Below are 288,358 nucleotides of genomic sequence, written 5' to 3'. Positions count from 1 at the left end.
TTAACCTGAAATAATTGGTTTTCTTGCCAAGTAGCAGCTGCTCTACTGAACTTCACACCTTTGAAAGACACAATTCCCTTGCAGTGAGAAACTTTTCTGGGAAAGAATAATATCCTGCAGTGTGTTTGCACTCTTCAGTCCAGATTTCAGTAACAGTGCTAAACTCAGTCTTAAAAACTTGAGACATCCATTAGGAAAGCTGCTTCCAGAGCAATCTTGGATTTTGGGTGGATTCTCTGCAGGGCACATTACAGCCAGGATGTAATTTCATATTGAGAACCACATTGCTCCTTTTTTTTTTTTTTTTTTTTTTAACTTGAGTAGGGGAATTGGAGTTGGGGAATTTCTCATTAATCGCATAGAGCTTATTTAAAAAAAAAATACATTTAAAAAAATAATTTTTACTATTTATGAAGTTACTGAGTGCCTAATATCGCTGTGTGGTTGTTTATTTATTAATTTAATCGTCTTCTTTCCTGTGTTTGCATCTAAGATGTGTTTGATGCTCAAGAGTTTAATGTTTTGTTTGGTAGTTATAGATTATTTTTATTATTTTTTAGAGTAGATATTAGAAGAAGTTCTTTCCTGTGAGGGTGGGGAGGCACAGGGTGCCCAGAGAAGCTGTGGCTGCCCCTGGATCCCTGGAAGTTTCCAAGGCCAGGTTGGACACTGAGGCTTGGAGCACCCTGGGATAATGGAAGGGGGTGGCAGTGGATGATCCTTAAGGTCCCCTCCATCTCAAACCCTTCTGTGCTGTAAAATACCTACAAGAAGTATTTTTATTCCTTAACCAGCAGTAGAATTTCATGCCTGAATCCAGTAAGAAACGAAGCAAAGAAATTAAATCAAAGAGAACGCCATGATACGATAAAATATCACCCCAATTAAGGTCTTAACAACACTAAGGACTAATTAAGCAGCCTTCCAGAGGTGACTTGAGCAGCTTTTCTTGTTGTTTCAGACAACACCATCCAGAAGGTGAAACACCATTTCAGCAGCAGCCGTGGCTCCCGGGCCAAGGCCAGCTGGGAGAGGGTGGAGGAGGAGCTGAAGCTGCAGCCCCCAGTGCAGCTGCAGCTGGAGGCCACGGAGCTGCTGAACGGGCTGAGCAATGGAGAGCATGCAGGAGGCCATGTGGAGGTTGGTAAGTTACTTCTACACCAGGTGACAGGAGATTTCCTCACCCTCTCCCTGTGCATTGTTGCCAGGTGGTAGATGTGAACAACACGCTCGCTCTCCTGTGAAAATTAAAAAAGTTTAATGAAGGCCAATAGGAGACAAGGACAACAGAGCAAATGTTATTACAGCCAGGTGCTCTTGGCACTGAACCAAGAGCACACTGTTACCTTTGGGGATATCCCTTAAATACCTGTTAATTCCATCAGCCTGTTGCATATTGATAGATCCTTATGCATAGTAAAATTTTTCCTCCAACTAGTTTACATGTCCCAAGAATTTTTAGCCTGGCTTCTTCTTGGATTCACCTTTTTCTTGGTTGTGGTTTTAGTCCTTTTTTATCATTCCCTTCAGTTTTTGGGCCTTGGTCCACACTGCCTTCAGAGGGTGAGTGCTGATGGTTGGCAGATCTGTACAGGTGTCCTCATCCTGTGTTTATTGGATGTTATCCCATCTCAGCAGGCATTTTAACACGAGCACACTTCTATCAGCTATTTCACTAAGCTTAATTAACACCAGAAATAAAAACTATATCATGATAACAAACTTACCTTAACATTACACATATAAAATCTATTTTAATTTGCAAAAAGCCAATGTTGTGGTATGTATCTATAACAGTAGAAATGCTGCTTGAAGTGTCTCCTTCAGAAGCCACTCAGAGTAAGGCCACCAGAGCAGCCATTTCAAGTCCATGCACGCACACACACACCAGATGATGATAGCTCAGGGGAGGAAGGACAGGAAGGGTCTCTGTGTGATGTATTCCAGCAAAGGTTTATTGCATCCACCACACCAAAGGGATCAGGGACAAAGACCAAACCATGTGCTGTGCACAGGTTTAAGGATGGGGTCAATGATTTGAGGGTACAGGAGTGGTGTAAAGGGCAGCAATCTGTAGGGGGAATGAGGGATGAACATTTGGGGTGGGCAGAGTGAGCTGGCCAATGGGGAAATTTAAATAAAATTTTAATAATTCAGAAGGAAGGGCTTTATATTTTCCATTTCAGGGGAGGCTTCTGCCTTTCTGAGCAGACACCTGTCTTTTCATACCAAGACAGATTTCTGACAAAGACTGGCAATAGTGCTGCAGAGCACCATGAGGGAAGTTCTCTCTTTCAGCCTAGGTGGGGAAAACTCTGTGGTGAATCTTTGCAGGGCAAAGCCTGGGTTATTACATTCCCACAACTCCTCTGTTTTTTCCTACTATGAAGACTTCCCCAATGGATTTTTGTAGATACTTAACTAGACAGGGAAACATGAGTAAAAACGATAAAAACAATGATTACAACCTACAAAATCTGTTTGGCAAAAGATGAAACCCATCTTGTCAACCTAATTGTCTGAAAAGTTCATTGATATTTGAGTTCTACTCAGCTTTTAAGCCCTTTACTCTCTCCTTCAGCCTCTGGATGTGGATAGATGTTGAGTGTGAAGAAATGCTGAAGCAGCACATCTTTTCAAAGTCTTGGCAGTTATGTCCATGGGCAAGCAGTGAAAAGTCTGTTGCTGCTTGGTTTTATAGTGTTACATGCTTGGTGTTATTGCATTGGTTAGCAGCTCACTCAGTGCTTAGGATCTAGCACTGCTTTGCTTACTTAGATAGCACTTGCAATTCTCTTAGCATTTCTAAATTTTTTGCGGCAGCAACCCCAGGGGCCAATACTGAGGCTGATATTTTCCTTTTTCTACCTCAAAAGTCAATTCTGTTTTGGCAGTCAGATTTATATTGATGGACAAATCTGCTGTGCTTAATTTTTTGGTCACAAATTATGGCCCACAGCACGTGGCAGGAAAACATGTGGGGGTTCCTTGTGTACCAAGAAATGTTTATTTACATTGTGTGTGTGAAACCAAAAAAGGCTTTTTCCATCATAGTAAACAGCATATGGGCTTTACATTGCAGCAGGTATGCAGCAGAGCTTTGGAGACTGCTGTGGAGTCTTTTTCCAGCCTTACAGCTCCCTCTCTGTATGGAAAATATAGGCTGGGCTTGGTATTTTCCATGTGGAATTCTCCTCTCTTCAAATCCTTGTTTGTTCAAATTTCTAAAGAAGCTCCAGTGATTCATTGCTTGTTGCAGACTCATAATGAAAGATCTGTAGTTATAGACTGAATGAGTTTCTTCAGCCTTGAGGGAAAAGATGATGAGAAAAATACGAGCTGAGGGTGACCTCTTGTTCCCACATTGTCTGGCTTGAGTTGTTCTCCCTTCTTTGCTTTTTCCTTTTACCTTATTTTTTAAGAAATTTAATCAGTTTGACTAAAGTTCTGAAAGAGGCACTGTGTATCTGTATAAATAACACAGAGGCCTTTTTTTATAACAAAACCTGACGTTTTAGCTGCTTTTGAAGTGCCAACCTCTAATTCTTTATAAAATAGTTCCTCTTACTTGTGTTTCAGTTGCACAGTCAAGGTCCTGCCTATCTCCTCCACAGCAGAAATCATAGAATTATTTAGGTTGTAGAAAACCTTTCAGATCATTGAGTCCTATCAGAAACCAAACCCTGCCAAGTCCATCACTAAACCATTCTCTATTTTAATCCCATTAGCATGGTGGTTTAAATGCAGCTGGAGTGCCATGAGCTTGTATTTCTTTTTTTTTGTTGTTGTTCTTGACTTATGAAACACTAATAAAATTAAGTTCCAGTTGCTCAATCTTATTGTTTGTGATAGATGAGCTGGAATCTAATTTGACATAGGTATTTTAAATTAGAGTATGGAAGGGCACTGGCCAGGAGGAATTAAAAATAGACTGGAAACCACTTTATTTGCCAGTCAGATTTGTGAGTGCTCCTCAGAAATGTGCTTGAAGGTTAAATCTTTTCATGTTATGACAGAGCTTAGAAATTCTTTGCACTTTTTCTTTAAATTTTGAACAGCTTCTGTGCCAGTAAATATTTGTGATCTAGTCTGTGTCCACAGATCAGAAATATATTTTCACTTCCCTCTTATTCCTAATTGCTTTCCTTTACTTTCCATCTGGTTTTTTATTTTTGGCTGTTCTCTCTGGTCTAACCCAAATACTCTCACAGATTGTGCCTTTATTTTAAGGATCATGTTTATGATCATCTGTTTGCCTCCACTGGAGTCAGCTTTCCTGGCTTGTGTCTCTCTCCTCTCATCATCCCCTCCCAGCTGAATCCCACTTTGCTGCTCTAAGTTTAGCTGTGTGCATAGTGTTTGTTCCATAGTAATGTTATTTATGTGATGGCTCTGCTCTGCAAGAGGCTGTTGGAAACGCTGTGGCTGCAGGAGAGCAGGATTGAATTGTGACTGCACTCCCTGGTGCAGGTTGATTGATCCAGGGATGATCCAAACATCCCTTCTCACATGGCTGGAGCTGCTCCTGCCTCTGGGTGAGCTCATCCTCTGGCTCTTCAGTTTGCTGTGAAAAAGCCAGAAAAGTCAGGGCAGCTTTGTCCTTGCTAGTATTCATGAGAACAAGAGATGTTTCCCTTCTTACTTCCATTCTTTCTGCTGTTCTTTCCTTTTGTTAACTGAACCCAGCCCAACGCTGGCTACAAAAACCCTTCCCTGGTACCTTGATCAGCTCCCACCCAGCCCTGGCTGCTGCTCAGAGCCTCCCTGGTGCCAGTGTGGGCACAGCTGGTGCTGCTGCAGAGGACATGGGGCTGTGGGCAGGGCACAGGGGGCTCTGAGGAGCTCTCTGTGGGCAGGGGGGGTTTGCACATCACGGCTGATCTGGGAAGCAGCAGAACAACTTGTGCCACACTGGTCTTGTGAGAGAGCTGGTGAACCCTGCAGCTCCCCTTGGTGAGTGTTCTTCATCTTCCACAGGCACACAGGGAGTCCTGCAGAGGCCTTTTCAAGGGGTTGTTTTTGAAGCTGCCTTTTGTGTGCTTGTGTTTCAGTTGAGGCTGGTGGAGTGTGATTTCATTTCTCACTCCTGGTGCTTTTCTGCAGAGCTGGCAGCGAGTGACTCAGTGTCCAGCCCTGTGCTGTGCCTGCAGGAGGCAGATCCAAGCTGCTGCACACTCTGCTGTCTCCTTCCAGTGAAATGGCCACAGGCCTCTGCCAGAAAATCTTTTGTGGGCAGAGGTTTCCATTTCTTCGCTGTGCTTGCAGTTATTCTGCACGTGTTCAAACCTGCTGCTGCATCACCCACAGCTCCCAGGACATTTCAGGGTCTTGTGCTCTGAAGTGCACAGCTTCTGTGCCTGAAGAGTCAGATCATTGTGAAGCCTAATTAGTGTTTATTTGTGCTTGTGGTGCTGTCTTGCGCTGAGTATTTTTTTCTCTTATTTTCCCTTATCTAATGTAATATGACATTCCAGTATGAAATTCTCTTTATAAAAATATGACTGACTTCACCCAAGGAAGTGAAATAATTTTCCCTTAGCAGGACCCGTTTCACTTCTCTGTGCAATTTCAGTTTGTGAGTTAAACCTCAGAATTTAACAGCACAAATAAATCTCTGCAACAAACCATTTCAAGATCAGTTTTCACAGAATCTGAACCCTGAGCAACTGGATGTTTTAATCTCCCCTACATCTGTGACAGCAATTCTTTTTATCCTCCTGGGCTAAAAAAAATGTAACTTTTACATAATATTTCATGCTGCAGAAGCAATATATTGAGACCTACATTGTTCTTCCCTAGGGACTGGGAACTCTTGGCACGTGTAGTTTGCAGGATAAATGACATTCATTCTGCTCAATGAATGACATTTGTATTTGATAATTATAATTTGTTTTAGACAAATTTATGCCTCTGAAGTAAACCTTAGAATTTGAGGAACAGTCTTTATTAGGAAATATCTGAGGGAGAGTTACACATATATATAGCTGAAACATTATTTAATTAATCAAAAGCAGGAAGTAAGAATAGCAGGAAAAAATAGAAGGATACTGAATTCTGGGGTCAGTGAATGAATAAAGTTGCAGCTGCAAGTTCTTTGTAGATGTCACCGTGTAGCAAAAGAAAAGCCAAATTGCCTTGGAGTGACAGAGTTACAACATTCTGTCTGTAATATCCAGTAAAGCTCCCTGAAGTGACACACATCAAATTGAGTTGATCCAGTTCTTTTGGAGCTGAAATTATGGGTGTGTGAGAGTGTGCCAGACAAATTAATTACAGAGCCATGGATGAAAGGTGCTTTACATCCCTCTATTAATGTGACACCAGAGTTTTTTACATCCATCTATCAAAATCTGGCTTGAAGGAGAAGGCAGAGGTTTTTTCCTCTCTGAAACCATGTGGTGGCTGTTGTGGTGTTTCAGCTGTCCCTCTAAAGGAAGCCACAGGTGCAGTTTATCTGCAATTGGCAGGATCTGGATACACCAGGAAGAAGATCCTGAGGGTTGGATGGGGTTTTTTTGAGGGCTCATTCATTCTCTCCTGTGTCTTGGGTGCAGGAGAAGATCTGGATTTGATATCTGAGCTGCAAATTATCATTTTGTATTAAACTGACAGTGTCCTGCTTGTGATCCAAGGGTAGGGATGAAATGTGGGCGAGGATCAAGGTGTGGAATCTGTTTTGAACAAGTGCAGGAAAACTGGAGGTGTGCTCTTGGCCAAGCCTGAATTAAAGGCAGCAGATTCCAAAGCTAAACACGCATTTATGATAATTACTTTGACCTTAATTAGGTATGTATCAATGAGATTATCCTGCAGAATTGCTGTTCAGCAGTGTGGGTGTTAAGCAGCAGCAGAGAAGGTGAGAAAGGAAGGAGGCAGATAATTCACTACCTGTGAAATGGGGGCAGCCTGAACCCTCAAGCTGCCAGTGGGAAGAAATGTTTAATTGCTGGTTAAGGAGGAGATGAATTGCTGCCTTGCTCTGATGGGTGGCTGAAATCTAAGCCCTTCCCCAGACCTTTGGGTGGTGAAAGCCTCTGGCTTTCCTCTGACCTGTGAGGAGAGCTGAGCATCCTCATCCTCTGGAATAAACAAAGAATTATCTACGTGCACCATAGCAGGAGACATTGATGCCAAATAGGTCAAGAAAAATCTGTTGCTGGCCTGTTTAAAAATGCTTCAGAGCTTTTGATGATTTCTAGATGTGTGAAGAACTGAATACTGCAATGCAACAACAAAAAAAGGGAGTTTCTGTTGATAATCAGTCTTCCCTGCAGCAAGCATGAAAGGTTTTGAAAGTGCTTAAAACCCACACAAGGTAATTGTGGTGTTTTCTATTAAAAGATTGAAAGTAAAAGTGCAAACTCACTAATGCCTGGTTTTCATTTCATTTCAAGTCCCTACTTACAGAATGCAGCCTGTGACGCCCCTGGGGATTCTGTCACTTGTTCTGAACATCATGTGTGGAGCTCTGAACCTCATCCGAGGAGTTCACCTGGCAGAATATTCCTTTCAGGTAACCCTGATTGCTCCCACACCTGAGAGTGAGTGAAAGGCAGAGAGTTTTTGGGTACCCAGTTCAAGGGTGGCTGTTCTACCCCTTAGCTGAGCAGACATCTTTCCACAAGAAGAGTTTTGTTTCTCCAGGGAATGTGCAGCTGGTTGCTCACCTGCTACACCTTGTGTATTTTGCTGTACACATCACAATATTCTGCATTTTATTCTGTTCTAGAGAAGTTTAAATTTTGAGAAGTATTTTATTCTTACCAGGCTGCCTGGATTTTTTTCTCCGTTTTTGCATTTTATTTTAGATCCTCTTGCATATTTTGTTTTTTTAAATAAACATGAGACTGTAAACAATTTTAAAAAAGGGGGAAAAAAGTATCCTGATTGTATCCTGACACAGTTTTATTTAGCAGGAACTGTCACATAAGCCTCAGCTCTTGGTGATATTGATCTTGGTGTTTAACACTGTTAGAGCCAATCAACATAAACTGGGATGAGAGGTTCTTGACTATATTTATAATGTTCTCAAATATCAAGCAGCACTTGCTAAAAGCTGTGCCTGACGTACTTGTCACTTCTTTTAATCCCAACAGGAGGACCATGAAGGCATTGGAAACGTGATAGCTTTTTTTATACCTTTTCTAGCCTGTGTTTTTCAGGTATGTTAACTGCAAATAAAAACTTTTGCTGATTATTTTGCTGTTATAATTCACAAGACAGAGTCATTTTTAGCTAAGAAGAGGTTTTTAATATCCTACCTGGGTGATTCCACTGATTTATGCCAGTGAAGTGGCACAAAAGCAGCTCAAGGCGCATTTTGACCCTTGGAAAATTGCATTTGCAGGCTTTTTCAGTGCTTCCATGTTGTGACAAGTCAGAGGGGGCTGGGTGGGATGGATAAATGCCATCCCAAAGATGGTTTCTTCCCAAAGGGATGGGCACATCTTCCTGTCAGTGCCAGACTTAGTGATGGGCTTTTGCAGCACAACCACCTTGAGGACTGAGCAAATATTGCACAGCAACCCCATTGAAAATGCTGTAATTTACATGAAAAATCACACTGAATCCTGTGGTTCCTTAGATTCTTTCCACAATGGGGTTATTTTCTCTGACCTTACACAGAGGAGCTTGAATGAGGAAAACACAACATCTTCCAAATTGATTTTTCTTGAAAGGCTCCTTGAATTCCTAAAAAATTCCACAACCTTTGACTTGAGGGCAATATATGCTGGAAAATCTTCAACTTTTAGCCTGGCATTGCAGAAAGTTGCTCGTCATGGTTTGACATTGGTATAACGTTAGTGTTTTTATGAAAATGCAACCTTTTAATTGAGTGTTGTGAAATGTGATAGAGAATATAGAATTAAATTCCATTTAATTCTCTGGAATTAAAGAGAGAGAGTTTTTTGGGAATTCTGCTTTTAACCCCTCTGTGTTCTCAGAGGCGTGTCTATTTTTAATTAGTTACTTTAAGTGTTAATATTTAAATTGACTTTTTTTTTGAGAAGATTTTTTTTTTTGTGTTAAACTACGACACTGCTGCAGTTTTGTTTCTAGGAATAAATGATGCCTACATTACCTTTGTTGCACTTGGATCATGCTTTGGGCACCACTGTCTGCAGACTTTGATGTATTTATGGGCTTATTTGTTGTATTATGATACAATTCAGTGTCTTTCAGCTTCCTTGCACCTTTGCTCGTGGCAGAGCTTTGGGGTGAATAGATTTGTTTAGATTTAATATATGTATTTCAATCTAATAGATGGGTTTAGATCTAATAGATGTATTTCAATCTAATAGATGAATTTAGATCTAACAGATGAATTTAGATCTAAGTACCTGATGCAAGCTGTTTTTCACAAAGAAAGGCTGTGTGCTGCCTCTTTCCCTGTGAGTACCTGAAGTCAGGGAAGCTGAATAAAGGAGAATTCTCTCTTCTCCTTTTGTTTTATAGCAGCTTCTTCCCAAAGTGCCTGTGCACAACCTGCAGTGCTTTCCACGTGCTGACCTCTGCCTGTGGCATCAGCACAGCTGGAAATTGTGACCTGAGCTGACAAAGGCTGATCTGTCACTGCCTGAGGGGAAAAACTGACTCCTCTGGCAGCACTGGGAGCTTTTCATGTTCTCCTGGGAGGGTTTTGCCCTTAGGTAGATGGGTCCCAGGCAGCAATTCCCAGCTGGATCCATGGTTTTGTGCAGAATTCAGTGCTAACTCTCCCTCTGTGTTCCTTTTGCAGTGTTACCTGTACCTCTTCTACAGCTCAGCCAGGAAGGTGAAGACATTCCTGCTCCTTTTCTGTGTCTGCTCATGCAACATCTATTTGTATGGATTGAGGAACCTCTGGCAAATCTCCTTCCACATAGGAGTGGCTTCTCTTTCCTCTTATCAGATCCTGACAAGGCAGCTCCTGGAGAAGCAGCCTGACTGTGGCGTATGAAAAAAAAAAAAACAACAAAACTTAGGGTTTGCTACTCTGTTTTTACAATTCTTTTTTTTTTTTGTATTCACCTGGCCAAAAATAGCTCAGAGTGTTTTTTAGTCGTGGTTATTGCAAGGAGAACTGTTCCAAGCAATTTGGGATAAGTAGGATCCTGTAATTGTGTCCAGCACACAGCGAGGGGTGCAGCTGGATTTCACATGGTGCATGGTGGAGCTTGTCAGGTGTCACCACTGATGGAAGTTCTTCCAATCAGCAAGCTTTTCCTCCTTGGCTGCCACCATCCAGACAGCATTTTGTCATTTGTCTCACTGGCTCTGTGACAGCTTGGCAGGTCAGTCTTGCCTTGCTGCTGCAAATACTCAAAATTGTGTAGTAAAACAAAGGTAAAGTGATGGGCAACATTTTTGTCTCTAGATTGTCTTGGTAAATGTGAGTGAAGGGGTTGTTTGCTGTAATTAGGTGAGTGCAGTATCAGCAGGGAAAATGCTGAGGGTGAGCTTCAGGATCATTTTTCTAGGTTTGGAAGGACAGGGAAAGGCTGTGGCTCTTTTATAAACCACAAAGTCTATAAATATCTCCTTGGCTGAACAGCACATTGCAGTTTAGTGTGTGCTCATGGGTTAATTGCAAATATGCTTGGGGCAGCAAAAAATAATCCAGGTGGGTGTAAGTGATCTGTCATCTCTTGTGGCCTTTGTTTCCTTGGCTAAGGTCACTTTTAGGATAAGGGCAATTCCATCTTTCCTTGGCCTGTATGGATAATAAATCTTCCAAGACTATTTATGACAAGCCACTGACTCCTTCACCTTTTTTTAATAAAATGAGTAGCTGGTGAGTAGAAAGCCATTTCCAGGAATGGAAAGCAAGAGCAGGTTCTCTTTGTTCAGTAAAACACCTGTGGGTAATGGATGAATTCTTACACTCAGATGAGTTTCTGGGTGTGCACTTTGGATTAGGGGACTGGAATTCCCAACTTCTGCTGCCCTGGCTGTTCTGCTCTCTCATGGATCCAGGTGCACAGGGGCATTTTAGGGCATAGATGCATAATTTAGGCTGGCTGTTAAAAAAATGCATAGCAGTTTGATGCAGCTGTCCTTGAGGGGTTGTAGAGATTCAGTCTGAGATGTAGAGAAGTGTGGCTATGTTATTGTGGAATTACAGTCCTAAAATTTCCTTCTTTTTTTTTTCTGGTCATCTCCATTTCTTTCACCAAAGACTTTATTTTCCTCTCACATAGTCTCTACCTCTGGTTGCAAAGAGATTAACAGATTAACAGATGCAGCAGAGTTGTCTTTTTTTTGCAGGAGCACTTGACAAAATTCCTTTCTTTTATCTCAGTGAGTTTCCCTGGAATCTCAGGATGCAAACACAAGGATCAGACCAGGAATTTGTGGTGCTGGACCTTGGAAGCATTTTTTGGATGCAGCTGACTGCAGCAGCAGCATCCTTGGGCAGCCCATTACAGCCTGGGCAGCTTTTAGGACATCAGGAGACTTTTCCCAGAGCTTTTCCCAGGAGGAAATGTAGGGAATTTCTTTTTCTCTGCACTTACTGTAAGAGCAACATGATAAAAACCTGCAAACTGAGGAATAGTCTGGTAGGAATGATGGAGGGATATTTTAGCCAGGTATTTAAGGACACAGCTGGAGCTGTGTGCCATAAGGGAAAGGTTTTCTGGTATAAGGGAGAGAATTAAACTTTGTCTGTCATTATCCCAGTTTTCTGTCAGAGTGCAAGTGGAGAAATGAAGCCACAATTCAACCACTGTCCCTGAGACACCAAGATAACCCCAGAGATGTGAGAGGTTTTGTGCTGCTCTTAATTTTCACACTGTTCACTCCCAGTTTTCCCTGGTAAATTACTGCTGGAGACTGCAGGGAACTCAACCACCAGTTTGGATTACAAGTTAAAAAAAAATCTGAAAAAAGAACACCCCCAAAAATCTGACACTAGAAACTTAACACTTTAAGGATGCTGGATCTGGTGACTGGTGGTGTTTTCCAGGAGGATAAATTTGGTATCAACCCACTGGCTTCCTGTGGGGAAAGGATGAAGTGTTTGTACTGCAGACAGACAAATCTTCATGAAAAGGACTTTAGGGCAGGAGCCAACTCCCTCCTCCTGCCTTTTTATCCTCACTCTGGTTCAAAAGAGCTTTTCCTGTTTCTCCTGGGCTTGGCTGAAGCCAGCCCTGCTCTGAGGCACACAGAACATTTCCAGAGGGCATCCTCAGAGCTGATGGGAAAAGTTGTGACGTTGCTGATGCTGCCCCAGCATCCAGCTGCTCTGCCCTGACCCAGATCCATCCCTGAGCCAGGGCACGGCAGGCACAGCTCTGCCAAGCAGTGCTAGGCCAGGGTGTCTGGATAATTGTGCAATTAACACAGTGGAGAAAGGTTAAATTCAGCTTTTTTTTTTAATTGGTTTTCCTAAAAACGTTTTGGTAAAAGCAAACAAAATCAGTTGGTTCAATTCTGCCTTTGCCTAAACTTTTTTATTTTTTTTTTTCTGTGTGGATTTTTGGGGAATGTGGCTGAATCTTCAGGTGTTTTCTACCCAGTGACAAAGCTCTGTTTTGGTGTTGGTCTTAATCCCTTTGTAACCTTCTATTTTCCTGTAGTAGGTGTAAACCATATTAAGGAATCTACGTGGATTAGTCTGTGTGCACTTCATAGGTTTGGGTTGGGGTTCCAGGGTGAGGCAGAGCACACTGAATTTGACCTATTTTTAGTTTTAATTTGGGATTTATCCCATGTCCACACAGTATTTATACAGTTAAACATTTTCTCCTGGCAAGACAGCAAGAGGAATAGAATAGTTTACATTGATCTCAGTGCTTTAAGATTTGATAAAAAAGAGCGACTTGCAGTTTGAGAAGATAAAATCTGACTCATAATGTGGAATTTTTCCTGTTTTGAATCAAATCCCAAAGAGAAATCCATCCCTTTTTTCAGCTTTAAAGTGGTTAATGTGGTTTGAATTACATCTTCATTCTGTCACTTTGCAAGATAAGTCTTTTGGAAACTCTTCTCACCCAGCAGCTCAGCACAAGCAAATTGGCAAAGAATAAACTCCAATAATGTCCAGATTTGCTTAGTCAGTGCTTAGTCACTTTATGAAGCTAGTAATTCTCTGTTTTGTTTTTTTCCCTTTTCTCCCAAAGACCTGTTGAGTTTGTAGAAGGTGGGCTGGTACCTTTTTAGACATTTTTGCACTGTATTAATAATTGAACCTGTGTAAATGTGTATAAAATCATTTTGCATGTATATGTATATATGTACATATATCTAATAAATGGCTTTTTTTTGTAATGGTTGTCTTCATTCAGTGTTTGGAATTTACTGATTATAGGAGAAACAGGATTGATCAATAATTTCATTTCTGCAGGCAACTTCAGTGATTCCTGTGGCAAATTAATCAGCTGAAGTGTATAAACATTTATAAATACTTATAATATTTATATTATAAGTATATATTATATAAGTATAATATATATTATTATATTTATAAAGCCCCATATTTATAAATATTCTAAACATAGAAATCTAGTTATCCAAGCAGGGGATTGCAGGAGGCTGGGATAGAATCTCCTTGTGGCTTTAACAAGCTTGCTGTTTATTTTCAGAGACTCTCAGAGGCTTTTCCTGCAATATTTGTGTGTTGAAGTGGCAAAATGAGATGTGACACATCCCAAAGGTGCCTTTCCAGCAGCCTGGCAGGGAGTAGTGGGGATGTGGCAGTTTGCAGGTGCATTTTTAGCCTTAATGCAAATTGGCCTGTTAATTAATCTGTCCCTACTAAAAGCTTGTGGACTTTTTGGGGGGAATTTCAGCCACCTTTGCTAATGACTCTGAAGATACCAAATTAAGGGGTTATGTGGCCCAAAATTCAGCTTTTCCATCACTGGAATGGGATGGGTTCATGTGTGGGGGAGATGCTTGGTGGGACAGGACTCAGAGGATTCTGCTGGATCAGGAACCAGAAAATAAAGCAAAAATCAAAGAGCAGGAAGAAATCAGGCTTGTGGAACTGCTGGGTTTCTTTCACGTTTTTCTGCTCCCTGCTTCTCCACGGGATATCTAATGGCTTCAAACTGACAGAGAGCAGGGTTAAATTAAATATTAGGAAAATTCCTCGCTCTGATCATGGGCAGGCCCTGGCACAGGGTGCCCAGAGAAGCTGTGGCTGCCCCTGGATCCCTGGAAGTGCCCAAGGCCAGGTTTGGAGCAGCCTGGGACAGTGGAAGTGTCCCTGCCCATGGCTGGGGTGGCACTGGATGAGTTTTAAGGCCCCTTCCAAGCCAAACCACCCTGGGGTTCTGTAGCAAAAGCAAAACCAAGCTCAGAGAGAGGGAGAGAAGCCCCTGGAATGAGGAGAGAGGCAGAGCAGGGGGTGGGAGTCAGGAGGAGACAGCCTCATTCTTCTGCTCTGCCCTTTGAAATCCAGATGTTATTTTTGTTCTGTAAATAAATGATTGCTCAAAGCATGTTTCTTCTCAGGATGCCAGAGGAGGGGAACAGCAGCCTCTCCCTTTCTTCCGTGGTGAGGGGAGAAAGCAATTATAACTCCCTTTCTCTTTTGAAGATGCTGATAAAAGGAGGTGGGAGGATCAGAGGGTCCCTGTGCCGAAAGAGAAACAATCTGATTCCTGTCCTGAGGTGATAGAAATACATGTTTTTATTTTAAACAAAGTAACTCCACTTCTGCTGACTTTCAAAGGTGACCCAGTTGCATGGAAAAACTGTTTGTGATGGGGGGAAAGAAAACCACGGCCACAAAAGCAGGGGCAGGCAGGGGGTGGGGACAGGTGAAGTGTCCTTCTCAAGTGGTCATGGCTTTAAAAGCCCTGGGCCACTTGTCCTAAGCTCAGGACAGGGCTTGGAGCAGCCTGGGACAGTGGGAGGTGTCCCTGCCATGGCAGGGGGTGGAATGAGATGAGCTTTAAGGTCCCTTCCAACCCAAACCATTCTGGGATTGTGTGATTCACTTTTCTCTAGCCCTTGGAAGAATCCTTTACAAAGTAATTAAATTAAATTAAACAGAGCCTTAAAAAGTCTTTGCTCCCTGCTCCCACTTAAAGTACACAGTAAGCAAAACACACAAAATGCTTTTAAAATTCCCTTTGGTGGAATAAATGTCTTTCGATGTAAGAATGGTAAGGAAGGCTTAAAATAATGACCATTAAAAGGCAAATCACCAGTCAGGACAGCATGGAAGGCTGAGATTAATCCTTCATTATGCAGGGAAAGACATTAACTGCTGGAACCCTGAATACTGAGAATTTTGGACTTTCTGTGCTGCCAGGCCCTGACCCCAGGAGAACACTGCACTGACCTGAGGCCGTGGAGAAGCTTCCAAAATGGAATGGCAGAACTGGGATTGTGGGGGTGGAGTTTGAATAGAAGTGTGTGATATCACAGGCTGGGAAACTCAGAGTTTAAGGGTTTAGAATACAGGAATAGATATAAAGCAAGATGGAGGTTTTAGGGCGGAGGCTGCTCCTTCTCCTCCTTCTCCTTCTCCTTCTCCTTCTCCTTCTCCTTCTCCTTCTCCTTCTCCTTCTCCTTCTCCTTCTCCTTCTCCTTCTCCTTCTCCTTCTCCTTCTCCTTCTCCTTCTCCTTCTCCTTCTCCTTCTCCTTCTCCTTCTCCTTCTCCTTCTCCTTTCTCCTCCATGGGTTAGGGAAGTTTTGTGTAATTGGATAAAAAAATCCCCATTGCAGGCACAGGTGGTTGGGTATTGGGTTAAAAGTAAAAATAATTCAGGTGTCATTTCTGAATTGCAGAGAGAGATGGGCTCCATTTTTAGTTTGCTGGAGTGAAGGGCTGCAGAACTCAGGGTTTGTGGGACTGTGACATGGATAAGAGCTGATAAACACCTGAGTCCCAACAAGAAATTCCGTCTTGCACATTAAATTCCAACCTTGGCAAAAAAGAAGCAAAGATTCCACAATTAGCATCCCAAATCCCTTATTTCATGGGCTCTTGTGGAGAAATAATAGACAAATTAGGCAGGAAGTTCAGCCTTGAAATTCTTTAGTCCCCACCAGAGGGCAAAGCAAGCACGAGGCTTTCTCTGGGGAGCTGTGGTGGCCTTGGGTTGGAGGAAAGGGCACAGACCTGCCTGGTTGGCCCCAAAATATTCCTATTTTTGTGCTAGATGAGATCAAAACCCCAACCGAGCTGCAGTGAAGGTGCTGAACAGAACTGTGCAGGTTCCACCAGGCTTGCAGCAGCAGAGCCCCTGTGTTTGGTGGGGTTTGATGTGCCCTGGGTGCTGCTCAGAGGATGTGAGGGGACAGGGACTGGGCCAGGGGCAGTGCCTCACCCTGGGATGTGCTGTCCCTGCTTTGGGTGGGACCCAGATTTGTGTATGAGTGCTTACCTTTGCCAGGTATTGACAGAACCAGAGGAAATGGCCTCAAGTCGTGCCAAGTTCTCCTTCAGCCAGCAGAGACTTGGGTTAGGTTTTAGGAAAGGCTTTTTTACAGGAAGGTTTTTTCCCAGGCACTGGAAGTGGCTGCCCAGGGAAGTGGGGGATGAAGAACACTCAGGTGATCCAGAGGAGGAATCTCTGGTGCTTGGGGCATCCCGGAGCTGGCAGCTGGGTTTTTGGTTTGGACTCAGGAGCCAAAATCCCCCTGACGAGTCACAATTACAGAATTAACAAGGCTGGAAAAGCCCTCCAAGGATTGAGTCCAACATCCTCAACTCCACTAAATCATGTCCCCAAGTGCCACACCCACACGTTTTCTGAACACTTCCAGGGATGGCGCCCTGTGCTGCTGGTACTGAAGCTTTGGCTTTGTGTCTGGCCCATGTTTAATAAATAAATCTACTTTTCTCCTCTCACAACCTCCTTCCTGGTTTGTTCTGTGGCTGGAGGGGGCAGGTGGGGAGCAGCAGCACTTTGTGGTTGATACACAAAACCCAGCAGGGAGAAGCCTTGTTCCTCCCATTCCCAGGGCTCCCTGGCTGTTCCCTGAGCTCACACAGGATTTCCTGATTTCCCCCAAGCATGAAGGGGTACATAACATTCCCCTGCACAGCTCCATACACATTCCCCTCGAGGGCTGTGCCCAGCTCCGGCCCCTCAGCTTGGGAAGGACCTTGGGATGCATCCAGAGGGGACAACGAGGCTGGAGGGAACACAAACCCAGTGAGGAACCCCTGAGGGAGCTGGGGGTGCTCAGCCTGGAGAAAAGGAGACTCAGGGCTGACCTCAGCACTCCCCACAGCTCCTGGAAGGTGGCTGTGCTCAGCTGGGGCTGGGCTCTTTCTCCAGGAACTGACAGAACCAGAGCACACAGCCTCGAGCTGCGCCAAGGGAAACTCAGGTTGGATATCAGGAAAAAGTTTTTCACAGAAAGGTGATAAAGTTCTGGAATGGCTGCCCGGGGAGGAGGTGGAGTCCCCATCCCTGGGTGTGTTTAACAAAGCCTGGATGTGGCACTGGGTGCCAGGGCTGAGTTGAGGTGTTGGGGTGGGTTGGACTCGATGAGCTTGAAGGTCTCTTCCAACCTGGTCGTTCTGTGAATTCTGGGAATTCTGTGAATTCTGTGAATTCCACTTCCCTGGAGATGCTCTAGGCCAGGTTGGATGGGCCTCCAAGCAGCCTGGTCTGGTGGAAGGTGTCCCTGCCTCAGAAATTGATGATCACGAAGGTTTTCCCCAAGCCAAACCATTCTCAGATTCTGTGATTCTATGATAGCAAGGAATACTTTGATTTAAAATAAAAAATATTGAAACAATCTTCAATTCTTCTGATCTTTATGCTTCTCCCTTTTCCAGGCACTGGGAGGCACCAGTGCACAAGGCTGGAAGGAAGCTGAGGGGAACCTGCTCCTAAAAATGCTACACTTTTCCTGGCAGGTTTTGTTCTAGGATTCCTGAAATGGAGATCAAACACCCTGGAGACTTCAGGGCTGCAAATCTGCTTAACTGGCAGGGCTGGAACCCGTTTGTCAGAAGCAAAAAATCACTGCAGCTTTTATTTTTTGGTTTTGCTTGTGTTTAAGGAACAAAGCCTCGCTCTTTGTGCTGAACACTGGCGCTGCTGGTCTGAGCCCTGAGGTTTTGTTCTCAGCCTGAGGGATTCAGGAAGGGACTGGAGGGTTTCTGAGGCACACATCCATACATTCCTAGCTCTTATCTGCAGAATAATCAATCCATCTGCAGAAACTGCCTGGAAAGTTGAGTTTTGGAATGGGACATGAGGCAAAGCCTTGGTTCCAAACCTGCTGATAAATGGGCAAGGGGTGATGCTGCCCTTGCAGCCTTGGTGAGAGGAGGTGGCACAGAGTGCCAGGAACAGGCAAACAGGATGGATTTGCCCCAGCTTCATCCCACAGCGAATTTGTTGCAGTTGAGGAGTGAGTGAAGAGGAGGAGAGTCCTGTTAGCATCTACAAGAAGTTGCCTACTTCTGGTATCACCTGCAATCAGGAAAAAAAAATTCCCAGCCATAGTTTTAGGGATTTCTTCCAGCAACTTCTTTCCCTGAAGTGTTTTTTTTTTGTTTGTTTGTTTGTTTGTTTTAAATCTCTTCCTGATCATTGCATGGAGAGTGCTGAGCTACCACATCTTCACTGGCAAAGAGTGAAGGACTGCTGGGGCACCTCCAATCCTGGGGTCAGTTTTGGGAAAAAAGACATTGAGGGGCTGGAGCATATCCAGAGAAGGGAATGGGGTTGGGAAAGGGCCTGGAGCAGCTGAGGGAGCTGGAAAGGGGCTCAGCCTGGAGAAAAGGAGGCTCAGGGAGGATTTTGTGGCTCTGCACAGCTCCTGACAGGAGAGGACAGCCAGTTCAGGCTCTGCCACCGGGCAACAGGGACAGGAGGAGAGGGAACAGCCTCAAGTAGTGTCAGGGGAGGTTTAGGTTGGACATTAGGGGAAATGTCTCCATGGAAAGTGTTTTCAGGCATTGGAACAGTATTGTAAAAAAAGGCAGCCCTGACTGGGAAGAAATTATAATGTCTGGCTCCAGATCAGAAGGCTGAAGGATAGCTTTATTAAAACTATATTATATTAATATAATATTTAAATAAATACTATCCTATTCTACATACTTACTTCTTACTTACCTATCTAACTAACTACAAACTTGTGACTCTCTGCTGAGACCCCGAGCCACAGCTGGATCCCATTGGTCACTGAACCCAAATAACCAGAAAATTGGATTCAGCAGAATCCAACCCAGCAATCACTGCAGGTAAAAAATTCTCCACACCACATTCCACATGGGGAGAGCAAAGGAGCAGAGATAAAGATTGTTTTCTCTTTTTCTCTCTGTGCTTCTTCTGAGGGACAGAATTATGCTCAAAGCTGTGTGGATGTGGCACCTGGGGACAGGGTTTGGTGGTGAACATGACAGTGCTCGGTTAGAATTGGACCTTAGAAATCTCTTTGTGGTTCTGTGGTTCTGTGATTTTGTGACTGCAATTGGCAGGTCCAGGCTGGATGTTGGATATAAATTCCACCAGGAGGGAAGTGAAGCTGGGTTTTCTCCATGCCTAGCCTGGCCCATCGTGGCTGGGCAGAGCGGATGTGCCCCGAGGCAAAGCTGGCACTCCTTGTCCCTTCCAGCCACATCTCCCTCATTTAATGGCCCTTCCAACCACACCCCTGTGGTTTGACAAACCTGTGGCACTCTGTGATTTAATCTCCCTGCCCACCAGCATCTCTGGCACGTCACCATCCTGTGATTGAGGGTTCTGGGTGCTGCTCAGCTGCTTCACAGCACTCAGGTCCTAAATTAGCACAGCATTCAAAAAATCCCTGCCAACAACCCCAAAACAAACTTTTCTCCTGGAAGGTTCTCTGGATAGAAATCAAATATCAATAGAATTAAAAAAAAAAATTATTTTTCCCCAGTTATCAGCAATCTGAATCAATAAATTTTCAATTTACAAATTTCTTGTAGGTTTATGGGAGAGCTACAATAACCTGACACCACCAGTGCCTTCCAAAGCAGGAGGGAAGTGTGCTGGGGACAGAAATGTGGTGTTGTTCCCTTATTTTAAGGCAGTTCACTTTTCTGCTGATTGAGATACCTCAGCCTCAAAAAAGACCTAAAATTACTTTTTACTGCAGATTTGCATGACTGTATCTCCCCATTCCTGGAAATGTCTAAGGACAGGTTGGACAGAGCTTGGACTAACTTTGGATAGTGGAAATTGTCCTTGCCCATGACAGGGGACTGGAATCAGATGATCATTAAGGTCCCATCCAACCCAAACCATTCTGGGATTTCTGGTGTTTCAGTCACAAACAAAAAAAATCCAAACTTGTCTTTAAGAAAAACAAACTTGAAATGCTGCAATTTTCATTCTGATACTTCCCTGTTAGCCTCAATCTCGATAAAAGTAAAAAAAGAAAACATCCTGAAAATGAAATATTTTGTTCAACTCAAGTTTTTGTCCAGAAAAGCCTAGAAACAGCAACAGTGGGCTCTGATCAAAGAATTTAATCACATAAAGATTTTAAAGGCAAGGCATAGCTGCTCTCAGCCCTTGTTCTGACAGTCTTGAGTCATTAAAATTCACTGCTCAGTTTTGCGGAGACCCCGTCGCCTTTTAAGACTGACTTAAAAATTTAAGTGCTTAATAAATTAATGATTGCAAATTAAGTCATCCTTTGGTGCCTGGTCAGCTGTGTAGCCCCCAAATCCATTGATGTACAGAGGAATTGTGGGCTTCAGCTGGTTCATTATGGCACCTCCTGCTGCTTTAGGCACACTTGGGCATGTGGGCAAGAAAGGAAAATGCCTCTGAGAATATTTTTGACCCAGGTTATTAAGCAGCTCTTCCCCCTGCATCGGATCTTTCCATCCATCACTGCCTGGGAGGAAAATCAATCCTTTTTACAGCAATGGGCATATTCAATAATGCAAAAGGTCACAGCATTAAACACGGGCTGGAGGTGTCTGCAGTGAGTGATGGGCTTTGCCTTTTCAAACCTGCACAGCCCCACTGCACTTTGGCAGCTGGGGCACCTCCTGCACACCCACCTCCCTCAGGATGGTCAAAAAACCCCTGGTGCGAGGACTCCTTGTAACTTTGATTTTTAAAAGTGTTAAGTTTTCCTTTATAGTTCTTTGGAAAGTTTTAAAGTTCTCATAAAACTTCTTTACCTTTCTAATAATGTTGACATATTTTTACTCCAGATGTTGTTATTGGACACGAAATGAGTATACAGAAGTTTTGTGAGTTTAAGAGAGAAAAAGTGTTAATTTTATTTCTGATTTTGTAATATATAGAATTCTAAAAGTGACAGTGGATTGGAGGATGAAATTGCCACCTCTCCAACCACACTGGTCAGACCAACAATTTATCAATTCTTTCTTCTCACAAAGAAGAATGTAAACCGATTATTATTCACATGAACAGTGTGTGAGAACTCTAGTAGAAATATGTAAACATTATTAGAAGGCTAAAGAAGATTTATGAGAACTATAAAACTTTCAAAAGAGCTATAAAAGAAAACTTAACACTTTTAAAAATCAGGGTAAAACTCTCTTCCCACAGGAACCCACTCTATTCACATGGAGAACTGGCCAGGAGGGACTGAATTCCCAGAGAAGTTGTGGCTGCCCCATCCCTGCAGGTGTCCAAGGCCAGGTTGGAGCTACCTGGGATAGTGAAAAGTGTCCCTGCCCATGACAGGGGGTTGGAACAGGAAGATTTGTTAAGATCCCTTCCAACTGAACCCATTCTGGGATTTTCCAGCTCCCAGTTGTGTGTTTGCAGTGGAATAGGTTGTGTGTGGTGGGTGCAGAGATTTATTCACGACTGAAAGACCAAAGAGTTCCTGAGAGCAGCTTCGGAGGTGGCTGTGAAGGGCTCAGTGAAAATGATCCCACCTGTGACCTGTGATGTTCCATGAATTACAGAGGGAAAAGGACACTCTAGACAAGTCCCAAAGGTTTTCTGTTGGTTCTTTATCTTCTTTTCTGCCTTGGTCAGGGTTGGGATTGAAAGGGCTTGAGATGGAATTTCATGTTTGGACTGAGATGTTTATCAGTTCTTATCTCTGTCACAGCCTCACAAACCCTGAGTTCTGCAGCCCCTCACTCTGACAAACTAAACATGGAGCCCATCTCTCTCTGCAAGGCCTTTTGAGGATCAACTGTCCAATTAGGAAATTACACCTGAATTATTTTTACTTTTAACCCAATAACCAACCACCCATGCCTGCAATGGGGACTTTTTTATCCAATTACACAAAACCAACCAAACCCTGGAGAAGGAGAAGGAGAAGGAGAAGGAGAAGGAGAAGGAGAAGGAGAAGGAGAAGGAGAAGGAGAAGGAGAAGGGGAAGGGGAAGGGGAAGAGGAAGAGGAAGAGGAGGAAAAAGAAGAGGAAAAAGAGGAAGGACCAGCCTCCACCCCAAAACCTCCATCTTGCTTTATATCTATTCCTGTATTCTAAACCCTCAAACTCTGAGTTTCCCAGCCTATGATATCACAAACTTCTATTCAAACTCCACACCCAAAAATCCACAGCTGGTGTGGTTGTTCAGCCTCTTCCCAGAGGAGCATCCAGTTGTTCCTGCCATAAAATGAACTTTACATGGGAAGGGAGTGATGGGACAAGGAGAGACAGTTTTAAACTGAAAGAGAATGGGTTTAGATGGGATGTTTAGATGAAATTCTCTACTTAGAGAGCAGTGAGGCATTGGAGCAGGTTAATCAGAGAAGCTGTGGTGGCCCCTGGATCCCTGGCAGTGCCCAAGGCCAGGCTGGATGGAGCTTGGAGCAGCCTGGAACAGTGGAAGGTGTCCCTGCCCATGGCAGGGATGTTCCTTAAGGTCCCTTCCAACCCAAACCATTCTGAGATTCCATGATTCCCTGAATTTGCCATTCTAGCAGTAGCAAAGTGGGTAGATCCACTGGAGGGAACTCTTTCCACAGCTAATCCTGATTTTCACCAGTTTAGGACTTAGGTGATCAGCTTTAACCCACGAGAATCAAGTTAAGCTGGAATTTCTCATCATTTCTTCTCTCCCTTTTTATTTTTTCATATAAAATGTTGCTGGGCTGCATTTCCTTCACACCCCCCTCCCCGCCCTCCCCAGCAGAGGAGTAATTACATTTATTGGAAACGTTTCCTGATCACATATTCATTTACCAGCTGCTAAAGGAAAATGAACTGGGCAAAGTGCCACTGGAGACTTGGATTCACAATCAGGGGAAAGCAAATGAAAGAACTGCTCAGTGTACATTTGCTTTCCCTCTCCAGCAATTCATTATCCTCCTGTTCAGCTGATTTAGGAAGTTAAAAGGCAGTCAGGGTGGCAGCATGTGATGCTTTCCAGCACAAGAACAGCTTTGGGGTTGCCAGATTTACCTTTGGCTGCACTTTAAAGGGCACTAAAAATATTCCAATGTTACATCTTGAATATGATGTAATAAATAAAACCATAACCACTGTATTCTTATTTATTGGTTGCTCTCAGTCACTCTCATTGACCCATTTTCATCCTTCTTGTCCTTCTTCTCTCTCCCTCTAACCCAGTGTGGCAGGCACATTCTTCTCTCTCTCAGGATTTTTTCATCGAGCAGCACAGAGGAAAGAAAGCGAAAACAATTTCTATTTCTGCTCCTTGTTTTTCCCATGGGGAATGTGTTTGGAGAATTGTTTACCTAGGGTAATTACTTTACTAGACTCTGGTGAGGATTGTTTGAGCCTGATGGCCAATCTAACCCACCTGGGGCTGGACTCTCGAGAGAGGGTCACAAGTTGTGAGTTAGATATGGTAGTTAGAAAAAGTAGGGTTGTAGTTTGAGTATCTCCTTTAAATAGTATATGAATGTATTATAGTATAGTTATAATGAAGAAATCATTCAGCCTTCTGAGCTGGAGTCAGACATCAGCATTTCTTCCCACTGGGCTCACCTGCATTTACAATACCCCAGTATCTCCTTTCTGCTTTCTGGACCCCACAATCAGCATGAAAAACAACCAGCCCCAAAACACCACGCACAGAAACCCCCCACAGGTCACAGAGACACCTCCAAACCCACCATGGAATGGTTTGGGTTGGAAGGGAACTCAAAGATTGTTTTGTTCCAACCCCCTTCCACCATTCCAGGCTGCTCCAAGCCTTGTCCAGCCTGGCCTTGGGCATCTCCAGGGATTCAGGGGCAGCCACAGCTTCTGGACCAAATTCCAAGCTTATCTGTAGGTAAGCTTTCCATAGGAAATTTATTAGTACAAGATTGCCGAGACCCACCAAGTCCTGGACAAAGAGAGAGGTTTCATTCCAAGTACTGCCAGAGAGCCCAGGAACATGAAAAAACCCAGCCACAATGAGCAAAATAGTCAAAATAATGCAGTCAGAAACCCCTCAGAGCCCCGCTGAGAATTTTTTTTGCAGGTTTCACCCTTTTGTGTCTGCTCATGTTCAGCACCAGGGAAGACCAATTAAATCTGTTGGAACGTGAGCCTTTCGAGTCAAATAGATCAACCTACTGGATGTGGAAAATCAATGGGCATTGATTTTATGATATTTTACATTGCCCCCTTCCCATGCTGTGCTTATTCCCCCCTGGCAGTGTCAGGCAATAAATGATTAATTAATTTGATTCCCACAGCTTCCGCATCCCATTATTTTGTGTCTCAGGAGGTCTGATAAATTTTTAACCCTACCTGAGTTCTGCAGGAGTGAACTACTTGCTACTTGCAAGGTGCCTAAATGTCTGGTGCCATTAGATTTGGGGTATTTCCCTCTCATTTTATTTTTGCCTTCAGTATTTGTGGTTTTAATTAATTTTGGAGGTTTGAGCTCACCCTCTTTGGCCTTACTTAACACATGAAGGGAAGGAACTGGTTAAAAACCTGCTCTGGTGGAAGGAGACCCTGCCCATGGCAGGGGATTAGAACTGGGTGAGCTTTAAGGTCCCTTCCATCCCAAACCAGTCTATAATTCTGTGATATCTCTAAAGAACATGGGAGACTTCACTGATTTTAAATTTAAAAGTTACTTGATAGTCTTTCCATCATTTTGCACCTTGGGTGCTCTTTGACAGTGTGGATGCAATGTGGTTTTTATCCAGAAATTCAGACAAAACCTGTCAGTCTGAAAATGGGTTATAAAACTCATAAAATGCAAACAGACTGTGTAGTACACATCCTAGACAAGCAGACACTGGGACTGGATGAAAAAGGCTCAAATTACTTGAAGAGAGCTTAGCATAATTGCTGGTTTTCTTCTGCAAAGAGATTTCTACAAAGCACACAAAAGCAGCTCTTCAAGAGAAATGATTTGTGGCATAAGTGGTGTGATAAACATCTGAATATTAATGTGGTTCTGGTGAAGAGCCCTGTAAATGTGTGTCTTTGAATGTTTGTGTTCCTTAAGTGCACAGGGACGTTCAGGTGTTTGGATATCCATTTTTGGTTTTTGGGGTCTCTTGTTTGAGGTCTCTTGTTTGGCCCTGTGGTCCAAACCCAGGAGGTTTGGGTCTCCTGGAGGATGTGTTCCAGTCCTGTGTGGACATCTCAGGTGTCCCAACACTGAATCATGGAACCACAGCAGCCCAGAATTTCCTGGGGCTGAAGGAACCTTAAACATCATCCAGTCCCACCCCTGCCATGGGCAGGGACAATTTCCCTAGTCCCCAGGTGCTCCAAACCCTTTCCAACCTGGCCTTGGACACTTCCAGGGATCCAGGAACAGCCACAGCTTCTCTGGGCAACCTGAGGCCTTGTAATGGCCTCATCCTTTCAGGTCCATCTGCAAATGTGATTTATTTCTTGAATCACCACATGCAATAGAGCATCTCAGAACACAGAGCTCCCTTTTTCCCAGGCATCAGTGAACACCCACACAGCTGGGAGGGCTGATGATGGGGTTAATCCTGCCCAACTCCTCTTGGATCTGCTGGATGGCTCTGCTGCAATCATCTGCTCTCCTATTTCATCCAGATTTCCTGGTCTAGGCTGTCACCGTGGTGTAAAGCCAGTCCAGCCCCATTGTGGCTTGTCCTCTGGAAGTGATTTCTTTATTTCTCTATTTTCCATTGCTTAATTTTGTGTTTGCCTTGAATTTATTTGAGGTAGATTTACCTTTTTATAAGTAGAATCACTGGAGGCAGCTGCAGCCCTGGTTCGAATGGGAGGACCAGGTGACAGTGGGGTCATTCCAAGGCTTCAATCAACGGCCTTGGTTTGCTAATTCTCCTTATATTCTTGCACAATTTCAACGAATGAAGCTTTAGGAAAACCACAAGTGCCACAAGACCGACACATACTCCTGAGCTGGCAGCAGGGTGAGTGATGTAAAACTCCTGTGATGATGTAAATCTTTGTTCCCCTGTGTTTGCCCTGGGAGCTGTTCTGGAGTCACAGAATGGCTGAGGTCAGAAAGGACCCCTGGAGTCACCAGGTCCAGGCTGCCCAGCACCATTCCCCCTTCAAGAAGCTGAATTTGCTTTTGAAGTACACCTTTTGCCTCTAGAGCTTGGCTGGATCCTTTAAGCAGAGTGATGAAACCCGTTTATCTCTGCAGAGGGAGGCTTGCCCAGAGCACTCCTGCATTGTCTTGCACAGGGGGCTTTGCTTTGTTCTGAGCTATGCCTGTGATCATTGTAAAAGACTGCAAATGGGCTGCAGGAAACAAAGCAGACAGTCAGGGTGTAAAATACCTCCCATCCCAAAATTGCATTCAGTCTCAAGGATCCCTCTCATCCATTAAGTATTGATTTGAGGGGAGGACACAGAGCACAGCTGCCAGCTGGCCCCGATCCATGTGAGAGGCACAAATCCAGAGCAGCTCCTCGGGAATCGATGAAATCCCATCGATTCAGAAATGCTGCAATTAAATGAGATAATGGATGAGGGTTTGGGGGAGGGAGCTGAGTGACAGTGAGAAGATCAGCCTGGCCAGGTGGCAGAAGAGGTGAACTCAACACGTGGGACCATGAGGGGGTTTGAGCATGGTTTAATTATGTTTTTTGGGTATTTTTATTTGTTGTGTGTGTCCCCTGGGTGTGGCCAGGACCCCAGGGTGGGACATTCCTCCGTTAGCAGTGACATGAGATGGTCCGGAAAAACTTTCCATCGTGGGAAACAGAAGACTCTTCAGATTTCAAAACAGAAGAGCCAGAGGTTGAGCTGAGGTACCAAAGGCTGGGTCATCCTCACTTCTAAATTGCCTGTGTTAGATACAGCTACACCTTTCCTAGAAGGAGGGATGGTGGTCAGGAGTTGAGGGGCTGATTGTCTTTGTTTAGAAATGCAAGATGTGGGTGGGGGTGTGAATTCTATTTCCATCTGTCAGAGCTGGGGCAGTTCTCTGCTGTCCATGGGGCAGTTTTCTTTATCTCTCCACAGCCAATCCTCCCTCCAGGAGATCTCTGCTGTCCATGGCCACTGAGTGTCCCTGCATGGCTGAGAAAATTCCATCATCCATGGGGAGATGCTCTGCCCAGGGGAGGAGCCAAGCATTCCTACCTGGATCCAATCTGACCTGGGAACAGCACAGCAGCCTTTGCCCCCTGCATTCCCAGAGGAGCAGATTCCTTCCCCCTGCATTCCCAGAGGAGCAGCTTTCTTCCCCCCTGCATTCCCAGAGGAGCAGCTTTCTTCCCCCTGCATTCCCAGAGGAGCAGCTTTCTTCCCCCTGCATTCCCAGAGGAGCCCAGGCCCATCTCCCCCAGCCCTGGAGGTCCAGAGGAAAACTCCCCCCTTGTGCAGGATCCTGCTCCAGCAGAAGCACAGCTGGCACTGCAGGAGGGCTGAGCCACCCTGGGATGGGACTGCTGCCACCTCCCTGACACACAGGGGGTCAATTCATGTTATGACTCTCTGTTTTGTACTACTGCATTTTCCTTTTAAAGAACTGTTATTCCCCCTCCCATATCTTTGCCTGAGAGCCCCTTAATTTCAAAATTATAATAATTCAGAGGGGAGGGTTTACATTCTTTATTCCAAGGAAAGCTCCTGCCTTCCTCAGCAGACACCTGGCTTTTCACACCAAGGCACTGATTCTCCCTCTCTACTCCACTCTCAGGAGCCCCCACCTGCAGTGTCACAGGCCTGGGTTCCCAACATCAGGATGTGGAGCTGCTGGGGTGAGTCCAGAAAAGGCCATGGAGATGCTCCAAGATCTGGAGCCCCTCTGCTCTGGAGCCAGGCTGGGGGAGATGAACGAATTCAGTTCTGTTCTTTAGTGTTGGGAGAGAGAGCTGAGGGGATTTTATTGTCTTTGAGCAAGTGAAGAGAATAAACTCTTTCCCATCTCCAAAGGGAAAGGGACAGAAATTGTAGATTTATGCTACAACAGGGGATTTTTAGTTAAATGTTAGGAAAAGCTTCTTCACAGTGAGGCTGGTTCAAAATCTGAGAGGATTTGGGAGAAGTGTATCTGTCCCTGGAGGAAGGAAACGTAGAAAACCATTTTCACAACCATTAAGTGTCATCAGGATGGTTTAGGCAGAACTAACAGCTGATTTCAGTACCTATTCAATCATTTCTCCATGGAGAAAGCAGGGACAGGAACAGGGACAAAAAGAGGTCTGGGAAAGAAGATGAACTTAAGAAACGCTCAGGAGACATGGGATTAATTCCTTGCCCTGCTGTAGAACTCCTGGGTTTTAGCCTTTCCTTGCCTTGACTTCCTGCCCGTGGGAATGGCATTATTATTTAGCAGTATTCATTTTTCATGCTAGTAAATTCTTTGCCTGTTAAATAGGTTTTTTTCCACTTTTCTCCAAAGAAATCTTTTCCTAAACCAATGGGGGGAAGGACCACTTAGATTTGCTTTCTAGAGGACCCCAATTCAGAGGTGTCATCCAAAATTTGCCCTAAAGCAGAAAAAATACAGGCAGTAAGGACGTAGCTGTCAGAGGAGCTCAGGCACAAGGACAGGAGGATTTAAGGGCAGGGCAGTGACATTGTGGGCTGGCTCATGCTATCCCAGAAGAACGCAAAGTCTCCTTTTCCATCCAGAAGAAAGTTTTGGGTCTAGCACTGAATGTCTGAGACTTGGAGGAAAGAGCTGAAAAAACACCTTTCTCTACGTTATGTCTTAACACAGAATCCCAGAAGGGTTTGGGTTGGAAGGGACCTTAAAGATCACCCAAGTGCCACCCCCTGCCCTGGGCAGGGACACCTCCACTGTCCCAGGCTGCTCCAAGTCCCTCCTGCCTGGCCTTGGACACTTCCAGGGATCCAGGGACAGTCACAGCTTCTTGTAATTTAGTTTAATTAGGCTGTCATGAGGCACTGAACTGCTTTTAAGCTCAGCCCTGCCTTGTGCCTTATTTTCCTGAGTGTGGCTGCTTTGCTCATCAGAAATCATGTCAGGTAGGACTGGAAGATTTTGGATGTCAGATTAAGCCCTTTTCTGACCCAGGCCCAGGACTGGGGCAACTGAGAGGCATTTTAAAAACTTTCATTACATTTTCAGTCTCATGAGAAGGGTGAGACAATACAGATGTTATAATTCAGGCCATCACAACCAGAAGCCAAATATTTCCTAATTACAATACACTATAAGTGTTTCTTGGCCTATCAGTTTTGGCCACACCATGCTGAAAATGTCATAAAGCAAATAAACTAAAATTACCCCTTGTGGGTCCTACTACAATGCATCTTTCCTAGTTCTATTTCTCCAGAGTTTCTGGTCTTATTTGCAAGGCCATCCTTTGAAGCTTGTGTCTGGCTCCATTTCTCTCTCAGCAATGTCTGTCCTATGTGGAATTTCTAAGCCAGCATTTCTTATCTCAAGGTTTGCACAGGGATGCACACACTGGGTGAGCCTTCTGTCAGGCCTGGAGAATTCCCTACAAACCCATCTTCCACATTTGGACACTTGCCTGAGGTGTCTGGCCATGCCCTAGGATGCACAGAGCCCCCTGGGAAGGATCTTTGGAGGTCTCCAGTTCCATGCTGGAACTGGTCAAGAAAGGCAGGATGTGCACCCTTGGGTTTGGAATATCTCCAAGGATGAAAATTCCTCAACATTTCTGGGCAGCCTGATCCATGGTTTGATCCTGAATAAGCTTTTTCTTATGTTTAAGTGGAATTTCCCCTTCTCTAGGTTGAGCCTCTTGCCTCTTGTCCTGTCAATGAGCATCACTGAGAAGAATCTGGCTCTATCTTCTTTCCTTCCTACACATCAGGAATTTGTAGGAATTAATAAACCCCCCCCAGAGCTTTCTCTTATTGAGGCTGAACAACCCCAGCATTTTCAGCAGAGGATTAATCTTACCTAACATGTAAAAATTAAATTTCCAACCTAAACCTGTCACTCAGGAATCCTTTTCTAGGAGAACAAAAGACACCAGTGGCCCAGATTTCAGCTCCCTGATCCTGCAGATCTCAGGTGTGACTCAGTTCCCACACACAGATTCCAAATACCAATTGGGATGGCATCTGAGACATTTTTATGGGCCTGGCAGGTGTCACAGAGCATTTATGAGGGACCAGCACCCTCCTGAAAAGGCAGCTGGAGGCCAAGACAGATATCGGGGGGAGGGGGAGGGTGTCCAGAGTGGATTTAGGAGGTCAGAGCCTGCCTAGGATCAGAGTTCCTGTTGAGGGAGGGGTCTTAGTTTGAAGAGATAGGAGTCTGTGAAGGAAGGCAAAAGCCTCCTGTGAAATGGAAAAGGTAAACCCCCTCCCTCCGAATTACCACAATTTCAAAATTAAAAGGCTCTCAGGAAAGATATGGGAATGGGAATAACAGTTCTTTACTAGGAAAAAAACTAAATTAAAATAAAGAAAAAAATGTAATTAATACAAACAAAACTAGTGATGGAGTCAGAAACCTGACACCCTGATGAGTCAGGGTGTTGGGAATAGTCCAGTTAAATGGTGGCTGCTCCTCCTGGAGGGGCAGATGAAATGCTGCTGGAGCAGGGATCTGCAGAAGGGTGGAGTTTTCTCTGAAGGTCTGGTGATGGAGTAGATGGGCCTGGTCTTCCTCTGAGGATCCAGCAGAGAAGAAGCTGCTCCTCTGGGGATCCAGCAAAGGGCTGCCCTGGTGTCCCAAAAAATGCTGATCTTATGCAGGTAGGGATGCCTGGCTCCTCCCTCAGGGTGGAGCATCTCACCATGGGCTGATGGAACTTTACCAGTCATGCAGTGAGACATTCAATGGTCCATTAACAGAAGATATCTCCCCAAGGGAGACATTGTTCTTGGAAGAGATAAGAAAACTGCCCAACCTCCAACAGATGGCAAATAAAATACACGCTGATCTTACAAGCCAGGACAGGAGGGCTCAGGATTCCATATGTAAGCCTGGCTTAGCTGTGGGACTCCCAAAGCTGGAGTGAGGATCCCAGTGCCACATAAACCCTCACCTTGTCCATCAGCTGTTTCTCCTCCCCAGCCTGTCTGGTTGGGATAAACTGAACCCCAAACCCCGTGTTAAAACTATATAAGTTTTAACAAGACCTTGTGAAAACAGAAGGAGCTAGAAAATAAATAGACAAATACTTTGAGAAGAATCCTGCTGGTTTTAGCAATCATAAACTTACCTGATTAGTTTAAATTAAACTCTTAGGTACCCTCAGTGGTCTGTAAGCAGAGACAGATAATTACAGGCAGTGATTAATCCCATCTTAAAACATTTATTTATGATTTCTGAACAAAAATGCCTTCTAAAGGTATCTAGAAGTACCTCTTTCTTTCTCTCTTCTTTTTACTTGGCAGTAAAAGAAACCATATAAAACAGATGGACACATGTTTAGGTTTTGAACAGCTATTAGATTTTAAATTATGTTTGGAGTTATATCCAAACATCCTTCTGGGGAGCTTTGCAGGCAGCTAAAAACAAAAGCAACACAGAAAAAGGCTTAAATTATGCCAGGAGCCCCACCAGCCTGTGCAAAATTTGGTGAGGGGAGGTGTCAATTCACACTTGGACACTGCAGAGCAGAGCTGAAGCACAGTGGAAGCTAAGGTGGCTGAAATTTGTGTGCATTAGCAAACAGAAGGTGGTGGTTTGCCTCTTTCTTTATTTTCCCTGCTGGTTCTGTCTGTACAAAGGGGATATAAAAGGTCTCAGGGTGCTGGTGCCTTCCTCTCTCTTTGCTCTGCAGCAGCAGCAGGGGAGGACTGGGACAGGTTTTATGTGGCCAAGGTAAATGTGGTGCTTGTTTTCCTCGTGGGTTCCTGCCAGGAGAGAGGCAAATGGCCACGTCAGCCAGCAGGGAAAGCCTGCTCCTTCCCCTCCTGTCAAACACAGGGACTTGTCATTCCAGCTCCTGGAGAAAAGGCAGCCAGAGCTGTGAAACTGGGTGTGAGGAAAAAGCAAATTTAACCCTGGGTGTGGGTGGTGGAGCAGAGCCCTCTTCTTCAGCAAGCTTGGTATGAAGCAGAATAAATCATTTTAGTGAATAAAAAAGGTAAGATTTTTCTTGCTGGGGATGTAGAGAGGCTGGGAGAAAAGCAGATGCCTTTCCCTGAACTATCACAGAGTTATTAAGGTTGGAAAAGAACTACAAGACCTTGGAGTCCAAGATGGGACTGATCACTCAGGGCCACCACCAGCCCTTCCTTGGGCACCTCCAGGGATGGGGACTGCAACCCCTCCCCTTTCAATGCCTGACCACCCTTTCAGTGTGAAATTTTCCCTAAAATCCAATCTAAACCCTCCCTGGCACAGCCTGAGGCCGTTTCCTCTGGTCCTGTCCCTGTTCCTTGGGAGCAGAGCCCGACCCCACCCAGCTGCCCCATCCTGGGGGAGTTTTAGGGTGAGAAGGTCCCTCCTGAGCATCCTTTTCTACAGATCAAACACTCCCAGGAGCGTTGCAGCATTTCTGAGAGAGAGAGGGCATGATTTATGTCTGGAATGAGATTTGAGCTGCTCCAGTCCAGGCCTCAGATTTGGACCTTGTGAGGCCTCCAAGCCTGTGGCGCAGTTAGAAATTAAGAGTTTGTGGCACAGAAATTAAGAGTTTGTGGCGCAGTTAGAAATTAAGTGTTTGTGGCACAGAAATTAAGAGTTTGTGGTGCAGTTAGAAATTAGGAATTTGTGGCGCAGTTAGAAATTGTATTAAGGATGAGGAGCACTGGGCTGTCTGGAGGTGAAGTAGCACAGGTTTATAGTGTAAGGTTTAGGCCACCTTAAGACAAAGATAAACGATGTTAGCTTGCCAATGAGAGTGCCTTTGTAAACTGTAAACTGTAAACTATATAGAAGTATAGATAAGCTGCCATCTTCTCACTAATAAAGGGAGAACGTTTAATTAACCATATTGGTTTGACGTGTGTTTGTCCTGTCCAGCTTTCCAGTTTTATGAGGACCCTGGCTTTGCAGGAGTGTGAAATGAAGTTTTATTGAGTGCAGCCACAGCACTGCTGCTTTCTTCCTGCTGCAGCAGCAGCTGGGGATCCTGAGCGGAGCAGGATTGTGATGGGAGAATCCTGACCCTCCATGAGGGATGATTTCCCTCCTTGGACACATGGGATGAGGCTCAGCTATGGCAAGCAAAGCAAACTCCCTCCCTGTGTTCCACCTTTCAAGACATGCCTGACGTAACACATATCCTGATTTTTCCCTTGCCTTGCCAGTGGTTTTCACCTCTGGAAGAATCTTTTTGTTATACCTGACAGTTCAAACAATTTTTTTTTTGTTTAAATCCAGGGAAATGTTTAAACCTGGGTGATCTTTGGAGGGGAGATCCTCTAAAGAGCATGGAGATAAATCTCAGTGTCTCTTTTTGTCTCATTGCTAACCCAGGCAGGCTGTGTGGTTTTAAACTTTCACTGAAGTGTCTCATTAAAGAATCAAAACCCTAAATACCTCCTGGCACCACAAATCCTGAACCCAAGTGTAGGATTTATCCATACTTTGCATGTTGGAGGTCACATAAACCATGAAGCATCACACTGGAGTGCAGGAAAAGGTCAGAAAAATCAGTGGCTTTGCTTTGGTGTGAGGGGGAGGCAGAATTTAAATTGTCCTGTGCCATTTATAACTGTACAAATCCATTTGGAAAGGCCTGGACTGGCCCAGAGCACCAGGTACAGGTTTACGTGAGCAGGGAAGGAGCTCTGGGTGCTTCTGGGATGACAGAGAACCTGGGTTCTTTGGCAGGCAAAGATTCTAAGGTGATTTACCTGCCCTTGAAAAAAGGCATTGCAAAAATCAGAGGATTTTCAAATTGCATTACTGAACTGTGGCAGCACATTTCTCTCCCTCTCAGGATTTTTCATAGAGGTGTACAGAGAGAAATGAAAGAGAAAACAATTTCTATTTCTATTCCTTCTTTTTCCTATGTGGAATGTGTTTGGAGAATTGTTTCCCTGGGGTGATTGCTTGGTTGGATTCTGGTGAGGATTGTTTGAGCCTGATGGTCAATCCAACCCACCTGGGGCTGGACTCTCAGAGAGGGTCACGAGTTGTGTTAGAGTCAGAGAAAGTAGTATGTAGTTTTAGTATCCTCCTTTTATATAGCATATTAATGTATTTTAGTATAGTTATAATAAAGAAATCATTCAGCCTTCTGAATTGAGTCAGACATCGTGATTTCTTTCCATTGGGTTCACTTGCGTTTACAATACTGAACTTCTCAGGTGTTTGTTCTATTCAATTTCCAGGTCACTGGCTTAATTCTTAATTAATTCTTAATTCTTAATTCCTCCTCTCTCTGCATTGCCTCCACTCTTTGATCCTTTTGTCCTTTTTGGGCCTCTGTTTCCTATGTGAAATGGATATCACAATCTTTAGAGGCTGAGTGGTGTCCCTGGGAAGGGCTGCTGTGCCCGTGCAGTGGTGAGGTGCCGGAGCTCACCTCTAGGTCAGGGGTGGCTCCTTGTGGTGGAAAAATCTCTCCTCCAACCCGTGCTTTCAAAGAAAAGCTGAGTAGTCTTCCGTTATCCAGTCTCAAGGCAGTTTATTGCAAGTTATCTAAAAGATTTTCTTCTCTGGCTGCTGTGGTTTGCTCACAGCTCAGGCAGAGGCACACACACACCCTGACATCCTCTCTGACTCCGACTGCTTCTTCTCTCCCCACCAGGGCTGCTGCTGTCTTTTATATGGTACATTACGTGTTCCATGGTTACAGTTTTTCCCCAATGCTTATTACCTATATTAAATGGTGCTTTTCTATCTTTTATATGGTACATTACATGTTACATGGTTACAGTTTTTCCCAATGCCTATTACCTACATTAAATGGTGCTTTTCTACTCTAAACCAATCTGTGAGTGCCAACATCACCAAGAACATGGAGGCAAGGAAGGAGAAAGAGGGAGGACAGGGCAGGCCCAAATCCCTCCATCTTAAAACTTCTGACCCCCATGTACAAAACCAAAACCCCCCTGTACAGCACTCAAAAATTCTTCCCTCTACTTTTTGACTACTTCTACTATAATATCTAAACTTTTGTGACTTCTTGTTCTTCCTGCAAGGTTGGTAAATCGTTCCATGGCTCAAACCCAAAATCACAGCTGTTTCCAGCTGCCTGCCAGGGTCTCAAATGCTTCTGACTGGGGTCTGGAACCTCCAAAAATGTCTGAGAGACATTTTGAGTTCTGACAGTGAGGCAGGATTAATTCAGGATATTTTGGCAGGGGTTGCTCTGTGCAGTAAATCCAAAGTGACAGAGCTGCCCACCAAGTCCTGGTGTGCCTCTTGCACAGAATTCCCTGGGATCCAAGTGCTGTTTTCTCTCATGCCATTAGGTGGTGGTGGAGGAGGGAGGACAGACATGATCCCCACAGTTTCAACCCAGGAAAATCAGAAAATTCCTTCAACTTCTCACAAGGGAAACATTTCTTTGCTGTCTGCTCAGAGGAATGGGTAGGGGAGGGTGATCCCATAGGTGAGGGATTGCCCAGCAAACCCAGTCCCTGCTCCTGGAGAGGACAGGGAGCACAAAAACCTCAGGCTTTGGGCAGGGGAATCTCAGTGGGTGAAGCTCTGCAGATTTTCTTCCCAGTGAAAATCTGGGAAGGAAAGTGGGAAGGCAGCACTGGAGGGGGATGAAGGAGGTGTGAGAGCCAAGCAGGGTCCTGGCAGCTTGATCTGGAGAACAAACCCTTCCTCTTGAGAGCTGATGTGTGAAAACTGAAACTTGGAGAGGAACAGGAAATGGGGGAAAATAAGACAACTCAGAATAAGCAACCGACCACACACACAAAAATCCCTGCTTTGCTGTCCATGGCTTTGATTGACTGTGAGGGGCTGGTTTGGAAAAATCACAAAAGCATACAATCATTCTGGCTGGGAAAGTCCTCTGAGATCATTGAGTCCACACTAAAAATGAGATCTTGTCCTCAATGTCCTTGTGCTATCACCTCAGCAGCACCCAGAACACCCCACAGTGAATTTGTCTTGCTGTGTAAAACATTTGTGCCCTCCTCAGTGCCAGAAAAGAGGGACTAGAGCCTGAGCACTCCCCTTTTTGCCCCTAAACTCAGCCTAAAGCAGCAGCCAGTATTTGTGTTGCTTTTCACCCCTTTTATTGGTTTTACATCCATGCTGTGACCCAGCAGGGCTGGATTTCACTCTCTGCCTAAATGAAGTGCATGGAGGGGCTGCACACACTTAAAGGATGAGGAGGTCACCCATGGGTTCCTGCAAAACCCTGACCTGAAATTGTGCTTTCTGAGCTAAATTGGTGGTGGGTGGGATTGAGCCAGTGTCACAACACTGCCTTGCAGGAACTCTGCAAGGACAAACCTCCAAGGAAAGGAGAGAAGCAAACCACAGAAACCAGGATGTCCCACATCCTTGCTCAAGCCTTTACCAGTGAAAAACTGAATTAAAGCCTGAAAACTTCAAATATTTTAACATGAAAAGCTTCTAGTCCTTCAGAGGAGATTTTCGTCTCTGATATTTCCTTTTGGATGCCCTTCTCCAGCTCTCAGCAGGGAATATCCAGCAGGATACCTCTCACATCCTGGGTGCCAGCATGCTGTGTTTTCCCTTTTTTTTTTTTTAATCCCTGCTCAGAGGGTTTTTTTTTTTAATTTTACTGAGGCAATAAGAGCCTTTCTCATGTGAAGGACAGAGTCTGATTTCCAGCCTGCCCTGGGGAGTTGGAAGCTGCTCTGTGTCAGAGTGAAGTGCCCTCAGAGCTGGGTGATGGTCCTTGAATGCTGAGACCAAACTCAGCTGAATGGGGCACCAGAGAGTTGAAAGGAATAAAATAAATCAGATTTTTGGGAAGAACCTCCAGGATCACCCAGTTCCAACCCCCTGCCATGTGCAGGGACACCTTCCACTTGACCAGGCTGCTTGGGTCCCATCCAGTCTGGCTTTGGACACTTTCCCCTGTTCCCTGAGGTGTTGGAAACAGCAGCACTGGGCCCTCAGCCTGGAGAAGCTGCTGATTTTGGCCAGTTTGAAACCAGAAATGCCCTCATTTAATTTAAATTGTTCTCTCTGAGACCTGTGCAATTGCAAGGACTCTTGTGTCCAACCTGGTTCTTGCTTTTCAGAGATGAGAATATTTCTGCTTGGGCCAGCCTGGATCTTTCTCCCTTAGCATTATAAAACTTATTTGGAGAGACATTTGTTTACACCAGGCTCTGAGAAGATCTCAAATCCATCGCCATTTCATTTCTGACATAGTTTTCCTGATTTTTTCCCCAAAAAAGGACAAAAGTATGCCTTTGAAAGATCAGCAGTCACCATGCACAGCTGTGTGTGTATTTGTGTGTTTTGTATTTGAGAGTCTGGATTTCATATTTGCCTCAGCAGGGCTTTAGCAGGGCTTGAATTTGCTGACCTTGAGGCTGAGACCAAGCTGTGACCATCACCCCATTGCCCTGATTACTCCTAGAAGTCTGCATGGCTCAGTGAGCAGAAATGGTGCCACCAGCACAATCAGGGATAAATTCTGTCCCTGTGCTGCTCTGGTGGCCAGAGAAAGCTCAGGAATCACATATTTCATCAGCTGCCACTGGGCTAATCAGGATTTCTCACATCTGGAGAACTGGGAGCAGTTTGTGGTGCTTTTCCCCAGAGGAAGGGCACAAGGAAACAGCTCAGTCAGGTCTGGCATCTCTGCACTGAGTAAATTCACCACCTCACTCCTTTTACTTTTTCTTTCCCTGTTTTCTAGGGATGCTCTTCAGCATGAAACAGAATTGACCTGGTTTCTTAAGAAAAGTATAAAATAGGAATTCAGGCTGCCCAAAGCCATTAAACCCCCAATTTTGTGCTCTTTCAGCATAAGTGACACTGCTCTGGCCCATTGTACATCCTGCTGTAGGGGTTCCCCATGGCCAGGGGCAAAGCTGCTGCACCTAAGTGTGGGCTGTTTAAAGCCAATGAAAAGTTCTTTGGAGAATGGTCTGCGACTTTAGGATCACCTTAGATGGGTGAGATCAGGGATGCTACCACCAAGATCAGGTTGTCCAAGCCTTGGAAAGGATTTTCTCACATCCATGAAACATCCTTGTGGTTATCTTCTCAAAGCTGTGCTAACGAGGTCTCAGCTCTGCCAAGGATGCAGCCCCAGGCTCTGTAATTGCAGGAATTTCTCATCAAAATCTATTTGGTTTTTCTCTCACCTTCATCCTGCAACCAAGTGCTTACAAGGCTGCCTTGAGCAAAGGTGGGTGATCTCTGGCTGGGTCAGTCACAGAATGGTTTGGGTTGGCAGAGACCCTAAAAATCCCCCAATTCCAAGCACCTTCCATGGGCAGGGACACCTTCCACTCAAAAAGGTTGCTCAGAGCTCATTGCTTGCCTGAGATAGAGGAAAACTGCTGAGTTGAACTGGGGGATTGAGGAAAGATGCTGCAGTGAGAAAGAAATGCCTCAATCAACCCTTGGGATTAAATTGTGTCACTCAGAGTCAGTGGAAGCAGAAAGTACCAAAAACCCAGGGCTGGCCTTGATGAGCATGGAAAAGGAGGAAGAGAGGGGCTGAGGAGATGGGGGAGGTTCCTGAGGGTGATTATGGGATGGACAGGCAGAGTCATTTACTCCTTCTGTTTATAGATGTAAATTTATCAGCCCCAGATCCAGAGAAGAGGAACAGGCTGCCCAGGGAAGCTGGGGCTGCTCCATCCCTGGAAGTGTCCAGGGCCAGGCTGGAGCAGCCTGGGATGGTGGAAGGTGTCCCTACCCATGGCAGGGGTGGCACTGGATTCTCTTTAAGGTTCCTTCCTACCCAAACCTTTCTGGGATTTTATGATGTGGGAAGTGGGCATTTCCCTCTTGGGTCATTTTAGGGATCAGTTCCCATGGACCATCACAAACCTCAGTGATGGGACCACCTGCAAATTGTCATAAAGGGCAAAGGAATGAGAGAGGCTGAGCTGCAGCAGTGAGAGTTTCTCATTTAAAACAATGGTGGATTAGATATCAAAATGTTATTGCTGCTGTAAAGCTGATACATCCCCCTTGCAGTTTACTCCCTCTTTTAAAAGCTGACATTCACAGGAGCTGGAGTGGTAATAGCAGCAGCTTCCCACTTATTAGGAGCTCTCAAAAGGATCTCTGTGAGCCAAGCAACCATGATTTTTATTAGCACTGATGGTGTGTGTCAGTGGTTGGCCTCTCTTTATGCCAGCATTAACAAGAGTTGGGAGGAAATTGTGCTGTCAAACGCAAGCCAAGCAGAAATAATGGCACTTGAATTCTTTCTCTGCACCCACAAAGTGGCAGCATTTGTGGTCTTTAGCATCTATTTCATGTTTGTGTGTCACAGGCAAAGCTGGGCCTTGCAGTATCCTGAGTTCTCTAGTATGGGTTCAGTTTTGTCCTCTGTAAAGTTGTTTTTGGGGTTGAGAGCTCATTGTTTGCAGCCTCTTTCCCAAGGTGTAAAATCTGGCCTCCAAGCCACAGCTGGACTGCAGAGATGCCACAAAAGTTTCTCTATCCTGCTCTTCCAGGGATGTCCCACCGTGTTAGAGAGACTCAGCTGATGCCAGCTGCATTTTCAAAGCAGGGATGTTCATGTTTCCTGGCTGTGCTGTGACTGCAAAGAGGGATTTATTTATTCCAGGTTTCAGGAGTTCAGCACATTTCAGGAGATCTTGATTTACTCCCATGTCCTGCCAAACCTCCCCAAGTGACCCTGGGGGAATTGTACACTCCATCCGTGCCTCACTTCTCAGTCTATAAAATAACACATTCCTCTCAATTTTTATCTCTTATATTTGGATTTGGAGACTTTTGCAGCAGGAATTGTCTGTTTCTTTGTGCAGTTTGTACCTGCATCAGTGAGACCTGCTCCAGAGTCTGCAGGCAAGTGGCAGTGCCTGGGGGAATCTGCCTGGGGGAATCTGCCTGGGGGATCACAGCAGTTCTGGAGGAGCTGGTGGCTCCTTTCAGAAGGAGCTGGTGGCTTTGAGGCCCTTTCCTGACAAAAGGACACACAGCAGCACAGCAGCATCTCTGGTAATGCTGAAAAACATCCTTCAGGATGAAACTGCAGAAGCCACGGTTGACTTCTTGCCCTAATCGATGACCACAAGAAGCACAGAATTTTTAGCTCCTTTAATTCATCTTGTCTTCTTATTTAACTTGAAAATCTAAGGTTTTTCAATGAAGCTCTCCTCAGTTATTCACCCCTTGCTGTCATTCTCTGAAGAATGAACACAGCAGGGCCTCACTTCAGTTCTGAGTATGTTTGAAATCCATCATGGCCAAGCTCTGAAATCCCTTTTCTTTGTCCAGTTGCCTGGCTGTGTGTCTGCCCAGGCAGCTTGTACCTCCCAAATGCATTTGTCTGGTGAGTTAAAGGCCCTCAGCACAATGGGTTGTTCATGCCCAGGAGATCAGAGCTCCATCCATCCTGCTGAATGAGGAGAATTTGTCACAGAGGGAGAAGCTTTGCTGTCAGGTCACTCCTGCCTTGGGGACTTTTCTTGAGGCAGTGGCAGCACAATTTCTTCGCCAGATGTGAATGCTGAGCATTGGGGTGTCCACCTGGGTGACTCTGGAGTGACAGAGAGGTGCATCCAAGCCTTGATGGGGGAAAGCCAGGGACCTCTGCATGCTGTGTTCCTCTCAGGAGGAAAAAAGAGCCTGTGCCCTCCACATGGGGCTGGGGATGTCCTGGCTGTGCCATGTCTGGTTAGATTATCTTGGCCTGTAAAACATCAGCACCACGTGGGGTTCTGGAGGGGAATCTCCACTTCTATCTAGGAATGTTGGGACATGAGAACTTTAAACTAGATCCTCACGTAACATTTTGCACCCATAAAACCATCTAGGTTAGCAGGTAGTGGTTTTTAAACATGATAATTTATAGGCTGAGTGGTGGCACAAAGAGAACTTGGCTCTCCCCAGTCAGTGAGGGAAACACTGGCAGTGTTTCCAGATCATTCCCTGCCTGTGGATTTGTGGTTAGCATCAGCTCATCTGTGCTGCCTTGTGCAGGCTGACCTGAAACAGAGGCCAGACAGGTTAAAGAATAAAGTAGAAATGATGCCTCAGGTTGTAGCTTTTATATTTTCAGATTCTGTGCTGCTTCAGTGTGTGGGTCTGAGCTCCATATCAGGGGATGCTGAGCTCTCTGCACAGAGCAGGGAGACAAAACAATTCCTTCTCCAGCTGGGCACCAAGGACAAATGATCCAAACCTCAGCCCAGGAGCACAAACAGCGTGGGCTGGAGAGAGAAAAACAAGCAGGATGGGACTGATGGGCTGGAGCTGGAATGGGACAATGAACTCCAAGGTGCCAATGGAGCAGAACTGATCCCAGGGAGAGCCCCGGGAGCGCTCGTGCATTTTGGGACCATTTTGGGTCATCTTGGGTGCAGCCCTGGCTGGGCTCTGGTGCTGCCCAAGGGACTTAAGTTTAATCTAATTTCACCTACTTGCCATGGGCTGCTCCAAGGCTGCTTCAAGCCCTCTCCAACCTGGCCTTGGGCACTTCCAGAGATCCAGGGGCAGCCACAGCTTCTCTGGGCACCCTGTGCCAGGGCCTCAGCACCCTCACAGGGAAGAATTTGTTCCTCACATCTACTCTAAATCAATCTTTTCTCAGTTTAGAGCCATTCCTACTCATCCTATCACCACAAACTCTTGTAAAATGTCACACCTCAGTCAACAGCCTGAGATAGAGGAGTGACATTTAAATTTGCACTTTTGGGTTTAAAATGATTCATCTCAATCATGCTGCCATCATTAGGGCTCATAAGAATGAGCTGCTTTACATGCTCATAGCTACATTCCTGTGCCTGAACAGGCAGAAGGAAGGGGTTTAATTAAGGGTATTTAATTACTTTCAATGCCCATTGCACAACATTTGTGCTGGACCCATGGAGAAGTTGCCATCGCTCAGCTGACAGTGACTTGTCACAGGGGAGCTCTCAGAAGCAGGAAATTGTGGAGCAAGGAAAGAGAGGAAGAACAACTCACACTGGCCCAAGCCAATAACACATCCATTAACCAGGGACTGATGGCTCGTTCTTAACTTGTCACCCATTAAAATATTGCAGCTATATTGATGCTGATGTACTGCCAGCTGCACTAAAAATAGGCCAAGTGTGCAGCTTTTAGTCCCCCCAGGAAAAAAAAAAAAAAAAAGGTTTTGTGCATTTAAAACATTTCACCATGACTCACATTCCTTGCTTGGCTTTTCCGTGCTCTCAGATGGAATATTTTGCCAGAGATGTCTGGTGCACCCTGGAAGCAGACTCTGCAAAATGAATTTAAAAAGCACTGTTCATCAAAGCCCTGTGATGTGAGATCCCATTCAGGCCAGGAGTCCCAGGAGAGGAAGGCAGAATGTGAATGTGTCCTGGGTGGCAAGATGTGGCTGGGGGTGTGTGTTCTGTTTCCCATCTGTTAAAAGTTATCTTCTGTTCCCTGGGCAGTTTTCTTTATCTCTCCCACAGCCAATCCTCCCTCCAGGAGATCTCTGCTGTCCATGGCCACTGAGTGTCCCTGCATGGCTGAGAAAATTCCATCATCCCACGGGGAGATGCTGCACCCAGGGGAGGAGCCAAGCATTCCTACCTGGATCCAATCTGACCTGGGAACAGCACAGCAGCCTTTGCCCCCTGCATTCCCAGAGGAGCAGCTTTCTTCCCCCTGCATTCCCAGAGGAGCAGCTTTCTTCCCCCTGCATTCCCAGAGGAGCAGCTTCCTTCCCCCTGCATTCCCAGAGGAGCCCAGGCCCATCTCCCCCAGCCCTGGAGCTCCAGAGGAAAACTCCCCCCTTGTGCAGGATCCTGCTCCAGCAGAAGCACAGCTGGCACTGCAGGAGGGCTGAGCCCCCCTGGGATGGGGCTGAGCCACCTCCCTGACCCACAGGCTGCCAGGGCATGTTCTGACTCTGCCAGTGGTTTTTTTTTGTACTATTGCTTTTGTATTTCTAATTTTCCTGTTAAATAACTGTTATTCCCCCTCCCATATCTTTGCCTGAGAGCCCCTTAATTTCAAAATTATAATAATTCAGAGGGAGGAGGTTTACATTCTCTATTTCAAGGGAGGCTCCTGCCTTCCTCAGCTGACACCTATCTGTTCAAACCAAGGCAGAGGGTGTTGTCAGTGTGATGCTGAGGACCTTGGGGACAGCAGGGCCATTGTGGGCTGCTCCTTTGTCCCTGAGAGGGTGACAGGGGTGTCTGGAGGTGACTACAAGGCTTTGCATGGAGTGGACATCCTGTGGAATTGGCAGCTTGAACAGCTGGAGGTGATGTGGTGCCTGCTGGGGAGGGTCAGGCTGGGAGAAAGATGATTTTTGTCCTCTTTTGGACCCATTTATTGGCACATAAGGAAGTTGACGGTGGTTGAAATGCCCTTGCTTTGGAGAAGAGTGGTCTCATTAGTCTTACAAACACACAGGAAAGACATGTCTGGTGAGGGGAGGCTTGATTTTGAAGGCAAATCATGGAACCTTGGAAGAATCTGGGTTGGAAGGGATCTCTAAAGGTCATCAAGCCCAACACCCCTGCAATGAGCAGGCCAATCTTCAGATGAACAATGCTTCATTAAGACAAAAACAAACACGAAATGTCAGAACATCAGTGAGGTGCTCATCCTGCTTAGCTCAGGCAGTCCCAGCAGCAGCCTCTGTAGCAGGGCCATCATTTCCTCTGCCCATCCTCTTTTACCTACTGAAACAAGAGGGGAAGAACAGTTTTTGTCTAGCATCAGATGCTTAAAAGATAACAGACAATTTCAAATTAGTCACCCAGGTTCTTTCTACATCAGACACGAGAAACAGAAACTTCCAGAGGCCAGCTCATTGTCTGATGACATTTTTTAGGCAATTATGTGGCATTCAACCATGAATCAGTAGGTTTATGACCTTCAGACAGAATTTGAAGCAATAAATGGAATATTTTGCAGATCACTGACCAGTTACTCTACATCTTTATTTTTAAATTTCTCCTTTTTTTTTTCTTTTCAGAGCAGCAAATACTGTTTGCTCCTCTGCTCCCGAGGTGCTGGTGCAGATCCCTCATTCCTTGGTGACATTTGCCACCTGTGCCCTGCTAAATGGTGCCCTGATGTGTCCCAGGAGCTCATTTATTCTCCTCACCAAGCTCTTTGCCTTGTTCATTAACATAATTACTTCCCTGCATTAGCTTATGCCTGTAATAAAATCTCTGCTCCTCCTGTTGGAAGCCACAGAGGTTGAAAGCTTGGTAATAAAAACAATCAGTGACTTAACAAATTACTTTCCCCTCGACTATTTGGCTGGTTTGGCAGAACTCCCCTTCCCTCTGCTGAGTTTTTCCCACTGAGTTTTTTTTTTTTATTTTTTTTTTTTTAGAGACACTAAAAAACTCCTTTATTAGTGAGCTCACCTTGATTGTGATGGCCAAGAGCAGATGTGAGGTAAGAGGAAATTCTTTGAATTACACAGGATAATATCCATTCCTAAAAGCAAGGACAACCCTCACTTCTGGAAATGATGTTAGGAAGAGCCAGAAATTGTTTTTTAGAAAACTTTTTGTACAATTCTGAGTCCTGTAAGTTCTGTGCTTTGCTTGGGATTGAATTCTCTTTAAGAAACGGCTTCTGTTCAAATTTATTTTTGCGCTGCTCTACCTCTTTCTGCCTCCTATGTGAATTAGTTCACAATCTTGCAGTAAGATCCCCCAAACACTGTCCAGAGGGGGATTGATTGCTGTATCTAAAAGGACATCACTGACAGGGAGGTGTTGGATGCTAAATGGGCTCTTTAATCTAGACAAGAACATGACAAAGAAAGGAGAAAAACATGAAAAGTGAGAGCAGATCACTTATTAGAGCAAACTCTTCAGAGAATTATGGTTTTCTCTGTCTCTTGAAGTTTGTGATTGGCTCTAAACACGTGTTTGGCACCTTTTCACGCAATCTGGGGTATTTTAAATGTGTGTATGGGACAGGAAGGATGCACAAGGTGCTCAGTGCCTGCTGAAGTGGCAGCTGAGTGCACAGTGGGGTCCCATGACTCTCAAACACCATTAGGAGCCTGATTTTAGGCAAATAAATTCAATCCCTGGGCTCTGATAATGGATTAAGGGAAGAAGCTGGTACTTTTAGGGAGCAAAATGCTTGACCTATTTATGTGTCCTCTTAAAGATGAAGTGAATTGTCCCCTGGACTGATTTCATGTAGGCTGAGGAGCTCAGGGAGATGCATCCAAACCTCAGGGAAAACCTAAGGGAAGAGCTGACTCTCAAGCCCATCTCCAGTGCCTGTCTATCAAAAGCAGCCAAAACAGAAACAGAATTTTGGGTTTATCCTGTCTGGGAAGTCATGGTGACCTCTGTGCCTCAGCTGTGACTTGGCCATGTGTCACCTCCTGTGCCAGGTGGGCAAATTGCCCTGACTCTGCAATCAGGGTAATTAGGGAAAGCAGTGTTTTGAGCTACTGCAACCCTCAGAAAAAAACATTTCATTTGAATCAAAGTGCTCTGATCAAAGTTGGAGAATTAAGATAACAAAAGAGCAATTAGGGAAATTTTCAAAATGAACAACTCGTGTGGGTTGAAATAGGTTCTTTCAAAAATGTCATCAAAACATCTGAACTCTTTAAGAATGCTCCTTTTCCTTTTGTTTGGAAATTGCTCATTTAGGAGAACAACACAGGAACACGGGTGTGTCATAGGCCGGTGTCACGTGTTCTTCTCCACTTTTCTTCTCCTGAGAAGGAGTGTCCCACATCCCAGGGTGATGGGGACAGCTCTGTGTCCCAGCTGTGTGACCCAGATCAGGTCTGACTGCTGGAATAGTCACAGAAATACCCAGAGCACTTCTAGGCACAAATGCACACCAGCTTTTGTACAGCAAAGATTGTTCCCTCAGGTTCTCACTCCTTTCTGAGCATCAGGGGGCGTTGGAATTTGGGGGTGATGCCTCATGGTTTAGCTTTTATATTTTCACATTCTGTGTGGCTTCAGTGTGTGGGTCTGAGCCTCATATCAGGGCATGGCGAGCTCTGTGCACAGAGCAGGGAGACAAAACAATTCCTGCTCCAGCTGGGCACCAAGGACAAATGATCCAAACCTCAGCCCAGGAGCACAAACAGCGTGGGCTGGAGAGAGAAAAACAAGCAGGATGGGACTGCCTGGGCTGGAGCTGGAATGGGACAATGAACTCCAAGGTGCCAGTGGAGCAGAACTGATCCCAGGGAGAGCCCCGGGAGCGCTCGTGCATTTTGGGACCATTTTGGGTCATTTGGGTGCAGCCCTGGCTGGGCTCTGGTGCTGCCCAAGGAGGATCCATGGAGGAGATCCTTTGGATAAATCCCTGCTTTATTCTTTAGCTCTGTCAGCCTCTGTTCTAGGTCAGCCTGCACAAGGCATCAGGGCTGTCTGTAATGAGGAGCTGGACAAGCCCCAGCCCTGTGGATTTCCAGCCCTCAGAGCCCACTATGCCCTGGGCTGCTTCAAAAACACGTGGGCACTTTGAGGGAGGGGATTCTGCTGCTCTGCTCTGCTCTGGTGAGATCCCACCTGCCCTGCTGTGCCCAGCTCTGGGGTCTCCGATGTTGGACGGACCTGGACCAAATCCAGAGGAGGCCACGGGGATGCTCCAGGGCTGGAGCCCCTCTGGAGCCAGTCTGGGAGAGTTGGAGATGTTCACCTGGAGAGGTGAAGGTTCCAGGAAGAGCTCGGAGCCCCTTGCAGGGCCTGAAGGGGCTCCAGGAGAGCTGGAGAGGGACTGGGGACAAGGGATGGAGGGACAGGACACAGGGAATGGCTTCAAACTGAAAAAGGACAGGGTTAGGTGGGGTATTGGAAAGGAATTCCGGGCTGTGAAGATGGAGAGGCCCTATCACAGGTTTCCCAGAGGAGCTGGGGCTGCCCCTGGATCCCTGGAAGTGTCTAAGGCCAGGTTGGACAGGGTTTGGAGCAGCCTGGGACAGTGGAAGGTGTCCCTGCCCATGGCTGGGGTGGCACTGGATGATCTTTGCTGACCCTTCAAACCAAAAGCATTCTGTGATTAAAAAAGAAATATATGTGGCAAGGCTCACAGGGCCTGGCTCACAGTTCCCTGATAGGCTCTGGCAGAGTGTGCATTGTCCCACTTTGCAGCTCTACTTTGTAAAAAAAGAACCTGAGGGCAGAACACAAAGCAAACCAAGTCTGGAAAAACAGTGCAGGCTGCACCTTGAGCAGGCAGAGGGATTTGCTCTGTCAGGCACCTGTCGGGCTGATCAAAAGGCTCTGTCTCTCTGACAAGTGAAGTGATTTTCCTGGTACTGGGAGAAGAGACGAGCTTTCAGTGAGTGCCTCTGAGCGCAGAGGAGTGCAGAGCACGGGAGTCGCTCTGACTCTGATGAGTGCAGCTCAGGCTGAGATTGTCCCCTGCAAGGACAGGGACCCCGAGCTGCCACTGCTGGCATGCTGCAGCAGGAAGCAGCTCTTTGGAACGTGATTCAACCAAGATCGTCTTTTTATGCACCTGAGATGACCTTACAAACCTGTTCCTGAGGTCTGGGAGGGAAAGCACACCCAGAACAACCAGGAAACTCTGGATTCTGTCTTCTCCTCTGTGAGTGTCCTCTGCTGTGGAGTGGCCTTCAGTGCTTCAGCTGCTTCAGTGACTCAGGGTCTGGGTGTCAGGATGACCCCAAGATTGTAAAAGTCTTTGTTTCCTAGCCCATGCAGCCAAAGAAGGAGTCTGGAATGTGTAGGGTTGGCTTCTCAAGGTTGTTTATTTTTCCTTATCTATAACATTCTTTCTCTGACCTGCTGAGCTCTGTCTAGCAAGTCGGCCATGGCATTCTGCCCCCAGTCTCAGGTGGTGTTTACATTTTATACCAAAAACGATGTGTGCTATATTTACAATATTGTGCCAATATCTATCACTTATGTTGGACGGTGTGTCTATACCTTGAACCAATAGAAAAGTGTCACCATCACAGCAAGATGTGGAGGATAAGAAGAAGGTCAGGACACGCCCAAATCCCTCCACCTTGTACCCCTTTAACTCCATTCTAAAAATCCCAAAATTCTACTTTTCCACCCATGTTAATTCAACTACCGCACTACTCAAACCCTTGTATGGTTTCCTCATACAAAATTAACAGCTTTTCCCATGGGCTAAAATCAAAGCCAGAGGTGTTTTTAACTTCATGCCAGGGTCTCTGAGGCCCCTGCCAGGGTCTGGAGACAGCCAGGGCAGCCAGAGGGATGTCCTGGACTCTGACATCAGTGGGGTGATCTGGTGGGAAAATCAGGCTCAGATTTCCCAGGAAGATAATTTTCTCCCAAAAAACCTTGACGTTGTGCTTTCCTTGCTGCAGCTGAGCACCCATCCTCAGCACACAGATGTTGGTTTCTCCCTCAGCCCCAAGGAGTGGGAGAGGGCCTGATATTCCCTTCAGAGATGAAAAAGGAGAGTTCCTTTCCCTCATCCCAGTCCTGTGGTGTGTGGGGCAGTGATGTGGAAGAGGAGGGTCTGGTCCCTTCACGTGGTGGGGTGGGGAGGGACAGGGACCTGATTCAGAGTGAGGGTTTTGTCTTCATTTCATGCATCTGGAAGTCAGATATCTGAGTTCCTGCACCTGGATTCCTCATCCTGGGATCCCTTTCTAACCCAGAGTGAAGGAATGTGCCCCCTTTTAACGGAGTGACCAAATTATCCTTTGTCCCCTTAAAAAGGAAAAAACCCCAGAAGTTTCTCTCCTCAATTTGGTTAAAAGACACCTCATAAGACCTTGGGGACTTCACCTCAAACTTAAGGATAACCAATTGGACAGAAGCCAAAAAGTCCCACCTAAGCAATTCCCTAGAAAAAAAAGAGAACAAAAGAAGTAAATTGCTTTTGTGAAGTGTTTTAGCAGGAGCAAGAACCTCTTGCCCTGGCTTGGGTTTTCTCTCTAAAAAGTTGTGTTATTTTGCCTTTTATTAAAACTTTTCTGTTTCCAACAGTGTCACAGAAGCCATCCTGCTGCTTTTATGCCATCTGAGGTAGCTGAGCTATTTTGGCTGTGATACTTTCCCCTGAGAGCTTATGAGACCTGGCTGGAAGAGATCAGACTGACCTTGGTTTCCTATTTTAAGGTGAGGTGAATTCCCCTCTGGATGGAACCATTTATCTCTCTTGACTACAGAAGGAAAATGGGGGGGGGGGGGGAAATCTGAGGCTTAAATATCTGAATTTTAGCCAGGAAGAGGTGCCACCCTCACCTCCCTCAGGTTTTCAGGAGAGCCATAATTGCAGAGAATTTGGTCCACAGCACACTACAGGATCCAAAATACCCACTGCATCTTTAATCTTTTGTATGCTAATACACGTCTAGACAATCCAGGGCAGCTTGTGCTGAGCTCAGCTCCCTGCTGCTCCTCTGGGATACTGAAAATTACATGAGCAGCAGTGAAGAGGATTTTATTTCATTTTATTTTGTGCTGGAAAGTTTTGTGAATTTTCAACACCAGGCTTTCAACTTGGCAAATTAAAATATACCTGGAATAGGTGAAGGACTCATCTGAGAGAGACTCTGTCATGGTTGATTATGTACAAACACATTCTACATCCACTAAAAATAAAAATTAAATAGCCAAAACAAAATGTGTGAGCAATGAGTGCTTCCCCACCTTGGGATGGAGGTACAATATAAATATTCTTTCTATTCTTATTTTTTCATTAGTGGAGATAAAATGGGAAAAGAAAAAATAAGAGGAAACCAAACTGCTGAATAAGGTGCAGGCAGTTCCCCTCTGAGACCTGTAATCAGAAAAGGGATTTAATAGTCCCCATCCAGTCCTTCTCTGCCTGCATTTGGAAATGGTGATTATACCACCAGCAGCACAGGTCACAGTGATGCAGATCAATCCTAAAATGCCCTCCTCTGCTGGGAATACAGGATGGGCTTATCCATCTTCATCAAAATAAATCAGGAGCCTTTGTAAAGAAGATTTCCAGCCATAGGTCACCACATTGCCTGGAAGCTGCAATTTAGGAAGAAAAATGTGATTAAACTTCTCCCAGTTTCTGTCATGGGGGTATGTGGCAGAGTGTTTAAAGCTGTGGAGTTACACCTGGCCTCAAAATGCCTTGAGGGAATGCTGTGTGTTCCCAGAGGAGAGGCAATAAAGCCAATCCAGTTGCTTACCTGCTAATTGTATTACACTAACAGTGTTAGTGTGCATTAACACGGATCAGAATTCACTAACAGTGATCAGAGACTCCTCAGCAGTGGTACCCAGGAGCTGGAAAAACTGGGAAAGCTGGGAAAGCTGGGAAGGCCTCCTGGGCTGTTCCTTTCACTGCATCAGGATGAGATGTCAGGGCAGAAATGGAGCTGGTACATTATTGAGATCTTACGATGTTGGAGCTGAAATTTCACCAAGAAAATGAGGCTTCCTTGGATTAGGGCAGCTTTCTGGAGCAGCCTGGAGCAGCTGTTTGAGCATCACTAAGAAAAAAGGAACAAACTCCTGTAGGGCACCGTGGAGGCTGAGACCAAGCAAGGAAAAGCTGAGATGTTTCTGCCAGGAAAAAGAGGGTGCCAGCAGCTCCTTGCCTAGGAAACATCTGGCTCACACCAACCTAGCTGAATCCTACCCAGTGATGGAGAAAGGCTGTGTCTGGGTTTGAAAAGACAGGTGTCTGCTAAGGAAGGCAGGAGCTTCTCTTGAAATGGAAAATGTAAACCCCCTCCCTCCAAATTATTATCATTTTGAAATTAATGGGCTTTCAGGCAAAGATATGGGAGTAGGAATAACAGTTCTTTAATAGAAAAAAAAAAATTAAAAATGCAGTAATACAAAACAGCACTGTCAGAGTCAGAGCAGGCCCTGGCAGCCTGTGGGTCAGGGTGGTGTCAACAGTCCCATTCCATGGTGGCTGCAGAACTCCTGCAGTGCCAGCTGTGCTTCTGCTGGAGCAGGGATCCTGGACAAGGGTGAGGTGTCCCTGCACGGCTGAGAAAATTCCATCATCCCATGGGGAGATGCTCTGCCCAGGGGAGGAGCCAAGCATTCCTACCTGGATCCAATCTGACCTGGGAACAGCACAGCAGCCTTTGCCCCCTGCATTCCCAGAGGAGCAGCTTCCTTCCCACTGCATTCCCAGAGGAGCAGCTTTCTTCCCACTGCATTCCCAGAGGAGCAGCTTTCTTCCCACTGCATTCCCAGAGGAGCCCAGGCCCATCTCCCCCTGCCCTGGAGCTCCAGAGGAAAACTCCCCCCTTGTGCAGGATCCTGCTCCAGCAGAAGCACAGCTGGCACTGCGGGAGGGCTGAGCCACCCTGGGATGGGGCTGAGCCACCTCCCTGACCCACAGGCTGCCAGGGCCTGCTCTGACTCTGGCAGTAATTTTTTTTTTTTTTTTTTTTTTTTTGTACAATTGCATTTGTATTTTTAATTTTCCTTTTAAAGAACTGTTATTCCTATTCCCAAATCGTTGCCTAAGAATTTCAAAATTATAGTAACTCAGACAGAGGGGATTTACATTTTCCATTTCAAGGGAGGCTCCCACCTTTCTTAGCAGACACCTGTCTTTTCAAACCAAGAAAACAGGGCATTCATTCATCTCTCTTTTCTCACCAAGAGGGTTGAGGGGAATGTGTAGATACCAGGCTGAGCAGTGTTCTGCAGATTCTGGGGACAGTTACTATGACAAATGCACGAGGCTCGTTCAGCTGGAAAGTGCTGCCTGTAGAGATGCTGTCACAACGATGGATGAGTGCATTGCCTGATCCTCTTTCCCACTTGTTGTGGAGTGCCAGGATTCTTGAGCATCCAGTCACAAGGTTTGGGCTTTTTTCCACATCATCCTCCCCTTTTTGTCTAGATGAGCAACCCTGGAGCCCCTCTGAATTTCCCCAAATTTCCAGTGGTCACTGAAGTAAAAATCTCAGTGCCAGTTTTGGGATTTTGGGGGCAGCTGAATAATGAAAGTAGATGAAAAGTTGAAAACTGAATGTGTTCACTGCACCAGAGAGCCAACCAGCTGTCCTGTCCTTCTCAGAAGCTTTATGTGGGTAAATTTAAATGGGATTTTGGGTGGGAATTCCTCCCTGTGAGGGTGGTGAGGCCCTGGCACAGGGTGTCCAGGGAAGCTGTGGCTGCCCCTGGATCCCTGGGAGTGTCCAAGGTCAGGTTGGACAGGGCTTGGAGCAGCCTGGGACAGTGGAAGTTGTCCCTGCCAAGGCAGGGGTAGAATGAGATTTTTAAGGTCCCTTCCAACCCAAAATGTTTGAGGGCTCAGTGATTTCCCTCAGTGGATCTGAGTGCAGATTGCATTAAAATGTGCTTGAAAATGTTTTAAATTTGCAGCCCAAGTTCAGCCATCTCTGCTGAAAACAGCAGGGAAGCAGCAGATGAAGCAGTGGATTTTCAGGCTTCTGGATCTTAATGCACTCCCCAGATTAATACACTAGCACAGAGAGTTCAAGCAATCCCTCAGAGAAAAAGGGTCTCTCAAACAAACAGGAAAGAAATGAATGTTTGCTTAAAATGCTAAACATATCCTAATTAGTAAATAAAGTGTAATTCAAATAAGGCTTAAGAATTCCTGCCTGACACCGTTATGCCACTTGTGATATTTGTGTAGTAGGAGAGATGAAAAAAACACAGAAAATTGATGAAAATCAATGCAAAAGGAAATAAAGCTTTAGATTAAAAATGGAGATTCAGATTCAACTCTTTGAAGATCCTTTGCAATCAGCAGAAAATAAATCTCCCCAAACTTAATAAAGTTCAGTTTCCCGAGAGCAGGGTTTTTTTTACAGGTAGGAGCTCAAGCATAGACACAACCACAGCAACAAACCCTCTTTTATTATCACAAATACAAAGTGACATGAACCTATTAAAGACAATTGTAGGAAGGCCACACAACCTTCACCTCTGGGCAGCAGATCCCCAGGACTCTTTACAGCACTGACTTATCTCAGTTTGTATAAACCAGACTGTTAATCATTTATTTGATTCCATTTTCTGATCTGCGACCAAGCGAAGTCAGTGGCTCAGCTTTCACTCCTGAGCCTTTTACCCCTTGCTGGCCCTTTTCTGCTGACATTATTGAAGTTAAGTGGAGGTGTCTATTTTCTCTTATTTGTTCTCCAATGTGTGTTGCTCTCTGAAGCTCTGGTACATTAATAAATGTACTGCCAGTCTTAAAATACGTCATGCTGCTCATGGGGCAGAGCATGGCCTTGGTGAGAGTTTCTCCTCCACAGACAACATGAAGTCAATTTCTGTCTCTCCAGGTGACTTTTCACCCTTCATTGCTGCGAGGAAAATAAAATTCTTATTGTTTTAGGTTCCAAGATGTGGCTGGGGGTGTGTATTCTATTGCCATCAGTCAGAGCTGGGGCAGTTCTCTGCTGTTCATGGGGCAGTTTTCTTTATCTCTCCCACAGCCAATCCTCCCTCCAGGAGATCTCTGCTGTCCATGGCCACTGAGTGTCCCTGCATGGCTGACAAAATTCCATCATCCATGGGGAGATGCTGCACCCAGGGGAGGAGCCAAGCATTCCTACCTGGATCCAATCTGACCTGGGAACAGCACAGCAGCCTTTGCCCCCTGCATTCCCAGGGGAGCAGCTTTCTTCTCCCTGCATTCCCAGAGGAGCCCAGGCCCATCTCCCCCAGCCCTGGAGCTCCAGAGGAAAACTCCCCCCTTGTGCAGGATCCTGCTCCAGCAGAAGCACAGCTGGCACTGCAGGAGGGCTGAGCCACCATGGATGGGGCTGAGCCACCTCCCTGACCCACAGGGGGACAGGGCTGCTCTGACAGTGGTTTTTTTTGTTTGTTTTTTTTTTGTTTTTTTTTTTTTTTGTTTTTTTTGTACAATTGCATTTTTATTTTTAATTTTCCTTTTAAAGAACTGTTATTCCTATTCCCATATCTATGCCTGAGAGCCCATTAATTTCAAAATTATAATAATTTGGAAGGAGAGGGTTTAAATCATTTTCCAGTTCAAAGAAGGCTCCTGCTTTTCTCACCTGTCTTTTCAAACCCAGACACTTATGGTTATTGGAAAGAGGTCATGCTGGAAGGAGTGGTCCACGACAGAGATTGGTGTGAACTGAAAGAGGGGAAACTTAGGATAAATATTAGATAGAAATTCTTCCCTGTGAAGGTGGTGAGGACTTAGCCGAGGTTGCCCAGAGAAGTTATGGCTGTTCCATCCCTGGAAGTTTCCAAGGCCAGGTTTGATTTGGCTTGGAACAACCTGGGATAGTGGATAGGTGCCCTGTAGATTAAAATTAATTTAAGTTCTCTTCCAACCCAAACCATTCCATTCTGTAATTTATTGAGTGAAGGTCTCCAAGGGTTATGCAGTGCTTTCATCCATGGATTCTCAGGCATGTGGGAGACACTCCTGAAGGTTTCTCCCACACCTGCACTTCCCCATCTGTGTACAACAAATTGCTGTGACACCATTCCAGCAGTGTGGCACTTGTTCTGTGACACCACATGAGCCTGGACAGGCCCAGGGAGACATCACAGCCTGGGCAGGACAGGCAGGAGGAGCACACCCAGCCCTGGATTTTTGTGCTGTCATTTATTTGGGCCACATCTGCACCCCAAAAAGGGTCCCTGCTGTCTCAGGTGGTGCTTTGGGCTGCGGTGGGAAGGGAAGCACTGAACAAGCCACAGGGACTCCTAAATTAACTTCTCCCACATCATTTCCAGGGGTTTTTCTCCTCCTCTTTCAGTCCATGTTGGACTCCACATCTTAAGAGTTTTATTATTTATGACTTGCTATCAGCTGTAGGGAAGCAGATCATGTTTTATTGATGTCCTTTCAGATTGAACACGGGCTGGACGGCTCTTGGAGCATTTCCAGTCCCTCCACTTTGTTAGGGATTGTAAGGCTTGTACCTGCCCTCCCCATTGCACAAAATCCTGCAGATTTCCAGAGTTTTAGCTGGAAGTTGCTATCAAGACATTTGCTTTTTAAGGGAAAAAAAATCACAGAAACCAAAGACATTTTTCCCTCTCTTTTTTTTTTTTTTTTTTAATAGAAGCTGATAAATACACACACATAAAAAAAAAAGAAGATTAAAAATGACAAAAATAAGTGACCTCAATTTGTCACAGATCCCTTTTACACCGCAATTTTTGCGTCTGTGCTGTTACACTGCATGTGATCTTTGACTTTGCATGCCTAATGTGTTACTCCCCTACTTTTAATCAAGGGTACAATTGGTAAATCAGGGGGAAATGGCACTGGGAGATGCTCTGGGGCATTTTGGTCTTTAAGAACATTTTGTAAAAGCAGTTGTAAACTCAGGGACTTGCCTTGTACCTTGTCTCTATAAAAGTGAGGTTGCTGCTCTGGCTGTGTTAAGCAATAAATGCTGAAATGTGTAAGAAAACACCTCCAAAATATTCTAAATGCTCTAGTTTCTTTGAGACTGTTGCATGGCTGATACACAGAATTCTAGGCATATATTTTGTGCTTATTAACATGCAGAAAGCAGCAGCTTCTGCTCTTTTCCTTGGGATCCTGCTCTCCAAACCTAGCAAACTGCACACAGTTACAGTGGGAAGCTCCAGGCTCCCGGAATTCCCAGGCAGGAGCAGCAGGATCTGCTGGCTCACAGGGAATTCCTGGGCTGCAGATGCTGTCCTCAGGGACAGGCACTGCCTGCAAATCCACCAGGCTAAGGGGGGAATAAATTCCATTTCTCGGGAAATTTGCAGCACTTTGAGCAGTCTTCCTGATTTTTTTTTTTTTTTTTTCAGACTGACAGCAGAAGTTAAGCATGCAAATGGTGTGCCTGTGGCTGCCCTAGTTTTTAGCAGCTTCAGGAAAATCTGGACTAGAGAGGAGAGATGGTTTTGCTGTGCCTCATCCCAGCCCTGGTTTTTATGGAGCCAAGGCTGGGATTGCTCAGCATGGGATCAGCTCAAGGGAAGGTCCCCAAAACCTCTGCAGCTGTGTGGATGAGAGAATAAGAGGTGTGGGCAGCAGATTTTTGCTCAAGGTTACTCCCTGGGGATGGTGCCAGAATTCCTGGCAGGTCCTGATGCTTTGAGAGGCTGACCTAGAACAGAGGCTGGACAGAGCTAAGGAATAAAGCAGGGATTTATTCAAAGGATCTCCTCCATGGATCCACCTTGGGCAGCACCAGAGCCCAGCCAGGGCTGCACCCAAATGACCCAAAATGGTCCCAAAATGCACGAGCGCTCCCGGGGCTCTCCCTGGGATCAGTTCTGCTCCATTGGCACCTTGGAGTTCATTGTCCCATTCCAGCTCCAGCCCATCAGTCCCATCCTGCTTGTTTTTCTCTCTCCAGCCCATGGTGTTTGTGCTCCTGGGCTGAGGTTTGGATCATTTGTCCTTGGTGCCCAGCTGGAGCAGGAATTGTTTTGTCTCCCTGCTCTGTGCAGAGCTCACCATCCCATAACATGAAACCCAGACCCACACACTAAAGCAACACAAAATCTGAAAATATAAAAGCTACAACCTGAGGCATAATTTCCCACCAGCCTGGAGCAGCTGAACATCAGTGTTAGAGGTGGTGGGAGCTGCAATGGGCGCAGCCAGTCATCAAACCTTCATCCTGAGGCTCTGCCTGACCCACAAATATCAGCTCTGTGGGGCAAAGAAGATAAAAAATGTCTCCATCCAGAGCCTGGCCTCATCCTGGGCACAGCTCCAGCAGAAGGAGCTGTTCAGGGAGCTGGGAATGCCTCTCAGGAGGGCTGGTGTTTCCAGTCCAAGCATCCCCTCATTTCTCCTGCAAGGACAAAGCTTTCTTGTCCTTCTCCTTGCAGGTCTGCCCAGCCTCACGTGCTGAAGGAGAACCGGCCTGACCCTGTCCCTCAGGGAGGGTGGCACCTCTGCCTGGTTCCTGGGCCATGAGAGCCACAGCTGAGCTGCCCATGGTGCCAGCAGTGCTGGGAAGGGCACAGAGGGGCTTGAGAAATGGGGCTGAACCACAGATGGAATGAATCCACAAATGGAATGATTTGGGATGGAAAGAATCTTAAAGGCAATCCTGTCCCATGCCCTCAAAGCTCCAAGCCCATCCAGCCTGGCCTTGGACACTGCCAGGGATCCAGGGGCAGCCACAGCTGCTCTGGGTACCTGTGCCAGGGCCTCAGCACCCTCACAGGGAAGGATTCCTCCATCTAAATCTGCTTTCTTCAGCTTAATTTCGTTATGGTTAAAACTTTGCATGGTGCCTACAGCTCCTCTCTCTCCCTATGGCCACCTGTGCTTAATCCCAAAAACACCTTTTGGAAGACACATCCTCTGGGGATTTCTAATCTCAGGTCAGGAGGGTTTCACACTCACTGTTGAGAAGCCAGCTCTGGGATTAGAAAAATAACCAACCTGACCAACTCCCTGACTGTTTCTGTGGTTCTTTAAGCTCCATGTGGCTCCAGGAGGTCCCTTCTTATAAGGAATTTGCAGTTCTAACCCAAGGCTCCTCTAACACCCTCCAGTTCATGGAAGGTTGATCTCCTGGAGGGGAGCCTTCCTTTGTGCTGAGCTGTGGAGAAAATCCCTGGCTTTGGTAAAAGCTGGAGTTTGTATGAAGTGAGCCCAGCTCTGGGATGTTCCCAAACACACCCGGCACTCGCTCTCACTTTGATCAGCAAAGAGAAGTCATCTCAGGAGGGTGTTTATTTTTTTTTATCGTGGGTTAGGGCTCGAATGTCTTTGGTAAGCATCTTCAAAAGCTGCCCTGGCCCCAGCTGCTGTGCAGATAACAACAAGCTGCTCTTTGAAGCTGGGATCTGTGTGCCTGGTGTGTCAGGCCTTTGTAGCACTGAGCATCCTTGCTTTGGGATCAAGGACCCCTCTGCCTCTGTTAAATTTCCTGTCAGACATGAAGCTGTGTCCCTCTGGCTGGAAACAAGAGAGGCTGAACAGCTTGGACCAGGAAAGTCCACAAAAATGAAGAGTGGGGCTCGTTATTTTGTGTCCTGATTTTGGCTGGGACAGGGTTAATTTTCTCCCTAGCAGCTGGTACAGAGCTGTTTTTGGATGTAGCATGAGGATAATGTTGATACCACACTGATTTTCTGGTTGTTGCTAAACTGTGCTCATGATAAGGAATTTTCAGCATCTGCCAGTGAGGACAAGAAGCCATATAATATTCATTATGTTAATTTAAAACATGCTGGTCCCCAAGTTTATTTGTCTGCTCTCAGAGGTTGTGTGCTGGATCTCAGAGCTGTGCTCTGTGACACTTGCAGGGTGTGTTCCTTGATGTGCTGTTTGTCACCTGTGGGAAAAGGGATAAGGTCATCCCATTGTTGACTTTGTAGCACTGACAGGATGGAATTGCTGGTTGTGGAAATAATCTGGTGTTTGTGCTCATTGTTCCCATCCAGACCTTGTGAGCCATCTGTTGGAACTTACTGATTTTTATAACTTTTATCTTTTCCCTTCAGAGACTCAATCCATGGGCATGACACCTCTCTTTGTCCTCCCCTTCTCCTCCAGGTTAGCTACAAATTTTGAGTATCCTTGGGATGTTCAAACCATCATGTTCCCATTGCTGTAACTTCTGAATGTGATCCAGGCCTTCAGCTTGAAGAACTATTTCAGAATTCCATGCAGAGATCTGCCCCAGGGCTGGATAATTCCCAGTGGCATGATGTGTGGGATGGACCTAGGACAGTGAGCACCTCCAGGGTTTTGCAGTTTCACCTCTGAATGAGAGCAAAATCTGGCCAAAATTATTATCCTGGAAGAATAGAAGGGAAACCCAATTTCTATTTCTATTTCTATTATATATGATATACAAATTTATAATTATACAATATATTATAATAATTATATTATTAAATTGTTATATATTTATATATAGAATATATATTTCCAGTAGTGGAAATATTCACTGCCAAGCTGATTTGTACTAAGGAAGGCATGAATTTTAACCTCAGGCTTGAGAAACCAGTTCTGGGAAGAGCCAAGAGCTGTGAGTTCCCATAATGTTGATGTCAGTGCTGTGCACAACGAATTTCTCCTGCTGGAGTTGAATTGTCAGAGCCAGGGGGGCACCATCAAGGGGCATTTGTGGATCTGCTGTGGATCTGTGGAAAGAGGAGGGGTGAGGTTTTATCCACCAAACCCTTGTTTTTGTGCTCCAGAAGGGATTTTCTCATGGAAAAGGTCCTGAGGGTGAGGGTTGGCAGCAGCTGAACATCAGTCCAGCTGTGCCCAGGGGCCAAGAAGGCCACTGGCACCTGGCTTGGGTGACCAACAGGGCCAGGGCAGGGATTGTCCCTCTGTACTGGCACTGGTGGGGCTTGGAGCAGCCTGGGATAGTGGGAGGTGACCCTGCCCATGGCATGGGGTGGGAATGAGGGGATCTTTAAGGTCCCTTCCTACCCAAACCATTCCGGCATTCTGTGATTTATCCAGGATTTTACCAGTTTGGGTAACCCACAAAAAGGAGCTGATAATTCTGCATTTGCATGGGTGGTGTTAATAAATAGTGGCCTCCCTGGAAGGACCAAAAAAGACACAACAAGGTGTAATTCTGCCAGGAGAAATTCTGTCTCTCAGAGGAGACAGCACACCAGAGATTGGATTTCTAACAGCCATAGCCACCAAAAAAACACTTCTCAGAAGGAAAATGGGCATTTGGCTGATTTTTCCCTCAAAAAATCACACAAAGGACCATGAGAGTCTTGACACAGACTTCTGGCTGCTGCAACTTTTGCTGCAGTTTGTAATTTCTTGCTGCTAAATAGAGATAATATTGAAAACACCTTTCTGTGGAAATGTCAAGATTTCAGTGATTTATTTCTGTGGAGTATATTTGTGTTCCATTTCCAGTTTTGAATCGTCCAAGTTTTCTCAGAAAAACTCTTCTCCTGAAGTTCTGGATTCTGGATCTTAGAAAATGTCTCTTCTGTAAATATTTCTAGACAGGGAAGAGTGTAAGAAAAAACTGAGCAACATTTTACAGTTAAAACTTCTTTTTTCCATGGGAGACTTTCAGATTTAGGGGCCAGAAGGTTTATTCTTCTGGTTTAATAATAAAACAGAATGTTTATTACCGGTATTTTCATTTTGTTTGTGTAGAAATGGGACAAACAGCAATTTTGAAACAGACTTGTATTACCTCTTTTCCTGCTTTTCAGAATTAAATCTTTCACCTCGAGGTTTTGAATGGAATTATGAATTTGTAATGGTGCCATTTGAGCAAAAAGCCCTTTACTACAGAATCTCTTAAAGAAAACATTTGAAGCTGAGACTGAGATTATTATTTACCTCAAAACAATGCTTTTGCACCCTTTATTACTTCATGGTTTTTATTTTTTTTTAAGAATGGGATATTTTTAATCCTGAAATTATTTTTTTCTCTCTGATTTATGCACAAGCTGAGAAAGCAATGCTCTATTCATAAGTGCTGTGAGAGGCCGTGGGCTGCAGCTGATGAAAAGCTACAGCATAAGTACAACTCCATATTATTCTGTATATTTATTAAATAAAAGCAGTGGTTTTTCCCCTCCTTTGACTTGTGCTGCTGCATTTACATGGGAAAGTGACATATTTTTCTTTAGGTAGAAACTTCTGTTTGAAGACACAATCATAAACTTGCTTTTCCCTGCTGAAAACTGAATTTCTTCCTGCTGAAATTAAGAGGGAAAATAAGTCTGGGTGGGGTTTTGTTTGCCAAAGATACATGGAAACCTTTTTTAAGCTTCTGCATTCAAGGGATTTTAGGACATTAAATGGAATTCTGCTGATATCACTGTGTTTGTTGTTGGGTCTGGAATGCTGGGGAGTTTTTTAGCCACGATGCCAACATGGACAAAACCCTAATTTGGGCAGCTGGGGGTGTTGATTTTCCATAAGGGCACAGGGAACATCTTTTAGGGGAACAGAAAGTGGTTCCTGTCCCATGGTGGCTCCTAAAGGACACCTGGGCAAGGACTGGAAAGGTGTTGGTGGGAGGCCAAAACTGTAACAAAACTTCTCTAAGGGGTTAAAGAGTTTGGGTGAGCCTGTGGCAGTGTTTGGCTGCTGCTGGAGATGTTTCTGGAGAGTTTCCACTTGTTTTTTTTCTCAGGTCAGACTTCTCCAAAGCACCACCCTGCTCTGGAGGGTTTGTAGCTTGGAAAAAAAGAATTTCTACTAGTGATGGCACAGAACATATTTTGAAGAGATCTGGTGTTAACCCCTTTTTCAGAATGTACATGTAATGTGAATGCTAAATTACATAAATAATAATTTCTTCTGTAAATTAAATATAATCAAACAATTGTTTTCTTTTCTCATCTTCTTTGAGACTTCCAGAACAATTATCTGGAGGCATCCAAAACATCCAAGAGAGGATGGAAGCTGTGATGAAGATTCAGTGAGAACGTATGTCATTCACAACATTTGGAGCCTGGTGAGGTACCTGGAAGCCTCTCAAAAGGCAACAGACTTTTCTGTGTGGTCACCTGAAATGAGCTGTTCCTCAAAAATCTCTCAAGAAACAAAACGACCTCAAGATGGTGTGGGTCTCAGATTCAGACAAAGAGAGAAATGGAGAGTTTCTACCCAGGCAGAAGCCTGGGAAAGAGCTGGAGAAGAATGTAAATAATTCTTTATTTCTCTTGTTGTTCACGTTGTTTATAGTTAAGCTCTACCACTGTGTGTCAAGCACTCTGAACCAGTGGTTTGAGTTGTTTTCACTTCAGAACCAATGGATTTGGTCCTCATAAAGCTCTGTATAAAAGAGTGGTGTATTTTGAATAAACCAGACTCAGAGTCTTCTCATTCCCGTCCTGCCTTGACAGCAACAAGATAGCTGGATGGTCAGCCCAGGGGGTGGTGGTGGGTGGGGCTGCATCCAGCTGGGGACAGCCACCAGTGGTGTCCCTCAGGGCTCTGTGCTGGGGCCAGCTCTGTTCAATGTTTTTATTGACCACATGGATGAGGGGATTGAGTCCTTCATTAGTAAATCTGCAGATGGCACTGAGCTGGGGGCGTGTGTCCATCTGTTGGAAGGTGGGAGGGCTCTGCAGGGAGACCTGGAATGGTTGGATGGATGAGCAGAGCCCAGTAAGATGAAGTTTAATAAATCCAAGTGTCCAGCCCTGCATTTTGGCCACCATAACCCCTGCAGTGTTCCAGGCTGGGGATGGTGTGGCTGGGCAGTGCCCAGGCACAAACGGGCACAGCAGGCTGGACATGAGCCAGCAGTGTGCCCTGGTGGCCACAGGCCAGTGGCTCCTGGCCTGGATCGGGAATGGTGTGGCCAGCAGGAGCAGGGAGCTCATTCTGCCCCTGTGCTGGGCACGGGTGAGGGCACACCTCGAGGGCTGTGCCCAGCTCTGGCCCCTCAGCCTGGGAAGGACCTTGGGATGCATCCAGAGGGGACAACGAGGCTGGAGAGGGGCTGGGAACACAAACCCTGTGAGGAACCCCTGAGGGAGCTGGGGGTGCTCAGCCTGGAGAAAAGGAAACTCAGGGCTGACCTCAGCACTCCCCACAGCTCCTGAAAGGTGGCTGTGCTCAGCTGGGGCTGGGCTCTTTCTCCAGGAACTGACAGAACCAGAGCACACAGCCTCGAGCTGCACCAAGGGAAATTCAGGTTGGATATCAGGAAAAAGTTTTTCACAGCAAGGTGATAAAGTTCTGGAATGGCTGCCCGGGGAGGAGGTGGAGTCCCCATCCCTGGGTGTGTTTAACAAAGCCTGGATGTGGCACTGGGTGCCAGGGTTGAGTTGAGGTGCTGGGGCTGGGCTGGACTTGATGGTCTTGAATGTCTCTTCCCACCTGGTCATTCTGGGAATTCTGTGGAGATGTGCCTGGGAAGGTTTAGGTTGGATATTTAGGAAAAACTCTTCACAGAAAGGGTGGTCAGGCATTGGAACAGGCTGCCCAGGGAAGTGGTGCCCTCACCATCCCTCGAGGGATTTTGAAGATTTGGAAATTTCAAAGTTGAGGACATGATTTAGGGGTGAACATGGTGATGGTTCTGGCTTGATTCTTGGACTTGATGAGGTCTTTTCCAACCTTAAGGATTCCATGATTCCAAGGTGTTGGCCAAGGCCATGAGGATGCTGCCTGCAGGTGAGAATCAGGTGTGAATTAAAACCTCCCAGGTTTTCCAGGGCATGGAAGGCTGGGCTGTCAAACCATCAGTGGATTAACTCTGAGGGTTATTTCCAATAGGGCTGATTCCCTGAAGTCAAGGAGCAAGAGATTGCTCTGCACCTTTTCCCCTAACAAAAAAAACCCAACCAAACAGAAAAAAAACCACAAAAAAACCCCCAAAAAACCACCAAACAAACAACAACAACAACAACAACAACAACAAAAAAAACCACTTGCAAAATTCAGCTTAATTCCGGAACCCAGATGGATGGGTTATTTCACCACAAAAGAGTCATGACAATGCATAATCATGGACAACAGGATATTTACAAAGACATAAAAAATGAGACTGTTCTCAGTGAATAATAGAGGGCAGGGATACATAGGTAATTATTCTGCCTTCCTTTGGATATGTACTTGAAAGAATCAGCTTTATCCCAGCTCCTTCCTATTTTTTCAGGGGAAAATCAGGGTTTTGCTCAGGTTTCTTGAATACAGAACTGTTTCTAACACTTGCATATTGATGCCTGCAGCATTGCAAATTTAATAGATGCACCTCATTTGCATAAATCATTTAAGAGCACAGCTCCATGGGGGAACAGAGAAAAATTAGCCTCAATATTTGATCCAAATCCTAATGAGGCCAATGGAGAGACTCATCATGGCCCTCCCACACGGCTCCTGCCTCAGCTGGGAAGCCCAGTGGCTGCTGTGGCTGGGTTGGGGTGGCAAAGGTGCAGTTTTTATTCTCACCTTTGACCTCTGGGTAACCTTTACCTGAGCTGTTTCCTTATGGCTCCAATTCCTCTGTCTGATAAAGGAGAGAACTGTTATAGACATTATTGGAAAATTATTTAGGACTGGTTCCCAGATTTGTTAATTTATCCTGAAACTGGGGTCTTCAAAATTGATGTTAACCCTTGCTGGCTACAGTCAGGTGCTGATATAACCCCAGACTATTTCAGGTAGAGTTATTTCAGCTGTCTCATTCCAAATTAACTTTGATGCCTGCAGGGCACAGTAATTTTCCATAGAAACTTGCTCCCAATTCCATGGAGAAGTCTTTGTGAAGGCACTTGTTCTGCTGATGGCAACGTGTTCAACCTACAAGACAAACACAGATCTTCTGGATTTGATCTCTGAGGTCTTTTCTGACCTTAGAAATTCTGGTTAGGTTTTCAACTAGCTCCTGTCCTTGCCCAGCCTGGTAGATTTGTCATGCTCGGGAACTGTTTGCTGGTTTGGGGTTCCTGTGGACAGCCAGGAAGGAATCTGGGAAGTGTCTCTGTGGGAAGAGCCCCCATGAGGCTAAAACCTTGATCCCAGTCTAAAACCTTGATCCCAAGTCTAAAGCCTTGGTTCCAGTCTAAAACCTTGATCCCAAGTCTAAAACACTGATCCCAAGTCTAAAGCCTTGATCCCAATCTAAAACCTGCAGGCAACAACCTGAATGCCCTGATGTGACTTAACTGCCAGGCTTGGAGTAGACAGTTGGATGGAAGGTGATTAATTATTATAAATATTGGAGCATAATAATAATTATATAAATATTGGAGTAAAAAATTATCAAGGGAGTTTTTGATTTTTTTTCTTTTGAGTGAGTGCTTTTCTGTGTTGTCTCCTGCTGAGAGCTCACTCAAGGAAAAATTAATGTTCTTAATTCAATGAATGAAACCATGAATAGATAAATGTTGCTGCTAAATTTAGTATCTGTATTATATTCCAGAAGTAGGGAGAAAATTTGCTCCAGTGGCTTTGGACTAGATCCTCACACCTGAGGAGAAAATCTTGTGCCTCAGAAACCATCCCCTTGGGCCAGGCTGAAGGTCACTGTCAGAGAAGAGTCCAGAGCTGTGACTAACACTGCTTCAGTGGTTTTTGGTTAAATCCAAAAGCATTTCTGAGGTGCTCTGTCCAAGTAACAAAGGATTTTCCAGCACAGAAGGAGCACAGAGAGACTTCAGGAAGATCTTTCTCCGTTCCCATGCCACTGCTGTGAGTGATGTGTCCGTTTGTGCCAGGCTTCACCTCAGCCAGCTTTCCCCACCTCCTCCTGAGGTCAAGAAAAGTATTTCCATTTATTTCTCTGACTGCTGGATGAAGCCCTCACTGTGCTGACACAACCTTTAAGCTATGTATAAGAGAGAAGTGTAGTTTCATGAAAACAATTTGCTGGAGTTAAAAGTAACTGGATGGATCCAGTTTGATGCTGCTTCATTGTTGATTAGAACCTAAACCACCCCCCCAAAAAAATCTCATTTATAGATCCATTCACAGAACACAGTATTTATCTAGAGTAGAGACACTCAGCTGACTGGTTTTAGAGTACAGAAGAAAATAAACCTTACCAGGCTCTTTCCCCAGGCACCCAGTATTCCACTTTCACCATTACAGTAAAAATCCCATTTCTTCCCTCTGCCAAAAATTGTTTTGGCCATGAGAAAGGCTGAGAACAGAAAAGGAGCAGTACCAGGAAACACTGCATGGATCTAAAATTATTCCTATTCTGGACCACTACCTGGAAAAGGAACTATTGCTCTCCCCTGTATTCTGGACCACTACCTGGAAAAGGAACTATTGCTCTCCCCTGAGTGGAGATAAGGAGCTGGACCCACAAATCTGCCTGAAGTTTAAGCCTCCAAATATGCCCCAGACATCTTAATAAATATAAAAATATTGCTGCTGACACTAGGCTCACCTAATTTTCCTGTTTTTCTCACAAACTGAACAATTCAGGCTAGGAATGCCTTTCCATCCTGTTTTCCCTCTTGGGACTGTTTTTACAGGGAATGTGTTTCTGGAATGGTTGAGCAGGTTCCAGTGGCAAGGTCGCTTTTCCTTCTTTAATCTTGCAATCTGTTTCTTTGAGGCATTCCAGCCCTGCTGCAGAAGAGGGATGAGAGCCCTGAAGGGTGATTGATGCCATGGGATGTTGTTTCTGCTGTTTCCATCCCCCCCTTTTTTATGGGGTATTACCCACTGAAGTTGCATTTCAAAAGCGCTTTTAGAAAAAAAGTCCAAATCTTCAAAAGTTGGGCAATGCCAATGGGACCTGGGCAACTCTAAAGAGAAGGATAAGGGGAAAAATACTCTCACATGTGCCTGCTCATGCTGCCCCGAGGTGAAATCCCAACAAACAAGTTACAAACCAGACCATTTCATTTACATGGCTTGTCTGCCTTGAGGAGAGACTCACAGAAAAGAGTCATTACAGGGGACTGGAATGAGTCACTGCACTGCCTGCAAGGCTGAAGGGAGCTGGGATCACTGAGCCTGTGAAATATTTGCTGCTAAAAGTAGATAATAGGAATATAAATATCTAAGCATCAATTTAAATATAAACATAAATATGAAATAAGCATAAATATAGATATATGTCTTATAAATAAAACATAGAAATAGAAATATCCTATAAATTCAAAGCTGTACCAGGAGGAGAATATCCACGGTCAGCTCATCAATCCTACATGGAGTAATACATGAATTTTAATGCCCATTTCTGAAAAATTTGGGGAGAACAGAAAGCAAATCATAATCCATGGAGAGCAGGGGTTGCCCTGGGGTCAGGTTTCTTCCTCATGACTGGTTTTGGTGGCACTTCAGACACCCTAAAGCCAGCTCAGGGATGCTGTTCATGCCATCCTGCTGCCCAGGCAATGCCCTTATAACCTGTAAGGTCTGACAGAGCAAAGAGACCCAGAAAAAATTTGGAATAAACACTAAGGAGACAGCTATTGCAGTGGGTGAAATAGGTTTGGGATCATTCTCTGGTATTGAGGCCTGCTAGAATGGCCCACTGATATTTTATTAAACTCTGACTTTCCAAAATATGATGTTCCAGCCAAAATGTTCATCAGGAATGACCCACACCACCTTCCCCCATGAGACACTCCCAGAAATTCTTTGGGAATGTGCCATTTATCCTCAGCACAAGGCACACCAAGGAGTATTGTAGCAATATCACCACAGGATTGGTCAATTTGAGTGTCTGGAAATGTTCCCTGGCACTTTGTGGACATAATTAAAATTGTTATCAGGACTGCCTACGTGGTTAAATCCCACCTGCAAACCTGGTGTTATGGTAGCAGGGTCACAGGGCAATGCACCAATGTCAGTGTGGTTTTTCATGGTGCCACAGAATGGTTTGGGTTGCAAAAAACTTTAAAGATCATCTCATTCCACTGCTTCCATGAGCAGGGACAACTTCCACTATCCCAGGGTGCTCCAAACCCTGTCCAACCTGGCTTTGAACACTTCCAGGGATCCAGGGACAGCCACAGCTTCTCTGGCCAGGGCCTGCCCACCCTCATAGGGAAGAATTTCTTCCAAATATCTCATCTAAACCTGACCTCCTCAAATCAAAACCATTTCCCCTTGGAAATGTGACACAAAATTTCAGAAAACTATCCTTGGACAAAAAGAGAGTCTTTACCACAATAGCAGAAGATGTTTCGGAGGAGGAGCAGTAGCACCTGCGTGAAAACCCTTGATTCCCTGTTTATTTCTGCTTTACCAATACTCATGTTTAATGCAGGGATGCAGCAGAGCTTCCAGAAATCACCATGGGCTCTTTGAGAGAGGGCAGGAATTCAGCTCCTCCTTTTCCACAGATGGAGACAGGCTGGTGCAGAGACGTGGAAAAAGGGCATCAGACCCACATCCAAACCTGCTCCTCCTGCTGTGTCTCCATCATGGCAAAGCCCAGAGAAAAGGAGGGATTCAGAGAATTAGGGAGTGGTTTCTGTTGGGAGGCACCTTAGGGATCATTAGGAACAATTTCTTGAGGTATCATTTGTCGCAATAGGACCCGTGAAAGCACAACACGAGCCACTGCTATTTGCAAGGAAAAGAAGAAGAACGTTTATTCTCTGACTCCAACTTTTATACTTTCCCAAAGGTCACAGTGGATTGGAGAGTGAATACACCACCTCTCCAAAGACATTGGACAAACTACCAGTACATCAAGTCTCTCCACCCCCATGAAGGAATGCAAAACAATATGTTGTTTATAGAAATTGTGTGAGAAATTTTTCTAACAGAATGTAAACTCAGAAGGCTTTAGAAAATCTTAATAATTAGGGAGACAATCATTCACAGGAAAGAAAAAGAAAGCTTTTTCTTCATGCTGTGGAAATGGGGAATGGAAGGACAATGACTTAATATGCTTTGATCTCTTTTTCAAGTGCCTCCAACAGCTGCCAGGCCCTCCTCCCTCCTCCTTTTGGGCTCCCTGCCAGTGCACTGCACCTCCTGAGCAAGGAGAGAGCAGCTCCTCTGCATATTAATGCATATTAATGTCCTACAGCTCCTACAGGGGCCAGGCTGGGTGAGGACACACCTCTCACAGCGTGTTTTTAATTTCTGGGATGCAGAAAGGGCAACGTGCTGTGCAACGCTCTGGGACATTATCATTATCGCCCCTAATAATGAAGGGATGGGACTATTTTTGGGCTAAGAATGATTTATTGCTCAGTTAAACATCAGCCTCAGAGGCTGTGAGATTTTAGAGGAGCAAGCAGTCAACCATAGCACAAAATAGTCAAAATTTCTTTGTTACAAGACAATAGAACCTTCTAACCCAATAGACAGTTGCTACAAGGTGTATTTTGCTTTTCTAACCTATCACCTTTACTTCTTCTGCACTGCAGATACTTTTGTCCAATAGGCTTCTGTCTCACGTGCACAAATATATTTCTGTTATAACTTCTAAACTATTAGCTTACTCTATACAACCACACCTCTATATTATAAACCCTTCACCTTCTTATGAATACAGTTTTTTACTTACTTAAAGCATATTCTTACTAACAACTACAGAAATAGAAATTTATGCTTTTTCTGTTTAATAGTTTATGATTTTTATGAGTATTGTATTTTTAGATCAATTCAAGCTTCTCCCAAGGCTGCAAATCAAACCCTCCTGTGTTTTTGGAAGTTTCTATTTTTCTGATTCCCACAGGACACCCCCTTGGTTCACCCCCCCTGCACAAAGGCTCCTGCACAGCCTGCAGGAAAGTGCAAAGCTGCAGCACGCACCAGAGGATGTGTTTGCTGCTTCTATGATTATAAAGAGATTCGCTGCAAAAATGCAACCCAGGAAATAAAACCGTGATTTCAACTTGAACAGATTCATGGCAAAGTTGAAAATTTGGCCTGAGAATTTTGTCTGAGCTGGTTTCACAGACGCTGAGCTGTGTTTTTTGCAGCCACAAAATGAACCTGTGGAAAAATGCCTCGATGTAGTCGTGCATTGGAGAAGAGACAGAGAGCAGCACACAGCTCTTGTCACACGTGCAGCAGGATAAATGGAACAAGCAAAGGTCTGATCTGTTACTGCTCCCATCTGGAGGGTAAACCTGACATTTCTATCTGCCAATAGCAATTTATTGTGGAGCAGAGCTGTGGGGAAATTTTCCTCACGCTAAATCAACGAGCAGAAGAAATGAACCTTGTGTTACAACCAAATAAGAAGCTTAATCACAGCCTACATGTCTGGCTGCATAAATAATTCAAATACATACAGCTGCAATTTCAATATATTCAACCCAAACCTCCCAAACAGCCCTGTGAAAAACAAAAATTAATATTCCATTAGTAAAGAAATGGAATAAATTGAAGTTTGGGTTTGTTCTCATTTTGTCTTTGGGGAAGAAAGAACATTTTACAACCCACAAGGAAAATAACTGTATTAATGATCATCTGGGGGTTACTCCCTCCCAGTTAATCTTTTTGCTGGAGCCACAGTCAAATTCTCTCTGTTGAACCCACAGTACCCCAAAAAGTTATTCCTGTCACTGAGCCAAAGTCATGAGTTTTAGGTGTATTACTAGAAGTAGAAAATGTTTTCTCTACTTTTTTTTTAAAAGCTCTGAATTTTTATTTTCCTTACAAATGGGAACATTCACTAAGTGCTAATGTTCTTTACAACAGTAGCGTCCTTTTGGTGACAAGTGTTTTTTAATACTGTAATATTCAAGGTTTCCATACACATCGCTCAAAAAGTTCTTAGTATAAGAATTTGATTTCAAGATTAACATAGGGCAGAAGCAAAGTCCAATTATTTCTATGAGGAGAGAGTACTGGATATCCTGTGAGGTGTGCAGGTGTTTATTTCAAACAAAACTATAATTGTTGTAACTTTCCTCCCCTGGCTTTGAAGGGAAATGGGTTTGTGGAATATCTTCTTCATCACAACTTTTTTACTGGTGTTATTTCCCCTGGTACACATCTTTCTTCACAAGAACTTGTTGGCAATTTCTGTATTCACTAATGTGACAGGAGCCAGAGCAGCTGTGTCCCAGAAGGCCAAGGACAGCTGTGGATTCTGGTGATCCATCCATTCCTTGGATGTCCAGTGTTGGAACCCTGGCTGCTGAGAATTTCAGACTTTCTGTGCTGCCAGGCACTGACCCCCAGGAGAACACTGCATTGACCTGAGGCCGTGGAGAAGCTTCCAAAATGGAATGGCAGAACTGGGATTGTGTGTGTGGAATTTGAATAGAAATGTGTGATATCACAGGCTGGGACACTCAGAGTTGAAGAGTTTAGAATACAGGAATAGATATAAAGCAAGATGAGGGTTTTGGGGTGGAGGCTGCTCCTTCTTCTTCTCCTTCTTCTCCATGGGCTTGGGTGGTTTTGTGTAATTGGATAAAAAAGTCCCCATTGTGGGGCACAAGTGCTTGGTTATTGGGTTAAAAGTAAAAATAATTTAGGTGTAAATTCTTAATTGGAGAGTTTAGCCTTAAAAGGCTCTGCAGGGATAGATATGAGGCCATTTTGTAGCTTGTTACTGAAATGCTGTAGAACTCACGGCTGGTAGGGCTGTGATATAGATAAGAAATGATAAACATCTCAGTCTGAACATGAAATACCATCTCAAGCACTTTCAATCTGGACTCTGACAGAGGCAGAAAAGAAGACAAAGAACTGGCAGTCCAGGTTCTCCTTGGCAGCACCCCTGTAATCATCACCTTAGACCTCTGCAGAAGAGTTCACATCCATCAGGAGTCCCTAAATCCCTCCTTTATGGCTTCCATGCAATGCAGTCAGCAAGAGGAGGACTTTGTGTGGGGCGCATTTTGCCCTTTTTAAAGAGAAAAATTGGGAATTCCAGTGTCTTCTCTGCCGTTTAGTTTCCAAAGTCCTAAATCAGACAACCTGGGGTTATTTAAATATATTTAAATGGAGTATAAATTTATCTGCTGCACCTGCACAGATGAATTTCCCCCTAAACTGAATTAACTGCATTGACAAGAACTCCCTAGAAATGAGTTCCAATGAGTGGATCTGGCATTAATAAGCTGCTTAATAGACACCTAAAACCAGGTGAGAGGATTTTCTCCCAGAAAGTCAATACTAAATAAACAAATATGTAAAATTAAAATAATATTTCTCTTTGTGTTTACAAAGCTGACAATAGTTTTTTGCACCCTGTCCCACCCAACAGAGGAAACCAGAGTTGCTTTATTTGCAATGAAATGTTTTTCAGCTTCTCTCTGTAGAGAAACGTTGTTTTTCTGGAGAGAAACATTGGGTGGAAGGTTTGCCCACATTCTAGGGCTGAATTCCCCCTGTGGGATCTATTCCTGATGTGAGGAATTTGTGCTCACCCTGCTAAGATTGGGTGAGGAAAGCAAACCTGTCCAACAGAAGTGCTCACACCTCGAGAAGGTCAGAACAGCTTTAAATCGGGGTTCAGCATTAACAAGAATTCAGAATAAAGGAAGTTTTTATTGTCCTCCTCACCTAGCTGTGCCGTGTTAGTTTTAATTTGGTAATTTTTTTACTTCCTAAAATGTAAAACTTTGGTAGTGAGTCAGATGACAACAGTGAGGACTCTCATTTCCCTTCACTGCTGAAGTGCTTCAAACCTGTGTGTCAGCCTGCACCCTGCCAGCCCTTGGCTCCTCCAGGACTTGTTCACCTCCTGACAAGAAATGTGTCCAACTGTGTGTGTGGTACCCCATCTCAAAAGCTCCCTGGAAATTTCTCTCTTGCTGGAGCAATTTCTGCTTTAAACTTTGCCTTAATGACACCTAAAATGTTTTTTCCTTGTGAACAGACCATAGCACTTGATGTTGAATCTGAAGAATTTCACTCTTGTTCAATGCTTAGGCGGCTTCCAGAGCTGGCATATTTCTATGGATGTCAGCAGCTCTCCAAAGAACTTTGCATTAATTTACATTTTGCACTGTAATTAGACTGGATTTGAATGATGAGAGTTGCTGAATTCTATACATCATTTTTTGATGTTAGAAAAGGTGCTCATTGACTCTTGCTGCTCCTGAGCTCCGCAGAACAGCCCTTGTGTTTCTAACCTGCCATGAGAATGATGTGTATTTTAACTACAGAAAAAGAAATAATCGTGTACATAGAAAAAATGAACTGATGCAGTTGGATATTAAATGCCAGAATGGTTTGTGTTGGAAGGGGCCTTAAAAAACACCTTATTCCACCCCACTGTCTTGGGCAGGGACCTTCCACTAGAGCAGGTTGTCCAAAGCCAAGACTCAGTCATGATCTGAATTGTTGCTCTCACTTTATTTAGTTGCCCTAAGATGAGTCAGTGGGAGGGAGGCAGTGCCATCATCCTTTTTGCAAGGTCTTTTGACTTTCCTTTCCTTTCCTTTCCTTTCCTTTCCTTTCCTTTCCTTTCCTTTCCTTTCTTCCTTTCCTTTCCTTTCCTTTTCCTTTCCTTTCCTTTCCTTTCCTTTCCTTTCCTTTCCTTCCTTCCCTTCCCTTCCCTTCCCTTCCTTCCCTTCCCTTCCCTTCCCTTCCCTTCCCTTCCCTTCCCTTCCCTTCCTTCCCTTCCCTTCCCTTCCCTTCCCTTCCCTTCCCTTCCCTTCCCTTCCCTTCCCTTCCCTTCCCTTCCCTTCCCTTCCCTTCCCTTCCCTTCCCTTCCCTTCCCTTCCCTTCCCTTCCCTTCCCTTCCCTTTCCTTTCCTTCCCTTTCCTTTCCTTTCCTTTCCTTTCCTTTCCTTTCCTTTCCTTTCCTTTCCTTTCCTTTCCTTTCCTTTCCTTTCCTTTCCTTTCCTTTCCTTTCCTTTCCTTTCCTTTCCTTTCCTTTCCTTTCCTTTCCTTTCCTTTCCTTTCCTTTCCTTTCCTTTCCTTTCCTTTCCTTTCCTTTCCTTTCCTTTCCTTTCCTTTCCTTTCCTTTCCTCCCCAGAAGTCAAACAAATGCAATCACTTTTTCACACAAGACCTAAACACTGATCCAGCTGATGAATTCCAAATCTTTCCTTGGAGATGGGGGAGCTGTTGAGAGCCCAGAATTGAGTTGCACTCTATAATTTCAATTCCAAGCTTTATCCTTGCCCAGTTCTGGCCAAAATTACAGTAATTGTCTCAGAAACTGAGGTTTCCTGGCCAGTAATGGAAGCAGGGAAGGATAAAACCATCCAGGCTTCTCCAGGTCAGGTAATTTCCAACAAGATCCTTGGAAATGTGACTGTCACAAACTGGGAAAGGGCTCCTACCCAGCCAAGAGGGACCTTGTCCCATCACAGACCATCATGTTTGGAATTATCTCAAAAGCCAGAGAATTCTTGGAGCCCCCTGTTTAGACTCCTGCCTGTGAACTAAAGAGCTGAGGAGAACTGGAATTTAGTGGCCAACTAGATCATACTTGGTGGGATGGAATGAAAACCTGCATGCATTCCAACCCAAAAATCACATTACACACATAAATCTCTTAAATATAATAAATTCCTTCCTCACTGCCAACTAAGATCATATTTCTACGAGATTCACATATTTTTTTAGCTGGGAGCTGATAGGACATAATGAAATATTATGGATTTTAATGGCTTTATGCCAAAGAGCTCAGAATTAAGTGGCTGATAAGGAACAGCCATTGAATTAGGTATCCCAGAGCAATAAATCTGTAAGAGCTGGGGGAGGCAGATTCTTGGCAGCAGTGCCCACCTCAGTCTTGGGGTCCTGCTGCTGGTATTTTATTTAATTCGTAAAATAAGTTTCACAAGTGGATTCGGGTAAAAAAATGACAACTGGGTGCACTTTTCAGGAGAGAAAGACAAATCCGTGGGTGTTGGTTCAACCCTACGTTATTTCACATTGAGTATTGGCATCCCTGTGCTTTAAAAGCCACTTCCTTGCTTTGGAGCTGATATTTAGTGACAGAACTTCTGTTTGTCACCCAGGACACCTAATTATCAATGAAGTTCTGAGTTGAATGAATTGTCCCACCCCTGGAAATGCTCATGGCCAGGTTGGATGGGGCTTGGAGCAACTTGGTCTGTGGAAAGTACCTGTCGGAATCTGAGGTATTGATGATTCCCAGATTATAGAAAGTCTCTGTCTGTCAGCCCCCTGCCAAAGCAGAAGCCATAATTGGTCTGAGCTGGTTTCCAGGTTGTTTATTCTATTTATCTCTCACATGTTCTGCTGCCCTGCCCAGCTCTGTCCTGCAGGGCAGCGTGTGGGGCTCTGCCCTCAGTGGGATGTGACAAACATTAAATACCAGAAACTCCCTGGGCTGCATTTACAAGAACGTGCCAATATCTGTCACCTACGTTGGACAGTGTGTCCCCAGCCTGAACCAACAGAAAAATGCCAACACCACAGTGAGACATGGAGGGCATGAAGAAGGAGAAAAAGGACAAGACACACCCAATTTCTTCTATCTTGTCCCTCTTGAACCCCTAATTTAGAAACTTAAAATTTTACTTTTGCACCCGTGCCACACTTAATTATTACTGATATCAAACACTCAGAGCTGGTAATTCATCCTGTAAGATTGAAAACTCTTTTCCATGGCCAGAGATCACAGCCAGTGTCTCTGGGGCTCTGTCCAGGGGGTTCCTGACCCCTGCCAGGGTCCCAGACCTGCCAGGGCAGCCAGAGGGAAGCCCTGGATTCCCACAGGTACCCAGCCCATTGCAGGGAGTGAAACAAAATGAGCTTTTCCATCCCAAACCATTCTGTGATTTTATGATTCCTCTTAATGTATGGACAACAAAATGTGCTTTGTCCTGTCTTCCCCATCAAGCACATCAAATCACAGGCTTACAAGTCAAATGTTTTCCTTTCTTTTACCTCCCTCTCAGTCATTGTACAATAATTGTGTAGATTTGCTCTGCAAACCGAGGGCAGGGATGATTGATATTGGCTGGTTTCAGCATTCCAAGTTACTTCCTGTACCCTTAGGCTGTGTGTGGGAAGGATTCAAGGTGTTGATCTAGACTGGGAGGAGTGGAGATGTTTCCAAGGGGAGAGGTTTAATCAGTATTGATGGACTCTAGGAGAGGTTTAGATCCATAAAAGGGGATCTATTGCCATGGTCAGGAAACTTTTGCCTCTCTGGTCTTTGGATGCAAGGCCAGATTAATTCTGAGCTTTCTAGACCAGTGGCTGACAGGAGCTGGTGGAGTCCCCACCCCAGGAGGTGTCAAGGGAAGGGCTGGAGGTGGCATTCAGTGCTCTGGGCTGGTGACAAGGTGGGCATGGGCTGGACTCTGGCCTTGGAGGGCTTTCCCAGCCTCAGTGATCCTGTGATTCTGTGACCTGGGAAATGGCTATTTTAAGATGACATTGCCACTCACCTGCCTTTGTTCTTATGATACAGCAAAGGAGTAAATGCATACAGGGTTATGTGGGAGACATGTTTCTCTCTCTCAGGATTTTTCCTTGGAAGTTGTGAGACACAGTGAGAAAGCTCAGAGAAAGAAGAAAATTCTTATCTCTATTAGCTGCTCCTGTTGTTTGGCACACGTGGAATGTGTTATGGAGATTGTATATTGAAGAGTGATTTGTTAATTAGACACTGGTGATGGTTGTTTGGGGTGATTGGCCAGTTTGGGTCAAAGCTGTGTTGTGACTGGAGACAGTCACAGGTTTTTTCTTGAGTATCTTTTGAGTATGATCTAGTTCTAGTATAGTACAGTATTAATGTAATATAATTTAGCTTAATAAAAGCAATTTATTCAGCTTTCTGCAACACGGAGTCCGAGCGTGTTATTCCCTGTGCAGGGAGGTCTCACTGCTTCAATTGGGTTCTACAGGAGGAATTATTTCCCTGTGAGCCCTGTCAGTGTCAGAAGAGGTTTTTAGGCTTTCAGAAAGTGCAGTGTCACAGCTGTGTCACCATGCCTAGGCTCTTTGTGCCACATGTCCTTGGGATCCTCAGACAGCCCAGCATCTCTCTGAGCTGAGAGCCAAATCCCCTCTGTGGATTGTACTGAGTCACAGTCCAGTTTGTATCTCCAGTTTATGTCACAGTCAGTGTGTGTGAGGGTGTAGGTACAACCTGCATGTGGAATGAACATGATTTAGCCACTAGGATTGATCCACTACACGGGAAATTGCTTTAATGTCATGGAGATCACCAAAGTCCTCATCCTGGTATTTTGCCATGGAAACCGTGGGGGATCAAAGGAAGAGGATGTCATTTGCCATCTTTAAACATGATTCTTTCTAATAGAAAAAGATGCTATTGCAGTCATGAAAGCTGAGCTTACACAGAGAAGCTGTAGAAGCCAAGCTCAAAACCTTCCAGAGGCTGTGATTGCACATTCCATCAAACTCAGAATAATAGTGTGTGCCCAAGAAAAGCCACACTTTGCTCTTTCCCAGCCAGGAAGGACACAGAGGACACACAGCTGGGACCAAAGAGGGTTGGGCTGATTTTTTTTTTTTTCCAGACTTCTCAGGTGACCTTCATCAAACCCACTTACATTAATGTCTGAGCATTGATCTCAGTTCCTCATGTGGAAGCTGTTTTTTGGCAGGATGGGATTATCCTCACCTCTACAGACACAGAATAAATGTAACTGGCTGGTTTTGCCTTTCCCCAGCCCTCACAAGCTGTTTTCCTGATTTCTGGCTTTACCCACAGGGAGATCCAGTGGAAGTCAGTACAAACAGCTTCACTTCTCAGAACACCCAGAGCATCAGACACCTTGATTTTAAATGAAAATGGTTAATCCATGCAGAAAGAGGGACAAATACAGTCAAGGCTTGTCATTTCAAGTTGTAGGTTTGGCCTTTATCAGCAGTGTCAGCTCTGGGTGTAAATCAGTTTAAGAAGGGGGTGAGTGGCCAGACTGGCCCTATGGACATGGAAAAGCTCACTGACCTCTTGTTGAAATCTATTTTCAAATAATGTGTCTTTGATATGAACAATTATGGTTCCCTTGTGGTTGCCTGCTGGGCTTTTCTCCAGCACAGAGGAAGGCTTGTGCTTTGTTCTGAGCAATAAAGATGCTTGCTGGAGGATATTCCAGCAACAATCAACACATCTGTATTTGTGTGGGGGGTTGTACGTTCCTGTGGATGTAGGAATCATCTCACACCTGTGGATTGTGACAAAACGACCGCAGAGTATTTGTGATTTCATGGTTGTCACCTCCACACATCAGTCCTGCCTCCAAAGGACCATCCATGCACCCAGCTCGTGCAGTGGTGGAGGTTTTGGGGTCAGTTATGTTGGATTTGGTACTGGTTCTTCTGCTGGCACAGATGTTCCCAGAGAAGGTCTACACAGAACTCCCATCTACTTGAAGATGTCCCTGCTCGCTGCAAGGACTAAATGGCCTTTCAAGGTCCCTTCCAACGCTAATATTTCTATGATTTTCTGATTTTAAAAGTGATTTGGTCTAGCTGGTTAACCTTTCAAAGTATGAGGTCATTATGCTTAACTTGAGCAGGAACCTCCAGGTCACAACTTCCTTCTTAGTTCTCCTTCTCTGTGTCTTCTCCAGGACTGTGAGGAATAAATGAAAATATCAGGTGGAGCACCTCAGACACAATATCTTCACGATGGTTTTATTGCTTGTTTCCAGCAGTGTCAACCACAGAGAAGAACCCCCTCTGAAGCAAGGAGGTGAACCAAATACAAAGGAAAAAAAAATAAATTGCCATTTCATTGCATATGTACAGAGTCAGACCAAAAATAAATAACATCAGGCAAAAGGCCATGGAACAAGGCAGAGATTTCACCTGTGCTGAGCAAGCAGGCCTTTTCTTGCTGGCATGGAGGGTACATCACACGCACCTGGTACAGAGAAGCCCACAGAGATCCTCTGCTCGCAGCCAGTGCCCATCACCCTCTGCTGCCAAAGCCTATTTACAGGAGGGCAGAGCACAGGTGTTTGCAGCTTGAGAAGGGTCAGATGGCACCAGCTGCTGACCCACAGCTTGAGGTGTTTGAAACAGGCTCTGAAAAATGCACTTTTGAGTTCAAAACGGCCTTTTTGAACTCCACTTATCATCGTCATCCTCTGAGTATCAAAAATGCGGTGTTTGTTTTTTTTTTTCCTTCTTAAATGTGCTCTTCAGATTTCCTCTATGTACAAATGTACAATATCCACAAAACTTGGGTATAAAACACTGGTGCTCTGCTGCTGTCAGTGTGTGTGTCCTCGGGGTCTGGCCCTCAGAACACAAGTGGGAATTATTTTCCTTACAGACCTGTAGCCTCCAGTCCCAAAGGTTTGCTTTCTCCCCTGTGATTTCACAGTATTTTAGAAATAACCAGAATTTCAAACCCAGGGCTCTTCAGCACAGGATCATACAAGTTAGGATGTTCAGGAAGAGGTGGAAAAGATGAACTGTGCTCCAAAAAACCTTCTGATTAAAAACCCTAGTTTACATCTGCACGGGTCTCCAGGGACAAAAACAAGGTCAGCCACTGTAATTATACCTCAGCAGACTGAAATGCAAATATTGGGTTTAGAGAGGGAATGAAAAGCTGACTGAATGAAAGGAAATTGATTGCAATCCACATTTTGGGACATCTAACTCCACCTGCCAGTCTGGGACTTGAATATTTTCCTTATTACAGCAGTTTAGTGCCTGAACGGTGCCAGCAGAGTCCTTCTGGATGGATGTGGGTGTGTGTGACCCCCTGCTCTTCAGGGTTCATCTCCAGTGAAGCAGCTTTTTGGTGCTGGCCCCATCAGCACCAGGGTGGGAAAAGTGCAAATTTGCATGGTGAGGCAGGGAATTTAGGATTGCAATCCCTGTCCCGGGAGTTTGGCACATTCATGGCTGCAGAGATGCCATGGGGGGAAGCCCAAGGCTGGGAGGGAACTTGGGCTGTGCCAAAAATCCAGCCTGAAAGCAGGAGGAATGTTTTACTCTGGGCTTTCCTGTTACACTGCATTCACCTGCCAGAGAAGGGACATTGCTTCTGGTCCACCTGTGTTCCCACAGGCCACTTATCAAACCACGATGGATCTGTGTGGTCAGAATAAAATAAGCTTCATGGAGACACACATTGGCACTTCTCAGTTTGAGAGATTCCCTTTTAGTCTGAAGTTATTTCGTATTTCCTTTCCCTGTGTTTAAACCCTGGGGTGAAGCTGGAAAGAATGGAGACAAAAAAAATCCCACCAAACCCCTTTAATCCCTGCCATGGAGCCAAGTGGTGTTCATTCACTCCTGAGCTTTCTTTGGAACTTCATTTTGCTTTTGAAAAACTACCATCAATCTTTCATTAATCACCAGGTGCATTTCTCTCTGAAAGCATTTCCATCAGATTGGAGCAGAGATTTGGGTTTAATCCCTCTGCCCTGTGGCACAGACATGACCTTCATTGCTTTTGAGATGAATGGGACCCAGTGGGATATAGAGAAAGAAGGAAATCTGATGATTAGTTCATGTATAAAATATCTTTTCTCCAGCAACACCTTCCTGAAGAAAAACATAACTTTTTTTCCTAACAAAAAACCCGCAAACAAACAAAAAATAAAGCAAAATGCTCAGGACTTCCATCTTCTAGCTTTCTCCCCTTTTCATTCCACAACTGCAGTAATGCTGCTGCTCCTGCATACATAAATCTGATTTTAAAAACTTGTTTGGTTTTCATGCCCCTAAAATTCTGCAACAGAATTTCTTTTCTAAACCCTAAACATGGTCATATTCTCATTTCTTGCTGTTTGTGAGAAGGTCACAAAGTAACACAGGTCCAATCTGAACAGAAATATCCACAGTCTAATGTTAGCATTGAACCTGTTACCTCTAGACTTTGACAATAATTTATTGTTTATATTTTAATTGTTTTGTACTTAAGAATAAATTTAATAATTCAATCACTGAAGTATAGAACAGGAGAAGCTCACTCTATCCCTGATGTAAAAAGTGAGTAAGCAGCTCCAGAATGAAGAAAAAGGGATTATTTTGAAGGCAAATCCCAGTTTAATGCTGGTGTAATTCAGGAGCTGATTGGTGCAAGCAGGATCAGAATTTGGCTTTATTTCTGTAAAGAGTTTTGGAGCCCAGATTCATGATCCTCAAACATGTGCCTTTTAACAGAGGCAGAAGGAGCTTTAACACCTTTTGAGAGGCACACCTCAGATCTTATTATGCAGCAAATGGATGCAGCTGCCCTGCTGGGGTCAGGCTGGAGCTGGGGGAGCAGCAAAGGTGCTCAGCTCTGTCCTGTGCTCTGTGTGGGGCCAGGACAGCTCCCTCCACGTTGTCATCTCCAGTGAAGTCCTTGAATTCCATTTTATTGATGAGTTGGATGAAAAACAGAGTAGACCAGGCCAAGTTATGAAGCCAAATTCCTGCACTGAGCCAGTCAAACAGGGCCCAATCCCAGTGTCACCATTCGCTTGATTGCTCACATCCCCAGAGTGGGGGGCTCTGATTTCACCCCAGCTCCTCTGTTTTCCTGGAGCACAGGGCCAGGGCAGCTGGGCTGGCAGCTCTGCATCACTGACATTGCCATGCCTGTCCCAGCAGGTCCGTTCAGCACGTTCATTTAATCCCTCAAACACCCTTGAGAGCAGAAAGGCTGCATGGCTGGATGTTCAGTAATGAAATAATTGTGAGTAGGGTGCCTGGGGGCACAGTTCTGCCCTGCTGATGTACTCCACACGTTTTGAAGGAGCTCCTCAGCTCAGGAAACATCCCATCTTCAGGGCCTGGTGGGGAGTGTGACAGGCTGCAGAGATGTGGGTCTCAGATTCAGTCAAAGAAAGAAACTGAGAGTTTCTATCCAGGCAAAACCCTGGGAAAGAGCGGGGGAAAGAATGTAAATAATTCTTTATCTCTCTTGTTTTTCACATTGTTTATAGTTAAGTTCTATCACTGTGCATCAAGCACTCTGCAGCAATGCTGTGGGTTGTTTTCACTTCAGGACCACTGGAGTTGGTCCTCACAGAACTCTGTATAAAAGAGCAGGGTATTTTGAATAAATCGGAGTTTTACTCTCAGCAGCTTTCTGATCAGAGTCTTCTCATTCCCGTCCTGCTTCAACAGCGACACAGAGGAGCCTGTGGTGAGGGTGAATAACCAGCTGGGGTTTTTCCCTGTCACATCTCCAAAAGGCAAACCTCTCCTGGCTGTCTTTGGCATATGGCTGGTGCTGGCACAGGTTAGCACAGGGCTGGAACACAATTACAGCTGCAAACACACCAATTTCCTCCTGCAAATGGAGAGGAAAAGGGAGCACAGGGAGAGGAAAGGGAAGGTGAAGAGCAGAGGGAAAATGCTCAGTGTGTCCCTGAGCTGGTGGCTCACAAGGCTGCCTGGAACAGATGGGAAGGGATTCCCTCACATCCCACAAAGGAGGCTGCTGGCAGTGGTGCCGCACTTCTGCTCTACAGCTCCGTGCTCCAGCTCCTCTGCTGCTTGGCTGGGACATGAAATTCCCGTTCACACCTCAGTGGATGCATTCCCAAGATTGGGCAGTGCTCCTCTGCAGCCCGTTGGTTTTGTTGGGTATAAATATTTACCATGACAGATGAACGGGGGAATGGCTTTGCAGCCTGATGAATCCAATCTTTCCCAGACTGACATTGCTTCAGAACTCTGAACCAGTGGAACAGCTTGGAAGCTGAGACAGAATTTCCTCTTGCTTCTTCTGGGTTTCCTTGAAGTCAGTCATTCACCTGGAAAAATGCAGGTCAAATCCTTGCTTTGAACCAGGCGCAGCAGAAGAACTGGTGGTACTGGTGGGATTTCTCCAGTATTTCCTGGGTGAGTTCTAATCCAGGTCTGAAGATGCTCATCAGAGCAACACAAGCACCAAACACAATCACAGAATATCCTGAGTTAGAAGGGACCCACAGGGATCATCAAGTCCAACTCCTGGTCCTGCACGAGACTACCCCAAAAATCACACCAAGTGCCTGAGTGCATCATCCAAACTCTTCTTGAGCTCTGACCAGGATCACTTCAAAGGTTCTTGCCTCTGAGAACCTTGTGGGTTTCAATGAGATATTGTTTCAGGGGTGTCAAGGCATAAGGGCTTCACTGCAAAAAAAGTGGGGAAATTTTGAGCATCCTCTTGTTTTCTTTGCCTTTTGGGAATCAGGGAGCTGCATTTTGATGATTTTATGGTACATCAGAGTTGGATTCTCTCTGTTGATGTGGGCTCAGTGTAAAGTAGCCATAACAAAGCTGGCTCACACCTGGCCAGCCTGGGATTCCCAGCACTGTAATTCCAGGAATTTTCACATCTTCCTATCATTTTAGGACCTACAGACTGGGTAGGTATGTGACAGGATCTGAGCTGGCTCCCTGCAAACTCAGGACTGCAAGTTTGCCCTTGGTGGATCACAGTCCCACACCTGGAGAAATATTTTGGGAGCATCTAGCCCAGCTGGTAACAGGCTCTGGGAGAGGTTGTGGCATTGAACACTGCCCTGTCAGGACTCAGAAAGGATCTGCAAGTCTCCTCCTGGGCTCAGAATTGTTGGTATCCTTTGCTAAAGGCCAGCAACCCCCAACCCCACCAAGCTGCAGGTGCTTCCCTCCAATGGGCTGCATTTCATTGTGGAGAAATAAAACTGGTGAGTTGAGATCTCTGAGCTCTAAAAGAGAGCTCACCTCCCTCTCCAGGTGCCTGTGGTGGTGACCCAGAAATAATTTCATGAGGACATGTTTTAGTAGGATGGCAGCAGCCCAATTACTGAGGGTGCTCATGAGCTGGGCAGGGATTTCCCACCCTCAGCATAAAACTTTTTCAACCCCAATTGATGCAGCTGAGTGGGACACAAACATCAGCATCTATATCCCTGTATTTTCTGTCTTCTGACTGAGTTTGGGACTGTGGGATTGTGAGCAGGACTGAGCTTTAATATTTTTCGTTTGCCTCTCCACCACGAAAACAAGAATTAAAAAAACCCTACTCCCTTGGTTTTAATGGGATCCACATGCATTTTTCAAATAGGAATTGCCCCTGTATGGAAATTACCAGACCTTCAGAAAAGAGGTAAAATGCACACACACATCTTAAATATCTAACAATGCCTTCACAGAGGATGAAAGCTCCCCAGAGAAGCTGAAGAAGAAATCCATTTAATAGCTCCTTCACTCCTTCTTCCTTCCTGGAGTGCCAGTTGTGTGCTGAGTCAACCTAGTTCTGATGAAAGCAATTTTATCTGCTGCTGTGACGCTAAATTTTGTCATCTGGAGAGTGGCTCCTTATGGTAGCTCTGATTCAATTAAGGATTACAGGGCCCTGTATTTCCCTTTCCAGTGTGTGCTAAGCAAGTGCAAATGAATTACAGCCCAATTATTTTCTCCTGATCCCTAATGATCCTGGGTGCATCCATGCACCAAGATCTGTGAGAACTTAAAGAGAATGAAAAAACCACAGGCCATGCTCTGCTTTTGGTATCTGGCCTTGTTTTTTTATGCATGAAAATCGAGTTTCTTGTTCATGGAACACAAGCAAGCAAAACACCATGTCACCAACACAGTGCAGAGAAGGGCTGGTCCTTCTCAGTGATCTGCTCTTCCACAGGGCACCCAAGGGTGCCTGGAAATCTTCTGCTCCCAAGGATGGGGGGAAATAGCAGAACACACTCCAAGGGGCTCTCCTGGTGCTGCAGCTTCATCTCCACCTGTGTAAAATGTGGGGGTCATGTGCTGGCCACTCCCTTCCTGCTCATGTTCCTCCTGTCCCTCTCCCTGTGTCCCAAACACCATCTTTGGTGCTGCATGATCTCCTCTTATCCACAGGAATTTTGGCACATTTGTATGTTTGGCTTTTTTTTTTTTTTCCCTGCTTCCTGCCTCTGTTTCTCCTTTACTGGCTCATTTAAAAAAAAAAAAAAAAAGAAAAAGAAAAAGTGCAATTTATCTGTTTCAGAGATGCCAATTCTGGTAAAGCCACTGAGGACTGAAGGTCTCCCTCCCTTACCCCCAGTACTTCATTATTTATGACACACCAGCATGTCCCAGGTTGTCCTCAAGCAACTTGAACAATTCCTCAGAGTTATCAACCCCTGAGGGCTTAAAACTGAAGAGTGAAAGGCCTGAAAAGAGGGAGAGTAAAAGTGTTTCTCTGCCTCTTGGCTTGTCTGATCTCATCCTGGATGCCAGCGGCGTTTCCAGTTGTGTGTCCTCTGTTGGCTCATGTGGAGCAGGTCATTTCACAGGGATTTGTTGTGGGATCACTGGTTCCCAGGGATCCTCGTGCCTCAGTTTTGGATGCTCAGTGCCTGGGGAGCCCCTCACACCAGGGAGAACTCGGCCTGGAAGCTGGAGCAGCGGCGCGTCTTTGGCGAGCACTTGGTCAGCATGGAGATCTGGGTGCTGAAGTTGGTGCCGTTGCTGCCCAGGGAAGGGTGGTGGTACTTCATGTCCGAGCCCAGGAACCGCTCCAGGTGCCACCTCCGCCACTTCCTCTTGAGCTCCGCTTGCACCTGGGCATGGGAAAGACCACAGGGCATCACTTGATGTTGTTCACAGAATTCCCAGAACGACCAGGTGGGAAGAGATCTTCAAGATCATCGAGTCCAACCCAGCCCCAACACCTCAACTCAACCCTGGCACCCAGTGCCACATCCAGGCTTTGTTAAACACACCCAGGGATGGGGACTCCACCTCCTCCCTGGGCAGCCATTCCAGAACTTTATCACCTTTCTGTGAAAAACTTTTTCCTGATATCCAACCTGAGTTTCCCTTGGTGCAGCTCGAGGCTGTGTGCTCTGGTTCTGTCAGTTCCTGGAGAAAGAGCCCAGCCCCAGCTGAGCACAGCCACCTTTCAGGAGCTGTGGGGAGTGCTGAGGTCAGCCCTGAGTCTCCTTTTCTCCAGGCTGAGCACCCCCAGCTCCCTCAGGGGTTCCTCACAGGGTTTGTGTTCCCAGCCCCTCTCCAGCCTCGTTGTCCCCTCTGGATGCATCCCAAGGTCCTTCCCAAGCTGAGGGGCCGGAGCTGGGCACAGCCCTCGAGGTGTGCCCTCACCCGTGCCCAGCACAGGGGCAGAATGAGCTCCCTGCTCCTTCTGGCCACACCATTCCTGATCCAGGCCAGGAGCCACTGGCCTTTGGCCACCAGGGCACACTGCTGGCTCATGTCCAGCCTGCTGTCCCCGTTTGTGCCTGGGCACTGCCCAGCCACACCATCCCCAGCCTGTTCTGACCTGGTTATGTGAGCAGCCTTGGGTAACCCACCTGCCCTGGGGCCAAGAATTTTATAAAGGCCACTAAACATGGCTTGGCCAGAACTTTAAATCACATAAAGAGAACACTCCAGTCAGTAAATTACTGGAGCAGAAATCCCTGAGCTTAATCAGAAAGGAAATTCTTATTGATACAGTTAAGGTGCCAGACTACTTAACTTCAATGACAACACTTGGCGAGTGTAATTAAGATGCTTTCCTTTTCACTGCCCTGTTTTTGTTCTAATAGAAATGATTTAACTACAGCTGGTTTGTAAAGCTGTCAATACAGCTGTTCTTCTTTTGACAGAAACTGCATGCTGCTGCTCAGAGTGTTTACAGAAATAACCTGGTTTATGCCATCCCAATTCAAATCAGGAACAAACCTGGCCACTGTCCTTGTCCCCTCCTGCAGCCCTCCAGGGCAAATTTTTAGGTAACAGCATGAATCAGATGAAACAACTGTGTCTGAAGTGCTCTGGGATAAACAAACACAGGAACTGCACAATGCCAGGATGAGAATGCCAGGAGTAAAATGTGGGAAATTCAAGATTATTCCTGCAAGGCAGAAACACATTCACCTGCACTGCTGTGTGCAGTCACACCAATGCCTGTGCTGGTTTTGGCTCTGGGTGTGATCCTGAGGAGGATTCCTGGGGGCACTAAGCATGAACAGGGCTTGGATGGGATTTATCCTGCCCTGCTGAAGGTGGTGCTTTGGGATCAGGGATTGTGCAAGTTCACACGGGAGTTCTGCTGATGCTGTCTCATGAGGAGAGGATGGGCTCAGCAGCAATGCTACAGTGCAAGCACAAGCCCTGATGTGTTTATTGATTGTTTCTATTAATTGTGCTGAAAACTGTCAGGCAAATGGTTGAATTGTTTTCCTGGAGAGAGGGAGATGTGATTTGGATGCTTCTCCTCAATATTGTAAGGATCAGGAATGGGACACTTCTCAATCTGCTCTCTACGTGCATTCATTTTGTCCTAGCTGCAAACATTAACCGAAAAGCCCTGATGGTCTGGTCTTACCTCTCCATTGAGAAAGCAGTACAGAACAGCCACCACAAATCCCTGGGGGAAGGAGAAAACAAGATTTTAGCACTACAGACAAGGAGAGACTGTAGATCCATTCAGCTCCCAAAGGAGAAATCACACAACCATAGAAGAGTTCAGGCTGGAAAAGTCCTCTAAGGTCATCAAGCACAGCAATTCCCCCAGCACAGCCAAGTCCACCACTGACCCATGTCCCCAAGTGCCACATCTGCACAATTTTTGAACACTGCCAGATGTGCAGTGATGGTGATGTAGTCAGGCAGTCAGATTCACTGCTGAATCAAACTTGCTGCTCAAAGCCCCATCCACCCTGGCCTTGGACACGTCAAAAATACAAAAACTGAAACAGAGGTGCTTCTTTTTCTCCCTTAAGTATGAAAAAACACAGAGACACCAATGTACAGAGGAACATTATCATATCCTAAAATGAGGGAAGAGAATCTCCTTCTGGGAGGCAAAATAAAAATTTATCTTTCATCCTGGCCATGCTGGAGTGAGTAGATTTTCCACAATGGTAGAAGAGTAATATGGGGCATGTCCAGGAAAAAAGCATGACCAGCTCATTGCATTTCTCCCTGGTGACAGACCTAGTGACAGACCTGGTGACACAAATGGTGGCTTACCTGGAATGACCCAACCACCAGCTCAAAGACCAGCTTCACTTCTGCTTTGAAATTGTCGGGGAAGAAAGCAAACATGATGTAGTGAATGCCAAAGAGAGGGATCAGCAGCAGGGTGGACTTGGCCAGCCTCCTGTTGGAAAGACAAACATGAGCCACGAGGGGAGAGGGATGAGGGTAAGAAACTGAGGAATCCTGCAGCTGAGCCTTGAAATAAACCCTGAAAATTTATTATTTTTCCTTGTCCCACAGACTGCAGATGGCTGGTGATTTCAGACCTGGTGGCACCACAAAATGTTTATGACATTTTTATTCCCAGTAGCTCCACTGGAGGTATTTCTTTCTCCCTCCTCTCTTCTTCTCCTACCACCAGAGATCTTTTTTTCATCTCCACAAGCTAAACCATCATCTAGCAATGTCTTTGTTTGCCTGGGATTTCTGAAAATTACAGCTTCTGGGAGAGAAATGGTATGTTTAGCTCAGAATAATGACAGGCTACTGCACAATGAATGTCTCCAAAGGAGGGGGATGAACAGTATTAGTGCTTAATGGCATCATGCTGGGTAATCAGGGGTCTAATTGGGAAGAGATGATAATGTATTAAATCTAATCATTATTTAAAAGTAGCTGGCAGAAAGAAAATGAAATCAAGGGTCTAAGGATGCTTGTGGGGGTTTTGTCTCCCTTGGCCACTCGTATCCTCTGACATCTCTCCCTCTTTCAGAGGCTCCTGGAGGAAATAAAGCTAAGGCTGGGATGTTGGAAATACTCATTTTTCCACCTGCAACCTCCAAAGCCTCATCAGGCTCAGACCTCTCAGACCATCTTCATTTATTTGCCACCTACAGGAGCCCACTGGGAGGCGGATGTGGCAGCTTTGTGCAGAGGATGCTCATCCCTGTGCCTCCCAGAGCTCCTCTGTAGCTCTCCCCAGGCCTGGCCCAGAGACAGCTCAACATTAGGCCTGTGATTGGAGGCTTTGGCTCACCCCAGGCAAAATAAGAGCCTGCAGGAAGATGAGGAACTTTACAGGAGTTCATCTTGCCCACCTCCCTCACTAGCAGGCACATCTCTGCTCACAGGGATCCAAAATCTGAGTTCTCTTGGGTGCTTTGCTCTGGCACAGGACTGCCACAGTCTCTGGTGAGCATCAGTGTTCCCTGTTCCTCACTGCAGAAGCAGCCCTGGCCAGTGGGACCCATGCTGGCATTACCAGCCCTAATCCCCCCAGCTGTGTGGGAAGTGGGAAATTCATTTCCCAAGCAGTTCAGTGAATATCAACAATGGCTTTGCAGAGATCTCTCCTCCTCCCCAATCTCTGAGGAACATCAGCCTAGAGAAGGAGATGTGGGGCTACCTTCGTGTCTTGCATTGACAGAGATGCTGTTTGCAACCTCCAGTGGATTAGAAAATTTTATCTTAAAATTGCAGACAACTCTGGGGCCTTAATTACAATATTTTCCATCCTGGCTGGACTGTGGTAAAGAAAAGAACATTAATTACAAAACTTGAGCCCCCCTCCTCCAATCTGCACACCTTGCACCAGTCTCTTGCTCCCAACACCGAGCTTCACCAGATACTGAGTTTTAGACTTTGTTTTGGCATCAAGGCAAGGGCTCTGTGATTTTTAAAAGACTCCACCACCCTAAACACTGCACTCAGGAAAATCATCACCCAGTCCCAGTGTAATTTCTCCCAGGAAGCTCAAGCCTGGCTGTGCAGGAGGCAGAACTGCTTGGGGGATTGTCTAAAGGTGGTTAAATCTGCTGGAAACTATGGATTCTCAAACCCTCATTACTCTGATTCCCAGCACACCCCAGACCTCCCCTCTCTGACAGGTGACAGGTAATTTTGGGAGAACATTAACCTGCACAGAACCTGCTCCTGTCCTTGGGAGTGGCCAAGAGTGAACCAACATTTCAGCCACGCTCCTTGAAATCCTAATGGAAAAGTTACTCGGAAGTTTTAATGACAATATTGATCCACAGACAGAATGGAGAGATGAATTTTGCTCAAGTTTTTTGTTGCAGAAGACAAATTTTATTTGCCTGAAATATTGTTGTCCCGTTCTTGCACGTGTCCCTGTCATTTCCACAAAACTGTTTTGGGAGACTTGTTTTTAGAGCTTCCTGTACATGAAAGCCCAGTTCCCTGTCTGCAGCATTAATGAGGGAGTCAGCAGCACACCTGAGCTTCCAGCCTGCAGCTAAGCTCAGACCTTTTGGAATTCAACAATGCTGTCAGCTTGTCAGCAGGCTGTGTGTGTAGAAAATAAACAAATCAAATACACACGAGAAGGAGGGAGAAATGGAAATGAGATATCCAGGATGCTGTTAGTTTAAAACAGATTTGTCTCAGATTTGGCAGGAGGAGTGCACACAGAATCACAGAGGCATTTGGTTGGGAAAGAACTCCCAGACCACTGAGCCCAAGCTGTGCCTGATGCCCACCTTGTGCCCAGCCCTGAGCACTGAGTGCCACGTCCAGACCTTCCTTGGACACCTCCAGGGATGGGGAGAACAAACCTCTCTGGGCAGCCCCTTCCAGTGCTTCACAACCCTTTTGGTGAAGAAATTCCTCCTGATGTCCAACCTGAATGTCTCCAGGCACAACTTGAGGCCATTTCCTCTCATCCTGTCACTTGTTGCCTGGGAGAAAAGCCCAATCCCCATCTGGCTCCAACCTCCTTTCAGGGAGCTGTGGAGAGCAGTAGGATCACCCTGAGCCTCCTCTTCTCCAGGCTAAACTCCCCCAGCTCCCTCAACATTTCAGCAGAATTTTTTTGCTAAGAACTGTTGGGTCCTGCAGTCAAACCTCAGAAGCTTCCACAGATTACTGTCTAAAACTAAAAATCTTAGGACCACGCTGAGAACTCTCCTTGGTGGGGTCCAGCCTTCAGTTTCAGACAATTAATTTTTGTTTCCACAGGAAAGTGTGATGTGTTGCACCTAATGCAGTGAATTCAGTCAGAGTTTTCCAGATGTCCCAGCCAGATGTGGCTGGTGACCAGGTGCTACTGTACAAGGTGACAAGTGTCCCATAGGTCCCATGTCCTGTGTGACAGGTCAGTGCGAGTATTGGAAGTGTCCTAAAGCACCTCATGTGACTTGGAAACCTAAAATTTTAGGGCCAGGTTGGAAGGAGCTCTGAGCACCCCGGGATTGTGGAAGGTGTCCCTGCCCATGGCAGGGGGCTGGAACTGGATGAGCTTTAAGGTTCCTCCCAACCCAAAATGTTGCAGGATTCTATGATTTTGTGAAGTGATTCATTCTCCAGTGGAACTGAGCCATCTTTCCAGGTGGTGGAGGAAGGTGAGGATCCAGAGATGCCAGGATCAGTCGTCCTTCAGCAGAACCCCCTGTTGAGCAGGCCAGTGAGGGGAAATCTGTGTTTCGCCAACATGCCCTACATTTGTTTACAAGGCAAAAAGAACTTTCTTGACTGCTCCACCTCCCTGGAAAATGTGCCCTGAACACAAAGCCCAGCATGACCTCTGAGATAATCTGGTCATAACTCATCAGGTGCATGTTGGCAGCACTTTTGCTGAGGTGAACAGGAGCCAGCAGTGCCAGGATGCTGCTCAGAACTAGAACGTATTTAAATATGCTGATTTAATCTGTGCACCTGCTGCAAAGCTGGTGTGCAAAGATACAATTCCCAGTTGGAAATCCAGAAGGGCAGGTGGTAGAAAGCACAGGGTCTGGTAATGTAGGTGTGTTGTGAAGAAAGAAAAATAGGTAATTGTCTTTGGCTGCTGCCAGGAAAATTAAGGTCAAAACCTGGCATTTCCTTTCATAAATCTGAGAATTTCTCGAGGCAGATTAAATTAATAATTCACCATCACCAGAGAGAAAGTCTCAGTGCCATGGCTGGGCAGGATTTAAGGAACATATTGTTGCTTTTTTCCATCCTGCAGGAAGATGGAGTGAGATTTTTCAGGGTACCCAAAAGTACACCTCCCTCTGAAGACAAAGATTTACAAGCAGTGATCATGCAGACACTAGACTCTTTTCATTAATTATTTTCTAGGAAACATTTAATAAATATCCAGTGTAGCTGAAAAGGGGAGCCAGAACAGTGGGAAGAGTCAAAAATAACCCGGTCTGGACTTTTATTTTATTTGCATTGAAGCCAGAATAAATCTATGCAGATAGACATTTCCTTCACTCTTAAAATACTGCAGCAGAGACCAGCCTTGGCCACTGAGAGATGTTGATCTCTCTGGCATGTTGTTCATTGTATAAAGCCCCATTAAGGTCAACCTCATATCCCTGGAATAAAAGTATTAAGTCAAGTAAAACTTCTAAGACTGATCCTTCTCAAGAGAGCGGAGAAATGTATTGAGTTAATCCAATCTTGTTTAGAGATCTCTTTTAGCATGAGGAAAATTTGTTATAGATCCTACTGGATGGTAATTTTCTAGATCTCTCCTTTAAAACTGAGGGTCAGGAAAAAAAGCCTGGAGTGCAACTTTTTGTTTTCCATCAGGGTCCTTCTGCCTTCAGAATCCAATAAATATTAAATATTCAAAGAAAAATTATATTTGGTTTCATGATCATTGTTATTACTCTCATTTCTTCATCATTAATCCCAGAAGAAGTCCCTCTCACCTGCCACAAACTGCCATAAAATGTGCCCAGTTCTTTTAACAAATGTACCATTTCCTGATTTCTAATCTGCTTTAAGCAATTAAAATGTATTGATTTTGATCAGTGCTGTGGGAACTCAAAATGTCTCTCAGACATTTTTAGAGGTTCCAGGCCTTGGTCAGAAGCATTCTAGACCCTGGCAGACAACTGAAAAACAACTGTGATTTTGAGTTTGAGCCATGGAATGAATTACCAACTTTGGAGGTGGAACGAGCAGTCACAAAGGGTTAGATGGGATAGTAAAAGTAGTTACAAAACAGAGGGGAAATTTTTTTAGTATTGTACAGGGGGGTTTTAACACATGTACAGGGGGGTTTTCACTTTGTACATGGGGTCAGAAGTTCTAAGATGGAGGAAAGTGGGCTGATCCTGTTCTTCCTCCTTCTTCTTCCTTCCCTCCATGTTCTTGGTGATGTTGGCACTCACAGATTGGTTTAGAGTAGAAAAACACTTGGCAACGTAGGTAGTAGGTATTGGGGAATAATTATAAACATATAATACGTAATATATCTTATAAAAGATAGTAGCAGCCCTGGGCGGAGAGAGAGACGAAGAAGACAGCAGATAGAGAGGATGTCAGGGTGTGTGTGTTCCTCTGCCCAGGCCGCTGATCAAAGAGCCGCAGTCCAAGAACATAATCTGTTAGATAACTAGCAATAAACTGCCTTGAGACCGAACAGCTAAAGCCTGCGGAGTTTTTCTTTGGAAGCACGGGTGGGAGGAGGAATTTCACCACCACATGAGACCCCAGAGCAAGGCCGGGGTTCTCACAAGTGCGGGCAGATGCAATCATGAAACAAGGAGCAATAATGAACTATCAAGCAGATAGGCAGATTTCCCAAAAAACACTGGATAGGCTTGGAAAAGTCTGAGACTTACGAATATTGGCTGGTTTCGTTGTGCCCAACATCTGGGGAATGCAGCTTCTGGACTAAGATACGGATGATGCAGATGAAGAGGATGAAGTTCACCTGTGGAGACGGGAAGAGAAGGGTAAAACATCAGCATTTTTCTCCAAGAAGAAGAGCCCGCGACTAGAGGGGAATTCCTCTCACTGGGATGGTTTTTGCCATGGAAGGAGAGAACCATGAGCAGACAGAGCCCCGCTGCGGGGCGGGGAGCACATGGGAAACCGACACAGGATGGCATCTTGGGCCTGACATCAGCCTGCTTGGGACTTCGTGTCATACATCCCAAGTATGATGATGTCAAGCCCATCGAGCACAGCTCCGCACGACGTCCTGCTGCGCGCGCTTCCCGCGGTGACACGGGGCCAGCTGCTGAGCCTGGAGAGGCAGGGAAGCCAAACCAAAAGCACGAAGCAGGATCCACTCCAGCTGGCCTCTGCTCCACCCTATTTGATGGTGTAGGATTTAGGTTTTATGTTTTTCACATCCTGTACTGCTTTAGGGTACAGCTCTAAAACTCACTGTCAGCTGCTGTTCTCCTGTTTTATTCAGACAAAACAATTCCTCTCTATGCCTGAAACTCAAGAACATCTGACTGTCTCAGGCCCTGAAAATTATAAACAAAAGTGAGGAAATGGGGGGTATATGACTTCATTACCTGAAGCTGTAATTTGAGGATTTGATGCCTCAGGTTTTAACTTTTTTTCTTTTTTTTGCATATTCTGTGCTGCTGTAGTGTGTGGGTCTGTGTTTCATGGTGAGCTCTCTGCACAGAGTAGGGAGACACAACAATTCCTTCTTCTGCTGGGGACCAAGGACAAATGATCCCAATCTCAGCCCAAGAGCACAAACAACTTGGGCTGGAGAGAGAAAAAAAGGAGGATGGGACTGCCTGGGCTAAAACTGGAATTGGGCAATTAACTCCAATATGCAAATGGACCAGAATTTATAAAAATGTGATATCTTGTGACCAAGCCCTCTTTTGCTTCCATCTTGGAGCCATCCAGGCAGAGTTATGACTGTGGCTCTGGTACTGCCAGGGTGTGGCCTTTGAAGGCTCTTCAGTAAATATTCTCTTTATTCCCCTTAACTCTGTCCAGCCTCTGTTCCAGCTACTTAAGGCATCAGTTTAACCCCTGGTATGTAAATGGACCAAACTTGTAACTGTGAGAAAATCTCATGACCATTGTCCATCCTGGGTGTAGGCCCTCTTGGAGGCTTTTGACTGCCCAAGGTGAACCTATTGGAGGCCTTTAATAAATACCCACTTTTATTCTCTTAATCTTGTCTGGCCTCTGTTTCAGGTTGGCACTCCAAGGCATCATATTGGCCATGTTCTGTCTTGTGCAGCAAGGGATGGGCCTCACCAAAGCAGGGGGGAATATTCCCTCCTGGGATGTCAGACCAGAGCAGTCTGGCTGACACACGGATTTTAGGTGGTTCTTTTCACCCCAAAATCTCACAGTGCTCTGCCAATGTACTCAAGCAATGTGAACATTATTTAACAGCAAAGGTGTAGAGCTAGGAATGGGAATGTCCTGATGGTGTGAATTGAATGCAAATCTGCTTCTTTCAAGGTCCTCTCTGTTGAGTCATCCTGTTACTCATGCAACACAGACAACAGAAAAGCAATGACAGATTTCTGGGGACTTAATTCAGTTTTAGTTTGGCACACAACCCCTTTCTTTATCCTTTCATGGTCAGTAAATGTGAAAATGATTCTAGGTTTTAGAGGCTCAGCAGCTGGAAGGGATTGTGTTAAACCAGCCAATCTGACTCCCTGCAAAAATAGATTATAAGATTTCTTCCAGCAATACCTACACTTACCACAACAATAGATGAATAAAACAGACTGAAGCCCATCTCCCAAATAGACACTCTTTTTTCAAAGCCATTGAGTGATTAGACATCCATCACATTTCTTGTTTATAATGTATTGCTTAATCACTCCTTACCTATCCTGAGCAATTTATCATAGTTTCTGTTTGTATTTATTTCCTCAAAAAATGGTTTATGCATCTGATTTGGTGGGAAGTAAAATTTATTAGTCAAAACTATCATTATCTAGATCAACTACACTAATAAGCATTGATAACACACAAGCTGCTTCAAGGAAGGCAAGAATGGAGCAATTAATAAATTAATAAATTCTGACTGTGTTGGCTTGGAGTGATCAGGAGCAAACACAGAGTGGAGTGTAATGTGTGGGATTGGTATAACCTTGGAATTCCATGGCAGAAGATACAGGAATCGGGATATTGGAGAAGTTGTTTAGATTATTTTTTATCCCTAGAGCATAACCAAAGGTAATCAATGTGTTCCAGTGCTTAACACCTTGTACACAAGACACATCTCATGTACCTTAAAGATCTTATAGATCTTGTCTATGCATTTCTTCCTTACACTGAGATATCAGCTGTATTCCCATGGATTTGGAGGAAATGTTGCATTATCCCCTGGAGAAACCTGCTGTTCATCAGCCAGTGGCTATCATGCCCTTCCTTTAGGACAGATTTATAGGATATCTGCTGCAGGAAAATCAGGAACTGCTGGGTAAATTCTGTTTGGCAACGAGGAAAAGTTTTATTGGCCAACAGAAAATACAGACCCATTGATCTGAGGAGAATAAAAGGGTATGTTTTTTGACTGAAAGTGTATCTCAGGAATGGGAAAATACTATCTATAGCTTTCTAGGAAGATATAAATATTTGGAGATGTGTCATCTGAGTACTATATTTCTTTCTAGTGAGGTAAACAGAGCAAGAAGTCATTATTGAAACTTTCAGTCTGGAATTCCTGCATGATAAATGTCACAGAAAAAAAAAAGTCTTCTTGTAAAAGTCATAATGTACATGGAATAAGTAAGATGTCTAAGGAAAGAAGGAAAGATTTCTGTTTAAAGGATATATATTTGATTTATGTTGCTTTTTTTTTTTTTCTTTTTTTTTTTTGTTCTTTTCCCACATCCTTGGCTTCATTTAAGAAAACTCAAAGCTAAGTTTAACTCCAGTTCATATGATTTTAAGGTTTGGATCCATGCCCAACAGAGCAATGTTCAACAAGGATGGAAGGACCCAGAGTTCCTGAGTAGTGTCCTGGTTTCTATGGTCAGGACTGATCACATCCAGAGAATTAAAATCAAACACTTCGATTGATTTTTCTGGAAATCTCCAAACTCCTCTAGAACTTACTCCAAAAATACTCAGCTGGAATGCAACTCTGTACTGCAGGCAAGAGGCAAATTCCTGAGGGAATTAATCTACTTTTTATCTAAGTGGACATTCATGGTAGGACTGATGTTAATTTGTAGGGCTGACATCTACAACTGAACAAGTCATCCTGGTCAGCTCAGAGGAACAAAACCACTCCTAGCACGGGTCATCTGATGGAATTCAGGCACCCACTGACTCCTGAGGCAAAATGAGCTTTTCCTGGATGTCCAGCCTCCTTCCTCCATCTGCCATGGCCACCCCACCAAGGAGATGGAGGTGGTCAAAGCTGCATCAAGTGAGCTCCACCCCGGTGGCCTGGTCACTCCAACTCCTCCCGTGGTCAGTGCTGCAGGTGAGGGGGTTTATCTGGAGGAGGAATTTCCTCTTCTTAAAGCAAATGTTCAATGCACAGTGGGATTTTACCTGGCAGTGCATTTTCCATGGACATATACAGGACACCTCTCACCACCCCTTCATCCCCTCCCCAGACAGGACTAAAGGTGGCTTTGCAGCCAGCAGAACGTGCTGATACTTTACCAAAATAGACACCAAAATAGGAGTTTTAATGATCCACCAGAATGGGGATTCCACTATTTCCTCCCAGCACCTAAAAAGAAACAAAGCCAGACTTAAAACATCAAGAACAGCAAACAAGCAGGTCTGTAACCTTCTCAGCTTTCCCTAAAAGCTAAGTTTTGCTAGGCTGCGTTGTGTGAAGAGGACTAAACCAAATGTGAATGGGCTGGGAATGGCCAAAACTTGCTTTGCAGTGGCTGTGAGCACTGGTAGGTACAAAATATCCCAGAGGTAATGCCAATGTTTTCCCCTTAGCCATGGGCTGGAGAATGTTAAGCAGAGTGAACATGGGGGAAGATGGTGACTTTTTAATTCCTCCTACACTGAGCTCTGCTGCAGGGAAATTCTATCAAAACCAGGAAAATCTATCAAAATCTATGAAAAGATTCACCAGGGCTCCAGTGCTCTCCACCATCCTGGATGGAGGGGTTTTGATAAGCACAGAGCAATTGGCACCAGCAGAAAAAAATTGCCACCAGCAGAAAAAAACCCATCACATCCTTGAGAAAAAAAAAAAAAACAACCAAACCAGCCAGTGGTGGGGTTAGTCCCACTAAATCCAGCAAGCTGCACCTGAGCTGTGCATGGAGTTAGAAAAGTGCCCAGGGTCCAGGGTGGGATTTATTTTTTCTTTATTATTTATTTCATCCTGAAGCCAGAACTGTCTGCACACACCACCCCTCACTTGCATTCGAAAGCCAACGAGGAAACGAGAGGAAAGGGCTGATGTGGAAATGACTGATATTGCTTGGGACACATTTATCTGCACAGTCAGGTGATAGAAGGTGCCTTTTTAGGAAAGCACCCATGGAAATTGGGCTGGTTTCATGTAAGAATAGATTAGCAGAGCCTACTGCAGACAATTTCACCCAGATTCAGCTCCTCTAATTCCAAATGTTGGCAGTAGGAGATGAAGAGAGGCACTTTTAGGGCACAGTTCTTAAGGCCTATTTTAAGCATCAGCTTTAGGATGATAAAAATTGCACTCCATGGGTTACACTGACTAAATCTGCCCTAACTCTACAGGGAAATGAAGCAAATTTCTCACATACAAATGCTTCCAGTAAGGTGTATGCTGCCCTTTCATTTAGAATTAAAGTGGCCCTAATTATGTCTAGTGCACTTCATTTTTGAATTAAATTGAGACAGTCTCAATAAAGGTCACTTTCACTTGAAGTTAGAATGTTTAAATAAAGTCTTAGTGTTGTTTAACCAATCTTACCTAATTAGGATTTATTTAATCTGGATTAATTTCCTGTAATTTTTTTTCTGCAGGTAATAAAAAAAAAAAAATCTGTGTTAGGTATTAATATATTCTGTAAATTCATACTCTGTTCTACTCAGCACAAAAACGTAGGGCTTTAAAGCCTCCAGAAAATGCAAAGAATCCTGTATTTTTATTAAGAATTTTTGGAGATGAATGGGAATATATAGTAAGAAAAACTGGTATCCAGAATGGTTAAATCCTCCTGTCTCTGTCTCGTTGTAGAGGCTATTTATTAACAGAGTAAATAAGGTCAGTTTTATGCAGATAGAGTGAAACCATAAAGGAAGTGAGTAGCCCTCAGGAAATGTGCTGGAATGACTATAAATCAAAAATGCAGTGAGAAATCTGAGCTGCTTCTTGTAGAGAAAAAGGAGCAAATCAGGACACATTTGGAGGGGAAGAATGCATGGGAGAAAATGGACTTAACTCCAGGATGCAAATGCAAGAAGTGAGGGAATGCATACTGAGGACAGAATAAGCACTTAATTCTGCATCTCTCTGGGGTCTTTTTCTAAAAAACCCTTTCCAATTACTGCAGCCTGACCACTTGAATAAAAGCAAGAATGAGAATTTCAGGATGAAATCCTTTTTACTTGCACACATCTTTGGATAACTCTGGCATCTGCCTCATTTTCTTAGTTGCACTCTCTCTGCTTCTTATACAAAATATCAAAGGCTGCTGCTAGGTTAAAAGGGATGAAGAATAGATCCTAAAATCTCCTGTGGGAGAGAATTGGGTGTGTTTATAAATTCCTTGCTGTGTGTTTAGTATCAATTCTGCAGGGTGCAAAGCCCTGCTCTGAGCACGGGGACAAATGCAATCATCACGGGCTGCTCACAAATTCCCTGCAAATATCCTGACCAAGGCACTGGGAAGTAAAAAGGGGGAGTGATTGGCCTAAAATGACATTTTAGAGAGACCTTGGAGTGTTTCTTGGTGGTAGGAGAGAGGTGCCACTTCTGCTGGGGTTTGGGTTGCTGAGGCTGCAGGGCTTTCCTTGGCCATAAAGGAAAGCAGATTTAGAAAGGAAAGATAATGGAGTGCACAGGCTTACCCAACATCAAAAAAGTAAATCCTGACAATAGTCCAGGCAGTGATGAACACCGAGGGGGCACCTGAGGAGAGACGAGATGGTGTTGCTGTCAGAAATCATGATCAAATGGTTACTTGATTTCATTACCAGATTATTTAAAATCTGCCTCATTTCTCAGGGCTGTTCTCCCTCCCTCTCCACCTCTCCCGAGTGACGGAAGGGATGCCTTCTCTCAGGGGTGGGAAAATACTTCACATTTTCAACCCTCACGTGCCAAACTGGCAGCGTTGGCTTTCCCTCCCTGTGGCCATGCAAGATCAGCTCTCTGGAACTGCTCCCAGCACGTTGATATTCCTGTTGCAGTGCCCAGAAAAAACCTCCCAGGGGTGAAATGCAAGGAACAGGGATCACTTGAGCCACCTACAGTGTGGACACCTGTAGCTAAGGAGGTCACCAGAGGTTCTCCTCAGCACCAAGGGGCAGAATTCTGTGCTTCTCACACAAAAGTCACCCAGCTAAATGACCTGTGTGCTAAATAATGTTAAATGTTTCATTGAGAACAATAAAAATGAAATATCCCTGGACTCTTTTGGCCTGTAAGGGAGCCTGGAGTGGCAAGTTCACACACAGCTGTCTGTAGCTGGCCAGGTGAAGCTGCCTCTGCTCCTCACTCCATGGTCTGCCACGTTAGGGTGGTCTTGTCCCATCCTTGTGCTGGCTCTTTTCTCTCTCATATTTTTGTCTGGATTAAGGTTGGAAATACTCCAAGAAGGACACGCCTCTTTGCTCTGTGTTACTCACAGATTGTCTACACTTTATTACCAGTGATTTCCAAGTGCATTGGTACTAAACCCAGTAAAAACTGTAATTAGTGCATCCAAATTATTAATTCATGTGTAATCCCTTCCAGATCCATCCCTGATGCTCTTGCAAATGATGGATGACCGAAAGGCCGAAAGTCCCCTCAAGCACTTGCCATGCTCTGCAACTGTCCTGCACCCAAGCGACCTCAGGAAACATTGGGAGTGCAAGAAATTTCCTTTTATTTTAATCATTTGTGCACTTTTCTTTACAACCTGCCAGCTCTCCAGTGCAGAAATAAAGAATATCAGGAGCCCAAGGTGAGATTAACAAAGGTCTGACCTAAGTAACTGAAATGAGACCTGCTCCCATCATCCCTCCTTCTGCCCAGAGCACGGAGAATCATCTCTCCTTGGCAGTGTGAAGCCGAGTGTAGCTCCTGTCACTTCCAATGGAAGTTACTCCATGGATAATTGAGCAAATCCTGAGTCCTGGCATGTCCCTGGACACGGCACAATTTTATTTTAACTTTTCTTCTCAAGATTCTTCCCTGCTTGTATTATTTCTCATTTTCAGCTATTGAGAGCAGGCAGTAGAAAGTTATCTGCTTACTTAAATAGAAATCTTCAATTAAATGGCATGAAGGGGAAAAAAGATCTCTGTTGCCTTTTCGGAGAAATAAAAGAAATTGCTCTGGTAGGATTAAATTGCATAAGTCAGCAATTCAGTTGTTAGTTACTTTGTGAAGAGCTTAATTCTCTCTTTCATAACCTTTTAAAATTTAATTTTGTTTTGCTTATTTTATTTTATTTTATTTTATTTTATTTTATTTTATTTTAATTAAAATTTTTTTTATTTTATTTTATTTCATTTTAATTAAAAATTTTATTTTATTTCCATTATGTAATTTTAATTTATTTTTATTTGATGCATTTGAAACCAGATTTGCATTAAGGCTGGAGAAATCACCAATGCAGTGAGCAGCAGGTTATCAGCATTAGCACACAGGTGATGGGATCTCAGGGCAGCTGGCTGGCCTGAATTCAGTGCCTGGTTCAGTCCAGGACTTCTGCTTTGCTGGGATCCATCCTTACAATTTAAGGTGATGACATCAAATTTGGAATCCCAGTCAGGATCAAGGAATTCCTTCCCAATATCCAATCTAAATCTACTCTCTGTCAGTTTGAAGCCATTTCCCCTTGTCCTGTCCCTCCATCCCTTGTCCCCAGTCCAGCTCTCCTGGATCCCCTTTAGGCCCTGGAAGGGCTCTGAGCTCTCCCTGGAGATTCTCCTCTCCAGGTGAACATTCCCAGCTCTTCCAGCCTGGCTCCAGCCCTGGAGCAGCTCCATGACCTCCTCTGGAGTTGCTCCAACTGCTCCACATCCTTCTTATTTTGGGGACCCCATGGCTGGATGCATCTCTGCAGGTGGAGCCTCAGATGGGGAGAGAAGAGGGACAGAACCACCTCCTTCGTCCTGCTGCTCACAGTTGGATTTTTGGGCACGTTTTGGATTCATGCCCAGCCTCTCATCCACCAGCCACTCCAAATCCTTCTTGGGACTTAAGGGAGGCTGGGTGCTGTCTACAACACCCCTGCCCCACCTGAGTGCCCGGGTATCTGTGCTGAATTCCTGTTAAAAATGCCAGTCAGGATCCCCTCCTGGGGGAGAGGCGTACCCCAGCCGATCAGGATGTACCACCAGAAGTATTTCCTCTCCGAGAAGAAGGAGATGACCAGCAGGGTGTGAAGGTACAACCCCTCCACCAGCAGCCAGAAGAAGTTGGCCATGATACAGTACTGGAAGAAAACCATCATGGCCTTGCAGCCCACCTGGAAGAGAAGAAATGAACAGTGGTGAATTGTTGGAACCTTGGCTGCTGAGAATTTTGGATTTCTGTGCTGCCAGGCACTGACCCCCAGGAGAACACTGCATTGACCTGAGGCTGTGGAGAAGCTTCCAAAATGGAATGAGAGAACTGGGATTGTCGGTGAGGAGTTTGAACAGAAGTGTGTGATATCACAGGGTGGGAAACTCAGAGTTTCAGGGTTTAGAATACAGGAATAGATATAAAGCAAGATGGGGGTTTTAAAGCAGCAGCTAGTCCTTCTTCTTCACCTCCTTCTCCATGAGTTTAAGTAGCATTGTGTAATTAGACTTAAAAAATCTGCATTACAGACCATGAGTAGTTAGTTATTAAGTTAAAACTAAAAATAACTTGTGTCATTTCTTGATGAGACAATTTATCCTTAAAATAACCTTAGAAAGAAAAAGATACAGCTCCCTTTTTGACTTATTAAAAAGAAGTACTTTAAAACTCACACTTTATGAGACTGTAATGTAAATAAGAACTAATAAACATTGGAGGGAGGTTGTAGACAGGTCGGGGTCAATCTCTTCTACTGGGCAGCAACTGGCAGTACAAGAGGACAGAGTCTCAAGCTATATCAGGGAAGGTTTAGGTTGGATATTAGGAAAAAAAAATTCACTGCAAGAATAATAAAATACTGGAATTGTCTTCCTAGGGAGGTGGTGGAATCACCATCTCTGGATATGTTTAAAAAAAGACTGGACTTGGCACTTGGTGTTATGGTGTAGTTGTGGTGTTAGGGCATAGGTTGGACTTGATGATCTTAGAGGTCTCTTCCAACCTCGTTATTCTGTGATTCTGTGATTCTGTGATTCTGTGAGTCCAAAGAAGAAATACCATCTCACACATTTAATCCCAACCTTAACAAAAACCCAAAACAAGCAAACAAACAAACAAATGAACCCCTAAAAAAATCCACATAGGACTGCCCTGTGTGAGGAATTGTAGCACATTCCCACAGGAAGGAAATTTCCACCAAACTCCCAGGGCCCCTTGCTTTGGGTGTACCTTTGGGATTGCTTTGTGCAGCACCAGAACTCCTTATGGAATGAATTCTGTCGTGAAAAGTCTACAAGAAGTTGCTCCTCATTAGGAAAAGAAGGACTGGGATATGTGTTTTTAAAATAAAGGCTAGGCAGGAGAAGCACACAAAAGCATGCACTGGTTTTATTGCTCTGGAAGAGGAGAGATTTGAAAAGTGAAGGTGAATTGTTTACCTTCAGGAAATGAATAATTAAACACACTAACTTGCTGTGTGGAGATTTCACTGCAGCACAGGTAATGGGAACAGTTCCCTTAGCAAAGAAATAAATACAAATGGAAATCTCTGACACTTGGCACCCACTGCATCATTACACATCCTCGAGATGCTGGCTCAGCAATTGCCCTGTTGCTTTTGGTGTGTCTGCCTGGGTGACACCCTGCACTTTCTGGGGCAAGTGTTTGCTCTCAGTCTCTGGTTGGAGACACTTCCCTGGTACCCTGCACGTGTAGAATGTTTAATTTAGAGCAACAATTTTAATTTAGAGCACCTGTAACAAGACCTTATTTCCCTCTCTACTCCTTTCCTGCTGAAAGCTGTTGCTACGAAACACTGGTTAAAAGGAGAAGTGTGGAAAGAGTTTTTTCAATGCCACATGTTTTGGGGGGTACTGTCCCCACCCTCACCCCTAAACCCATGAGTGTGTGACCCTGGGGACCCTGATGGGCTCCTGGTAACCAACTTCTGTGCACATCAGCTGCCTCCTGTGAGGCACAGCACGGACACAGAGCTGCTGAGGGGTGCTGGAGGCAGAGCAGGGCATGAACTCCCTTCCAGCTCAGAATATTCTGTGTTTGACTTCAGGGGCTGCCTAAAGGAGGGGGGGTGATGCTGGTGAGGCAGGACAGGAATGAAATGACTCCAGAAAGTGAGAGAGTATAACTCTGATTTATTTCAAAATACATCACCCTTTATAGAGAGCTTCATCCACACCAATTCCATTGGTCCTGAAGTGAAAACACTTCACAGTGTTGGTGTGCAGTGAATGACACACAGCTGCAAAACCTAACTATAAACAAAGTGAACAACAAGAGAGATAAAGAACTTATTTATATTCTTTCACAGAACTTTCTCAGGCTTCTGCCTGGTTAGAAATTTTCCATTTTCTCTTTGACTGAATCTGAGACCTACAGGGAGGTGGCACAGGGCTGTGCTGGCAAAGCTGGTGATGCAGCAGCCTCATCCCGATGGCATCACCACATGTTTGGTTTCTCTCTGATTTTGTGTCCAGGTGGCTGTGGGACACTGCCACCTCTCCTTCCTTTCCCCCAGGGCCTGAGTGCCTGCTTGGTGTGTCTGCAGCCAGCAGGGATCTGTGTGTGAGTGAATTTCTTCATGGTTTCACTCTGGGGGTGTTTGGCTCTAATTCAGCAGCTCCCAGGGTAGGTTTAAGGGGGCAGATCTGCTGCATCTCAAACTGTAAAACAAGGATTTCCTTTGGGGATTCTACACCAGGGCATCACTTCTGGATGGCTGCACTGAACTCACGGCAGAGGCTGGAGCACAGCACAAGGGGCTGCAAGGCTTCACAGGACAAGGGGAGGCTGCTCACAAAGAGTGCACGTGATTTCTGCCCAGCAGAAAAGGAAAGGAAATCCATCAGGAAAAGATTTCCAGCCTGACTTTGCAGAGCTATTGCTGTACAGAGAGAAAGCTCTGCTGAACTCGGGCTGTAGCAGCAGAAATTGCAGATCCAAGTCCATCCTCTCGTCTCCCAGCACTGGCAAACATCAATTTTGTGGCAGTCTCTGGCCCTAATTCCTCCCTTAAAGGGGTGGTGGCTTGTCACAAAGCTGAGGTAGATCATGGTTAGCAGTTGGATCCAATCATACATGAGGTCTTTCCAACCTTAATAATTCTACGGTTTTAATTAATTTATTTATTTTATTCTTTTATTTCTCCATGTATTTGGGCAGCAGCTGGGTTTTGGCAACTTCTTCTCTGCAGAACCTGCAGCAAATAAATTCTTTGCTCCTTGCTAAGGGATATTTGCTTATTTGAGCATTTCCTACCACTCCTGGAATTTTTGGTTTTACCTGGAGAAAAGACCTTTTGTGCACAATTTTGAGCAGTAATGTCATGCAGCCAGGCACAGGGATGTTCTGCACTGGGACACAGTTGGATGCACTGTCCTTTAAATTAAATGTCCTGTCCTTAAAATTAAATAAGGATGTTTTTTCACTGCCTGGGCTTGCTACTGCTGCCTAAAGTGGGTAAGTTTAAAGTAGATATTTCCGTGAGAGGTGCTGATGATCCCATTGATCCTCTTTGACAATGGCACATTTTCAAAACAGCCCTTCATGGGTTTTGGGAGAACTTATTCCAAGCTCCACCTTCCTGATTGATTAAATTCAGCCTCAGACAGGCTGGTTTAATGCTAGGGAATAAAATCCTCTTTTATATAAGATATCTTACCCTTTAGATGACAGACACGGGGCAGAGATGAGCCATTACATCTCTAGAATTTATTTTTTTTCCATAAAGAGCAGACCTCATGATATGTCACTGTTGAAAGACTAACATGGGCTATTTTTAGAACAGACATTTTCAAGAGGAAAAGCTGAATTACATCACTGCTTTTGCTACTCTCTCTTCTTCCACAGGCTCATTTACAATTTTTTCCCTTGTCTTTCCTCAGGGATCTTGCTCTGCTCACGTCCACAGGAGATGTGGCAGTGAGATGTTTTTTTCCTTGATTTGTGGCTCCTCTCTTGTTCCTCTCGTTAGTGCTGCATCAGACACGTGCCATTTGCTTTTCCCATGAAAATCCCTTCCTTTCCACATGTGCTTCCAATGGCTGAGCTCTGGGAAGGGCTCTGCCTCCAGCCAACAAGGCATTGGGCTCTTGGCCCCTCCTGAAAAACTCCTGGACACCAACACATTTGTGCTTTTCTGCAGATTCCTCACAGTCAATAAGGAAATTTCATTTTGATTATTGTAAAAGTTTGCTTGAGGATGGGGCCTGTCTTAGACCTGCTCGAGGGCTTTCAAGAGGAAGAGAACAAGAAAAAAGAAGAACAAGATGGAGAAACAACCCTGCCAGACTTTTTCCTTGTGCCCAGTAGCACATTTTACTTTTGGGTAATGTTAGCCCTGAGAAAAACATCTTTCTATTCATTTTTTAGGAGGATCAGCTGGTCACTACACAAGTTTTACAGCCCACCTATAAAAATACAGTTCAGATGCTGGAGGCAGTAATTATCTCAGAGCTGAATCTGCACTAAATATACATATATCATTCTCCTCAGTAGCAGTAGCTCATTCATAGCTCCTAAAATTTGTCAGTCTGGACCAGCTGATGAATTTCTCAAGCTCAATAAGACCAGCTTAGCTGGATGAGAATTGGTACACAAACATCCATGATCAGCCTCCTGTGAATGCAATAAAACTCTATAAAAAAAGCAATCACTCCACAGAAATGCCAACACAAGCCTCCCTTGCCTTCTTTAGTGGGGATATGGTTTGTTACAGGTTTAGGATTTGGGTTCAGGAAGTATTTAGACCAAAGAAGTACAAAGGAGCACGTGGGTGATTGATACCCCACCTGCCACAGCTGGACTGGGAACACTGGGGTTTCACTGCCCCACGAGAATCCCCCATCAGCTGTTCCTCCCCCTGTACAGAATTATGGAGTAGTTTGAGCTGGAAGGGACCTTCTAAAGGTCCCACCCTGCTTGACCTGTCCTGTGTATGGACACAACCCCTGTGCAGACCCCATGTTCCTCCCTCTGCAGCTTCCTGCCATGTGGAAGGGTTGGGGCAGGGCACCAACACTTCTTTAAGTCAGATTAAGGATATATGGAAGACATCCCATGCAATCCTGGTCAGTGATGCAGCTCCTGGCATTATTGATGGAGTTGGGACATCCAGCAAAAAATGTGGGCTCAGGTTTGCCTCAATCCATCAATCATGAAACCTTGAGACCTCAAAATCCTCCTTTAAGGTATTTTGGTGCTGTTACCTGGGCTACCACCAGCACTGCAGCAGGAAGAGATTTACACTGAGATTCCTGCAGGTGTCTTCCATAGAAGACTGATAAAACCTCATTTTCCCAGTGACAGATTTATCCAGCACTCTTGTTTTATGTTGCCCAGAAGACATGACCTGTGGAAGGGCTGCTGACTGACTGGGGCTGCAATTGCAAACAGCAGGAGCATTGTAAATGCAGGTGAAGAAATGCTGATGCCTGACTCCAGTTCAGAAGGCTGAATGATTTCTTTATTATAACTATACTATAATACATTCATATACTATTTAAAGGAGATACTAAAACTACAAACCTACTTTTTCTAACTCCCATTTCTAACTCACAACTTGTGACCCTCTCACTCGAGCCCAGCCCCAGGTGAGTTGGATTGGCCATCAGGGTCAAGCAATCCTCACCAGAATCTGACCAAGCAATCATCCCAGGTAAACAATTCTCCAAACACATTCCACATGGGAAAAACAAGGAGCAGAAATAGAAATTGTTTTCTCCTTCTTTCCTCTGTGCACCTCTATGAAAAAATCCTGAGAGATAGAAGAAGGCGCCTGCCACAGAGGAGCTGATCTTCTCCCCAGCCTGGTCAAAGAGGCTTCCTTGACCTTATTTAAAAGCTCTTCATAGATCCCACACACGACTTGAAAGATGGGACAGCACTGGCCAGGTGTTGTCTGCTTTGGAGATGCTGAAATTAAGAATTTTCAGCACAGGGACTGTCCATAACTATAGTTCCACTTTAGACACTCATATCCATAAGTAAATTCAGGAATATATCACTTTTGATCTGTTCCCACCCCACCCCTTCTGTTGAGACATCCACCTTAACCAAAGCATAATGAAATCTGTAATAATGATCCAATACCCAAATAATTGCTCTGCTCGTAAGGCTACACAACGTGATTAATTCCCCATCTCACTATCATGGCACTGGAATTCATATAAGTGTCAAATTCCCAATAATTCTATAATCTAAATGCTCTGTCCATGGCTAAACATGACCCATTAATTTCTGTGCATGTGCCATGGAGATGTCAGGGTGGACTCAGTTTCTGAACACATCTTTTCCATTTTCATGGGGGATTTTTCTCTGCTTTTAACTTTTAGATCACAGAATCGGAGAATCATTTGGTTTGAAAATGACTTTCATTACCATTGAGTCCTACTGTAAATCCAGCACTGCCAAGGCCATCACTGAACTGTGTTAGCAAGAGAAAGAAAAAGGAAAAAGAGAAAGAAAAAGAGAAAATAAAGGAGAAATAAAAAGAGAGAAAAAAAAAAAAGAAAAATAAACTGACTTATGCTAACTTAGGCTTTGCACACCCAACCTTTTGTGTAACAACAGCAAAAAAGCAAATTAAAAACAAACAAGCCAGACTGCCTGGCAAAAAGCCATAACTTTAATTTCTTCCCTCAGTTTAATTGCAGTTGTAGACTGGGTTCAAACAGGTGGGCTATAAAAAAGCCCCACAAAGTTTATGCTCAGTAATGAAATGAATTGTCTTCAAAAACTCAAACGAGAAAACTCCTCCTAAATCAGTTGGGTGCCTTTGACTCCTTCCCTCCCTCCCTATCACAGGGAATTTCAAACAATAAATTGCTGCACTAGTGGGTGGCTCTGCAGGTTTTCCTGGGAGATGCACAGAAATTTAGGATGCTATGAACAATATCTATGAATGAAGAAATGTAATTCAAGATATTCTTAAAAGGCCATCTTGGCAGAAGCAAAGTGGCTCACAATAGAAGCACAAGGACTCCAGTCTGAAAGTCTCTGTTAAAGCAATTTATGATCTATCAGGACTTATGAAAAATAAAAGACCTTCATGGGAATAGTTATCTTATGTCTTGATGATGAACCTTTCAGAGTCTTCAACTCCAAGTGTAAAAATGTGCTATTAACAGTACAGGCAGATCAATTTAACTGGATTCATGGTCACTGCCTGCCTCAGGCACAGGAAGAAGGGGTCCCAAACCCTCATTTTCCCTGTTAACTTCGTGCTCTGCACTCATGGTGCCTCAGAAACATTATGCAAGGGCACTTTAAAGCCTTGCCAATGGCTAATTAATTCCATTTATCTTAACCTGCTTTCCTTCAGGTCACAATCCATTACATGTCTGTGCACCCGTCATTGCCCCAAGAGCATGCCCTGCAATACTTGCCTCATGTCAGCTGTCATTGGGCAATTTATGAAGCTATTATAACCTGGATTTGTGTCTGGGCTCGTGGATTTGTTGCCACTTCATAAAGCAGAAATGCCATTCCCAGATGGACGAGCTGGGCTGTACAGCCTGACCCAGGCACAGCCCCCCTGCCTCAGCCAGATAAGACTTTCCTGCTCCCATCAAAAGTGTGGAGCAATGGAGAAATCAGGAAGAACCTTTTGGATCAGTTTTTATCTATTTCTATTATCTCAATTATTTCTGTTATTTCTATTATTATTTCTATTATTTCTATTATTTCTATTATTTCTATTATTTCTATTTCTATTTCTATTTCTATTTCTATTTCTATTTCTATTTCTACTTATTTCTTTCCTGTGCCTCTTCCACCGGCAACAAGGTTGGGCCACTGATGCACCAGCATGGAGCATTGTATTTCTGCAGAAAGAGCTCAATCCAAAGTCATGTGAAATTCAAAGTCCCAGGATTTAATTTAAAGCTGATTTAAACTTGGTTTTTCTCTGTAGTTTCACCTCCTCAGTGCCAGGTGAAAGCCAGCTGAAAATGGCAAGGCATTTATAGAAATAGAATCCCGGAATGGTTTGGGTTGGAAACCTTAAAGATCAACCAGTGCCACCCTCTGCCATGGGCAGGGACACCTTCCACTGTCCCACACTGCTCCAAGCTCTGTCCAACCTGGATTTGGACACATCCAGGGATGAGGTGAGGATTTACAAGGAAATTACATGAGACAGCCTCTATTTCATGTGCAAAGCATGGCAGGGGCAGATCCTGCACTGATTACAATAAATGGAGTTGCGCCAGTAAATTTTGTATTAAAATAAATTGAGTTGCACCAGTGAATTTTGTATTAAAATAAATGTAGTTGCACCTGTAAATTTTGTATTAAAACAAATTGAGTTGCACCAGTGAATTTTGTATTGAAATAAATGGAGTTATACCTGTAAATTTTGTATTAAAACAAATGGAGTTGTACCACTTTACACTGATGAAAAACGTGGTGCACATGGCTGCTCTTCATGCCTTGCCCACTTCCCATGCAGGCCTCCTCAAATCCTCAAAATCCAACACTGGATTCAGGATTCAGGAAAAAACTCTTACTTCTGCTTTCCCTCGCATGAGACTCAACTTTAAGCCCCATGACTGTGACCCTCTAGGCTATTTAAGAATTTATCTTTGCTGATTTTAACAAGGGTTATGTAACTGTCAGTCTTGAAGGACTCAGCCTTTCTACTTTGTCTCTTAGGAATTCCTGTTTGATTTTTGGGAGCCGTCTTGTGAGTATTTTTGAGATGCTGATTAGCTCTGGCTGGTCTAACCTGGGCATCAGATGACTCAGAGTTGAGTTCAAGTGTAAAAATAGAATTATCTTGGTAAATGGGTTAGCTGTGCCTGTTTTGTGCTCATCAATCACAGGATAAAGACACTTGTGAGCAGTGAGCCAAGTCAACCACAAAGGGAGAAATTAAAAAGAGAAGGTGGTCGGGTTTTAATAAAGCCCTTCCTCACACTTTTACCATTTCCCCTCTTTTTTTTGGTGTGTTAAGGTGCCAGCCCATGAGGGTGGCACTGCTGTGTCCAGGATTACAGAATCACTGAAGTAAAGAAAATTCCTCCAGAGCTCTGCCAGTCTGACCTTCCTTCATCCCTGGGTTATTTCCTTCTGCCTCTATTTCTGTATTATTTCCTTCTTTCTCCATTCCTGGGTTATTTCCTTCTTTCTCCATTCCTTCCCTTTGCTTTCTCTCTGTTGTTTTTCATGATTTACAGGACCTTTCTCTAGGGTTTTTTTTGTGGTTTTTTTTTTGTTTGTTTGTTTGTTTTTTTTTTAAATTTTTTTTTACCGCTCTGTTTTTCTGTAAACCTTAGATTGTAGCAATGATCATCAGATATCACCCAAGGAAACAACTGGCTCTCTAATATTTGTTTTGCTTTAACACAAGTGCATAAAAAAACCTTCTACTCTTTCATTTTTCCTTCAGCCTGCATATCGTGGTGCTCCCACATGGATCTGAGTAGCCTCACTGCTGGAAATGAAAATGCATCTGTCTTCAACATCCATAAATAAAATTCATTTAGGGGCCTGTAGCTGTTATCAGTTTGTCCTGAGGGAATTAAAGTAAAAAGCCACCAATTTTTCATTCTGAAAATGTGAGATATGCATGTAAATTCTCAACTGCTGAACTCCCACTCTCCTTGGCAAAGAATAATTTTTGTGTTGGAATTTTTTGTTTTACTGGTATAATACAAAAGGGAAAAGATAAATGATGTGATCTCCTTTGGCTGAATCTCCAGCAAGGGCAAACTTTCAGAGCTCAGAAAAAATTCAGCCTGAATTTAATCTGTAGAATCTGATCTCTGTTTACAGGAAACTGTTGGCTTTGTCTTCAGCAGGGCTGGAAATGTAAGTGGTTCATCATTATTATGTCATCCAGATATGACAGTAATAAAACTATATCAAAACCTATCCTTAAACCCACAAAAAATGAAATAAAACAACTATTGAAGTGTTTAGTTCAATCCTTCTACCACATTTGTTTTTTTGACTGTTGTTTTTTTGCAGGATGTTCCCCAGGGAGAGAAGGAAAGGGGAAGATAAATTGTGGGAATGCCAAGAGGGAAGGGCACTAAACCTGAGGAACTCAGTGAGAAAAACTAAAACTTCTGAGGAGGCCTCTTGAGTCTGGCAGGAAAACAAAACAAAACTAAACCAAATAAAGCAAAACCTGAAAAAAAAATGAAGGCAAATCCAGACTGCAAAATGGTGCAATTTTTCACACACGATGAACAATTTGCAGATGTAACAAAGTCACATGCAGCGAGTTTTTTATCAGAAATGACCAATTTGTGAGACAGAATATAACCTGAGTGAGTCAAAAACAATAGTGGGGAAGATGAATTGGAGAATTATTGAAGAAGTCCGAGTGGGTGGCTCCAGAGAGCCCTCTGAGCCTCATCACCTCCACATCCAAGTGCTTAAAGCCCCAGCTGACTAACACACTCAAGCAGATGCCTGTTTTTAATCCATTTAAGCCAAGAGGATGATTCAATTGCCTATAATTACAATTAAAAAGCTACATAAATACTTTATGAGAGAGAGGGAGGGAGTGGGTTTGGTGTCCTCGTGGTACCTTGAGCAGAATGTTGTGTCTGTGCGTGGCCATTACACCCCTCTAGAAAATTCCCTGCAGTGTTTTGTTTCTTACTGGAAAATCCCACAAGAATCCACTTTTGGATGAGTTCTGTCTAAGAATTCTCCATGAGACTTGAGCTTTAGTATAGGTCTCTATTAATTTGGTGACAGTCCTTTATTTACTTCTTATAGTATGTATTGTGAACCTGTTAAGATTGTGGTGGTATATTTGCAGTCATATGGTACTAGATCATAATTACTAAAAGTGGTTTTTAATTGTTGCTTGAAGTAGAGAGAGCTTATGCTGCTCTCTTTAATTGTTTGTCTCAAGTCTTTAATTATGTCGTGTGTCAGTGGTATAAATTTGGAATTTGTATTTTGTTTGCCCTATTTTATTGGTAGGCTATTTTTTGTGTTGATGTCATGTTAAAATTGCCTTCCTTTAATTTGTTTTTCTTTTCTAATCTCTGCTTAATTGGTAGAATTGGGTATGTCTCTTGAAGGATCTTTTGTATTATTATTTGAGCTGACACATGGAATACAAGGAAATGGGACTAATTCTCTGCTTGTATTCTTGTGGGCTTGTGTCTCCTTCAGGCTTTGAGGCTGTATTCATTCCTTCATTCCTTGTGCCTAGAAACAAATCTTACAGGTTTGGGACACCTGGGAAGAGGAGAAGGAGTGAGGGATGTTGACAAAGCCACCTGTGCTGAGCTTCCTCAGTGTGGAACAAGGGGCCTTGTGCAGGTTCTGGGTTTAAAATCATTTAAACCTGCTCCATTTAGTGATAAAAACAACCAGCCCTGCTTGTCAGCTCAGGTTTTCTGCCTAATGAAAATGGGTTGATTTTTTCACCCAAGCAGCAAGACTTCTCTTCCCCCCAGGAGAGAGTTTATCCATAAAGGAGGACCAAGGACTGCTCATCACTCTGCAAACATCACCCAGTGCTGGCTCAAACCATCACTCAATGATGCTCATCACATATATTTTTAATTTTGGCTGCACTGGCCTTGCAATGATTACAGCCACATTCTCAGACATTGTGGTCCATATAAATGCTCAATAAATTAATTTTTCAGGGTGTTTTTTCATGTTGAAATCTGTAGCAATGCAATTCTCTTTGAGTTTAAAATGGTGGAGAGTTAACACCACACCTGAAGTGTCCCAAACCAGGTAAAATTAAGTAAAAATGCTGTAAAGCCTATTAAAAAGGGTTTTTTTATTACATACACATTTTCCTGTGTTGAAGTTCCTACTTTATTGAAGCATTGACACATTTACTGGTGGAGAGCTTAATGTATTTTTGTGTGGCTAGAGCACCAAACATAATTTAAAGTCTTCTTACTGCAGCAGGCAATATCAAATTGAGGACTTTGGTAGAAATGCTGGGAAAGGTTTCTATTCATTTGGATTTTATAGCCCTAAATCTGTTCTGGAAGGAGGATGTCTTTACCCTTTCATTCCCTGAAGGAACTGAGTGTGGCACTTCCTCTTCTAAGGAAACACTTTTATTGCTTTGGGTTTGCCCTGTTCTAAACCAGAGTAGCAGTGAGAGCATTCAGCAAATTGTTTGCTCAAATCTGAACGAGCTCAAGGCCACATCCATTACACACACGGCCTTCAGTGAATTGTGTATAAAATCCTGACTATATGAGTTAGTACCAGGTTTCCCAAGTCAAGCTTTATCCTGCAAGTTCAAAGCACAAATTTAACTCAAACCAACCTAACCCAACCCAACCAAGCCCACAGGAGCACAATGGATTTTATAACAATTTTTGCTAACAGATGAATGTTAGGAGAGGCATTTTGTGTCAGTATTTTTAGACTGTGGCCTAAAAAGTTGTCCAAAATACTGGTTCAAGACTGGTGCAGATTTTGCAAGGAGTATGCTCAGCCTTATGTGGTAGAGACAGATTTATCCCACATGATTTTATAAATGTTATGTATCATCCAGCCATTTGCCCTGAGCTGGCAATTAACTCCAAAATCTTCTTATGGGGAGAAACACAAAAATGTTGTACCCATGGGCTACCTGAAAGTGCAGGTATTCTGGATTCTGCAGGAAAATTCTGTATTTACACCCAGAAATGTTTCTGCATGGATGGGAAGCAAACACTTCTCAGTCAGCTCTCTGCAACTGTGCCTCAGTCCTGATCCCGCAAAATCCCGTGCAAACTCCCACAGGGATGAGAGGTGGGTTCACACTCCATGGCCTGTCCTGGCTTGGCTGCTCTGCCAATTGGCATTGACAATTAATCTGTGGCAATTTATTCCAATTTCCATGTCTTTCTACCCATTCGTGGACTTTCACAAGAAAATCCCATTCCAAGAATCCAGATCCTAGTGAATCACAGAGAGGAAGAAGCACACAGGGCAAGGAATCATGCTGCACACAAATCTTGGGAAAAGCTGAGAGGAGGCTGCTCTGGGTTTCTACTGAGAGATGCTCAGAAAGGTCATTATAACAGTAGGGATAATTCAGGGTAAGGATACAGGAAAGCAAGGAAGAAATTGGGTGGATGGAAAAGAGAATCTTTTTTTCTGGTGGTGTATGACATAAAAAACAAGTCCAGAGGTATCAGCAAGCAGCTCATCTAATGCTCTGAATTTACTTTGGAGGGTTCCTGGTTTGGTTTTTTTATTTTTTTTTTTCCCTGTATAACTTCTAATCACATCTCTGAATTTTGGTGATTTCCATTTCCTGCCTAAATTTATTCATGACTGGTATCCTCTTACGTCAGTGTTGCCTTCAGATAAACAGCCCTTCTCCCTCCTTAATGTTTGCTCCAGCTGATAACACTGAGTTTGAAAGGCAAAAAATAAATAACCCAACTCCTTTATTCCCCTTATTTATCATCGCAGTAGGGAAATCTCACAGTTGCAGACAGCGAGCGTGGGACACTGATTCAGATGAAAAATGGATGATGATGTCTGCGCATAGATTTCCTGCCTGAAGTCCTGCAGGGATCTGGTCACTGGAGCCCAGAGAATCACCCACATGCAGGTGCCTTCTCCCAGAGGATTGAACAGCATTCCAGACTCCAGGGAGCAGATTAATTAGATTAATTAGAGCCCACTATCTATGGATGCATGTAACACACACAGCTCGTGTGTAAGTACTTACCCCACAGATAACTAAAATTAGTTATGTAAATTTGGATCTAACTCCCATCCTTGTGGAAGGAAAAGGTTTTATTGAAACCCTAAACACAAACCTCCTTTGACCAGGATATCCAAGAAATGAGCATGTGTCTGGGAGATGGACACAGGACTCACAGCAGCCCCAAAATCCTGTACAACCTCACTTGTGGGTTCGATCTGATAAAATCCTTAAGGTTTGAAAACACCTCTAAGACCCTTAAGACCAGCTTCAGAAAGGACCAGATATAAAAATGTATATACATTTTATATATAAGGAACATATATAAAATATATAGGACTCTTTATATGCAAAGGACCATATATAAAATGTATATAAATTGATTATCAGAGTCTGATAATCAATTTATTCCTTCTCCATATAAGTCAAATGGCAGCAATCATGAATTTTTTTTTTTCCCTTTCAAATGAGAAAAGGATTTGAAATCTTCCCAAAGTACCACATCACATGCATTTGCAGGGCAATTTTGGTGAATTGCTTAAGAGGGGCAACAAAATGAGGTGGAAATTTTGAGGCTACTTACTGAACTCATGAAGCAGTGCTCAGACTCCCCACTTTCAAACAGGATGACATCCTTGATGAAGACTGCGATGGCTCTCATGATGAAGGACATGAAGAGGTGCATGTGAATGTAATTTCGAGTACAGTGTAGTTTTCTGTTGGGAAGGAATGAAACATTTCTGAATAGCAAATCTTCTCAAAAGAGTTATTTTTATATTTACACATTTCTTCAACCATGACTTAGAGTTACAATTAAACATTAGAAACCCTGGGGCAGGCTCTGGTCTGATAAACATCACCACAAATCCACTTAATTCCCTTTAATTGCACAGAATGTGGCAATTCATGTATCTGTAGCAGTACTGCTGCTTTTTCAATCCTCAGAAAAACAGCAAAAATACAGGATGACAGAAAGCAGCTCCATCCCACTGCTCTCCACTGGAAAAGAAATGCTTTTGACTGAGCAGACTGTGCTCATGATAAAGGGCTTTCTTCCTACAGAACGTTTCTGCTGCAATAATTCTTTTCAAAGTGAAACGTCTCGTCAAGCAGGCAAATAAATTCTCAGCATCTGTTGCCAGAATTAACGCATATTACAGACTTTCTGGAGCAGTATGAACTATATTTTTACTTAAAAATTACTGGTTGTTAATGATACTGAGAACTACACCAGAGTTTTTCTATCCCTTGCCTGCTAATATTTTAAAGATGAATTCTGATCAAGTAGGAGGTTTTTTTTAAGAGAGAGTTTATATCAGCTGAAGTGAAAAGCCTAATAGTCTGGAAATGGGAACTTTGTACAGACACCAGAACCATAGCAGAGCTCACTCAGCAGCAATTTTAAATTACCAGCTCTTAACGAGCCTCTGGGCACTGGCAGAGGTTGTGCTGCTAATCTCTGATGGTGGCAAGATAATGGGGCTGAGCTGAGTCCTCTGTGCCTGCAGGCCAAGTCAAGTTGAGCTGTTTGCCACCAAGACAAAACAGGATCCTCAATGGTTTCACCAGCCTGGCTGGCACCTTGTACCTTGTGGAGGGAATTGGCAAGTGTCTGATGGACTCCACATTGTAAGAGGAGTGGAGACAGCACATGGGAGAAGTGCTGAATTCCTGAAGGGTGAGGCCGGCCTTGGTGTGAGTTACCCTAGAAAATGTGCTCTGTCTTACGTGAGAGATGGAGTCTCATCCAAAGAGCTCTTCCATCTCAGCTTTTTGTTGATCTCCCTTTACATAAATTAATTTATAATAGGAGATTATGTATATGCAGATTTCTCCATTTGAGGCACCCAAATTTAGATGCCTGAATCTATTGCAAAAAATAGGGAGCAAGAATGGATCCATTTGCTGCACCCTGGGATTCCAATGCCACTTGATGAGCTGCAGAGCATCTGCCCATCCATCCATGAGGTCCTGGGTCTCCTGAAGGCCCTGCATCTTATCTGCCACACTTGAGCATATCTCAGGGACACCAGCAAGTGTAAATGGTCCTGGGTGTCTCTGTCATGCCATAGGGTGACAGCAGGAAGTATTTTTTGAAAAGGCTTTGGGAGGAAACAGGCTTCCCAGAGAAGCTGTGGATGTTCCATCCCTGGAAGTGTCCAAGGCCAGGTTGGATGGAGCTTGGAGCAACCTGGGATAGTGGAAGGTGTCCCTGTCTGGGAGATGGAATGAGATGACCATTAAGGTTCCTTCCAACCCAAACCATTCTGGGATTTTGTGATTGTGGATATTTTTGGATGCAATTTTTGGATACCATTTTGAGTACCTACTTTAGGTGGAAATTCCATGATATCCATATACAGGATTCTATAGACTGTAACCCTCTAACAGGGATCCATCATAGAACGATCTGCCTTTGGTGAGATAAATCCACCCAGATAATTGGATTTGGGTTACAACTCCCACAAAAATGTCACAAATCGCGCGCCAAAACACAGCGACACTGAAAGATGGAGGAACCTTCCTCCCCTGTCCAACACAGATTGAAAGAAATCTTGGGCGTCTTCCTGTAACACTCGTAGCCTGTCCAGACTTTGAGTCATTCCTTTCCCCGTCCCTTTCTGTTCTGGTTCAGGGGTTCCGTGTGGTGGAAAAGTCTCTCCTCCAACCCGAGCTTCCAAAAAAAGGCTCAGCAGTCTCTGTTGTCCAGTCTCAAGGCAGTTTATTGCAAGTTATCTAAAAGATTTTCTTCTCTGCTGCTGTGGTTTGCTCACAGCTCAGGCAGAGGCACACACACACCCTGACATCCTCTCTGACCCCGACTGCTTCTTCTCTCCCACCCAGGGTTGCTGTTGTCTTTTATATGGGACATTACGTGTTACATGTTCACAGTTTTTCCCAATGACTATTACCTATATTAAATGGTGCTTTTCTATCTTTTATATGGTACATTACATGTTATATGGTTACAGTTTTTCCCAATGCCTATTACCTATATTAAATGGTGCTTTTCTACTCTAAACCAATCTGTGAGTGCCAACATCACCAAGAACATGGAGGTAAGGAAGAAGAAAGAGGAGGAACAGGACTGGCCTACATTCCTCCATCTTAAAACTTCTGGCCCCCATGTACAAAACTAAAACCCCCCTGTACAGGTGTTGAAACCCCCCTGTACAATACTAAAAAATTCTTCCCTCTACTTTGTAACTACTTCTACTCTAATATCTAAACTTTTGTGACTGCTTGTTCTACCTTCAAAGTTGGTAAATCATTCCATGTTCAAACCCAAAATCACAGCTGTTTCCAGCTGCCTGCCAGGGTCTCAAATGCTTCTGACCTGGGCCCGGAACATCCAAAAATGTCTGAGGGACATTTTGAGTTCCAACAGGTGACCTTACCTGAAGAGACACAGAATGATCATGGCAGCCGTCAGGGCGATGAGGGATAAGGTGTGTCCGATGGTGTAGCCGGTCTTGACCGTTCCGTAGAACGAAGTTTGCTGGTGTGAAAGAAAGAAAACAGGGATTTCTAAGAAGTCCAAAATCCTAAACAAAGCATCACTGACTGCTGGGATAAGGAAATCATCCTTCTCTGATGGAGCTGCTGCTATCTTTTATATGGTACATTACGTGTGACATGGTTACAGTTTTCCCCAATGCCCATTACCTCTATTAAATGGTGCTTTTCTACTCTAAACCAATCTGTGAATGCCAACATCATCAGGAACATGGAGGTAAGGAAGAAGAATGAGGGAGGACAGGGAAGGCCCAAATCCCTCCATCTTAAAACTTCTGACCCCCATGTACAAAGTAAAAGCCCTCCATACAACACTAAAAAATTCTTCCCTCTACTTTGTAACTACTTCTACTATAATATCTAAACTTTTGTGACTTGTTCGTCCTGAAAGGTTGGTAGATCATTCCATAGCTCAAATCCATAATCACAGCTGTTTCCATCTGCCTGCCAGGGTCTCAAATGCTTTTGACCAGGGCCTGGAACCTCCAAAAATGTCTGAGGGACATTTTGAGTTCTAACACTTCTTCACTCTCTTAAAACACCTCTGATTCCTTCACCCTTTAAAATCCTGTCCAGTATCGCTTGTGACTCAAACACCTCCGGTGTGAGTGTGGAGAACTCATCGAGCTGCAGCAGGGCTTGGGCCACTCCAAACCTGGGTTAAAGCTTCAAAAGGAAAGGTTCCTGCTGGAAGGAGGCTGATTTGACACCTCCAGAGACAGCTACAGCCTAAAACCTCGTGGGACAGGAGCCACCGATGCTCAGCTAAAGAGTGCACGACACTGGGTCTGACGTGGCGAGAGCGGTGAGATTAATTTCCTTAACAAGGTCTTAGGGCAGAACTGTTTGGGAAATCGGTTTGCTTTTGTGGGATTTACACTGTGTTTAGCTAAGTAAAAGGTTCTCACTGTTAACTCAGAAATATGTGTTAAGTTGGAGATTGGTTCATGGTTTTTCTCTTTGACAGCACACAGAGGAACGGCACACAATAGGGCTTGGATCCAACAGGGAATCCCAGTCTAAATAAAATGGGCAAATAAGCACTCCAAAGCTCTCTAGCGACACTCAAAATCAATGGGTTTTTATTTCCAACTTAAGAAAAAAGGAAAAAATATATTTAGACATTTATAAATTTAAAAAAATCTAAATTTTTATGAGGCTCTAACTCAGTTTATGGAATTTTGTTTTTCAGCTCTTGATTGACTCTCCTTTGCCTTTTTTGTCACCATCTTCTATAAACAACCCAAACAACCACAACCACAAAGAGCAGGTTAGACAGAAAATCTAAATCCAATCTTGTTTGGAGAAATATTCTTCCCTAACATCGAGAGTTGACATTTTTATGTGCTATTTTCACAGGCTTTGACAAGTATTTGGTACTTCACAGAACCAGGAAGGCTGGGATGAGTTGCAATCCCTTAGCATTTGCACAAGCCAGCTTGGAGGGGTGTTAAAACAAGAGAGTTTTCAGAGATACCACTGGTCATATCTTTGACCACAGATCTCAGGGGTGGTTAAAGCACCGTATCCTTCCAGACACATCACTGAGAGCTTTGGGTCACTCTGAATAGATAATTCAGGGGTTTCAGCACAATTTATCTGCCTGGTCTTGCCCAGATAAAACACTGCAGGTGGGGCCTCACCTGAGGGGGCAGAGGGGCAGAATCCCCCCTTTCCCTGCTGCCCAGGCTGTGGGATCAGCCCAGGATACAATTGGATTTCTTAGCTAGAGGTGCACGTGGTCAGCATGTGTCCAGCCTCTCATCCACCAGCACCCCCAAGATAAAGTCTTCTTTCCAGCCTTCCTGGAGTTTGGGATCTCAAAGGCAGCTCTGACTTTTCTAATTAAAGCAACCAAACTCCCTCAGGCTGATTTAATCTTTCTCTATTATCTCTATTTTTGATGGCAGCAGAGCAGAACTGTTCCAGGAAAGATTTGGCCAGCAAAAGGGAGAAGATCCTGGTGGGAGACTGTAGGAGGAAGAGATCCTCTTCCTAAGGAGAGCAGAGAAAAGCAGGCCTTCTTCTTCTTAGGGTTATTCCCAGGAGCAAGTGATGCACAGAAAGCTCCTGGTGTTATTCAACAAGAAATTCCCTGCTTCCCCCCTGTGGGAATCCAGGGCATCCCTCTGGCTGCCCTGGAAGGCTTGGGACTTTGGCAGGGGTCAGGAACCCCCCTGGACAGAGCCCCCAGCGACACTGGCTGTGATCTCTGCCCATGGAAAAGAGTTTTCAATCTCACAGGATCAATTACCAGCTCTGAGTGTTTGATATGAGTAATAATTAAGTGTGGCACGGGTGCTAAAGTCAAATTTTAGGATTCTAGATTAGGGCCCCAAAGGGGACAAGATGGAGGAAATTGGGTGTGCCTTGTCCTCTTTCTCCTTCTTCATGCCCTCCATGTCTCACTGCAGTGTTAGCATTTTTTTTATTAGTTTAGGTTGGGGACACACTGTTCAACATAAATAATAGATATTAACACATTCTTATAAATATAAGACACATAGTTTCTGGTATATAATGTTTGTAACATCCCACTGAGGGGCAGAGCCCCACACGCTGCCCTGCAAGACAAACCTGTGGCAAAGCAGCAAAACATATTATAAATAAGCAAAAATAAACAACCTTAAAAACCAACACAAACAAATTATAACTCCTTCTTTAACGACAAAACAAAAAGACAGAGACTTTTTACAATCTCAGAATCATCAATACCACAGATTCCAACACCCCCCTTATTTTATGGTGACTAATCCTTCTTGTGCAGAGAGGGGTGGTTTGCATGCAGCTTTAATGCAGGATGTGGGGTCATCTCTGTTCTGGAAGCAGCACATCATGACTTCTCACTCCTCACTGCACTTGCTAATGACAATTGGTTCCTATTTCAGAGATGTCAAAGCAGAGAATTTGACCCAAGATCATAAATGGAATTGAAATTTCACTCATGGTCCAGATTATAAAATATTCTTATTAGAAAAGAAAGGGATGTAGATAAGTGAAGGCAATGCATGGCAGAATGCCTGGCTGTTTTATAGAATGAAATCAGGCAACTTCATCATTGTCTCTTTGACTTCTAAAAGCTTCTGCTTAATTTCACAGGAGTGTGATAATAACAATTATTTGAGGTAGGTGCTAAATTGAGATTAACTGAGATTTATTTGCTTTGGTTTCTGTTCAGTAACCTCAAAATTTGTCCCTTGGCTGACAATGGGACACATTTACAATTTTGAGAGAAAAAAAGAAGAGAAATACTGTTATAAAGTCTTTCAAGAGCCAAGTGTTTTGGGGTTCATATAATTCAGTCCAAAGACAAAGGGGTTCCCTGGAGAGTAAATGAAAAGAAATTTTTTGGAGAGAAATGTGGGCTGAACTGATCTCTGGAGGTGTCTCTTTATTTCACCATTTTCAGGCAGAACTTACAGAGACCCAATGCTGGAACCCTGGATACTGAGAATTTTAGACTTTCTGTGTTGAAAAGCACAGATCCTCAAGAAAACACTGCATTGGACCTGAAGCCGTAGAGAAAGCTTCCAAAATTTATTATTATTATTATTATTATTATTATTATTATTATTATTATTACTATTTTTAATAATAATAATCTTTAACACAAAGATTATGAGTGTATATTTTAAATAGAAGTCTGTAACATCACATAGTGGAAAACTTAGAGCTTAAAGTTTTAGAATATAGTAATATATATAAGGCAAGATAGAAGTTTTAAAGCAGTAGCCAATCCTTCTTCTTCACCTTCTTCTTCATGAGTTTAAGTTGTATTTTATAATTAGATAGAAAAGTCCACATTGCAGAACAAAAGTAGTTATTAAGTTAAAAATAAAAATAATTTAAGTATAATTTCTTAATTAGATAGTTTTTCCTTGAAAGACTTTATAGAGATAAATACGAAACCATTTTGTAACTTATTAGTGAAATACTGTGCAACTCACAACTTATAAGACTACAATATTAATAAGAATGAATAAACATCTGAATCCAAACACAAAATACCGTCTCTACACATTTAATCCTTAACCGTGAGCAAAGCAAATTAAAAAAAAACAAAACAAAAGAAAACAAAACAAAAGAAAACAACCACAACAACTCTGGGTGGCCCCTCTGAGCAGGTGGGAGCACAGCAGGGAGAAGAGCATCACATCTGACAGAGGAGCAGGATAAGAACCCCACTCCCCATTTAATGCACCTTTTAAAGGTCAGCTTGGAGAAGGGCTCATCATCACTGCATGGACCCAGAGCAGCAATTGGTGCCTACATCATCTGCTGCTTTAGGGACTGCCAGAATTCACTGCTAAAACCTTACACACTGCCCTTATTTATTTTTCCTATTTTTTTCTTGCTGTTTCTGACCCGAGACCAAAGGTTTGTGAAGTTTTTTTACTCCTGGAAGCTTATCAGTCTTTCCTGAACCTCATGTCCTGTACAGCCTGCTGGGATTTTTCTACTCCCTTTACTTCTTGCTCCCCAAACTCACTGCCAATCCAAGAACAGAACAAAAATCTATTCTTCTTCACAGGCTGCAACTGCATGTTCACCCCCCTCAGCCACCTTTCACACAAATTGGACTTTAACAGCAAGAAAAAACAGTGGAAAGCAAGGGAAAATAATTAAGAAAGAATTTAAAGAACACAATAGAGGTTCTCCTGGTAACACGGCGCTCTGGCAACGCCACAACCCCCTTAAATACTGGGAACACATATTAATTAATTATTGAGATGCCTATGTCCAACCTTCACTAACACTGAGGTATGTCTTAAAAAACAACAACTAAAAAGTATGAGTAGAAGTTGAATACAAACACATTAACCTATTATATAAAAATAGAAACACTGCAATGTATGATTGCAGTGAACTATAACTTTTTTTCTTCCATAAGCTTTTTCTTATTGACTATGGAACTGCTACAGGTGATTAATTTAGATTAAATGCTGAACTTTGAGTTAGGTGAGGTGAGTCTTGCTTCTAACATTTGTTATCCTCTTTAGACTTTACCCTTCATGTCTCAGCATGCGGCAAACCAGTAACAAACTCCTTCCTGTGGAATGACAATACTCTGTAAATATACCTAGGTCAGAGATTGATAATTTATACACAAACAATATCCCAGAGAACTTTCAGATTTTCTATCAAAATCTAGTAAAATTTCATGAAAATCTGTGTTCTCTACAGTGAAGGGAGGACATATCTAACAAATATCTAGATATGGGAGCAAATATATAACAGCTAGGTATTAGCTGGTTAGATCTGCAAAGCAACAAAAGATAATTTTTATCCCTTTAGAACTTTAGATGCTTATGCTGCCATGGTAAAGACTGGAATCGCCATATCTACTTAAGCATAAACACAAATGTGGAAGGCTTGTTTCAAAGTGTACTGTGGAAAATAAAACACCTGAAGTTATCACACAGACAATGGTCTGATCTTCTCCGGTCCTGACATCCTGGAAATTTTGGATGTCCCACCCCTGGAAGTGCTCAAGGTTTGGAGCAGCCTGGTCTAGTGGAAGGTGTCCCTGCCCATGGCAGGGGTGGAATGGGTTGATCCTGAAGTTCCCCTCCATCCCAAGCCATTCCATAATTCTGTGAGTCTGTGACATCATTTCCTTGACCAAACATTTGAACTCCAAGGACCCTCAAGAGGATCCTTCCCTCTCGAGGAATCAGAGAGGGAATGGGAAGGATTGGGCATGGGAAGATCACACAATTAGGATATTGATCCCTGTTAAATCTGCATGTCCACCCATCCAGGTTTACAGACCTCTTCCCCTGGAGTGCTGTTGGAATCATAGCCACAAGCCACAGCGTAGGGTGCAGGGTACACATCTGACCAGCCCTGGCTTGTACAGTTCCTGGTCACATTCCCTGGAAGAAAAGGGAAAAAAAAAAAAACATGATTTAAAAAGCAACCTTCAGCTCACTGCTAAAACAACTTCTGCCTTTTGTGGTATAAATGCCAAAGAACATTTCTTGTAACACTTAGAGAAAAACTCTCATACTTTTTCCTTGCTATTAATTTTTCATATTACACAGAGTTTTTAAATAGGAAGCATCTCTTGTGTTTTAAAGTCCAGACCTCACTAAAAAAGTACATTTTAATACAGAGGGGCACACAAACATCTCTTCCAGTAGTACCATGCTGCAAATTGTACCCAGACCTTTGGTTCCTGGCACTGCACCAGTATTGTTTGAATGTTTTATTGTCACATTGACTTTGTTCCTGGAAATTTTTTATCTGAACAGAGCAGTGAAGTATTTATGCCTTTCACCGTGCCTGTGAGAAGCCAGGACAGGGATAGATAAAGTGCTCATTTCACAGCATGCAGATAAGGCTGGGGGTCTGGGAACTAAATCCAGACCTCCACACTCAGACCTTGCCTACAACTGAGCCCTGATCAAATGTGATTCCTGGGAAATGCACTGCACTCTGGTTTGTGAACAAAACACTTCAAAACTTGGCTGTGAAAGGAGAAAATCCACACACACTGACAGCCTGTATTGCCTGTTTCAACTTGAATACTCCAGGGCAGGAAGACTTCCTGGACTGTCAAGCTCACTGAGTGCCTGGGGCCTCTGACCAGCTAAAGAGAGCTTTAATTAACACAAGAACATCTCATTCCTTCAGCCAAACTGTCAAACCTGAACTTCACGTGGCTCTTTGGTACTCAGAACTGCCTGATCCATCCAGGATTGTGAGAGCAAAGCACTTCTCACTTTGTAAAACATCTCTGCTTCTTGTCCCAGCCGACCCTCAAACCCCCATCAGTTTAATCCAGCCAAAGGAGAGAGCAGCACTCAGGACAAGCCTTACCCCAAGAAGTTTGTAGGATAAAAGGCCAAGATATGTGTTTGTCAAAAAATAACAAAGCAGCAGTGCACCCAACAGCACACTGCAAATTCCCCCAGCACCTTCCCTGCCCACCAGTCCCCACCCTGCACACCTCATTAAGATCCCATTATTGGGGCATTGCACTGGTGCCATTCACCACACAAAACTGGAAAACTGGTCAACACACCACAAAGAACAAACAGAAGTCAAACCTTGCTTCTTAAGGTGAAAAACAACACCAGTGAAGCTCAAAGAGCTTTGCAAACATTTCCAACAATGGAGCTCTTTGCACGCAAGAGTAAGAAAACTCCTGCAAATGGGACCAAATCAATTATGGAGCTGTGAGTCACAAATATATTTGTGTCCAGCAATTTCTGACACTTGAGTCATCTGAGCATCTTCCCAGCCATGTTCTGCACTGAAATCAGCAGCAGGCAGTCCCCTGCCTGAAGGCGCTTCTCCAGTCCCTGTGACAGATGGATTTTGACATTAAACTTGCCCCTTTAATCTGTTTTTGCAACAGATCTGAGTCTGGGAGGGCTCTCGAAGGTGCCTTTGTTCATTTTCACAGCTGCTCCAGAAGAAGCAGGTTCAGCCCAGCTCCATGGGCTGCTGTTCCAGGCTTTCCCTGCACCGTTTGTAGCTCTTCCCACCAGAGTTCATATCAGGATCATAAAGGATCTTGTGCAAACAAATCAATGACTGTTCAGTGCTTTCAGCTTTTTTGAGGTTATGCAATTTCTGTTATTTCTTCTTTGTTACAATGGATCCCATTATCTGAACTTCACTGCTTCCCATTTCCTGCTCAAAGCTCTGTTTGAGGATGGCTTAAGATTTCATGGTGGTTTTAAATCTTTGTTTCTTATTCTTAGCGAGCTAAGGTGTGCTTCTTTCAGCTTATTTCCCTCCAATTTCTTACTTTCAATTGCACTTCCTCAGAATTTTATGATTATTTAAGAGCTCTCACCTCTCTCAATACTTTCAAAAATTGTCCCAACATTTTAGCAGATATGGAAACTAAGGTAGAAAGAAGAACAATGGCAAAGCATCAGTGGGATTAAAAAAAACAATAAAAAATTACTCTGACTTTAGGGAAACTCACTGCCCGGAGAAGATTTTCTACCACCCTTTGCTGCTCATGTAATTTTAAATGTGGAAATTCACACACATGGTGTGATACAAGACACCTTCTGAAAACCTCTCATGTTCACCTGATGTCTGAGAGATACAAAAAGTAGAAGGTTAGAAAACAAAGATTTTATCACACCACAGCTTGCCTCAAGTAATGGATGATGTCTCTCCTCAGACCAAATAACATTTCTGATCACTATTATTTAAAATATCAATTTCTATACTGAAAAGGAGCATAACATCTGGGAAATTGCCCCACAAGCTTAGCTTTCCTCTGAGGTTTACAGGCTCAGGTTAGACTGAAGTATCACACAGATTTTTATGTTCCAATATCAAATCCCAGCACTGCCACAGATCCCTGATGAAAATGAGATATTTTTGTGGTCTCGCTGGCTCTTGGTTTTTCCAGACTTTGGTCATGAAGTCTAATTTTATTTGTCAATGGAAAGGCAAATTTTTCAAAGCACCAGAAGTTGTATTTGCCATTTTCCAGAGCTGTTTCTCACTAATTTGTGTAACACAAGTTCTCCCTAAAATGAGCACCAATGCAGTACATTGAAAATCTGGAGTACACTGAAAATCTGGAGTACACTGAAAATCTGGAGTACATTGAAAATTTGTAGTACATTGAAAATGACAGTATCAGAAACCACAAATTTTCTGCACTTAGAATTTCTCTCCAGTCTTTCCAAGTTCACTAGATTTCCCAAATGTTCCCATTTCCTATCAGACTGCAGCTAACATTTTCAAACTGTACTCCTGGAGATTTAATGAGAAAGGAGACCAGGGGTTAATAACTACATGTAATTAGCAATGCAGAGTGGAGGAAATTCACTCCTGAATCACTGAGAGATGGACAGTATCTCCAGGCTCTCCTCTGTGTTGTGGAAAAAGAAGAGAACAGAGTCCCCTCATTCTTGTGGTGTAAGTTAAAGCCATTAATTAATCTGGGCTTTTCTGTGGGGTTTGTATTTAATTTATCAAAGTTACCACTGTCAAACTGGTGTATCTGTTCCTAAAAGCAATGAGGTGAGGTTTTCCATTAAAAAAAAAAAATTGAAAAAGCCACACCCACCTCTCATTTATTTTAATAATAACCTCATCATGCCTTGCAAGAGCTCAGTGCTCTTTGCTTTCGTGGCATCCCAGAATGGCAGAGGCTGGAAGGGACCTCTGGAGATCATCTGGCCCCAAGCGCCTGCTCAGGTGTGGTCACCCAAAGTGGAAGCATGACCAGATGCCTTTTGGATATTCTCGGAATCCTTCAAGGATGGAGGCTGCACAAGCAAATCTAGTTTCAGAATTTAGAATCATGAAATCTTCATGGAATTATTTGGGTTAGAAGAGACCCTAAAGCTCAATTCCAACCTCCCTGACATGGTCAGAGAACCTCCTTGTTGTCACTGAGAGGAATTTCCTTCCATGATTTATTCATGACACAGCAGAAGAGGAGGGAGGAGTTTGTGGAACAGAGATAAAACCAGAACATTTTCTTTATCAGAGGTGTTTGATCTGGGTGGGAGTTAAACAAAATAAATGCACAGAGCTGTTATCTTGCTGTTTAGTTTTTTCCTCTTAATTTCTTTCTGCCTCTCATCTGTTTCAAACTCTGAGACATGTCTGAAAGTTCATATTACAGGTGAAGTTTTACTTCTTTGATCATCTTGGAAAAAAACCTCTTATTGGGTTTTAATGGAAGTTTGAATTCAGACAAAGAGATCTGAGGTCAGTCATGGCTCAGGGGTGTTGGGTTTTGCCCCCCTCTTGCTTTCTTTGCCCTTTTCTGTAATAACTTCTGAAGCAGAGGGGAAGGTGTGCTCTGCCCAGCAATCAGTCCTGCTTCCCTAGCATCATAGTCCATGGACATAAATTGATTTTTTTCAAGCAGAAACCATTAAAGCAGTAACACTTCTGTTATTTACCATTCCTGAGACACTGCTGAGCCCACTGGCACATCTCTACTTTCATTTTTATTATTGATCTGCCTCACTGTTCCTGGGAAGCACTTGAAGCTTGCACTTAGCTGGATGCTGAAGTGCTTGGGCCTGGGAAAAACTTGTGGGGAAAGTTGTGGCAGGATAATTCCCCAATTTGCTTCCTCCGCCTCAGTCTTGGTCTCACAATATCATTCCTTCAGTGCAATTTCTGCCCAGGGTTTGATTTTATTTCATATTTTTGTATTTCATAGCTTCATGTCATAGTAGAACCTGTGGCACTGGGTCAGCACAGCAACAAGACCAACTTCATTTTCTTCCTTGGTTGTTTTTCACATCACTTGGCCTGCAGATATAACTGCCACATGTCCAGTGCCCTGAAACTTCCTGCACCCTGTTTTTATGGCAAAACCCAATTTTCCCTTATTTCCTTTCCCCTTCTTGCCCATTTCACTTCTAAGAGTGAAGATCTTGATCCTTGATACAGATAATTCCCCTTTCTTAACAATAACAATATCAATGTTCCCCTTGATTAGGCATCTTTTATAAACTGTTTGTTTTCTCATCCTAAAAACAAAGCTGTCAAATTTTAGGACAAAATTCTCTTTAGATATTTTGATCCTGCAATTATAGGATTCCAAGAAACATTTAGGAAAAAAAAAAAAAGCAGATTATTGGGTAGAGGTGTAGCACTAATCCTTCAGAGGATGGCACAAGCATTATGACAGCTCAGGTGCAAATAAATCATGGAATCATAGAATGGTTTAGGTTGGAAAAGCTCTCTAAGATCATCAAGTCCAATCATTAACCCCACACAGCCAAGGCCACCATCAAACCACATCCCCAAGTGCCACATCCAGAAGGTTTTGAACTGCCAGGGATGGTGATGCCCTCTCTGAGCCTCCTTTTCTCCAGGTAATTTTGCCTTTCTGATATGAAGGACAGCAAGACACCTGAGCAGGTTGAAGTTCTCAGTGATCTCCACAAAACCCACACTCAACTTCTTGGGTATTTTAATGACCATTGTAGCAAATAAATAATGGGCATGGTTTATTTTGGGGTTCTTTAGAGAGGTGGTGTTGGCTTTTTATCCTCTGCTGCTCTCTTCTCATCCCTATCCTCATTTTATTCAATTTTTGCTCCAGTTTCAGAAGCAATGCAGAATAAAAAAATTGTTCACAAAGGAGGGGAAAGGAGAGGGGAAATAAATTTAGAACAACCGAGGAAAAAAGGAGTTTGGCAAGCCCAAAACTCAGATGTATCTCACCTCACTGAGTGGGATTCCAGAGCTTGGTTGTGTCCATCCCCACCCCCTTAGGTCAATTAATCTCAGAGCTGAAGCTTTAAAACTGTCAGTGCTAATTTAACTTGTGCACAGTGGACAATTTGCTTTTGGAGAAACTGTGAGACGTAAATCCCTATTACAAATGTCATCTTCTACGTATGGAAAGAGAGCTGGAACACTCTGGTCAAAGGGTGGAAAGCAATGCACCTTAATAATGAAAGGTGCCAAAAATATTTTCATCCATCTCCCTCACATGGCACTGACGAACGTCATGAAATAATGAAAATTTTCTGGGTCTGTGAATGCCATAAAAAATTAATGTCAAATGACATCAGGACAGTTTAAGGCTTTTAAATGCCATGAGACATTTTATCCATTATTATCCATGAGATGGGATATCAGTCATTTGAAGAGCTTATTCTCCTTGAGGCAGGAAAATCACATTAACTCTTTGTTCCCTGGTGTTTCACTCTTTTCCTGCTATAAACACATTAAAAAGATTTTCTCTGGCTCACAACTTGATAAAAGCTTGCACATTCCTGCAAAGGGATCAAAAAGTACAACACAAACATTACCCAGATGACTGAGTTCCTTGAAAGCTGCTCAGTGACACTCACTGCTACAAAGGAAGAGCTGCTTCACAACATTTAATGGCATTTATTTTGCAACAAATCCTATAAAACAGGAGGCAATCTTCCCCTCTCTTTATTTAAGACCATCACTGCTTTCCCTGATTGTTGATGGTTGTGTACGAAGTGTCTGACTCAGAGAGAATCAAAGCTGCTGCTTCTGCTTGGGGAATGGCATCAGTTGTTCTGTTGGTGCTCTGCTGAGGCGGAATTCAATCCTGTTGGAAGACATTCCCATCTGCCAGAGCCACTCTGCAATATTTTTGGTTGAAATTTGAGAGAAATATGTGGTTTACAGATGGTATTAAACTCATCCTGGAGTGGGAATCTAAACACCAGCTGACCTGTACCTCTAAAGGAGCCTGTTCCTCACCTCTGACTGTAAAACCAGCTCAGAGATAGGCTGACTTATGGAAAACTCTAAAATCAGCTGATAAAAATGCCATTTGAGGTTGGCAATTTGGCTTCCTGAATACAGATATCTTAACAACAGTTGGGGAATCCTTGTGGATTTTAGATCTTTCAACATGTATCAAATGGTACCAGATGTTTATGGTTGAAAACCTGAATAGAGCCCTCAGTGTCTGTGCATTCCTACTCCAGTCAACAGAAAATTCATCAATAGAGCACCTCCAGAGCTGTTCAGGTACCTCCACAGTGTCTTTAGCAACTGCTGACCAGATTTCTGTGGACATTAATGGGGTCCTGGCCACCAGCCTTGTACAGACACTCCAGCTTTACAAACAGCAGAAATTAAGAGTCTTGACTCTGCTTTCTCCAAAGAAACTCACCCTGTGCTTTACCAAACAGGTACTTTTGTGCTGCTGTTCATCTGATCACTGTAAATTGCTAATTCAGGTTGAGATGAATCACTGACCAAACCATTCAATCATAAAAACATAGAGTGGATTGGTTGGAAAGGACCTTAAAGCTCATCTCATCCACCCCCTGCCATGGCAGGGACACCTTCCACTGTCCCAGTTTGCTCCAAGCTCCATCCAACCTGGCCTTGGACATTTCCAGGGATCCAGGGGCAGCCACAGCTTCTCTGGGCACCCTCACCACCCTCACAGGGAAGAATTTCTTCCTAAAAATCTAATCTAACCCAGCTTTTTGTCAGTTTAAAGCCATTCCCTCTTGTTCTATCACCCTTGTACACAGCAGCCAGCTTTCCAGTAACTGGAATCCCTGGATGACAACCTTCAGCTGCAGAGAGCTGTTGGAACTCACAATGTCCCTCAGACATTTTTGGAAGTTCCAAGCCCAAGTCAGAAGCATTTAAGACCCTGGCAGGCAGCTAAAAACAACTATAATTTTAAGTTTAAGCCATAAAATGATTTACCAACTTTACAAAAAGAACAAGAAATCACAAAAATTGAGATATTATAATAGAAATAGTCACAAAATAAAAAGAAAAAAAAAATAGTACTATACAAAAGAGTTTTAATACTTATACGGGGGGGGTGTGGTATTTTATACATAAAATTCAAAAGTTTTAAAATAAAAAAAAATTAAATCTGCCCTATCCTTCCTGTTTCTTCTTCCTTACCTCCACATTCTTAATAATATTAACACTCACAAATTAATGTAAAATAAAAAAACACCATTTAATATAAATAATAAATATTAAAAAATATAAACATTTATCACGTAATATACCATATAAAAATAACAACAACCAAGAACAGGGAGGAAAAAAAACAAAAAACAAACATACAAAAAAAATCAAAAAAATATATATCTTTATCTAAACTACTAAACAAACCACAACAACCCCAAAAAAAATCTTTTAAATAACTTACCATAAACAACCATAAAACCACAGCCTAGAGCACTGTGTGCCACCTCCAGGCTTTCCTGGGACACCTCCTGGGGTGGGGACTCCAAACCTCCCTGAGAAGCTCCTTATAATGCCTCACCACACTTTCCATGAAAAAAAATTATCCTGAAGTCCAACCTGAACCTCCCCTGGCACAGCATGAGGCCATTTCCTCTTGTCCTGTCCCTTGTTCCCTGGGAGCAGAGCCCAGCCCACACCCACCCTAAGGGTTTTGAGATGCTCTGAAGTACCTGGCAGACCCAATGACATGAAACTATGGGAGATCTGCACCTTTTTGCAGGGGAACTTGGAGACCAGGATCTCCCAGGACACATCAGAGAAGAGCAGTTGCCGTTGCTCAGGCAAATTTATTGAGTCTCATGAACCCATCCTGACACAAAATTAAAGATATCCCACTTTCCTTAGCTTAAATCCAACATAGTCCCAATGATTTAAAAGGAGAAAAGAATATACACACAAAATGGAATCTTAAGAGTCATTCAGGTTTAAAAAGACATCTGAGATCATCAAGTCCAACCATTAACCCAACATTGTCAGATCCACACTAAACCATGTTCCTATTTTGGAGCACTTCCCTGGACAATGAATCCACCTGGGCAGCCTGTTCCACTGCTTGACCTCTATATATATCAAATATACAAAATATTCTCCTCATCACTCAGCTCTTGTGGGATGATGTACTAGAATGTGAATTTGCAGGCCCCTGGCAGGGGAGACCCTCCTGGAGCAGTTCTGTGTCAGGAATGAGAGATGCATTGGACTTTTTGGGTTTTCAGCTTCTGTTTATTGTTCTCTTATCAAAACTTCAGCACACTGTCTGCACCAGATTCTGTGTGCAGGAAAACAGCACAAAAATGGCCAACAACCTCGTGCTGCAAGTTCTTTTTAAGATTAATCAAAAGCTAAACTACCCAATTAAGAAGTGACATCTAGATTATTTCCCTTTCTAACCCAATAATTGACCCCTAAAGACCCACAATGCAGATTTTTCTATCCAATTTCAAGATACCACCCAAACCCAAGAAGAAAGAGGAAGAAGAAAGAAAAAAGAAAGGAACTTGAGACAACACCCTATATCCTCCATCTTGAACCCATCTATAACATACTAAAAATCCTAAACCCTAAATTTCTCACCCATGTGACATACTCCAATACTCTCTTCAATCTCAACAATTATATTTCACACTTTTGTGGTTTCTGGTTTACCTTGAGGCTTAGGGGGCCTTCTCCATGAATGAATGTCAAAGTCAGTGTTTTCCTGGGAGTCAGGGCACCCCAGGGCAGACAGGAGGATATTCCCCTTGCCCTGGGTTCCCACACTAGAAGGCATTTTTAAGAGATTTTTCTTTCTGTTTTACTAACTCTGCTGGTGTATAAAACCCAGAGAGTGAATGCTGTGCTCAGGGGAGGGTGCAGAGCAAAAACAGCAGGAAATTATTCCACACAGCTGATCCAATGCACAGGGGTCTTGTCCTGCACGATGTGATATCACAGCAGCTTCTGCCTCTTCTCCCTGGGTGTTGGCACAGGAGTGATGGGCTACCAGGGAATTTGGGAAATGAGGAAGTCAGGGCCAAGATAGTGCTGGAACCCTGGATACTGAGAATTTCAGACTTTCTGTGCTGCCAGGCACTGACCCCCAGGAGAACACTGCATTGACCTGAGGCTGTGGAGAAGCTTCCAAAATGGAATGATAAAACTGAGATTATAAGTGTATAGTTTGAATAGAAATATGTGATATCACAGGGTGGGAAACTCAGAGTTGAAGGGTTTAGAATGCAGGAATAGATGTAAAGCAAGATGGAGGTTTTGGGTGGAGGCTGCTCCTTCTTTTTCTTCTTCTCCATGGTTTTAGATTTTGTGTAATTGGATAAAAAATTCCCCATTTCAGGCACAGGTGGTTGGTTATAGGGTTAAAAGTAAAACTAATTCAGGTGTCACTTCTTAATTGGATAGTTGATCCTTAAAAGGCCTTGCAGAGAGAGATGGGCTCCATGTTTAGTTTGTCAGAGTGAGGGGCTGCAGAACTCAGGGTTTGTGGGACTGTGACAGAGATGAGAACTGATAAACATCTGAGTCCCAACATGAAATTCCATCTCGCGATTTAATCCCAACCCTGACAGAAAAAAGAAGCAAAGAGTCCACAGGATAGGACTCCAAGGATTTTAAATTTCCATTCTGTGCCTGCAAAGAATTTTGGTGTGGCCTTGGGCAAGTCATGTAATCAGCATGTGCTGGTTAATGAGTGCAGTGCCTGTTGAACAGGGGTGATATTGTGTTCCCAACCCCCACTTTTAATTTATCCTGTGGATTTTCACTACAAGGCTTTAGAAATGGAGGGTCAGCTCAATGCAGCATCTGCAGTGCAAAATAACTTAATTTTTTGTTAAGACCTTCAGGGCTTCTATAATAAAAATAGTGAAAAATAACTAGAAACTACCAGGAGACACAACCAGCCCTGTTACTGCACGGCCCCTTGAGACCTGGGTTTTAAACTAAAGCTTCTCAGAACACCCTGAACAGAGAGTTAAGCTGAATTCTCCATTAACCTCCCCTGCCCATTATTTTTCAGATTAATTCCTTGACCTGTGGTCAGATTTGTCATTCCAGCAGGAAAAAACCCAAAACTTTATTACATCCAGTTCCAGTTTGTTCATTTTCTGTCAGAGACTTAATTAATGATTGTGCTAAACTGCTCATTTTGCACAACAAACACAACTGTTCCACTGCTTGATTCAATTTTCACATCCATATTTTTGGATTTCACCAGGAGCCATTTGTGCATCCCTGTGATCAACAGCAGTGCTGTTGCAAGTGCAGGGAGGATGTTTTGATGTTTGGAAATTCATGGATGGCTTGGAAACTCCTTCACCTTGGGCTAAGAGTTGGTTTATTCCTCTTTATTGAGATGTTCCCTCTGTGGAATGATGAGGAACCCCCCTGGGAGTGAAGCTGTGGAGCTGATTTGGGGTTTGCTTACCCAGGAAGGAGGTCAGGAATCTGAAGTACTTGGGGCATGGCCGTACCACGACTTCTCCCACCTCTGCTTCAGGCCAGCATGTGATGTTGTCCCACTGCCTCCTGCAGCCTGGGGAAGAGAAAAAAAAAAAAAAAAAAGCAGATGCTGGAGCACTCAGGAGTGCTGGATGCAACAGAGCAGCTCTGCAAAGGTGTGTTGAGACCCTCACCCTGGCACAGGCACCTTTTGGAACAAAATCCCCTGAATATTTCCTTTAAACACGCAGCTTTTAGCTCCCCCAGTCGCTAAAATTTAGCGCTGTAATTTTCCAGAATTCACTGGGGACAGAACAGCAGATAAGGGAGGGAAAAAAAAAAAAAAAAGAAAAATCAGGCTAGATACAAGACCATTGTCTTCTCCTGGATTAAAAAGGCAGAAATTCCTAATTAAATATCTCTCTTCCTTGCCCTTGTCACTCCCTGTTGCATAAAAACACCTGATCTGAACCTGTGAGGCATCGTCCCCTTCCTTCTGTGTTTCCCCCAAATGCCATCAAATTTTCCTTCCCACTGTGCAGCTCTCCCAGCAGGAAGGGGACACAGGTGACAATCAAGGGATCAAGGACCCAAATCCCTTCGTCAGAAGCAGTTTTCTTCTTAAAAAGGGAAAAGGCACAAACCACTGCTGGAGGCTGAGCAGGGCAGTGCTGTGGCCAGGAGAGGATTTCTAGGGAAGAGTGAGGGAAGGTGGCACATCCAAGCTAGGAATGAAGGAATAACCACCAACATGGGCAGAAAACACAGGGTTTTGTCAAAATGAGGCATTTTCTGGGTAGAATAAAAGCTTTAGTGGAAAGAAAAATGCCATGTCCTTTCCACAGATTTCTAAGGTTTTGATTTTGCCCTTTAATTTCTCAAAAAGCATTAATAACACCCCAGGCATGCTGCATTGTTGGATCACGTAACTTTACTGTTGAAGCCAAAAGGAATTGGCAGATTTGAATTAATAGAAAAAAAAAATAAAGGACTCAAACACATTTTTACATCCATATGTCACCCTTTTAGAGTTCTTAGCAGAATTTTGACATTTTCCCCCCTGCTTTATATTTCCAACAGCCAGGCACTTCAGTTGCTGCCTGGGTGAGATGGATGGGTTGTCAGCAGAGCTCCCTTTTCCCAACACCTTTTTATTTGTCAGTAATTTGTCACAGCCCATCAGATGGAAACACTCCCCCAAATGTGACTCACAACACTGTTGAGGTCAACAGCCCCACAGGAGAGACCCTGGGGTGTGAGGAACAAAGTGGTGACAAAACCTTGAGGAAAGACTTCTCACATGCCAGCAACGGGAACTATGAGAACCCCTGTCAGGCTGCACTTGTTGGTAATGATTTATTAAAAATATGGATATTGATCTAGTACCAAGATCCAACTGTGATGGACAAAAACTCTCTAAGAGTTTAAAGTCAGAAAGTGTGTGTTTATTGTGTTTATTGTGTGCGGGATCGCTCCCAAATACACACCGCAGCTTCCAGGTGATTGCAGAGTCTTCTTATCCATACAAGTATTGAATACCAAAAATACAAATACATATTCATAATTTTGGTACATCTCATTCCCTGCTTCGTATGCTAATTACTTCAAAAGCTATTAAGCATGCCTAGTTTGTCCCTTGAAATGGGTCAGTGTCCCTTTCATGGGGAGGGGTCCCAAAATGAGGAAGTCAATGAAGTCTTCCTCGTTCTGACCTTTCTACCTTTTCAATGCAAATATGATAAATGAACTGTTGGTAGAACTCCCATTTTTTGTCCTCAATTGGTTTCAGAACAGAGGAGGCCCAGAATTGTCTTATGTTCCTAAAAGTTCTTTGTCAGTTTGTGTATTCTTCATTATAAACCCAGCTAACTAAACATTGTGCTGACAAGCAATCAATTATTAGTTAACTACTAACTTTTAACTTCATCAAGGCCTACTCATTTATTTTAATTAACTCTAGTAAGACTTATTTCTAACTAAAATCTTAGCTCCTCTAAAATCTCTAAATTCTTTAAAATTTACGTTTCAATAATTTCACCCAAATTCCCCCTTTAAATCATCTTTTCCTCCCTGAGCTAAGGAAAGGGCTGGAGTCATCACCAGCCTGTGCAGAGTGAGGCAGATCTGTCTCAGATCAATAGAGAGCACACAGAAATGCTTTGAAGCTGAAAAAGAACCCTTAGCTCGCTTTCAAATTTTACAGGTTTTACCCCCCCCCTCTTCTTTCATGGACAAACTGAACTTTTCAAATAATGAAGTCCTGAGCTGAGTTTATCAGAGCCTGAAAACTGGAATAACTGATGGTATCTCCCTGGTGCAGCTCTCCTGCAGAGCTCATTAAAAGCCACGTTTCAGGTCCCTGTGTCTGGTGCCCAGCTCTGCTCTCACAGCTCACACTTATCTCCCTCCAAACAGCCAGCAGCTCCAACAGTGTCAGGATATTAAAGATTCCATGGAAAATGATTCCACAGCGGAATATTTCACATTCTACAATCTTTTCCTCCACCAAGTGCAATAAATTAGAGTGCAGCCATTACCTCATGATAGGTTATAGTACAAAATAAAAGCCATCTGATAGCATCAGATGGCTTTTTAAATGCCCTGAATTATGCACTCTGAGAGTTTTGGTGAGCTGTATCTTTTTCTCTGTTGACATTTTTCAGCACCACCTGTGATGTGTGAAGAAAGCTTTTAGGTGCTCAGTTTTGTATAAAAAGCTTTTTTTTTTCTGATAAAAAGAAAGTGCAACTGGCCTTGCAAGACACATAAAATGTATTTTTATAAATTATTGCTTCTGTAAACACACCTTGTACCTGCCTGTTAGCTCTTACCATACAAATCTTCCTCATTGCTGCCCCAGACATGCTGAAAATATTTCTGCAATAAATAAAGAAGGGAATGGAAAGCAGAACTCTGGCTGGCAGTGCCTCTCACCACAGGATCAGTTAATCTTGGAATGGTTTGGGTTGGAATGGACCCTAAAGATCATCTCATTCCAAATCTCTGCCGCTGTCCCAGGCTGCTCCAAGCCCCATCCAACCTGGCCCTGGACACTTCCAGGAATCCAGGGGCAGCCACAGCTGTTCTGGGCAACCTCTTCTAACAGTCTGTGTCTTTCTTGAGCTAATTATCTGCAGTTCAGGAAAATCAGTAATTTTTTTAGTGAGTAGAAGAGAATAACTGGAGTTTAAATAATTGGAAAAATTGAACAATTGAAGATTGATACCTGCAAAATGCTTTATATGCACAGTCCAGTGCTATAACAATCCCATCACAATTTCAGGTAAAACTTTGTGCCCTTTCATCTGACCCAGTACATAGATAAGATTTATCAAAGAGCCTTCCAGAAAATGCTTTTCTTCCTCCCAGACTGATAAGATTTTATCCTGGAAAAGAGCTGGGATTGGGGGCTTGGCAGGCAAAAGTCCATCTGAGAGCAGAAACAGCTGCACTGTGCCTTGAAAGAAGGAAATCCCTCTCTTCCCTGTGGCATCACTTGGATGCAGCAAAGATGACAAATTTGGCCTGATCATGTCATGTTTGAGGATTGATAAGGGCTTCCCCATTAATTAATTAATTATAAAGTTGTCTTCTACCTTGCACTCAGTGCCTGCAGGGAGGACACAAAGGTATTTATCAATCCTCACCCAGTGCAGCAAGTGCCAATGAGTTAAAAACACACCTATTGTAAATGTAGGGAAACACAGTGGGAAGAAATGCTGATGTCTGACCCCAGTTCAGAAGGCTGAATGATTTCTTTATTATAACTATACTACAATATATTAATATACGATTTAAAGGAGATACTAAAAATACAAACCTTTTTTAACTACCATATCTAATGCACAACTTGTGACCCTCTCTGAGAGTCCAGCCCCAGGTGGTTTGGACTGGCCATCAGGCTCAAACAATCCTCACCAGAATCCAACCAAGCAATCACCCCAGGTAAACAATTCTCCAAACACATTCCCCATGGGAAAAACAAGGAGCAGAAATAGAAATTGTTTTTTCTTTCTTTCCTCTGGGCTCCTCTGTGAAAAATCCTGAGAGAGAGAAGAATGCCACACACACCTACTCTCCATTTCTATCAAAAGGATTCTGCTCTGCTCGTGTGCCTGTCCCAAAAAAAACACGGGCTGCGCACTGCCAGGGGCTGTGCTTTGCCTTGGGAAGGATCCCAGGTGAATCTGGAGGAGCTGTATAAAAATAAGTGTGAGGCTTTTCTAAATCAGCAGCACTTAGCACCTCTCTGGGTGCCACAGGTGCAGTATTTCAACTCGTCATTATAAAAATAAGCTTCATAAAATTAAATAAATATTTTTAAAAATAAGGTTTTTGTTTGTTTTTTTTTTTTCCTGTTGCTATTGGACACGAAATTAATACACAGGAGCTTGGTGAGTTCAAGAGAAAAAAAGACTTAATTTTATTTCTGACCTCGCAATATATATAATTCTAAAAGTGACAGTGGATTGGAGGATGAAATTGCCACCTCTCTAACCACACTGGTCAAACTATCAGTCCATCAATTCTCTTCTCTTACAAAGAAGAATGCAAAACAATCATTATTTACATGAACAGTATGTGAGAACTCCAGTAGAAATATATAAACATCAGAAGGCATAGAAAACTTTTAAAAGAACTTTAAAACTTTAAAAAGAACTATAAAAGACAACGTAACACTTTTAAAAACCAGGGCAACATTTTCCATTTAAATTAGTTAAACTGTGACTCCCATACCCTCAGCCTTTCCCTTCCTTGCCAGATCATGAAGTGCTCTCTGGAGCTGAATATCTTCTTCTGGAGGGCTGCAGGGAGAAATCCTTCACACTTCTAAAGAAGCTGGAGCTCAGCTCCCTCTATCCAGCAGCTCAGCCTCCCTCACTGCAAACCAAATATTCCACCAACAAGTCACCAGCCTCACCCCGAGCCCTCCTCTAAGAGGTTCTGGCTCAGGAGAAGCTGCAGACCAGTGACACGGTGGCTGCAGGGCATCAGGCACACCTCTCCCACTGGCTCTGCTAAAAGTAGATCAGAGCTCTCATTTCCTGTTCCTTTGAAAGGTTAATAAACAGAAAAAAGGTCAATTCTCACACTGGTTTGCAGACTGGCAGACTGGAGCATAAAAACCCATTTATTGGAGTCATATCTACACTTCCAGCAAATTGTGGTCAAAGCTTATCTAGGAAGCAGCAGAGAATAAAATAACTTTCCCTCATGAATAAACATGAATTCCAGAGCTTTGGCACAGCCCTGAGGTGGGATTTGGTCTGGCTGAAGAAGAGGTGAATGGCAGCAGGCTGGCACCAGGCACTCTCTGAAGCCAGGTGAACTCCCAGGTCAGGGAAAAACCCTTCCAGCACATCAGTCTTCCCTTGTCAGAACTCAAAATGTCCCTCAGACATTTTTGGAGATTCCAGGCCCTGGCCAGAAGCATTTGAGACCCTGGCAGGCAGCTGGAAACAGCTGTGATTTTGGGTTTGAACCATGGAACGATTTACCAACCTTGCAGGAAGAACAAGAAGTCACAAAAGTTTAGATATTATAGTAGAAGTAGTCACAAAGTAGAGGGAAGAATTTTTGAGTGCTGTATAGGTGGGTTTAAGTCCTCTACAGGGGAGTTTTTACTTTGTACATGGGGGTTAGAGGTTTTAAGATGGAGGGATTTGGGCCTGCCCTGTCCTCCCTCTTTCTTCTTCCTCACCTCCATGTTCTTGGTGATGTTGGCACTCACAGATTGGTTTAGAGTAGAAAATCACCATTTAATATAGGTAATAGGCATTGGGGACAAACTGTAACCATGTAACATGTAATGTACCATATAAAAGATAGAAAATCACCATTTAATATAGGTAATAGGCATTGGGGGAAACTGTAACCATGTCACACGTAATGTGCCATATAAAAGACAGCAGCAGCCCTGGGCGGGGAGAGAAGAAGCAGTCGGGGTCAGAGAGGATGTCAGGGTGTGTGTGTGCCTCTGCCTGAGCTCTGAGCAAACCACAGCAGCCCCAGAAGAAAATCTTTTAGATAACTTGCAATAAACAACCATGAGACTGAACAACAGAGACTGCTGAGCCTTTCTTTGGAAGCACAGGTTGGAGGAGAGACTTTTCCACCACACGGAGCCACCCCTGACCTAGGGTGGTCTTTGGCATTCACTGAATCATGGAATTGTTGAGGTTGGAAAAGACCTCCAAGGGCACCAACCTCTGATGGAACACCGCCCCTCAAACCCTCACAGCCCTTAATGTTTGGGGTCACTCCAGGTCTCTTCTGAAAGCCATTCCCACACATTTTGCTCCTGGAATCCCTGTTCAGATGCAGGGATGCCCATTTGACACCTGGGGTGTCCCAGGAGCTCTCAGAACCCTCAGGGATAACAGCAAGGCAAAGGCACAGCTCAGTTAAACCAGGCTGAGCTACCCCAGAGCATCATTACAGCCTGGTGTGCTGCAATAAAATCTCATTTTCACTCCAATTTCATGCCAGCAGGCAGTTTCCAAGCTCTCAGGACTGGACACAGCCACGGGGGACATTTATTGTCCCCCTGACAAGCCCAGCCTGGGTTCTCACTGTGGCTTGCCTCGTTACAAGCATCTCATTACAGCCAATTATCACTGCAGCAATCTCCCTGTTCCAGCTGAGCCCTGATCTCTGCCTGACTGAGGGGAACACCCCAAAAGATGCTGCCTGCAACAATCCATAACTCAGACCCACCCAGGCAGTTTGGATTTAATCTCAGTGGAGGAAAATCCACCATCAGCCTTGGGTCACCACTGCCACTCCAGAGAGCAGAGACCTTCCAAATGAGGGATGATTTTCTATTTAAAAGTTACATGAAATAATGAAAAATGCACTAGATAGATTCTTTTTCTGCCACAAATCTTGTAAATTAAATGCAATTGGATTTTGATTCTGGACACAGGAAAATTTTTAGAATGCACAACCTCCTGTGCCAAGGCATTGCATGATTTAAGTGTCCACTGACAGAAAAATTATATCATTTTCTGAATTCATTGTGAACCTGCTCATTGCTGCTTTCACTAGGAATTGCTCAGTTCTTTTACAAAGACAGAAATATTCACAGCCTAACCACAATATTCCTTTACCTGGGAGAAAACCCATAAAATCCTCTTTAACATCCCTCCTTGGCTTTTTTTTTCCAGCTGAAGTGTCTCAGCCTATTCAGCAGCTTCCAGCATGGAAACAGCTCCCTCATTTGCCCCTGTATTTTGGTGGGTTTAATTCTACCCCACCCAGCAGACTAGGGCTTTACCCTATTTTTCTGTGACAGATTGGGTTTTCTGGGGCTATTTTGGCTCTGAGGTTTCACTAAATGCACCCTCCCTCCCTTCCCTGAAAAAGTCACTGCTGTGCCCTCCTGTTCCCAGTCCCACTCACACTCCAGCATCCTTTGGGCATCTCTCCTTCCACCAGCTCCATCTCATCACATTTTTTATTTATTTATTTATTTATTTATTTATTTTTAATTTTTATTATTTTTTCTTGTTTCTTTTTTTTTTTTAATTTATTTTTTATTTGTATCACCACTCTGCTCTGCAGCAACCCCATCCCCTCCCAGCTTGAATTTGGGTATTTTCTGCCTCCAGCCCTGCAGGCAGGATGTGACACAGAAGCCAAGCAGCTGCAGGAAAGCCACAATGCTGCCACCCTGGCACGGTGGCATTTCCTTCCCACCACCCAGGAGCTCTGCTGCTGCTCTGCTGCTCCTTTGCTCATCACTCACTGAGGGATTTGCAGCTCCAGTCCAGCAGAAAAGCAATCACAGAAAGCAAAAAGTATCCCAAAATTCAGGATGAATGAAAAGAGTTTGCTTTGGACTTTGCCTCAATATCTGTGGCAAGATTTCATTTTTCCCACAAGCTGGACTTGAAGATCTTAAAGATCTTTTCCACCTTAACAACTCCATGATTCTATAACAAGAACACCATTAATTACTATTAAACCTGGTTTATACTTCTGCAAGTAGAAGCTGTCCAGGCACTCCAGAGGAATATATTAAAAAATAACTTTCTTCCTAAATGTTTGCAGAAACTTGACTCAAAGACATAAGAAAGAAACCTCACCTTAAAACCCCCAGGACTGAGTCAGTCTAATCAACATGAAAGAAATCACCAGTGGCTGTTGCTGGAAGATGATTTTTAAGCATCAAAATCCTATGAGATTTTCCATCAACATCTATTGGGAAACAATTTTGTTTTTTAAAAAAAATTGTCATCTTTCAGCCCTTTTTAAACCAACATACTAAATAAACACTTGGTTTTTTTAATCCCTCTTTTTCATAAATCAAATTTGTGAGCTGAGCTCTTCTGCCTAACTCCAGAAGATGTAAACTGAAAGGAAAGATCCAAGATTTAAGACGAAGGTTTCCACAGGGTGTTGCCAAAATCATGATTTATCTCCTCAGCAGCCTCTAAACAAGATCTCCAGTGCTCTGACACACAGCATGCTTAAAGGATTATTCCAGGGTTTCCTCACTCAAAGCCCTCTGCTCTTCCAGGAGCTGTGGACAACTGGATTTATAAAAAATCAGACTTTGAATTTAGGTACCTTCCTAGATGTTTTGTTCCCACGTTGGAATCTCCAGAGAGAAATTCATAGTAAAGATGAGAGACTCAACCTCTAGGAATGCTTCTCCCAACTTTTGGTGTGTGCAATATTCCCCAGTGTACTTATCCCAGGTAAAAAGGGTGGATACCAACATGAAAGTGCTCTGATACAGTAAATATTAATACAAAAATTAAATAAAAAGATGAGGATGGAGAGTCTTTTTAACCAAAAAATCTCGAGGGACAAACACAGGCTGCTGTCAGAAATAAAACCTCTGCATGGATGGATTTAATCTGAGCTGTTATCCAGAGCTTTGAAAATACTTGGAATTTATTTTACATTGCACCAAGGCCACTTTCTCCTTATTTCTATAACCTCTTAGCACAGCTAAAGCTGTGTGCATTTATCTATTATGTTAAAAATAAAAAAAGAACCAAAACTTCTGCTCGCATTTAAAAGTGTGGCACATTCTCCAAACTAAAATGCCTTTTCCAACATAAATTTATGTCCACTAAGTGGCTGCTGATCCTGACAAACCCTGGGACAGCTGTTCCCAAGTCAAACAAACCCTGCTGCTTGTTAGAGAGCTCCCAGCCTGGAGTGAGCATCAGGCAAAAGCAAGGCAAAGCCTCCACCCCTGCTGTGTTTTAAGGCAGAAAACAGATGCAGGAATATCTTAATATCCGTGGAAAGGTGAGGTCAAGGTGAAAATCAGCTCTGAACTCCACAGGAAGGGGTGATGAGGTGCTGTGTGGGTCTGTGCTGGAATTTCATCCTGTTTTTGGTGGGTGGACTCAGCCAAGCAACTGAGGGACCATTGTTGGAAACTTGGGATTATTAAGGTCGGAAAAAAACATTTTGAAGTCATTGAGGCCAAGAGTTAACCCAGCATCACCGTGTTCACCACTGAATCACATCCCCAAAATTGAACTGGGAATTAGCAGTGCTCACGGGAGATGTGGAGCTAAATCCCAATTTCAAGCACCTGGAGCTAAATCCCAATTTTCAGTGAGGCTGGGATTGCATTCCTCCCTTCTGAAACACAGAATCATGGAAGAGTTTGGGTTGAAAGGGACCTTTAAAGGTCATCTTGTTCAACCCCCTTGCCATGATTTCACCTCAGCTGGCCAAATCCCCTCCAAGCCACTGAAAACCATCACAGAGATTTTCTGTGAAATGTGGTTTTTTTTTTCCTAACACACCTGAGCTGTTCACTAAGATTTAAATATTTACATATCCCCTCATTTTAAATATCTTGACAAAAGGCAAAATCTGAACATGATCCTTCACATCCTGAAAGAGCTGCCTACACCTGGCCAGAGCACACCAGAGATGCCCAAAACCAAGTGAAAATCCCTTGCCTAAAGCCATTCCCATGCCATGGCTGTTTGCCCATGGAGCAAGGATGGACAGAAAAAGAACCATTTTTAAGGACAATTTTGCTGATTACTGTTTTCTCAGAAAGAAACTCCTGGTCTGGAAGAACAGCATCAGCTTCAGGCTGGATCAAAGCAGCAAAGCCTGGGGTTGGTTCTGAAGGTTCAGGCTGGTTTTACCACTGTGACAATGCTGCTCCTTCCTCATGTTTCAGCTTTCACAGCAGGGTCTGCAAAAGTTCTCACTAAAAACCCATGGCAGATTTCTTTATTTTGAATTTTTGGGGAGTGGGATCCACCTCTGTAAGAGCTGCAGCATGAAAGGGTTTGGCAAGAGTCCCAAAGAAATGAGGGAATAGTGAAGGAAGAGCATTTGGAAGGACCTGTCCTACTGTGTATTGTGATCGTTGCCAAAGAACTGGGAGAAAAATTCCTGTTAAATAAAAGGGAGCTTGACTTTGATACTGATCATACATGAGAGTCTGAGGTTTAAGGTCTTGATGTCCCATGGCTGAATTTTCTACTCTTGTAGGAGAGGCCACCCTGCCAAGGAATGGAGGGGACTGATGTCACACCTGGGAGTTGCTCAGTGCAAGAATGAAGCTAAGAGACCCTTTGTGTCACTTAAACTGGAGTAATAGGGGAAAAAAGTAAATTAAATTAAAAATTAATAAAAGAGAATGTGGCAAAATTTGCAGCAAAATTAAATATTAAATTAAAAATTAATAAAAGAGAATGTGGCGAAAAGTCCAGCAGGTCCTTTTGCCTTTAGAGAGACCATCAAGATCAAACACATTTTAGACTGATCTAAACTGGATTTTTTTAATATGTTGTTTTAGGGTTTGATTTAGCAGACCAACAGACAAATCCTGTTGTCCCAGGATTTTTTAAGAGGTTGATGAATATGGCACAAGACTTATGAGAGCTCAACACAGCTCTGAAATGACAGAATCAGAGAATCCTTGAGGTTGGTCACCAAATCCAACCACCAACCTGGCACTACCGTGTTCACCACTGATGCACATCCTCAAATGCCAAATCCACAGATTTTTCCCCACCCTGGTTTGGACACTCTCTGGAATTTTTGAGCTGGATCAGCCTTCTCCAGCACCTGGAGAGCTGCTGATAACAGGATTATCCCACAAATCCCACTGGCACCTCCTCTCCTCCAGGGGGGTTTATGCAACAGGGAGGTGAGAATTCACTTGAACTTTTCCAAGCAAGGAACTATTAATTATTTCTTATCTTGCTGCACTATAAACAGATGGTAATGAATAAACAGGCTCCTAATTTAAACTTCATCAATGTTTTTTTCCAGCTTGATTTTTAATTTCCATATGTTCGCTGCTTCTCCTCCCATGAAACTTGATTGGACTTTTTTAGGGAGGACTGACAGAGATCCCCCCCAGGCTCCAAATTTGGCTTTTTTAGCCAGCCTCCACTGTGGAACAGCAAAAGCAGTGTTCAAACAGCATGGGCCATTTCTCACCTGGATTTTTTTCCATGTCACAGTGGTGATGATGAGCTTGCAGAACTCATTTTTATCTCACAAGTGTGAGCCATGTGCTGGGTAAGCAGATATGACAGGCATTGGGAGGGGGAATGGCACTATTATTTTTCCCATGTTTTCAATTTTTCAGACTTTTTTTATTGGCTTTTATTCTGTTTCCAAGACAGATAGGCCTAGAGAGCAAACAAAAAACTACAGTGCTGAAGGACTAGGTCTATCAGGCCAGGCTGGATGGGGCTTGGAGCAACCTGGGACAGTGGAAGGTGTCCCTGCCCATGGAAGGGGGTTGGAATGAGATGATCTTTAAGGTCCCTTCCAACCCAAACCATTCCATGTTTCTGTGATGCCACGAAGGCCGTGCTTCCTACACAGCTCTTGGTGTCCAGAGCTGCTCATCCCAGCCAGACACAAATCATGGTTCCCTATTCAGCTGTTATCCCCTAAATAACTCTCCTGCTTCTGAAAGAGTATCTGATTGCAGAGCAAATTAATTAGCAATAATGGGATCAACGATAATGAGCTGAGCCAGCCGACCTAGACCTGATTGATTTTCCTGCCTTTTTAAAAAAGAGAGGGCTACTTTTAAAAATTTATTAGCATTTTGTTTGTGTGCTTCAGTTTAAGCTGAACTGTTTGTAAATGAAAACCGTGGAGAAACAAAGTTTTCTCAAAAAAAACCCCAAAAAACAAAAAAGAGTTTTTTGGGAAGCAAAGCCCCTTATCCCAGCCCTTGGGAGAGCTTCCCTCCTGCTCAGTGCATTGTCAGCTGAGCAGCCACTGTGTTGCACACATATATCCCAGCTGGAAAAGCACCTGGAGCTAAATCCCAATTTTCAGTGAGGCTGGGATTGCATTCCTCCCTTCTGAAACACAGAATCATGGAAGAGTTTGGGTTGAAAGGGACCTTTAAAGGTCATCTTGTTCAACCCCCTTGCCATGATTTCACCTCAGCTGGCCAAATCCCCTCCAAGCCACTGAACACCAGCACAACACAGAAATTTTCTGTGAAATGTGTTTTTTTCCCAACACACCTGAGCTGCTCATTAAGATTTTAAATATTTAAATATCCCCTCATTTTAAATATCTTGACAACAGGCAAAATCTGAACAGGATTCATCACATCCTGAAAGAGCTGCCTAGACCTGGCCAGAGCACACCAGAGATGCCCAAAACCAAGGGAAAATTCCTTGCCTAAAGTCATTCCCATGCCATGGCTGTTTGCCCATGTGAATCTGGTCTACCTATTCCTGATTTTAATGGCAAAGAACCCACCCCTGTGTTGAATCCTATGTTGCATTTGATGTCTCTGCCAGTTATTTCAGCATGGGAAAAACACAGAGCAGAGGAATGCACATCACCAAACCCAGCCCTGAGCTGCAGCACAACTGCACCCCACACACCCTTCCAGAAACTGGGCAAGCCCTGCCACCAAGACCATAATATTCTCCTTCCTGCACACCTGCAGAGAGGTTGTTGGGTGTCCTCTGATGGCTACAAACTTCCTCAAAAGCCCAGACTTTGATCTTGGTGCTGTTTGGTTCTCCTGTGTACTCACTGCCAGCTTCAACTGCGTTTCCCTGTGGATTTCCCCCTCACTGCATCTTCTGCAGCCTTTCCTGTGCTGGGAAACAAATTAAATAAACTTCTCATCAGAGTCAGGCAATGTGGGAATCCAGGGCTTCCCTCTGGCTGCCCTGGCAGGTCTGGGACCCTGGCAGGGGTCAGGAACCCCCTGGACAGAGCCCCCAGAGACACTGGCTGTGATCTCTGTCCATGGAAAAGAGTTTTCAATCTTACAGGATGAATTACCAGCTCTGAGTGTTTGATATAAGCAATAATTAAGTGTGGCACGGGTACAAAAGTAAAATTTTAGGATTCTAGATGAGGGGTCCAAAGGGGACAAGATGGAGGAAATTGGGTGTGCCTTGTCCTTTTTCTCCTTCTTCATGCCCTCCATGTCTCACTGTGGTGTTGGCATTTTTCTGTTGGTTCAGGCTGGGGACACACTGTCCAACGTAGGTGACAGATATTGGCACGTTCTTGTAAATGCAGCCCAGGGAGTTTCTGGTATTTAATGTTTGTCACATCCCACTGAGGGCAGAGCCCCACACGCTGCCCTGCAGGACAGAGCTGGGCAGGGCAGCAGAACATGTTAGAGATAAACAGAATAAACAACCTGGAAACCAGCACAGACCAATTATGGCTTCTGCTTTGGCAGGGGGCTGACAGACAGAGACTTTCTACAATCTCAGAATCATCAACACCTCAGATTCTGACAAGGCAATATTTAGTGACCCCTGGACTGTGGAATCACAGAATCAACAGGGATGGAAGAGACCTTTAAAATTATCAAGTGCAATTGTCAAACTTCCTCAGAGATGGGTAAATCCACAGATACTGAGCCACACCCTAAAAGGGAATAGATTTACATGAATCATCTCCTTCCAAACCCCTGCCAAGGTCAGGGATACCTTCCAATATCCCAGGTTGCTCCAAGCCCTGTCCAACCTGGATTTGGGCATTTCCAGTGAAGGAAGAAATTTAATCTGAAAAGAAACCTGGATTTCAGCTCCTGTGAGGAAGGTGTGGGTGTTTGAAGACAAAAAAAAAAAAAAGAGGGTTAAGAAGAATGTTATTGTTTATCAGTGGAAATCTACCTGCTTAACCCAAGCCAGTGATCAACCTCAGCACCATCAAGTGCTCTCAAGAAATGACTAATCTGCCTGACACATCAAATTACAGCTGTGATTAAACCCCTCTGATCAATACAATTGATAATGGCTCCTAAACAAAGCTTTCTTTCCAGAATGTACCCAGACATTGTGTTTATTTCCACTCATTTGATTAGAAAGGATAACGAATTGCTCGTTAAACCTCAAGTGATTCTCCCTTTCCTGAAAAGGGTGGGAATTACAGAAGGCAACACAACCACCTGGCCATAAATCAAAGGTTAACACTGCAGATCACAGGGAGCCTCCATTGTTTTCCATCCTCCTGTTCTGGGGGATGGAACTGGGTTAAAATCATGTTTTTCCTCAGAGTTTTAGTAGGATTTCTCTTCCCAACAGCACTCAGATGAAACAGTCATCACCTTCATATGATCTCATATCATCACCTTCATGAGATTTCTCCCCAACAAAATCCCCCCTTGCCCCACCTATCAAAGTTCAAAGTTTGATTTTACAGCTCAGCCACACTTATTGAGTTATGGAGCCCCACTCCAGAATAACACATTCCTTGGCCTACTTGTGAACACTCTGAAGGGGAAACACATCCTGTGGAGGCATTTGGAAATTACCTGTGCACACAGCACGTAAAACAGAGCTCTCCATGCATTCATCCACAGTCACCCATTCAAGAGACAACAAATCTGGTTTTTTCTGTTGCCTCCAGGGCAGTTGTGAGTGTCTGGATGATAAAGTCGGTACTGAGCTCCTAAATACCTGCTGAGGTTTTGGGGCAACTGGATGCCAAATGCTTTCCACAAAGGAAGGGACTTTAAAATCATCTTCCATGGGCAGGAACATGTTCCACTATCCCAGGTTGCTCCAAACCTTGTCCAGCCTGGCCTTGGAGACTTCCAGGGATCCAAGGACAGCCACAGCTGCTCTGGGAACCCTGTGCCAGGGCCTCACCACCCTCTCAGGAAGGAATGTCTTCCTAACACTCAATCTAAACCTGCTCTCTTTCAGTTTGAAGCCATTCCCCCTTGTCATTCCAGTTGCAGAACTGTCTCCATGGACAAAGCCATTTTCCTGTGCTTAAATCTGCAATTTCTGAATCAGTCCAATTCATCAGAAGTGACTGGTGAAAATTGCAGCTTTATCCAAGTCCAATATTCCAGCATTCCATCAAGGGAAAAAACCCTCCAAAGGATTGCCATATACTTGCTTTGGGTATTAATGACTTGCAACATGGCTGTGTGTCTTTACTTCAGAATTGGGAAAAATACTTCCAATGGTTTAATTCTCTTGTTACGGGGAAAAAAAAAAAAAAAAAAAAAGAAGCTGTTTTGGACTATACTTTCCAATGAGAAAAATCATTTTAGAAAAGCAAAAAAAAAGCATAATCTCTTCAACAAATTTTTCTCCTTTTAATGTATTATATTTAATTTAAATTCTTTAAATATCCATGAAAACGAAATGAAGCATTTAGCTGGCTTTCAGATTAAGCTTTTTATCCACCCTGAGTTCTCCCTTCACTGGATTCGAGAAGAGCACATCTTAAAAAGGCTCCATTTAACTGTACAGGGGCACTTGAAACAGCTTCCAAATCAAAGACAACCATCCCTCAGTAGATAAGAGCAGGGGCTAAAAGCCTTCCTGGCATCCAGAGAAGCTCCTCCTGGGATCAGCTTGTCCCAGGATTCTGCTCCATCAGCTCAGCCCTTCACTCTGTGGCCTGGCTGCAAACATTGCCAATGTAGAGTTTCCTCTTCCACTTTTCCCTCTTTTGGGAGGAGGGATGAACATCTCAAGCAGGAGTTCAGATTCATCTTCCCAGCCCTTTTCCCAGAAAAATGATCCCTTCTTTTTGGATCCTGGCAGTCTCACCTAGGTCTCTAAACACCTTTTGCTGACAGACACTGGGTTGGTAACTTGAAAGAGGCATTTGGAGGGGGAGAGATCCAACTGGATGCCTTAATTTGGGATTCTGACAGCTCTGCTGCAGGACAGGGTTGGATGGGATGGAGCAGCACCAAAACCTCCCTCATTTCCTGGTTATTGAAGCAGGAAGAAGGTTAAGGAGACTGGAGACCCTTCCAGGGGGATTTCTCAGTGTGGTGAGTGCTCCATGAACAAGGAGAGGTATTGTAAATGCAGGTGAACCCAATGGGAAGAAATGAGGATGTCTGACTCAATTCAGAAGGCTGAATTATTTCTTTATTATAACTATGCTAAAATATATTAATATACTATATAAAAGGTGGATACTAAAACTATATACTACTTTCTCTGACTCTAACTCTAACACAACTCGTGATCCTCTCTGAGAGTCCAGCCCCAGGTGGGTTGGATTGTCCATCAGGCTCAAACAATCCTCACCAGAATCCAACCAAGCCATCACCCCAGGTAAACAATTCTCCAAACACATTCCACATAGGAAAATCAAGGAGCAGAAATAGAAATTGTTTTCTCTTTCATTTCTCTCTGTGTGTACTTCTATGAAAAATCCTGAGAGGGAGAGAAATGTGCTTGCCACAGAGAGGATCTCAGCTGCCTGTCCCAACTCCAGAAATACTTCACAGCCTTGGAGCACCCCCTGCTCACCCCCAGGACAGGAGCAGTTTTGGCACAGGGAAGGGAGGCCAGTTAAACCAAAGGAGATGGTCACAATGACTTCCCTTAGAGTGATCCAAGACTTTGGAGAACTTATGGATTTCAATTCCCAAGGAAAAATCGTAAAAAATCCAGTTCAGGAAGGTGGACAACTGATTAAACTCACTGAAACACCTCAGTCAGGCATTTCCAGCCAGGAGGCTGCAAGGGAAGCTGCAGAGCTGCTGGAACTCTTGGCTGACTTTGGAAGCACCCATTTCTCTCCCTCCTGAAGAGCAGCTGGAGGAATCCTTGCTCCAGCAGCAGAAGGGCTGGGAAATGGCCAGGACAAGGCAGGTGTGAGGTTGGGGGAGGTGGGTTTGTGTGGGAATCCAGAGCTTCACTCTGGCTGCCCTGGCAGGTTTGGGACCCCCCTGTGCATAGCCCCCAGCGACACTGGCTGTGATCTCTGTCCATGGAAAAGAGTTTTCAATCTTACAGGATGAATTACAGGCTCTGAGTGTTTGGTATAAGTAATAATTAAGTGTGGCACGGGTACAAAAGTAAAATTTTAGGATTCTAGATGAGGGGTCCAAAGGGGACAAGATGGAGGAAATTGGGTGTGCCTTGTCCTTTTTCTCCTTCTTCATGCCCTCCATGTCTCACTGTGGTGTTGGCATTTTTCTGTTGGTTCAGGCTGGGGACACACTGTCCAACGTAGGTGACAGATACTGGCACGTTATTGTAAATCCAGCCCAGGGAGTTTCTGGTATTTAATGTTTGTCACATCCCACTGAGGGCAGAGCCCCACACGCTGCCCTGCAGGACAGAGCTGGGCAGGGCAGCAGAACATGTGAGAGATAAACAGAATAAACAACCTGGAAACCAGCACAGACCAATTATGGCTTCTGCTTTGGCAGGGGGCAGACAGACAGAGACTTTCTACAATCTCAGAATCATCAATACCTCAGATTCAGACAGGTTTGCTGGCCAAGGAAAGACAGAAGTGTTGCCATACCTGAGGTCTGGTTGTCCCAGGTCAGCTCTGCCAGGCACTGGCTGCGCTCCTCCTCGATCTCCTGCATGATGCTGCACTCGGGCCGCGTGCTGGACACCTGCAGGGAGGGCACAGGAGGACACAGTGAGCAAAGCCCATGCTCAGGGAGGCATTCCTGGGCATTCATGTCCTCGTGGAGCAAGCTGGAGCTCTCCAGGACCATTGCACAGATGTGCACCCAGCCTTATCTTGTGCTCGCTCAAGAGGAGGGAGAGCAACCCAGAGCCTGCTGAAAAATCAGGATTCCCCTCCATTTCTTTAGGAAAAACCCACACAACCTATTTTTTTTTCTTGATGATCAGCATGATAATTCCCTTATGGGGAATTTTGGAAGGAATTGGAGACAGGACCTCTAAACCACATCATGAAAAACAATTCAATTTTTTTATCCTCTACACAGACAGGAAGAGTGAGCTCAGCTCACATCATTACAGCACGGCTCAGAAGGTCACAAGACCTTCTTAGTTATAAGACCTTTTAAGGAGTTATTGACCAATAAAACACTGCCAAAAAGGATATTTATGTTTTTGACCCAATCCTTAAATATTTAGTCTTATGGACTCATGCTACAGTGTGAGCTTTTTTTAGCCAATCGTGTTATGAACACAAACCTACAGTGTTGCATTCTAAACTCCTTGTTTACCTCTGTAACTACTTTTCTTTTTTCTATATCTTAAACTCTAAAAATCTAAACTTTACTTATCTCAACGTGTCTCTGCTTTAAACCACAAATCCACATTCTCACTTGTAGCACCTAAGTTTAGAAGCCTTTTCCAAGGTCTCATCAAACCCTGGGTTTAATTCTAAGCATTGGCTTACAGGCCCAAAGTTCTGAGAGTTCCCTGCATTTTGGATTTCAACACATCAGGAGCAATTCTGCTGTTTCATACTCTGGAAACCCTTCCTGGCTAACCAACACCAGCAGCTATGTAGGGCAGGGCATCTTCAATATTTATGCCAGGAGCAGTGGGATCTGTGCTTCGTGGTTTATTCCCTGGCTCTCACGCTAATTCAAAGCACAACAAACCCCAAATCAAATAAGAACAGAATCTCTGATGCAGATTAGGAGATCAAGGAGCTAAAAAGCAGGAAATTCCCAGTGACAAGGCTTTTTCCCTCTCAAGTGGTTTCTCCTCAGCCAGCCCTAATCAAGTTGTGTTTGTAATACAACAACGGCCACAAATGTTCAGGTAATTAATTGTAGACTGCTCACAATGTGCAATTCATGAACTGCCTCAGTCATAAAACATGGAAATGGTGATTTTCACTCCAAAAAAAGGAACTCACACATATCTCAGTGTCCCCTCGTCACCAACACACTCTGAGCTTGGAGGGGACAACTTGACCATTGCAATGGGCAGAAGCTGAGGCTGCTCCCTGCTCTTTTAAAGGGATTGGAAAGGGGAAAAACTTTTCAGAAACCCAACTGCAAAGAGGTGGAGAGAAGGGAATGATGTCAAGAGAGCCAAACCTTGGCTTGAGTTTATACTGTCCCTGTTAAATGTAATGTGGGAAAAAACATCCGTGGGGTGAACTTCAGGAACAGATCATGAGGAGACAGGAGGAGTGATTGATTCAGTGTCCCCTCTTGAGGGTTTTGGGATAATCATATATTTTCATCAGAAATAGGCAGAGAAAAATGAATTAAGAAAAAAAAAATAATTTCCTGTCTCATTTCAAAATGCATTGAGTTATTGTTCTGTTGATATATTTGCCATTCAAGGTTTTAAGACAAAAAAAAAATTCCAGCAATCCTTTGAAGGAACAATTGTTTGATGTGAACTTGGGTTAAGACTATAAAATAATTTAACACATTAATCTTACCATTTCCTATTAACCTATCCTGCTCTCTTCCCTGTTTCATGCCATGCCTGGTTTAGATTTTAATTTCCTTTAGGTAGGGAATGGGCCTTGATTAGTAGTGTATAAACAAATAATTGTGGTTTTCTAGTCAAATTAAAAAGAAACAAAAATACAAACACTAGAAGAAGGGGAGTCATTTGGAGTTGTCTTCATTCTCAAATATTTATTTTCCCCAAAGGGAAACAGATCTTTGGAAATTTCATCTTGGCTCATCTGAAATACCATAGAGTTATTTTGTTTTTATTTACAGTTCTTCTTGCCATTTTATTTTAACCTTAAAAAGGCACGGGGGGAACTGTGAGAGATCTGCAGAACATTTGCTGGAAAAATAAAGATTGAAATGTTTTCAAAATATTCTGACTTTTTCAAGGGGAAGTTTTAACTCTCTGGACTTAAACATTTGCCAAATTCATCTTACATCTTTAAATACCTCTGGTTTTCACTTTATAAATTAATTCATACAACTCTAACTTTGATCAGGGCTGGCAAAGCACTCTGTAGTTCTACAATATATCTGAATATTTTTAGGCAGTAGATTTTACACCAAGCACATTAGCAATTCACTGCCACTTCTTCCCTTCACCAAAATCCCATGCCTGAGCTGGATAACTGTATATTCACCTCAATGGTCCAATATTTATTTCTGATTAACTGGTTTTATCACCTTTAAAAAACAAATGAGGCTTTGTTTTGAAAAGTGAGCTTGTGACACGCTCAGGTAGACTTAAATATACATAGAATTTTTAAAATATCTTGTTTTTTGCCATACAATCCAAAAGAAAATATATCTATGTTGGGCAAAACTCTGAAAAAAAGTCTCCAGCAGCTAAATACCAAAATACAGAAGATCCTGGATTTGTGGTGCTGGTGCTGACTTCCTGTGAGCTTTTAGAGAAGTTGGGTGCTCACAACAACTCCAAGCCAAACTGCAGTTTGAGGCAGAGGGGCTGGAAAAGGTCCTGGGAGTGCTGGTGACAGCAGCTGAACGTGAGCCCAGGTGGGCAGGAAGGGCAGTGGCACTCGGACTGGATCAGGAATTGGGTGTCCAACAGGACCAGGGTGGGAATTGTCCCCTGTGCTGGGCAGTGGTGGGACCACCCCTCCAATCCTGGGGTCAGTTTTGGGCTCCTCATGACAAGAATGACACTGAGGGGCTGGAGCGTGTCCAGGGAAGGGAACAGAACCCCAGGAGGGGCTGAGTGAGCTGGGAAGGGGCTCAGCCTGGAGAAAGGAGATTCAGGGGGGACCTTGTGGCTCTGCACAGCTCCTGACAGGAGGGGACAGCCAGGTGTGGCTCTTCTCCCAAGTAAGAAGTGACAGAACAAGAGAGATGGGCTTCAATTAGCACCAGGGAATGTTTAATTTGGATATTAGGGAAAGTTTCTTCACTGAAAGGGTTAATCCTTGCACAGGCTGCCCAGGGCAGTGGTTGAGTCACCAATCCTCTGGAGATACTTAAAAGCCATGTAAATGTGGCACCTGGGGACATGAGCCAGCCAGCGGTGGCCTTGGTACTGCTGGGCAATGACTCCTCTGGATGATCCTGGAGATCTTTCCCAGCCTTAATGATTTTATGATCCCATAAAGAAAGAGTGGGATGTGTCTGAGCTTCTCTGTCAGTGGGACACATCATCCTCAATTTTAGCTGAGTCAGAGCTGTGTGTTTAGTCTGACCTGGATTTTTAACCATTCCTCCAAGTCCACAGAGAAAAGCAAACACCAGCTCTGAAGGCTTTCATCCCACTCCACTGCCTGTGGTTGGATGGCTTCAAACTTAAATACCCAGCACTCAGCTGGAAAAGGTCAGTGATGTGTGAATTTAATGTCCACAGACCTTTAACTCAATCAAGGGCAACAAACAGATTCACACTGGACGGCTTCGAGTTTATGGCTCATTTTGCATATTAACTAAATCAGTAAATAAATAACTATCATTTGTCATTCCTCCTTCAACCTGCTCAGTGATAACAGAAATAACCCCCACATGTCACAGCAGTCACTGATACAGGCTGACAAAGGCAGATGGAATAAAAATAACCCAAAAAGATCACAATTTTGGACATCATTAGGAAACAAAGTGTGGGTTTTTTTGTTGGGGGGGTTAGCAGGGAACAAGTTCAGCTGCCTTAATTCCCCTCCCAGGTGACAAAATGCTCATGGTTGGAAAGAGCCCTGAAGAACTGAGTCCTGCCTGGCAAAGGGCATATTCCCTGGAGGAAGAGCTAAATTATCTTTCTTTGGTCTATTCCTCCTGGAAAAGTTGAATTAGACTTTACAGACAGCTTTGAACAAACTCACTTTACTAATTCTCCATTTCCAGGTTGTTTTTTACTATGTTGTGTTGCTCTGTTTGGTTTTTTTCCCTATAGAAAAGGCAGAAATTCTGGGCTTTGGCCTCTTTTACTGCAGTGAAAACTGGCCACACAGACAAAGGGTTGGGAGCACATGAGTTCACTTTTCCCATCCAAAAAATAAATACAAAGCAAAAGGCATGATCAGCTCTGGTTAGCTCACGATAACATCAGAGGGTGAACTGCAATCCAGTTTCTTGGGAATATCCATTATGGGTGAAGCTGAAACGTGGTAACCACCCCTCACAAATCCCTCCTGGCATGCCCAGAACACCCTGTAAAGCTGTGGGGGGCTTGTCAGGGGTTTTTCCAATCTGATACCTGAGCAGAAAGATGAAGGGAATGTTTTTCTGGATGTGATTTCTTGCAGCCCTGAGCTCTGCAGCAACGCTCACGTAACAAGGAGTTGTAACCAAAGTCTTTATTAATGAGAGTTTTCCTTCCCAACAGATCCCAGGAATTGTTAGAGGATTACTGTGCAGTCTGCTGCTGCAAATTAAACCTTTGTGTCCACTCTTTAATGAAATACAATTCCAAGGGTTGCCACAGACTGAAGGAGCTGCAGAAATATTTAGTTTCAGCTGCGGGGCCAGAATATCCAGGGGACACGTGGCAGCTCCTCAGAGACAGGTGGGAGTCACAGAAGAAGGGCTCTGAGCCTCGATGTGTCCCTTTCTCCTGATCCCAGGTGTGGGAAGTGGATTTGTAGGGAATTCCCCAAGCCTGACAGAAGGCTCACACAGTGTGTGCATCCCTGTGCAAACCTCGAGATAAGAAATGCTGGCTTACAAGTACCATAGAACAAGACAGTGTTGAGAGAGAAATGGAGCTAGAAGCAAGTTTCAAAAGATAATTTTACAAATAAGACCAGATATTTTGGAGAAATAGAACTAGGAAAGATGCATTGTAGTAGGACCCAGGAGGGGTAATTTTAGATGATTGGCTTTAAAGCATTTACAACACAGTGTAGCAAAAGCTGATAAGCCAAGAAACATTTATAATGTATTATAACTGAAAAATAGTTAGCTTCTAATAATAATGTGAATTATAACACCTGTAGTATCTCACTCTTCACATAAAACTAAAATTAAAAGTTTTTTAAGCACCTCTTCATTACACCATCTCTAAATCAAAAACAAAAATCCAACACCCAGGTTGTTCCTGGGCTCACATGGAATTCTCTGGATGGAGCCTCCAGAGATGAGAACCAGGGTGACCACAGTGATAACAGAATTTGGGGTCAAACAGAGGAGGAGAAGAACTGAAAATTTTTCAGGTGATGCAATCCAACCCCTCACCCATTTCTGTCCAGCTCAGTGGAAGCAGACACAGGTTCACTTCCAGCTCTGAGTGACAATTTCTCCCCATCCCTACAGCTTCTGTGAGAACAGGAATGCAATAAGACAAGAGCAAGTTCCCTTCCTAGAGTTTCTGTAACTTGACTTCAGTCACTGCTCGAGGTGGAGATGAAGTTTTTTAACCCTTTCTTACATAAGCCACAAAGTAAATGAAAGATTTTAGCAGGCAGGTCTTATTTCAAGCATCAGAAATCCAACCTCCCTCTGGCTTTCATCCATACTCATTATTTGTAGGAACACAGGACTGAAGGAACTTCTCTCAAAACCACCCTGGCTCTGATTTCTTTCCTAACTTCATTGAACTCTGTCTTAAAACTACATTTTCAGATTATTTTTTTTCCTTTTAAACATCCTCAGGAAAACACAGCTTTATTCCTAAAACCCCTCTGAGTCAGCCAAAAAAATACAGTGTAAAAGTGCAAGAATGACAAAAGGAAGACACCAAGGATTTTTTTTTCTATAGTGATGAGTAACACAATTTCCAACAATAAAGCTGTCAAAAGCTGCAAAAGCTCTGGAGGCCTGGGGAAAATAATTTTTAAAAGGGAGTATTTATGAAGTATTATAATTATTTGTTTTTCTGAAGGACCTTTGTGTAAGAATCCAAAACCATGTTACAAATGCCGTGACAATGTGAGGAAGTAAATTTTAGATATCAGTAATATAGACAGAATGGAAGACAAATCCAAGTTTAAAACACCCCAAATCTCCTTTGTAGGAGGATTTGCAAACCCAGTGATTTTTTGTGAATAAATAAATTTCCCTGTGACTAACCACCAGTGAGGGACCATGGGCAGCAGCACATGTCCCTGGGAGACTTTCCCAAATAAATGAAGTGCAGGCAAATGCCCAAATCTCCTGACTCCCACTTAGCTGCTCAAACCTCTCCATTTTCTCTTCCTGCCAAACATCATCCTGCCAGTGACAGATCCATCGTTTGACAAGGAAAGCAGATGTCTTTTCCCAGCTCATCCCTGTCAAACAAAGGCAACTTGGCCAAATCATTCCAGCAGCTCGGAGGCTCCAGAGCCTTCTTTCAGTCAGATTGTCCCATTTCTGTGGGAGGGGTTGGAAGAGCAGGGAAAAAGGAGTGTTTTGCAAAGGGCTTGGAGAGCCAGAGGGAAAGGGAAGCCGAGCAGCTGTGCTCCTTAACTCCTTAGGGACAAGCTTGCAAATGCCTCTACTGGGAGAAAAAAAAAAAAAAAAAAAAAAAAAAAAAAGAAATGAATTGGGGTTTTTAAGGGAGAAGAGAACCCTGGAATTTCAGTTATGGCACACAAGTAAAAGAGAGGCAGCATCTGAGTGAATTCAAATGTGCTGGAGACAGCTCTGGTGGCTGGGTAAGAACCTTCTGCTCCTTAAATGATCAGCTGGAGTAGCCAAGGCTGAGTTTCCTCTCCAGGAATCTCAGAGTGATTTATTAAAAAATATGGATATTGATCTAATACCAATATCTAACTGTGACTGACAAAAACTCTCTAACAGTTTAAAGTTAGAAAGTGTGTGTTTATTGTGTTTATTGTGTGTGGGATCACTCCCAAATCCACACCGCAGCTTCCAGGTGATTACAGAGTCTTTTTATCCATACAAGTATTGAATGCCCAAAATACAAATACATATTCATAATTTTGGTACATCCCATTCCACACTTTGTATCCTAATCACTTCAAAAGCTATTCAGCATGCATGGTTTGTTCCTTGAAGTAGGTCGGTGTCCCTTTCATGGGAAGGGATCCCAAAATGAGGAAGTCAATCAAGTCTTCCTCCTTCTGACCTTTCTACGTTTTCAATGCAAATATGACAAATGAACTCTTGGTAGAACTCCCTTTTTTTGTCTTCAATTGGTTTCACAACAGAGGAGGCCCACAATTGTCTTATGTTCCTAAAAGCTATTTGCCAGTTTCTATATTCTTCATTATAAACCCAGCTAACTAAACATTGTGCTGACAAGCAATCAATTATTAGTTAACTACCAACTCTTAACTTCATCAAGGTCTACTCATTTATTTTAATTAACTTTGGTAAGGCTTATCTGTAACTAAAATCTTAGATCTTCTAAAATCTCTAAATTCCTTAAAATTTACATTTCAAGAGTGAGGACCTGAATCCAGGCTGCTGCAGGAATAGAGGGATGCTGCAATACCGGGATCACAATGCATAGATCTGCAATTACAGAGCAAAGTGCTGCAATATCCCTCATGGCTGAGGGAAAAAAAAGAGTGGAACAACCATAATAACCCCAAAAAATATTAGGGACAGAAAGGAGTGAAAGAAGCAAGCTCCACTACCTGGAGTGCAAATTATCTTGTTTTTTCCCCTGAACTACTGATCATTGACTACTTTTAATTTCCCTTTCTCTTTGGGTCTAAGAAGCCTGATTGAGGGAAGACAGTTCTTTTTAATAAAAATGTTCCAGAATTTACCCATTAAACTATTTAAGCCTTCTGGATGAATTTCAACTCCAAAGCGTCTGCTCAGTCAATGTCAGGAACAGCAGGAATCCAAAAGAAAATGCAGATCCAGACCTGCCTGACCCTCAGGGCTCAGGAACGGGATTTGGGGATCTGTGGGCAAAAGTCATGTGTTTGTAATGTAAACATCGACACATATCTTCACACTGATTGCCCTTCCTCACCTGGAGAGAGAAGCAGGAACTTTCAGGGCATGAGTCACTCCAAACTGAAGGAATTCTCTGAAACAGGCATTAAAAAAACCTTGCCCTGTTCTGCTCCATCCAGGGAGCATGAGGCTTGGTGGTTGGATGCCCACTCTGCCAATATCTGAAGTTAAATAATCCAAACCTCACAGACCTGGGCTCATCTAAACTGAATAATTCCCCTCCAGACTGCTCCATCCTCCCCCCAGTGTTCTCCAAGAGCCTGTGGAGATGGTAGCTGGAAGGATCCCTATAAAGAAGTTGAGTGAGTACTTGTAATTGCTCTAATTTGTTCCCAGTCTGGGCTTTTTATTCCAAGACACAGCAACTCTGCCATGCTCTGTTCAGGAAAGGCCCTGGGCCCCAGCAGAATGGGCAGGTGAGCTGTTAATGCTGTTCTGAACTTCTGCTCATCCAGCCCCGAGTCATCTCCTGAGCAGCCACCTCTTCATGCTGTGCACAGGAAAAATGTTTCCTAATTCAGATGCAGGTTCAGAAGGGACTGAAAAACCACAGATCCCAATTCCTGACAGCCTCCATCCATCCATCCACCTCTGATTCTTTCCCTGGGCAGGCTCAGAGTGCCCCCAGCCAGCCCTGCCTGCTCCCCACTGCACCTCCAGGTCACTCTGGCTGTGCCACCTGAGTCTTATTTTCCTCCTGAATCCAGCCCTGATGCCACCCCCCAGCAGGTCCACCTGCCATGGCCATCAGCTCTGGAGATGAACTCAGATCTGGTCAGCTTCCCCAGAGAGCTGGGAAGGCTTTTTGGGTGGAGGGGATCCCAAATCCAGAGGAGGTGAATCTGTCAGATTGTCCAGAAGAATCCACAAGCTGGCAAGTGGGAGCTCAGTGCAAAGCCTGGCACAAAATTAAAGCTTGACCTAAACCACAGTGAAGTCCTTGAGGTTTCTCCTCTCTGTCCTTCCCCAGACCTCTCCCACTGCCTGGGATTGATGTACACAGATCACATCCACAAAACCTTTGGAAAACAGGACCCCACAGGCCTCCTGCAAGGCTGGGTGTGTCTGGGTGTCAGGATGACCCCAAGAGTGTAAAAGTTCTCATTTCCCAGCCCCCGCAGCCAAAGAAGGAGTCTGGAATGTGTAGGGTCAGCTCCTCAAGGCTGTTTATTTTTCCTTATAGATAACATTCTTTCTCTGACCTACCAAGGTCTGTCTAGCAGGTCCCACCATGGAATTCTGTTTGCTCTCTAGGGTGGTGTTCACATTTTTTACTAAAAACTACGTGTACTATATTTACAATATTGTGCCAATACCTATCATCTATGTTGGACAGTGTGTCTCTACCTTAAACCAACAGAAAAGTGTCACCATCACAGCAAGACATGGAGGACAATAAGAAAGAGAAGAAGGTCAGGACATGCCCAAACCCCTCCATCTTGACCCCCTGAATCCTACTCTAAAACCCACAAAATTCTACTTTTTCACCCTGTGTTAATTCAACTATCACACTACTCAAACCCTTGTGGCTTGTAATTCCTCATACAGAGTTGGCAATTTTTTCCATGGGCTAAAATAGAAGCCACAGATGTTTTTGACTTCTTGCCAGGGTCTGGAGACAGCCAGGGCAGCCAGAGGGATGTGCTGGACTCCAGCAGGTATGGGGCATCACTTATAACCAAGGACAAAGAAAACTGGGCCTGCTCCAGCTCTCAGAAAAGCTGCAGTGGTTTGGTTTGAGGAACAACAGTTTTGGACATGAACACAGGCAGCTCCTCTTAAGTTTTAGGGGAAGTGAAAGCCCTGAGAGTGTCTAGAAATCCAGTGTGACGCCACTATCAGGAAAGGAAGGGCTGGAGTGACAGACACCAGGCTTGCCCCGTGTTCCTGCTGGAAATCCTCAGAGCTGGAATAAGAACCGACTTCACCTGGAGCTCTGGGACTGTTTGGAGAGGAGGCAGATCCTGTCCACATCTTCTCACTGTTTGGTTTTTTTTAATGCACTCAATTAAGGACAGCAAAGGGAAATGTTACAGACCAGACTGAAACAGAGTGGGTTTTGGGTGGGTATTAGGAAGGAAATGATTCACTGGTGAGGCCCTGGCACAGGTTGCACGAGGAATTTGTGGCTGCCTCATCCCTGGAAATGTCCAAGGCCAGGTTGGATGGGGTTGGGAGCAACCTGGGACAGTGGAAGGTGTGTCAGTATCACATCCTGAAGAGCAACCAGGAGGAGACAGAAACAAGAAACAGAAAACAAGAAAAAAGGAATACATAAAATAATCCTTCCTATTGGTTGTGTTATCCACAGCCACCACAGTGCCCTTCTAGAACACAGTCTGGGATAAGGTTTTAACCTTCTTGGCTATCAGTTCCTTCCACATCTTTTATCAAACCAACCTAAGAGCAATTCCAGGATGACTTTACTATTCATACATCATTTCCATTCTAAGCTAGTGGCCCTAAACAGGGTTTGTTTGTGCCACTATTAGGAGCTTTCTATGAAAATCCAGGTATGTTCCTGGAACCATCCATAAGCACGTCTCATTTCAAAGAATTCACTCTCAAAGGGCTACTTCCCTAAAAGGGAGAGCACAGAAAATACAAAAGAGAGCACAAAAAATACAAAGGTGTTGGCACAGGATGAGTTTGGTTCATTCAGACATTGGGCAAAAAAAGGAATGTTTCCTCTTTCAAACGGAGTAGAAGTGGCTCAGTCGAGGCTCTGGATGAGCATGTTACTCATGGGTTTGTATAATAAAGCATTTTTGTCAGAGCTCTCTATGAATGGTTCTTCACAGATGGTCTGAAGCATCCTGGTGGGCCTTCCAGGAAGAAGGACATGCTGGGATGAGCTCTCATCCTCAGGACAAAGGAAAAAGCCATTGTTCCTAAAAATGAGGGAGTCAAAAGTGCCCCAGTGGTTTGGAGCCACTCCAAGCTCAAGAGCTTCTCCGACAAGAATTAGGACAGGGACACCTCTCCTCCCTTGGTCGAGGAGGGTGGGAAAAAAAAGGACAACTCATTTGTAAAATGAGTGAAGCAGAGCAAGGTTAGGATGACTGCAGGGAGCAACACTGCCACAGAGAAAAAGGATTCACAAAAATGGGGAAAACCACGCAGAGAGCAAGTGAGGAGATCCTGACCTAAGCCAGCACAGGATGGACACACGGACAGAGCTGAATCAGAAGAACAGAACATGCTGGAGAACACTGATTGTCCTGGGATCTCCTAGAGGAAGGTCTCTAATTGCATTTAAGTTTGCCAGCTTTGAGTAAAGACATTTTTGATAACCCTCCTGTGCCCAATGGCCAGTGCACATGGAGGACATCATGTATCTGAAGAGGGACATTCTCATCAGGACTTAGCAGCCTGACTATAGATTTTAGGAGGAATTAAACAGTCCTGGAGGAGTAAACATTACTGGACTCAGTAAACAAAGCTATCGGCACTCCCCCTGCACAGTGCTGTGCACAGGGTCAGAATGAAGACATGGGAATAATTCAAAATGTGGTTCCACTCCTGGTGCCTGAAAAGGGAGTTAAAGCCACAGGTTGAACAGGTTGTAACATGAGCCCAAGTGCCTGAAAAGGTGACAAATAAGACATGACAGGTTCACCCACACTGTCTAAACCAGGCATGCACACAGCTCTTCCACCTGAGGAGAGCACTGACATCTCCCCAGGGCCACACTTAATTCTTCTGGCAGCTCCCACCACCTTCCTGCTCATGGAGGGATGCTGTGACAGGGCTGCACCCCTGCCACAGAAACTTCTGAGCACACAGCTGAGTGCCAGGTGGGACAGATGACCCCAGTGAAGTGTCAGATGATGGAAATACCCACATTCCAAACCCAAACAATCCCAGCAGCTTCCATGTTCTAAACACAGAATCATGGAATGGTTTGGGTTGGGAGGGACCTTGAAGTTAATCTCATTCCAACCCCCTGCCTTGTGCAGGGCACCTTCCACTGTCCCAGCTTGCTCCAAGTCACATCCAACCTGACCTTGGACATTCCCAGGGATGGGCTATGGTGAGGCTTGACCAGGGACGCGATTTTTCAAAAAGCTTTAAGGACACAAGGATCAAAGCCTCTTGCTTCCTGCAGGGATCCACCACCCCAGCTTGGCTGTTGGATGGGAGCTTTGCTGCTCATCCATCCCCCAAAAAAAACCAACTTCCAACACCCTCAGACTGTGCACCAGTGGTAAACCTGATGTTCAGGCAGATAATTAATTCTGCTTTATTCCCCCAGGCATTTCCTTTTGTCACTCCTTACCTGCTAACAGCATAGATGGGGGAAAGAGATTAGAGGGAAAATGTTTCTGCTTTGTTTGGTTAAAAGGGAAAATGTAGAATAGCACAAATGACACAGAAAATGAGTGTTTTGATGACAAGACCAAATCTTAGTGGTACAGCACCACCAGACCTCTCTCAGGTGATGCCACTGGCTGTAGATCTCAATGTTTTACTGAGGTTGTGTCCTTTTGACAAAAGGAGAATCCAAAGCAGAAAACCCAAAATAAACTCCACATAAAACCAACCAAAAAAAAAAAAAAAACCACCAAAAAAACACACTCAAAGGAACCTAAGAAAACCTCAACCCACAAAAAACCAACAATAAACTGTCAGTTGGTCTCTCTGCCTCCAAAAACTCCTTCTTTACAGAAAAAAAAAAATGTAGACAAAGAAGTAACAAACCCCCACAAAATACTTCACACTCTGTTACTAGCATTTGAATGTCTCTAAAAGACCTTTCCATGTGCCAGTCTACATTGATGTCCACATCTGTCAGAGATATGAAATATTGAAATGTTCTCCTCAAAATACCCTGCTCTGCCAGCAAAGAGCCAACAGAAAAACAGAATTTGTGTGGAAAAAGGAGTGGGAAAGAAAAGAGTTTGGCCCTTTTTCCACAGGAACAAAGGAAAAACTTCAAATCCCATCTTAGGAGTCTTGGGTATGAGAAAAACAACAGATTAGGCAATTAGGAAGGTAAAACCTGAGATGGGCATCAGTGATCGGGACACCTGGGAAGAGGATCTTGGAGAGAAAACAAAGTTTAGAGCAGCAGGAGGAGCAGAAATCCTCTGAGCATTGCTAGAAGTCTCAGCCTGGCTGGCAGGATCAACTCAACTGAGCAGAAAATGCCTTTGAGCAACAGGGCAAAAAAAGAGAGCAACAGGAAAAGAAACCAAGTGAGACTACTTTGCAAAGAGCTGAAATGCAAGAGAAAGCCAAATACAGCACCAAGAAAAGGAGAACTCACACAGAGCCCCACCCCAGCTTCTGTTCACTGGCTTCTCCAAAGAATTGGAAGTGAAAATATAATTTTACTAATGCAAATTAGAATAGTTACATGGGAAAATTATTTCACTTGAGTAACTGAGAACAACAAGAGTGAAGGTGTATGGAAACTGATGGGATGGTGGAAGACAGACAGGAAAAACATCCTCAGATGGGATGGTGGAAGTGGCACCAGCTGGCTGAAAGTCAACAAAAGCAAAGCTTTTTTTATATGTAGGAAGGAGAGGGGGAAAAAGATCCAGACAGCTCTCAGCAGGATAATCCAAGTTAGACACACAGGACTTTTGAACATGACTCAAAAGAAAGAGTGATGGAAAATGGCAGCAAATAGAGATGGGGACAAAACAGAAAATGTGGTTTATTGAGAGTAAATCACAGCAAGGTAACTTAAAAGGTTGTTTTATAACACAATAGTTTGATTTGGGGTTTTTTTTTGAAGGGGGAAAGAGATGAAAGTCAGTGGTTTTAAACTTTCTGAACCTCGGTACAAATTCTGATTCTGTGCTGAAAGGAATAACTGCCATAACAATGGGCACAAGGATGAATAAAACTGGGAGGAAACTAAAGGAGATGGCCCAGTGAGGCTGTGAATTCCTCATCCCTGGAAGTGCCCAAGGCCAGGTTAGATGGGGTTTGGAGAAACCTGGGATAGTGGAACATATCCCTGCCATGGCAGGGGATGGAGTGAGTTTTTATTAACCACTTGCGTGAACACACCTGAAAATGGCCGATCCAGATCTGCCTACAACTAAAGATGAGGCAAACATCCTTAGAAAGGGACAGAGAGGGTAATTTAAAGGGTGCTGATGGTGCCTTTAGAGTAATCAGCCCTTCACAGCCACCTCTCCTTGCTTTAGCAGCCCCTACATGCCTGGCACCTTTTCCATCAGGAGTTGGATCTTTCCTGGCTCTACCCCAGCATCCCTTGGTCCCATCAAATCAGGACAGCAATAACACTTGACAGCTCCCCCAGAAACTGCAGTTCCTGCAGCAGGGCTACAATTTCCTGACTGGAAAGAGAAGGGAAAAAAAAAAAGGAAAATATATAAAAAAAAAAAAGATTGTAACTTAATTCAACTTTCATTCTGAATAAGAAAGCAGGAAATTAAAGCAAAACATTTTTGACTCTGCAAAACTCCTCAAGTGTGTAAAATCAATTAGTTGAGACACAGGCAGCAGATGCTGAGCAGTAAGAACTTAAGTGAGGAGCACAGGAAACGCCTCCTTCCACAGCAGTCACTTCCAGAAGGGTGAGAGAGGAGGAAAGCAAAACTGCTGGGAAGAAATCAGCTTATAATTTATGCTTCTTCTTGAGTGCCTTTCAAACACTGCAAAAAGGGATAGCAGAGGAGGAAGAGGCTCTCTGGTGTGCCCGTGAGGTCAATCAGGATATCAGCTCCCAAATGCCTTTCTGAGGTGGGGAAATTTCAGATTGACACTCAACCCTTTTGTGGATGCTTAAAAAAAAAAAAAAAAATCAGATCCCTGCACAAAGTTAGTAAAAAGAGGGGCCATTTTTGCTGCTATGGCCTAGGAAACTCCTGATGTTCTCTCAGTGGTTCTGAGCAATGATTTGTGGCTCTGACAACACAGTTCTGAGACAGCCAGGAGCTCTGGGCAGCTGAATGCCAGAGGCTGAGCCTTAGAAAACATTCAACCCTCTATTGGTGACACTGTCATTGTCCCCCACTAAACACAACCAAGGCCTGATTAACCAATCCTCCTCACTGGAGAGCTGCTGGAAGTTCATCCAACAGAGCAGCAAAGTCTCACAGGTGTGAGTTATCCCTTCTCTTTATTGTTTTAACAAGTTATCCCTTCTCTTTATTGTTTTAATGAGTTATCCCTTCTCTTCATTGTTTTCACAACCTGTCCTGCAGTAAATCTGGCCAAGGGATTGCCTCGGTCACCCCCAAAGGGAGGATGCAGCAGAGGCATCGTGGTGACCACAGCACAGGCAGTACCTGGTGCTCTCTAATCACCGAGTTACAGAAAAATTGGCTGGAAGGGATCTCGGGAGGGCTGGCCCAGCCTTCAGCTTGAAGCTGGACTCACACCAATATTACTCTTGCTCAGCCCCAGATTTCTCTACCCAAATAAAGCCTTCCAGCATGGAGATTGCACAAGCTTTCTGGGCGATTTGTTTTGTTTTACAGCCCTTGTAGTGCAGAAAACTGCATTATTTGCTTTTTAAGCACCTTCTGACTACAGCCTCGTGTAGAACCTTGAGGTGAAAGAGGAGCCACATCTCCCCCTTTTACACAGCAAATGTTCATCTACACAGCCAGGTGTCCCCCTTTCCACCTTCACAAATAAAAACCATGAGATTTGCATTGGCAGCCTGTTGTAGAATAAATTTTAAGACAAAATGAAGTCACAGATCCCCAGTGACTTGGAAAGATTAGGTAGGATTGTACCTTGGTTTCCAGGTGGCTGGCACAATGCACACCCTGCCTCACCACTGAGAATGGCATTGTAGGAATGATTAAAAGTCTGGGAAACCTAGGATAAAAAATAATAATAAAAAAGCTAGGATAAAAAAAATAGGATAAAGAATAATAAAGAAGCAAATAATAAAAAGTCCATCTAAAGAAAATGTGTAATCAGTCACAACCAGCAAGTGCCTAAATGATAAGATTTCTTCCCAAGGAAATCTATTTAATGTGGGGAGGAGGAAAAAAAGCTTAAATTCCATGACTGAACTCTCTAATGAGACAAATGAGGATTAGAAGCAAAGCTTTGCTTGGGGATGGTTTAACACTGCCTGGCAGGACTGGCCAGAAGAGCCTTTCTGGAGTGTCTCTCCCAAATAATTTGGGTCTGTTTGTACTGCAGGTCCAAGGAAGAGGCTGATGGTTGGAGCTATGCAGGTGGTAAAACTAAATTCCACAGAGGCAAACATCTGAGCTCCAGGGGTCCCTCCCAAACTCAGCTGACCTGGTTCTGCATGAAAGTGATGTTGAGTTTGCCAAGAATAAAGGGAGAAGGTGTATTTATTGGGTTTTTCTTTTAACTATCAGAAAAAAAAAACAACAAAGGTTAGGACAGTCCTTAAGAGCCTATTTTATCCCTGTTTAAAAGCAAGAAATCCCAGAAATGGTTTCTGTAACATTTTTTCCCATCCTTTATCAGTGTCCCCATAGATCCTGACCCATTCCTGGACTTCTCTCTGCTGACCATCAAAAAGACTTGACCTGTATTTTGACACTCCAGATTATTTCTGTGGCTGCAACTTCAGGCTTAAATTTGTACTTCTAGCCTACCAAATTTGTGGTTCTAACCAGACTGGTTATGGAGATTTTTTTTTCCCCTCCTGCTTTCTATTTGCAGAAGTTTTATCAAATACTTAAAGACAAGTTGTGAGTTGTCCCTCAGTGTTTAATTTTTAGAATAAACAACCCCAGTTCTTTCATTTTATTCTTCCATGGTATTATTCAGACCTTTTATCATTCTTCTGGCCCTGTCTGGACTCTGCTTTCAAGTGTTTTTACCCCAGAACAGATACACATGATCAAGTTAAAAGTCTGTCAGAGATTATTTGCTTTTTCCTTGGCCAAAACAAAAAAGTTTGGTTCCAATTTATTGTTTATCTTACTTGCAGCCTAACAGTCAGCAGCCAAAAGTAAAAGGGGCTGTCTATGAGCTCAGCCCAACTTCTGTAGAAAATGAACTAAAACAGAAAACAAAAAAGAGAAATTCAGATTTTGCAGGTGGAGAAGTGCATAAAGCTGGGAGGACAAAAAGTTCTGTCAGGAACAGAAACCCAGGGTGATTTTTTCAGGTCCCTTATTTAAGTCTCAGTGAGGTAACCACCTTCTAGCAAATTAAAATATTAGTGTACCAGATGAACTTTCTGTTGCAGAGTCACAGCTGACCAGGGAAGATGAACCGCAAGGAATAATATCAAGCCCAAGGAAAAATCCCAGAAAAGGGCATCCCTCTCCATCCCCTCAAGCAACAGCACATATTCCAATAGCTTTGAAAGAAATGGGTATACAGCCTTGTCCTGCAAAAATCAACACCAAATGATAAAAAAAGAGAATTATTAAAAAAAAAAAGCCCAACATTTCCTCATTTTAGTCCCTCTCCATCCACACAACCCAGCAGCTCGCATGAACATGAGCCAAGGTCATTGAGGACTACCCAGTTTCAAAAATTCCTGGGAATTCCCTGCTTAGCAAGGACTGTATTGTGTTCAAACACCAGGAAGTTTGGACATTGAAGGAAAGAAGATAATCAGGGAATCACAGAGTCAGTCTTCTGTGGTTTTACTTTTCTCTGAGGGTTTGTACAGCTGACAGGACCAGTCAAATCCCAGACCTTAATGTCACAGAATCATACAGGAAAGAAAAGACCTTTCAGACCATTAAATCCAAACATTATTGAGTCTTTCATTAGTAAGTTTGAGGATGACACTAAGCTGGGAGCTGTGTCCATATGTTGGAAGGTAGGCAGGCTCTACAGAGAGACCTGGAACTGTTGGATGGATGGGCAAAGTCCAATAAGATGAAGTTTATTAAGCCCAAGTGCCAAATCCTGCATTTTGGTCACAATAACTTCCAGAAATATTATAGGCTGTCACAGAACACAGAAGAGTTGAGGCAGCCACAATACACAGAATATCACCATACAACTCCAGAAGGCTTTAAGCATTCACCCCTACAGATCACTACCTTTCCCCATCAGAATGCTTCAGGCATCTGCTCATGCAGAGCACCATCAAGCCACTTCAGAAGCTTCAAAGCTCTGCCCTTCTTGCTCTTCAGCCCAATTTTTATACCCCTCATGCTGATGCATTGCACCTGTGTGCCCTCAGTTCCCTGTGTGATTGGCCAGCACACCTGGGCACTCCGTGGCTCATTACCTCCAACGCTGCTCACCTGCTTCTCCCAGCTGTGCCCGCTGGGGATGAGGCTGGGCTGCAGCCCCATCCCAATCCCCACAAACTGTGTCCCTACAACAGGCTGGGTGTGCTGGGTGTGATGGTGTGGCTGGGCAGTGCCCGGGCACAAAGGGACCTGGGGGTGCTGGTCAACAGTGGCTGGACACGAGCCAGCAATGTGCTCTGATGGCCACAGGCCAGTGGCTCCTGGCCTGGATCAGGAACGGTGTGGCCAGAAGGAGCAGGGAGCTCATTCTGCCCCTGTGCTGGGCACTGCTGAGGGCACACCTCGAGGGCTGTGCCCAGCTCTGGCCCCTCAGCTTGGGAAGGATGTTGGGACACTCAACACATCCAGAGGAGGCAACGAGGCTGGAGAGGGGCTGGGAACACAAACCCTGTGAGGAACCCCTGAGGGAGCTGGGGGTGCTCAGCCTGGAGAAAAGGAGACTCAGGGCTGACCTCAGCACTCCCCACAGCTCCTGAAAGGTGGCTGTGCTCAGCTGGGGCTGGGCTCCTTCTCCAGGAACTCACAGAACCAGAGCACACAGCCTCGAGCTGCACCAAGGGAAACTCAGGTTGGATATCAGGAAAAGGTTTTTCACAGAAAGGTGATAAAGTTCTGGAATGGCTGCCTGGGGAGGTGGTGGAGTCCCCATCCCTGGGTGTGTTTAACAGAGCCTGGATGTGGCACTGGGTGTCGAGGTGTTGGGGCTGGGCTGGACTTGATGGTCTTGAAGGTCTCTTCCAACCTGGTCGTTCTGTGATTCATGTGATAAACCCAGCACTGTGAAATCCACCACCAAACCATGTCCCATGGCACCTGAAGAGCAGCCAGTGTAAGATCTTCACCTGCAATCCCCAGCCAACAGCAATGTCCTGTCAGGATTTTAATTCAGGATGCAACTGGAGATGTGACACCTGCAAAGCCACGTAATGGATGACTTCCAATGAATCCAGCCAAGTTTACCCATTCAAGGATAAATCTCGGGGCTTCAAAATGGTTTGCACTGGGACATGGGTGAGGGGTAGAGTTGGCAGGGTTAAGGGTTGAGCTTGATGATTTTTGAGGTCTTTTCCAATTTAAAGATTTCTATGATTCTGTGGATGCAGAGGTGAAATTGCACAAACAGATTAAAAACACTTAAAACTCCTTCTGCAACAGCCTGAGATGCCATCAAAGTTTCTAATCACAAAATGCCATAGAAGAAATAACCACAAAAACCATCCAAAAGGATTAAGGTGCTTCATTGAAGAATAAAAATAATAACAATTAAGAAATCCAGCTTTTCTTCCCTCCAGAGTTTGATTTTGAGCAGAGTTTTCTCAGCCACATCACACATTCCTGGATATCCCAGATTTCCCACAGAAGGCATCCACCACAAGATCACTAAAGTATGGACACCTAACAAACATAGCTGAAGAATTTTCTGAAAACATTAACTGACAAAACCCAGCCAAGTTCTTAAGCTGCTATCTGCGCCCCATGAAGAGGAATATGTTCTATAAACAGAGATATCTCCACAAAGAGTGATACCAAACAGGAGATCCCCCTTTGCCTGGGTTCTACTGACTGGAAGCTGAGTTTAATATGCAATACAAATTTTTCTTTGATTTTATTAATTGTATCAAGTGTAAATCTGTTAGTGAAACAGCACTTAAATTGTTCATAACAATATTAAAACCACCCCCCTGTGAAATGAATGAGGTTCCCCTCTCATGTTCTCTCTGTGGACTGTGGGAAATTTCCCTGTGCTGTTTAGAGTGTTTATTAAGGTTGGGTTTTGAGTAAACAATTGTTTAGGGAATTGACCACTGCTCTGTTGATCCTCTGCACCTTTTCAGGGAACACCATCCCAACAATGCCTTTGGGATGATATTATCCTACTGCCACTGCCAAATTGCCATCCCTGTCTTCCAGGAAGCAACACCAGAATTCTGTAAGAACCTATTAAAATATCCCTACTGACCCCCAAATGATGCTTCTGTAATCAAACGCATCTTCCTCTTCTGATCTCTGCATCCTGACAAAAAACTTCCTCCTCCTGATGAGCAGGCACCAGTTTGAGGGTGAGGGAATTCTTTCACCTCCTCTTGGTTGTCCTGTTTATGAAATCATGGAATCATGGAATGGTTTGGGTTGGAAGGGACCCTAAAGCTCCTCCCATACCAGCCCCTGCCATGGGCAGGGATGTTTTCCACCAGACCAGCTTATTTTTTTTGCACACAGGTCAAAGCTCTCCTGGCAGGAAGGGCCAGGCCACCAAAGACACAATGGTGATCCAAGCCAGGCAGAGTTTCCCAATGGAAATTATTAACTTGGAGTAAAAACTTCATCGCAGGTCAAACATGAATTAAAAAAGGGGGAATCGGAAGTGAAAAGAAATAAGTGAACCAACAACCCAGTGTTTACTAAACTAGGGTAAACAGAGATGAAGAAATACAAACAAAGCATCATGACATTTAGAAACATTATATGAGAACCTGAAGATATCAGGAAAACTCTGCACCTGGTAAAGATAAGAGATTAATGAGAAGTTAATATTTTCAGTTGTTTTGTTGGTTTTGGGTTTCTTTTTTTTCTTTTTTTTTCTTTTTTTTTTTTTTGTTTTTTTATGTGATTTGTTTTGAGTTTGGTTTCTTTGCTTTTGAGTTTGGAATTTTTTTAACAAAAACATTACAACCAAAAAAAAATTTAAAGACTGTACACTCCAGCAGAGGAAAGTTCAACATGTAATAATTTTGATCTGTATTTGGATAGCAGCAGGGCAACACACATGGCTCTGCTGATGACGGAGAAGCTTTTTCCAGCTCATTAGTAACAAAGGCAGATGTTAAACAGCATCCACGAGAGATAAACATTTAAAATTAGCAGGTCTGGACAACTTGCACCTAAGAGCATTTGTAAAAGCTGGCTGAGATCTGTTTGAACCCAGCCAAATGCAAAACCTGGACTCGAGAAAGAACAGACTCAGTGCAGACCTCCAGTATGGCAGCCTGGATTTTGGGAAAGAAGTGATGTGGCAGAGAATTTGGGGATTAAAAGAGGTAAATAATTCCACATTAACTCCCAGTGTGTGCTGCTGGGGAAAAGCAAACATGACTGTTTGCTGGATAAACTGAGCAGAGAGGAAGGACAAGAAGAAAATTCTCTTTTTTCACACGGCAGTGGAAGATCTGTCCCGTGACACCACGTCAAGAATTTTAAAAGGCCAATAAAAACCAGAGGAGGGTGTGGAAAGGAAGCACAAAAGGAAGTAGAGGAGCTCTGCATCCTTCTGGATGCCCTGAGGTTATCTCAGTAGCCACTGGGAGCACGTTCAGGCAATTTAACCAGGTGTTGAATGTGCTCAGATGCCCTTTGCTATGAGAAAATTCAATCTAGCAGAGTAAAGCGCAATGGGATGTGAACTGAAAACCCCTGAATAACTAAAACCCTCTCCAGATTATCTCCAATAATAGCAAGGGCCAGGGGAAATGTGTTGGGCTGCCCATCTCAGCCCTTTAAATAGAAGAGTTCAGCAGAGCACCAGTTATATTTTATCAGGAACAGGTTGTTGGACTCGATTTACTGGAGGTAACTGGTGAAAATTATCTGTTTTTAATAAATTGCCAAATAAAATAATCTGTCCTTCCCATCAGGGATTACTCTACTCTTAATATAGCTCCAACTGCACAGACTTCCTGGGTTTTGATGTCAGATTTTGGCCCAGGCACTGAGATGTTACATTTTCCTTGGACTTTCCCAAGTAGCTGCTGGCTTGCACTCATGAAAGCCCACTTGCTCTTGTTTGGAAAAAAAAACAAAACACATTTAAATAATGAAGCTTCAATAATGTTCTCAACTGCAAGAGGAGGAAATGCTGCCCAGATGTCCTTGAAAACTCCACTTCAGGGGCATTTCTCTTTGATTAACACCTTTGAGTTGGAAAAAGCCAAGTCAAGGTCTAACTATCCATGTCATGGAGCAAGAAGAGGCAAAGAAAAATCATATTGCTCCTGATGGAGCCACCATCAGGTGCTGCCAGTTCCCAAAGTTTCATCAGGAAACTTGTAGTGTCTTCTTTTTTTCCCATGGTCAGTACATCCTGGTCTAGTGGAAGGTGCCCCTGCTGAGAGCAGCAGCTTGGAATGAGATGAACTCTAAAATCCCTTCCCACCAAAGTCATTCCATGATTCTGTGATCCCAGCCAAGAGAGGAGCAGCAGCAGGAGCCTTCAGGTCACCTTGGTGTTACAGAGAAGAAAGATGCTAAACCTCTGTAATCCAGCTGATAAATAAATGAGAAATTCAACATTTTTCTTTTTTTCAATTTTTTTTTCCTGACTAATTTAATAATTTTTGCTGCTGGTTTTGCTTGTTTTTGGGGTTGCCAAAAGTGACCAGGAGCTATTGGTATTTCACCAGTGCAGACAGTGAAATGGAGCTGGTCCCTGTGCATGCAGGAACAGACAGAGAAATTGCACTCCAAGGCAGAATTCCTTTGCATGAAATTTGCTGCCCAAGGCCCAGGTGAAATTCTCGAGACCTGGGAGAGCCCATGGTCCAAGAAAGAAAAAGTGTCTGAGGGACCTGTCTGCTCTGCTTCCTGAACTGGCACAAGGCCCTGCCTGGGGGTAGATAAATCCAACCTCCAAGCTCCAGTGACCACAAAAGCAGAGTTTGGCATCTTCATCCACAATCCACTCCCACCCTGGGGATGTTTTCACAGGACAAAAGGAGGATCTGATTCTATTCTTGCTAAAAAATGAAAGATGCTTGGAGTCCCCGTGTCCTCTGTATAACATCTCACTCTGTTCCATGTGTGAGAGAAAGAAATTAATCTAGAATGACAGACATGCTCTGCAATTCCAGGGAAGAGAAACCATTCCTACTCTTTTTTTTTTCCTGCTGTTTTCTGTTCTTCAGAGCAAGAACATCCATGTCATCACTTCTGAGCTTGCTGGACCCCCCAAGCCCGGGCTGGGGACACAGTGAACTTTGGCTGCACCTGCCCCTCAGGAGCTATTTGGATGCTACAGAAGTGAGTGGATTGTGCAATCCCTGTGCCTGCAGATGTGCTGTGGGATCCCACTTTAACCCTCTTGCTATCCGAGGTGCCCCATCCCATAAAAGAGAACTGCACTGCTTGTGGTTTATCAGACTCCTCTGGGTCTTAACCAGGGAGCAGGGACCTAAAAAGCATCTTCAGGGCTGGGATTTCACAACCCAATTGTTTTACTCTTCTGGCAGAGTTCAACCTTTTCCTTGAGGATCCTCAGAGCTGAAAATGCCTCTCAGTGGCACATGCTCCCACTGCCATGGCAGAGGTTGGTCCAGCAAGGGAAGATCTTCCAGATGGGAAATTCAGGCTATTGCCAACAGGAAAACCATGTTTAAGGTCAGGAGTCCTGCAGAAACTCTTCCCAGCTCCACAGCCCACCAGCCAGCCCAGTGAAAAATGAGGATTTTCTGTTCTACAGCCTGTGCTTTGCTCACTGCTGTTCACCATCATCTGGTTCCTACCATTAACTTCCCTTAACTGGGTTTCCTGCCCTCCAGGGGTTGCTTCCAACCCAGAACATCCCATTCCCAGCCCTGCACACATTATTGAGGGCCACTTTTTGTAGATGAAAATTTATGGCACTTTTCAATCACAGCCAAACCAGCATCAGGATCCAGCTGTGCCCCGGGCATCTCTCACAGGTTTATCAGGCTGTTAAACATTCCTGGGAGAAACTGACTTCTCCAAGTGTGGAAATGCAGCTTTGCCCCTTAATTTCACTGCTAAACTCCCAGCTTTGGGCTTCAGGGAATCACACAGAAGGCACAGCAGCAGCAGAACAGGGTGAGGAAAGAGAAGAAGCACCAAAGTTTAAAATCAAGGGTCTGGAATCATTAGGAACTTTTTTATAAGGTGTGTGTGCTAATGTCAAGGCTGTTAGTGCTGTAATTATAGCTGTGCTTACTGTCACTGCTAATGGATGTGCCTTCCATGCTCACAGGGCTGCAGGCAGGGAAGGAATATTCTCCTTGCACAGCTTTCCCAAGCTGGGCATGGAGCCATCCATCCACAGCTCCCAGCACGCCCAGAACTGAGCCTTGCAAAGAGCTGGAGGAAAATCAAACTCAGTAACCCTGCCTCATGATTTACAGTGACACTCCAGACCATAGCTGTGCTTATACAGCCTGGAAATATTCTTATGGGTGAATAAACAAAATAAGTGATTATTTTTTTTTTTTAATTCTTCAAGAGGTTTCAGCATTCTGGGTTGAATTTATAGCCATCACCTTGCTGTGTTTCTGCTCTTCTCTGTGTATCAGCCTTCAGGGGAGATTGTGTCATTCATTTCCCTGGTCACACAAGTTGATGTCACACAGTTGTTTCTGGAGGTATTTGACAGCAGCATCTCATACCACAGCTTAACCTGGACTAGGTAGGACTGAGCAATATAAAGAGCAAAATAACATCTTTATTTTCTCCTAGGTGAACACACATTTTCTACCAAGCGTGGCCAGAAATCCCCTGGATTCAGCTGAGCACCAGCTCCAGGCTTTGCTCCACAAAATGAAATACAGGATAGGAAATAGAGAGAAGTGCTTTCCTCAGCATCAAAGTACAGCAAAATGTGCAGATCTTCTCTGAAAAGCCTTCATTTCAAAGCAAAAAAATCAAGGTTGGCTCCCCAGAGTGCAGCATCCCCCTGGGATGGCACAATGAACCCCTTAAATGTGGAGTAAGAGCAGGGATGTCTTAAAGATGGGAGAGAAAAAAAAAAAAATCACATTTATTCCGAGAAGCAGGGAAATTATCCCTGACCTGGGATTCGAGCCACTGTGGATTAAAACTCTTTGGAACAAGAGGAGAATCACACTTTTTTCCTCCGTATACACAAAGCAATTTGCCTGTTCAATGGCATAAGAATTAAATCCAGCTGGAATGGCTTTTTAATTAAAATCATACTTTGCTTATCAGAGTGAGAGCACTTAGCTGATTACTAAGGGAAGTGGCAAACTCTGGCATCCCTTCCCCATTCCCTGTGCTAAACCCTGTGTAACCCTTTGCAAACTGCCCACCTGAGCTCTCCTCACCCCACTTATGGACCTGAAAAAGTCATGTAGGACACACAGAGTCTCTGTAGAAGTTGAGACAAAAGCTCCTTCCCTGAATCTGCTGGAGTTCAGTTTGCTGAACCCAGGGAATTTCCTAAGCTAAGAATCTCCGTGCATCTAATTTCATCTTCTTGGCTGTGTTTCTATATTCATGGACAACTGAAATGTTTCTCTGGAAGGGCCCTGAGGCCAAAGGTTGAGCCCATTCCTGGCAGGTCCCCCCCACTCCAATACTTAAGGAGCCTTTTCTCCCCAAGCATCATCACCCACACAAAATTCCCAGCTCAGTGTGGCAAGCACATTTTTCTCTCTCAGGATTTTTCATAGAGGTGCGCAGAGAGAGATGAAAGAGAAAACAATTTCTATTTCTGCTCCTTGTTTTTCCCATGTGGAATGTGTTTGGAGAATTGTTTCCCTGGGGTGATTGCTTGGTTGGATTCTGGTGAGGATTGTTTGAGCCTGGTGGCCAATCCAATCCAATCCAATCCAATCCAATCCAACCCGATCCAATCCGATCCGACCCGACCCGACTTGATCCGATCCGATCCAATCCAATCCAATCCAACCCAACCCAACCCAATCCAATCCAATCCAATCCAATCCAATCCAATCCAATCCAATCCAATCCAACCCAACCCAACCCAACCCAATCCAATCCAATCCAATCCAATCCAATCCAACCCAACCCAACCCAATCCAATACAATCCAATCCAATCCAATCCAATCCAATCCAACCCAATCCAATCCAACCCAACCCAACCCAATCCAATCCAATCCAATCCAATCCAATCCAATCCAATCCAATCCACCTGGGGCTGGACTCTCAGAGAGGGTCACAAGTTGAGTTAGAGTCAGAGAAAGTAGTATGTAGTTTTACTATCCTCCTTTTATATAGTATATTAATGTATTTTACATAGTTATAATAAAGAAATCATTCAGCCTTCTGAACGGAGTCAGACATCGTCATTTCTCCCCACTGGGTTTGCCTGCGTTTACAACAGCTCAGGATAGGGACAAGGCTGGCTCACACCCCCCTTGAGATGTTCCCTGAGGAACACCCCACATCCCTGGGGTCACTGGGATGTGCCACACGTGGGTCTCAGCCCCAGGCTTGCTCCTGTCACACCTTCCAGCAGCATTAATGTGGCACAGCCAGGCTCAGTCAGCCCAGCTAAGCTGATTTATCTCCCCAGGGTGGTGGCTGCAGGGCAGGATTTTCCCAAGCACTGCCAGGAGTTAAATTCCAAGGGGCCAATGAATATGTGACCCAATTCCTGAGGGCTTTTATTTCCCTGTGTCCCTTGGTAGCTCCTGTGAGGGGAAGGGCTGCTGGGGGAGATGCTGGAGCTGAGGTCTTGGACTTGTGCTGTTTGCAGTGATCCTGTGGGAATTGCCTTGAAATAGCCACAGGAACTCAGCAGCATTTTCCTTACAGACAGAAAGGAGATCAGATGCTACTTGCATCAGGAAAGACTCATTTTTTAGCTCCAGTAAAATGATTTCAGCCACAAGGTGCTGATTTAGGCTGAATTAATCATCTCCAGGTCAAACCCAAAGTGTTGCTCTTCATGTGTCTCCTACATAATGAAGAAAAAGCAGTTTTTCCCTGGCACTCCTCCTGCCCTCTCCCTCCTGACACCCAGGAGTGCTGCTTTCCATCAGTGCCACCATCCTACAGGGAAACGCAACCCACTGATAAACCCCACAGGAGACACCTGATCTCAGTGGCCTGAATTTCTTAAGATTCCTATATACTTTTACACTCCACTTAGCCCAATATTACATTTCTAAGCCTGAAAACATTCTTCCCCAATGAAGTCTGCTGCTGTTGAAGGGAGCTAGAGAACCCCAGGCTCAGCAAGATTGAAACTGATTGTTGTGATAGAACTTCCAAAAGTGAAACTCTTCCTTGTGGCACAGGTCATGATCCCTTCTCTGATTTGGTCAGACTGACCTGGGAATCAGGAAAGTGGCATTTCCCTCCTTCCCAGAAATGGCTCTGTCATCAAAAAAAGATGTGGCCATCCTGGTCATATTCTGGCCTGAAAGGAAAATTTAAAACCAATACTTTTTTCTTTATTTATTCACCCCTCTGTTAAGAAAAGTAACTTAGGACTTCTGAACATATCCAGAATCTTGATGGGAAGAAAAGGGGGAAAGGCTATTCTGTTTTTTCTTCCTCATGAACTAAGAATGAAAATGACAAATCCCTTCACCCCCTCCTCTCAACTTCACAAAATAACCCATCTCAGTGATATTATTCCTCAAGTGAAGGTTAGAGTTTTTGTTAAGGGAAAATATCTTTGGAAGGCAGAGTCAGCAAGGTCTAAAAAAGAGAGACCACTCAGCAATCCTTATATCTTGGCCTTAAGATCAATTAAATCTCATTTCCCAGTAGCCACATGCCCCAGTCTCAGAGGGCAGCTCTGGTCACTCACTGGTGAGCTCTGCAGAATCTTAATGGGTTCCCCACAGCAGACTTCACTGTTGGGGTACAAATTCAATTTTAGATTTCTCTCCCTCCTGCCCTGTGTAAGCAGCTCATGTCCCTGTGCATGTGGGGCTGGAGGTGCTCCCTGCATCATTTCTGGTGAGAAGTACAATTTTTAATTTTGCTGCTGTTATTTTAGCACAGTGTGAAGAGTCTGGGTGAGACTTTCTATTGCTCATACAAGAACAATCAAAAATATTAATCTTCCTCTCCATTCCAATTATTTTACAGGAAATGGGCTTTTCATCTGCTGGGTGAAACACCGTGCTGGGACTGTCACCCAGCTCCTGTGTGACCACTGAGCACATGGCCTGTGCCATCCAGATGGAAACCATTCCCTGGCTCTGCTCCTTGACAAAACACCATTTTCCCTTCATGGCCATGATCCCCAGGACATTTGGCTGGCCAAGGAAGCCAGATGGATGCATGGAACCCTCAGAACAAGGGGTGATGTTGGGAGAGGGCAGTGAGCCCTGTCACATGTAGAGCAAAGCTGTCCAGTTGGCTTTGAGCTTCTGCCACACACACACACACACACCTAGTGTGCCCACACACACTCAAAAATTCCAAAATAAAGAGCCTGGAGGAAGACTATCAGAAGAGGAATCATCAGTGGGACTCTTCCACCAGGGATCTGGCAAATCCACAGCACTGGTGGGACTGGGCTCTGAGGAGACACCATTGAAGTCTCCCAGTACTTGAAGGAAGTTTATAAAAAAGAGGGAGAACACATCTTCATGTAGGCAGATAGATATAGGACAGGGGGATGGTTCTAAACTAAGAGGAGAGATTTATTAGATGTCTAGAAGAAATTCTTCCCTGTGAGGGTGGGGAGGCCCTGGCACAGGGTGCCCAGAGAAGCTGTGGCTGCCTCTGGATCCCTGGAAGTGTCCAAGGCCAGGTTGGATGGGGCTTGGAGCAACCTGGGACAGTGGAAATTGTCCCTGCCCAGGGTAGGAGGTGGAACTGGAGGATTTTAAGATCCTTTCCAAGCCAAACCATATCATGACTCTGTGCTGACTACACAAACCCCTTGAGAGATCCTGCCCAACCCTCAAGAAGCACACTGCATTTCTGGACTGGATTTTAATTTCTAAGCCAGAAGAAATGTTCCTCTTTCCAGGATGACCTGTTCCCATCTCCTACTCTCACCTGGCTGAAAGTCAAGCCCAGATACAGCTCCAAGCTTCACCAGGCTCCCATTCCTGCACTGCCAGGTAGATCCATAACTGCACCAATGCTTTGCTCCTGCTAAAGGTGGCTCTGCCTGGCTCAGTTTTTCCTGAGGAGAGCAGGAGGGTGAGCACAGCACTGGGAACAGGATCACATCTCACTCCCTCACTGCTGTAAACCTTCCCACACCCAGCTACATCCAATCCCCTCAAGTATACAACACTCCTGCACCAGCACTGAATCATAAAATCCTTATGCACAGAATCATAAAATCCTTAAAGCTGGGAAAGGCCTCTGAGATCACTGAGCCCAATCATAAACCCAGCACTGCCATGTCCACCACTAAGCCATGGCCCCAGGAACCACCTTTACACATTTTTTGGACACATTTAGGGAGGGTGATTCCACCAGCAGCAGGAGCAGCCTGCTCCAAAGCTTGACAACACGTTCAGAGAAGAAATATTTCCTAACACTTCCATGAAGAAAAAGATGCTTCCATTCCCTGATGTCATCACGAGTCCACGTGTGTAGGGGGTAAGCAAATCATCCCCATGACATCAATTAGCAATGCTAATCTAGCCAAACATTAATTACAATGCCTTTAGGGTGTAGGCAGAAAAAAGTGAAAAGAAATAAGGCAAAAGCAAGTCTCGTTTCCAGGTTGGGTTTTAGGCATTCAGCCACAAGACCACCCCCAGCAGAAAGTTCATTTTCAGAGTGTGGAACTGAGCTGAGCCTCCCATCTTTATCCTGAACTCTCCATCTGTAGCTGAATTTGTTGGTTCATCTCCTTCTCCTGCAGGTTGCCCCAGTGGATGCTGTTCCTTGCCTGTACTTTTCCCCAGGCTACTCTGCAAGGGAAATCAGCATTTATTTTTAGGTCCATTGCTCTCTGACTGGTTGGGCTCTCCTCCCAGGGCTGCAATATATGTTTAATACTTGTTTTCAGAGCTGACAGCCCATGAAGTTTGAGTGGTGAATTGGCACACGCAAGAAATCATTATAAAGGAGAGGGGCATCAACCTGCCAAACATTTTAACTCCCTTTCTGGAAAGAGAGATTTGAACCCACAGTGGGGAGAGAAGCAAGAATCAAAGACAGAGTTGCTGTTTGGTGAGGATGATGATGGTGATGATGATAGCTTCACTGTGCAGTAACAAATCCCATCAGATCTGCAGCAGAGGAACACGAGGGAACGATCAGAGCAATTTGCAGAGGAAAAAAACACCAAAAAACCATGCTGGAAAAGGGCAGTACAGGAGAGAGAAGTGCACCTGGGCTGCTCAGCATTCCCAGCACAGGGAATGTCCCTGGCACTGCTGGAGCTTCTGGACATCAGGTGGGACCAGCAGAGCCAGGGCTCACCCAACACGAGGGGTCCAGCTCAGGTCTGTGATCACCCCACAGTGGATCTCCCCACGGGCTGTGCTTCCCAACCCTCTGCAGCTGGGGCCCAGTGCTCCTGCCCGTGGTCACCACAGCCTCCATCCTCTTCCTCATCCCACATCCCAGGCAATTCCGTGCTGGGATCGCAGCTCCTGGCCAGACCTGAGCTCTCCCCCACAGCCTGCAGCAATCGCCTGGATTCTTTGGTGTGGGAATCCAGGGCTTCCCTCTGGCTGCCCTGGCAGGTCTGGGACCCTGGCAGGGGTCAGGAACCCCCTGGACAGAGCCCCCAGAGACACTGGCTGTGATCTCTGCCCATGGAAAAGAGTTTTCAATCTTACAGGATGAATTACCAGCTCTGAGTGTTTGATAGAAGTTATAATTAAGTGTGGCACGGGTACAAAAGTAAAATTTTAGGATTCTAGATGAGGGGTCCAAAGAGTACAAGATGGAGGAAATTGGGTGTGCCTTGTCCTTTTTCTCCTTCTTCATGCCCTCCATGTCTCACTGTGGTGTTGGCATTTTTCTGTTGGTTCAGGCTGGGGACACACTGTCCAACGTAGGTGACAGATATTGGCACGTTCTTGTAAATGCAGCCCAGGGAGTTTCTGGTATTGAATGTTTGTCACATCCCACTGAGGGCAGAGCCCCACACGCTGCCCTGCAGGACAGAGCTGGGCAGGGCAGCAGAACATGTGAGAGATAAACAGAATAAACAACCTGGAAACCAGCACAGACCAATTATGGCTTCTGCTTTGGCAGTGGGGCAGACAGACAGACTTTCTACAATCTCAGAATCATCAATGCCACAGATTCCGACACTTTTCCTTCTTTTCCCTTCCCACCTCTTTTTCCAAAGAGCAGGGATGGTACTGATGAGTTCCCTTCAGGAAAACACAACCTTTCCTCAGCCCTTTCCTTTGCTCTTCTTCCACAACTCAATGGTGGTTTTTGGAAGATGTCCCCTCAATAAATCCTGCCTTTGTTCCACCTCCCTGTAACAACAACACTCAGCAAACGAATTTGCACAGACAACCAAAGCTGCAGCTTCGTAGCTGGGTTTAAAAAGATTTCCAGATATTTTCTTGGTCCCTTAAGGCTCAGGTCAAGTAGACCGAAGGCAGTGAGCTCGAACTCTAATTTCCTTTTCTGTCTACAAAAGCACCAGGGCTTGGCTAGCACAGTTTAACCACCAGAGATGTCTGGCCCTGGGAACAGCTTTCCAGTGAAAGCAGCACAGCAAAAAGGCGGATTTTAAGAAAATGAAGGTAAATAACTGCATGGTTAAAATGGGAGCCCTGTCTTGACAGACAATTTAAGGAGACAGAAAAGTTGTTCCTGTTTTTAAATATAATAAAATTATTCCTGTTATTTAATATAATAAATATTTATTTTAATAGTTTAATATTTAGTCTAATAGTTATTTTAATAATTTTAATAGAATGAGGTAACTTTAATTTTTTAATTTTAATTGCTATTTTAATTGTTGTTCCTATTATTTATTACAATATTTATTTATTATTTATTATATTAATAAATATTCTATATTATACTAGTTTAATCAATATAAACTATTAAAATAATAAAAAAATATTATAATGAATAACTATATTATTTACTATAATAACTGTATTATTATTATATTTACTATAATAGCTATAACTTATATTATAGTTATATTAATAACCATACTATATAACTATATATTATTATATTATTTACTATAATAACCATAATAGCAAATAACTTTATTTATTTACTATAATAAATTATTATAATAAATAATATGTATAATACATAATATTTATGTATTATTAATAATACATAAATATATTTAAAATATTACCTTCTTCAAACATTTACTACTAATACATTAAATATATAATATAAATTCACTAATTTTTGTAATACCATTTATTCATAAAATATTATTATATCCCCAAGTTTGTAAGATCCAAATGAAAACAACAACCGAGGTGGATGGCCTAAATACACACCCCAACACCAGGAGTCCCTTCCTCGTGGTGTATAAATTAAATTATAGTGCAGATCACACTTCCAGAGCACCTTCAGCCTCTGGCAGACACCAATGAAGCATCTCCAAAAAAAGGAGGGACCAAATGAATGGATCTCTAAAAGCAACGTCTCAAAGCAGAGTTTTATTAAGTGCCCTTGCAGCCATGATTGACTGCTGATATCTGCCACAAAGTATTTTTTATTTGCCTGACTAGCACAGCCAGAGGCAGAAAAAAGCTTTTAAGGCTCTTTACCCCGGGAACACAGCGAGAAAACTTCCAGCTACGCATTTCATGGGTCTGAAAAAAACTCGAGTTCTTGAGTTCTGTCGAGATCGTTAATTACAGAAATAAAAATCAAAAAAGAGCAATTAGCACCTGCAGAGAATAAATCAGCCAGGCAGGGAGGAGCTGGTGGGACCTTGGTGGGGCTCTGGGGATGTGAAGAGTTATCAGCTCTGGAGCAAGCAGGTGGGAAGGAAATTGTGGCATGTCATAAAAATCCACATCTCCATGGAGTTTGCAGGGTTTAGTGCCCAGAAGAGCCATGAATGTTAATTTGGGAGCTTGGCTGTAAATCTGTGGCTGTCATCAAGGATGGGAGCGATGGTTTTGCCACAGGACACCCTCCTCAACCAGTGCTCTGATGTCATAATGGATTTTTTTGCTTCTATATACAGATAAAACTAATATTTTATATTGTTCCCTCCATTATTTTAGTACTCTGTGCCCTCATTTATCCTTTTTACAGAAATTGAGCATGCTTTTTATATCTGGGTATCCAAAACTTGGATAAGCTTAGAGTTTTACAGAAAAAAAATCCATTTGGCTCATATGTGTGTCTAGGTATTCTACTTTCTTAGTAAGCACTGATTTTTAGGCTAAATCCACAGCAATGGCTACTCAGCCTTTATTCCTCTTTTATTCCTCTTTATTCCTCTTTTATTCCTCTTTATTCCTCTTTTATTCCTCTTTATTCCTCAGGAAGTATTGCTATACCTGAAATAACACATTTTTCTAAGCATAAATATATATACATATATATAAATATCTATTTTGTTCCAACAGGAGCTGTTATTTCTCTTGATAAAACCTTTCCTCATCTGCATTGCACACAAAGAGGTAAAGATAAGCCTTTGATACACCCTGTGCTGTGTGAATTCCCTGGAAAGGGAGGAGAGAGAGGGGAAAGGAGGAACAAAGCTTAATTTTGCTGCTGAAAACAAAACTGTCTGAACAATTCCTGTGCCCCAAGCACAAAGCATCACTTCCAGCAGGTGAAAAAAAAAAAAAAAAAGCTTTGCACAGAGAAACTCTGTAAAAACCAAACTGTCCAAGGAGAGGCAGGGAGCAGAGAAGAGAAGAAAAGGAGAAGAGTGGAAAATTTCCTAGAGAGGGATCACTGGAATTAAGTGCATGGCTGAGACCCACATGCAGACATGTTTAATGTCATATCCCCCCCAAAAATGCACTCAGCCTTGCAGTCAGCACTTGAGCACGTCAGAAATTCCTCATGTGGTGCTTGGCCTCCTCTTGGTGCCCTGGAAGGCTGGGAGCTCTCTCAGCAGTGTAGTTTTTCTCTGAGGATGTCAAACAAAAAAACAGCAGCCTGTTCCTATTGTGAAAACAGGCTGGAAAAGCCTAATTGTTCTTAAAAAACAGGATGGAAGTGGTAAAACCAGAACAGATGGATTCAGATGTGGAAGGAAGAAAAGTGAAAGCCTAATTGTTCTTAAAAAGCAGGAAAAAAATGGTAAAAAAACCCAATAGGTGGATGCAGATGTGGAAGGAAACAAGTGAAAACCCCAGTGTTCTTAAAAAGCAGGACGGAAATAGTAAAAAACCCAATAGATGGATGCAGAAGTGGAAGGAAAAAATTGAAAAGCCCATTGTTCTTAAAAAGCAGGGTGAAAATTATAAAAAATCCCAGTAGATGGATGCAGAAGTGGAAGAAAACAAGTGACTCAGTGCTGGCTCTTTTGCCATTTCCATTTTGCTTTGGAATGACCCCAAAAAACCAGGAAAACTCTCCGAGAGGGGATCCCAAAGCTCCATCACCCCTCTACAGAACTCCCAGCACACGCTCAGTAAATTAAGCAAAGCAGACACATCATTCCTTGCTGAATTGTTCCAAATTATATGGGAAAAAAGCAGCCAAAAAATGCCAAGCACAGCTCAGGACTGAGCCCAGCCACTGATGGTGAGGAGGATGGAATGGCTTTAGCCACTTTAAACCAGGCACAGGTTTAATCTCCACTCAGGAAACTCCTGAGGGAAGTGAAAGGTGACTTAAAATGTTTGAAAAATTAAAAAAGTAAAATAAAAAAAGCAAGTACATGTGTCCCACACAGGCATGTGCAGGGTGAACGAGTTCTCCTCTCCCCTGACAAATGGATGGGGTAGAAGATGTAACAGAAATCACCACATTCACTTAAAATGAGAGGTGGATGTGGCAAAATAAAGGTGGCAGAGGTGTAAAGCCCAGCAGGGTTTGGATCCTGGCCATTTGCAAGCTGAGTGCATAAAAATGCTGAGGGCCAGCCTTGAGGTTGTTTTTCATTTTGGTGCAGATGTTCAGAGTTGTGTGTTAAGCCCTTTTTTGGAGGGGTGGTGGTGATCAGAACCAGTACATTTAATTTGATTTCATTTCCTTCCTGCCTGGCAAGGGGATGTGTGTTCCTCAAAGTCTGAGCTGCCACTTGGGAGAGATGAAATAAAACCTGTTCTTGGGTAAGGAATAAAGCAGGCTGCAGGGGAGAGATCAGCATGGAGGGAATTTCCTTTGGATTTTTTCACTCTTACACAACACAAGAAACCAGTTTGAGGCTTAAGATCTCTAAAGAGAGGTGTCTGCCAAAGGACTGAAGGTGGAAGGTGCAGAATGAGGTAACTTTAATTTTGGTGTTCCCAGCATCACAGAGTCCCAGAATCCTACAATGGTTTGGTTTGAGAGGGACCTTCAAGATCATCTCCTCCCAACCCCGCAGAGCATCCCTCTCTGCAAAAGGGATGATGTGGGGATATTTTTCTGTCCCTCCAGAGGTCTGAAAGCAGTCAGCAGCACTGACCCTGTCCTCACTGCTGACCCCACAGGAGCTCAGAGCATCCTGGTCACTCAGACAGCCAAAATGCCAAAACCAGGGTGTCCTGATGTGCCAGGAGAATCCCACCTGCAAGGGAGGCAGATCCCAGGCTGAGCATCTGTGCCAGCCAGTGACATCTGGGAGGGCCCTGGGGACACGGCTCAGATGTGGCTGGGATGCTCCAGATCACCAGGGATTAATGGAAGCATCTGTTAAAGACAGAATCCAGGCTGGAGCCTCCAGGAGCCTCTTTTCAAAAGACACCCAATGGACTTCAGCTTTCAAAAGGAGACACCAGGTATTGATATTTTGCCCTCCAGACAAGAATTGTGTTTAAATAGATTTTTTTTTTCCTCCCATAACTCTTGATGAGATGACAGGGATGAGGATGAAAAAAAGCCTGTGGAGCTCAGAGAGGAGGAGGAACAACCCTGCTGAAAAAAAAAAAAAAACAAAACAGGATCATGGGGGTGGTGGCTCAAGAGAGTGGGGATCTCTGTATTCAATTCCTTTGGCCTCTTCTCCACTTCAAATTTATGCAAATCAATGGAGCCAAGCCATGACAGCCAGCAGAGTTCATCAAAACCACATCACCCCCCAGCTCGTTAGTGAAACATATCAAAAATAATCCCACTTTAGTTCTGAATGAGACAATAATCACAATTCTGTGCAAACATTGGAATTTAAATGCCAAGCAGATTTACAGAAGTGTAAATCTCCAGCTCCCAGCAATGCAAACAGTGAAATGGAGAGTGAGGGACGACCCTGGGGGGAGGAGAAATCCACCTAACGCGACTAAGGGAGGAATTTAAATTTAAAGCTGTTAATATCCACTGGTGCTGTTGACTGAAAAAGTGACTATGTTGATTTAATATACATCAGGGTGTCTAAAGTTCCTGTAGAGGAACAGGCTTTTACATTCTGGAAATCCTATATATATATATATATATATATATATATATATATATATATACACATACACACACACACACATACATAAATATATATATATATATATATACATATACATATATATACACATGTATACACATATACACATATATATCCATATACACACATATATATACATATATACACATATCTAGAAATATAAAATTAAATATAAATATGTAACTGTCAGTGCTGGAGATGAGATCTGCCCCAGTAAAGTGCCAGCAGAGCAGCACTAATGCAAGCTCTGCAGCCTGGAGCAACCCACAGCACAAATCCCTGCTCACAGAAACCTCCCTAAATCCCCTCCACAAACCACCCAGCTCCCAACGACCCAGCTGAGGGCTGATGTCACCCAGGGCTGCCCTGACCTCGGGCCACTGCATCTGCCTGCCACCCTCTGCTCTGGGGACAAAACATGTGGCAGCAGCTCCCTGGCCACAGAGAGCAGGCACAGACTTTCCCAGGAATGTTCCTGGGGAAGGCTGTGAGAAGATCAGAGGGAAGAATGAGAAACAATTCTTATCTCCACTTCAACCTGCTGTTGTGCACATGTGGAGTGTGCCATGGAGATTTGTGATTCCTTAATTGGACACTGGATGGTGTTTGGGTCGATTGGTCAAAGCTGTATCGGGCTGGCTGCAAGGGTTGCTGAGTTTCTTAATGAAACTCGGCATAATATAGTATAATAGATAGTGTAGTAGTATGAAACTCAGCATAATATAGTATAATATATAGTGTAGTAGTATGAAACTCAGCATAATATAGCATAATATATAGTGTAGTAGTATGAAACTCAGCATAATACAGTATAATATATAATATAGTATAGTAGTATGAAACTCAGCATAATGTAGTATAATATATAGTATAGTAGTATAAAACAGCAAAATATAGCATAATATATAGTACAGTAGTATGAAACTCAGCTTAATATAGTATAATATATAATATAGTATAGTAGTATGAAACTCAGCATAATATAGTATAATATATAGTATAGTAGTATGAAACAGCATAATATAGTATAGTATACATACTATACTATATATACTATAATATAGTATATACTATATAGTATAGTAATATAATATAGTATAGGATGATATAATAAAGCTCTTGATCAGCCTTCTGCAATCACAGAGTCAATGCTAATTATTACCCAGCTGGGGCCTGCAGTGACACAAAAAATAGCAGAGGCAAGGGCTGGAAGAGCAAGGAAATCTCACATCTGCCTGCTCCTCTCCACCTCACCTGCTCGCTCCCAGCGGGTCAGGACTCATTCACAGGGGATATTTATTTTTGTGCAGATTGGCAATTATTAAACAGAAGTGATTTGCTGTTGTAGCTTATCCTCTTTAGGGTTTAGGCATGAGGCTGAGCTGGTTCAAAGTGATTTGTGGCAAAGCCCCAGCCAAGGGGATGCTCCTAATAAAGCTGAAGTTTTAGGGTAGAAAATATTTTTGCTGTATTAACAACATCCTCATCAGAAGGAAAGTTACTGATTCATCCTCAGAAAGTTACATTTCTTAATTAAAAACTATTTAGCCTCAAAAAACCTTATAAAAAATACAACTCCATTTTTTAACTTCTTTTAATAAGTTTCCCAGCTTTATCCTGAACTCTTCATCTGTAGCTGAATTTGTTGGTTCTACTACTATTAAAATGCACCATTTATGAAACTATAATATAAATAAAAACTTATAAACATCTAAATCCAAACAAAAAACACCATCTCACACATTTAATCCCGACCCCAACTAAAAAAAAAAACCAAACAAAAAACCAAAACAACAAAACTAAAAAACCTCAACATGCGCATTTTTTTACATCTTCAGGAGCTTTTAGCTTTTCTAGCAGTGCTGAAGCAGCCTGGTATTGCCCCATTTAACAAATAAATGGGTTTTATAATGATGCAAGGAGCATCCAATGTATTGGGAGCTCATCCCCTCCTCAAAAATCTCCTCCAAACCTTCCCCTGGGCACTTCCTGAGTGCCAATAAATGAACTCTCCCTGTTTTAGAGTTCTGGATGCTGAGAATTTTGGGAGAATTTGAGAATTTTGAGAATCTAACACCCAGGAGAACACTGCATTTGACCTTGAAGCCTTGGATAAAACTTCCAAAATTGGTTGATAACACTAAGATTACAAGTGTGTAGCTGATTAGAAATGTGTACTATCACAAAATAGAAAACTTAGAGTTTAAAGTTTTAGAATATAGCAATTATATGGGACAAGTTAAAAGTTTTAAAGCAGTAGCTAGTTGTTCTTCTTCCCCACCTTCTTCCTTCTTCTTCATAAGTTTGAGTAGCATTTTGTAATCAGACAAAAAAGTCTGCATTGCAGATTTTGAGTGATAAGTTATTAGGTTAAAAGTGAAAATAGTTTAAGTGTAATTTCTTAATTAAATAGTTTAGCCTTGAAAAACCTTGTAGCAAAAGATTGTGAACCATTTTGTGCCTTGTTAAAGACTACAAAACTCACTGCTGTGAGACTGTAACATAGGTAAGAAATAATGAACACCTGAATAAAAACAATAATAATAATAAATTATTATCTAATAATAAATAATCAAAACTAATAATTATATATTAATAAATTCTTTAAATAATAAACATATAAATAATAAACTATCATCTCAAGTGCCTTCAATCCCAACCTCAACAGAAGTAGAAAAAAGGCCTGGAAGGGGGAAGGATGTGCCCAGAGAGATGAATCAGCCCAGAGAAACCCCTGGTGCTCATTCTGCAAAAGGGAATGGTGACAAAAAGGCTGCTCAGGTGACAAGAGCCTTCTCCAGGACCTCCCTGCCGTGGCAGGAGCTGTGGAGCTCCGGGTGGGAGCCAGTCTGAGGGTTGGCATCACATCCCTGGCCCTCTCACAGACCCAAAAGTCTGGCTTTTCTGCCACTGCAGCCCTCTGAGATCTCATTTTCAGAGGCAAAAGCGTCTCCCCTCTTGGCTGAGGTCCCACCCAGCTGAAGCTGTGGGAGTTTGTGACTTCTGGAGAACATCTGGGAGTGTGGAGGGGAGGGAGAGTGGAGGAGCTGCACTCCAGCCACAGAGGGAAACCAGGACAAAGCCCTGCCATGTGCGTCCGTGTGTCTGTCCATCCTGCTGGGTCACAGCTCCAGCCCCTCCTGCTCTGGGCTCTCCAGCACCTCCAGCTCCTTTTGTCTGTGCTTTTGGCCCCTGACTTGGGGTTTTTTTTTTCTTGGCTGCATTTCCTGGATTTTGATTCTCGCAAAGCTCTTTCCTCTTCTTTCCAACACAGAAGAAAGTTGATGAGAGCAGGGAGTGGGGCTATATTTAACCCCACAGCCTTTCCCAGGCATTGGAAAGCCACAAATCCACATCCCCTGAGGCAGGGTGATGCAGCAGGGGATGTGACAGCAGCACAAAAGTGACACTGCCACACTAGTGCTGACCTGGTCTGAGGGCAGGGTGTGACCTCCTGTGTTCCTAAAACCCAGCTGAATCCTGCTCCCCACCACAGCCTGACTGAGAGTTTTTATTCTGCACAGATCATCTGAGCCCTTTCCTGAATTTCAGCCACTCAGGGTGTCACAAATCTCCTCCAAGTGCACTCAGGTCTGGCTTAAAAAAAGATCATCAAATCCCAGGTCTTGTTGGTCCCCGATGTCTGGTGCTCTTCCCCAGGATGCCAATAAAAGGGACACTTGATGAACAGGGAGATCTCCCTCTGTCCCAAAAGATTTGTGTCTATATTCTAGCCCAAACAGCAGAAAATTCCCAGTCCTCCCAGACTATCAGCATATCATGTGGAAGATTGATTTTGACAAGCCACCAGTCTCTCCAGTTGTTTCTGCTGGAGACCATCTGGTAAAGGCAAAAACCTCTCTATTTTTTTAAATTTATTTTTTTCCTCCTGAAAATGAATATAAACTCTTCATGTTTACCATTTCTAAGGCAGCCTCACAGCTGAAACCCTCTCTCCTGACACTGTCCCACCATTCATTCACTCACTCATTCTCCTCTTGCCCATTTGCCAAAAGTGCAGAGCATCCCCCGAGTGCCCCGATCCCTCCTTGGAAAGCCAAGCATGAGAGAAAAAAAAAAAAACAAAAACAAAACAAAACAAAACAAAAAAAAAAAACAAAAACCCCCAAACAAACAAACAAACAAACAACAAAAAAAAAAAAAAAACAAAAAAAAAAACAAAACCAAAAATAAAACCCAAAAAAAACCAAACCACTCCACAAAGTCACTGTGAGACACTGAAAACGAGAACAAAATGTTTTGTCAGCCTCAGAAACCACAGGACAAAGCAGAACTCACCTGAATTTACATTTCTATCCAGAGCATGCCCCTGGCTCTCACGCCTCTCACTAAGGGGTTGGGACCAGAGGATTTTTAATGCTGTAAAAACTGGGGAAATGCACCTCCACACCCAAAATTCACAACCCAGGCGGCTTTCCCTGTCCATGGTCCCACCTGCCTCCTGCTGCTGAGTGTAGGGATTAAAAAAATCCCTTTTTTAAATACCACCCTGGTGGACTCGCCTGCTTTTACTGCCCATCCCAATTCCCAGCTGGTTGTCCAGAGTTTCCCTGCTGGAACAAACCCCTGGGCTGCGGGGAGTGTGTGATAATGATGATGTGAATGCCCCTGCTGGCGTGCTGGTGAGTAAAACACAGCATGAAACAGCTTTAAGTATTTCCCCTAACATATTTTTCTCCTCAGATACTGTTCCCCTCCACTATTCTACAATTTTGCCTTTTTATGCCCTAAGTAAGAGCTCCCACAATGTTATTATTGCTGATTATGTGTCCTCTCTGAAAACTTTATAGAGAGGCTTTCGGAGCTACCCAGACACAAGGTTGGGCAACTGGTTCTCCTGAATAAAGTCAGTCATGCATTTATACAAGCACAAATGGAATAAATCATACACCCAGGCACACACTCAGGATTTGTGGCAAGGCCTTTGTTAAACACATGCTGTTATTTAAAGGATCTTTGTGCTGGGTGCAGGAACTGGCCTGGAGGATTCCAGTGAGAACTTTGTCTTGTGGCCAAAACCAGTGGTTGTTTTGTTTAAAGTATATTTATGTCACTTTACAGATTCTCAATCGATGACAGGAGGAAAGAGGCACAGACACAGCTGAAGTGGTTGTCCTGATTTCTGGGGAGCTCAGATTTCACTGATTTTCCACCCTGATCACATCTCCAGCATTTGCACTCTGACTGATGAAGAATCAGATCTGAGCTGTTTTATTATTTTCCATCACAAACCTACTTCAAGGCTGGAACAGAGCAAAGCTCTGAAAAAAAGCACAAATTACACCAGCTGGGCAGATTTGGCTAATTTAAGGAGCTTGAAGTCTGAAGGCACGTGGAATCCACCAACTGCTTCAAATTATCCATATCTCATGTTCTAGATACACACTGGGGAAAAAAAAAAGTGTCTAATTTGTAGCTCTTCAGGCCAAATTATTTTAATTACACCCCGAAAACCAACACAGAAGAACCTAAAAGGGATTATTGTACATTTACACCACCAACAACATTAACACTTTTATTCTAACTTTTCCAAGCTGGCCCTGGCAGGAGGGCAGGACTTTGGTGAGCATGGCCTGATGACCTCAGCAAATGAGATCTGCCCAATTCCCTCTTCTCCACAGCGTGCAGGATGAGAGGTGAAGGTTTATAACAGCAATTAGAAACCACATGGCTGCAGGAGTTTTATGGTGCTCAACTTGTTGATCAGCCACTTGTTCAGAGTTTTTTTTTTCCTCAAGGACGTACCAATAAAAACTATCATGAGAAATTAAACAAAATAAACCCAAACTAACCAAGCTCTGCTGAGCCATCACAGGTCCCAGAGTTGGGTTATGACTGCAGAGCTACTTTTGCTTTAAAAATCAGCACCAAATCCCAGGTTTAAGCTGAGAAAAAAACCAGGGATTTTCTCCAGCGCTGGGGCAGTTCAGTATTAGTCACCTTGCAGATCAGTGCTGATAAGGAGCATGTGAATCTTTTTAGCCCACCAGCATGAACCAGATCCCAGGAACATTAACAACAAAAACAGAATAATAAAAGGGTTGGAAAAGAAGCAGTTACAGGATTGCAGTCTTGTTCTGCTCCAAAGCTTTAGGGGTTTGTACTTTTTGATGGCAACCCAAAAGCATCACTTACCACCCCAAGATCCTTGCAGGGTGAACTTCAGCAGCCCTGTGACCTCACCCTCTGCAGGATCTGGCCCCAGAGGATCCCCTCATGCCAACAATCTTTAAAGAAATGGGAATTTTGCCAAGGGCTTCAGTGGAAGCAAGAGTTGGAGCAGCTCCAGCAGCTGATGAGAACGCTGCCTCCTTCTCCTTTCCCCAGCTCCAGCCCTGGACATTTGGGCTATTTTGGATCTTCCCTAAAGCAAGCTCTGTAGAATTCCAAGAACTGTTTGCCTGGTCTTTTTTTTTTTTAGTACTTTAATAAATTTTCCCAACCTGTTCAAGCTCTAAGAATGTCTTTGGCAATGTAGATGGGAGAGTGGCTGATGGTGGCAGCCAAACAAAAGACAATTAAATCCATTTGTTTCATACCAAAAATTGCAATTAAATAAATTTGTTTCATTCCTTGTGGGAAAAGGGGAGAAGAAAGGGGAGACAAGTGATGCACTGACACATCTGGGTTAACTTCCACTCTCTGAGGCTCAACCTGCTTGGTCTGACTGCTTTAAGACAAGGCTGGATGATGCTCTGAGCAGCTGGTCTACTGAAAGCTGTCCCGTCCACAGGGCTTTGGAATCAGATGCTCTTTATTTCCAACCATTCTACAATTCTGTGATGGTTCTGCAACCACAGCCACTGTCACCAGCCCAGCAGAGCAAACACAGGTGACTTGGGTTGGTACAACCCAATTCTGGTGGGCAACCTCACCCAGCCCTACAGGATGCTGGGGAGGCAGCCTCACCTTCCAGAGAGAAACTGTGGGAGCAGGTTACAAGTGAGAGGAAACTGAGCACCAGATCTCCCCCCAACCCCAGGCTGCTGAATTAAAACCAGGCTCGCTCTAAATCAAACCCTGTGAGGAAACGAGCTGCGAGAGCAAAGCTCCAGCGAAATCAGAGAACTGCAGACTCCCTGAATGGTCTGGTTGGAAGGGAGCTTAGAGATCCTCCAGTTCCACCCCGTGCCATGGGCAGGGACACCTTTCCCTGAGCGGGGAGCTGAGGCAAGCGTGCAGAACCGTGCCCTGTGCCTGCTGGCACGGAGCATCAGCTCCGCTCGCACCGTGCAGGGCACACACAGCTCCAGGAGAAACAAACCTCGCTCCCCTCCTCCTTCCCCCCAAAATTCACCCGTAACAGGCTACTTGAAAGCATTCAGGCTGCGTTAGTAAATGGAATCATGAAACCCAAAGTGGCTGTAATTAGTGGGGGGATGCATCACGGACCCGACCGCGGGGACATCACACCCAGCTCGGACACGGCAGCCCGGGGACATCACACCGAGAGGGGACACGGCAGCCCGGGGACATCACACTGACCCCGGACACGGCAGCCCGGGGACATCACACCGAGAGGGGACACGGCAGCCCGGGGACATCACACCCAGCCGGGACACGGCAGCCCGGGGACATCACACCGAGAGGGGACACGGCAGCCCGGGGACATCACACTGACCCCGGACACGACAGCCCGGGGACATCACACCCAGCTCGGACACGGCAGCCCGGGGACATCACACCGAGAGGGGACACGGCAGCCCGGGGACATCACACCCAGCCCGGACACGGCAGCCCGGGGACATCACAGCCAGCCGGGACACGGCAGCCCGGGGACATCACACCGAGAGGGGACACGGCAGCCCGGGGACATCACACCCAGCCGGGACACGGCAGCCCGGACACATCACACCCAGCCGGGACACGGCAGCCCGGACACATCACACCCAGCCCGGACACGGCAGCCCGGGGACATCACACCCAGCCCGATCACAGCAGCCCGGACACATCCCCGCTCCCGGCTGGCTCTGGGGGGCCGGAACGCGGCGCTTTGCCCAACTTCTCGTGGGCAGCTGCGAGGAGAGCCCACCCCAGAGCCCTTCCATCCCATCCCATCCCATCCCATCCCATCCCATCCCATCCCATCCCATCCCATCCCATCCCATCCCATCCCATCCCATCCCATCCCATCCCAATCCCATCCCAATCCCATCCCAATCCCATCCCAATCCCATCCCGATCCCATCCCGTTATCCCCAGTTTGGGGGCGAGCGCTGCAAGGACCCACCGAGCTCCTGAACAGACACCAAAGCGAACCCGCAGCCAGCAAACCCGAATGACAGCGAAACCAGGAGAAACAAACCGGGAAACCAGCAGGGAATCCCGGCAGCTCAAAGGGATCCTCTCACCCCCAAAAAGGGCCGCGCACCTGAACCTAAAGGCGAAGCGAGCGCTCGCGGTTCCCAGCGCACGGGGGAAGGAGCAGAGCCGCCCGAAGTTGCCCGAAGTTTGCCCGGGGCGTGCGGCGCTCCGCGGTCACTCACCGCGGCCAGCAGGCAGCCGAGCAGCGGCACGGCCCCGCGCAGCATCCCGGCCGAGCCCCGCATCCCGGCCGAGCCCCGCAGCCCGGCCCAGCCCGCAGCCCCCGCGCCGCTCCGGCATCCAGCGGCTGCGGGAGGAGGCGGAGGAGGCACGGGAGGAGGCGGAGGAGGCACGGGAGGAGGAGGAAGCAGCGGCTCCGAGCCCGCTCCGCCGAGCGGCCGCACCGCCCCCGGCACCGCCCCCGCCCGCCCCAGGTACGAGCGGCGCTGCCCCGGCTCCTTCCCCTTCTTTGTCACCCGACTTTTTCTGACCTTTATTCGTTTTCCCTTTCACCTTTTTTCCCACCTCTTCTTTCTCCCGTTTCTATTTCTTGCCCTTCCTTTCTTCTTCATTTCTTTCCTGTTTCCCTTCTTGTCCCCCTCTTCCCACTTTTTCATTTTTTTCACCTTTATCCTTTTCCATTCTGTCCTTACTTTTTTTCCTCTCTTCTTCTTTCCTCTCTTCATCCTCTCTTCACCCTTTCTCTCCTATTCCCCACATTTCCTTTTCAGTATTTTCCCCTTTCCTCTCTCTTCCCTTTTTACTTTATCTCCCTTTCCATCGTTTTCTTTCTGCCCTTCTGCCCCCTTTTTTCTTTTTCTTTCCCATTTCCCCCTTCTTTTTATTTCCCCCTATTTACTCCATCTCCTTTCTTTCCTTTCCTTTCCTTTCCTTTCCTTTCCTTTCCTTTCCTTTCCTTTCCTTTCCTTTCCTTTCCTTTCCTTTCCTTTCCTTTCCTTTCCTTTCCTTTCCTTTCCTTTCCTTTCCTTTCCTTTCCTTTCCTTTCCTTTCCCTTCCCTTCCCTTCCCTTCCCTTCCCTTCCCTTCCCTTCCCTTCCCTTCCCTTCCCTTCCCTTCCCTTCCCTTCCCTTCCCTTCCCTTCCCTTCCCTTCCCTTCTCTTCTCTTCCCCTTCTCTTCTCTTCCCCTTCTCTTCCCCTTCTTTTCCCCTTTCCCTTTTTTTCCCCTTTTCCCCTTTTGGGAATGTGACCCAGCACTGCTGAGAAGGGAAAGGAGTGATTGATTTAAGCATTTGGCCTCCTCTGAAATAACTGCTTGGTAAGAAGTGGTTAAGTGGGCCAAAAATCCCAATTCAGTGATCTGTATGCATATTTTCCCCAGAAAAAGGCAGAATAATTCCATGTTGTAGGTCACTGACATGAAATTTCTGGATGTGTCAGATTGGAAGAACAGCTCAAGACCAGGCTGACCTTCATTTTTTAATAAAAATGTGGAAATCTTTCCCCTTTCCAGCACACTGGGCAGCATTGAATTTAATATTAAGGGCAATGCTCCTTTCAGTATAAGACTACCCTCAGGTCTAAGCTTGCTTTAGTGTAGAAAGCCCTATAAATAAAGGTAAAAATAAGAAAAATAATACCCTTCTTGCTGTTCCTTTCCCCCCAGCTCCACTAGATTTTCAAGCTTCAACAGATGGACAGATTTGTTGTCTTGTAAAACACCTGCTGAAGAAAAAAAAACAAAATCCTCAAAGAAGGAAAATAAAATCCTCATATTTTGGAGGCCCTGGAGACAGCTCCCTAATTCCACGCTCTTCAATTTACTGTCACAACCAAGAATAATGCCATTTTTAGGGGAAAAGCTTAATGGTTAAATATCCAAAATTATATCCAGTCTTTAGCTCTTGTTAGCAAATTACTAAACCATCCACTTTTTAAATATAACCTGCAAAGGATGAGAAAAAAAACAGTTTAGTGTCTTTCCCTCCCACTTTTCTGAAAAGATGTGAATTTATTGGTATTGGAAATATTTCCCCCCCCCTTTTTTTTTTACATTTGATATGAAAAATCCCCATCCTCTCCCTTGTTTCTCATCATAGATCTGATGGTGGCTTATAATTGCCTGTGTAAAAAGAGGGACAAGATGTTAATTACCTCAATTAGTTGTACAGAGTTTTATAAAGCTATATAAAGCTTAGTTTGGATCCTAAAATAACAGGGGCAGAGCTGATTAGCTGGTCAATGCATCCCCCACTAATTGTAGCCATTTTGGGTCTCATTATTTCATTTATTAATGCAGCCTGAATGCTTTCAAGTAGGCTGTTAAGGGTAAATTTTGGGGGGAAAGGAGTAGAGGAGTGAGCTATTGGTTGGTGCTGCTTTTTGGGTTCTTTGCAGAGAGTAAATCTGAAGGATTTGTGATTTTACAGGAAAAGTCTGAAGCACATTTTGCCCTGTGCTGGATCGAGGTCCAGCTCATCGAGTGTCCTGTGGGTTTGCTGTGTTGAGGGGATGGAATTTTGGCAGAAAATAACCCTCTTGTGATGCTGCTGGTCCTCAGGGATTAGAAGGGCTGGGTTTAATTCTTGATTAAAACCAATTCAGCTCTCAAGTCTGGTCCTGTTCAACAAGAACTTCCACCAATTCACAAAGAGTTTGTTTTCAACACCCAAAATCTGGTTGCATTCAATGAAGGAGGGGAGACACAGTCCTGAGCAAACAGAGCTATTTATCCCTTCCCTTTTTTTCCCTTTTTCTTCATATTTAATTTTATCCAGACTCCTTCAGTACTATAATTTTTAGCCTTGCCAAAGGGTTGGAACAATCACAGTTACAGGTGGGGTTTTGTTGTCTGCATGAGAGGCATTCTGTGTCTCCATTTGCTTCCTCCGGGGTGTGGAAGTTAATATGCAAATGAGTATTAATGAGGGGCTTGGCTACTTTCAGTTAGAATTGGCAGTGATTGCAACAGGTAAAATAAACATTTTGGTCTTCCTCCACCCTTCTGAAACAACAGCAGGCTGTGGGATCTCTGCCTTCCTCCAGACATCATCCTGTTGTCATGCCTTTCTCTGGCCAGGTGTGAGATAAAAGAGGGGAAAGCTCAGGTTTTTCTCATCAATTCTTCACCAAATTCACATAATTCTCTAAAAATAATCTGATAATTTCTAACAAGGCAGCGAGTGAACTTCACAGCATTGGGAGAAATCTGCTTGTTTGATCTGAACACACCTGCTGCTTGTTTCATCCCACATCCCCAAATCTCATCCTGCCTGTAGCAGTGAAATCACATTCCCTTCTGCACATGGCTAAAGGCTCTGTGTCACTGCAGACTGAAAAGCCCCAAACTCTTTGGAACCTCATGCCTGGAGCCTGTGCCCTGCCTTTGGCATCTTTTTTTCCCTTTTCTTATCCCTCTTTAAAACAAAAATGTGTGCCTGAAGAATTCAAAAGGCCAGTTTTATAGCATGGCCTAGTGCTGGCCATGGTTTAAACTCTCATTTTTGCCTTGGGTGGGTGGCAACAGGAGAATTCCCAGCTGAGTTACTCAGGTATTACCCATTCCAAGATGTATTTCCCCCAAGCATGGCTCTGTTTTGAGCTGCTGCAGTTCATTTCCTCTCTCCTGGTGGGAGCTTGGTGCTTCCTTCACTGGGATTCCATCCAACACCTCCCTACAAAAATCTTTCCTGATCTTCAGGGCTGGGAGGGGAGGCTGGAGGGTGGTGTTGAACAGGCTCTAATAAGTTGATATTGCAGCCTAGAAGGTGATATCCTCCCCCCCCCCCCAATCTCAGCTGTGAAAAATTTGAGAAAGCCTTGATCTAATTCCTTTTCACATCAGCAGCAGCACAGTTACCTCAGTTGTCAGAATCTGTGGTATTGATGATTCTGGGATTGTAGAAAGTCTCTGTCTGTCAGCCCCGCTGCCAAAGCAGAAGCCATAATTGGTCTGTGCTGGTTTCCAGGTTGTTTATTCTGTTGATCTCTCACATGTTCTGCTGCCCTGCCCAGCTCTGTCCTGCAGGGCAGCGTGTGGGGCTCTGCCCTCAGTGAGATGTGACAAACATTCAATACCAGAAACTCCCTGGGCTGCATTTACAATAACGTGCCAATATCTGTCACCTACGTTGGACAGTGTGTCCCCAGCCTGAACCAACAGAAAAATGCCAACACCACAGTGAGACATGGAGGGCATGAAGAAGGAGAAAAAGGACAAGGCACACCCAATTTCCTCCATCTTGTCCCCTTTGGACCCCTCATCTAGAATCCTAAAATTTTACTTTTACACCCGTGCCACACTTAATTATTACTGATATCAAACCCTCAGAGCTGGTAATTGATCCTGTAAGACTGAAAACTCTTTTCCATGGACAGAGATCACAGACAGTGTCTCTGGGGGCTCTGTCCAGGGGGGCTCCTGACCCCTGCCAGGGTCCCAGACCTGCCAGGGCAGCCAGAGGGAAGCCCTGGATTCCCACACTCAGTGATCACTGTTTTGGGCTGGTGCATTTTCTCTGGGTGTGCCTTTCTTCATTACCAGTATTTAACTCTCTTCCTCGAAGGTAATTGGCATTTCTGCTGTGGCATCCTTCACAAAATGACATCTCTCAGAGGGCTGCTTTGGGAAATGTCATACAGATGTAAGAAATTTTGATGGATGCTAATAGCAGGGGTAAATAAAAGCAACCACGTTGTTTCCTGCCCATGTTTTTTTTGTTTTTTTTTTTTTTGTTTTTTTTTTTCTCTATGCCTCTGGCAACCAGAAATGCAAAGGCTAACAGCAGTGGTGTCTAGAAGGACAATATTTGAGGGCTGATTCATGCAGCAGCTTGCTGCAGGCTGGATTTGCTGTTCTGTGCCCTTGGGGTTACGTTCCCCATTCAGCTTCCTCTCCAAAGCCAGCACAATGCATCTGTTCTGCTTTCCACTGTGTGACTTTATCTGGATACAGTAATACCATCACATCCCATAAACAAGCTACAAAATAAATTCCCGTGCATAATTTGCACTGGGGATTAGAGGCAGGCAAACACTGGCTGTGGTGTTTTGCAAACAGGACCATTCCAACCACCTACAGGACTTCATTATTTGCAAAATGAAGCACAAAAAACTGGGGCTTTCCTGTGGTTTAAGGCCCCTTATTCAGCCTGGGGTGGAAACACCAGACTGGCCCTAGGGAAAACCTAAACTGAGTTGACCACAACCCAGCAGGGCTGGAAGCTCAGACTTTCTTCTCTTTCTGTCCCCAGATGTCCCCAAAAGTTTTCCAGTGAAGTTCTCCTGGAAATCTCCACCTGTTTGATGCCTAAAGCTGTGAGGGCAGCAGAGGTGGATATGTCAGTGCAGAACATGACATATCTGAAGAGCAGGAGTGGGATATTTCAATTAAAAGGATCTACCTGATACAAGCGGGCTAAAATCTTGTCCTTGTTCTCTGGGGCAAGGGCAAAGGATCCAGTTGCTGATACTCACCTCACTCTGTAAGCTAAAGATGGCAATAATTACCTACCCAACTCCCAGGAGAGCTGAGGATTAATTGCTTCATAGTACTCAACATTTATTTTCACACAATCAAAGCCACTGGGAGCAGAAAAAAAATAAGCTTTGCAATTACTATTACATAGCCACAGGGCACTATCCACTCACAAAATGCTTGGATAAAACAGCTTTCTTGAGAATAATTAAAAAAATAATAATCTTACTTGCGTTTGGGCACAAAAAAAGAAAATCTTCAGGCTCAGGAAGAACAAACCAAATAAAGAAAAAAATAAATAATAAAAAAAACCTGTGCAGACAAACTAACAAGCAAGAACTTTCTCCAAACTGGGGATGGCAGGGATGGAATGAATTCAGGTGAGTAGCAAAGCATGCATTATTAAAGCAGAGCTGTTTACACTGGGAACATTGTAGGGCAAGCTCCAGGGTACACCTTGTGCCCAAGGCACAGGGGAACAGGACACCTCTCCCTCCTTTCTCCTTGGGGCTCTGCAGAGCCAAGGAGGACAGAGCAGGTGGCCAGGGCAGGGTTGTGAGGGCACAAAGCTGCCCAGCACAGTTCTCAGCGTGGCTACAACCACATTCCTTAAAATCTGAGTGCCCAGCAGAGGCAGGTTCTGTTCCAGGTCGTGGCCACCATGAAGAAACATTTTACCCTCACTGCTGAGAGATTTTTATCTCCTCTTACACTCTCTGAGAGTGGTTTGGCAGCAGAAGGCACAAGAAGCAGGGAAACCAACACGGTGATTGACAGCAGAGATTGCACAAACTAAATAAAAGCTTGGGCTAAAACACGAACTAGAGGGGGAGATAAAGCCTCCACCTTATCATTAGAGGATGTGACACAGCTGATGCTTTTGTGGAGGAGGCAGGAAATGGAACATTTTACACAGCCTGGCCAAATGCATCATGGAGAGAGCTCTGCACGGAGAGGATTGGCTGCTGGTGTCCACAGAACAAGCCCCAGTTTCTTCTGAGTGGGTGATGAGAATCTCTGATGTTAAAATAACAAATTGTTTTTTAAGGGCTCAGCAGCTGGAAAGAGGAATTTCTAGAATCTCAGTAATTTTTGTGATAAATGTCGTGAGGTTTGGTATAAACTGACAAGTGCCATAAACAGTGAATAAAACGTTCAGGGCTCTTCCCAAGGTGTCTGCTTGGACTTGCTGGTGGCACTCAGGGACACGGTTTGGTGGTGGATTTGGTAGTGCTGAGTTAATAGTTGGACTTGATCTTAAAGGTCTTTGCCAAGCTAAAAATTCCAAGATTCTGTAAACCTATTGCTCTCCCAGATCCTTTATTTTCTCCACCTTTGGCTTCAACATGAAAAAATGGGGGAAATAGCAATTTTGGGGAAAAAATGGGGGAAAAATCAGATTTTTGGGAAAAAATGGGGGAAAAATCGGATTTTTGGGAAAAAATGGGGGGGAAATGTGATTTTTGGGGAAAACATGGGGGGAAAGGGGACTTTTGGGATAAAATGGGGGAAAATGTTTTTTTTTGGAAAAAACGTGGGGGGAAAATGGGATTTTTTGGATAAAATGGGGGGAAATGAGATTTTTGGATATTATTCATTAAAATGCATCTAGATTCTGCACCTGCTAAAACACAAACAAACCCAACACCCCCTACAGGGACTGGAGGGTCCTCTCTCAATTCTGTTCCCTAAAATTTGCATGAAGAAATGGAAATATCCACATCTTTGTTATAAACATGAAAAAACATCAAGAACAAAACAATGCATATAGTAAAGAAAACTAACAACAACAAATAACGATCAATCAGATAATACACAATTAATATTACATATAAAATCACAGTTACCAAGTGCTACACTATCAGATTGTCAAAACCCTCCAGAACCTCTGAGACTGGATGTGCCTGAGCTCAGTGAAACGGGTTTTGAGAAGGCTGAACTGCCACATCATTTCAGGAAGGGTTAAAGAGGAAAGCCCACATTTCAGAAACCAGCATGCTCATTGAACTGGGGCTGATAACGAGGATCTGTCTGGTCCATCCAGCTGGTTTGTGCTCTGGGGCTGCTGGAGTCCTGAGGGATGCAAGGAGCCCTGGGGACAGTGGCTCTGATCTGTGGAGAGCCAGATGCTGGGAAGAAGGTGGAATAACAGAGAAAATGCTCAGCAAAGCATTTTTGGCCACACCGTGGAGCATGATCCTGTTTTTCACACCTGCTGGGAGGAGTTGCTACTTTCTCTTTCCTAAGCCAAATGAAAGGTGCAGCTGAGAGCCAAAGCACTGGACATCCACCAGGACACTTTTGGGATTTATCAGTCACAAGAGCTCCTGTGAGTTTCTTTTTTTTACTTCCCACTCCTCTTCTGAAATGAGCAGCAAGCTCAGGCTGCCTCCTTTCCTCTCTTGCCTGCAGAGAAGGAAATCTTTCACGTCAGCAGACAGCAGCCTTGGTCTGTTCAGCTCTGTCCAAGCCAGTTGCTCTCACACAGGGCTGCATAGCCCTGCCCCATGCCTGGACCGTGCCAGATTGTTCCTGCAGGAAAAAAACCCACAAAAATCACGAGGCTGGGGCTCAAACATGGTGATGGAGAAGAGGGAGAAAGGAATAAAACCCCCTCTTCCCCACAAACTGAGGGATTATTTTTGCAGCTTGGTAAGAAAACACCTGAGCCTGAAACTTGCTGGTTATCTATCATCCGGAATCTGATCGTTTCTACAGGATAAAGATTAAGTCAGAGGCTCTGTGTGTGGTTAGTGGGGAGGTATCTGCTGGTTTGAGGGCTCCCCTGTGAGCTCATTCTCCCACACCCCAAACAAACTGATGTTGCTGTAAAGAATCAATTTCTGCCTCTGCCTGGTTGTGCTTTTGGCAGCCAGTGAACGCTCCTTGTAAGATTATTGATTTTCCCTGTTTGTTTAGCTGGGATATCCCTTGTTTCCAGCTCAGACCTGCTCTTCAAAATCCTCCTTGCACTAGGCAGTGCTTCTCCCTTTCCACCCAGCTATAATCTCTCAGAAAGAATCCAACCAGGTATTAGGGTTGGGAGTTCTTCCTCCAGCCCTCCTTATTATGAATCAGATTTCAAGCCAGTCTTTCTGGCTGCTGCAGTTCATTTCTCTTGCTTGAGCTGACGAATATCCCAGGGTTTGTGCTGCTCATTTGATTCCCTTGCCTGATGCATTCCTACATATCTGCTGCCTCCAGGATAGATTTGTGCAAGCAAATTAAGCATCCTCACTATATGTCAGCAAAACATTACATCCACTAATGGGGGGAAGTGTTATGTTCTAAGTCCTTTCAACACACATGAAAAATAAAACTCTGTTTCTTGGGGGGAATAAGAAATGACAGCACATTCTCCTGAATTAATGCTGTCTGAGAAGATTTTGCTGCACACAAATGTAATTTTCCAGATAATTTTAAAGTGTTTTTTTTTTCCTTTCCCTGACAACTCTTTTTTATTTGTAAACAAAATATAGTTTCATGCCCACAATCTGCCAGATTGACTGCACAAAGCAGGGAATCCCTCTCCTAATCCAGACTAAATCATGTTAGATTTAACTGGATTGACCACGACTCATTTTCCATGCTTCCCTTCAATTTCTGACAGTGCAAATGCCAATGACAAAATATCCCAAAAATTCCAATCTCTTTTTCTGCATCAAGAGGTGGATGAGTGGAGGAGCTGATGTGTGTGGCATCACCCTGATACCTGTGAATTGTGAGCCTTGCCACAAAGTTTGGCACTGGAATTTTCAAGGAAAAAAGAGATTTTTAAACGGTGGGTGCTGCTGTAGTCATCTAGAAAGAAAATTAGACATATAAAGTCATGCTTCCCAAGGAGAGATAAACACTATCCAAGGGGTTGGCATAACATAGGGAATAACTGAGGGAAGATAAATGAATTTATTGAGCTGTCCTGGCATGCAGGCTCTGTGCTGGTGCCTCCTGTGTTACCTGGTGCCTCTGAAAGGGATTTCACAGAGAGGTGAGTGACCTTTCTGAAGGGCACGAGAGCTTGGCACTGGATTTTACCTCCAAGGTGCTGCCTTGAACCTGCTCCTCACATATCAAAGGCTTGGCACCACCCCAGCGAAGCTCACCGAAGCTTTATTTGTTTTAACAGAAAATACGACCCTTGGCATTTGTAACATTAATCTTCTCCCTTATCTCTCTATTTACACTCAGCCCTCTGTGTTTTTACAGCGTCTTCTCCCCTGTGCTCAGCCCCTGGCTCCCAATCCCCTCGGAACAGGGCAGATTTTCACGTCGGTGCCGCTGCCCTGGTGCACTTTTGGGTCAGCAAACAAGAACTTTGGCTGGGGATGGCAAAGAGCAACCACTCCTGCCCCACAGCTCCACGCAGGGAGGGAGTGGCATCTGTGCACTGGGTTATCTCCAGTCAGAGATTGCCTGAGAGCTGGGCTGTGTGCAGCTGACAAAGGGAAAAATATGGGGAAAAAGGGAAAATATTCCAGTGACACCGTTGAGGGCAGCAGCAAGCATTAGGCAGTGTGCTTAGGGGGTTTTTGCTCTCAGGCAGGCAGTTTTTTGGAGGCAGGAATATCAATTGCTTTTAAAGCATGACCCACTAAGGTCCTGTCACCTTCAGGCATTCACAGCAGGATTCCCATGAGAAAACAGGGGTGATGGAGGTGCTTTCACTGTAAAACATGGCTAAGAGCAGCTGGGCTAGGAAACTTCCAGGGTCTGTCCCCTCTTTATTTGGAATAATAGTTCTCTGGGGGGGGGGAATTTAGGCAGCTGTGCCACATCTCCCTCTGTCTGGGGAGGTGAGTGGGTTGGACTCACTTTGCAGTGAGTCATCCCCATCTTTAACTGCAGCTTCACCAATTTTCATTTGTTTGTTTGTGTGTTCCAGGCGTATCTGATCGATGACGATGCAGCCCTGGAGTCTCACTGCACCAAAGCTCTGTGGAATCCAGGGCTTCCCTCTGGCTGCCCTGGCAGGTCTGGGATCCTGTCAGGGGGTCAAACCCCCTGGACAGAGCCCTCAGGGACACTGTCTGTGATCTCTGTCCATGGAAAAGAGATTTCAATCTTACAGGATCAATTACAAGTTCTCAGTGTTTGATATAAACAATAATTAAGTGTGGCACGGGTGCAAAAGTAAAATTTTAGGATTCTAGATGAGGGGTCCAAAGGGGACAAGATGGAGGAAATTGGGTGTGCCTTGTCCTTTTTCTCCTTCTTCATGCCCTCCATGTCTCACTGTGGTGTTGGCATTTTTCTGTTGGTTCAGGCTGGGGACACACTGTCCAACGTAGGTGACAGATATTGGCACGTTCTTGTAAATGCAGCCCAGGGAGTTTCTGGTATTTAATGTTTGTCACATCCCACTGAGGGCAGAGCCCCACACGCTGCCCTGCAGGACAGAGCTGGGCAGGGCAGCAGAACATGTGAGAGATCAACAGAATAAACAACCTGGGAACCAGCACAGACCAATTATGGCTTCTGCTTTGGCAGGGGGCTGACAGACAGAGACTTTCTACAATCTCAGAATCATCAATACCTCAGATTCTGACAAAGCTCCACACTTCTCTCCAAAGTTTTCCAGCAGAAAGGGTGGAGACCACAGGACAAAGCATCAGACACGCAGATGCAATTTGCAAAACTGGAGATGTTCTGCTTTTGACACTTATCCATGCTCAGGTTGAACCAAGGCTTTCTGTTATTGTGAATATCAAGGATGACTACAAAATATAAGCCTGTAATAAAGCCCAAGATGAAATTCAGTCTTTCAGTGCATTTGCAAGTGAGAAAATAATAATAGTGATTTTAGACAATGCCAAGATAACAAGGAATCTCTGAACTGGGAGTTATAATCAGCTAAGGTTTCACTTCAAGAAATTATCCACAATCAAGGGAAAAATTGCTACAGACTTGGTCTGGATTTCAGTTCACTCAAATCCTGTTGAGGTTGGGGATGGTATAGTGTCTAAGTATCAGTTTACTCAAATCCTGTTGCAGTTTGGGATGGCATAGTGTCCACATCTCAGTTTACTCAAATCTATTGAAGTTGGGGAGGTTATAGTGTCTAAATATCAGTTTATTCAAATCTACTGAAGTTTTGGAGGTTATAGTGTCTAAATTTCAGTTACTCAAATCCTGTTAAGTTAGGGAAGTTATAGTTAGTGCTGAAAGCTAAATGTCTGTTAAATCTATTTCCTCTTTGGGGACCTCTTAAGGGTTTCCTGAACTGGGTCAAAACTATTCCAGAGGACATAATTAAAATTGCTGTTAGAGCAACCATTTGGACCCAGAGTCAAACATCACATGAAGAACAAGCAGGATGAGTTTCATTGCCAGACAGGGCCACCCACATTGATTTCCAGGGAAATTAATCATGGTGGAGATCTTTTGGGGTGATGAAGATAACGAAACCCAGCACTGCCCAATGTTCCACTTATGCCTTTCATGCTGTTCAAGGCTTTCTCAATTCCTGGACAGCAAAAGAGCCCTGCAATAAAAACCAGCATTTACATGAGCTTCTTCAGCTGTGGCCCCAAAAAACAAACACACTCCCTGTCAAGAGACAGCCTGTAAATAGTGAAGTGTTATCAGAGTGCACCCCAGTTTGCATCTTCAGATCATCTTCCAATTTTACTGGAGCCATCAATCCTTCTCCACGTAAAACAAGAGCACTGCTCCTTTATAGAACCTCTTTGTTGGGCTTCTGGGTGGGATTGGTTTGCTTAAACACAGGTAAAAGACAATATTATTTGAGATTCTGCCTCTCAGCCCCGTGAGTGTAGCAAACGTGGCAGGATCTGCAAGATCTGCAGCTCATCTGTGCTTTACAGGGTGGGCAAGATGTGGGTGCTGTGGCAAAAGTGTTATTTCAAATTGTGGTTGTGGTTTCATGGCTGTGGAGCACCATGGTTCGGGTGTTACTTTGGCTCCTCAGATTTTTAACAGTCATTGGGAGTTTAAGCACTGCCAGCCATGGAAAGATGGAGATGATCCTGATGAAAGCATCTGAAAGAAGTCAGATAAACCCCCTTTAAAAGTACCTTATTTGTGTTCTTCAGCAGCAGCAGAGCTCAGGGCTGACACGTTCAGGTGTAGAAGCCCAGACTGCAAATATCTGGGGACAGATTTCGCTGGGATTCAGGGTTTTGTTGTAAGGTCAGCAGAAAACACACGTGGGAGCCACCTGCCCTGGCTCCTTTCTCCTGAGCAATGCTCTGATCTGGGAGAGTCCATTCAGAGCTGCTGATGTGTCCCCAGAGGTGATCTGGGTTTGGACAGCTACCAGGTCACTCCAGGCATTAAAGTCACTGCATGAATGGAATTCCTGATGCTGGAATGCTCCCAGACTTTGTGCTGTTGAGAGTTTCAGAGGCAGCCTGAGAAGCAGGACCCTGAATTCAAAGCTGGTGCAGTTCTTCAGCTCTTTCAGAGGTTGACCCTTCTGTTTTCCCTTCAGTTTGGTTTGATTTTGGGTTATTTGTTCAAGCTGTAAAACCTTTTAAGTGCAATGGTTATACAAACAATAATAACCTAAGCTGAAATTATTTGCTTGGACTGAATTCTGTTTTGAGCTGGAACAGTGACCTGTGGGCTCCTGGAAAGAATGGTTATCAGTGTGAGATCCAGTGCTCCTTTGATTTTGGTACATAATTAAAAATTAGAAACTATCCTAAATGTTTAACCCCTTATATTCTGTTCATATCCAAAGGTTATCAAGACTTCTCCATTTAACCACTGTTTTAAAAGTGGGGACAATCAAGCCAGATTGCTTTAAAAATCCATAATTTTAATTAGAAGGATTAAAAAAATCCTTTTTTTTTACCTAGTCAGGGTTCTATTAACAACCACATTATGGAGGCTACCTGGAGAATATTTACAGAGGCTAGGCCATAAAACCTTTACATGCTCTGTACCCATGATCTCCTTTCACATTTATCTCATATCAGTGATAACATTTGCATAGATATGCTATGCAGAACTTGAGGCAGCTCTTCAGGCATGTCCTCTGCATGTGTTTGAATGAATTCTGTGTGGCAAAATATTTTTAATATTCCTCAGTGACTTCCAGTTTGAGGAACTTTGAAAGAATTCGAGATGGGACTTCTGAGTTGCTTTAGATGGTGCAATTAATTTTTCTTATCTTTTGCATAAGAATGAAGGGTGAGTTTGGCTCAAATCTTCACTTCAGGGTCCAGAAGGTCCCAAGACCTTCAGTTACAAGACTTTTTAAGGATTTATGGACCAATAAAACAAGGGTATTTATACTTTTGAACCAATCTTTAAATATTTTGTCTTATGGACCCATGCTACAGTGTGAGCTTTCAAGCCAATCATGTTATGGCACACAAACTTATAGTACTGCACTCTAAAACTTCACATTACCTTTGTAACTACATTTATTTTTCCTGTATTTAAACTCTAAAACTCTAATTTTTCCTCTACTTAGCTTAATCTCTCTCTGCTTTAAACTCTAAATCCACATTCTCACTTCTAGCACCTCAGTTTGGAAGCCTTTTCCAAGGCCTCAGATCAAATTCTGTGTTTAATTCTAAGCTGTGGCTTACAGGCCTATATTTCTGAGAGTTCCTTGCATTTCAGATTCCAGCATTCCAGATCTGTTGTTCAACATGATCACAATGCTCAGGGCTTGATTTCTGGCTAAAAAAATTATATGTGTGGCACGTCTGGGAGCACCAGGAGTGTGCTGTCCAGGGAATCCTGCCAGGCTGGGCTCCAGCACTGCAGGAAAACTTCAGATCCTTTGGATTTGCACAGAAGATGGTTTGAGGAAGGCACAGGCTGGAGTTGAAGGGTGTAAGAGGCTGTCTGAAGACCCTCACTCATTTGCCTGCCAATTGCCACAAGAAGGAAAACGCCCCGCTGCACTTCTGGCTTGGAGAAGGCAACAGTGCAGGTGCAGCCACTGCACATCACACCAGCTGTGCCCAACGAGGCCTGGCAAGAACTTGGCAAGGAGTTGGCCAGGACTTGGCAAGGAGTCGGCCAGGACTTGGCAAGGAGTTGGCAAGAACTTGGCAAGGAGTTGGCAAGAACTTGGCAAGGAGTTGGCAAGAAATTGGCAAGGAGTTGGCAAGAAATTGGCAAGGAGTTGGCCAGGACTTGGCAAGGAGTTGGCCAGGACTTGGCAAGGAGTTGGCAAGAACTTGGCAAGGAGTTGGCAAGAAATTGGCAAGGAGTTGGCAAGAAATTGGCAAGGAGTTGGCAAGAAATTGGCAAGGAGTTGGCCAGGACTTGGCAAGGAGTTGGCCAGGACTTGGCAAGGAGTTGGCCAGGACTTGGCAAGGAGTTGGCAAGAACTTGGCAAGGAGTTGGCCAGGACTTGGCAAGGAGTTGGCCAGGACTTGGCAAGGAGTTGGCAAGAACTTGGCAAGGAGTTGGCAAGAACTTGGCAAGGAGTTGGCCAGGACTTGGCAAGGAGTTGGCAAGAACTTGGCAAGGAGTTGGCAAGAACTTGGCAAGGAGTTGGCCAGGACTTGGCGAAGACCCAGCATGGACCCAGCACGGAGTGGCCTGCTGCAATTCCTGCTTCACTCTCCACCCTTAAGCCGAATGAACTGTTGGGGTGACCCTGGTGGTCTCTCACTGCAGACCCCTCATCTGCCTCGTTACCACCGTGACAGACAGAGATCAAGAACCCTCTCCCCAAGGACTGAGACTGAGACTCCTACCACAAACAGTGGGCTAAGGGAGAGAATGACCTGACCTGTTCTTCTCCAGTAACTTCAGTGGATTTATTCTCTATTGTGTTCATCCTGTCTGGACTGTCTGGATGATTTTCAGTAGATTCACCTGTTCCCCCCATAGCAATTTCAATAGGCTCTCATTGTTCTGTCCCCCCCTTTTTTTCCCTCTGTGGACTATAATTGGACCCCTGGGTTGGATAGGAATTTGGAGATTCTCCCCAACACAAGATGGATCCCCATGGTCCGGACCGGTGAGGATCTCGCCTGTGTTGGTAGCTATTCCCATCCCCTCTTCTCTCTTTCTCTCTATCCTTTTTATTTCTCTTCTGACCCCACTATCTCATTTATTGTTTTGGCCCCTAATAAAGGTGCATTTGTTGTGATTAAACTGACAGTCCCCTGCTGTTTGTCTTTTGCACTTTGGGATCAGCTAAGGAGCCATCACGACACCCCTCCACCAGCGGATCATGACAAAGGGGAGCAAAGCCATCGTGAAGGCACTGCCAGCATTCCAGTGCTGGCTCTAATCAGCTCCCTATTTATATCCCCAGGTGATTATTCATCAGGAGCTGCATCAGCAGACAAAAAAGATTGATTGCAGTAGAGGTACCAGGGAAACCTCACAGCAGCAGCATGAGAAAGGAATCCAAAGCAGGGCCCAGACTGGAGGGAACAGAGATTTCCTCCTCAGAAGAGGATGTATTGCACACCGTCAGTGAATCAGTTCCTGTTTGATCAGAGCAGTGAGATTCTGATCTTCCTTGGCTGCCAAAAACCTGCATATTTTGTCCATCCTCAGTGTTGTGTAGTAGTGTCTCCAGAGATAATCTGGGAGGTTGTGAGTAGATCAGGCTTGTAGAATGACATGAGAACATGAGGGAAGCATGCAGCTCCTGGCAACTAATTAATTAATAAACTAATTGCCTGATTAACTTGCCTCATCACCATGATGATGTGATCAGTTTTCTTCTTATACCATATCTTATCTGCCAATGTTTTCAGTATCTCTGATTAGGTTTGAGGTGTTGTTTTTTTTTGTTTTTTTTTTTTTTTTTTGCCATTTCAAACCAGCTGTGATCACAGAATCCTGGAACGGTTTGGGATGAAGGAGACCTTAAAGATCATCTCATTCCAACCTACCATGGGCAGGGACAACTTCCACTGTCCCAGGTGCTCCAAACCCCATCCAACCTGGCCTTGGGCATTGCCAGGGGTCCAGGGGCAGCCACAGCTGCTCTGGGCAATCTGAGGCCTTGCATTGGCCTCTGATACTTTTATGGGTTCATTAGGGGTGAAATGTGGGACATCACAGAAGACCACGGGACAAATGTTAGTAAACCTCCAAAGGAACAAACCTAAATCCTTTTATCAGAACACCTCTTGGAAATATCATCCCTCCACAGCCAGCTGTATCCATTTTACTAATGGAGTTTCATTTGTGCCCTCAAAGTTAATGGGATGTCCTGAAATAACCCAATAATTGGGGTTATTTCCTCAAGGGTTGAGCAGTAATGTGTTGTAACACACAAGCCTTGTAAATCTGTTACTAAGAAGGCTTCAATAATTTTGACACAAAAATGTGTTCCTTTTTTAAAAGTAATCAAAAGGGGTAAAAATATTCAAAATTTTTCATATTTTAACAAATATACATCTATCCCATAAGCAGAGGCAACTCCTTGTCACACTCAGGCAATGTTCCAGCTCACCACCCTCACAGAGATTTTTTTCCAAATACCCAGTGCAGGATGCAATGGAAAAGAGGAGAGAATCTCCTCCAGCTTGCTGCTCACTCTTCTTTTGCTGCAGCCCAGAATTCAGTCTGTGAACCCTCATTTCTGAGCCACGTCCATCAACATTCATAATTCATTTTCTTTGGAGCTGCTCTCAAAACATTCTGATAAATGCCTCATGGTTGTGGGGCCATCTTCAAATCCCCACTGCCATGGGGATAAACAAAATCCTAATTTATACTTACCACACCATACTAAATACTATAAAACAAAAAAAAAAATCCCACAAAAATTTAAAAAAAACAACTACCCCAATCACTCAATACCCCAACCAATACCCCAACTACTCAAATTATAACTAAACCAAACAATTTTTTGTTTTGTTAATTTGACATTTTGTTAATTTTGAGATATTTGGTTAATATTTTATTGAGTGGGGTGGGTTTAATGTTGGCTAATTATTAGTGTATTTATTTTTTGTTGTGAGGTAGGATTAGGAGAAAGGTAAAGTAGGTTTAGAATTTTAAAAGGGTATAAAGAAAAGTTTATTAATAGTAACTAAAAGAAAAAGTAATAAGAATTAGAATAATACTTTTAGAAAATTTTTCTTTCTCTTATAACTTTTCTTTTTCTATTGGTAATGAGAAGAAATATAATTTAAAATTTTAGTTAGTTTACTATTTTTAGAATATTTTTTTAAATATTCTTTAGAGAGAGAAATTTTTTTTTTGTTAATATTATGTAGTTTTTTTATAAGGAAAAGTCAGCTTTCTGTAGTTTTAATTTTTTAATGAATATTAGTTGTTTGGGGAAATTTATAATTGTGAAGGTTTTTTATTTTTTATATTTTTTATAGTTGTGTTGATGGATTATGTTAATTTATGAGGTATTGTTTTATTGTCCTCTGAATGACAGTGACAGTGAATTGTCAGCCTCTAACATCTCTTGATGTTGATATATCCAAAGCCACAGGTCCTGTACCTGTGGAACCACTTCCTACACAGGTGACTCTAAATTTATGGGGCACCACTAATCATATTTAATTCACATAAATCCCCAGTGAAACCACTGGAATCACTGAGACATATTTCAGAAATGGAATGAATTTCAAAAATAGAGCCACTTTTTCATCAAAACCCCTATAAAATCAATCTTCCACTTCAGAATATTGCCCTAAGGCTTGAAGATGACTGAGATCACTTAAATGCAAAAAGAATCTTTAATTACATGCTCATTTGAGAGGAAGAATGTAACACTGTGTGCCTGGATTCATTTTTCAGACTGCTTTAGTAGTCTTTGTGTTGAACATTCTCTTCTGATGGTGGACTTGAAAAATACATCCAACGTGGAAATATGTCTTGGGAAGAGACTCCAATTATAGCTGTCTGAGCAAAATTGAGATAAATTGTTCCTGCACTGGATGAAATCATGATCCATCCGGCCCTTTTTGCTGCCTGTGACAGGGACAAGCCTGGACAGACCTTTCCAGTTAGGAAAGACTTTTGGAGGCACACACTGGGCTGTTCCATGGAGAGGGGCAGCTCTTCATGTGATGGACATGGCCTCGGGTCAGATTTTCAATGCCACAGGAGATTTTAGAACCATGTCTTATGATTCCAGCATAAAATAGGACAGGTCTGGTTTGGTTGTCAGCAGAAGGAGTCTTGAAGGTGTCGGCTCTGGGATAATTTAGTCACATTGGTGCTTTCTTCCTAATCCCCATTTCTTGGATGTTTTATCTCTGGAGCAGAGAATGTAAATCCTTCCCCCACCAACAAAACCATTCAGTATTTTTAAACCTGACATATTAAATTATAATATTTATATATATATAATTTATATATATATATTAAGTTATAATATTTAACTCTGCATGTGTCCTTGAAATCTTGACTGGCTTCAGGTTTTTGCAGGAATTGGTTACCTTGGCTGTGTGGAAAAGCAGTCCCTGGAATCAGCTCATATTTCGGTGATTTTCACACATTTAAGGGCCAGATGGGATCACTAGCTCACTCACCTTGATCTTTTACACAGCGTGTGGGATGGGATTCACCTCCCAGTTATTCAAGAAATGAAGTTAGAGATAGAATACCTGTGCCAAAATGAGCTGTCTTCCCTCTTCTCCTTTTGCAGCTAATCAAGAGGAATAATTTCCTTCACAGGGTAATTCATTCTTCCCTGTGATAGATTTGGGTATTGGATGTATAAATTTCTGGGGTTGTGGACTTCTCACAGTGGGCTCATCATCCAACATTTGGCTGAGGAGTTTCAGCAGTTTGTGCCTGAAAGTGTCAAGGAATGGGGAATCCACTTCTTTTCTTTCTTGTGCTACTGATTTATCACCCTTGGTTATCAAAAACCAAACTTCAAAGGTGTGACTGGCTGGGTTGATAGTGGTTATAAGGGAATCAGCAGGGGAAGATAAAAGATCTCCAGAATGAGGTGATAGCAATGACTGCTGACAGGAAAAGGTTTCTGCAAGGGCCAGAGGGAGGGAGGAGATGGATGTGGAGGGATGTGACAGATGAAGAGAAAATGAGTGTTGAGAAAAGGTTTGTTCAGAGAAATCAGGTTGTGGTGAGCTGACCTTGGTTAGACACCAGCTTCCCACCAAAGCTACTCCATCATTCCCCTCCTCAGCTGGACAGGAGAGAGAAAATACAAGGAAAGGCTTTTGGGTCGAGATGAGGACAGGGGGAGATCTCTCAGCAGTTGCTGCCATGGGCAAAGCTGGCTTGACTTAGGAAAAAAGAATAATTTAATGTATTACCAATAAAATCAGAGCAGGATAATGAGAAATGAAAACCAAATCATAAAACACCTTCCTCCTATCCCTCCCTTCTTCCCAGGCTCAACCTCACTCCTGAATTCTCTGGAGCTGGGTGGAATTGCCTCCCTCAGACATGGGGAAATCTTCTCAGAGAAGCCACCCCTGAAGTCCCCTGTACCAAAACCTGGCCTCCCAAACCACTACACAGAAACACTCTGCTACTAAAACAAGAAGACTGATAAAAGTGAATGATGACTAATTTAAAATCAAGCTTGTATTATTAATCAGTAAAATAAAGCTTGTTTTATTACAGACCAAATAAATAACCTGAATAATTAATTATGAGGAGAAAAAACTCAATGTGTGTTTTGGAGGGATAGTGCTTATCTGAGGATTTGGGGATGACCCCGTTCCACTGAAAATCAGTGGATAATAGGAGACATCTGCAGCAGTGTCAAGGAGAACAAACAACAGTTTCAGAGTAAAACTGATGACAATGACAGGGTACAGACCAACAAAAATGTAGAGGGATTTGTACTTTTTCTGGCAGCTTCTGAATAATGCAGGTCTGGTCAGTGCTTGAGCCAGACTTTCTGTGAAACTCACATTCTTCTCTGCCACATTACAGTGCCAATGAAGATATTTTTATGACACTTTTTTTTTACTAGAAAATAATTACATGAACAGGGAATATCCAGGGAAAAGGTAAAGAATATATATGTCCTAATATACATTAATTCAGACACCATGTCTAACTCTTTTCACTGACAGCCCAGTTAAATGGAAATAAAAACCCTAAACTCTGAGTCATGGGCTTTTCTCTCTTGATCAAAAAGTCTGTGGGATTTGTAACTCAGATGTTGAGTACCTATAAGTGATGGTCTGGTTAGATCCTTTAAGGATTTGTCTGAAATAATCCAAGTAGTTTGTAAAGGATCACGTAGTTAAATCCTGGTCCCTCGCCCTAATCACTGGTCCGAGCTGATTTTTTGGATATGGAATGAGACATAAACAACTTTCATGAGGGTCAGGGTGGCCTGCAGATAAGTCAAGCTGGTATCCTCCCCCTGTCACTCCTGACACCCTGCACACATTCCTGCTCTCCCCACCCTTCTAGCCCAAGAGGGATGTGAAGAAAGTAAAAGTGATTGGGAAAAGAGCTGCCAAAATGATCAGAGTCACAGTACAACACAGCAGGGCAACTGCTGGCCAGGAAAGTCCCAGTTTGGGATTTTCCCACATCCACCTGTACAGTTTTGTACTTTGTCATAGGGCCACACCCTCAGGGAATTAAAAAAAAAAATCAGAAAGCAAGAGGTTGGGGTTTGTCGCTATAGGACACGTGAAAGCATGACACAAGCTGTTGCTATTGCAAGGTGAAAAAGAGGAAGTTTATTTTCTGACTCCAGCATTTGTACTTTTCCAAAGGTGACAGTGGATTGGAGGGTGAATGTGCCACCTCTCCAATGACATTGGACAATCCAAGTTGTCCAACATTAAGTTTCTCTGCCTCTATGGAGGAAATATGTTGTTTTCAGAAAGTTGTGTGAGAAAATTCTCTACAAGAATGTAAACTCAGAAGGCTTTAGAAAATCCTAAGAATCAGGGCAACAGGGTTTATATTCTAAATCAGTTTGTGGAGGTTGTCTGGTTACGCTGAGTTACGTGAGTCATATCCAGCACCTTGAGAGTGTGCAATGGTGAGCTCTGCCCAGGTGAAAGGAATGTTTCTCAAGCCTGGCCTTGGCTGGCATGGAGAAGTAATAGATTAAATCACATTTAGAGGTTCTTTTCATGCTTGTTTGTGATGCTGCATCCTGAACATTTGTCTTGGCACTTTTGATTTAGCCTGGGTGTAGAGCAGCGATGCTCCCGCTGTCACAGCGTGCACTATTGATTTATCACGCTAAAGTGAGTACAACTGAAACATGGGGATTCATTAAGAGACACCATGCACGCCTCTGGACTCGATATGTTTTCAAAATGATACTCTACAACCTCATTAGTGTCTTGTTCTCATTCATGGATTCACCTGTCGAGCGACAAGAAATAAAACAAGAGCAGAAAATTGATCCTTGGCACTGGTGTTCTGATTTCTTCGGAATTCAGCATTTGCCTCATCATTCTGGGGTGCCAGGTGGATTCAGTAAGTGTAGTAAAGCTCTAAAGTAGAAGTATTGATGGCTCAAACATTGAGGAAAAAGGTTAAAAAGTACAGAATATCTCCTTAAAAATCCCTTCTTTAAAGTACAGTGGCTTTGTGTCATTCCTCATATGCTCTCAGATAAAAAAGGACATATTCTGACATTTGTAACAGTGTTTTGGTCTCTTATGATCCCTTGAATAAGGCCCCATGAATTTTCCAAAAGGTAGTCATAAAGACATTTTTTATTCCCTTTTAAGGGATGTATTTTCTTTGGGACACATGAGTAATCCTCTCTGATGTTGTCTGCCTCAGATCTCTTCTAGCACTGAAAACTACAAAAAGGTAAATTAAATGTATCCATTTAGATGCTTTTAATTGGCAGACAACGTCAATGAGAAACTTTGGACTGGATTTACCCAAAGGGAATTGCTAAAATATTTATGGGGAGAAGCAAGATTTTTATTGAAATGCCTCTTTTTATTTTTTTTCCTGGACAGTGTTTATATGAAGTTGATAATTCCCATGTCCACAGCTGAATCTCTCTCTTCCCTGTTTCATGATCTTCCTGGAATGTGCTCTAGGCACGCTCTCCCCAAGACTGAGGTTTTAATGGTTTAGGAAAAATGTTCAGATGAGATTAAAGGTGTTGGGAACACAAGGGCCTGGGGAGGTTCTGCTCTGAAACCACCAGGAGCTGACTCCCCTACAGAGCTGGGGCATGGGTGCACCAAATCCCTGGGTGTGAACAGGAGTTCTCACGGGAGGCTTGGTGCAGCAACAGTGACAGTGGTGGAGATAAATTTGGAACACGAGGATGAGATTCATTCGTAGCTCCAGACACCAGCGTCTGACTTGGCCTCCCTTGGGACACGGTGGATTAATCCTGAATTATGCCAGCTGAGTCACACTCGGGTAACAACACCTCTCATCTGGCAGGAGGGATTTATCCCAGAGCTGTTTTTGGGGGAACGAGTGATTGGGAGAAGTAGTTAAACTATTTAGGAGTGAGGAGTTTCCCTTGGAAAGGAGCTGCGGGGATTTCAGCAGTGTTTTGGAAGATGGGCAGTGCAGGGCTGTGTCTGCAGAGAGCTCCTGGTGTAGAGAGCTGAGAGCTGCAGGACAGATCCAGAAGAATATCCATGCAAAAGCTGCAGCACAGATCCAGGAGAAAATCCATGCAAGAGCTTTAGGACCAATCCAGAAGAAAATCCATGCAAGAGGTGCAGGACAGATCCAGAAGAAGATCCATGCAAGAGCTGCAAGGACACATGCAATAATTGCAGGATGTCACCTTGTAGGGTCCCTGTGGTTTCCAAGTGTGAAAGGAACCAGTATCAGCCCTTCCATCTGTCCTGTCTGCTCCAGATCCAAGCCCAGCTCTGTCCCTGATGCCTTGGAGGCACTTATGGACTGCACAGAAGGCTCTGTGTGCACATGCCAAGGTTTTCAGTGGAAAAGGCTGACGATCAGCTCCTGACCTTCACCCTGAAGTGATTTAGGAGGGCACAACTCCCGAACTTCACCCTGCGGTGATTTATGAGAGCTCAGCTCCTGAACTTCACCCTGGAGTGATTTATGAGAGCTCATACACTCGTTTCCCCCAGCTCTGCTGGGAGGATAACCCCAGAGGAGTGACAGAGCTGGGAGTCTGGCTGGCAGCTGCCTGAGCCTCGGGCTAGAGTTTGGCTGAACTGAGCTTTTCCCATCTGCAGGATGGTGCTGATAATCCTCTTACCTGCTGAGAATTTGGTGCTCTCCTCCAGAGGAAAGCACAAGGTGGGAGTGTCTGGTGCTGACGACCCAGTGAGTGTTTTACAGACACATTTTAGACTGTCAAAGATGCTGTTGGAAGCCTGTGCCAGCTGCCTTCTTGGGAAGAAGGAGGACAATGCACATCAGTGTCATCTTTAGAGTGAAAAGACTCCAGAAAGGGTGGAAGGAGGCACTACCAGAGGAAGAAATTCACATTCTCAACCAGCTGAAAGAGAAAACAATGTGTTAACAACTATTAGAAGAAATATAGAAAATACAGCAACAAATAGATCCAGGATACCCAGCAGGGAAGCACTTGGGTTTTATTGGCTCCAGGGTGTTCTCATCTGGAAGGGGAATTGAACAACCTCCAAAAACACTCAGGAATTGCAGGGACACACTATCAGTGGGCTTTAATAAGTGAGCTGCTCATGGAAAGGGCTGCCCTGGAGGAGGAAGCTCTGGGCTGAGCTGAAGATATTTAGCAGATGGGGAGGATTATTGTAATCCTTATCCAAAACAGCAAATATTTAATTCTGCTCTAACCAAACCAGAGGCCCAAGTAGAGTGGCCAACCTGGAGGTGTAAATGGAAGGAAGATTATGGTGATGGAAGAGAGAAGAGGTGAGGAAAGCTTGAGAACTGCTGGGTTAGAGGTTATGCAGGACAGGACAGAACTTGTTTTTATTTGCTGAAAAACCTAAATCCCCTGAGGTTCACCCTGAGGTAGATCATTCATCCAGACAGCAAACCATAGGATAGAATCCTAAAATGGTTTGGGTTTAAAGGGGTCTATTTCCACCCCACACCTTCCACCATCCCAGGCTGCTCCAAGCCCCATCCAACCTGGCCTTGGGCACTTCCAAGGATCTAGGGGCAGCCACAGCTTCTCTGGGAACCTGTGCTGGGGCCTCCCCACATCCCAGGGAACTATTTCTTCCCAATATCCCACTTGACCCTGCATCTTTCTTGGGATTGTTATGGGGCCCTCTTAAAAGTCAAAAGGTTTGACTCATAAAATTGAAAGATGATGTGTGGGCTGATCCTCAAGGGCTATAAGGAGCACAATTACCATCAAAATTAATCACTTAATGCTGAAAACATTAATGTTTAACTTCTGGGATGAGATTCTTGGTTTTTAGGAAACCAGAGAATCCCCACTTAAATTCAGTGGAACTCATACAAGATGTTGAGTACCTGGAGCAAGAAGTCTCATGTTTACACTCAATCCTCTCTATTTAGAGCTGTAGCTTTTTGGCTGGGATGGCTCTTCAAGCTGTGCATTTTTTTTAACCACTTTAGCTTTAATATTTTGAAACATAGTGATGCTGCATTTGAGCCAATTCCGTATTTTTTTGCCTAACACTGGGCATAATTCACAGCAGACCTTAATGCCAGTCAGTAGAAGGCTGGAATCAAATTTAGAGGAAGAGGGAATTTTTTATTTGCCTCCTGAAACCAGCTGGGTGAAAGAAATCATCTGTTGAAAAGCCATGGAAGCTCAAAGGGCATTTGGACACCGTGGGTGAAGATTTGTCATCTCTCTCCAGCTCACACTGGTGCTCTTAGTCCAGCAAGCTCAGCCATGGCCATTAATATGCAAAACACACGTGCTCCTTAATTATGAAGTGATATTTTTGGATTGTCATGCCCAGCTAGGAGAAGTGTGCTTTTGCTGCAAAGAAATCTGTGGAGGGCATCAGCCCTGTGAGGGGAGAAAATGGAACATTGTGAAAGCTTTGCTGCAGCACAGCTGCTTTTCCCATCTCCTTTTACTTGTTTGAGAAAGTTTGCAATCCCAAATTATACAGGGCAGGGAGGAATCAATGTAAACACAAATCGGGAATATCAGGGAAACATTGGCTTAGTGCTCTGAGGGCAGAAAACCTGGAAAACGGAACACTGGTTAATGGTTATCTCCTGTGAAGGGATCACAGGGGGAGGTTAAAGGTTTTACAGTGTTTTTTTATGATATCTGCAGTGTGAGATCCAGGTTTTTGGGTTGGTCTCAAGTCTGTTACAAAGAAATGAGTTTGGAAAGTGAGCTGTGAAATCTCAGCTTATTCACAAGCTGGCTTCTCTCAGCTGCAAAAACCTTAACCCATGTCAGGATCCAGCCCATGAAGGAGGTCAAAATATTCTGCTGGTGTTTAGTCCAGCCCACCTTCATTTTTTACATTTTCTGTATTTCCTGAGGCTGGCACCAGCTGTTGGGACAAGCAGGCAAGATGGGCAGGTTTCAGTTATTTTTATCCCCACAGCTGCTCAATCAGACTCTCATTTAGCGGCTCAATTCTGCAGATAATCTCAATATAATTAGAAGGTTTAGGTAAAATTCAGAAATGTACTTAAAATTTTGGTAATTATTATTCTAGCACCGGTTACAAGCACATAATTATGCTCGGTGTAGTACAAACTCATTATGGGATATAATTCTGGCCTATGTTGTTTGCAAGAGAGCTAAGAATTTTCTTTTTGCACAAACCCTGTTTTGCAAAGAATATATTTTTTTAAAATCTGTCAGCTAAAAGGACTGGGTATATTCCTGTAGAGTTCACAGTTAAAAAAAAATATGAAGCTGATACTTTTGAATAGTCTTATAATGTTGTGTTGCTGATTTTGACCAGATTGTTGTTAAAAAATTATTCTCCTTTAAAGAGAATAATTAGGATGAGGGTTAATTAGGGTGAATGAATTGGTTACCACAAAATCATTTTCCCCCTTTTTAGTTCATTAAGATATAAAAGTTTTGGGGGCTGACCCAAATAATTCCTTTTCCATATTTCTGGTGTTTTTTTTTTTTTTTTTGACACTGCAAAGAAATGAAAATTTAGCTTGCTTTGTTAAGTTGTGAAAAACAGAGATTGAATTAATGAGAGACCTGGCAGGAAAACTCCCAGCATCTTGAGGGAAATGACAGAATTCCACTGTTTTCCAGCCCTGTGTTCCACCACTGGCTCATCCTCCCTCCTTAAGACCTCTTGCATTCTCTGGCAATTAAATCTGTGGCTTGAAACACAGATATCATTCAATTAATAAAATTAATTTTTATTAATTTTCCCTCCATCATTATTTATTTGGAATTACACAGTCCTTAGGTGCTGCTCTCCCAAACTGTTTATGATCTGCCAGCACACCCCCAGCCAAGGAATATTGATAAGCTGTTTTCCCCACACTTCATCTTATTTATTTCAGCTACCAGACATGTTCGTGTACTCACTTCCTACTCTGGTGCTGCTCTGTGCAGAAAAAAACCCCAATAAATTAAAAATATGTTAACTGAGGGGGTAAAACCTATGAAAATATCATTATGGATCAGTGCCCAGATGGGTATCCTGTCCTCAATATGTCTAAAGCACCTTCCCAGGGACAGGCATTGGAATATGAGAGTTTTCCTTCATAAAGTCTCCTAAATTTACCCAGGATGAGCTTGGCTGTGAATGGAGGCTTGGAGAACATCCTGAGATGTGTTTGCCTGGTTTATGCATTTTCCTTTTCTGAATATCTCCAATCATTTTTTGAACTTGTCCAACCTTTTTGCTCCAAGCTGCTGCAGAGTTCCACAGTTCCACATCCCCTTTCCTAGCATCTCCTTTGTTTGTTTTGAGCTGGGCACTCACTGGTTTGATTTTTTGTGAGGTAATTACTACCCAAGAACAGATTTGCTCCCTTTTCATATCCTCAGCCACTCCTCACATCACTCTGGATTCTGCAGGTGTCCATCATCCCTTCCTCACTCATCCCACTGTCAGGCTGGATTCCAACCTGTCCTTTTGCTCCTTATTGCAATACCACCAATGGATCATCCCTTCAGTGATGGATTTTCCATGAAGATTTTACAGAATTATTATAACGTGACCAAAACCACACACGATTTTCAAGATGTGAGGACATTACCCATAGAAAAATGCCTTCTATTTTCTTCCTAATTTCCCTAGAATATCTCAAATTTAATTTGCTTTTTTTTCTGACTGATACTTCTGCTGAATTGACATTTCCTTACAAGAATTGCAGGTCCAAGACCTCATTTTTCAGTACTAGCAGCTGTGCCAGAGCTTGCTATTGTTCAATCCCTCACCAGCTCTCTTGAATCCCCTTTAGGGACTGGAAGGGGCTCTCAGGTCTCCTTGCAGCCTTCTCTTCTCCAGAATGAATAAACCCTTATATCCACAGGAGAGCTGAATGCTGTGAATGGGTTTGTTTGAATGCAGGTCCCAGTAGCACCTAAATTTACATCAAGACCTCTTATGACTTTTCTAAACATTTATCACAGAAATGAGTAAGGCGAGGGTGGAAAAAGGCTGCCATGGGTTTTAAAAGGAAAAAAATCATCATTTAAATTAACAGAAAAATACATAAACCTTCAGCATAAAAAAATTATACATCTCACCCACTCACCTTAAAAAATACAAAAACCTAGTATTCAGTAGAATCAATAAAAAGTTACATTTCCTTATGTGTAATCCGCTGTTGGCTGAAGAACATTATCATTTCAAATAGATGTGCTTATTAAAATGAAGATATTTTTTGATAAAATACCCTGATTTCCTGGGATTTCAACTGCACTTAGAAATGAAAAGAAGTAAAGGCAGAAATCAGTGGAAATCATCTTCCCTTCCCTTCCCTTCCCTTCCCTTCCCTTCCCTTCCCTTCCCTTCCCTTCCCTTCCCTTCCCTTCCCTTCCCTTCCCTTCCCTTCCCTTCCCTTCCCTTCCCTTCCCTTCCCTTCCCTTCCCTTCCCTTCCCTTCCCTTCCCTTCCCTTCCCTTCCCTTCCCTTCCCTTCCCTTCCCTTCCCTTCCCTTCCCTTCCCTTTTTGGAATTTTATCAGGGACAGCTGTGCAGAGATGTTGAGGGTGGTGGCAAAGGACTGATGGTCCAGAGTGCCAGAATTTTTACCAAATTCCTGGCATGGGACTGAGAAATGTCCCAATTTCTGTTACTTCAGTTGCATTTGCAAGAACAGCTGTGGAGCACCAAAGCAGAACGAAGGGTTGGAACTATGAATCCCCATCAGTAAAAAACCTCAATTTTAAATACAGGACTGGTGTGTTTAATCCTAAATTCTGGAAAGTCGGTGGTTTTGATTTCATAAACTAAACATGTATCCTAATTGAAAAACCAAACTAAATTTAGAAAAAAATCCTGGCAAATGCTAAAAATACAACCCCGTGCCTCGTGCAATGCAGTTGTTACATTTCTGTTGATGCAATCAGTGTTGTTTATGTCTGTAAATCCCATAAACAACAGCCCAGCAGTGAAGAGCAGGCCAAGACCAAATCATGGGTGTGCTGGCAAGAGGCTGGAATGTTGGACACACAGGCTTCTGGGGTGGAAAAAACTAAACATAAACCAGAATTGGGGCTGCAGGAGCAAAGTGAGCACCACAAACACTCTGCTCCTCAGGGGAATGTTGTAGGGGGAATTGTTCAGTGGGGAATGTTGTAGGGGGAATTGTTTTTCTCCTGTGCAACACTGATTAATGCACTGCTGAGCTGATGGTCAGTTTGATGCCTTGTGAAGGCTGACCTAGAACAGGGACTAGCCTGAATTAAAGAATAAAGCAGGGATTTATTAAAGGATCTCCTCCATGGATCCACCTTGGGCAGCACCAGAGCCCAGCCAGGGCTGCACCCAAATGACCCAAAATGGTCCCAAAATGCACGAGCGCTCCCGGGGCTCTCCCTGGGATCAGTTCTGCCCCATTGGCACCTTGGAGTTCATTGTCCCATTCCAGCTCCAGCCCATCAGTCCCATCCTGCTTGTTTTTCTCTCTCCAGCCCACGCTGTTTGTGCTCCTGGGCTGAGGTTTGGATCATTTGTCCTTGGTGCCCAGCTGGAGCAGGAATTGTTTTGTCTCCCTGCTCTGTGCACAGAGCTCAGCATCCCCTGGTATGGAGCTCAGACCCACACACTAAAGCAGCACAGAATGTGAAAATATAAAAGCTCAAACCTGAGGCATCAAGATAATATCCTTAAATAAATCATCACCAAAGGCAATGGGGGAGTGCTGATTGCTTCCAGTCATGGCCTGGCCTCAGTACTTTTTCTTCCAGATCCATTTGTTTTTATTAAACAGATGGATGGTCCCATGATCTGTGGGTTTTAGGGGGTTGCCCTCATGGACAGGCTTTAAAGCCTCCAGTAGAACATGGGGAATGTGACCTGCAGCCCAGCCCATGGTGATGGACACTCACTGTGGTGTAGCCTTTGGATCCTGCACAGGAGTGGTGATTTCAGCTCCCTTATTTATAATCTGATCAAAGGGAAAAAGTGTTAAAGACTTAACTCACACACAGGAGAGGAAAAACATTAGCTAAGGGTGGCTGAGCACTGGCAGAGCTGCCAGGCACCTGGTGATGGAGCAAAAGAGGGACTAATGTTCACAATTTCAGGGTCCTGAAAAGAAAAAAATAAATACCCTGGGTACATGAAGACCTTGAACCTTGCTAGAACTGCACCTGTGTAGCTAGTGCATGATAAATGATATAATTGTTAGATGTGATGATTGTTTAGTAATTAAATATAATCACTGTTTAATTGTAAGAATAATCATGAGAAACTGTGGTCAGGGGCCTTAGAAAGATCATGAGAAATTCATGTCAATGTATACAATAGAACAATATAAGTTTAATAATTAATATGTAAGTTATATAATGATAGAATATAAAATACATTCAGCTCAAAAGCCATGTCGGAGTCAGATTTGGGTCTGTACCCCTGATTCCCAGAGCTCTCAATAAAAGCACCTGCATATAATCATATCCCGTGATTATGTGTGTTCCTGAATGCTAACACCATGACAGGGCATACTGATAAGGAGTGAAAAATGGAGAAGGAAAATCAGCATTCTCAATCTGGAGTATTAAACTGGAAATGACTTTCAGAGGGGTTATATCCAGACCTCATGTTCACAGGTCTCATGTGATCTGTCAGGCCAAGATTCAAGCGTCAGCCCTGTTTTGAGGGTTGCTGAATATCCACAGTGCCCCAGCTACATTATTCTGAAACTCATAAACCTTTCTAAAGTCTGTATTAAGGGAAAAAAAGTGTTTTTCAAGGGTTTCATTGCTGTGAGAGTAAATTTGGTGAATTTCTTCTCATAGCACAGCAGAAAGAAGAGTCTTATACCAACCACTGTTCTCTTTTTTTGTTTGAAGTTAATTTCTGTAATTTATTTTTTTTTCAAATGCTAAGATAATAACAGTTTACAACAGATAGATATACAACATTTGAGTGTAAATCAACTGGAAAAAAATAAATAGCTTGTATTATTGACATCTAAATCAAATATAAGAAATATAAAAAATGGAAGGGAAATAATAAAAAATTGAGAGCAAGTTCTAATGCACATCCTTGGGGATTTTTAACAGAAAATAATTCAGCAGTGCTGTCACCATTCACAGAAGATATGAAATGTCTGAGTAGAATCCATCAGCTGCTAAGCTGGAGCAGAAGAGTGAAGAATTTGTGACATCCAAAAGCTTTAAGATTTTCTCTCACAAAGATTATATTCAGGAAATTAGAATAATTCCTAAAATTCTGAATGAGCATTGATGCTGAGTACTGATTTTTAAATTCTGAATATAAAAACCTATAAAGAAATGGAGCCATGAGTATTGAGCCTGTGTTCAGCTCAAGCTGGGAAACCCACAAATAGTGTAGAATCATTTGCAGGAATTATGGCAGATCTATAACCAGGAAAATGCAATTAACTGAACCCCAAAAGACAGAAAACAAACCATTTCCACACTAAAATTGTCAGAGTAATATTAAGAATGAAGGTTCATAGGGTTAATGAGAAATGAACAGAAATTTAGCAGGGAAAAAAAAAAGGAATTGTAAGGACCAAGTTCAGGGCAAAAATCAGGATTGACAAAGTCTGAAACAGCATTTTGAGATACAAGACAATCTCTGGGATACAGTTTCAATTTCTAGTCCAATAAATAAACACAGTGCATAAATAGTTGCATAAAAATAGCTTGGAGAAAAATAAAGCATAATTCCAGCCAGAGCTGAGTTCATTAGGGGTGAAATGTGGGACATCACAGAAGACCACGGGACAAATGTTGGTAAATCTCCAAAGGAACAAACCTAAATCCTTTTATCAGAACACCTCTTGGAAATATCATCCCTCCACAGCCAGCTGTATCCATTTTACTAATGGAGTTTCATTTGTGCCCTCAAAGTTAATGGGATGTCCTGAAATAACCCAATAATTGGGGTTATTTCCTCAAGGGTTGAGCAGTAATGTGTTGTAACACACAAGCCTTGTAAATCTGTTACTAAGGAGTCTTCAATGATTTTGACACAAAAAAATATTCTTTTTTTAGAAGAGATTAAATCAAAAGGGGTAAAAACATTCAAAATTATTCATATTTTAACAAATCCACATCTACCCTGTAACTAGAGGAAACTCCTTGTCATACTCAAGCAATGCTCCAGCTTGAACTTTTTGACCATATTAAATCCTAGTGCCTGAAACAGCAAGGAAAAGCAGGAAGTTAAACTGGGAGAAGTTTCAGAAAATGTTTATATGACTGAAAGTGAAGTAGTAGCTGATTTAGAGCTGCAGTTTTTATTTTTAAAAGTAAATTTAAATTGCACCCAAAAAAGGATAAATGTGAGGTGAAACAGATTGCTTTCCTATGGTTTGTTCAAAACAATTTGGGGTGACCAAGAACTATGTGGAAGGAAGAGTTTTTCTCCCCTTCCTATAGTTTGTATTAAAATAATTCTTGATTTTTATTCTCTTGTTCTTTTCCTTTTGTGTGTGAGGAAAGGGGGTGGTTAATAAACAAAATTTTAAAAAGCTGTGCCCATCTTGAGTTGCTGTAATTCCACCACATACTAGCAAAGCTGTTTTCAGGTACAAATCAAAATACCCTAACAAAAAGTAAGCAAAGAAACAGATTCCCCTAAAATACCATTATGTTTTAATGAGGGAATTTTTGCTTTGTGTTTTATCCTTCAATCTTTACAAGGTCTATCAGGAACCCACCTTACCCTTCATGCGCTTGGTCATTCTGGAGCTGACTCTGCCAGAGTTACCAGGATAAATTTAACAGAAGAATTAATTATTCTGGACTCAATGATCACCATTAGGATGACCAAACAAGCTCCCCCACCAAGAGCTGAGGTGGATCCTTTCCCAGAACTGCTATTGGTGCTTTTAGAGAAGCATGAGTTAAAATAACCATGCAGAAATTTATTTACTACAGGAGTTTCGGAAACTTGGGACTGCTTTCAGCATTATTCTGTGAAATAAGTGGAATTTCATCATTACTGCCTGTGAGATCTGTGAATTATGTGGCATTTGCACACAGACCTCCTTGAGTTTTGTTTAATACTGGTTTGGAATAAGCTCAGCATTGTATTTATTAAATAGCAGGGGGAAATATTAGCCCATTTTACCTTATTTTGTGATTATTTGGTCCTAATGATTTGCTCTGGTACAACCTAAATTGTGGCACCTGAATAATCAGATCAAACAAATTGACCATAAATATCAACCAGAGTCAAAAGGAAAGGAAAGAATTTCTGGCATCAGGTTTCCATGTTAATTTTTAACATAAATTGAATATTACTATTTATCCAGCTTGTAATATCATTGTATAGGAAGATTCAGCTGGGTCCCAATGTGGCACTACTTGTTTAAAATGTCCAGGGAAAAGCTGAGAAAAATGTTAATTAGAGGAGAGCTTATTGAAATAAGATTTTCCTCAGTTAACAGCCTAGAGGCTTAGAGGGGGGATATGCAGCAGACTTTTAATTAAACTGTTTACTTTTAAAGGAAATTTACTGGAACTCATCATAGTCAAGAATGTGTTAGTGGGACAATAAGGTGGTAAGAGTGGAAAATGTCCATTTTGGCAGGAGTCAGAGGAAGAAAACAATAAAATAAAAAATAGTCCTGGTTGCAATAGGATTTCACAAAAGTCCTAGAATGACCAGGTGGGAAGAGACCTTCAAGATCATCGAGTCCAACCCAGCCCCAGCACCTCAACCCAGCCCTGGCACCCAGTGCCACATCCAGGCTCTGTTAAACACACCCAGGGGTGGGGACTCCACCACCTCCCTGGGCAGCCATTCCAGAACTTTATCACCTTTCTCTGAAAAACTTTTTCCTGAAATCCAACCTAAATTTCCCTTGGTGCAGTTTGAGGCTGTGTGCTCTGGTTCTGTCAGTGCTGCTTGGAGAAAGAGCCTAACCCCACCTGACTACAGATTTTGGGATTTGCATTTGACCACACAATATCTGGGAAATTTCTTCAAGGTTATTAGAAAGCAACAGGAGGCAAATAAAGATTTAAAAAGAAAACCCAAGAAAGACCATGGCAGAATCATCCAGAGCCACCCAGAGAAGGCAGATTTGGATGGGAACTGCCAGACTGACAGAGGCAGTGCCCTTATTGCTCAGCTGATTGAGTTCATCCTTGGTGTAAGGGCAGAGGATGGATCATCTCACTTGTTTAGGGCAGCACTTTTAGGATCACCCTCTGAAGATGCTCATCTCTCTGCCTTGAGTTCAGAAGGAGTTGGAACAATTCTGGGCTGAATAAGTATTTGCTTTCAGCATTGGAACGATGAATCCCATTTTGATGGACAGACGTTGTAATTTGGGTTGTTTCAGTGTGGGGTGACTTTGAATGGAGTGCAGTTACCTTCATAGAACTGTATTAAAACATCTGCACCGCTGCAAGTCAGCTTGTTCTGTAAGTAAACGAACTCTTGAGTTGAAGGCAGCATTTGTCTGACCTATTCAGACAAATACCCAGTTTAGCAAAAAAAATGAATTTTGTTCTGTACTCTGCTGTGGCAGGCACATTCTTTTCTATTTCAGGACTTTTCATAGAGGGGGACAGAGGAAAGAAAGATAAAACAATTTCTATTTCTGCTCCTTGTTTTTCCCCTGTGGAAAGTGCTTGGAGAATTGTTTACCTGGGGTGATTGCTTGGTTGGATTCTGGTGAGGATTGTTTGAGCCTGATGGACAATCCATCCAACCTGGGGCTGGGCTTTCAGAGAGGGTCACAAGTTGGGAGTTAGATATGGCAGTTAGAAAATGTATATTTTTAGTTTGAGTATCTCCTTTAAATAGTATATTAATGTATTGTAGTATAGTTATAATAAAGAAATCATTCAGCCTTCTGAACTGGAGACAGACATCAGATTTCTTCCCACCGGGTTCGCCTGCATTTACAATACTCTGCCAACTGAAGTTCCACTCCTGCAAAGCCATCACTCTCCAGACCTTCAGGCTGGACCAGAAAAATTCCTCCGTGGGGTGATTTCAGCGACTCCGACACTCACAGATGGATGGGATGATGATGTATGAAAGCTCCTTACAGCCAAGTGCTTTCGAAAGACAATGAAACCAATAATCACTTCTTCGGGCACTGAGGTTAATCAGAACCATCAGAAATCTGCTGAAGACTTTTTGTCAGAGCTCTGACAGGAGCCCGAGGTCCCGAGTGGAGCCGGGAAACTCTCGGGCAGGAAGCAGCACCATGGACAGGGGCAGCCGCTTCCCTCCCAAAATCCCAGCTCCCGGATGGAAGCAAATTCTCCTGATTTCAGGGATCTGGGATTTATGGATTCACAGAATGGTTTGGGATCTTAAAGATCATCTCATTCCGTCCCCCGCTACGGGCAGGAACACCTTCCAGATTGTCCCAAGCTCCATCCAACCTGGCCTTGGACGCTTCCATGGATCCAGGGGCAACAACAGCTTCTCAGGGTCACCCCACCCTCACAGCCAAGAATTCCTTCCCAATACCCCTAATCTAACCCTGCCCTTTGTCATTTTATACCATCCCCTCTTGACATGTTATTCCATGTCCTTGTCCAAAGTCCCTCTCCGAGCTTCTTGTAGCCCCTTTAGGTGCTATAAGGATTTATCGCATTTATTCTACTTTCTTTTTTTAATTGGAAGATCTGAATGGCACTCAGTATTGGTTGTGACATCTACATTTTCTTAGCAGGAAATACAAAAAATCCCTGTTGTGCACAAGACAAAAAAAAAAAAAAAAAAAAAAAAAGACGTACAAAACCTGACTATTTCAAAAAACAAATAATAATAGAGCATAATTATTCAGTATCACACAGGAAAATTAGAAAAATGTTCTTTCATGTCTTTTATCCACTAAGCTGTACTCTTTTGGCCTATTCTTGTTGCTTTTTTGTTATGAGAAATGTCAGCATAGAGAATTTTGACACAATTCTCGGACTGCTGTTCACATCATCCCTTCATTAAGTTACAAGGTCATAACAGGAGACCAAAGCTAATCCAATGAGCAAACTCAGGTGACTTGACATCTGCCAGCTGAATTGTTTCATTATTTTGATTAGCAAATGCCTCAGGAGTCATCTTGTATTTACAGGGAAAATGAGAATATGCCGTTGTCACCTGCTTGCTTCCAGAATTGCCTGTTCCCATCTAACTGTGAGATTTTTATGAAGATTTTTTTCCTCCACGTACTGTTAATCATCAATTTGCTTAACTTCAATTTCTCCAGGAGAGAAATTGCGTTTTGCTAATAAACAGTGACAAGAAAAGGAGGAGGTGTCTGCCCACTTCTGTTTTGTGAACAGAGGAAATCGTGCCTGTACCTCTGAACATTACCAGGACAGGTCCCCTGCCTCCAGTTCTCTTGTGGGGTTTGGAGTTTTTTATGTAATAATGCACCCAAAGTCTTTATAGTGATTTTCATGCACAAATTCACTCCTCTCAGTGCTAATGACCTTCATTAAGTGGTGACTGGTGTAAATAAGCTTAGGCTATTTAGGATAATGTGTGTTTCATAGGCCTGCTAGATGACAGAATTTCCTTATTATTGCAAAGTTTATTGCCTTTGCATTTTCTCCTGACATTTTAAGTGAAAAGGAGTAAATTTTAGAGGTTTCTCTTACTGCTTTCACAGGTGATTACATTCCCAAGACTTCATGAGTCACCAGAGATTACCTTTTAGGCCTCTGGCAAAAAATAAAATATTGTGCCTGCAAATCCCCATGACCTATGCAAGTGAATCAGTTTACCTCCTCTGATATAACTGCACAGATTTTGCCCAGAGAAATTAAGAGATGTGCCAGATAAGAAGTTCTAGGGGGCTGCAGGTTTATATTTAGATCCTGGGGTTTTGTGATGCAGCTCTATGGGCTGCTGGATGCTGTTGACCTGCTGGTGCCTGCATCCTCTAACCCCATAAAAGTGGGATCAAAGTAATGGAAAAACAGCATCTTCAGCCACGATTTTTCTTCATCTTCTTCCTCACCTGTGCTTTGATTGTTGAAGTCTCTTTTCAGGTCAGAGGCTCCCAGGATCTCAGACTGTGCTCTGAGCAGAAGGGTTTTACACCAGAACCAGGTCTGGCACTGGTGTGGGCAGGACAATGGAAATTCCCTGTGCTTGTAACAAGTCTCAGGCAGGGGTCTACACAGGTGTCGTGGTTGGAAAAGACAGGTGTCTGCTAAGGAAGGCAGGAACCTCCCTTGAAATAGAAAATGTAAACCCCCTCCATCTGAATTATTAGGATTTTGAAATTAAGGGGCTCTCAAGCAAAGATATGGGAGGAGGAATAACAGTTATTTCATAGGAAAATTAAAAATACAAATGCAATAGTATAAACAAACAAACAAAAAATCCCACTGCCAGAGTCAGAGCAGGCCCTGGCAGCCTGTGTGTCAGGGAGGTGACACAGCCCCATCCCAGGGTGGCTCAGCCCTCCTGCAGTGCCAGCTGTGCTTCTGCTGGAGCAGGATCCTGCACAAGGGGGGAGTTTTCCTCTGGAGCTCCAGGGCTGGGGGAGATGGGCCTGGGCTCCTCTGGGAATGCAGGGGGAAGAAAGCTGCTCCTCTGGGAATGCAGGGGGAAGGAAGCTGCTCCTCTGGGAATGCAGTGGGAAGAAAGCTGCTCCTCTGGGAATGCAGGGGGCAAAGGCTGCTGTGCTGTTCCCAGGTCAGATTGGATCCAGGTAGGAATGCTTGGCTCCTCCCCTGGGTGCAGCATCTCCCCATGGATGATGGAATTTTCTCAGCCATGCAGGGACACTCAGTGGCCATGGACAGCAGAGATCTCCTGGAGGGAGGATTGGCTGTGGGAGAGATAAAGAAAACTGCCCCATGAACAGCAGAGAACTGCCCCAGGTCTGACAGATGGCAACAGAACACACATCCCCAGCCACATCTTGCATTTGCAGTCTAGGATAGTGGGGTACTTTGGCTATGAATTCCTCCATCAGATTGGGCTCAACCTGCTGTTCCAGAACTTCAGTGGGGTATAATTATTCTTTTCCTTTCTTAATCGAGCCACTCCAGTTGAAGGAATGAGAGGATCTGCAGGTGTCTAGAAGTCTCTCAGGGGAAAAGAGATGGTGCTGAGGGAATTGAAGTGTCTCTGGGTTTTGATGACTGAATTATTTTGGATGTTGGCATTGTTTGAATTCCCATTTTAAGTTCAATTTGGATTGTGTACAGAGCTCAGTATCTTGATGCCAAGAGCAGTTATGAGAGAAAGGAGACCAGGAGGGAAATCAGAGAGTCCCAGAATGGTTTGGGTTGAAAGGGACCTTAAAGATCCCCTAATTCCAACCTCCTGCTGTGAGCAGAGACACCTTCCACTAGAGCTGCTCAGAGCTTGGTACCATTTTACTCCTTTTACCTATCTTATTTTTGGGGTTTATTTTACACAACAGTGAGTAGATTGTCCCCACATTTCCCATTACCTTCCTTCCAAAATGCAGAGACTTCATGTTTTTATGAGATGCTGAGGTAGGAGACTCAAATATTATTGTCCTATTCCTGGGCACCTTCAGGGTCTTCTTGAGACTGGAATTCTACACAGTGACATATATAAAGCTTCCAGCTGCTAACACAAAGCTTTTAAGTGCCCCTTCAGGCCAGATGTGAACCTCTAGAGCTCAGGTCAGCTGTGATATTAATTGCTAATAACAGCATGATTGTCTCCTTGCATAGTGCAGCTGTGGCATTAATTACCACTGGGGTTATGGGTCAGGCTTAGAAACCAGCTGTAAACTTGAAGTATTTGACCCCTTTTTTCCATAAATCTCAAAACCTTCTCCTTTTTGACTCAGTTAACATCACATTCAGCTGCTCACCTTTTTGCTGGACCCTTCTTCCTCTGCATAATAAAGGGCAACAAAACGCAGCCCAGTGTTATGGGAAAACAAGACACACTTTACATTAAGAGATTGCAGGTGGGAAAACAAATAAACAGAAAGATTAAAAAATAAAACAAAACTCCCCACCAAACCCAAACCATTGCAACCAAGAAATTTTCAGATACAGCCAACACACACCAATCATTTATTAAAACTCAGAAGCCCCAAGTCCCGTGCACAGAGTGTCATTTTTCACTGTGGGTGTGCTCAGAATGGGGATTTACAGCTTGGGGTCACAGCACTGTGTGTAAGGATGGCTGTACCTGAGTGAGTGTGTGACAAAGGCAGCTTGTTGGCTTCAATAGATTCCCCAAATCATCATACTTTCAAAAATGTCTGACAATAAAATGGCCTTTCACCTTTCCAGGTGCAAACACACAGAGCTGCCTGATGCTCTCACTGTATCTTTCATCCCATTTTGTCCCAGTATCTGGGAGGAGGTGGGGAAGGAAGGGAGAATTTACAGGCTGCTACATGTATATATAAATATAAATAGAAATAAATACAAATTTAAATAAATATATATTTAAAATATACAATGAAATATAAATATAAATATAAATATAAATATAAATATAAATATAAATATAAATATAAATATAAATATAAATATAAATATAAATATAAATATAAATATAAATATATTACATTAAATTAAATTAATGTATAATTACATAAAAATACTTGTACATACATGAAAGTATGTATGCATGTATTTTACATATCTATTTATAATTTGTTGTTGTCTCTCTAAAAACCCTCTGTCTCTACAAAGATGCTGCCTACCTCAGATCACTGCCAGTCCAAATCTGATGCCAAAGAGTGACATTGAACAGCAGAGCAAAATGACCCATGGCTTAGCCCCACATTCTCTAAAGAGGGTGGAAGGAATGAATAGGGAGCATGAACTGGGACCTTTGACTCAGGCCTAAGTTTATTATTTGTGCTACAGAATGGGTCAAAACATGCCTTCTTTTTGTGTGCACCAGCAAACTTGTTACAGGCACAACTTGTAACAACTTTTTAAACAACTTGAATGGGTTTTTCCATAAACAAGTCGAGGTAGCAGCCACTAAAACAGCAACACTCATAAAGATCCACTCAGGACGAAGGTTTACTGCTTTACTCAATACTAACTCCTTTTAAGCTGCTGAAAGGCAAATTATATGTTGCTGGTATGAGTTTTCATTTCCTAACAGTGTCATTTTCTGCCGTACAACCTGCAGCATGTTTTAGAGTTTGAACAGCACCAGTTTATCTCTGCTGCTCATCCACTATTTCATTTTCCCCTCCCCTCCTGCCTCCCAAACCCATCTCCACCAGGCTCAGCTGGGTGCTGGCTGCCCTTCTTGCTGTTCATGGGGACTTTGGAAGGAGGGATATTTTCTTTGATGTCACCTGGTGCCTCGTGGCTTTTTGAGAACCTCTCTGCCTGATGCATCAGCATTGTGCTTGGCGAGCAGCTGGAGCCACGAGAGGCAGGAGCTCTGAATGCCAAAACCTTTCCAAAATGAGAACCCCCCTTTTCCTCCCAGGTATGAGCTGCAGGAATGGCCTTAGAGGGGTTCTTGCATCTGGAATGCAGACAGTACTCAGGAGGAAGAACACCAAGATGTTTTTAGAAATCTTCCATTGTAGAAAATTGTAAGAGCTGGAAAAATAAATACTTATATAGACACAGGCTTTTATTTTTCTTTGTTTTTTTCTTTCCATAGCAGGAAGCAAACATTTATTCTGAGCTCAATCCCTGCTCTTAATACACAATCCCCAAACAGCTCTAGTGTCATTAAGAGTTGCAATAAAATGATTTTCCTTTTTAAATTGCCTGGCGTGGAATTTCAGGCTGAGCAGAAATAAAAGAGACAACTGGAAAACCAAACAGAAACTCAGGTATAAAGCATTGCTAAGACAACAGACAGTTGTATTACGTGACTGAACTCCCACATGTGGAAGGAGCTACAGGCATTAGGTAATTCACTGTTCAATGCTATATATTTATATATATTTATGACCAAGAGACTGTTCTGCAGACTTCTCCACAATGAAAACCAGGAAATTTTATATGAAGAAACACCAATCCAACATATTTACATGTTCAGCAGTGCTGATTACTCTGTTTCTCTCACGTTTCCCCTCTATATCAAGAGGTCCCCACTTTAAGTGAAGGAAGAAAAGGTAGGGAGGATGAACAGATTTGCTTTTCTCACTGCAGGGTACATTTCACATCAACTCCCATTATCCTCATCCTGTCACATGTTTTATTTCACATTTCACATGTTACATTCTGTTTTTATGTCCTAGTGCTGCACAGCCCAGCTGTTGTAGAGTTTGTTTTCCCTGTAACAACTCTCAGCAAGACTGGTACCTCCACAAGGAGAGCCTGAACTCCATTTTAAAATGGAATTATAATATCCTAGGATGGGATTTTGTTGCCTAACCCATCATCTAATGCCACGTTGAGGTTCCATCAGAGCAGTGGTCTTCTGTGGTCTTCCACTTCCTATTTGGGAGCCTGCTTCAGGAGCTTCAGGTATTTCCAGACAGCTGAATCCTGTTCTTCTGTGACATGGATTTGTCCCTGTGAATTAAGAACTGTAAATTTAGGTTTCTAAATCTGCAGGATAATAAGAAAAACAGGAGGTGAGCAAAATTGTGGATCAAGATAATGATCATTGATTAAGGAAAGCAAATCTGCACACTTCAGAAAGAGGAATTTTTTTTTACTAATTCGCATTTCCAGGGAGATTCCAGCCTCTTCCTGGAGAGCAGGGCCACTGCAGCAGTCACTTGAGACACTGAGTGCCATAATCAGCAATAAGCTTTTATTGCTGAGCACATCATTATGAAAACTGCATGTGATAAAAAATGCAGTGGAAAATGAAAAGCAGTGGAAAATGTAGAAATTAGGAAAAAAAGGAAAACACCCAGATGCAATCATCCTGTGGAGGTAGGCCCCTGGGTTCAGAGGCATTGACCTAAACTGGATTTAATTAGACTGACAACCTTGGAGGTAACTTGAGTGACAGCAAAAAAAAAAAAACCCAACAAAAAACAAAACAAAACAAAACAAAAACAGTATAAAATGCAGTTTTTATAAAACCAGTACAAGCTCAGGGAGCTGGGAGGTCAGAGCTGCCACTCCCTTCCTTTCACAAAACACTTGACCCATTCACCTCCTGGGGGTTACACCAAATTATGTCCAGAGGTTCCTTTCAGCCCAAATTATTCTCTGATTCCAATTTCCCTCCCAGGCAAGCCAGTTTGCATTTCAAACAGATTCATTCCTGGACAGGAGATGGCTCCCAGGCAGGACTTTTTCCCCTCTGACACTGGTGAAGAGGATTTCTGGAAATCAGAAAATGGAGCTGGATTTTCCACCCAATATTTCCAGTGTGTTGATCTTCATCTGGATAATCAAGTTCTGCAAAGAGATCTTTGTCAATGACAAAAAATTTAAATAATTTTAAAAGAAAAACTCATTCATTTATTTGGGAAATCCATTCTTTTCACCATCAGTTTCCTAAATGCTTTAGAAAATATGATCTACAAAGTCTTTCTGATACATGGCTGTGATTCAATGAATTACAATAACTTAGCTTCAAATGAAAATCTTGCAAACATGAGACCCAGCTTGTTAACATGCACAAATCTCTTATTCCAGTAAAAATCTGCCTTCCCATCTAGTTATAACTCTGTTTCTGCATTTAATGGGTTGGAGGGTAATTAGTATGGGGTGGGAGAAGCTGCATTCAGGCACAGCATTCTGAACCATCTCCAAATATCATGCAGGTGCCTGTTTCCTGTAATTTCATTACTTCCTGAAAGCCTTGTAAATTCATCTTTTAAAACATCAGGGGAAGCAGCACCCTGAAATATCTGTTCTGATTAACTTCTACAATTAATAAAGGTATTTCCACAGTTTAAACTCATTTTTCCAAATTCGGCCGTGGATCAGAGTCAGAAAGATTTTTTTTTTTTTCATTTAATAACCACAAAGATCCTAAGTTTAAAATGAAAAACAACTTATGCAAGCAAAAATAAAAATATATTTAATTTAATTTTTCAGTGTCAAGCCTTTAAGAGGTTTGGACAATGCTTTCATTAGCATGCTTTAACTTTTGGTCAGGCTTGGATTGATCAGGGAGCTGGAGTAGATGATCATTGCACAAATTCAAAGTCAAATATTTCTATTCTATTCTCTCCTATTTTTAGATCTCATTCCTACCTGGTTAGCACTGACCTCTGGCAATGTAACCTATAAAATAAAGGCAGGTATTTACTGATGTGTTTGTGTGCAGAATGTGTTGGAATATGGGGAAAAAATTAAATTCTACAGGAAATACTGGCAGAAAGGCAAGTCTTGGTCACTCATATGGTGCCATACAATATTATCTCTGTCCTAAAAATAGTCAGAAAGTGACAGCCACCATTTATCATTTCAGCCAGGCCATTGCTTTCCAGAAAGTGCTACTTTAGTTCTAGCATCAATCAATTTTTATAAAATGTAGAACAACATTTACACAATCCCCTATGATGTCTGCAATTATGATTAAAAAGAGAATAGCCAATAAAATAAATTTAATAAGTTGATTAAATAACTCAAAATTCTGCTTAGATAAATCAGTGAACACATGAGCTACAGTTCAATGGACTTAATGTCATCCACGACATTTCCTCCCCACTTTGCATCCTGCTCTGAACATTTAGGTGTGCTCAAATAGATATTTATTTGTGATTTTTTAAAATCACATCTCAGTATAAGGTGTGAGGTCATTGTAATAGCACAAATGGGAATCTCACTAAGTGGAGAACAAAAGAGAAATGTGGGTGCTGTGCTCACAAGGGGAATGCCTTGGCAAAGGTGATGAAAAACTCTTTTTATATATGAGTGGTGGGCTCAGACTCCTTTACTCTCTGAAATACAGGGATATTTAAACTTTCAGAGAGCAAAACATCCCAGGAAATGTGCAATGTCCCCCGGGTGTGCTGCAGGAGAGAAATGGAAATGTAGAAGGAATTGACCAAGTTGGTGGGAACAAGGCCGGTGGTGTTCTGGGCTTGACTGAGCCCACTGGAGTCCATCCAGCAACCTGTGCACTCACCACTCATTCTGCACGAAAAAGAAATGTTTTCTCTTTGTAGAGAGAATATAGAGAAGAGAAGGAAATGGTGGAGACCTCTTCAGAGGATGATTCAGTCTCCTGTCATCAGCACAAGCACAGCCCTCTCCTAAGCGCTTCAAGCTCCATCCTGAAAGGAGTTTACACTTTTTCTGTAACTTTGATACTTTAATCAATGTGCTGTCCCTGAGCTTCATCACTTCCTGATGCTGAAGATTACTTTGACCTTGACTAAATGGCAGACAAATGTAGAAAACCAGTAAAGTTCACTTTTGTTGGAAGAATGTAAAGGGTTTTGAGTGGTTACTCACAGCTGGGGCAGTCCTTGACCATGAGAGTTTGAGAGGAGTGCATTGAAATCCATTTTACATCCTCAGCATTTAAATGCATGCGAGTTGTTGCTCTCCTTTTCTAAGGAAGCACTGCCTCTGTGTCACAGCTTTCTTTCAGCTGGGTCCATTTTCCTAATGAAGAGAAAAGTGACAGACCAAATCACATATTTCAATTTAAAACTTTCCATGCAGAGTCCATTCATTCAGGGGTGCTATAACATAAAACCCCATTCACATCACTCCCTCATTTTAACTTGCTGAGGCATCCTGTGGGTCATCGTGCTGAGTTTTATTTCTTAGGATTTTGAACTTTTGAAAGGAAATGTTTCACAGTAGCACCTCAGCATTTGAGTTGTGGTTGTGAACATTGTGAGCACATCATAAATCATGTTCCTTCCTTTCACACTGCAGTGCCTGTGTCACAGCAAAAGTGAAGGTTAAAGCTATCTTTCCTGAGCTCTAAGCACACTCAGACAATGCATAAAAATGTAATCTAACAACCTTTACCCACTTTCAGTATAAACCATCCAGGTAAAATTCAGAACATGCAAAGGAACTAAGTTCAATGGGTTACAGATCAGTCTTTATGAAAGTATAATTTTTAAAACAAAGTAAAGGAGACTTCCAGATTTCTCGTGTGTGGAACATGTCCTGGCACCAGAAAATGCAGAGCCTACAAGGAGGAGACACAGCACCAGGTCAAGGAGTAGTGCTGGAACTAATCCCACTGACTCAAAGGATGTATCCTCCAAATCCAGTAATCAGTGTCCTGCAGAGTGTGTCCCTTAAGTCTCAGCCTGTTTTCTGTGTGATAAAAAAAAATCCCAGTAGTTTCCCCTTGCAATTTTGAGGAATGAAATGCTCACTGGGCTCTGCCAGTCTGAATGTGGCCTGATTTTCTAGTTGAACATATGTGGTTGTACAGAAAACATTTTCACTTGTCCCAGTTGCCCCTCACTATATTTTTGTCTTGTTTTCCACTTTCTAAGTGCTGTAGACTGCACTGTCTTTTGAGAATTTCCTTTACTCTTTCTCTGACTAAAATCTAGTGAGTACAAAATTAAGTTATAGAAGGCTGCTTGGAGTCTTCCCCAAACATCTGTGAAAAGTTTGCTTCCTGCTAGTTCTCATTTATGGCTGACATTACAGCTGAAGTTATGTAGCATAGCTGGGCTTTGCCATTCACTTGTGTTTCACTTGTGATTTTGTTCAGGATGAAAAGAGTTGGAATTATGGAATGGTTTGGGTTGAAGAAGATCTTAAAAATCACCCCATCCCACCCCCTGCCATGGGCAGGGACAACTTCCACTATTCCAGGGTGCTCCCAGCCAAGGTCCAGCCTGAACTTGGACACTTCCAGGGATCCAGGGGCAGCCACAGCTGCTCTGGGAACCCTGTGCCAGAGCCTCAGCACCTTCCCAGGGTTTCTTCCCAAAATCTCATCTAACTCTGCCCTCTGTCATTTTATAACCATTCCTCCTTGCCCTAACCACACTGAAAGCCTTGTAATGCTTTCCACAAGAACTCCCCCTGCCTGCAAATGCTATCCTGAATGTCAGGTAAAAACCAGCTTGTTTTTCTGTCCAGCTGCATTTCTCTGCATTGCTGCTGATCAGTTGGACCTAGGGAAGCCCAGGAAATACTGGGATGTGGGCAAACACAGCTGAGGGAGGTTTGTGTTGCTTTATTGCCTTCCTGTGGTATTTGGAGCAAAACTGATCACAGCCCACGTAGAAACTGCCTTTCAGGGTCAGCAGCAATATTGTGTGTGTAACCTGGATGTCCCTTGAAAATACCTGAAGTAGCTTAGAAAGCTGAATTTGGGAAGCCTGGGGAATGTGTGGTAATATTCCTATGGGTCCTGGGCTGAGGGCAGGATAATCTCCTTGCACCGATGACCTCTTCCCACAACACCAGATTCCCTCCAGGGGCCACACCAGGCACCTCCAACCAGAAAAGGGTTTCTGTTGAGTGGAGATACACAAACCTCCTGATTCAGCAGCCTGAAGGATGGCTGGAGAAAAACTGAGTTCAAAGAAACCAAATGTGCAAAGGAAGGGCGGTGTCCTTTCATGATATTATCACTCTGTGTTACCATATCTGTCTCCTTGTTGCTCATCTCTGTTTTGTGAACAGCTGTGACTCTATCCTTTCCCCTGTGCAAGAGACACAGCTTTGAATACACATTGGTCCCTTCTGGATGTATTTGACAGTTCTGGTTACTCAGTCCTGAAAAGGATTTGCAGAACATCAATGAATTGAAGACACAAGTAACACTCAGTTTTTCACAGGGAGTGTCATTATTTTCTCCCAGTGTGACACATGGGTGATTCTGCAGCAGCTGGACTCAGAACCTTGGAACATTCTTGAGACTGTCCAACATCCTCATATAGATGTAGTTATGGTGACAGAGAATTTTCAAATTTCAGTATTTAAAAAGTATGAGTGAAATGTATGACAGAAAAATTACATTAATGTCAGAAGTTTCCTGCTTTAGGCTTTGCTACTGATAAAAGGGATCAGATATGAGTATGAAATCTCACTCTAGAATAAATTGCAGCCACAGAGTGACATTTCTTAAAATATAAGGCTGATTTCTCAGTGAGGTAAATACTTGGTATTTGCTGGAAAGTGGTGTTTCCTTGTTCTCCTCTGTGAAGAATTAAAGGCTGATATGAGAAAGGAGAACAGGGTTAAAAATGAATAAAAAATAGAAGATAAAACCAGCCAAACCCTTTTAGCACAGCTGATTTGATTTTCCTTTAAATTGGCATAGGTTTTCCTTAAGAAGGATGAGATGGGACCATTCACTGTGATGCATCTCCCTGCAAGAGCCATCCTTCAGACTTTGAATGAAAATCTGCTTAATGCTAACAAGATCCGAGTCCTTTATTTATTGCCAACACGCAGAGGCAGGGATCAGACTTGAAGGCCTGTGATGGTTTTATTTGTAGACGATTTTGCCTGATGCTGGTTATCTCTGACAGCATTTTCTTGGGTTGGGTTCATTCCTCTTGTCACAATTAGACATGTGACACGTGTGGAATGACACCGCTAACGCCACTGCCCTTAAATCTTCTTGTCCTTATGTAATGCAGAATCCCTGTCCCAGCTCCCAGCTGTATAAATCTGCAGGGTTTAATCAGCCAGGAGCACATTTAATGCAGTCACAGTTCTGTAGTCAGTGACAAATGAAGCAAACACGCTGTCACCAACCACCACTGAGGCAGCCCTGCACCTTTAGGTGTGCAATGAGTTTCTCTGCAATGTTCCTCCCTGTTACACTCCAAAATCTGGAAGAACAGCTCCCTTGGCCTCTACCCTTTAATTCCAGGTCAGTACCTGTTGCAGTAAGGTAAAAAAATCATAAAGAAAGGCTTCATAAAACCAAGCCTGCTCTGTTAAAATCAGTGGCTGGCCTTGTCAAAGCTAATATTTTGCAAGTTCCCATGTGAAAGCAATGCTGGTGTGAGCAGTTCATTAACATAACAATCCATTCCTTGGTGAAAAACAACTGGCACCTGTATAAACTGTTTTTTACACCATTAGATAGAAAAATGAGAATGATCTCTCACAAACAACTTTTCCTGCACATACACCTGGTTATGGAATTCTGGATGTACTTTGCAACTGCTTCCACTTTAGATCACCTTGAGTGATCAATCAATATAAAATAACAACTTGTGACTAACCAATAAAAGAAATTAGCAAGAAAGCTACTGCCCAATTGGAGTCCCACACGAGGTCTGTAAAACTGAATAAAAAAAGGAGTTATGTGAATAAAGAATGGGCTTTTTCCAACATAAAGAAAATGGAGTCCCATATGATTTAGTAAATGATTTATTCCCATAAGCACCTGTGCATGGAGACCTTGGATCCCTGCAGGGATGGTGCTCCACTTGAGGCAGGAGACCAGAAAGTACTTCTTTATTTTCTAATCTGTTTTTACTGAATAAAGGCCTTTCTAAAGAAAATCTCGCCCAATTTGAGTTCTTTTAACACAGCACTAGAGATAGTGCAGCTGCTGATTTTTAACGCATGAAGCCATCTGTGAATGAAGGTCCATGTAGATGCTAGGAGGTGGTGAACACTTAAAATCATAGAAGGTTGGGAAGACCTCCAAAATCATCTGGTCCAATGTTCAACCCACTAAGTCAATCACTAAACTTTGCCATTCTCACCCATCCCCACTGAGACTCACAACCCTCAGGACAGAATTTGTCTCCAAGCTGAGCCTGTTGAATTTTTCTCCAAGATGTTTTTTGATATCTTTATCTCCAAGGGATCATATCAACAGGAAAACTCAGAATTCCAGTTGTATACAGGGGCTGAGCTCCTCTGTGTGTGAGATTTTTAGCTCAGCAAGACAAATATATTTTTTTCTTTTGAGAATTCTCTCAGGTCTGTGTTGACTGATCTGTTTCATTTAATTGTCACTTGGAGGATTTTGGGTTGTGTAATTTATTTCTTCTAAAAGTGAAGAGAGGCTCCTTGCACTCTCTTTTACTATGAAATAAATGTTTGCTTGCAGGGACTGCTCCAAAATAGCTCCAATGTGCAGGAGTTTTCTTTACTACACATTAGATCTCTAATGGGAAAAGCTGTTAGAAATTCAGCAATGTTTAGTTAGGTTCCAAACTCCCTCTTCAGGAATTACTGACATTCCTGACACTTGTGTTGAGCTGACAGCTCACACTGCCAGTGCCTGAAGATCCCAGTGCTGAAAATCCCTAAATATTTCTGCTGATGCCTTTTAAGGCTCAGATTGAGGTGTGGTACCACTGGAACATCCTGATTCAGGCAGTTTCCCTTATTAGCCAGGGAATGGTGAAATGAAAGGCAAAAATTAAAGATATAGAGGTATTTTTGCCTTTTTTGTTCCCTGACCTGCTCTCTTTTATAACTCTTAACTTAGATGTTAAAGACTTTAAATTCTAAAGCTCTACACAATTTCCATGTGGAATATGACAAAAATAGAATATTTATGAAAGAAAACAATAACAATTCAGTTATTTCCATCTGCTGTCACCTTGGATTCAGCTCCCAAGGAGCACAGAGAAGCAAATAAGACAGCAATTTTGGGTGGAAAAGAGTCTTTTCCAGTGGCACCTCTAGTTCTCAACACACTTCTCCCTGAGTTGCTGCCTGTTCTATTGAGCTCCCATATAAATGGCTCTTTTTCCTCTTCTGAATTAAAATGAATTTCACACCAGCCAGGTTTCATTACTTTGTTTATCCTTCCAGAACACTTGTGTTTCTCAAACTCACAAAACATGTCTGATTTTGTTTGCAGATGGTTTTTGCCTCCCATGAAATAACCAAGAGAACATTTGGTTTGATTGCACTCATTTATTTGCCCATTAGTCTGTTTGTAGCTGTAATAAGAAGGCGAATGATTTCCACTGTATATTTTATTTATGGGATTTTTCTGAAGATGAAGCTGCAGAACCTGATTCAAATGTTAAAATTTATGGAGTTGTGGTATCCAAGGACCTCATTGGAAACATTGTGCAGAGGATTTGCGAGCTGCAGATCTTGGGTGCAGAATCAGAAGAATCTGAACTTCCTGCTCCTCCTCTCATTGCAGACAAACTTTGGGGTTGCTTAAATCCACTCAGAACACCTTGGCCAATGCTTGTCTAAGTCCTTGTTGACCCCGAAGCAGGTAGGATCCATCAGAAATGGAGACATGGAGAATGGCATGGGAGGGTTGGAAAAATATGAGGAAAGACTGGGAATGTTCACCTGGAGAAGAGAAGGCTCTGGGGAGAGCTCAGAGACCCTTCCAGTGCCCAAAGGGGCACCAGGAGAGCTGGAGAGGGACTTTGGACAGGGGCATGGAGTGACAGGACAAAAGACAATGGTTTTAAACTGCAGGAGAGTCGATTTAGACTAGGCATAAGGGAAAATTTTTATTTACTTTAGGTGGTGAAAACACTGAAATGTTGTTCAGAGAGATGGTGGATGCTCCATCCCTAGAAACATTGAAGGTCAGGTTGGACAAAGCTCTGAGAAACCTGATCTAGTTGAAGATGTTTTTGCTTATGGCAGGGGAGTTGGACTAGGTGACCTTTTAATGTCCCTCCCAACCCAAACCATTCTATAATTCGATGTTTCTGTGATTCCAAACAAACCAGGTTGGGTTGTTCACTGGTGTCTTTAAGTGAGTGCTGGATTTTGCTCTCTCCAGTGGGCTAGTGCCACCTGGTTCAATAATTTGTGAAACTTCCTTGCTGTCCAGAGATCTAAAGTGGAAGCAGTGGCAAAGCACCTCCATCTTAAAAATCCCAGGATTCCATAACCAGGTACTTGCCCTGTTACAGTCATGGATGCAGCATCACTTTCAGGATCTCCCCTCAGAATTTTCCAGACCAGCTAGGGAAGTGTCATTAATTCTTTCCATTAATTGTAATTAATGGCTTTTAGCAGGTTTTGCAATTCTTACCCTTCCAGTATTTTTGAAGCTGAAAGTCCTCCCGTGTTACAGACTTCAACTTTTCTTGCCAACATCATGGGAATACGTTATGGAGGAGTTTTTAGTAACAGGTTATATCCTGCCAGAGATGGAAGAAAAATGAGCTTGGATTGTTGTTTTTGAAGCAATGTTCTTTTTGTGAGTGTTCCTAACGATGCAGACATCAGATCCATTTCATAATTGTTTCTGCGTCCTGCTACGTGCAAGACACTTTAAGAAGTGTTTTATTAGTATAAATGAAAGAAAAATCCTGGCTCATAGTTCACTAAAACCTCTGTCTTGATGAGTCAGTGTGTTTCTTCCTTCCACCTCCAAGCAATTATTTTGATCTATGGAACAGCCTTGATGAATCAGATGGCTTCTTTTACTTATAGAGAAATAACTTGCAAAGTTTTAAGGAAACAAATGACTTAGACTGAATTTCTTATTAAATACAAGAGAAAGTCTGGTAAACAGTGCTTAACATGAGGTGCTGAGGCCCAGTGAAATCTTTTTACTCCACTCTCCAAAGCTTTTCTCTGCCACACACACACTCAGGAGTTAAACAGAAGTGAATGCAAATGAAAATTGAAATAAAACTGCTGACCTAGATTATCTGCTGCCACATTGAAAAGGAATACCCAGTATGAATATTAAATAGTAATCAATGAAATTAAACTCTTTCCTGAGAGGATTTGTGAAGATCTTAGCTTTGGATTGAAGCCCTAGAATTAGTACTGTGTATGGGAACAGATCATGCTCACCTTATCCACAGGTATTAATAGCTTGTATCAGAATTTTGGTGTTGTATAAGGCATTTTGGGGTTCATTTATAGTGGAAATTACATTTTTACAAACACTTAATTTTCAGAACTAGGCTTTTCTCTTGGAAACCTCTGAGTTTACACACATCCTGTGCAGATCTCCCTGTTCAGGACAGAGAGCTCAAAAATGGATTGAATAAACCCCCTAGCCTTCCACAGCCTCTTTCACTTGGTCTATTTTAGACACTTATTTTAGGACCTGTACACCTCTGAACATCCTGATTAGATTTCTTCTACCTGAAAGGCGGCCTAGAAAACAATCTACATTTATATTTAGGCAGATCAATCCCATGCTGCTGTTGCTTCTCCTTTCTTGTACTCTTTTATTTGGTATTCGTTGTTACATAATACTTTTTTCTTTCTTTTTAAAATAAGTTTTGAGGTGTAAACAAACCTTTGGCTTCTGGGTTTGCATAGTCCTTCAGGATCAAAATAGCAAACCTTTGAGCCTGGAGTCCAGAGTTTGGAGGCAGTGGTGCCTCTTTGGATCCAGATTGGTTAATTGAGGGCAAAGTCTCATCTTGCCCTGTTTCAGTAACGCCTCAGTGAAAGCTGCAGCTAAAGGTCACACGCACTCCCATCCTGTGCTCTGTGCTCCTGAGATTGTGCTGTTGTTGGGATCTTGCATTTTAGACTGTAGGCAGAGAAATTTTTCAGCACAGACCACTTTCTGCTGGAGAGACTCCTCTTGGCATTCAGGTGGAAGTGGACAGGAGCCTGCATTGGACGTCATTCACCCAGAACACATTTGCTAAGTGCAAGCTTTGCTTTCACAGCAAGAAAAGCAGAACGTTAAATGAGCAGAGAAAGCTCAACCTGCTCTCCTGCAATCCCTTTCTTCCCAGAATAGCCACAGAAATGTTTCAGAGGAGGAAACTGCTGCCTCATTTTCTGGAGAGTCTGAAACTCTCCCTCCCAAGTATTGCTGGCAAGGCAATAAATCAAAACAGCAAAAATAAAAATCCCGAAGCTCCATGTCTTTTTTCCTGTGTGTTTGTGTGTGCTCTTTGTACAATCAGAAGGTCACCAGGTTCATAGCTCGTGTTTTGGACAGCCTGGGGTGGGTGTCTCACCTCCCAGTGCTCCACCAGTGACATCTGCTGGTAAATGCCACCCTCGGCATCCCAGCAGTGGTGGGACCAGGCAGTGAGACCCTGCTCCAGGCAGCAGAAAACACCACGGCTGGGAAGAGCAGCCATCTGAAGGGTTGGCTCAGTTATGAAACCTTCCACATTCCTCAGGGCAGCACCATCCCTGGATCACAGCCAAATTATGGTTTTTCATTACTGATTAATGCTCAAAAGGGCACAATGCACATGTGAGAACAACTGCCTTGATGAATGTCAAATAAATCTGGTTTAGTGCTGTAGTGCCTCTTGGATAAGTGGAGTTTTGGGATCAGCCCCATCTTTAGATCCATTGGTTTATTTTATTTATTCTCTGAAATAAAATATTGTGCAAGCTGATATTTTTATGTCTCTTGCAAAAGGGGAAAACTTGTCTACTGGTTTCAGCCCATGTAAACACTGAATGAAATACATCCTGCTATTCAATCAGCTGTCACAATTTCCAAAAGATTCCCAGTATAACTTCCAGGCTGTGCATGTTAAGCCACAACCATGGGATTGGTAAACTCCTACAGAAACCACAAACGATTGCCCTGAAAGGAGGAATTTCTGAGTGTTTGCATGCAATGATGTTTAATATTTGGTCTCTGGTACAACACATCAGTGAGTTTAACTTGTCATTCCTGAACTTCAATCATCATTAGCATTTGGTTGAATTCCCTCCTCCAAAACAAATACAAAATAAATGACAAACATCAAGCTGAATTCTAAAGTTCAGCCATGGCTGTGCCCTTTAGCATTATTCACTGTTTGCAAACATTGCTCAACATCCAGTCCCTGTTTGAGGTGAGCTGGTGGCTGTTTGTTTGAAGCCATTGAACTATGTGAGGCAGCAGCACCTTGTAGCCTTGCAGAAAGCCAAAAATAAAACCAGCTGTGTCCAACCCTGACAAGAAATGGTGCTTCTTTCTTTTGGTTTTTAGCATCCTGTGCCTTGGACAAAAAGAAGGGGTGGTTCAGTAACTGGTAGAAGGACACGTTTTTACAAAATATCTTTCTGCAAAACTATTCCATTGCCCAAATCTCAGTGTTTGGCTTCTGTTTGGGCAACTCTGCAAATCGAAGAGTCACAGAATATCCTGAGCTGGAAGGAACCCACAAGGATCATCGAGTTCAACTCCTGTACCTGCACAGACACCCCAACAATCCCACCCTGTGCATCCCTGGGAATGTTGTCCAAACCCTCCTGGAGCTCTGGCAGCCTCAGGTGGGGCCATGCCCAGCCACCCTCTGGGGAAGCAAGAACCTTTTCCTGATTTGCAGCCTAAACCTGTCCTGAAACTGCTTCAAGCCATTCCCTTGTGTTTTGTCACTGATCATCAAAGACAGGTGGTTTTTTTGTTTTTGTTTTTTTTTTTTTTTTTCCTAGGATTTTACTTTTCAAGTCAATTATTTCTTTGAATGGAGTTAGAGGGAGATGGCAGGAAGTGTCCTTCCCTGAAAAACAGAGAGGAGCTTCTGCCAATGACTCCAGGTCATTAATGCACATGGAACTGCTTCATAAGCAACACAAACTATGATCGAAGAATCACAGAATCACAGAATGGTTTGGAAGAGACCTTGAAAACCATTGAATTTCAACCTTCTGTCATGGGCAGTGACACCTTCCACTCTCCCAAGGGGATCCAAGTCCCATCCAGCCTGGCCTTGGACAACTCCAGGGATCCAGGGACAGCCACAGCTTCTCTGGGCACCCTGTGCCATGGCCTCAACCTCAACACAATAGATAAACACTTTTAAAAAATTTGTTGTAAATAAAAATTATTGGCTTTGCTGACGAGGTTCCTGTTTTTCCACCTGCACTAAAGAGACACATTTCTGCATGGCTTTTGCTATGAAAAGCCAAAGGAAGCCACTTCAGCTGCTCTCACTGCAGGAGACCTTCTTGCTCCTGTTATTTCACCTTAGCACAAGTTCCCAGTGAAAAGTTGATGGATAAAATCATTTCTGCTAAACCACAGGCACCACCATGGTCATTACAATGATCAGACACCCCCATCTGACTTCTAGACATGCATTTAATTTCCTTAGATTCATGCTATAAAAACATTTCCCTTGTGAGCTCTCACATAGCCTTCACATTATATCAGACACTTCTAGTTGGACAATTATCTGAATGCTTTTTAAAATGGTAATTATTTCCCAGGGCCATAGATGCACTCTGCAGAGCCCCGAGAAGCTGTGGCTGAGCTGCTGTCAAGTGGATGCAGCCCTGTGATTTAGAGATGGTTAAACTTAAGCAGGATGGACGTGAGCTGCAGTTTCCATTTGGGTTGGGAGCAGGGAAATTTCCCTGCAGTGAATTCATTCCTCAGTGCAGGTATGGCTTAAGGCTTTCTAGGCTGCATCCTGAGGCACTTCCAGAGCGAGCTGTGGGAGTTCACCAAATGGTCATTTCTAAATTTTCTCCAGAACAGCCTGATGTTCTACAGACCTGATCTAAATCCAAATGTGCTCCCAGGCTGAATTCTCCTGCTGCCACTTGGATATTACTTACTCAGAGGGCTTACAAGATGTGTTTTCTGTTGAGTTCCTGTAAATTCATAGTCACATCTATATTTTGGGTAAGTTTGGAGAAAGAGAGAATTGCTCATTTGTTTTCCCAAATGAGCAATATAATAGAAAAAGAATTTCTCCCAAGTAATGATAATTTCACTGGGCTTTAGCTGTCTGCAGTTGAGTTAGTCATAGTGCAGACCCTTGGAATAACCACCGGAGAGAAAAAAGGTTATTTGGGCTATGATTGAGATACTCTGGTGGAATGACCTTCTGAAAGGGCTTTTTGCTTTCCACTGACTGAAGGGAAACAGTTCAGATCTGGATGTCTGTATAACAAATATCTCCATTTTGTCTCCATCCCACAATTCCCATTTCTACATTATGCACTTGGGGAAGAGATTAGCCTGCTCTGGACAGCCAGCTCCTTTAAACAATGTCAAAATTCCTACCCTGCTCTTAAATACATGTATTTATATCACAAAAAAAAAAAAAAAAAAATCTTTTTGTCACTCTTCTCTGCATGTCTCATTTGGTTTTGAGCCAGGTTTAGCCACCCCATTGTTTCTTGTTATGGTGCTTCCATCAAAATGGGGGATCACAGGAATGGAGAACACGAGGTAAAACTCAGCACTTGGAAATCCCAATTTAACTAAAACAAAGAAGCTGATCATTACCTAATGTGCCATTTTAGAAAGCCGTCTAAGGGTTTAAATGTACAATTCAACTGGAAAAGGGAGCCAGTGCTGCTCTTTGGCTAAATTTTGAACTCCTTACTTAATAATTATTCCAGAGAATATAAAACAAAGCAACCCAGAAACCTTCCCTGGAGTACTGGGAACTTTAGAAAGGGAGATAAATCTAGTCTCCTTTAATTCTTTGGAAGTCTCTGGCAAATCCTGTGTCTTCAAAATGCCATACAAAGGTTGGTGCTTGGTTGTACATAACTAAGACATGCTCTTTCTCCCTCTTGTGCTCCTCAGTTCCCATTTATTTTCCTTAAAATAAAGACCTTTTTTGGGTCAAAAATAAAGACCTTTTTAGGGTCTACTATAAGGATTATTTTTCTAAAATAAGGACCGAGTGCAAAGCTTTCCCTATCTAAACTCAAGGACACTGAGGAGACATTTTGGCAATATTTGAACCACGGTGTGTTTGATAATTTTCCTAAAACCAAGATTTTCCCTGTAAATATTTTTCCATTCTCCTTAAAAAAAATTGAAAATTCATTCAGAATCAGGCTGACACCTGAAAGCTGACTAACATCCATGATGTGAGCAGGGTGACTACCACAGTACCTCAGGTGCTGCAGTAAGAGATAAAGTCTGGTGGCTCTCTAGGGTGGAAATTTATGAGGAAAAATAAAAGAGGAAATTAGAAATACAGGCTCTGTTAAACAGCTCTATAAAGTAAGAAGAACAAATCAGCCAGACTAAACAGGTGTGGAAATGACCATAAATTGCACTTGGGGGAAGTTGGTGACTTGTAATGATGGAACATTAAGAACATAATTTATATGGACTGTCTCTGGAAGGTGTTTCTTGTTGCCTCCTCTGTTGCCTGAGAACCTCCTGCTTGTTGAATGCTTAGGGGGAAAGAAAAAGGACAAAATTCCTCTAAGGAGGAATTGCCCTTGTGAGATGTAACATTTAAAACACCACTATTAGATGGTTGTGGAATGTTTACAATCTGCACAGTCTCATACTTCATTAAACCAGAGGCGTGAGGCAACTCAAGTGGTGATTCATAGCCCATTTTTTCCATGTTAAATTGTTAAGGATGCAGCTCTAAGTTGTTCTAAGCTCAGGAAGGTTCTGTTTATAGAAAATAGAGAAAAAATAGAAGAAGTTGCCTCCAGAAATTGATTCTTTTGGTGACCATTTTGTTACTGTAATACACAGAGATGAATTCTCCTCTGGAGGTGTTGATTTGTCTCCACTGTTGCTGAAGGGCTCTGACCAGTTCATATTTAGGTATTTGGAAAAGAGTTTGAAGTCAGGTTGCATGAATCATATTGATGTGATGATATATTCCAAATGCAATTAGTGGAAAAGCAATAAAGAGGATTGGCAAACTATGGAAAAGCTGAAAGTACTGAATTTTTCAAAGAAAGCAGAAGTTAGATCACTACCATTAAAATCACATTCTGCTTTAGCTCATTAAACAGGCACATGAAAATAGGAGAGTATTTTCTTCATCTGTGAATTATCAAGGATTTCTTTCCATAGTTTCTCATTTCTGGGCTTGCAACTCATGTGATTCCCAATTTCACAGGATCACAGAATGGTTTGGGTTGGAAAGGACCTTAAAGATCATCTTGTTTGAAATCCCTGCCATGGGCAGGGGTATCTTCAGCTATCCCAGGCTGTTCCAAGCCCCATCCCTTTGAGTTTTGACATTACTCTGCTGACAACTCCAGAGAGGAATGATCCTCAGTGTGTATTTGTTTCACCAAGTCCACTTTTCCTTAATTTCTCATTAAACTCTCATAAGAAATAGTGCTAGAAGCCCTACCAATGCCACAGTACATCTCCTCAATTTGTTTTCCTTTTTTTTACAAAGTGTATAAGAAAGGTCAGACTTTGTTAAGATGATTCCTGCTTGACAAATCCGCCCTTGCCTGTTACTCATCTTTTTGCAACCATGATGAGAGAGATTTAATTGTCATGTTTTATTCCCAAGGGATCCAGGGGCCCTGAGGAGCACACATTGTATTTTCAAAAGCTGCTTAGTCACTGAAGAATGAAAATCCTTCTGACTTCCAGCCAGACAAGTGTCCCCTGATCAAAGTAGCCTGTGGGTGGATTCTGAGCACACATCAGGTGTGGGAAGCTGTGGGGACCATATGTCATTGGGGGCAATTTTACCTGGTATCCAGGTAAACTTCACTCCTTGTGGAGTGTGGAACCACAAAGGTCTTTCAACACTGTTTGCTTTCCTGGGCTTTAATAGTTTAAATAGTTTAAATAGCTTAATAATTTTAAATGCTCAGTTCTTTTAGAAAGCAAGACTAAAGCTCATGTTAATGGTGCAATTGAAAATTGATCTTGCAGTCAGTCTATATATTTCCAAAGGAGATATCTACATCTATCTATATTGATATATATCTCTATTTAATTTTTATCTATATCATCTATATATCTATCATCTATCTATCTATCTATCTATATCCATATGATATCAATGTATGCACACCAAATGTATCAACTCAGGAGAAAATATCTGTATTAGTCAGGACTTCTGACAGTGTTTGTCAAGTTTTAATGAGAACTCTTGACCCTCAGTCATGACAAAGACTGGTGGTAGAGAAATCTCCTTCAATATTGCAGTGGAGATATTTACAGGAGCCAGGATCATGCCTTGGGACTGTGGTGTAGGAACAACTCAAACCATCACTCCTCACTTGTGCCCTTTTTACTTCACAGAAAAAGCCCAAATATTTTTTCCCAATAAGGAGAAATAGGAATCTGATTCCAATAGGAATCTATAAATTCCCCAAGTTCCTTATCATGCCCCAAGGGAACATGGCAGGCCAGCCTAAAGAATATTTAATCCCAGACAAATGATACCAAAATACGTGACTTTTAATCTCTGATATTACTCCAGTTGAATTTTCAGCCCTCACAGCCCTGTGCACCTTTCCCAAAAGCAGTTTCATGTCGGCTTCTTGGCTGAGGAGTCTTGGCTCTGTCCTCCTGCTTAATTTCAGCTCTTGGAGTCAGTACTCCAGTCCTGTCTACATTTTTCTGCTCTACTGGTCTTGACAACCCTGATTGACAACCCAGTTAGGTCTGCCAAGGGAGGAATGGGCACAGGACTGAGCATGGAGGGAGAGATCCTTGCATGGCACATGGAATTTGGCCACTCCTTCATTACTTTGGATAAAAGGATTAAAAACTTCAGTTTAAATGTACAAAACATCTTGATTCTATTTTTTCAGGCTATCTAGCATGCAGATTTTAAGAGATTCTTATTTATGGACAGTACTGCTCTTTGATTTTTTTCTTATTTGTCTTATTCACTACTGAGTATTCACTACCAAAGAAAGTCAGTGTTAAATGACTTCCACTGTAATCAGATAAAATTATTTCCTGCAGTTAAATACAGCCAGAGAAAGACTGTCCAGCCTTGGATAAAATAGCTGTAGGTCTCCAAAGAAGTGTAGCTGATCTGCTCCTTTCAGGAAAAGTATGTTTGTTTGATTTCTGTTTCTTGAGGAAGGGGTTGGTTGGATGTTTGGGGTTTTTTTTCCCCTTTTGATTTTGGTGGGTTTTTTTTTGTTTTTTTTTTGGTTTTTTTTTTTTTTTTTTTTTGTTTTTGGGTTTTTGTTTGTTTGTTTGGTTAGTTTGCTTGTTTTGTTTTGTTTTTTGTGGGTTTTTTTTGTATTTCTAGAGCCCAAAAAGGAATGTGGGACTTGGGAACAAAGCAGCAAACATCAAGCAGACTTGTGCAAAATCCCTAAACACACTCTGCAGTTATGATGGACCAAATACCTGATGAGAGCAAAGGGGTCAGGGGAATGCCCCAATTTCTATTGGATATGTTGCTCTCCCATCCCAACTTTTAGCTGTCCACAGTTTTAATGTCCAGCTGAAGCATTCTCTGCTCCATGTCAAATGATACAGGAGAAATGAACACCCAATTCACAACATCCTATGTAAGATATATTTCATATTTCTCCCAACTGATTATTGAGGCAATCTCATTCCACTTCCAGACTTCTGCTACTGAAACAAATGTATTTTAATTAATCAAACTCTATCTTAAAATTAACCAGCCTGGTTGGTGTCTTCAACCTGCTAAAAGCTTGGCTTGGAAAATGTTCTGCTTGAAAACACCTAACTAAGCATAGCCTAAATGTAAGGTGGCCAGTTTAAATCTATTACTTTTGTGCCAGAAATGTCTTTCTTGTCTTTTCACAATAATTAGGAAAAATTACTGACACAGTTGATGATTCTCCAGCTGAGAAATGGGACAACATGAAAGCACCAAGAGATGTCTGAATGGAGTGTGTGTGTTGGCAAAGTCAATTTTCTTTTTGCCTTGAGATTTTCTTTTATTCTGCTGAAGCCAATAATAAGATCATGAAAGGCGGAACTAATCTTCCCAACTGCTTTGAAATTTTCACTTTAGGTTCAGTTTTCCTTTCTCTAAGGGAAGCCTTTCAGACACTAAGACTTTTTTTTTATCCTGTTAGTTCTGAATGTTTGTCATTCCACCCATGGAATAGTTCCTTCTATGAATTACACAGATTCAGAGTGTCCATCTCAACTTGGAGCACTTGGAGAAACCTCTTAGAAGGATTTTAAGAAGAAAGTGCCTCGTCCTTTCTTTATTCTGATGCTTCTGCATTAAGGCTGTTACAGAGAAAGTTAATTAAAGATGAAGGACTGGCAATGTATCTGAGATCTTGTTGCAGAGAACAGTTTATGGGAGCAGATTTTCAGCTGATTTAAACTGGGGTAGCTCTCTGAAAAAGGAGATTTGACAATGTGGGTCAGCAGGGCTCCAGGGACAGAATCTTCCTTTCAACTTCTTACGGACTGTGCAGTAATTAGAGTTCATGAGGAAGGAATAAAACGTGTGTGCAAAGAGTGATAACACTTGATATCGGTTTTGAGGAGTCATAAAAATTCTTCTTGTCCATTCTTTTCTCTTTTCAGGGGAACGTGCTGAGATTATATTGAAATAACTTAATTCCTTGTAATAAGGGGGAAAAAGGCCACTGTAGAAAATAAAAAACTTTCAGAGCTGGCTTTTACAGAATTCAAATTTGTTCTGAAGCAAAATCTACTCCAGGCTTAGCATATTTAATAATTTAGAGACAGAGACTTAGTCTAAACCCACCGAAGAAAAATAAATTTACAATATCTATAAGACAGGGATAAAGGTATAAGGTATTTTCAGAATATTTAATTTACCCTGAAACATAAATGTTAACTTTGTCTTTCACACAGAGCTTGTTATTTTCAAAGTTTCCTTTGCTAATTAGGGATTGTCAATCATTGAGACTCCTGGAAAAATCCAAACAAGACAAAATAAATACTTGGAGTCTTTCAAAAAATAAATGTACATGGCTTGAACTCCTGGAACTTGAGCTGGTGCTCCAGGGCTCCACTCTGCCCATCAGCATTCCTGCCAAAGATTTGCCTGCTGACATTTACATGAGGAGGTGGCATTTGCTTTTGGGGAATGCATTTGGTGTCACGTATTCTTTGCAGCAGCTCTTTTCTGATGGCATGCAAAGGTCATTTCTGCAGAGCAGGGAGCATTTGTAAACTTACTGAGGAAAAATGTGGGCATGAGGCATCTGCTGAATAGTATATGTCTGAAAATTTCTGGGTTTTTCCCTCACATATTTCCCCCCCCCCCCTTTTTTTTTTTTTTTCCTGTAGTTTCTTTCTATGAAGCCTGCAGGAGTAAAATTATACTGACAAAATTATATCTGCATTGTGGTACTGCAGAGTTTCTTAAAAATATATATATATATATATATCTTATTTGGAAAATTACAAATTATTTTTCTTGTGAAAAGCCAATGATTCTGATTTGCCCAGAGAAACTGTGTCTGCCCAATCCCTGGAAGTGTCCAAGGACAGGTTGGACAGAGCTTGGAGAATCCTTGTCTAGGGTTGTCCTCTACAGGCATCCAAAGCCATTGTAGATATCCCTGAGCATCCCAGCTGGCTCCAGCTGTCAGCTCTTCTGGATGCTTCAAACACCTTAAGGCATTTCAAACCACCCTTTTAAAATTTTTATTGTAGATAATGAAGGTTAATTGCTTAGTTTGTGTTTTTTAAGTCTGGTTATCTTGATAAGAAGATATGTTTATTTAACTGTTATATTGATATGAATATAAATATATGTAGGTATATGTTTATATATAAATATATCAATATATAAATATATTTTATATTTTATGGTTTTATATTTATGTATTTATATAAAATCATGCTGATACCAATGAACTATGTAATAAATGCTCAATACAGAACGTCACTAGCATCAATAGAGCCTGAGAAGTTACTGAGCTCATCTCAAAGTCCACACATGTTTGTTTATTAAATCACTCTGTAAGCTTCACTAATTATATTGACTGGAGTTTTAATTACTGTCATGAGAATATAAATGCCTCACCCACATGGAGATATCTGCATCTATTGCCTAAATGTAAACACCCAAATCTGGAGCTGAATCTCCACCAAGGAGCCTTCCTTCCTCTCTATTCCCAGATGATGGAATGACCTGAGGTCTGGGTTACTGATTAAATTCACACTGCAATAGGTCCCTGTGCCAGATTTGACTTTTTGGGATCATTTTATCAATGGTTTTGCTGGTGGCTGGTGCATGTAAGCTGAGAATTCAAAAAAAACCCTCTAAAATTCTTCCTTAGAACTGACCTGGTGTTATGGTTTTGTATGGGGAACATTTAGGGAAGAAATGTAAAGCTTTTATTTCTTATGGTTTTATTTCTTTTCATTGTCAATGAGAAAAAATGTCATGAGAAGGAAATGTGTTCTAAAATTTTGTCCTAATTTTCACTACTTTTTCTTTTAATTACTGTTAATATATTTTTCTTTATATCCTTTTAAAGTTTTAAGCCTATTTTGTCTTTCTCCTAATCCTACCTCACAATAAGAAGTAAGTACACTAATAATCAACCAACACTAAAACCCACCACACTCATTAATACACCACCCAAAAAACCCTCAAAATTTACAAAATCTCATATTATCAAACCAAAACCACTGCACAAAATTAGTGTTTCCATCTAATTCCAAACTAAACCCACCACATCTGCAAAAACACCATCATATTCCTGGCATCCAGATAAAAAAGCCTAAAAAGCATGAATTATTTATTCACCTCTGCCTTTGTATTTCTAAAGAAGTAATGGAGCAAATGTCAGCTAAGGACACCCCGTTTTCTTGGGAGAGTTTGGGTTCCCACATACAATTTGTACTCACAGACAGAAAGGAGAATATTCCAACTCTTCTGGGGCATTGTCCTGGGTTGTAAGATAAGTGTGTATTTTATTGTCATCTGGGACAGTTCTCTGCTGTTCATGGGGCAGTTTTCTTTATCTCCCCCACAGCCAATCCTCCTCCCAGGAGATCTCTGCTGTTCATGGCCACTGAGTGACCCTGCATGGCTGAGAAAATTCCATCATCCATGGGGAGATGCTGCGCCCAGGGGAGGAGCCAAGCATTCCTACCTGGATACAATCTGACCTGGGAACAGCACAGCAGCCTTTGCCCCCTGCATTCCCAGAGGAGCAGCTTTCTTCCCCCTGCATTCCCAGAGGAGCAGCTTTCTTCCCCCTGCATTTCCAGAGGAGCAGCTTTCTTCCCATTGCATTCCCAGAGGAGCCCAGGCCCATCTCCCCCAGCCCTGGAGCTCCAAGGAAAACTCCCCCCTTGTGCAGGATCCTGCTCCAGCAGAAGCACAGCTGGCACTGCAGGAGGGCTGAGCCACCCTGGGATGGGGCTGAGCCACCTCCCTGACCCACAGGGGGACACAGCCTGCTCTGACTCTGACAGTGGTTTTTTGTACTTGTGCATTTGTATTTTCCTAATAAAGAACTCTTATCCCTCCTCCCATATCTTTACCTGAAAGCCCCCTAATTTCAAGATCCTAATAATTCAGATGGAGGGGGTTTATATTTTCCATTTCAAGGGAGGTTCCTGCCTTCCTTAGCAGACACCTGTCTTTTCAAACCAAGACAGGCATCAATATCTCAGGTTTCAACCCCTGGAAGAGGTGATGAAAATGTTTTTCCTGATTGCTACAGTTCTGTACAGCTATTGTCAAAATCTCAGTGCTTACAGTCCCACATCCCAAAAGGGGCAAAATTCTTGGTTTAGAGCAGGTGTAGAAATTATGGACTCCATAAAAAGATCATTTAATCGTCAGATAAACATTCAGAACCCCAGTGGTTATCCCATCTTCTACACAACGAAACTCAATGCTATGAAGCTTTGCATGTCAATTCTTACACATGGTTCCTGAGATATTTGGCATGAGTTCAGATGTCCTAAAGAGTGTGACAAGTCTGAATAATTTTTTTTTTTTTTTTTACATGTAAACTAATTAAGAATGACCACTCAAATATCTATTCTGGGAGTGCTCATTTCAGTCAGGTAGGAGTAATCTATTATTTCCTGTCCTCAAGCTGCCTGGCTCACATGGAATCTGTATTCTTTCTAGTATTAAAAATATTTATTTTTAAATTTTTTTTTGCACTGTGTCCAAAACCGCAATGTAATTAACAGCAGGTACGTGCCTGATGTCAGAGCACCTCCAGTTTTGCCCAAAAAACATCATTTAGGAGGCATCAGAACTTTTGTAAACAATATTTGTCATATTGTTAAGCAGTGAATGAACGGGGGAAAAAAAAAATGAGTAGAAGAACAAGGTAATGAATTTATATCCATGAAGTTTTTTCATCTGTGGAAGGAAATGCAAGCAGATGAAAGGGAGGGATGGTCAGTTTAAAAGGTTTAAATGTAGAATCAATCCATTGTTAGACTGAACTGTTCTCAAAATTATATTTTTTACATTAGTTTTGTTAAGTGATTAAAAAAAGATTAAATTGAAACCTCCCAACAATTTCTGAAAATTATGTCTGTTACTGCTGCCTTGGAAACACCATTACAGATCCCCTAATTTTGTAGGATTTATAGCAAGAGATTTTGTTTTCACTTATTTTCCATTCTGAAGCCAGAAAGACAGAACCAGATGAGGTGCTCAAGTTCCAGAAAGTAATTAAAGCACCAGAAAGTGCTTTTAGAAGTTGGAGTACATTTGTTATAATATTTGTGCATACCCATAAAATTTATACTGAAAAATATCAATCTTTTAAAATGGGGTCATTGTGAAATTCTCTGATTTTCTTTGCCCTCTGAGAGGATCAGGTGGTACCTGTTGGCAAGAGGAGACCCTAAGGAGAGCATCACCCTCCCACACACCAGGGTACAAACCATGGCAAATCTCAATTTCTTGATTGCAGATTCTGTTTGCTGGGCTTTTCTGTTGAGTTTTGGGGAGGTTTATGTCCTTTTCTTGTTTTATTTATAAGCAGGAGACATTTGGGGCTCATGTCTCTATGTCATTGGTCTCACAATCTTTTTCTCTTATTCTAACAGTTCATAAATATTTTCACTCTTTTAATAGTTTCACTATTAATAATGAAGTTTTTCTCATGGTGGAGAAAACTGGAGGTTTGCAAAAATATATCTGTAGAAGTCTGTATGAATAAGATGCAAACTACACTAAAACAGGACTCATCACCCTCTTGAATATTTTCTGCTGTTTCTCTATTTATGTTTTTTTTTGCATTTCCTCACAGTTTTCAAAGCTGTCTCAAGCATCAATTCCACTTAAGGCTTGATAATGGAATTTCATATAATTTCATTCCTTTTCCCCTTTTGAATTTCCTTGGTCCTTTTCCTTCCCTTCTTTATCGCTCTTTCAGAGGGTTAGGATAAGCCATAATTTTATTTAGCTTTATTTATACCAGGTTATTTCTTGTTTTATTGTCTTTGCCACAAGGACTACAAGGGAGCCCTTGCTTTTGTTTAATGTCAGCTAATTTGAACATGTCTTTTTACCTTTAGGCACTGAATTTTCATTATTTACCACAGATGCAACAACTCAGTTATGGGAAACATAGGAGGAAAAAAGTAATTAACACAAAGAGAAAATGGTAAAAATACCAAGAAGGAAAGAGAAGACAGTGGTTTAGAAGCCAATATAAATAATAATTATAAAGAAAGACAGTAAAAGTCACTATAATACAGATTTCCCAGTCAGCAGACACACTGATCTGTATTTTTTTAACAATAGATCTATGAGTTTTGAAGGAATGCAAGAAAGGCACATTTAACTTTGGAAGCACATCAAGATTTTGATAATTAATTTTTTGTCACACTTGGCCTAATCATTCACTTCTGGTGTGAGCAGTACAGGCTGCCTTTCATTAAAAACAAATATTATTAGCACAGCATTGGTTTGGTGTTCTAGTAAAATTGGCATTGTTGCACAAAAAAGAAAGGTCTTGTGTATGACAATATTTAAAATTAATATTTTTATTGGGAAAATGCAACCTGTGCAAGAAATGAGGACACAACTTTAATGGGAAGAAGACTAAATTAAAAAAAAATTGCAATTTGGACAGAACTGAGTATTTTTTTTTTACTTAAAAACTTCAGTTGACTTTGGACTAAGACGTGATTATCTGTCTCTACTGCTCCCAAAGGCTGGAAATTGAATACTCAGCATATTGCATTGAATGAACCTTGTTTAACTCGGGCAAAAAATATAAAAATCATATTTTATTAATGTGAATAAGAAGAGAGAAAAGGAGATACATTTTTGTTGTTTGCTTTCTGTAGCTCTTTAAATTCGCAGCCAGTCCCTAAAACTATGCCAGGTTTTTGCTGAGGGAGCATATTTTTAATATTTGGTGATTGTTTAAAAAAATGTTGTAGCTGTTGTAAAATAATTAAGCTCAACATATTTTCATCTTCATGATTTCCAGTATACAGCAGGAAGAGTGACAGAGAATGCAAAAGAAAAGAAAAAAATTAGACCATTTTTTTTCCTGGCTACAATAAAAAGCTTATAAATATGAGCAGGGAGAACTTGAAAGGAGAAAAAAAAATATGGCAAGATATGAGTTGTTTATTGTAGCAAAGGAGGGCAGGTGGAGACAGGCTGAATATCACCAGGTAAATTCCAGGAAGGATAAAATGTTCCAGGCAGTAAAGGCTGAGAAACACGTGGACATCAGCTGAAACTGGGAAGAAACTTTATATCCATCAAAACACTGAGTTCCTGAAAAGACTAAGAGGAGAGAGTGGAAAGTTAAGAAAGTTGTGTTGCTTTGAAGGATGAAAATGAGAAAGGAGCCAAGGAAGAGGGAGAGGGACTTGTTCCAAGTACAGGTAGTGACAGGACAAGGGAGAATGGCCTTAAACTGATGGAGGGTAAATTTGGATGGGATTCTGGGAAGAAATTCTTCCCTGTGAAGGTGGAGAGGCTATCCAGAGTGCCCAGAGAAGCTGCTCCTGTATCCCTGGAAGTGTCCAAGAGCAGGCTGGATGGGGCTGGGAGCAGCCTGGGATAGTGGAAGGTGTCCCTGCCCATACCAGGATGGACTTTAAGGTCTCTTCCAACCCAAACCATTCTGTGACTCAGTGATTCCCCAAATTACACTGCAAGGTGGGTGCTGAAGCTGAACATTGAGACCCTAGATTATGCTCCAAGTTGGTGCTCCTAGGCAAGAGAAATTCCTTGCTCCCCTTTCCCTTTATCTCTGGATACTTAAATCAGTGCCACAAGTTTTCTTTTTTTTTTCTTTTTTTTTTTTTTTTACTTTTAATTGGCAAAACTGAATGAGTCACAGGATTAGAGATTTTTCTTCTGTCTCTCTAAGATGAGCAAAGAAACTCTTCAGATAAGAAAATTCAGAACACTGAACTCTCTCAGTGGCAACACTTGTGCTTTCAAGGACAAGGACTCTCTGCATGGGTATCTTATGCTGCCTTCAGGAAATGATATTTTCACTTCAGTTCCTTGTTTGGTTCAACCGTTCATCACCTTTTTTACATTAGCAATAGCCTTGGGAAAATTTTTCTTCAACATATTTTGCACAGGGACTGGGAATTAAGTGCCACTCTCTGAAGGTTGCAACAAAATAATCTGTAGGGTCTCTTCCAACACCAGCCATTCTATGATATGATTCTTGTCCCCTGCCCAAGACTGAGAGCAGCACTTAAATCCCATGTAGGGTCAAGGACTTTGGAAACAAAGTCCCAGACTGGTTTATCTTAATTTCATTTAGAGTAGCACAGAAATAATATTGGCTAAAATAGAAGGAGGCAGAAACCCAAAAAGAAGAACTTAAAACTTACTATTTGATCTTGCCATGCTAAAATACCATTTCTCCTGCAGAGTAGCACTTCAGAAATAGGACAAAAAGTGTAATTTAATAGGAAGAGGATAAGGAATCTTATTAAAAATTAATTGGTTTGCTCCTCCAACATGACATACATATTTCTGATGACCATAAAATCATTGAATGAAAAGATGACAAAGATAATTTCATTCCAACTCCTGCCATGGTCAGGGATACTTTCCACTATCCCAAGTTGCTCCAAATCCTGTCCTTGGACACTTCCAAGGATAGTGGCTGTCTGTCTCCACAGCTAGAAGATACTCAGTGCCAAGATCTTCTCTGGAAAAGTTGGGATATGCACAGCAGGATGAAATGCCTGTGAGCAGAACAAAAAAAATAGATGCAGAGCTCACCACTCCCCTGAGTAACTGCACCTGAGGGCTGTTGAACAAACCGCCAGAGCCTGTGCTGTATTTACCACCCTGTGATGTTTATAAAAGTAAGATAAGGAACGCTCCTGGAGGTTATGATTTAGCCAAACACGAAGCAGACTTTAATCAGATGAGGTTTGCTGCCTCACTTCAGTGTCTGGAGAGCAGCTGGGGTTGTGCCTTTAAAGGGAATGAAGCTCCTGCCACTTCAACCCACTTAGAAAAGCACCACGTGTTTGTGACACTGAAGGATGAGCTGGAAGGTGCCTTTCAACTCATAAATGTTTCTCAGCATCTTTACAAAAATCAATTGGGGCATTTTAAGGGGTTTCACCTCTGGACTGATGTGTCCACAGCTGGATACCCATTGCCACGTGGTCATGAGCAGTGACCTGACCCTCTCACTGTCCCAGGGAATCACAAACAGCAGGCATGGCCACAGCTCAGAGCTGCAACCAGTCTCCAAAATTTATCCTCTTAAATGTATTATTCAAATACCACAAATAAATTTTCTCTGAGGGCAAATTTTGTGGTTTGGAGCAGAGTCAGCCCCGTAGTGCGTTTCCCATTCTGCAGCCGTGCCTCCTGCCCACAGCTGGGTACAAATGAGGAGAGTGCAAACTCTGGGAGGATTAGGAGGAGCTGAGATGGATGGCAAGGATGCTGAATCCTGCAGCCCACACAATGAAAAACTCACAAGGTCAGTGCTCACAAAATACAGTTCTCTCCGTGCCTGAAATTCAAATGAAATGTTTCAATCATTAAATCTTAAATCATGATACTTGGAAAACCTTGTGCAGGTAGGAGAGGTGGGCAGCTGCATCTCCATGGAGACACAGCAACTAAAGCACAGTCCAACATTAATGCAGCTGTTTTATCACATGTTGGGCCTGAAGTTATCCTTTCCCAAGCTCTGAAATGAGCTGGATGCAGCTTGCCTCGGCTTTTCAAAGATCAAGGACGCCCACACCAAAACCTCTGTTATTCCCACTTGGAATGGATGCAACTGGCAATTGCTAAACTTCCTTTTCCTCCTCTCAAAGGAGAAGGGAATTCTCTGCACCTCTCAGGTCACATGGATGAGGTTTCTCTCTGGATTCCTTTCCCTGGGACCAGCTGCTGTCTCCCGGTGCTGTGCATGAAGAAAAGGATGGGACACACTCCCACCTTAAGGGGGAATTCCATGCAACCTGAATTTACAGGAAAGAGTGGGATGCAAAAATTTCTTCACCTACTACCTTAAATCCTTTTCAAAAAGTCCAGGAGAGCTGCTCCCAGTGTGGTTTTGATATGTAATAAATTTCCTTTTGTACACCAAACCCATTTCCTAAAATCCTGGAATGGTGTGGGTTGGGAGGGACCTTACAGATCATCCAGTTCCACCCCTTGCCACGGGCAGGGACACCTTCCACTATCCCAGATTGTTCCAAGTCCTGTCCAAACTGGCCTTGGACTCTTCCAGGGATGGGATGGATTTTTCTCAGGGTGTGATTTGTAGGGGCAGGCAGGACTGGGGGCTCCTCAGCAGCAATTTTCAGCTTCCTCTTAAAACTCTGAATTAGACTGCAATTAATAAAATAACTGCAAATAACCCCCCCAACTCTCAAGTGTTTGCAAAAGGTGTGAAAACATCAAAATGACCTGGTCTAATCAACTCAAAATGACCTGGTTTAATCAACTCACAATCAGTTTCCTTTGGAAAAAGGATGCATTTGACCAGGGCTATTCCTCAAGCAGAACATTTATCTCTCAGCCTCTGTTAGAATTTCAGTCTTCAGAAAAACACAATGAACATGATTTGAGTTTGTTTTCTGGACTCTACAAGGGCAGAAAAAAGAAAGGAAAAGGCTTCATTTTGCTTAAGATTAAATGAACTCAAGAAATTATCACAGAGGAATAGAAAGCAACAAAGAAATTTTGGATTGAGTCTGAATCAGGAGCAAAAATTGTCAGGTTACTCAGTGACTGCCACTTCCACAAGGTAACGTGATTTTTTCTTTGACATAATTTTCTGCTCTGAGGCTTTTTATTTGTTTGATAGGATAAATTAAAATAACAATTAATATTACTAAAAAATATTAAGCCTTTGCTTTTGTAGGTCTGCAACTCGTGAATATTTCAGTTGAGAATAACCAATTTTTTCTTCTGGGATAAGAGATCCAGATCCATGTTGGGTAAAACTGGTAACAGCTTAGCTGAGAAGTCCTGTAATACTTTTTCTGGTCTGTATGTTCCATTCAAGGAGGATTTTGGTCTTCCTTATATCCCACCTGGTTGTCTTGAATCCTCAGGGTCATCTCCAGCCCTGCAGAATCCCAGCCCATATGGCATCATGCTGAATAGAAAAGTGGGAGAAGAAGGAAATGGGGGCTTTGGGAGTTTTCTATATTTTGATTTTCTCCATTCAATTCAATTTTTATTCCCAAGTAACCATCATTCCTGATGGATCCCTGTTTTTCTGGGGAGGGCTGAACACCTGCCTGCCCATGGGAAGCCATGAATTAATTCCTTGATTTGTTGTTCTTTTTTTTTTTTTTTTTTTTTTTTTTTTTTGTGTGTTTGTGTGGGTTCTCCTTCACCTATTTAACATTCTTCATTTCAATAAATGCATTTTCTGACTTTTACCCTTCCAGTTCTCTCCCTCATCCCTCTGAAGGGGTTTGTGGTGGGAGAGGCTGAAGTGGGGCTGAGCTGCCAGCTGGGGTTCTACCATGACCACAGGTAGGATTGGCTTGTTCAGATGGGTAAAAATGTTGGCTGGGAATCAAGAAAATCTGTTCCTCCACTCCTACTTGCAGTAAAATTATTTTTCTGCTGGCAAAAAAGTTATTTTAACCGTTTGCTTTCTATGAACTACTTCCAAATTATTTCATGGGTCTATTTTGAAGCTCCTTCTCTGTGGAGCCATCAATGTAACTCACCATGACTTCACTCCAGAGAAGCATTGGCTTTTGTTTCCAAAATACTCCATGAACATTGCTCAAAATATTTCAAAATACTAATCAAATAATGAATGGCCCATCTCTATCATTAAAAACCTGATTATTGAGTGAATCACTGTGTTTTTTATCTAAGGGAGCTCGTGTTGAAATATGTGTCATGCTGGTATTTATTCTGGACGCTGCCAGATTACCAAAACCCAAAACTTCTGAAAATTTATCAGAAATGAATGAAAATAAATAGGGTTTTGTTAATTACAACAATTATATTATTACAGTGATTGTATGGGTAGCTGTTTATATTAAAATTTCTATATGTATTCTATAAAACACCAGTGGTGAGCCCTGGAAAATGAATTTGGAGACAATAATATGAGACAAAGAAATAAATAGTTTCACTGTCTGGCAGAAATTAACAGTGCTAGAGATAAGAGTTGCCTGCTCTGTCAGTTGTTCTTCTCTTCTTCCTTTTCCTGTCGATAATCCAATACAACTGAGGGAATCCAGACTAAAGAATGATTTCTTTGGAGCATCCAGGACTCCATGCATTTATATTGCTTGAGGTGCTGCTAACCCGAGACAGTGTTCCTGCCTTTTTTGAGCTCAGAGTTGCCTTTTCAATATTCCATTTGCTCAGTTTTCCCAGCAGTCGTTCAGTGTGACGGACCTGAGTGGAGCCTCAAGTCAGCCTCTATTCCAACCTCTGGACTACTAGAATCATCTTAAAACATTTTTAAGTCAATCTTATATGAAATCCATCTATTTCAAATAGCTAAGGCCAAAATAATTGTTGGAGTTGGCATGGGAGAGGCTAAAAAACCTGATTTCACTTTCATGTCGCCTTTGTTTCCTTGGAAAGTCATGGAATATGTATCAGTCAAGAAGAAGGGAACAGGAACACTGAGCTCAGCTGTGCTCACAGGAAAGAGATCTCTTGGAACAAATAGATTTTTTGGCTGGCAGCAGCAGGAATAATTTATCCATGAAACAAACAGTGAGCCTGGAGTAAGGTGATTTTTGGAACATACTTTCACCTAGAGTTAGTTGATCTAATACAGATTAGAATCAGTCTTTATATGACTGTCCAAAATTGGAACATGAAACTAAAGGTTTTATTTCAGAACATGGTGAAAAGTTGTCTGTAAAAGCTCTCCATTCTCCTGACCCTCCTGATAGATTTGAGTCCTGCTCAGCAAGTGCCCTTCTCTTACAGATCTCCAAAAAGAAATGTGAAGAAATTTCTAAGAACTCTGCTCATTGTTATGGAGTCATTTGCTTCTTTCTCTCTTGAATCCCAGGCAAGGGTTAAATTTCCAAATGGAACGTTTGCCTCTGATTCTTTGTTCAAGCCATGTTTAGCACAGAATGCCCTGTACCTCAGTACTGACACCTCTATTTGCAACAAACTTTGAAATAACTCCCTAGGGGAAAGTGTAATTAGAGCAGGAGAGGAGCACAGTGACTCAGAACACTCTGTTTGGAGCTGGCAGGCAAAGGATGCTCTGCTGAAGCTGGGAGATGCAGCAGTGAAAAGAACAGAGAGTCAGAGGGTTTTCCCAAATAATGTGCCCCACTTGGCCTCCAGAAGTGCCTGTGCTTCTCTTAGGTCATTTTGCACTCTCTTGTCTCCTGCAGCTGATCAATATTCAGCCATGAGAAAATAACTCTGCATGTCTGTCTTTTAACCATGGAATTGTCCCCACAGCCAAATCCAGTCTAGTGACACTGACTGTCAAAAGTTTCTGAATATTGTGCTTTGCTGACAATAGTGAGAAGCAGCACTGGCATCTCTGGGGCTTCAGGAAGAGCTTAAAGCTGGGGATCTGTCCTGGGTTATAATATTGGGGTGTATTCCATTACCACCTCGAGCTGCAATCCCTTTCTTTCCTTATCTCATAACTCACAGATAAGTCCCTCCTGGAGGAGCTGTTCTTTCAGCCACACGGCTGATAAGATCACAGCATTCCACTGTGAGATGCTCCGCCCAGAGGGAGGAGCCAAACGATGCCATCAAGGATATGAGCGGGGTTGTGCAGACAGCAAGGAGATCCCCTCTTCCAAGAGGAACAGCTGAGACCTTCTCTGCACTGGACCTCCAGAGGGAAACTCCATCAGTCTACAGGAGCACAGCTTGGACAGAACCATATCTGCTACCACCGCCCCAGCCAGCAAGTGTCAGGCTGTATCTCTAACTCTGCCAGTGGTTCTTCTTTTGTGCCATTGTATGTATTTGGTTCTTTGTTCCCTTTTTTCTAATAAATTGTATTTCTGACTTAAAGCCTCTCACTGGTTTTGCTTTTCAAACCAGGACAGGGTCCCAAGCCCAGGTGAGGCACTGCAACCATCCTGAGGCCCAAGGGGAGCCCTGGAGTTCTCAAAGGAACTGTTCCACCTGTAGCTTGTTTAAGAGGTTACCAACATATCTCCTGGGAGATAAGGAAGGGAAAGAAAACTGCTGTTCCCTTTCTTGTTCCCTGTTTCCAGAACTGTTTGATATCCTTGAAAAGAGCTGAATCCTCTCAGTTCCTGGGCCCATGCTGAGAGCTGCCTGGGCAGTAAGTCCTGGTGGCTGGGTGGATGTGAAAACTGACATCTGAGAGGCTGCTGGTGGAGGACAAGTCTAGATCTTTATCTTTTGCTTGCTAATAGATTTGTGATTTTTCCATTCCTATGATTCCCTTTGAACACTTCAGAAAAATGTATTTAGAGCTCTAGTAGAGATAATTCCCCAAAGGGCAGTTCCCACTAACCTTAAACACATGGCAGCTGTGTAGGATGCAGGAAATAGAGCAGGTGAGTCACAGTTGAGAAGCTTTTTGACATTTTGGTGTTGCTTTATGGTCTTTAAAATGTGGCTATTTCTGAGAGCACCCATGAGATAAAATGTTTTTCCTTCATTAATCCAGTTTTCCTGCTGAATCTCCTTCTGGTCTTGGTCATGTTTCTGCTCATAATCTGTGCCAGTAGCTGGTGTCCATTTCCTACCACAGGAGGAACTTCTTGAGCTGTATCCATGTATTTATCCCAGAAAACAATCTCACATAGTCTCAAAATACCCATTAATAATCTTGGTGCCCAAATATCAAAAACCTGATTTATTAAAATTCTCACCTTGTTTTGAATATGAGTAATGTTTGTCCATTAAGGTGCTCCCAAAGTAATGCCATTCTCAGATTATTTCCTGGTAAGGTAATTTCAGAAAGAAAGAAAGAAAGTTCTCCAAAGAGAGAAACAGAGCAGCACTGGGGCCTTTACTTAAGCAGTCTGACAGTAAAAGACCATTGAAAAATGGGAATGGAAAGGAGGAAAAAACCCCTTTAAAGTGCCATTCTCCATCTTATACTTTTAATTGGAGAAAAATACAAGTGAAAAACACTGAGCAATGGAATGTTCAACATCCCACAGGCAATTTTTGCACAGGCATGGAGTGACAAGACCAGGGTGAATGGCTTCAAACACATAGAGGTAAATTTAAATGAGCTATTAGGAAGAAATATTTCCCTGTGAGGGTGGGGAAGCCCTGGCACAGGGTGCCCAGAGAAGCTGTGGCTGCCCCTGGATCCCTGCAAATGTCCAAGGTCAGGCTGGATGGAGCTTGGAGCAAACTGGGATAGTGGAATGTGTCCCTGCCCATGACAGGGGGACTCAAATTAGATGATCTTGAATTTCCCTTCCAATCTAAACCATTTCTTACCTGTCCCTTCAACCAAACAGAATTTATTTACCCCATTTCAAGTGTTTAGAACAGGAAATGGAAACCGCTGGGTGACACTGGAAACGACATGGATACCTCAGACCACAGTAAAGAATAAAGGACTTAGAAACAACAGGGCCAAATGAACAACAAAGAGGAGGATGATGACAGGCAAGCCTCTGAAATATTTAAGTGCAAGCTGAACCTTTATTTATTTAGAGACAATGTAGATCTGTGTCACTGAACTCTGTGCAGATTGCCACAGGGTATTTCTAATGCCCACTGGGTCTGAGTTCAGCAACGTGATGGATTGTTCAATTTACTAAGTAAACCAAGAGCTCTCTGGGAATTTTAGAAGCTAATCTTCTGATTGAACTCCACTGCCAGTGAGACCTGCCCTACAAAGTTTGCTAATAAGAATTGATCCAACTATTGATAAGGATTTAAAGGGTTGATGCAGGATATTAACCATGTATTGAACTTAGCTGCTCCCCAGCTACTGTTCCAGAAAAAGTGCAAGGCTGTTTTAAACCTGCTAAAAATTAATAGATGTCATCTCCACATGAAGTGATATCATTAGTGTGTTATTAAGTTAGGGGACACCTTTATGTGAACAAGTTAATCATGAGAATTTGAGATGTGAGAGAAGAATAAAAGGCACATGCCATTGGTGTGCACATTGAATCACACATTTATCCCCGTTGTCCTTCTTTCAGCAGGAATTTCTTCACAGGAAGGGTTGGCAGGCATTGGAGGGGGCTGCCCAGGGAAGTGGTGGAGTCCCCATCCCTGGAGGTGTCCAAGGAAGGACTGGATGTGACACTCAGTGCTCTGGGCAGGTGACAAGGTGGGCATCAGGAGCAGCTTGGACTTGATGATCTGAGAAATCTTTTCCAGCTGAAATGATTCTGAGGGTTTTAAAAGTGAAGATACAAATTTCAAAAATTCTGAGGAAAAGAAAACCTTAAGGGTCTCAGAGAAGATTTCAAACTGAATCCAGCTCTGATTTATCACTCCCATCATGGTTTAAATTACTGTGGGTGGGCCTGGTGGCCTCAATGTCAAAATCAGCATTGTGTTGGGCCTTACCTATCCAAAAACCTGAGGACCTTTCCTTCCTGCAATTTTGCAAAAAGAAAAATCCATAACATGATTTCCTTGGCACTGTGGCAAATCAGACCCAGGCATTAGGACTTGGCTGTTAATTCCAAGAGGTATAATGGAGAAAATCATGGACACCCTTAGTGTGAAGAAATTTTCCCCAATATCCAATCTAAACCTTCCCTGGTGGAAACTTGAGGACATTTACTCTGGTTTTATCACTTTTTACCTGGGAGAAGAAACCTGACTTGTACCTTGGGAGAACTCAGAAATTTTTTTTTTTTGTTCCTTTTTTGCATATTATTCCTAAAAGAGATGGGGAAGGACAAAAGAAGGAGAGACACAAAAAGCCCTAAAGTAACTGCCTTTTGGCTGAAAATCAAGACAATTCAGATGTCACGCTACTATTAGGGAATTTAAAGAGCTTTCTTAATTAGTCTTATGTTAGAAGGCAGTAATTAGTATGTTTGTGCAGTACCAGTCACTTCAACTAAAATTGATTTGGTTTAATTAGATTTATACATCTGCCATTTCTCTAAACCCCAAAGTAATTTGAAGCTGTGAGTGGGCCTCCACATCCCTAAATCAGAAGGTGAAAAGCAGACATGAAGATCTATAGCAAGATCTGCTAAATCTGGTGGAGTGCAGCAGAGTCACAACCAACACTCGTATTCCAGAGTTCCTGAATATTTATCCCCCATAAATTCAGTCTGATTTTAATTCAGTAATTCAGGACCCAGTCAAAACTAAGCTGGTTTGAGCACCCAGAATATCTCAAGAGATGGACACCAATTTCTGGAATGATAATTTTTTCTCCTTGTCCTTTTATTGAAGGGACCTGTAAAGGCCAATGTTCTCAGAGTCACAGCAAACAGGATTTACTTGAGCAAATATTAAATTGGATACACTGAGATGAGAAAATAATCAATTAACACTAAAAAATCCTTATCAGTCAATGGAAGAGAGTGAAAAAACCTCAAAGGATGTACCTTATCAACACTGAGATTTATGGATGGTTTGTCAATACATTTTCCCTTAAAACTCAAGAACTGATATGCAGAGGAGTAATCACAACAGGCAGGATCAGAAATGCTGAATAAAAGGAATGGATTACAAACAATTTTTGTTTGTCAAGATCCTCCTGCTGTTCTCAGTAAATCCATGAAAGTTTTTCAGTGTAGAAGGTGGAAAATGGAGTAACAGCTCTCGGACATTTGCTTCTTGGCTCTACCAAAACAAAAATGCAAAATTAACAGTTTGGATGCAGTTCTCCCACTTGAATGATTCCATGATTCCAAGGGAGGCCAAGGCACAAGAGGTGGAGAGATCAGGAGGGGACAGGTTTGGTCAATACTGCAGAGAGAAATCTTCTGAGGAATTTGCTGGGCTTTGTCATAAAGCATCTTTCAAGCTGTGTATGTTCACCCAAGAAAAATATTTCTTGCATGGAAATTACCCACAAATTGCCTGTATTATGGTGGCTGGCACCAAGAACTGCCATTTTCTACATTCCCTAATTCTAGACAAGACTGGGATTCTTCTTTTATTTATTATTTATACTTCATGTGGTTAAAAAAAAAAAAAAAAAAAGCTGTGTGTTTTTGTGTTTGAAGCCTGTCCTAGCAGTCATTGAGATTCAAAGAAGCCTGTCTGGCAATAAATTTAATTTTGTACACGTTTGTATTGTGACATGTCCACATTTTTAATGGCAATTTAAGCCATTTCTCCATTTTGATTGAAAGGTTACAATATGAACTAAGACCTAGAGAAAAAAGCCCTTTATTTAGTAATAAAATGTGCTTTGACACACCTGGTATCATCTTTCTGGCCATGCAGGGAATGACTTTGCTCTCTCTTACACCTTCTAAAAACTGGTTTTGTGATAGAGATTTTAACCTGATAACTACCAGTGCTTAAATCTGACTGTGGTAGAAATCCTTGGCTGAAGGGATATCTCAGAAAGCCTGACCCTGACCTCTGAGTTTTGAATCTTGTCTTTGGGAGATGTTTTCAGGGAAAAGAAAAAAAAAACAAACAAACCTAAAACCCTATGCATCTCTCTAAAACCATTCCTTCCAATAAAGTGAAATTTCAAGGTGATAGAGGTGTGATATCTCAGCTGTGTCTTTGGGTTTTCCAGACCTGTGAATAAGGTCTGGAGCACAATTGATCTCATCCTAAAAGAATTAAGAAAGGACACCTAGATTATTTCCCTTTTAACCCAATAACTGATCCCTGGAATCCCGCAGTGTGGACTTTTCTGTCCAATCACAGAACATCACCCAAACCCATGAAGAAGAAGGAAGAAGGTGAAGAACAACCTGACTCTGCCCTAAAACCTCCATCTTGCTTCATATTTATTTCTATATTCTAAAACCCCAAACTCTTAAGTTTTCCACCCTGTGATATCACACACTTCTAACCAAGTCCACACCCACAATCCCAGTGCTATTATTCAATTTTGGAAGCTTCTCCATGGCCTCAGGCCAAATGCAGAGAGCTCTCTTGTCATTCTGTGTCCTTCAGCACAGAAAGTTTAAAATTCTCAGCATCCAGGGTTCCACATTCCAGCTGGACTGAGCTGGCTGCAGACTGGGATTGCATCCCAGGACTGCCAGGGAAGGACATGCCTGCCATGTGCCACCACTGCCACCCCCCAGCACCCACCGAAATCAGGGTCTTGCTTTGACCTTTCCAGCAGCACCTCTCAGGAATAAATATTTCATGCAATAAATGTGTTTCTTTGCAGTACACCAAGAGCACAGAACCTGATAAATTTCTGAGATTTCCTGCCAAGATTCAGTGAGGCAGATTGGGCTCCAAACCACCATACAGGAGTTTTTCCTCCTCATTCAGCTGCACTTCCACTGCATCCTATATATATTTTTTGTAGTGTAGTGTAATATTTTTTGACAGTGTCAGATGCTGTCAAGAAAAAGGTTTTAACAATATGACAGAATATATATAAAATATAAAATATAAAATATAAAATATAAAATATAAAATATAAAATATAAAATATAAAATATAAAATATAAAATATAAAATATAATGTATCATGTATCATGTATAATGTACCTGGCTTATAGATGTCCTAAACATGTTGAGATAGATATTAATACAACTTAAATAATTTTTAAAATGTTCCCACCACCTTCAAAGGCAGAGAAAAAGGCCTGAACTCATCAGTTTATTACTAAATGAAGAGAAACATCAGCAAAAAGGTATTTGGTTTTTCCAGCATTTATTTTTGAGGAATGCAAATAAAAATCTAATGATTAATTCTATATTTTAATTAGTTAGAGATGTGGTTTCCCCCCCGCAAATTTCTAGAGAGCTAATTTTAGTTATTATTTTTTGAAAAGATGAAGTTCAAACTGCATTCTTGAATACTGAAATAGAGCTGTTTTTCACAATTTCTGATTCATTGCATATGGTGAAATTTTGTGTTCTAACTTGAAATCACAAAACAGTTTTCCTAATCTTCAGTGTAGCAAGTGAATCTGTTTTTCATCTGGTAACACAGATGCTTTTGGAAAATACAGAGCTGAACATACAATTGTGCGGGTTGCATCTGAAGAAAAATAATTAAAGTTATGAAGTTCCATTGAAGTTACAATTAAAATTATTCAGAAGTCTGGAAAAACTGGAAGAATTTGTCTGTGCAATCTTGATTTTCTTTTCTATCTGAGAAACTAAAATTCCACCATATTTTTTGACTTTTTTTTTTTTTTTTTAATTCAGCATACTCAAAGACATTTCAGTTTCCATTCCGAGGTGGTAAATTTTCCTTGTACATTCTGAATGGGTTTTCATGTCCAGCAGCAAATCTCAGCTGCATTCTAGGAATCTGTAGCTCAGATCATAGAGAGATTCAGGCAGAGAAATTCTCCTTTTAGTGGTTGAAATGTTCCCTCTGCAGTCAGGGGGATTTGGTCTTATCTTTCCTACTAATTCTATTCCTGATTTTAGGCTTGGTGAAGATGATCAGCATTAATGACCCAACTTCACACGGCTTTCCTGTTTATTTGAGCTCTTTGTATAAAAATTGGTGTATATATGTATAATTAATTCTATAAAGTCATTAACACCAGTGGTATTGCAACCTTCTGGCTACAGAACCAGCTTGTCTCTCCCCTGGAATGGAGAGAGTCAGCTCCAGCAGTTCTTTTGTAGTGCCTGCTAAAATTCCATCTGAAAACAAATAAAAATTTATCCTCTTCTAGGGCTGCTCTCTTCATCACAGCTCGGCTCAGAACCAAGCTCTGCCCTCCACAGTGTGGGGGTCCCTGGGATCCTGGCTCCATTCCTGCCTCCTGATGATTCCAGCTGATGATTCCAGAACTGTCCTGCAGCCCTCTGCGAGGAAAAGTCTCCAGATTCCTGTGTTGCAATAAGGTAGAAAAATCATAAAGAGACTTTATGTTGCATAAAATCAAGCCTGCTCTGTTAAAATCAGTGGCTGGCCTTGTCAAAGTTAATGCTTTGCAAGTTCCCATGTGAAAGCAATGCTGGTGTGAGCAGTTCATTAACATAACAATCTTTAACATAATAACTAACAATTCCTGGATGAAAAACAACTGGCACCTGTATAAACTGTTTTTACACCATTAGATAGAAAAATGAAAATTATCTCTCACAAACAACTTTTCATGCACATACACCCTGGGGGTTTTAGTGACCAATCAATATAGAATAACAACTTGTGACTAACCAATAAAAGTAATTGGCAAGAAAGCTACTGACCAATTGGACTCCCACACGAAGTCTGTAAAACTGAATAAAAAGGAGTTATGTGAATAAAGAATGGGCTTTTTCCACCATGAAGAAAATGGAGTCTGTGTAATTTATTCCCATAAAAAGCATGGACCCAAGGCTATTTCAAAGAAGCAAACCACCAGAATATTTCCAATAAAGTTAACTCTGTGGTTATGTGAAACTCCTTTTCGTGACTTTTAAGTGCCTAAAAATAGCTGTTGAGCTTTGTCACTGCTGTGTCTGAAGCTGGTTTCCCCCTGAACCTGTTTATGTCCTTTCCTTGACCTCTGGAATCTTCTGCCAGCCCTGTGTGGTGCCATCAATTCATCTCTCACTGTGTCATGATGGAACCAGCTAATTCATCACATTCATTTTCCATGCCTGAGGTCAGATGAAGCCTCAGAATTCCATGATATTTACCTGATAAACATTTACAACCCCCAACATTACTTATTAGCACAGGAGGTGGTTGGTATTTGTATGAAACAATAATTAAATGCTCATTTCTAGTACTGTCATGTATATTACCTAGAGCATGGGATGGATTATGGCAGTGACAGATTTCAGAGAGCAGAAATATTTGTTTGAGGAATACTTCCTTGGAGATTTTCTTCTTCCTATTCCTTTTATGGCAAAAACAATCCTGTAATCTTATTTTTCTCTCTGTGCTTAAAATCATAAAGAGTATTTGTTTAGGAAATGCAATTGGTTGGAACAGTGAGAGAAAAGCAGAGGCAGAACAATTTTTTGGGGCCTATTTGGTTATTCACAGCATAACTGAGGGCTAAAAAGGGGAGAAAACCCCAAAGAAAAAGGAAGCAGGAACACACATTATTTTTTTTTTCTCTAGCAGAAGATGAAGAGAGGCACAGCAGGAGAGAAGAGCCCACAATTGCCTGTTGCACTGGCTGGTTCCTCAGGTTTTTTTGTGTGTTTTTACAAGCTGATTACTCATGGAGTAAACGTGAATCACACTTGCCATTCATGATTTGCTTTCCTTGCCTGCTTTGGCTGCAATATCTGAGTGTGTGTGTTTATCCAGCTCTGCTCTGGAAAGCCTTTGAGGAGCAATTCCAAGGAGATCCTGGTGGATGGGACTGCAAATTTCACACTCTTTACTCCCCGTGGACACTCAGAGATCCTAGGGAGTAAGGAGGTTTTTTTATCTCCTTGGAAAAGCAGTGTATGAGGTCAAAACTTCTAACTCAGACCTGGCCTGAGAGCAGGGACCCTCCCAGGCTGACAGGTGTGGTTATGAGCTGCTGCTTCTGCTGAGTTCTGCTCTGTTTGCATTGTCAACATCCACTTTAATACCTTTTTTCTGGCAGCACCACAATGCATATTTTCATTGAGTTCCTATTCCTAAACAAAAGACATTGCCTAGCCCACACCTCTTGCAGTGCTGGCAGGAGTGGTGCAGTGTGTGCCTTCTGGGTTTTTGGCATTCCAGAGCACACCGTGCAAGCCAGAAACTTCTATATCCCTGAAATAGGCATTAAAATTTAATTGAATTAAAATTAAAATTTACAAGCTAAAGGGGTATCAACATTTGGGGAAAATATGTTTAAAAAAGCACTTTATTGACATTCAAACACTAGAAGTAAGCAGCAGCTACCATAGGCAAAAGCTTTTCGTTTTCTTGGGGAGAACTCTCTAAGTATCCTAATTATCTCAGAGAAAAATTGTAAAAGAGTATATCAGCTTGAAAAAAATCAAGGATTAGAAAGACAATTTATAGTAATATATTGAAAATCAAATCAGAGCCCTTTGCTTTCTGCCCTTATTTGTGCAAAATGCTGAAAGGTTTTGCTCTTGGAAATCTGAAAGCTCATAATATTTACTTCCATTGTACAGATCCAGGTGTTTCAAGGAGATCTTATTTGCAGAATCAGATTCACATTTGGTTTTTCTGAGAGAGTGAATTCTCATTTCACACTGGTTGAGTATGTTAATCCCCCAACATCAGCACTTAGAAATTATCCAGATGTGGAGAAAAATATTTTGAGCACGTGGGCTGGCACCACCTGAAGACACAGAAGGAAACAGAGTGATGCAACAAAAGCTGTGAATTCTGACCTGCTCTCAAAATTCCTACTCTAGAAAAAACCATATTTTCATGGCTGGTGGAAGTTTGTGTAAATAAGTTTTGCAGAGGAGATTATTTAAATGAGGGCGTTGGGAGCTTGGTACCACCCATACATTGAAAATTCCTTCTGCTAACTGTGCCAGGGAAAATCCCCTCTGCCATTGTCTCAGTGCAGTTAAGTGCAGTCTATCTTGTAGAACAAAGAAATTAATTACTGACCTCCAGCAATTAATTATAATCCAGCAAAGGATTAATTTATATATGGGCTGTAGTGAAAAAAAAAAAAAAAAAGCTCTTTTCAGTAAGCACAGTCAAATAAAGGCTTGTCATTTCTTAATTATATCTAATTGAAAGAACACCTAACCTCTGACCAATAAAATTCAGGGGCAATTTTCTGTGTCTTGGTGATTGATTGTGTTTGTGCAAGGAAAACAAAAATGGGGGAGGTCAATTTACTTAACATCAGCATGAGTAAATAAAATATTGCTGGTTTATATACCTCATTAGATTTTATAATCAGAACTAAAATTAGGTAGTGGAAGCCTGCAGCCAAGTCTGTATGTTGTCTTGCTTGAAAATGGTGTGGGAATAGGCTTAATTTGGATTTTTGTCCTGATTTAGGGCAAATCTGGGGGGAAACTTCCAAAGGGGTCTCTCTAGAAAGCAGATTAAAAATTAAGGGATCTCCTCTTTCTCCTCCTTCTAGAGGAGGAGGCTTCCAGAGAAAGTAACCCCAGGACAGTTTGCATTTACAGTTTTCTGGGGGAGATTCACAGGTGGGATCACTCGAGGGGGGCTCTGAAAGTGGTCAACATGCAACAGGGAGGAAGACAGAGCATGATGAGGAGATTTCCATGTCTTGGCCAGAAGGAAAATTCCTCCTCAAAATGGATAAAGCTGCAAGAAAATAGCTTGGTTTTACAGAAGTTGCTGAGAGGAAGGTGGGGCTGTAACCACAGAATGTCATTGCATGGCTGGAAAAGACCTTTAAGGCCATCAAGTCCAACTTTCAGCTTGGCACCATCGCCATAAACCACGTTCTCAATGGCCACATTTGATAGTAAAAGGGTTTTAAAATAATGGGGATTAAGGGTTAAAAGGAAAAATAAACTTAGTAGGCCCTGGAAAAATAAACACCCTTAGCACATGGAGAACTTGTGCTTGCTAGAACTGCACCTGCACATGATAAATGATATAATTGTTAGATGTGATGATTGTTTAGTAATTAAATATAATTACTTTTTAATCATAAGAATAATTATGAGAAACTGTGGTCAGGGGCCTAAGAAAGATCACGAGAAACTCATGACAATGTATAAAATAGAACAATATAAGTTTAATAATTAATGTGTAAGTTATATAACTATAGAATATAAAATATGTTCAGCTCGAAAGCCGTGTCGGAGTCAGATTTGGGTCTGCACCCCTGATTCCCAGAGCTCTCAATAAAAGCACCTGCATGGAATCATATCCTGTGATTATGTGTGTTCCGGAACGCTGACACATCCACAGATTTTTACACTTCCAAGGATGATGATTTCACCATTTTCCTGATCAGCCTGTTCCAGTGCTTGACCAACCTTTCAGTGAAGAATTTTTTTTCCAAATTTCCGGCTCAAACCTCCTCTGGAGCAACTTGAGGCTGTTCCCTCTCCTCCTGTCCCTGTTCCCTGAGACCAGATCCAGACTCCCACCAGCTGTCCCCTCTTGTCAGGGAGTTTTGCAGAGCCACAAGGTCCCCCCTGAGCCTCCTTTTCTCCAGGATAAACAAGCCCCACCAATATTCTTATCCCTTAAGTATCCCAGAGTTGCTCTGCTTTATTGTGGCACCACCATCTCTTTTCCCTTGCAACATTTATGATGATTTTTCAATTTACCTCTTTTCTTTTTTGTTTGTTTCCCTCTTTCCATGAGCTTCTTTGAAGTGGATTTGGTATCTCTTCACGTGTGCTGCCTCAGCAGCACAGAAGCCTCTCTGAAATGCTGCTCTGGATTGAAAAAATTCTCCAAACCCAGTTTTTTTAGGAATGGGGAAGTGCTTGCTGAGTCAGCACAGCGAGAGCACGGATCTGTGGCATGAGAGCTGGGGGGGAATTAGTGAGCTTGTGATAATGTCAGCAAGCATTTATTGTGCTGCAGGGAGCAGGAGGAAATAGGAACATCATTATGAGCAAATTCCAGCTGCTGGGAGCAAGGCACCAGCACCGCAGTGGGAAACAGCACAATTGCTAATGTGATTTTAAGAGCTGCAAACCTGATAGAAGGGCAAGTCATCCCCAAAAAGTAATAAAGCTTTGGTAATCCATTATTTATGTGTGCTGGAAGGGAATATTCTGAGTATTCTTAAAAAAAATACAGAAGCCTGCTTTTTTTGGGGTGTGGTTTTTTTTCCCTATTGAACACCCCTCCAAGCCTCTGTGCAAGCAAATTTTAATGCAGAAATTAACAAGGCTTCTTCTTATTTTTTATTCTTATTTCCCTTTTTTTTAAAGTTTGATTGGGTAGTTAATTCCTGGAGACAATCCTATGTTTACCTTCCTGTTACTACTTAAGTAAGAAGACTTGTTCTCCACAACTCCACCAGGTAATCTATTAAGGTTTTTAATGAGTTAATGGGGAAAATCATATAAACCTCATAGCAGCTGGATTCAGGCCTTCAAGAGAAAAGAAAATTTTCCTCTCTGTTCATTGTGGAAGAATTTTGCACTGAGGAAACCATTCAGCATTTAATTATACAAAGCCAATGCTTTGTTTTGTGAAAGGATGAGATTTGCTGGGCACACTCCTTACTATCTGTTGAGTCCTTCCTGACAAAATTGATTTGAGTTTTTGGAATCCCAGGATGGTTTGGGTTGGAGGGGACCTTAAAAATGATCCAGTTACACTCCTGCCAGGGACACTTTCCACTAGTCCAGGTTGCTCTGAGCTTCACCTAATCAAGCCTTAAACACTTCAGTGATGGGGCATCCATAATTTCTGTGGGAAATTTTTCCAGTGCCTCACAACCTCATAGTAAAGAATTTATTCCCAGTATTTAATCTAAGGTTAGTCCCAGTTTGAAGCCATTCTCCATTACCACCCTTGAGTTGCTGCAGTTTGGTGATTTTAAAATAAATAATTTCAGGCTCTGTTTTATTCTGTCTTAGCATTGTCAGCTTCTGTCAAAATACAGAACCTGTGGCCTGGATTGGAAACCCACTACTGAAAATGAGAAAAAACCATTTGGATAGTTTATAATAATAAGAGTAGTCATTAATACATGGAGGTTTTTATATCACAATTGATAAGCTCAAAGGCTGATGTCACTGTGAAGGGAATCTTGACCTTATTTCATGAGGGGCAATGAATTTCTCCTGAAAATGATAAGTGGAGTCAATCACTGCTGCTCAGTCAGCTGCAGCAAGAGCCTGATGTGCTCAGAGCATTGAATAACCCATCACTCTGCAGCCTCTCACAGCAAGCCAAACCATCACCCCCACCACATCTCAATAAATAAACAAATAATTAAATAAAATGGGCAGCCTTATGAGAGAGTCACTTTCTAGGAAAATGCTCCTTAATTTCATTTCTGGTCCTGGAAGTACCAGGTTTTGTTCCAGTTAGTGATGGCTTGTGAAGGCTGACCTAGAATAGAGGCTGACAGAGCTAAAGAATAAAGCAGGGATTTATTCAAAGGATCTCCTCCATGGATCCACCTTGGGCACACCAGAGCCCAGCCAGGGCTGCACCCAAATGACCCAAAATGGTCCCAAAATGCACGAGCGCTCCCGGGGCTCTCCCTGGGATCAGTTCTGCTCCATTGGCACCTTGGAGTTCATTGTCCCATTCCAGCTCCAGCCCAGGCAGTCCCATCCTGCTTGTTTTTCTCTCTCCAGCCCACGCTGTTTGTGCTCCTGGGCTGAGGTTTGGATCATTTGTCCTTGGTGCCCAGCTGGAGCAGGAATTGTTTTGTTTCCCTGCTCTGTGCACAGAGCTCAGCATCCCCTGGTATGGAGCTCAGACCCACCCACTAAAACAACACAGAATCTGAAAATATAAAAACTCAAACCTGAGGCATCATTTCTTGCCTTCTTAATGAGGTGGAAATAAAATTTGATTAACCAGTCAAAGGCAAAAACTTTGAAGACTTTAAGGCCTTTCAGCTCTTAGGGTTTGCTGTGAATCTTGTAAGGATCTGCAAATTTTTACATCACACAAGCACATAAAAACCTTGTGGTGTTGCTCAGTTCTTTCTGTCCAATAAAGTCCATGTTGTCTCCTGTCTCTGGTCACTGTGAGCCCTGAACACTAGCTGGTGAGTAAAATAGATTAAAATATTCCTGTTCTAAAATCTCCTGAATTTTAATTCAACTTACTGATTTTGAAGAACCTGGCTTCAGTGCTTAGTTCTAGCACTGACGCATGATTTTAATTTGAACTTCAGGCTCAGAGAAGACACTTTGGCCCACTATCTGCAGGTTTTTTTCTGTTTAGGGGGACTTTCCCTACACAACCCTGAATATTTGTTCAGTTTTTCTCTAGGGAACTATAAAGGCCTTGTGTAAATTCAAAATTAAAAGCCAGATATGATAAAGCTAAAGGGAAATGGAGAATTTTCTGCCTCTCATTTTTAATTTAGTCACATTTCTTTTTTAATTTTTCTCTCCTTTTTTTCAGTTCTCTTCCAACCCCCCACATTTCCATTCAAATTTTATCATTATCTTGGCATTTTCCTTTGCCCTGCAGCCAGCCTTTCCTATATCCCAGGCTTCATATTCCTTATCAGTGAAGTGAAAAGAATGAGTGAATAAATAAATAAAAATCCTTCATGGGAGGAATAAACTCAAGAACCTCATGCTTATTTAAATTAAATTTGGCTCAGATAAAAATGAAACTTCCTCAAGCCCTCCAAATTTTAACACTTTTTATTTGAAGTGTTACAGATGGAGCACATCACACATTTGCTGGGCTTCTCTCAAAAAGGGGAAGGAAGCAACACCTGGAGTTATTTGTGCTTTCAATATTTCTATTGTACCCTGAAGAATAAAAATCCTGCTGGCAGCCTTGTTCTTAACTGACTTTTACATGGTAGGGGACATCAAGGAGATCAAAATTATTAATTTTGCATATGTGGACTAGGAAAAAATCTGATTAAGCATTCTTGCTGGGACATGAAATAGTTTAAACTTAATCTTCCATGATGATTTTCTTATGGGCAGAAAAAAAAAAGAGAGGGGACATAATTGAGGCATGAATTACAGAATAGCAGTACTATTATAGAATAAATGGTCTTGTGATTAGCAGCAGAACCCCTCACATTTAAATGCAGCCCTCTGCAAAACCAGTGTTTAGTGGAAAATGTTTGTTAGGGCATAGCTCAGTCAGAAATTAAGACTTCTGGTTTTGGGCTCTTCTAGAAGAGCAGGTCACAAGCAGAAAAATTAGAGTATTGTTTGGAAAGTCATCTGACAAAAATTTATAGCTACACCTTTCTGGGAAGCAAAGAAATCAACCCTGAAAAATTCCCTCCCATTTATAAAAATCTATCTTCTGAACTCTTGACAATCTTCAGTATTTCCTGCAGATGCCAAACTAATTTTGCTTCATCTTGTGGAGTGGTCTGGGGGAAGGACAGTCTCAGACAGGCAATTAAGAGATGCATCTTCTAGAGATTGTCTAAAATTGGATATATTCAGGCAGAACTGCACAGAGCTGTCTGCTTGTGTTGCAGGCATAAAAAAATGTTAAATGATAAAAGCAGAACAGCAAAACTCCAGCATACAAAGGACAGAGCCCTGAATATCGAGTGGCTTAAATTAATTTGCTGCTCTTGCAGAGCAACTGGTGTCTTGTCACACACATATTTCCATCTTCCCACAAGGACAGCTCTTGTTTTCTGGTTTAAAGCAGTGTTTGAAAATAAAATATGCACATCTTGGAGGAAGCCTCAGCTTACAGAATGATGAGGCTCATGCTGACGTGATTCAAGGTTCACACCTGCAGCAGGTTTTGTCCCCGGGGTGGAGGCAGGAGGGTGGGACCCTGCTTTGGGCTCCTGTTTGTGCAATGAGGTGGCAGAAGGAACAGCTCTGCTTTCCTCTCTGAAGGCTTTGGAAGAAAGGCAGGGTGGACATGGAGACATTGGGCTTCTCTCATGGAGCACAGGGAAGAATAAGGAAGAAATGGTTTGTTTTTGACCTTGAGTGCAAGTGTCCCCATTACTGGGGGCTTTAAACAATACCAACATTTTTATGATAATCCCTCTCTTTCTAATATTTGGTAGTTTACTTCTTCATTTAAATTTTTTTTGTTTCTTTACGTTTATAATTTTTTAAGATGAACACTTCATGCACTGTTAGTATCTGAAACTCAAGCATGATAAATATTTTTTCTTCATTTTCCATCTAAACAACATTAAAGCGTTCCCCATGATCAGCACTATTATTCAGAGCAATCCTTCAAGGGAAGCTTATTAGGGAAGTTGGAAGAATATTCCAATGCTGGGGCACAAATCCTCCGATCAGAACCTGGGGCTCATTTCAGGTGTTGTCTGATCAAAGAGATGGAATTTGATATAAATTTGTTGCTGAGCTTCTCCTAAATCCAGTGATAGATGTGGGTCCTTCCAAAAGGTCATTCTGCACCCAAAAAGGAGATACAAGATGGATGCTGTAAATCACACTCGTTTATCTCTCCCCCCTCCATCTTTCCTCCAATTATCAGCTTAGAGTGCGATATATCTGATTAGAGATCTGAAATGTGCACCCTGATGGGGACATGGTTTAGTGGTGGACCTGGCCATGCTGGGTTTATGGTTGGATGCAATGATCTTAGAAGTTTTTCCCAACCTAAATATTTATATCATTCTATGATTTAATGAATAGCAGTTGGGAGAATGATGCCTCAGGTTTTATGTTCTATTTTCAGGTTCTGTGCTGCTTTGTTGTGTGTGTTTGGGCTTCATGTGCGGGGATGTGAGCTCTCTGCACAGAGCAGGGAGACAAAACAATTCCTGCTCCAGCTGGGCACCAAGGACAAATGATCCAAACCTCAGCCCAGGAGCACAAACAGCGTGGGCTGGAGAGAGAAAAACAAGCAGGATGGGACTGCCTGGGCTGGAGCTGGAATGGGACAATGAACTCCAAGGTGCCAATGGAGCAGAACTGATCCCAGGGAGAGCCCCGGGAGCGCTCGTGCATTTTGGGACCATTTTGGGTCATTTGGGTGCAGCCCTGGCTGGGCTCTGGTGCTGCCCAAGGTGGATCCATGGGGGAGATCCTTCTAATAAATCCCTGCTTTATTCTTTAGCTCTGTCCAACCTCTGTTCTAGGTCAGACTTCACAAGGCACCAGAGGGACTTAGAGTGACCATCTAATCCAACTGCCTGGTCACTAAACTTCTATTTTCAGAGGGAAGTGGGTAATTTTAGATGCCTGGTCTGAATTTTATGTCTAAAATTTTAATGGATTTCAGTTCATAAAGACTAAGTCCGTGTTCACATTTATCTGAATGAACATGAACCATCCTAC

At 43.2% G+C, this 288,358-nt stretch overlaps 2 protein-coding genes and 1 long non-coding RNA gene across 9 annotated transcripts in view; 1 reads left to right on the top strand and 2 right to left on the bottom strand.

The window, feature by feature from the left end:
- Nucleotides 1-12,445, top strand: part of SEC22C (SEC22 homolog C, vesicle trafficking protein) — a 21,216-nt gene extending 8,771 nt beyond the window's left edge. For all 5 annotated transcript variants that reach the window (XM_077789763.1, XM_077789739.1, XM_077789756.1 and 2 more), the window contains 4 exons: nucleotides 962-1,144; nucleotides 7,395-7,513; nucleotides 8,097-8,162; nucleotides 9,740-12,445. In XM_077789763.1, the coding sequence (XP_077645889.1) occupies nucleotides 962-1,144; nucleotides 7,395-7,513; nucleotides 8,097-8,162; nucleotides 9,740-9,940 (569 nt within the window). In that variant the 3' untranslated portion in view covers nucleotides 9,941-12,445. The remainder of the gene's footprint in view (nucleotides 1-961; nucleotides 1,145-7,394; nucleotides 7,514-8,096; nucleotides 8,163-9,739) is intronic.
- Nucleotides 12,446-78,034: 65,589 nt separating this feature from the next.
- LOC110474508 (vasoactive intestinal polypeptide receptor) lies at nucleotides 78,035-198,158 on the bottom strand. Of its 3 annotated transcripts, none has more exons than XM_077789712.1 (13): nucleotides 198,069-198,158; nucleotides 152,954-153,050; nucleotides 135,207-135,314; nucleotides 124,340-124,443; nucleotides 118,450-118,550; nucleotides 115,635-115,767; nucleotides 101,425-101,578; nucleotides 98,967-99,027; nucleotides 96,606-96,675; nucleotides 92,828-92,919; nucleotides 87,303-87,432; nucleotides 86,656-86,697; nucleotides 78,035-84,886 (listed from the first exon to the last, which is right to left on the bottom strand). In XM_077789712.1, exons 1-13 carry the CDS (start codon nucleotides 198,129-198,131, stop codon nucleotides 84,695-84,697), a joined length of 1,347 nt encoding a protein of 448 aa, XP_077645838.1. In that variant the 5' UTR covers nucleotides 198,132-198,158; the 3' UTR covers nucleotides 78,035-84,694. The 3 variants fall into 3 exon arrangements, with proteins under 3 accessions (XP_077645838.1, XP_077645846.1, XP_077645853.1); XM_077789720.1 differs by lacking the exon at nucleotides 198,069-198,158 and adding an exon at nucleotides 197,954-198,044; XM_077789727.1 differs by lacking the exon at nucleotides 198,069-198,158 and adding an exon at nucleotides 168,908-168,931.
- Nucleotides 168,976-177,786, bottom strand: LOC110474505 (uncharacterized). Its single transcript, XR_002466087.3, has 3 exons — nucleotides 177,640-177,786; nucleotides 172,222-172,290; nucleotides 168,976-168,992 (listed from the first exon to the last, which is right to left on the bottom strand). It is a non-coding gene; the product is annotated as an uncharacterized LOC110474505 (long non-coding RNA).
- Nucleotides 198,159-288,358: the final 90,200 nt, after the last annotated feature.

This window comes from Lonchura striata, chromosome 1, assembly GCF_046129695.1.
Source record: "Lonchura striata isolate bLonStr1 chromosome 1, bLonStr1.mat, whole genome shotgun sequence".
Lineage (NCBI taxonomy): Eukaryota > Metazoa > Chordata > Aves > Passeriformes > Estrildidae > Lonchura > Lonchura striata.
This window is presented reverse-complemented; position numbering and strand designations above follow the sequence as displayed.

What these genes read in the sequence shown, in the direction of transcription:
- LOC110474508 (XM_077789712.1), bottom strand. Translation starts at nt 198,131, where the DNA reads ATGCGGGGCTCGGCCGGGATGCTGCGCGGGGCCGTGCCGCTGCTCGGC. An exon ending in ACAGCACTCCAGGGGAAGAG is followed by an intron (nt 118,551 to 124,339) that starts GTCTGTAAACCT and finishes CTTTCACACCAG; the next exon opens with CAAACTTCGTTCTACGGAAC. An exon ending in AGCACTGCTTCATGAGTTCA is followed by an intron (nt 101,579 to 115,634) that starts GTAAGTAGCCTC and finishes CTTCTCTTCCAG; the next exon opens with GTGGGCTGCAAGGCCATGAT.